Here is a 288358-nt window from a genome sequence, read left to right as displayed (position 1 = left end):
ACAGGTCTGTGAGAGACGGAATTCTTACTGGTTGGTAGGTGATCAAAGACTAATGTCATGCAATAAAATGGAAATGAATTACTTAAAAATCATACAATGTGATTTTCTGGATTTTTGTTTTAGATTCCGTCTCTCACAGTTTAAGTGTACCTATGATACAAATTACAGACCTCTACATGCTTTGTAAGTTGGAAAACCTGTGAATTCGGCAGTGTATCAAATACTTGTTCTCCCCACTGTATGTGAAGGGAGTGGTACACAGCATTGTATGAGATCTTCAGTTTATTGGCAATTTCTCGCATGGAATAGCCTTAATTTCTCAGAACAAGAATAGACTGAAGAGTTTCAGAAGAAACTTATTTGTTTCTGGCGATATTTCGCCTGTAATCGAACCCACAAATTCTGATGCTCCAGACACTCAACTAGTCTAAAGAAGAAGGCCAGTTTAATTGCTTTATTGCACAACAATTTTCAGCTGTGCTAACATAATTGCAAACGGTTTTCTAATGATCAATTAGTCTTTTACAATTATAAACTTGGATTATCTAACACAACGTGCCACTGGAACACAGGAGTGATTGTTGCTGATAATGGGCCTCTGTACGCCTATGTAGCTATTCCATAGAAAATCATCCGTTTCCTGCTACAATAGTAATTTACAACATCATCAATGTCTACACTGTATTTCTGATCAATTTGATGTTAATTTTAATGGATAAAAAATGTGCTTTTTTTATTTTTAAAAGGACATTTCTAATTGACCCCAAACTTTTGAACGGTGGTGTAAGTTCCACTCTTAAAAGAAAATCTCCCTTTTTCTCCCCAATTGGTAGTTACAGTCGATGCACGATGCAACTCCCTTACGGACTCAGGAGGGGTGAAGGTCGAGAGCAATGCGTCCTCCGAAACACAACCCTGCCAAACCGCACTGCTTCTTGACATGCTGCTCTCTTAACCCAGCCACACCAATGTGTCGGAGGAAACACCATAGAGCTGACGACTGTAGTCAGCATGCATTCGCCCGGTCCACCACAAAGAGTCACTAGAGCGCGATGGGACAAGGACATCCCGGCCGTCCAAACCCAAACCGTCCAAACCCAAACCCTCCCCCAACCCTGACGACGCTGGGCCAATTGTGCACCGCCTCATGGGTCTCCCAGTCGCGGCCGGCTGCGATACAGCCTGGGATCGAACCAGAGTCTGTAGTGACGTCTATAGCACTGTGATGCATTGTCTTAGACCGCTGCGTCACTCGTGAGGCCCCAAAATTCCACTGCTTTACAAAGCAGATCTGACTAAGAGGTGTTTTGACATGTGCTTTCTAAACATTTTACTCACATGTTAGTTTTATGCTCTATCAGCATACTCCACTTTTGTAAAATTCCTAAGCTAAAAGGTTTTGTTTTATAATATTTTGAGGTAGATATCCTCAGCCAAGGGCTGCTATCAGTAGATTCCATTTGGTTGAGAATTAACTGACTATGTAATATAGGAAAGTCCTTGATGATGCACAAAACACAACTTGTATGCAACCTCAAGTCGTCTTTTGCAAACAAAAGGACAACATTTGTTACACTTCTTGCTCTGGGATGATGATGATGATGATGATGATGATGATGATGATGATAAAAAAAGCTTGAAATTACATCAATGTCATTTATGATAATGATGATGGTATATAATTAGAACTGGTGTAAGTATTATAAGTGCATAGGAATGTGTTTACATTGTTGACCTACTCCAACCCAGCTGAAAGTAGCCAATTTCTTGCACTAGTGCCATAACTTAAACAGGCTATGAAAACTACTGTATGTAGCTCATAGTTTCTAACAGTGACATCACAATGGCAGCTTCCTGTGTAATTCCAGCCCAGATTGCAGCGACCCCGTGGCGAGTGCTTGTTGTCTTGGCAAAGGTCAGCTAGAGTTGTGAATTTATGGGACAACAATTTGAAGGTGACCGGCACTGCGAGACATGCCGCTGTCGACAAGTACTTCAGCTGCCCATCATATAATACCTCCAACCTGATTTAAGGAGCTTGTCAATTCAAACAAAACAAAAATGAATAAAACTTGTGTTATTTGAGTTATCAGTGTGCTTGCACTTTTACAGAAACACAGAAATAGGCATGTTCCAGCACCATCATTTTTCTTTCTGAAACATCTATAACCCTTAGTCTCAGTCCAATTGGTTGGTTGTGGCTTTTCCAGTGGCAGTAGTACTGTATGTACTGTATATGCCGGTCGTGCACTTATCCTACAACACCTCTTTGTCGATGACCATTTGTTTCTGGTGTATTTGGACGTTGGCCTTGACCTTCTCCTAGACTTCTCTTCCTGGTTCCTTGGTCGTTAGTGTTGGGTTTCTGTGTTTGGCTCTTGAAATGGAGGTGTGATGTCACAATGGATGCTGGAATGGTGGAGGAGAACCAGATGTTTAGAGGATTAGACTGTGTCCCTAATGGCACCCTATTCCTCCATAGGGCACTGGTCAAAAGTAGTGCACTATATAGGGATTAGGGTGCCATTTGATACTACATACCCTTACTAGAGGTTTAGAGGACCGTCACGGGGACGTTTCTCTGCTCCCTGCTCCATCCACATCCAGCTAGCACTGACATACTCTTTCATAGGCCTGCCAGTCCTAGGCCTGGGTTCAGGTTGGTGTCCTCTGGGCTGCGCGGAAAGTGGTCTAATTGCACACATCATCAGACATACAGTACATACAGCAGGAGAGAGAGAGAGAATTGCATGTCTGGACAGGGGGGCACCATGCACCTTTGACAACCCTCACACACTAGTGAACATATCAATGAAGCCCCAGCATCATATGATCCAGGATCAACAGTCATATGATGGTCCAGTGTTGATAAAAGACTATCCAGGACCATCACAGTCACATGACAATCCAGGACTGTCAGTCCTGGATCTATACGTGGTTTATATTAAATGTGGCATTTAATTATTATCATGGATATCTATTTTTGTATCCTTGACAAGCAGTAAATGCATTTATCCTCCCATCCACTTCAAAGTCAGAGACCAGTGGGGGATCTTGAGAATAGATCCTTATCTGTCCTCCGCACACTTGTAGCAAAGGTCAGCGTGTTACCCTGTCCCAGGTCACAGAGGTTAAGATGAGGATAACTGGCCAAACAAAGGAGCTTGTTCTCCTCCTCCCCAGAAGAAGGTGTCACAAGGTCACTTTCTGTAAATGTGGCCGAGGGGACAAATGTCATGAATTTCTCACTGATTTGATGTCACATGGCCAGTCACTTTGCTGCTCCCACCCTGCGTTGATGACACACACACTCACACTCACACACACGCGCACAAGCACACCCACACACACACACACACACACAAACACACGCACACACCCACCCATGGCAGTGGTTCCTGTCATCATTAGAGGCTATGGTCCTTCTATGATTACGTCATTAGGAGGGTCTCCCACACTGTGACCGTCACCATCTTCTCCCACATGTAAATCCTACCAACCAGCCTTTCCTAAGGTTTACTAACAAGGTTGTGATTTAGGTGCCTCTGTTGTGATTGTTTGATAGAGTGAGTAATTAACATGTTTAAATAATTGTTTCATGTTTCAAAGTACAGTGTTGATATGGCATCCCTAAACTACAGTGTAGATGTGCAGTAAAGCAGGTTTTTTTTTGTATCTGTTATTTTTGTCTGGCTCATTCGTTTGATCATATTACATGAATTATTTCATCAGTACCACTTGTTTTTTTCCCCATAAATGACTTTTTAAAAGTCAAAACGTCTTTGCCACTCGCATTATGGTACTGAAGGTAGCAAACAGACAGCGGGATATTGTTGTGTTAGTTAGTAAGTAGCTGGACCCTGTTCTTGCTTGGTGCTGATAAGATTTATGGGTGTTTTAGTGGCAGCAAGCCTGCTCCAGCTGCCTCGGGAGTCACGGGAATCAGAGCCAAGCCAGAGCTCTCCTCAGCCCTGAACAATGTGGTTCTGAGAGCCAGGGAGAGGAGCACCACCATGGGGGATCAGATCACTGGGGTTGAGGCTGACTGGGTGGTGAGGGTTGGTCGTGGTGATAGGAGTGTGGGGTGGTAGTACACAGGGTGATGTTGCTGGTGGTAGGAGGGTGGTAGTACACAGGGTAGTAGTGTTGGTGGTAGGGGGGTGGTAGTACACAGGGTGATGGTGCTGATGGTAGGAGGTGGTAGTACACAGGGTGATGGTGCTGGTGGTAGGAGGGTGGTAGTACACAGGATAGTAGTGTTGATGGTAGGGGGTGGTAGTACATAGGGTAGTAGTGTTGATGGTAGGGGGTTGTAGTACATAGGGTAGTAGTGTTGGTGGTAGGGGGTGGTAGTACACAGGGTAGTAGTGTTGGTGGTAGGGGGTGGTAGTACACAGGGTAATACACAGGGTAGTAGTGTTGGTGGTAGGGGTGGTAGTACACAGGGTAATTCACAGGGTAGTACACAGGGTAGTAGTGTTCGTGGTAGGGGGTGGTAGTACACAGGGTAGTAGTGTTGGTGGTAGGGGGTGGTAGTACACAGGGTAATACACAGGGTAGTAGTGTTGGTGGTAGGGGGTGGTAGTACACAGGGAAGTAATGTTGGTGGTAGGGGGTGGTAGTACACAGGGTAGTAGTGTTGGTGGTAGGGGGTGGTAGTACATAGGGTAGTAGTGTTGATGGTAGGGGGTGGTAGTACACAGGGTAGTAGTGTTGGTGGTAGGGGTGGAAGTACACACGGTAGTAGTGTTGGTGGTAGGGGGTGGTAGTACACAGGGTAATACACAGGGCAGTAGTGTTGGTGGTAGGGGTGGTAGTACACAGGGTAATACACAGGGCAGTAGTGTTGGTGGTAGGGGTGGTAGTACACAGGGTAATACACAGGGCAGTAGTGTTGGTGGTAGGGGGGTGGTAGTACACAGGGTAATACACAGGGCAGTAGTGTTGGTGGTAGGGGGGTGGTAGTACACAGGGTAATACACAGGGCAGTAGTGTTGGTGGTAGGGGATGGTAGTACACAGGGTAATACACAGGGAAGTAATGTTGGTGGTAGGGGATGGTAGTACACAGGGTAATACACAGGGTAGTACACAGGGTAGTAGTGTTGGTGGTAGGGGGGTGGTAGTACACAGGGTAATACACAGGGTAGTACACAGGGTAGTAGTGTTGGTGGTAGGTAGTGGTAGTACACAGGGTAGTAGTGTTGGTGGTAGGGGGTGGTAGTACACAGGGTAGTACTGTTGGTGGTAGGGGGTGGTAGTACACAGGGTAATACACAGGGCAGTAGTGTTGGTGGTAGGGGGTGGTAGTACACAGGGAAGTAATGTTGGTGGTAGGGGATGGTAGTACACAGGGTAGTAGTGTTGGTGGTAGGGGGTGGTAGTACACAGGGTAGTACTGTTGGTGGTAGGGGTGGTAGTACACAGGGTAATACACACGGCAGTAGTGTTGGTGGTAGGGGGTGGTAGTACACAGGGAAGTAATGTTGGTGGTAGGGGATGGTAGTACACAGGGTAGTAGTGTTGGTGGTAAGGGGGTGGTAGTACACAGGGTAGTAGTGTTGGTGGTAGGGGGTGGTAGTACACAGGGTAGTAGTGTTGGTGGTAGGGGGTGGTAGTACACAGGGTAGTAGTGTTGGTGGTAGGGGTGGTAGTACACAGGGTAGTAGTGTTTGTGGTAGGGGGTGGTAGTACACAGGGTAGTAGTGTTGGTGATAGGGGGTGGTAGTACACAGGGAAGTAATGTTGGTGGTAGGGGGTGGTAGTACACAGAGTAGTAGTGTTGGTGGTACACAGGGTAGTAGTGTTGGTGGTAGGGGTGGTAGTACAGGGTAGTAGTGTTGGTGGTAGGGGTGGTAGTACATAGGGTAGTAGTGTTGGTGGTAGGGGGTGGTAGTACACAGGGTAGTAGTGTTGGTGGTAGGGGGTGGTAGTACACAGGGTAGTAGTGTTGGTGGTAGGGGGGGTGGTAGTACACAGGGTAGTAGTGTTGGTGGTAGGGGGTGGTAGTACACAGGGTAGTAGTGTTGGTGGTAGGGGGTGGTAGTACACAGGGTAGTAGTGTTGGTGGTAGGGGGTGGTAGTACACAGGGTAGTAGTGTTTGTGGTAGGGGGTGGTAGTACACAGGGTAGTAGTGTTGGTGGTAGGGGGGTGGTAGTGGTGGTAGGATGTGGTAGTATACAGGGTGGTGGTGGTGATAGTGTGTGGTAGTATTCAGGGTGGTGGTGTTATGGTGTGGTAGTTTACAGGATGTTGGTGTTGGTGGGTGGGTGGGGGGGGTGTAGAAATGTCAATCAGAAATACAGTTTTTCCTCTAAATGTATCTGAAATGATGAAGGCCATAGTCTTTTACCAAGAAAATAAAATACCTGCTAAGGATATTAGAATTATTCTGTTCCAAATTGTCCAAATTGTTTAAGCCTGTCAAGAATACATGTTTGCCTACATGCGTTGTCCTCGCAGCTCTCGGAAATGCCCTCTTCACCACCTGTGTAGTAAACATCACCTGTCCATGGTTGTGTCTCCGTCTCCGCCAACTGACGTCAATGGAAGAAGTCATTCATCAGAATAAGCACTCTGTCATTAACACCAGCTGTCCTCAGGACTGTCAATGGCAAAAATACAATGTTGTTCTCCTCTCACCTCACTTTACACACAGGGTAATGTCCTGATGTACCCCCCTTCACTTTCACCTTCTGCCTCAGTGTAGCCTTGATATGTTGTGGTCTTTTTGTATAAGATTTGCATGTTGAGGCTAAATTCGGAGTAAATTCTGAGTGCTTGTTCCTGTGAGTTGGAGGTTTCACAGTGTATAGCGTGTTGTTGTATGACTCTATGACCAAACTGCCTTTCTCCCTCTACAGCTAGCAAGGCTGTAGTATAGGAATGGTGTTTACTGTCCCAGGCAAGGTGGACCCCGTAACACTGTTGCTGCGCCACTTGATCAAGACCTCGCAACCCCCCCCCTTTCACACACACACATTCACACACACACAAACATATTCCCTCCACCCCCGGCCCTCCTCTTCTCTGGCCCCGCTGCTCATTGGCCGCTCGTGTCGTCACGGAGACAACAGCTGTGCCCAGGATGAAGAAGCTTCTTTCGGGGTGCCAGCCAGTCTGCCGGTCTGCAACTGGAGAATCCCAGAGTCCCTCATGGCCTTCCAAACGCACACGGACAGAGGGATACATGATGAGCCAACCCACACATACACACACAGCAGGGACAGTGCCCTCTAGAGGCTTTCATTTTAACTCCGTCATTCACATTGCCCTTGTGTGGAATCTTTTTCACAATAGAGGAATGGGATTTGACAGAGAGAAGACAATGAATAATGTTTTATTAACACACCATCTTTAGTGGGCCCACTGTTGTCAGACTCTACAGACCAGGACCAAAAACAGTTTTATCGATAGCACACACTGGATATTCATCCTGCCTGAGATTGCTGGCTCACTGGAGTGTGTATCCACAGTGAGTGTGTGTGCGTGTTGTGGCGGACAGTGGAGGCATTTCCAACTGTAGCAGACTGTCCTCCTGTCTGTACAGGACCCCACTAATCTGCATCTGTCTCTCTCACACACACACACACACACACACACACACACACACACACACACACACACACACACACACACACACACACACACACACACACACACACACACACACACACACACACACACACACACACACACACACACACACTGCAGCTGACCTGTCGATCTGAGAGGCTTCCTAAGTGCCAGAGCCGCTGCGACTGAACACCACACTAACTGCATGACTCCCAAAGGCTCACCCACAGAGTGGCCTTGAAACCCGGTAGCACACTCCTGTCCTGTAGCACACTCCTGTCCTGTATCAGGCCCCTGTCCTGAAGCACACTCCTGTCCTGTAGCACACTCCTGTTCTGTATCAGGCCCCTGTCCTGAAGCACACTCCTGTCCTGTAGCACACTCCTGTCCTGTAGCACGCTCCTGTTCTGCAGCACACTCCTGTCCTGTAGCACGCTCCTGTCCTGAAGCACACTCCTATTCTGTAGCACACTCCTGTTCTGTATCAGGCCCCTGTTCTGTAGCATGCTCCTGTCCTGTAGCATGCTCCTGTCCTGTAGCATGCTCCTGTCCTGTAGCATGCTCCTGTCCTGTAGCACACTCCTGTTCTATAACATGCTCCTGTTCTATAGCATGCTCCTGTTCTGTAGCACGCTCCTGTTCTATAACATGCTCCTGTTCTGTAGCACACTCCTGTTCTGTATCAGGCCCATGTACTGTAGCACACTCCTGTCCTGTAGCACGCTCCTGTTCTGTATCAGGTCCATGTCCTGTAGCATGCTCCTGTCCTATAGCATGCTCCTGTTCTATAGCATGCTCCTGTTCTATAGCACGCTCCTGTTCTATAGCACACTCCTGTTCTGTATCAGGCCCATGTCCTGTAGCACACTCCTGTCCTGTAGCACGCTCCTGTTCTGTATCAGGTCCATGTCCTGTAGCACACTCCTGTCCTATAGCATGCTCCTGTTTCTGTATCAGGCCCATGTCCTGTAGCACACTCCTGTCCTGTAGCACGCTCCTGTTCTGTATCAGGTCCATGTCCTGTAGCACACTCCTGTCCTATAGCATGCTCCTGTTCTATAGCATGCTCCTGTTCTCTAGCACACTCCTGTTCTCTAGCATGCTCCTGTTCTCTAGCATGCTCCTGTTCTATAGCACGCTCCTGTTCTCTAGCATGCTCCTGTTCTATAGCATGCTCCTGTTCTCTAGCATGCTCCTGTTCTCTAGCATGCTCCTGTTCTATAGCACGCTCCTGTTCTCTAGCATGCTCCTGTTCTCTAGCATGCTCCTGTTCTATAGCATGCTCCTGTTCTCTAGCACACTCCTGTTCTCTAGCATGCTCCTGTTCTCTAGCATGTTCCTGTTCTATAGCACGCTCCTGTTCTCTAGCATGCTCCTGTTCTCTAGCATGCTCCTGTTCTATAGCATGCTCCTGTTCTCTAGCACACTCCTGTTCTCTAGCATGCTCCTGTTCTCTAGCATGCTCCTGTTCTATAGCACGCTCCTGTTCTCTAGCATGCTCCTGTTCTCTAGCATGCTCCTGTTCTCTAGCACACTCCTGTTCTCTAGCATGCTCCTGTTCTCTAGCATGCTCCTGTTCTATAGCACGCTCCTGTTCTCTAGCATGCTCCTGTTCTCTAGCATGCTCCTGTTCTCTAGCACACTCCTGTTCTCTAGCATGCTCCTGTTCTATAGCACACTCCTGTCCTATAGCATGCTCCTGTTCTATAGCACACTCCTGTTCTGTATCAGGCCCATGTACTGTAGCACACTCCTGTCCTATAGCATGCTCCTGTTCTATAGCACACTCCTGTTCTGTATCAGGCCCATGTCCTGTAGCACACTCCTGTCCTATAGCATGCTCCTGTTCTATAGCACACTCCTGTTCTGTATCAGGCCCATGTCCTGTAGCACGCTCCTGTCCTATAGCATGCTCCTGTTCTATAGCACACTCCTGTTCTGTATCAGGCCCATGTCCTGTAGCACCCTCCTGTCCTATAGCATGCTCCTGTTCTATAGCACACTCCTGTCCTATAGCATGCTCCTGTTCTATAGCACAGTCCTGTTCTGTATCAGGCCCATGTCCTGTAGCACACTCCTGTTCTATAACATGCTTCTGTTCTATAGCATGCTCCTGTTCTATAGCACACTCCTGTTCTATAGCATGCTCCAGTTCTATAGCACACTCCTGTTCTGTATCAGGCCCATGTCCTGTAGCACACTCCTGTCCTATAGCATGCTCCTGTTCTATAGCACACTCCTGTTCTGTATCAGGCCCATGTCCTGTAGCACGCTCCTGTCCTATAGCATGCTCCTGTTCTATAGCACACTCCTGTTCTGTATCAGGCCCATGTCCTGTAGCACACTCCTGTCCTATAGCATGCTCCTGTTCTATAGCACACTCCTGTTCTGTATCAGGCCCATGTCCTGTAGCACACTCCTGTTCTATAACATGCTCCTGTTCTATAGCATGCTCCTGTTCTGTAGCACGCTCCTGTTCTCTAGCATGCTCCTGTTCTCTAGCATGCTCCTGTTCTCTAGCATGCTCCTGTTCTCTAGCATGCTCCTGTCCTGTAGCACGCTCCTGTTCTCTAGCATGCTCCTGTTCTCTAGCATGCTCCTGTCCTGTAGCACGCTCCTGTTCTATAGCATGCTCCTGTTCTATAGCACGCTCCTGTTCTATAGCACGCTCCTGTTCTCTAGCACGCTCCTGTTCTATAGCACGCTCCTGTTCTATAGCACGCTCCTATTCTCTAGCATGCTCCTGTTCTATAGCACAGTCCTGTTCTGTAGCATGCTCCTGTTCTCTAGCATGCTCCTGTCCTGTAGCACGCTCCTGTTCTATAGCATGCTCCTGTTCTATAGCACGCTCCTGTTCTATAGCACGCTCCTGTTCTATAGCACGCTCCTGTTCTATAGCACGCTCCTGTTCTGTATCAGGCCCATGTCCTGTAGCACGCTCCTGTTCTGTAGCATGCTCCTGTCCTGTAGCACGCTCCTGTTCTGTAGCATGCTCCTGTCCTGTAGCACGCTCCTGTTCTGTAGCATGCTCCTGTCCTGTAGCACGCTCCTGTTCTGTAGCATGCTCCTGTCCTGTAGCACGCTCCTGTTCTGTAGCATGCTCCTGTCCTGTAGCATGCTCATGTCCTGTAGCATGCTCCTGTTCTGTAGCACGCTCCTGTTCTATAGCATGCTCCTGTTCTGTAGCATGCTCCTGTCCTGTAGCACACTCCTGTTCTATAACATGCTCCTGTTCTATAGCATGCTCCTGTTCTGTAGCACGCTCCTGTTCTATAACATGCTCCTGTTCTATAGCATGCTCCTGTTCTGTAGCACGCTCCTGTTCTCTAGCACGCTCCTGTCCTGTAGCACACTCCTGTTCTATAGCATGCTCCTGTTCTATAGCACGCTCCTGTTCTATAGCACGCTCCTGTTCTATAGCACGCTCCTGTTCTGTAGCACGCTCCTGTTCTATAACATGCTCCTGTTCTATAGCATGCTCCTGTCCTGTAGGATGCTCCTGCCGTCCTTGGCCAGCTCTCCCGCTATCTCTCTCTGAATGACCTTCTTGATCCAAATCAGTCAGGTTTCAAGACTAGTCATTCAACTGAGACTGCTCTCCTCTGTATCACGGAGGCGCTCCGCACTGCTAAAGCTAACTCTCTCTCCTCTGCTCTCATCCTTCTAGATCTATCGGCTGCCTTCGATACTGTGAACCATCAGATCCTCCTCTCCACCCTCTCCGAGTTGGGCATCTCCGGCGCGGCCCACGCTTGGATTGCGTCCTACCTGACAGGTCGCTCCTACCAGGTGGCGTGACGAGAATCTGTCTCCTCACCACGCACTCTCACCACTGGTGTCCCCCAGGGCTCTGTTCTAGGCCCTCTCCTATTCTCGCTATACACCAAGTCACTTGGCTCTGTTATAACCTCACATGGTCTCTCCTATCATTGCTATGCAGACGACACACAATTAATCTTCTCCTTTCCCCCTTCTGATGACCAGGTGGCGAATCGCATCTCTGCATGTCTGGCAGACATATCAGTGTGGATGACGGATCACCACCTCAAGCTGAACCTCGGCAAGACGGAGCTGCTCTTCCTCCCGGGGAAGGACTGCCCGTTCCATGATCTCGCCATCACGGTTGACAACTCCATTGTTTCCTCCTCCCAGAGAGCTAAGAACCTTGGCGTGATCCTGGACAACACCCTGTCGTTCTCAACCAACATCAAGGCGGTGGCCCGTTCCTGTAGGTTCATGCTCTACAACATCCGCAGAGTACGACCCTGCCTCACACATGAAGCGGCGCAGGTCCTAATCCAGGCACTTGTCATCTCCCGTCTGGATTACTGCAACTCGCTGTTGGCTGGGCTCCCTGCCTGTGCCATTAAACCCCTTCAACTCATCCAGAACGCCGCAGCCCGTCTGGTGTTCAACCTTCCCAAGTTCTCTCACGTCACCCCGCTCCTCCGTTCTCTCCACTGGCTTCCAGTTGAAGCTCGCATCCGCTACAAGACCATGGTGCTTGCCTACGGAGCTGTGAGGGGAACGGCACCTCAGTACCTCCAGGCTCTGATCAGGCCCTACACCCAAACAAAGGCACTGCGTTCATCCACCTCTGGCCTGCTCGTCTCCCTACCACTGAGGAAGTACAGCTCCCGCTCAGCCCAGTCAAAACTGTTCGCTGCTCTGGCCCCCCAATGGTGGAACAAACTCCCTCACGACGCCAGGACAGCGGAGTCAATCACCACCTTCCGGAGACACCTGAAACCCCACCTCTTTAAGGAATACCTAGGATAGGATAAGTAATCCCTCTCACCCCCCCCCCTTTAAGATTTAGATGCACTATTGTAAAGTGACTGTTCCATTGGATGTCATAAGGTGAATGCACCAATTTGTAAGTCGCTCTGGATAAGAGCGTCTGCTAAATGACTTAAATGTATGTAATGTAAATGTTCTATAGCATGCTCCTGTTCTGTAGCATGCTCCTGTTCTGTAGCATGCTCCTGTTCTGTAGCATGCTCCTGTTCTGTAGCATGCTCCTGTTCTGTAGCACGTCCTGTCCTGTAGCACGCTCCTGTTCTGTAGCACACTCCTGTTCTGTAGCACGCTCCTGTCCTGTAGCATGCTCCTGTTCTGTAGCACGCTCCTGTTCTTTAGCACACTCCTGTCCTGTAGCACGCTCCTGTTCTGTAGCACGCTCCTGTTCTGTAGCACGCTCCTGTCCTGTAGCACGCTCCTGTTCTGTAGCACGCTCCTGTTCTATAGCATGCTCCTGTTCTATAGCACACTCCTGTCCTGTAGCATGCTCCTGTCCTGTAGCATGCTCCTGTTCTGTATCAGGCCCATGTCCTGTAGCACGCTCCTGTCCTGTAGCACGCTCCTGTTCTCTAGCACGCTCCTGTCTGGAAGCACACTCCTGTTCTATAGCATGCTCATGTTCTATAGCACGCTCCTGTCCTGTAGCACACTCCTGTTCTGTAGCACGCTCCTGTCCTGTAGCACGCTCCTGTTCTGTAGCACGCTCCTGTTCTATAGCACGCTCCTGTCCTGTAGCACGCTCCTGTCCTGTAGCATGCTCCTGTCCTGTAGCACACTCTTGTCTTGTAGCACACTCCTGTCCTGTAGCACACACCTGTCCTGTAGCACACTCCTGTCCTGTATCCCGCTCCTGTTCTCTAGCACACTCCTGTCCTGTAGCACACTCCTGTCCTGTAGCACACACCTGTCCTGTAGCACGCTCCTGTCCTGTAGCACGCTCCTGTCCTGTATCACACTCCTGTCCTGTATCCCGTTCCTGTTCTCTAGCACGCTCCTGTCCTGTAGCACACTCCTGTTGTGTAGCATGCTCCTGTCCTGTAGCACGCTTCTGTTTTCTCCTTTACGATTTAAGTATTCAAATGTTGTGAAATACTGTGTTGTAGTCCTCTGGTTATGTGGAGACAGACATTATCTTGGTTGAAATGAGTTGTGTTGTATCTACAGGACTCGTTTTACCATGCTGAAATAGTATAGGAAGAGTTTTTTCCAATCTCATTGCCCTCTGCCTGTTTGCGGTGTAAAGCTCATTTGGAGCAGATGACACTATCAGGCTTAACTGTTTCAATTAACTGATTAAACAGTGACTTATCTCTGCACACATATACTCTCTTCACACACAGTTTCTCTCTCTCTCTCTCCCTCTCTCTCTCTCTCTCTCTCTCTCTCTCTCTCTCTCTCTCTCTCTCTCTCTCTCTCTCTCTCTCTCTCTCTTTCTCCCTCTCTCCCTCTCTCCCTCTCTCCCTCTCTCTCACGTGTGTCCACTGAGCCACAGCCCTCTGTAGCCACACGTGCAGAGTTGTATGTTGATTGACAGGTGGGGCAGGTGTGGCCAGTCGTAGCCCCCACAAAGCCCACCTGTTCCCTCAGTGCTCCCCTTGGCCCTTGACCCCATGACCAGTTCCCCTATCCCCCTGGGCACTGCAAAGGCCACATTATCCCTGGCAACCACATTGACCCAGGGAACCGAGGCACAATGAATAAGCCATCATCCAAACACAGCTCAGGTCTACCCTATAGCCAGCCTACCTGACTTTGGGCCGAAGAGGGCCAGGGCCCACCATGGTGTTTACAACCTCCCATCCCACTTATAGGGGAGAGTGTAGTATGTTGAGCCATTTCTTTACATTCAGCATCACTACGTCCAGGGAAATGTAGTGTTCTTTCTAACAAAGATAGGTCAATGTTGCACAATCCAGGTGTAGAAAGCTCTTAGCTCTTAGAAAGCTCAGATAGACTCACAGCTGTAATCACTGCCAAAGGTGATTCTAACAGGTATTGACTCAAGGGGTTGAATACTTGTAGTGTTTTACAAATGTTTGAATTTTTCTTCCACTTTGAGATTTCAGAGTATTTTGTGTAGGATCGTTGAGAAAAGAGGACAATTAAATCAATGTAATCCCACTTTGTAAGACATCAAAATGTGGGAAAAGTCAAGGGGTGTGAATACTTTCTGAAGGAACTGTATACTTCAGGATGTTGTATATCCCTGGAAATAATCAGAAGTCATGTATTCAGTTTTAGAAAACATTAGCTTGCCCACCAAAAAGTAGTCTCTTGGAACAATTAACCTGGGGTATGGATTAAATTGATGATAGGGACAGGGTAAGTTTAGCCACCTTGGGGTAAGTGGATGGTGATATCCTGTGACAGTGGGTGATGATGCTGTAAGGCCAAAGTTTCATTCATGGAATGGGGATGTAGTATATTGTATCTTTAAATGTATGCCTAGATTCAGATACACTAAGTGTAGAAAACATAAGGAACGCCTTCCTTATTGGCTTTCACACCCTTTTGCCCTCAGAACAGCCTCAATTTGTTGGGGCATGATATCGAAAGCTTTCCACAGGGATGCTGACTCATGTTGACACCAATGCTTCCCACAGTTGTGTCAAGTTGGCTAGATGTCCTTTGGGTGGTGGACCATTCTTGATACACGCGGGAAACTGTTGAGTATGAAAAACCCAGCAGCGTTGCAGTTCTTCACACACTTAAACTTCTGAATGGGACACATACATAATCCATGTCTCAATTGTCCCAAGCCTTAAAAATATTTATTTAACCCGTCTCCTCCCCTTCATTTACACTGATTGAAGTGGATTTAACAGGTGACATTAATAATAGCTTTGGCCTGGATTCACCTGGTTAGTCTATGCAGTGGTTCCCGAACTCTTGAAATACATAATAGCAGAAAGCACAAGGTGCCATTTCTAAATTGGGTAGTGCGTCATCAGTTCCTCTTGTCATGTTAGTCATTGCGTACCGTAGAGAGGTATTTATAGCTTGTCAGAAATGTCCAGATCAACTAGCCCATGTCAGCTTACATTTGTATTTATTTAGTTTTTTTAGCCCATAGATGTTGTTGTAATTGTGTGTGTATAGCATTGCTTTTGTTTGCTTTAGAACTGAAACATTTGATTTGCACCCCACGACAAAATGTGTAGAATTGAAAATGTGTAGAATTGCAGGAAATAAGCTTTAAACCTGCAAAAACTCTCTCCACCATCAAGAGGGGTGTGAACAGTCTGTGTCATGAACAGTACTTGTGCCCATACTGTAGAATTAGATGTGGCGTGCGCAGAATGTGCCACAATGCTGGAAGGGGGGCCCCGAGTGGAAAAAGTTTGCGAACCCCTGGTCTATGTCATGGAAAGTGCAGGTGTTCCTAAGGTTTTGTCCACTCAGTGTAGCGCGCTCTCTTCAATGTCACTTACCCTTCCATTTCTTGACCAGTTGTCTGGGACAGGGATGTTGTTTCGATGTGCCAATTGAGGAGAGAAGCTCGTGAAACTAGTCTGCGAGATTCTTGATATGTTTAGTAAGCTCGGACTCTACGTCATTAGTTAAGTCCGGGTACATGTTCATACATTTTTGGGGGGGGTCAATGTGCCACTTCATTGTCATTCAGTCTATTTTTATCACTTATTGCTGCTCAAACCTTTTCCATTCTCTCACTTATTTGGCTACTCTTTTAAGAACCTCAGGTGAGGCTAGACCCCTGCTTGTTTTACGTTGTTATACAAAGGGCATTATGCTGTCTGCTCTGAAACAATAAAAATGCACTACCTTGAGCTCATATGCACGACACATGGCAAAAATACTATGCATATTATGCATGAACTAACTAAATGTAATCATTATTTGTATGGGGTGCAGTAGTGATGAGGAAGGGAAGGCTTTCCTGGTGCATGGGTCCCATGGTGAGGGTGAGTGGTGCTGTAATGTGTGTGATTGTGCCGGATCCCAATGGTTGCTTATCCAGCGTATGGACCGGAAAAGGAGAGGAAAAGGGGTATGAGGTTATGTTCAGGGAGGAGACGGTGGTTAGTTGATGAAATTCCCTGCGGTACCGGAGTCCACCAGAGCCGTAGAGACAACACCAGCCAGTGAAGTGGAAACCAGAAAGGGTTTAGCGTAAAACGATGATGATGGAATACTCACGCCTACCCTGGGAGACGGTAGATCATGAGGCCGCCCCTCTGCCCTAGTGGACCCCGGGTTGGGACGTACCGGAAACCGCTGAAGTTGTTTCTGTCATGCAGGTGAAAGAGGACCCAAACGCGACTTAACAGAAACAGAGTTTATTAAAGTCCAAAACGGAATAACAGAAATCCTCTAGACTTGTAGAGGGGAAACAACTGGAGAAGCGGCCACAGACTGCAGGTCGCTCCGGGTAGGCGCAGGCCGTAGTCGACTGAGACACCTGCTCACACGCAGCATCTGATGAAGGCACAAAACACGACAGGACAGGGTGATACACAATCACGGCAAAAACACGACAGGACAGGGCGAAACGCAATCACAGCATGGTGAATACAATACAAGGAACCGACGGGACAGGAACGGATCACAAAGGAATAAATAGGGACTCTAATCAGGGGAAAGGATCGGGAACAGGTGTGGGAAGACTAAATGATGATTAGGGGAATAGGAACAGCTGGGAGCAGGAACGGAACGACAGAGAGAAGAGAGAGCGAGAGAGTGAGAGAGGGAGGGGGGAGAGAGGGATAGAACCAAACAAGACCAGCAGAGGGAAACGAATAGCATGGGGAGCACAGGGACAAGACATGACAATAAATGACAAACATGACAGTACCCCCCACTCACCGAGCGCCTCCTGGCGCACTCGAGGAGGAATCCTGGCGGCAACGGAGGAAATCATCGATGAGCGAACGGTCCAGCACGTCCCGAGACGGAACCCAACTCCTCTCCTCAGGACCGTAACCCTCCCAATCCACTAGGTATTGGTGACCCCGTCCCCGAGAACGCATGTCCATAATCTTATGTACCTTGTAAATAGGTGCGCTCTCGACAAGGACGGGAGGGGGAGGGAAGACGAACGGGGGTGCGAAGAAAGGGCTTAACACAGGAGACATGGAAGACAGGATGGACGCGACGAAGATGTCGCGGAAGAAGCAGTCGCACAGCGACAGGATTGACGACCTGGGAGACACGGAACGGACCAATGAACCGCGGAGTCAACTTACGAGAAGCTGTCGTAAGAGGAAGGTTGCGAGTGGAAAGCCACACTCTCTGGCCGCAACAATACCTTGGACTCTTAATCCTGCGTTTATTGGCGGCTCTCACCGTCTGTGCCCTGTAACGGCAAAGTGCAGACCTCACCCTCCTCCAGGTGCGCTCACAACGTTGGACAAACGCTTGAGCGGAGGGAACGCTGGACTCGGCAAGCTGGGATGAGAACAGAGGAGGCTGGTAACCCAGACTACTCTGAAACGGAGATAACCCGGTAGCAGACGAAGGAAGCGAATTGTGAGCGTATTCTGCCCAGGGGAGCTGTTCTGCCCAAGACGCAGGGTTTCTGAAAGAAAGGCTGCGTAGTATGCGACCAATCGTCTGATTGGCCCTCTCTGCTTGACCGTTAGACTGGGGATGAAACCCGGAAGAGAGACTGACGGACGCACCAATCAAACGACAGAACTCCCTCCAAAACTGTGACGTGAATTGCGGACCTCTGTCTGAAACGGCGTCTAACGGGAGGCCATGAATTCTGAATACATTCTCAATAATGATTTGTGCCGTCTCCTTAGCGGAAGGAAGTTTAGCGAGGGGAATGAAATGTGCCGCCTTAGAGAACCTATCGACAACCGTCAGAATCACAGTCTTCCCCGCAGACAAAGGCAGACCGGTAATGAAGTCTAAGGCAATGTGAGACCATGGTCGAGAAGGAATGGGAGCGGTCTGAGACGACCGGCAGGAGGAGAGTTACCCGACTTAGTCTGCGCGCAGTCCGAACAAGCAGCCACGAAACGGCGCGTGTCACGCTCCTGAGTCGGCCACCAAAAGCGCTGGCGAATAGACGCAAGAGTGCCTCGAACACCGGGATGACCCGCTAACTTGGCAGAGTGAGCCCACTGAAGAACAGCCAGACGAGTGGAAACAGGAACGAAAAGGAGGTTACTAGGACAAGCGCGCGGCGACGCAGTGTGCGTGAGTGCTTGCTTAACCTGTCTTTCAATTCCCCAGACTGTTAACCCGACAACACGCCCATAAGGAAGAATCCCCTCGGGATCAGTAGAAGCCACAGAAGAACTAAACAGACGGGATAAGGCATCAGGCTTGGTGTTCTTGCTACCCGGACGGTAAGAAATCACAAACTCGAAACGAGCGAAAAACAACGCCCAACGAGCTTGACGGGCATTAAGTCGTTTGGCAGAACGGATGTACTCAAGGTTCTTATGGTCTGTCCAAACGACAAAAGGAACGGTCCCCCTCCAACCACTGTCGCCATTCGCCTAGGGCTAAGCGGATGGCGAGCAGTTCACGGTTACCCACATCATAGTTGCGCTCAGATGGCGACAGGCGATGAGAAAAATAAGCGCAAGGATGAACCTTATCGTCAGACTGGAAGCGCTGGGATAGGATGGCTCCCACGCCTACCTCTGAAGCGTCAACCTCGACAATGAATTGTCTAGTGACGTCAGGAGTAACGAGGATAGGAGCGGACGTAAAGCGTTCTTTTAGAAGATCAAAAGCTCCCTGGGCGGAACCGGACCACTTAAAACACGTCTTGACAGAAGTAAGAGCTGTGAGAGGGCAGCAACTTGACCGAAATTACGAATGAAACGCCGATAGAAATTAGCGAAACCTAAAAAGCGCTGCAACTCGACACGTGACCTTGGAACGGGCCAATCACTGACAGCTTGGACCTTAGCGGAATCCATCTGAATGCCTTCAGCGGAAATAACGGAACCGAGAAAAGTAACGGAGGAGACATGAAAAGAGCACTTCTCAGCCTTTACGTAGAGACAATTCTCTAAAAGGCGCTGTAGAACACGTCGAACGTGCTGAACATGAATCTCGAGTGACGGAGAAAAAATCAGGATATCGTCAAGATAGACAAAAACAAAAATGTTCAGCATGTCTCTCAGAACATCATTAACTAATGCCTGAAAAACAGCTGGCGCATTGGCGAGACCGAACGGCAGAACCCGGTACTCAAAATGCCCTAACGGAGTGTTAAACGCCGTTTTCCACTCGTCCCCCTCTCTGATGCGCACGAGATGGTAAGCGTTACGAAGGTCCAACTTAGTAAAGCACCTGGCTCCCTGCAGAATCTCGAAGGCTGATGACATAAGGGGAAGCGGATAACGATTCTTAACCGTTATGTCATTCAGCCCTCGATAATCCACGCAGGGGCGCAGAGTACCGTCCTTCTTTTTAACAAAAAGAACCCCGCCCCGGCCGGAGAAGAAGAAGGCACTATGGTACCGGCGTCAAGAGACACAGACAAATAATCCTCGAGAGCCTTACGTTCGGGAGCCGACAGAGAGTATAGTCTACCTCGAGGAGGAGTGGTCCCCGGAAGGAGATCAATACTACAATCATACGACCGGTGAGGAGGAAGGGAGTTGGCTCGGGACCGACTGAAGACCGTGCGCAGATCATGATATTCCTCCGGCACTCCTGTCAAATCGCCAGGTTCCTCCTGAGAAGTAGGGACAGAAGAAACGGGAGGGATGGCAGACATTAAACACTTCACATGACAAGAAACGTTCCAGGATAGGATAGAATTACTAGACCAATTAATAGAAGGATTATGACATACTAGCCAGGGATGACCCAAAACAACAGGTGTAAACGGTGAACGGAAAATCAAAAAAGAAATAGTCTCACTGTGGTTACCAGATACTGTGAGAGTTAAAGGTAGTGTCTCAAATTTGATACTGGGAAGATGACTACCATCTAAGGCAAACATGGGCGTAGGCCTGTCTAACGGTCTGAAAGGAATGTTATGTTTCCGAACCCATGCTTCGTCCATGAAACAACCCTCAGCCCCAGAGTCAATCAAAGCACTGCATGTAGCACCCGAACCGGTCCAGCGTAGATGGACCGACATAGTAGTACAAGATCTAGATGAAGGGACCTGAGTAGTAGCGCTCACCAGTAGCCCTCCGCTTACTGATGGGCTCTGGCCTCTTACTGGACATGAATTAACAAAATGTCCAGCAACTCCGCAATAGAGGCACAGGCGGTTGGTGATCCTCCGTTCCCTCTCTTTATTCGAGATGCGAATCCCTCCCAGCTGCATGGGCTCAGTCTCAAAGCCAGAGGAGGGAGATGGTTGCGATGCGGAGCAGGGAAACACCGTTGATGCGAGCTCTCTTCCACGAGCCCGGTGACGAAGATCTACCCGTCGTTCTATGCGGATGGCGAGAGCAATCAAAGAATCCACATCTGATGGAACCTCCCGGGAGAGAATCTCATCCTTAACCACTGCGTGGAGTCCCTCCAGAAAACGAGCGAGCAGCGCCGGCTCGTTCCACTCACTAGAGGCAGCAAGAGTGCGAAACTCAATGGAATAATCCGTTATGGACCGTTCACCTTGGCATAAGGAAGCCAGGGCCCTAGAAGCCTCCCCACCAAAAACTGAACGGTCAAAAACCCGAATCATCTCCTCTTTAAAGTTCTGGAAATCGTTAGAGCAATCAGCCCTTGCCTCCCAGATAGCTGTGCCCCATTCTCGAGCCCGGCCAGTAAGGAGCGAAATGACGTAAGCAACCCGAGCTCTCTCTCTAGAGTATGTGTTGGGTTGGAGAGAGAACACAATCTCACACTGCGTGAGAAAGGAGCGGCACTCAGTGGGCTGCCCGGAGTAGCAAGGTGGGTTATTAACCCTAGGTTCTGGAGGCTCGGCAGGCCAGGAAGTAACAGGTGGCACGAGACGTAGACTCTGGAACTGTCCAGAGAGGTCGGAAACCTGAGCAGCCAGGTCTTCCACGGCATGGCGAGCAGCAGACAATTCCTGCTCGTGTCTGCCGAGCATGGCTCCTTGGATCTCGACGGCAGTGTAACGAGCGTCTGAAGTCGCTGGGTCCATTCCTTGGTCGGTTCCTTCTGTCATGCAGGTGAAAGAGGACCCAAACGCGACTTAACAGAAACAGAGTTTATTAAAGTCCAAAACGGAATAACAGAAATCCTCTAGACTTGTAGAGGGGAAACAACTGGAGAAGCGGCCACAGACTGCAGGTCGCTTCGGGTAGGCGCAGGCCGTAGTCGACTGAGACACCTGCTCACACGCAGCATCTGATGAAGGCACAAAACACGACAGGACAGGGTGATACACAATCACGGCAAAAACACGACAGGACAGGGCGAAACGCAATCACAGCATGGTGAATACAATACAAGGAACCGACGGGACAGGAACGGATCACAAAGGAATAAATAGGGACTCTAATCAGGGGAAAGGATCGGGAACAGGTGTGGGAAGACTAAATGATGATTAGGGGAATAGGAACAGCTGGGAGCAGGAACGGAACGACAGAGAGAAGAGAGAGCGAGAGAGTGAGAGAGGGAGGGGGAGAGAGAGGGATAGAACCAAACAAGACCAGCAGAGGGAAACGAATAGCATGGGGAGCACAGGGACAAGACATGACAATAAATGACAAACATGACAGTTTCCCCTCCTGGCCGCAATCGGGACAGAGCCCCTGCTGTGTCCGGCAACGCCGCTCTGCCCCGAGCAGGTGTGGGTTCAGGCTCTGCCTCAGGACAGCCAAAGGAGGGGGGGCGAGTGGCGTGGTGGGCACAGGCGCATCTGAAGAAGGTTATCCAGATGGATGGCCAACGCAATGAGTGCGTCCAAGGATAGGTTCTCATCCCGACACGCCAACTCCATCTGGACCTCTTTGCGCAGTCCTCTCTGGCTCATTCCATCCGCTGGAGACTGCCACAGTCCAAAAGGTGAGGGCGTACTCCGCAACGCTCTGGGCACCCTGCTGGAGTTGGAGAAGTCGCTCACCTCCCTCTCTGAAATCTGGAGGATGGTTGTCGACCGCCCTGAACAGAGCCATTACCCAACTCTCCCCTACCTCAGGCCATGGCCAGAGTGCTGGTAGTCAGATGCTCCTCATTACATGGTAACCCAGTTGGATGACTGTCAGTGTTATACGGTACTTTAGTAGCGGCAGCTATCGAAGAACTATACGGCCCAGTCACATCACCACAGTGAAGCATGTCTTTATTATTGATGATAATTAAATGAGCTCCCCAATTCCCAGCTAACACTGACTCAGTGTTAAAAACCATATCATATGGTTTGTGACGTTTCTCAGTGAGTTGTGGTTTGAATTACAGCAAGTGAGGGAGTACGAATGAGTAAGAAAAGGAAAGGAAAAGAAAAGAGGAAGTGTGAAGAAAGCGTTCCCATTTGGACAAAGCTGGACTGTTTGGTTGTTCAGGGTGGCCTAATTACCATCTCTCTCCCTACTAAAGGGGAAAGAATGTCTCTCTCTTTGGAACAGGCCGCTCTCCTCCCCTCACCATCCGTGTATAATGGGGTGAGGTAATCACCGCTTTTACAAGCTATGACTTTACTCTCAAAGCATGAGAACATGTCATCGTGATGACTACTGTAGATAAAAGGCAAGTAGAAATAGATTTGAATGTTCCCCCTTGCCTTCTGAAGCTTGCCAGCATGTTCTGTGTTTTACAAAAAATTACATGTTTAACTGTCGTACTGAATGCCAGTTGATATGCAATTTCAACTCGAAACTGTTTTGGGTTTATACTGTGTGTGTGTTTGTAAATTGCCTCCAGTGTGTTTTCATGTTATCAAGAGGGTTAGTGACTGTAACTGTGTCACTGGCACCAATTGAATTCCATTTTTTTGCCAACGTTTACTGACACCTGTCTGTTTGTAGTCTTTAAAAAAGGAAAGTATACCTCTAGTTCGTTCAGCCATTCCTATTCTCTGTGGATTTTCACGTCTAATGAAGGAATTCTCCTTTACCACACCCACAAATCCGGGAAAACAAACATTCTTTCCTATTGACCCCCATTGTAAAAGAGACAACTTCGTCGTACATTTTTTTGTTAGACTGAAATAACAAAACATGACAAAAAGCCACTGTGTTGTTCAATGTACATCTAATCAGGTCAAAAATCCTGACCTACGGTTTGAAATGCTCTTTGGCTTCAGGCTATTCAGCGTGGGAAATGTGGGAACCCGGTTTTCAATTAGGCTACACATAGCTATGTAGGTGGAAAACATTTCATCACAGGTAAGACATGTGTTTTGTTTAGTGTAGTCCGTTCGTAACTCCACTCACTACTTGTAGCTGTATAGTCTGTTTGTTTGTGTTGTTGGTCTTGCCTGGCTTAATGATCTGGTCGGTAACTAGCGAGCACTCACTCACGTGGCTGCTAGCACCGTGCCTGAGGCAAGCCCTATGATATTTGTAAGTCGCTCTGGATAAGAGCGTCTGCTAAATGACTTAAATGTAAATGTAAATGTAAATGTAAATATTACGTTTTTCTGGGGAGCAACGCTGGGGAGCAGGCAATGATGAAAAGACATCTTTATAAATCTTATACTTTTCTTAAATGTAGCGTTGTAATTTACTAAATAGAAGTGTTTGAAAAAGGTGATGTTTTTTGTTGTGAGTCAATGGGGTAACCTGAGTAACCACAGGTTGTTTTTGTCATGTTTTGTCATTTATTATCTTGTCTTGTCCCTGTGCTTCCCATTCTATTCGTTTCCCTCTGCTGGTCTTATTAGGTTCTTTCCCTCTTTCTATCCCTCTCTCTCCCCCTCCCTCTCTCACTCTCTCGCTCTCTCTTCTCTCTATCGTTCCGTTCCTGCTCCCAGCTGTTCCTATTCCCCTAATCAATCATTTAGTCTTCCCACACCTGTTCCCGATCCTTTCCCCTGATTAGAGTCCCTATTTCTTCCTTTGTGTTCCGTTCCTGTCCTGTCGGTTCCTTGTCTAGAATTCACCGTGCTGTGTTTGTGTATCGCCCTGTCGTGTCGTGTTTTCCTCAGATGCTGCGTGGTGAGCAGGTGTCTGAGTCTGTCTGGTTCAAGTGCCTTCCCGAGGCAACCTGCTGTTCACCTGCTGTTCAAGATCGAGTCTCCAGTTTGTCCTCGTCATTTCGAGTGAAAGTTGTGTTTTTTGTTTGTATTTACTTTACTGGATTAAAGACTCTGTTTTCGCCAAGTCGCTTTTGGGTCCTCTTTCACCTGCATGACAGAAGGAACCGACCAAGGAATGGACCCAGCGACTTCAGACGCTCGTTACACTGCCGTCGAGATCCAAGGAGCCATGCTCGGCAGACACGAGCAGGAATTGTCTGCTGCTCGCCATGCCGTGGAGAACCTGGCCGCTCAGGTTTCCGACCTCTCTGGACAGTTCCAGAGTCTACGTCTCGTGCCACCTGTTACTTCCTGGCCTGCCGAGCCTCCAGAACCTAGGGTTAATAACCCACCTTGCTACTCCGGGCAGCCCACTGAGTGCCGCTCCTTTCTCACGCAGTGTGAGATTGTGTTCTCTCTCCAACCCAACACATACTCTAGAGAGAGCTCGGGTTGCTTACGTCATTTCACTCCTTACTGGCCGGGCTCGAGAATGGGGCACAGCTATCTGGGAGGCAAGGGCTGATTGCTCTAACAAGTTCCAGAACTTTAAAGAGGAGATGATTCGGGTTTTTGACCGTTCAGTTTTTGGTAGGGAGGCTTCTAGGGCCCTGGCTTCCTTATGCCAAGGTGAACGGTCCATAACGGATTATTCTATTGAGTTTCGCACTCTTGCTGCCTCTAGTGAGTGGAACGAGCCGGCGCTGCTCGCTCGTTTTCTGGAGGGACTCCACGCAGTGGTTAAGGATGAGATTCTCTCCCGGGAGGTTCCTTCAGATGTGGACTCTTTGATTGCTCTCGCCATCCGCATAGAACGACGGGTAGATCTTCGTCACCGGGCTCGTGGAAGAGAGCTCGCATCAACGGTGTTTCCCTGCTCCGCATCGCAACCATCTCCCTCCTCTGGCTCAGGGTCTGAGCCCATGCAGCTGGGAGGGATTCGCATCTCGACTAAGGAGAGGGAACGGAGGATCACCAACCGCCTGTGCCTCTATTGCGGAGTTGCTGGACATTTTGTTAATTCATGTCCAGTAAAAGCCAGAGCTCATCTGTAAGCGGAGGGCTACAGGTGAGCGCAACTACTCAAGTCTCTCCATCAAAATCCTGTACTACTTTGTCGGTCCATCTACGCTGGACCGGTTCGGGTGCTACATGTAGTGCCTTGATAGACTCTGGGGCTGAGGGTTGTTTCATGGACGAAGCATGGGTTCGGAAACATGACATTCCTTTCAGAGAGTTAGAGAAGCCTACGCCCATGTTCGCCTTAGATGGTAGTCATCTTCCCAGTATCAGATTTGAGACACTACCTTTAACCCTCACAGTATCTGGTAACCACAGTGAGACTATTTCTTTTTGATTTTTCGTTCACCGTTTACACCTGTTGTTTTGGGTCATCCCTGGCTAGTATGTCATAATCCTTCTATTAATTGGTCTAGTAATTCTATCCTATCCTGGAACGTTTCTTGTCATGTGAAGTGTTTAATGTCTGCCATCCCTCCTGTTTCTTCTGTCCCTACTTCTCAGGAGGAACCTGGCGATTTGACAGGAGTGCCGGAGGAATATCATGATCTGCGCACGGTCTTCAGTCGGTCCCGAGCCAACTCCCTTCCTCCTCACCGGTCGTATGATTGTAGTATTGATCTCCTTCCGGGGACCACTCCTCCTCGGGGTAGACTATACTCTCTGTCGGCTCCCGAACGTAAGGCTCTCGAGGATTATTTGTCTGTGTCTCTTGACGCCGGTACCATAGTGCCTTCTTCCTCTCCGGCCGGGGCGGGGTTCTTTTTGTTAAGAAGAAGGACGGTACTCTGCGCCCCTGCGTGGATTATCGAGGGCTGAATGACATAACGGTTAAGAATCGTTATCCGCTTCCCCTTATGTCATCAGCCTTCGAGATTCTGCAGGGAGCCAGGTGCTTTACTAAGTTGGACCTTCGTAACGCTTACCATCTCGTGCGCATCAGAGAGGGGGACGAGTGGAAAACGGCGTTTAACACTCCGTTAGGGCATTTTGAGTACCGGGTTCTGCCGTTTGGTCTCGCCAATGCGCCAGCTGTTTTTCAGGCATTAGTTAATGATGTTCTGAGAGACATGCTGAACATCTTTGTTTTTGTCTATCTTGACGATATCCTGATTTTTTCTCCGTCACTCGAGATTCATGTTCAGCACGTTCGACGTGTTCTACAGCTCCTTTTAGAGAATTGTCTCTACGTAAAGTCTGAGAAGTGCTCTTTTCATGTCTCCTCCGTTACTTTTCTCGGTTCCGTTATTTCCGCTGAAGGCATTCAGATGGATTCCGCTAAGGTCCAAGCTGTCAGTGATTGGCCCGTTCCAAGGTCACGTGTCGAGTTGCAGCGCTTTTAGGTTTCGCTAATTTCTATCGGCGTTTCATTCGTAATTTCGGTCAAGTTGCTGCCCCTCTCACAGCTCTTACTTCTGTCAAGACGTGTTTTAAGTGGTCCGGTTCCGCCCAGGGAGCTTTTGATCTTCTAAAAGAACGTTTTACGTCCGCTCCTATCCTCGTTACTCCTGACGTCACTAGACAATTCATTGTCGAGGTTGACGCTTCAGAGGTAGGCGTGGGAGCCATTCTATCCCAGCGCTTCCAGTCTGACGATAAGGTTCATCCTTGCGCTTATTTTTCTCATCGCCTGTCGCCATCTGAGCGCAACTATGATGTGGGTAACCGTGAACTGCTCGCCATCCGCTTAGCCCTAGGCGAATGGCGACAGTGGTTGGAGGGGGCGACCGTTCCTTTTGTCGTTTGGACAGACCATAAGAACCTTGAGTACATCCGTTCTGCCAAACGACTTAATGCCCGTCAAGCTCGTTGGGCGTTGTTTTTCGCTCGTTTCGAGTTTGTGATTTCTTACCGTCCGGGTAGCAAGAACACCAAGCCTGATGCCTTATCCCGTCTGTTTAGTTCTTCTGTGGCTTCTACTGATCCCGAGGGGATTCTTCCTTATGGGCGTGTTGTCGGGTTAACAGTCTGGGGAATTGAAAGACAGGTTAAGCAAGCACTCACGCACACTGCGTCGCCGCGCGCTTGTCCTAGTAACCTCCTTTTCGTTCCTGTTTCCACTCGTCTGGCTGTTCTTCAGTGGGCTCACTCTGCCAAGTTAGCTGGTCATCCCGGTGTTCGAGGCACTCTTGCGTCTATTCGCCAGCGCTTTTGGTGGCCGACTCAGGAGCGTGACACGCGCCGTTTCGTGGCTGCTTGTTCGGACTGCGCGCAGACTAAGTCGGGTAACTCTCCTCCTGCCGGTCGTCTCAGACCGCTCCCCATTCCTTCTCGACCATGGTCTCACATCGCCCTAGACTTCATTACCGGTCTGCCTTTGTCTGCGGGGAAGACTGTGATTCTTACGGTTGTCGATAGGTTCTCTAAGGCGGCACATTTCATTCCCCTCGCTAAACTTCCTTCCGCTAAGGAGACGGCACAAATCATTATCGAGAATGTATTCAGAATTCATGGCCTCCCGTTAGACGCCGTTTCAGACAGAGGCCCGCAATTCACGTCACAGTTTTGGAGGGAGTTCTGTCGTTTGATTGGTGCGTCCGTCAGTCTCTCTTCCGGGTTTCATCCCCAGTCTAACGGTCAAGCAGAGAGGGCCAATCAGACGATTGGTCGCATACTACGCAGCCTTTCTTTCAGAAACCCTGCGTCTTGGGCAGAACAGCTCCCTGGGCAGAATACGCTCACAATTCGCTTCCTTCGTCTGCTACCGGGTTATCTCCGTTTCAGAGTAGTCTGGGTTACCAGCCTCCTCTGTTCTCATCCCAGCTTGCCGAGTCCAGCGTTCCCTCCGCTCAAGCGTTTGTCCAACGTTGTGAGCGCACCTGGAGGAGGGTGAGGTCTGCACTTTGCCGTTACAGGGCACAGACTGTGAGAGCCGCCAATAAACGCAGGATTAAGAGTCCAAGGTATTGTTGCGGCCAGAGAGTGTGGCTTTCCACTCGCAACCTTCCTCTTACGACAGCTTCTCGTAAGTTGACTCCGCGGTTCATTGGTCCGTTCCGTGTCTCCCAGGTCGTCAATCCTGTCGCTGTGCGACTGCTTCTTCCGCGACATCTTCGTCGCGTCCATCCTGTCTTCCATGTCTCCTGTGTCAAGCCCTTTCTTCGCACCCCCGTTCGTCTTCCCTCCCCCTCCCGTCCTTGTCGAGAGCGCACCTATTTACAAGGTACATAAGATCATGGACATGCGTTCTCGGGGACGGGGTCACCAATACTTAGTGGATTGGGAGGGTTACGGTCCTGAGGAGAGGAGTTGGGTTCCGTCTCGGGACGTGCTGGACCGTTCACTCATTGATGATTTCCTCCGTTGCCGCCAGGATTCCTCCTCGAGTGCGCCAGGAGGCGCTCGGTGAGTGGGGGGTACTGTCATGTTTTGTCATTTATTATCTTGTCTTGTCCCTGTGCTACCCATTCTATTCGTTTCCCTCTGCTGGTCTTATTAGGTTCTTTCCCTCTTTCTATCCCTCTCTCTCCCCTCCCTCTCTCACTCTCTCGCTCTCTCTTCTCTCTATCGTTCCGTTCCTGCTCCCAGCTGTTCCTATTCCCCTAATCAATCATTTAGTCTTCCCACACCTGTTCCCGATCCTTTCCCCTGATTAGAGTCCCTATTTCTTCCTTTGTGTTCCGTTCCTGTCCTGTCGGTTCCTTGTCTAGAATTCACCGTGCTGTGTTTGTGTATCGCCCTGTCGTGTCGTGTTTTCCTCAGATGCTGCGTGGTGAGCAGGTGTCTGAGTCTGTCTGGTTCAAGTGCCTTCCCGAGGCAACCTGCTGTTCACCTGCTGTTCAAGATCGAGTCTCCAGTTTGTCCTCGTCATTTCGAGTGAAAGTTGTGTTTTTTGTTTGTATTTACTTTACTGGATTAAAGACTCTGTTTTCGCCAAGTCGCTTTTGGGTCCTCTTTCACCTGCATGACAGTTTTCCCCACAAGCGGGCAGAGCCGCAACGTTCTGTCTAATAGCAACTGGGACTATGGGTGAAATAAATGGGGAAAGAATGCTGTTTTGGAATAAAAGCCAAAAATAAGGTTAACACGCGGCCTAGGAGATCGTATACGTTTTTTTCTATGAGATAATATCAGTCAGTTAACATGACCTTCATGAATTATGAAGTTACGTACTTTATGTGCTTATTTTGATTACATAAATGCTTCAAAATGATCTCATAAAACAAAACGTATTAGATCTCCTAAGCCTGTATTTAGCACAGACTTTATTTTCAATGTTTATCCAAAAACCCTCCCATTCATTTCCCTATAAGCTTTGGCCAAAAAGACATGGCAGAGTTAGCCTCCATTAGCGCCTACAAAAAGACACCAATAACAACCGAGTTTAGGGTGTCTGTAAATTCATCAATTATGTTGCGCTCAGGCACGCTCAAACCAAATTGGAGTAGATTACCAGTGTGAAATTACAAACGCACCCTGTGTGATGATGGTAATGAATGTGTCATAAATAACAATATATTCCACACACAGTCTGACGATACTAGGGAACATACACTCAGTGCTAATTTATTAGGGTTTGTTGTTGTGTATGTATGATGTGTGTGTGTGTGTGTGTTGTGTGTATGTACACTCACCAGCCGGTGTATTAGGTACACCATCCCATTCACCCCATACAGTACAACAGTGGTGTGCAGACCCCTGTTGTACTGGGCCGTTATTTGCATGTTTGTGGCCCGCCTGTTAGCTTGCACGATTATAACCATTATCCTTCGACCTCTCTCATCAACAAGCTGTGTTCGCCAACAGGACTGCCGCTGACTGGATGGTTTTTGTTTGTCGCACCACTCTCTGTAAACCCTAGACACTGTCGCGTGTGAAAAGCCCAGGAGTCCGGACGTTTCTGAGATATTGGAACTGGCGCGCCTGGCACCAACGATCATACCACGCTCGAAGTCGCTTAGGTCACTCGTTTGGCCCATTCTAACAAGCTGTTTTCGACCACAGGACTGCCACTGACTGAAGGTTTTTTGTTTGTCGCACCATTCATGGATGGGCTATTGCAGCAGACAACTAGTCCATGGCCCCATCCTGCCTGGTGTCAACGGTACTGGCTGGTGGCAGTGGTGTAACGGAATGGGTAATGTTTTCCTGGCACATGTTAGATCCCTTGATATCAATTGAGCAATGTTTGAACACCACACCTTGTAGAATCCATGCCCCGAAGAATTCAGTCTGTTCTGTTAGCAGTGGAGGTCTGACCCGGTACGAGATAGTGGCCAGATTGTTGGTAGACCTGAGTGCATATTCTAAAGCACCCCACTGGGCACAGAAATCAATTCATTGTCTATTCCACATTTCATTGAAATGACGTGGATACAATGTCAATTCAACTTGTGTTTGCCCAGTGAGACGATTGTTCTTTTTTCTTCTCAACTTGAGTACTAGGTACAATACCATTCAGAGACTTGTCTCATTTAGTGTTGAGTTGTATCACTTACAATAAGATTCATGTGTCTTTTCTGAGAGAAGCACTCCTAAAATATAGCTGAAGTCACGTCAGAGTCTAAGGACAGAGAACCCAACAACATGCCGACTGTTCCTCACCTCTCCTCGCAGGTCCCAGTTTGGGTGTGTGACTGGTCCGGCCGGCACGCTGAAACCTCGCCAGCCCACAAACACTCACTCTCCTGGATTAGCCCCCAGCCACGCTGGAAAAGATGTGTGAAATTGTGACAGGCTTGAAAATAAAACGACGAACTTTGTGAGGGTGTGTGTGGAGGAGCATGTTAGGCGTTGGCACGCATGTTGGTGTGTAAGCTGATACGTATGCATGTGTGCGTGTGGGATGTCATTGCTTTAGGCTCGTTTGTAAAGCCAGCCTGCCTGCTGCCCAATGCTGACCACTGTGAGTCAGTCAGGGCCAGTCAGAGCTTGGGAGGACAATAACAATGTACTCAGACTCAGACTGGCAGGTGCTGTAAAAATGGAATGTGATCCCTCCCACACACAAGTGCTGTATCTATAACAAAGATAAGTGGTTAAATACATGCACATATCTCTCAGATATAGGCTATAGGACAGACACTTCAGAACAAACTTCCTTTCGATTTTTGGGGGGACTATCTGTTGCTCCATGTAGTGAATCTGTTATTCAATGTGTTTGTATGGGCTAACAGTAAGCATGAGCGAGCTAGCGGGCCAAAAATACTTTTTCTTCAAATCATTTTTGCGTGATATATTTTTTTGATCCTTCAAGAGGTCTTAAAATTCATAATCAAATAGCTAAATGATCCTTGGTATAACCTTCTTAAAACAATTCCATAGCTTAGGAGAGCCCCCTCCCCCAGCGTAGACAGGTCTTAGACTCTTATGGCTTAATTGATTGTTTTATCACAGTCAGTGTTAGCCAAATGGTCCATTATGAATGATCAGAGGCTCGCTTGTGCCCTCGATGCGTTATTACACACTGAGATCCCCCTCTCTTGTATATCTCTCTCTCTCTCCTTTCTTTTTCCTTTTTTTCTTTGTTTCTAATCGCAAACAAACTAATAAATCACCTCACATGCAGAACAGGACATCTTGAAGAGACCCAGATGTTACACTGGCTGTTGAGCTCCTCTTTAGCACCTTTCCATAACTGTCTCTTCACTGTCACATCAGTATCCTCCTGAGAAGGTTGAGCGGTGGTTGCGTATTCATTCTCCTCATGTCTTCATCTCACCTCCTCTAGCTCCTGAGCATGTGTCCCCATTGACACCATTGTCTCCTTTGATGCAACATATATTCACATACAGCCAGAAGAGAGAAAGTGATCCCATAGCAAAGCACTGTAAGCAGGAACGGGCTCTCTCATGTTTGCATTGCTAATCAGGACGTCACCAAGGTGTCACAGTGTGTCACTAGCATTTAGATGTTAATGACACCATTAGAGAAGCGGTCACTTTGTAATTGTTGACATAAACTAAGACTCCGTGCCATACATGCCATAGACCGTGCCATAGACTCCGTGCCATACATTTAGCATCAGACTGTGATGTCGTTGCAGTGATTTCATTCATTGTTCTGCAGATGTGTCCCTCCAGCCTCCACCCTGCTGTTCCAGACATCCCTGACCCCTGAACTCCACTCAGCTATCTTCACTCTGTTTAGCCCCGTCGAATGAAACCTTACTTGTCAGGGTCAGCTAAATTCATAACATGGGGAAATTATCCCCAAAATGTCCCCTGTGGGTAAGCTCCTTGTGGTCTTCGGCTTCAATGTGAGGTATGCTTTAAGCATCCCTTATCCATTCATTTCCATATGGCAAGTCGCCAAATCAAAGGGACAACTTGCGGTAAACATGAAAATACAAGTGTTTGGTTTTGTAAACTTGTCAATGGGACTGTTTTGATCAGGGGATGAGGAAGTCTTTCCTGAGATTAAAGGATTGGTCAAGAATGTCAATTCTCCCCGGCCGGCCGGCAGCACTAGAGTGATGTATTTTGGTGTGGGGTGAGTGAGTGAGGACAGAGTGGGTAGAGAAAGGAAGGGTATTGGATTACTGAGGAGAAATAAATAAAAACACTAAGGCACAGTGCATAGTAAATTGTAACACTAATACCTACAGTATAGTAGTTGAAATGATAAATCATTGAAATCAATGTTTTAGAAGATATCCATATTTTGAAATAGCATGTCGAACAGAAGAGCAGTTCACAGACACACACACAGACAGACACGCACACAATCAGAAGCACTTCATAAGCTGTCTCTCTTCAAAAACTGCCAACAGCCGCACCGACCTCCAAATCCAGCAGAGCATCTGTTGCTTATCAAACATCGTTGTTTTTCTGTCTTTGTCTTTTCTCCCCCATTCTTTCAACATTGTTCAACAACACTAGCTGGCCTAGGCCTGTATGGCTGGCAGCTTTCATTTCAAAAGCCTCCACAGCATTATATTGGGAAAAATGTGCTATGGAATACAGCTGGTTTCTGAAGACTTTGAAATTGGATCCGGCTACAGAGTAGTTTGCTTACCGTTTGCGAGCGGCGAGTGGGTTCCGAGGGACAAGCTTAATTAATGGACAGGATTGCAGATTGGGTCCCAGGAGACATCACTTACCATGGCATCTGGCCTCACCAGTCTTCTAAACATTTTAAAATAACTTTTAAAGTGACTCGTAAATTGGCCTTCGATCTTCCTTGTTGCAGGACACGTGTCAAATCAAAAGGCCTCTATGCCACTACTATCATCATGTATTGTGTGACGTGCTGGAAAATAACCCCTAAAGTTCGAAGCTATTCCGTATTTCCTGTGTAAAAAATAACGTTTTGTCGACTTTGGATGTTTTTAAAGTTGTCATTTATGTGGATTTTCCATACACAATGTCGCCTCATCGTAGAGACCATCATCAACCCCCAACTGGTTGTGTCTAGTGGCTACTGTTGATGTTTTGTGCTGTCAGGCGTGCGTAACAGTTGCTGCTGTATAGTGACAGAGTGACTGTTAATGACACACAGCCAACACACACAGCTGCTGTTGCTAGGGCCGTGGTGTCTGGGCCTCAGCTCGTTTGACCACCATCCACACGGAATGAATGCATATGCATTTTCATATGTCTAAGTCCGGCTGTACCCCCCAAAGGGCTTATCAGTGCTTACGCACAGCAGTGTTCACTTTCAGTCAGTCAACTTTGGTACAACATACTATGGGGAGTCGTACTCCCGCGACTTCCGTTGAAGGATCCACGGGTGTTAAGCCTGAGGTATTCCGCTCTTCACCTTGGAACAGGAGACTGTCTTACATTGTGCCACCTAAACTGTCCCTTAGCGGTAGAGCGTGCTCACCCCCTGGACTTTGTGTGCTAAAGATTGTATGGCTCTCATCATTTTCCCAATCATTAACAATGAGTTATTCTTTGGATTGCTTGGCCTGGCTATAGCAACAAGTCATTTTATTTATTTAAACCCTTATTTAACCAGGTAAGTTGACTGAGAACACATGCTCATTTACAGCAATGACCTGGTGAATAGTTACGGGGGAGAGGAGGGTGGTCATGAAGGTGTGAGGTTAAGTAAGATGCAACTACAACCGAAACGACAAAGGCTGACAAGCCAGGTTCCGGTTTGCTACCGTGCCCCAATTAATTAAAAGATAAGTTTGTTGTCTTGTATGTCTTGGCTCGGTGCATGCTCAGACTGCCCTAGCTCAAATCAGTTGTGTGAGACTAGGGGCACTCTTCCCCTGCTAGTGTGAGGAGCAGGTTCTCTTGACAATCGTGTAGCATTCTTTAACGGGCTTGGTGTTTCCTATAATGACTTTCTCTCCCTGGTGCCCATATATCGGCTAAATCTGAGTTGCGGAACGCGGAGATGGATTGGGTCTTGGTTGGGTCAAATGTCTCCCGGCTCGGATGCGCTCTGTCGCCGGTTAGAGGTGGCTACTTGTAGAGAGTACTGTGGGTATCCCCCCGCCGAATGTGTCTCCTTTGGTTAAGCACTGCTTGTCTCTTCCCAGAAGGGTCCAGGTCCCATTTAGGTATTGCGGAGAGGAAGTAGCATCAGGGCACTTGGCTCGGTACACCCCGGAGTGGGAGGCCTTAGCATGGTTATGACCAACCGGTGCGCCCCTCCAAAAAAAACAATACTGTGATTTCAGTGCCCACACACTTGGTTATGGCCATCGCCTGTGTCCATAAAGGTCTGGGCTTCATCCAGGCTATACAGTCTCACAACTTAGTTTCCCCTCTCTTTTGGTCACCAGTTCATGATGTTCACGGAGTTCAAGGGGTACGTCAATCTCCCCAGGGTGAGAGTATTAAGTTGGGCGATTTGCTCTCTATGCACAAGGAGGCACTCCTCCCCCATAGGTGGCTCATTACTGGGATTAATTGCGGATTCCTGCCTGTAACTAACTAGTACCTATGAGGTACTTAGTGATACAGGTCATGGGTTTTATAGGTGATTGGTTTCATTCCTGGGAATTAGGTTAAATTACAAATTGCCCCTGTATGTTACTACTAAAGGGTTCCATTTTTCAGAGCTGTCCTTTTCCCAGCTGGGTTACAAGGTGCAGTGGCACAGGTACCTAGTGGGAATGATAACCTTCATAATAGCGGTTTTCCCCTGGGTCTATTTTTAATGGTTGTGGTCCAGCATGGGTGCCAGCCGGTTATTGGGACGCATTTTAACTCCTAAACCGAGTGAGGCTCGTTGTGACAGAGGTAACACTAAGGGGCACTGCCACTCGGTGTACGTAACTGATTGCCGGAGCTCCTAAACACAGAGTGGAACGAGCTTCAGGCAAAACTTGGCACATAAACACAGTTCTGTCAACCCAAAGTTCCACAGTGTTTCAGTGTTCACGGGTGTCAAAACGGTTGCATCTCCCACATGTGTGATTCAATGAAAAGTGTCCCTTTTCCACCTTCAGACCCGTGGGGGTGGAGGGGAAATTAACCAATCTCTCCCAATCCACAAGGTGGCGTCCCACCCTTTCAGATGGCACTTGAAGGGAAGCTTGCTGTCTGCTCCAACCAATGGCGTGTATGCACAGTTTTGCTATGGATCATGTGAACAGTGACGTTGGGGTACAACGCTTCAGCCGTGTCATCACATCAACTGTTCCCGAGGCCCCACTGCCCGTTTTATGAGCAGGGTGACTGGTACAGCCGGTATTTCCTGGTTACAAAAAGCGTTCGGGACTTTACGCCCGGTTGTAGACTTGTGTCCTAAGCTAGCACCTTACAGTCTTGGAATTCAGAACGCTCGCAAATAATAATGAATAATAATAATAATGAAGGCATCAAAACTATAAAGTAACACATATGGAATCATGTAGTAAACCAAAAAAAGTGTTAAACATATCAAAATCAATTTTATATTCCTCAAAGTAGCCACCCTTTGCCTTGATGACAGCTTTGCACACTCTTGGCATTCTCTCAACTAGATTCACCTGGAATGCTTTGCCATCAGTCTTGAAGGACTTCCCACATATGCTGAGCACTTGTTGGCATTCCAAGTCTTCACTCTGTGGTTCAACTCATCCCACACCATCTCAATTGGGTTGAGGTCGGGTGATCGCAGAGACCAGGTCATCTGATGCCGCACTCCATCACTCTGATTCTTGGTCAAATAGCCCTTACACAGCCTGTTGAAAAACAAATGATTGTCCCAGTAAGCCCAAACCAGATGGGATGGCGTATCACTGCAGAATGCCTAGGTAGACATGAATTCTAAATAATTTCCAACAGTGTCACCAGCAAAGCACCCTCACACCATCACACCTCCTCCATGCTTCACAGTGGGAACCACACATACGGAGATTATCCATTCATCTACTCTGCATCTAACAAAAACTTTGCAGCAATTCGACCAGACGGCCTGATTCACAGTCTCCTCTGAACAGTTGATGTTGAGTTGTGTCTGTTACTTGAACTCTAATAGGTTGGTAACTCTAATGAACTTACCCTCTGCAGCAGAGGTAACTATGGGTCTTCCTTTTACTGTGGTGGTCCTCTTGAGTGCCAGTTTCATCATAGTGCTTGATGGTTTTTGCGACTTCCCTTGAAGAAACTTTCAAAGTTCTTGAAATGTTCTGGATTGACTGCCCTTCATGTCTTAAAGTAATGAAGGACTGTAATTTCTCTTTGCTTATTTGAGCTGTTATTGCCATACTATGAACTTTGTCTTTTACCAAATAGGGCTATCTTCTGTATACCACCCCTACCTTGTCACAACCCAACTGATTGGGTCAAACGCATTAAGAAGGAAAGAAATGCCACACATATGAACTTTTAAGGCACACCTGTTACTTTAAATGCATTTCAGGTGACTACCTCATCAATCTGGTTGAGATAAGGCCAAGAGTGTGCCAATTTGTCATCAAAGCAAAGAGTGGCTACTTTGAAGAATCTGAAATATAAAAATAAAACAATTTTATTGGTTACTACATGATTCCATATATGTTATTTCATAGTTTTCATGTCTTCACTATTATTCTACAATGTAGAAAATAGTAAAAAATAAAAAATAAATAAAGAAGACCTCTGGAATGAGTAGGTGTGTCCAAACTTTTGACTGGTACTGTAAATACTGGTGTCCTATACTCAATCTCAAGGCTAAACCAGAAAAATAGCTGTTTGACTACATTTCAGCACATTCCGTGCCTACTGGGAATGATGACTTCCATGATAGAAGCCATTCCTTTGGGCTATTGTTGCTGCGCCCTTTGCAGCGCTGAGTGCTAGTGCTAGTCACAGCCTAAACCGGTGGTTTGGAACATCTTCATCGGGCCAGGGGTGGGACCCCCTCTTATTGTTAGGGAGCTCCAACGGTTTCAGTTGTACCCCGCAGGGTGGTCAGGACAGACTCAGCCCCCTGAAGGAGGGGTGCATTGTATGATGACAGCTCAATTCGGGCGGTATGAACAGTGGCACTATGCGCACTGGATATCAATTATTTTGGTATGGTTACATAATATATAGATGGTTGGTTAAGGCAAAAACAAAAGTAGGGTGGATGTATATAACACAGGCGTCTAGAAATCCAAAGGTTGCGAGTTTGAATCTTTTAGATAATTAGCAACTTTTCAAATAATTTTTAGCGTGTTAGCTAACCCTTCCCCTAACCCTTTAACCTAACCACTAAATGTAACCATAACCCCTAACTCCTAGCCTAGCTAGCGTTAACTAGCTAACGTTAGTCACCTAGCCACCTAGGTAGAATTTGTAACATATGATACGTTTTGCAAATTCTTAACAAATTGTACGTTTTGCAATTTTGTAACATATTTCCCTTTTTGCCTCCTCCTTTTGCTTCCGAAGAGCAACAGTGGTTGCATGCCCTGTGTCTGGTACAAGATTTGCGCATGTAGATTGAGTGGACTGGGATATCCGGTTATGTGACCAGCTTTTTGTCTGTTTTGCTAATCTAGCTTGAGGCAGGGGGCTCTCTAAGCTCCTACTATCTCCCACTGGATCATTTCCTTGGCAAATAGCAGCAAGGGCAAGGGTTACCTAGCAGTGTACATGCCCACTCTACCAGGGGTCTGGCAGCGTATTGGGCATTATTTATAGGGTTGTTGACTGTACGAGATATTTGTGCTGTGGCAAGTTGGGTATCACCACACACCTTTGTGAGATATTACTGATTGGATGTCCCTGCTCCCAGTGTACTTACAGCTGGGATAGAGGAAAGTCACTAGGCAGCACGCTGTGTGCACAATAACCAGACTGTCACATCTTGCAGGGTCAGATCTTTATGGTCTGCCATGGGCCGTTTCATTTAGTATCCGCGGGGGTCATCTTGGGGCATTTTAGTATCCGCGGGGGTCATCTTGGGGCATTTCCCCATAATATGTTGTACAGAAATTGACAGACTGAAAAGGAACTAATATGTTGTACGGAAATTGACAGACTGAAAGGGAGCTGCTCCCTGAAATAGGGAAACAAGGTACAACATCTCTTTGGCCCGCACCGCCCGTTCCTGTGGTCATTGAAGAATGGTATTCAACTGAAGGAATGATTCCGAGCCTCACACTTATCACCTGTGGAAGGCGGGGCTTCCAGAGGGGAGTGGATTTCATTGGCCCTGTCAGGGGTGATTTAAGATCCTTCAACCGAAGTGACGAGAGTGCGACTCTCCACAGTATGTTGTGTCTTGTTTCCCTCCTTCAGGGAACAGTAGATTTAGGCATAACGTTACATTGTAGAATATTGGACCGCTGGCTTTCATACTTGTATAATTCTCAGCGCGGCTCAAGTTATTTCTCCAACTGTCAACACATTCAAATGAATAAAAGACATGTACGTGGAGCCACGTTGGTTGGGAATTTTGCAGAGGTGCGCATTCTGGCTGTGTGTCCCCCGCAGATGGGAGTCTCATAGCCATGTAGCTATGTCACAATAGGACGCCGGACTATCGTGTCTCTGCATCTGTGGACTCTGTATTACGCTTAACAAGGAAAGGCTTTTGACTTTAATGTTTTTAGCAAGGCTATTGCGATCTCTGTCTGTGAAGATCATCCTGCCCCAAGCAGTCAGTGAGATTGGGGGTGTGAGCGTGTTGGGGGATTGTATGAGAGAATGGGGGGGTGGCACAGAACGAGGTAGCACAGCTAACAGTGTTTGGCTGGGCCCCTCTCTCATTATCCAGTGCAGATGTTCTCCGCGGTATCAGGTGGCCCCAAATATAATCGATATCAAAACTCCAGTGGGAGAACCCTAAGCCCCTCTGACGGCTCTGATTACGCCCTGTTATAAGACCAGGAGACTTCTGACAAGCGGGTCGAAACACAAACTGTCCTCACATCAAAGGATGTGGGCATCAGAGAGAATGTCTCGATCCACCCCAGCCCACCACCACCTAGGAAGAGATCCTCCGTTCTGCCCTGTTTTCTCTGGATTAGATTCTTCCAGTTATACAACTAATTTGTGACTTAACCGCCTAATCACATTATTCATGCTGTGGCTTTTATCTCCTTGGTGGGGCCATTTGTTTCGGCACGGCTGAAACGCAAGCATTAATAAATCAAGTTAAATGGTATTTGTCCCAAGCTTCATAAACAGCAGGTGTAGACTAACAATTAAATGCTTACTTACTGGCCCTTCCCAGCAATGCAGAGAGAAAAACAGATTTTTTTTAGAAAAACATTCAACACAAGGAATAAATACACAATAATATTACTATATACTTGGCTATATACACGGGGTACCAGTACCTCGTCTAGGTCATTGAGGTAGGTGAAGTATGTAAATATACTGAAGGTAGGGGTAAAGTGACTCGGCAACAGGATAGATAAAACACTAGTAGGAGTGTGTGATGAGTCAAAAGATTTTGTGCAAAAAGGGTCAATGCAGATAGTCCGGGTAGCTATTTGGTGAACTATTTAGCAGTCCTATGGCTTGGGGGTAATGTTCCTGTTGATTCCAGATATGGAGCCTCAGTAACGCTTGCCTTGCGGTAGTAGAGAGAACAATCTATGACTTGGGTGGCTGGAGTCTGACACAGCCAGGTATAAAGTTTCTGGATGGCAGGGAGAGATTTACTGGTCCTACACCCTCTGTAGTGCCTTGCAGTCGGATGCCAAGCAGTTGCCATACCAAGCAGTGATGCAGCAGTCAAGATGCTCTCAATGGTGCAGCTGTAGAATTTTTTGAGGATCTGAGGGCCTATGTCAAATCTTTCAACCTCCTGAGGGGGAAGAGGCGTTGTCGTGCCTTCTTCACGACGGTGTTGGTGTTTGTGGACCATGTTAATTCCTTAGTAGTGTGGACAATAAAGCCCCCTACAGAAGGTTTTGACTAGGTGGTATATAGCTGTGACTTTTTCGTAGCAGGTTAGGAGAACTTACACTGCAGCAAGGAGAAATAACGTAGCTGGTTAGGAGAATTAGGTTAAGATTAGGAACGGGTTGGGGTTAGCTAAAATGCTCTTCTAACCTGCTACGAAAAGTCACTTCCAGTTGTAGCTGTACTCCATCTAGTCACAATCCCTATAGAGAGCAATAGTAATGGCATCTTTTTGTGGGCACTAACTAAGGCTTACTCCGCCTTGGCTCGTTGGCCAAAGCTTATGGGGAAATTAATGTTTTTTCTGTAGCGTTTTTGTATAAACAAAAGTAAGGTCTGCGGTAAACACAGGCTTAGGATATTTGTTCTATGAGATAATCTTCATCAGCTAACATCCTTTTTGTGAAATTTGAAGCTTTTCTGTAATCAAAGCAAGTAATAAGCTGACGTTGTGCTAACAGGTAAAAAATAAAACTATACCTCAGGTCTTATGCCTTTGTCTAGCTAACATGCTTAGCTACCTTATCAGACGGACCCCAAGTCTCCTCAGGACAACATAGTTCGGGAACTGATAAAACAAGCACCTTCCCGCTGAAGATATACTGTATGGTAGCAGCCTGGAGCAAAACAATATACCGTCCTAGCATTTTCATTCGAGCTGATATGCATAAAGCTAACTAGGATAACTAGTTTTCTGGCGGACTGGTGAAGTGTAGACTGGATTGCATGGTCGGCGTAGTGACGTGAACAATTTTGGCGACTAATGTTATCTATCGTTCCACTTCTTTAACAGTTAGCAACTCGTTAGTAACTGACTTAGCAGTATTTTGAGCACGTTGATGCTTCATAATATCAGTACGCTAACAGGACCTTTATCTCATAGAACAAAACGTATAAGATCTCCTGTGTTAACCTCCAACTTTATGTTAAGTGTACATCCCGAAGCCCCATTCTCTTCCCCATTCATTTGGGACCAGAGGTAGAACATGCTAACTCATTTCCGGTTGTTAGGACTACAAGCTGGCAAAATCTACTGGCACAACACTAACAGTGAGTTTAATATGGAAAAGTGATCCCTGTCTGGTATTACAATGGGTCTGGGAGAGGGGAATTGAAAGCTTAAAGGAGAGGATGCGAGTGTAATGACTTTAAGGCAGATAATCCACCACATCTGGGCCCGGACATTGTTTGATATTTATGGTTGATCATCAGACACTAGTAGGTTTATTATTCTTATCATGAGCAGAATATGAGTCGGTTGGAGCCCAATTTGTTTTGTTTTAATATGGGTGCTTTGTTCGAGCCATGGTGATCAGTTTCAGGAGGCCGGACTGTGTTTTTTTTTCTTCTGTGTTTTGTGGTGTGAAGGGAAGGGAACGTGGAGGTGCCACTGAGACACCGGAGGGAGGAGGGTCAGGCCTTTAAGCTGAAAGAAAAGCACCAGCACCTCTTCTCCATGTCTGAGACTAAAATAAGATTAGGTAGAATGAAGTTGTTGGAGTTTCTCAACTAGATGTAGATGGACATTGCACATATTACGGATGCTGTTCACACATAAGCTCCATACATTACCTTACAAAGTGTTTTTAAACATGGCATAAGACATATGACATCAGACGTTACATAGTCATGACAGTCTGTGGAGCCTCTATGTCAGCCACATAGCAGCAAGGACAGATATGGTTATCCAGTTATCTGACAATATTGATCTCATTGTCTCCCATTTTAGCCTCTCATTTTTACGTCTCTCTTTCTCTTTCTCCGTCCCTCCCACTCTCTCTCTCTTTCCATACATTTATTTTTGTTTTGAGACATTATGGAGACATTCATGATTGAAGAGCAGTTCAGTTTTTTTATGTGTAAGGTTCCACCATTGCTATCCCTCGGTGCCACTGGCTGCCAGTGCCTGACCCTTGACCTACTTGCTTGATGGATGACTTTATGACACTATTTTGGTACCCAGCGTCACAGCCAGCCCAACCACAGAGAGCAGAGAGGGCTCTGTGACCTTTCTCGTGCTACGTCTTGCCTGGATAAGATGGCAGCAGAGGACGAGCTAATGCTTCGTGAATCCACAGATCACGTCGAGCATGCATGTAGGGAGCTCCACTAGAATGTTCCAATCTCCACCCTGGAAAGTTCCACTCCACTATGGCCACCCATGAAGGTTGATACAATTGAAGCCTAGCTATAACCCGGTAAAGAGATGGCAACTGAGGTTTCACAGGAATTCATATCTCAACATGGCTTTCATGATTTGGCTTCCATAAAAGCAACTGGGGGAAAACAACTTTGAAGAACTTTGAAGATTTTTTGGACATCTTACATTAGGTGTCATACATTGGGGAAAAACGACTTGTGTAGGAGACATTATTTTATATTTTTTTACTTGAATAAGAGGAAGCCTTGCTACACATTCGCCATCCATCTCGGAAATTCTCAATACTTTGTACCACTAGATGGCAGTCCTCCTTACTTAGAATGTATGAACGTGTTGTCAGTAAGCTCCCCCTCGTAATGGTTGAATTAAAAACATTACCATGAAATTCAATGTTCCAACTTTGCATTACATTCCCATTTGAGCTAATATATTAAGAGTCGTGTGAATCGTATCTGTATTATATGAAATGTCTTATAACAGACTATGAAGGCCAAGGGACTAAACTCTACATCTAGCTGATGATGAAATCCCCATGATGAAGCATGTTAGAGCTGTAGGCAGACAGACAAGTCCTTCATCAGACATGTATTTCCCCTATGGGGCTGGTGACAGCCACCGCAGTATGTTTTGTCTGGTCAAACCTCTAACTGGCATGGCATCAGTGGCATGCCTGTAAATGTGTCTATTAATACCATCTGAAACCAGGGTCATGCCAAGAATGTATGGTCAAGGAACACCACCACACAAATAGACCCAACCCCCCTCGGTCTGCTATCATGTGGTCGCCCCCGTCAACAAGAAGGTAATGTGTTGACTGGCCAGCTAAGCGTCAGCAAAGACAATGGACTTTCTTTTGGTATTTTGATGAGAGACAGTTGGACAATACAGTCAGACATTAAAATGTAGTCTGGACATTAGGTTATACATGATCTGGACTGAATTTGACAGAAACTGTACCAAAAAGACAATAAAGGGCATATCAACAAAAGTAATCTACACCTATACATGTAAAGTCAGTACACACCATTCACTATAAATTGTTATATATATATACACACTCAACAAAAATATAAAACGCAACATGTAAAGTGTTGGCCCCATGTTTCATGAGCTGAAATAAAAGATCCCAGAAATGTTCCATGCTCACAAAAAACATATTTCTCTAAAATGTTGTGCCAAAAATGTGTTTACATCCCTGTTAATGAGCATTACTCCTTTGCCAAGATTATACATCCACCTGATAGGTGTGGCATACCACAAAGCTGATTAGCTTTGTGCAGTTTTGTCACATGACCCAATGCCACAGATGTCTCACATTTAGAGGGAGCGTGCAATTGGCATGCTGAATGCAGGAATGTCCACCAGAGTTTTTACCAGAGAATGCAATGTTCATTTCTCTACCATAAGCCATTTTAAAGAATTTGGCAGTCCAACTGACCTCACAACCGCAGACCACATGTAACCACACCATCCCAGGTCCTCCACAGCCGGCTTCTTCCCCTGTGGGATCGTCTGAGACAAATCACCCGGACAGCTGAGGGACACTGTGGGTTTGCACAACCAAAGAATTTCTGAACAACTGTCAGGAACCGTCTCAGGGAAGTTCACCTGAGTGCTTGTCGCCCTCACCAAGGTCTTGTCCTCAGTGCAGATGGGCATCATAAACTATATCAGTGGGCAAATACTCACCTTCAATGGCCACTGGCACACTAGAGAAGAGTGCTCTTCAAGGATGTATCCCGGTTTCAACTGTACTGGGCAGATGATGGTGTTGTGTGGGCGAGCGGTTTGCTGAAGTCAACATTGTGAACAGAGTGCCCCATGGTGTTATGGTATGGGCAGGAATAAATTATGGACAACGAACACAATTGCATTTTATCGATGGCGGTTTGAATGCACAGAGATACCGTGACGAGATCATGAGGCCCATTGTCGTGCCATTCATCTACCGCCATCACCTCATGTTTCAGCATGATAATGCACAACCCAATGTTGCAAGGATCTGTACACAATTCCTGGAAGCTGAAAATGTCCCAGTTCTTCCATGGCTTGCATACGCAGACATTTCACCCATTGAGCATGTTTGGGATGCTCTGGATCAACGTGTATGACAGCGTGTTCCAGTTCTCGCCAATATCCAGCAACAGCCATTGAAGAGGATTGGGACAACATTTGACAGGCCACAAACAGCCTGATCAACTCTATGCGAAGGAGAAGTGTTGCACTGCACGACGCAAATGGTAGTCACACCAGATACTGACTAGTTTTCTGATCCACGCCCCTACCTTTCTTTTTTTTTAGGTATCTGTGACCCACAGATGCATACGTGTATTACCAGTCATGTGAAATCCATAGATTAGTCTAATAGATGTATTTAAATTGACTGATTTCCTTATATATAATCTTTGAAATTGTTGATATATATTTTTGTTCAGTGTGGTTTACAAATTTAGAGAGAAAAATGTATTGTTTTAATGACATCACTCTTGTCCTTTGCAGCAGACAGCAGGTAACTGAACAGTGTTATTCTGCATTAATCCATATTTCATCTTGAGGACGTGTGGAGGATGGTGTCACATTTAGGCTCTGGGGTAACTCTCGTACTATTTGGGCTTTGGTCAGTGGGACGTGCAGCGTGCAGTTCTGCTCAAGCGTGGCCCGGCACCCTGCTGGGTGCTCTACATCGTTAGGTTCTCCATGCATGTTCTGTTCCTGGTAGAGACCATTTCATGGAACAGATCTTGAGTTCAGGGTGAGGAATCTTGTGTCTCCCCGTCCCTCATTCTCTCCCCCTTCCTTCCATCCTTTCCTTCCTTCCTTCCCTCCCTCCCTCCATGTGTCATCATGCCAAGTGGATGAGTGCAGTGATTCACTGTGCACACTGAACAGATTCACTGCGGGCTTGAGACACATTGTAGAACGTGTTCTCTTTCACACAGCTGCTCATTAGTTGCCTTATTTTGTGTAGTGGAGAAAGCGAATGCTAGGCTACTAACTTTTACTCTCCATCGTCAAGTGGGCACTGAGGGCAGTTCCATTGGCTGCAGTTCCATAAACTAATTTCTAGACGGATTAAAAAAGTATTTAAGCAGTCATTATAAAACAAAATTGGGTGTGGGTAAACCTCGAGTTTTAATTCAGAATTTTGAGCTGAAATAAGTCACCTTAAAATACCTTTGTGCTCAATCTTAAAATAAGAGATCAAATTAGCCTCATTCATGACTTGAACACGCAAATGCAATTACCGCCAGAGTATTTCTACCCCTATTAACAACATGCCTTGACTGAACTACGTGCTCTTTATCTAAACATTACAGCAGTATCAGGTTTTACATTTAAATGCTTAGTTACCTTCTTTTTTGATAATCAACCAGTTTTACTGTATTGCTCTGCTCTGAGGAGACAGACAGAAACATGCTGTTGGGGTTTATAGTACAATTATTTTACTCTTATGAACGGTGTACTAAAGTATACAAGTTAACCTAGAAGTACGACTGGACTTAATATATAAATGCCTGGACTATTTTAATTTTGGACAATCTATTATTATACAATGGGTTAAAGTTATGTATAGTTAGTTACCCCAGGTGTAAAATAGTAAATAATGGCTAGTTCTCAGAAAGTATTAAATTGCCTAGAGGAGTAAAACTAAAGGCTTAAAAACCAAATGTGCCATTGTACGCTGAAGATTCATGTTTCTTTAGAATCCGCAATTTGGATCCCTGCACAGCTTCATAGCGGATATAGATCCTCTTTCGAACCTCTCTCGATTATAACCGAATTATGACGAATTTACCATATGTTTTGGATCTCCAAGAAATACAACTTTTACATTACAGTGTAGTTTATCAATAAATGGGACCGATGGAGTTGCGGACATACTCTGTATTTCATGTCCAGAAAATTCTCTCTCACTACAATAAATGCTAATAGAAAGTTAGCCAAATTAGATAAGCTTTTGCTACCATGTAATGGACAACACCTGTATATTTCTCTAAAAATCACCCTGATTAATTCATTAGTCATATCCCAGTGTACCGACTGCATTCAGAAAGAATTCAGACCACTTTTTCAAACTTTTGTTTTACATTAAAACTTTATTCCAAAATGTATTTTAAAAAATATCATAAATCTACGAACAATATCCCATAATGACAAAACACAGGTTTAGAAATTTGTACAAAAAAAAAGAAAAAAAGATCACACTCACATGAGTATTCAGACCCTTTACTCAGTACTTTCTTGAAGCACCTTTGGCAGCGATTACAGCCTCGAATCTTCTTGGGTATGATGCTACAAGCTTGTCACAAATCAAATCAAATGTATTTATATAGCCCTTCTTACATCAGCTGATATATCAAGGTGCCTAAAACCCCAAACAGCAAGCAATGCAGGTGTAGAAGCACGTCACACCTGTATTTGGGGAATTACTCCCATTTTCCTCTGCAGATCCTCTCAAGCTCTCAAGTCAGGAACAAAAGAAACAACCGAAACAGCTCCGTCAGGTGCAAAACACACGAAACATAAAATAACTACCCACAACCCATAGTGGGAAAACAGGCTGAGTAAGTATGGTTCTCAATCAGAGACAACGACAGACAGCTGTCCCTGATTGAGAACCATACCCGGCCAAAAACAAAGAAATACAAAAACATAGAAAAAAGAACATATAACGCTCACCCTAGTCACACCCTGGCCTAACCAAAATAGAGAATAAAAAGCCTCTCTATGGCCAGGGCGTGACAGAGTCGGTGTGTCCAAACTTTTGACTGGGTACTGTCTATTTACACAAAAAATATAAAAATAAATATATGGGCGATTGGAAATGATGCAGCCAATTACACTGATAGAAGCCACAACCCCCCCCAAAAAAAAGTAAAACATGTAAAGTTAACCTAGAATGTCAGATCAAACTAAAGCTTTAGAACAAATATACCTTTTTGGTTAACTATAATGTACTGTATCTGGTGGCAGATACAGTACATGAATCAAAGGTTTAATCAGTAATGCACGCTATAAGCCTACTCTTGTCCCTACTGTTATCTTCATGTCAAGGCATGTGAATTTGGAATTATATGGATATACATTATCTTGCTTTCATCCCAGCTTGCTTTTATCTTGCTTTAATTTGGTTTTAACACAGAGGCATTCTTAGAACCTCTGTGTGCCAACGTTCTGCTGATGCGTGACCTGGCTGGCGGTAAGCGTGCCAACTGCACAGCCCGTTTGGATTGTGTCCGCTTTCAGCACCCCCCTCTCTATCTATCAGAAGGGCACCCTGCACCGCACTGTACACAGTCCTCCACCAATCCCCAGTCTCTGGCCCCCCTGGCTCCTGCTCACCTCCCAGCCTCCAGCCTCCAGCCTCCAGCCTCCCCTTGGCGGTGAACCGTCGTCTTAGACCATGCACTCAACCCCTCTGACATGCCCCCTCACCCTGTGCCTCACTCCCCTAAAACCTCTGGCCCCCTACCCCCGCCTCCCGTTCTCCCCCCTCCACATCACCCCATCGGTCCTGCACAGGGCTGTGAAGTTTGCTCTCGCTCCCTCCGTGACATTTGTTCTTGCAGCTGAACATGTGCAGGAGGACAATTTCTCGATTCTTCCAGGGGCGGACAGCTGCAGTGCACATTACACTAAAGCTGTTGCTTTGGGGGGGATTAGGGTGGTGCAGTGTGTGTATGTATGTGTAAGCAGGGGTCCAAGAAGCACCCCCATGGGGCACGTTAACGTTGTGAAGCCAAAGGCCCTCCCGTCCTCGTGTCACGTATGCAATGTGCTGTACTGTTCATCACATTCCCTCTCTACAGAGATAGAGATCGAACCCTGCTGTAAGTAGTCTACTCTCATTGTGACAGAGGATTTTTGTTTAAGCCACTAGCACAGCATCCACCAATCATCTCTCTCCCCCAAAAAGGTTTATCATCTCTTTCCTCTTCATAACAGTGAAAAACACATAAACACGTCTTGACATAAGAAGGTCTAAACCTTTTTAAAGCGTGAGCGTCTGATGCTGAGTTGAGTTCACCGCGCTCCGACGGACCCCTGACGACCAGTGAGAGGAGAGGTGGCAGGCGTTGGCTCTTGCTCTCTAGGTTGGGTATCTTACCCCTCTGTGTGAGTGCTCTTCTGCCTTCCCCAGTTGATTATGGCCAGCTTATAGATGATAGAGTAAACGTCTAAGGTTTAATGTTTTGATTCAGAGATTTTGGAATGGTCAGTAATGGTCAGAAACCTTTTATATTGTAATAAATATGCCCAATGGATGCCCTATTATTTGCCCCTTAAATAACATACGTATTGCCTTAATCAAAATGTGAATAGGTCTCTAAAATGAACCATTATCATTGATCTATAATTAACACCATTTAACAACATTTCGTAAATCTGCTTTTAACATCCAGGGAGTTTGACACGGTCAGTCCAGGATTATTTTAACAGTGAAACCATATCATTGCCTCTATATGGTCGTTGGTGTAACGTGTCTGACTCTGAGTAACTTAGAAGGGATTTGTGTTTTACCTGTTATAAAAACCCTCAACCCAAAAGGTTAGAGGTCAGTGGCCATGGTTTGTGGTGGGCAGATGGACAACATGTGGCCATGTGTCTGTAGCCAGTGGAGCACGCTAACTGAGGTAGAACGACATCACAGTTGTAGACTAGGCTCCTAGTGCGATGAAGACATGCAGTTTGGGTGATATGGTGTTGGAAGATGTTTTCGGTCCATATTCCCCAAACGCGAGCATATATTGTGCCATGCAGGATATTGACTTAGCAGATGCTTTCGATCAAGGTCGCCACTGAAAGAATTGGAAGACGCACATACACACACTCTCTCCTCCCTCCTCTTAAAACCTTATGCACGGATGACTTCCAACAAAACACCAGAGAACAACAGTTTTCTACAAGCCTCATTGAAGATGCATGTAAAGACAGTACTTGACCTCAGTCCAAGCAGTGGGAAACCAAACACCAGCCCCCAGTACATTACAAGGTGACTAAAACCTGTTAGAAGTGCCACATCTGTGCTGGGACAATCGTATGGGCCTTTTCAGATGCTTCTGTTATTGAAACACAGGCACACAGCTCACCTCAATAGTGAAAAACCATCCTGGGGGTACGGAGGTTATTGTCTCTGACAGAGGAGGAGGGGGAGAAGAGGAGGGCCTAGGCCAGGGCGAAGGTAACTGGGCGGGTTATGTGTGTGGCAAGTGGCAGCGGCCCCGGTTGACACGCGGACAGGTTTACGATTGAGTGCCCACACAGGGGGATGTTTACAGACCTACTAGGCCTCTGGTTTGAAGGAGAAGAGAGGCTGCTCTGCTCTTTACCATCCCTCTGTTAAGGGCTTTTTATAGCCAGCGATCAGTGGCGGCACGGGGGAGATGCAGGAGATATGGGGGATCAGCTAGACTGAGAGGCGCGTGGGTGACGAGGAGGACCTCCAAGGGGTGCCTGCTATGATGATCTAGACTACGGAGCTACAAAACAAACAACTGTTCAGGTTATGGATGTTTTAAATGGTGTGTGTTTTGTAACGTTGGAACGTGTAAGAATGAGTCACTGGATGACAGAGAGGGAAAATATCAGCTCCTGTACCTATCCCCATAGGACTCACTCCTTCCCGTCTAATAATTCTAGGGAGAGAGAACGTTTTTGTAATGTTATCTGTTCCCCTAATGTTTCAGTTCGCCAGTTTTCCATTAGTTAGGGGAACGTTCTATTAATGTTAGTAAAAAAACTTCTGAGGACCTTTTTAGCGTGTTTTGGCGTTAGAGTTAGGAGAACATTCCTTTAATGTCAATCAGCGCTTATCTAGAACCTGGTTACAATGTTCTCAGAATATACAACAATGTTCTGGATGCTTTTTATGGGACATTGCCAGAACGAACGTTCATGTGTCCAGTTTTCTGAGAGTACATCGTCAACGTTCCACCAAACATACACAGCACATGTTGTAATGTTTTCAGAATGTAAGATATTCATGTTCTAGACACGTTTCATGGGAATGCTGCAAGAACATTTCTGTATATCAGTCCCAAAGAAGCATTTGTGAAGAAGCATGTGGTACCACATCTTTGGCAGATTTTACAGCCTCACGTATGGCGCTACAAGCTTGGCACACCTGCACTTGGGGAGTTTCTCCCGCTCTTCTCTGCAGATCGTCTTGAGTTAAAAAGGTGAAATCAATTAACAAAAATGAAAGACAAGGCTGTGTTCAAGAACATAAAGGAACAGGGCTACGTTCAAAAACACAATGAAACAGAACACAAGGTTGACTGAGAAAATAAATACAGGACCTTACTTGTAAGGTTTAAAACATGAAAAGGGGTAAATACCGATGGTCCGGGTAGCTATTTGGTTAACTATTTAATTAACTATTTAAAAGTCGTATGTCTTGGGGGTAGAAGCTTTTAAGGGTGCTGTTGGTTCCAGACTTGGTGCATCGGTCATGGCCCTACGGTCTTGTGAATGTTAAGATTGGTGGGTCCCCTGCGGGACAGTTGAGCTAACGTAGGCTAATGCGATGAGCATGAGGTTGTAAGTAACAAGAACATTTCCCAGGACATAGACATATCTGATATTGGCAGAAAACTTAAATTCTTGTTAATCTAATTGCATTACAGTTATATAATACCATGCTGTTGTTTGAGGAGAGTGCACCGTTTTTAACATGTAAAGTTATTAACCACTTGCTCCTACCTGGCACGCAGGCGTCCCATCTAGAGCTCTGGAAATGCAAATGCGCTACGCTAAATGCTAATAGTATTAGTTAAAACTCAAACGTTCATTCAAATACACATGCAGGGTATTGAATTAAAGCTACACTCGTTGTGAATCCAGGCAACAAGTCAGATTTTTTAAATGCTTTTCGGCGAAAGCATGAGAAGCTATTATCTGATAGCATGTAACACCACAAAAGACCCGCAGGGGACGTAAACAAAATAATTAGCATATTCGATCTACACAAACCGCACAATAAAATATAAAACATTCATTACCTTTGACCATCTTCTTTGTTGGCACTCCTAGATGTCCCATAATCACTATTGGGTCTTTTTTTCGATTAAATCGGTCCATATATAGCCTAGATATCGTTCTATGTAGACTGTATGATAAACGGAAAAAAAGAACGTTTCATAACGTAACGTCATTTTTTTAAATTCAAAAAGTCGACGATAAACTTTCACAAAACACTTCGAAATACTTTTGTAATGCAACTTTAGGTATTAGTACACGTTAATAAGTGATAAAATTCATCAGGAGGCGATGTAACTTCTATAGGTGTCGTCTGGAAAAAAAACATGGCCGAGAGAGCTCGACCAAAACATCCGGTCGGAGAACGGAGGGAAGGAGTTCCCTTGAACCGATTAGACCAAGAATCAATTGCGAATCAAATGACAAGACTCTAGACAACGTGTGGTAGCTGTAGGCGCTGAAACCTCGGTCTCATGTAATTCGGTTCACTTTGAACAATTCCTGGAAGGAAGCGCAAGGATATTTATTTCCATTTTCAGTGATCAGGTTTTCCTGCGCTATTCGATGAAACTCACGCTCTGTTAAAGTCACAGCCGTGATTTAACCAGTTTAAGAAACGTCAGAGTGTTTGCTATTCACACATACTAATCATATGCATATACTATATTCCTGGCATGAGTAGCAGGGCGCTGAAATGTTGCGCGATTTTTAACAGAATGTTCGAAAAAGTAGGGGGTAGGAGTAACAGGTTAAGCAAATTATGCACATTTGGGCAGTCTTGATACAACATTTTGAACAGAAATGCAATGTTTCAATGGTTCTTCCATTGGATCAGTCAAAACCTTTGCACATACACATACCAAAATCTAAATTGCACCTGGGCTGGAATAATACATTATGGCCTTTCTCTTGCTTTTCAAAGATGACGGTACAAAAAATTATCCAAAACATTTTTTTGTTTTTGTCTTTGTATTATCTTTTACCAGATCTAATGTGTTATATTATCCTATATTCCTTTCACATTTCCACAAACTCCAAAGTGTTTCCTTTCAAATGGTACCAAGAAAATGCATATCCTTGCTTCAGGGCCTGAGCTACAGGCAGTTAGATTTGGGTATGTCATTTTAGGCAAAAATTGAAAAAAGGACCGATTCTTAAGAGATCCTTAACCTGTTCGAAGGTCTTACTCACATTGGCTATAGCGAGTGTGATCACAAAGTTGCCCGAAACAGCCGGTGCTCTCAAACATTGTTCAGAGTTGCTTGCCTCGAAGCAAGCATAGAAGGCATTTAGCTCGTTTGGTAGGCTCACATCGCCGATGCCAGTTATACCAAAACAATACACAACACAGAGTTCCATCTCCAGGTTTTCATGTGGAAAAATAGACAAATTGCAAAATAATCACTTAGGACCAGTGCTGGGGGTAATAAATACTTACATCAATATATCCCTAACCTTGCCAACAGACAGAGCTGTGAATGGATCAGAGGTTCACCAATCAGTGCCTTGATTGACTCTGCTTTGGACACATAAATGTTCTTGACGAACTGTGTCTAGACGACTAATATCTTATGTTTTGAGAACATGGAAACCATGTTCTGTAGAGTATATGTTTGGTGGGACGTTGATGGAATATTCTCCTAACCCACAGAAAACTGGACACATGGATGTTCTTGCAACATTCTCATTTCACGTGTCTAGAACATTCATATATTGTATTCTGAGACAATGACCACCATGTTTTGTGTATGTTTGGTGGGACGTTCATGGAATATTCCCTCAACCGACAGAAAACAAGACAGATGAATGTTCTCGCAATGTTCTCATTTGTGTATGTTTATGTATTTCTTATCGATCTCAATGATTTGCTTTGGCAGCATCTACTCATCCTGAGGTCCAGCAAAATGAATGCAGTTATACAATTTTAAAAACATCCCAAACATTCTCTGTGTTTGGTGCGACACACAGAAAACTGAACACATGAATGATCTTCCAATTAAATGTTTCTATGACATTAAAATCTTGAGTTCTGAGAGCATGGTAATCACGTTCTGGGTAAGTTCTATTTGACATTATGGGAATTGTCCCTTGGAAACATTCCTTGCACATCACAGGAACATTCCAGTGAAAACATTAGTTAATGACTGAATGAGACTCTTAAGGGAACATTTTCTAAAGTTGTGGGAACATGTGTTGTTAGCTGGGTGGACACTAACATCAAAGAGAAGTTGGAGGACATCCGAATCATGTCCACTTTCACTTTCATGCTACACAGACAGACCTAGAGGATAGATAGTCAGGCCTCTTTACTCTCCAGACGTGGGTATGGATGAACAGAGAGCACAGATCAGGGGTCTCTACACTCCACAGAAGGGGTTCGGCCACAGGCCGGGCATAGGGGGAAGGGGGCCGTGTGGACCGCAGTAGCCGCGCCAGAAGTGACAGCTGCAGGTGCCGACAGACACAGGGCTGAAGGGAGCAACAGGCAGAACGAACGGCAACTGTTGGCCTAATGCCTGAGGATAAATAATAAACCAACTGTGAGATAAGCACTGTTCTTCAATCGGGGAGAAAAGGCTTCTAGAAAGGGGGGAAAATGCATGACTTGATGCAGAATTGTAAACCCCCGGCACCGGCGGTTTGGCACAGAAGATTAGTATCTGAAGATTAATTAAGCAGATGTCGCCATGAATATTTCAACTTTTGAGTAACCTGATATTGGACTGCGGGGTGATGTAATATGCACAGGGATCAGTAAATAATCCAGAGAGCACGTGCAAAATGGTCTCTCTCTGGTTGGATCAATTTCATGCTCATCTTGAGGCAGGGCGTGTGTGGACTATGGAGAACAATCCATTCAAAGGACATCAGGACCGTATGTGTGTGTGTGTGTGCGTGTGTGTGTGTGTGTGTGTGTGTGTGTGTGTGTGTGTGTGTGTGTGAGAATGTACATACTGTGGAGATAAACCCATTCAGGAAAGCATCACGATAGACTGAATGCCCTCCAAAGGGTGTCCTCCCCAAGATAAGCAAAAGATTCATCATTGTGTCATTGTGTTATACCACTTTGTATTGAATAATGAATGTATCACTGACATTCATGAAATTCAGCATCATCAGTACAAACATTAATGTGTCAGCCACATGGAAAATGAGATGGAGTGATGTGTGATACTGCTGCAGAATCAGAATGCAACAGAGAAATGTCCATTCTAGTGTCAGGTTAGGTTTTGGCGTAGGTTAGGGTTAGGTTTAGTTTAGCTAGGTTAGGTTTAGTGTTACAGCAAAGCAAAATATGACCAGTCTACTACACATTCCATATCAGCACCCTCTACTTGTTTCACTGTGGGGGTCACAACGATTCCTTGCACGGTACAGAGCTCCATGTACATACAGTGCAGGCGACCAAAACGACCTCGACATGCAACATTCAAACATTGTATCATCACACCTTTTCTGCAGTGTCGCCATAATAGTTGAGGCTCTTTGCCCCTGTTGCTACCCTAGACCCTAGAGGATGTCACCTTCTTACTCTAACCCTTTGAGCCTTGCCCCTCTCAACCCTTCTTCTGGGCTGCAATGCCAGGCATCCAGCTCTGTCAGCAGGGTAACCCTATCCATCTCTTTGCCTGTGCCTGTGTGTGTGCGTGTGTGTGTGTGTACACTGCACTGCGGTGGGTACACTGTGGCTGCACTACCAAACCCCCTAGAATCGATGTCCACGTCCTCACTGAAATCGAATTAGCATGATGAAAAAAATCCCAATAACAAGTTTAAGCTAAATATATTTTTTGCATTTGATGCGTCTCAATCCACCACATCTGCCGATGTCGCACCTCCGTACCTGCGGTGAAAAGCGACAGAGCTACAGCGAGGTTCGTCAGACCATGAGACATCTCACAAAATCGGTCTTCTCACAAAATCGCCTGTAACGTCCGAACATTTTGGGCTACAAACCGTTATGACCCCTCTATGGAAAGAGGTGTCTTGGGACGCATCTGAAGTCGGGAAAGGTGGTTTTGCTCTTGATGCCCACAGGCCTCAGAAGACTCGTCTGAAGGTCCCCCTGTACCAGTAGAAAAACTATATGGAAGGATATATGGAGACTGTATTGTTCCAAAAAACAAGGGGTTAAATTAAATACATGGAGGAACTTCCTTGAGATATTTTGGGAGTCTATCTGTTGTTCCATGTAGTGAATCTGTTATTCGGTGCGTTTGTATGAGCTAATAGCAGTATGGCCACATTTGTCATCAAATAATTGTATGTGATGTATTTTTTATACTTCAATTCAAAATCAAATAGCTAAATGTTCCTTGGTATGACCTTCTTAAAACAATTCCATAAAGCTTAGTAAACCCCCCGCCCCCGCCCCGCCCCACCCACTCTCCCTCCCAGCTTAGACAGGGTTTAGACTGTAATGGGTTAACTCTAACAAGTCCTGCAGTATTTTTAGCGTCTGTAATTACCCACGTCTCAGTATGCCCCCCTCTACGACACACCTCTCCCCAGAAACCTCTGACCCCGTCCTCCGAAATGTAACTGGAACCTGGGATCAGACAGTTAACGTGTCACGTCTGTTTCTAAACACCATAGTAAATCTACAGAAAGACTTCACCCCTGTCCTCCAGCTAGATCACTCGGCTCAATGCAAAAAAAAAATGGACATTTATATTTTACCATTTTTTAACTAGACAAGTCAGTTAAGAACAAATTCTTCTTTACAATGATGACCTACATAGGGTTGAAACTAGGCCTAGTTCTCATTCGATCTTCCAGACAAGACCAGCCTCTGGAGAATGCCGAGCCCAAAAGGGGATGTGTTGTCTCTGCCCACTGAACAGCTGGGTGCCTGGGGCAGACTGGGAGGACAGACAGGGTGAAGATGTTAATGAAAAGGTGGAGGGTTGATGGGTGGGAGGTCGGTGGTGGGTTGTGTACCATCCCTTGTTGCCCAGCCATGCATCCATCAATCCATCCATCCATCCATCCCTTTATCAGTGGAACTCCACCCCCCCACATCTCCACATGCGCCCTCGATGAAAGAGCCGCGACAGGCACCACCACACCACCCTCTCCACATGCAACATGCAGCAGCAGGCCACTTGGCACTAACATAAGCTGTCGTGTCTCCCTGAGGCCGGAGTGTGCCAGGCGACAGCTGCATGGATCAGGCCCTGGGCCCCGTGCCCCGCCTGCCTATTAGACCCCTGTTGGACCTCACTGGTTGGCCCTGGCTGGTCTCCGAGGGCCGGGGCTACGGGGGACCACTCTGTACTTCTCAATAGGAGCATTGTTCTGGGGAGTGCTGGATAAGCCCCCATATCAGAGAGCAAGAGGAGTCATGGTAGAGCGGGTACATGGTGTGTTAACAGTTGGGAGAGAGAGTGGAGACTGGCACTGTGGATCAGATGAGCTTGATATAATGGTTGTGTGTGGGGTGTGTGTGGGTCCATGGGTCCATGTCAACCAACATTGCCCCTACTGCTGACTCACAAACGTGGGGAAAGGAATGCCATTGTTACCTCGAATGTCAAATCAAATCAAGATTTATTGGTCGCATGCACATATTTAGCAGATGTTATTGCGGGTGTAGTAAAATGCTTGTGTTCCAAGCTCCAACAGTAATATCTAACAATACACACGCATCTAAAAGGTAAAGAATTGAATGAAGAAATATAGAAATATTCTAAATACAGTACCAGTCTAAAGTTTGGACACACTGTTATGCAGGTGAATGAGGACCCAAAAGCGACTTGGCGAAAACAGAGTTTTTAATCCAGTAAAGTAACTTTACAATCAAAAGGCATAATTCTACTCGTAATGACGAGAACAGACTGGAGACTTGATCAAGAACTGCAGGTTGCCTCGGGAAGGCACTTGAACGTAGCAGACTCAGACACCTGCTCACCACGCAGCATCTGAGGGAAACACGACACGACAGGGCGATACATAGACACAGCACGGTGAACAATAGACAAGGATCCGACAGGGCAGGAACGGAAAACAAGGAGAGAAATAGGGACTCTAATCAGGGAAAAGGATCGGGAACAGGTGTGGGAAGACTAAATGATTGATTAGGGGAATAGGAACAGCTGGGAGCAGGAACGGAACGATAGAGAGAAGAGAGAGAGGAAGGGAGAGAGAAAAAGGGGAACGAACCTAAAAGACCAGCAGGGGAAAATGAACAGAGGGAAAAGCAAAATGACAAGACAATCTAAGACAAAACATGACAGTACCCCCCACTCACCGAGCGCCTCCTGGCGCACTCGAGGAGGAATCCTGGCGGCAACGGAGGAAATCATCAATAAGTGAACGGTCCAGCACGTCCCGAGACGGAACCCAACTCCTCTCCTCAGGACCGTAACCCTCCCAATCCACTAAGTATTGGTGACCCCGTCCCCGAGAACGCATGTCCATGATCCTACGTACCTTGTAAATAGGTGCGCTCTCGACAAGGACGGGAGGGGGGGAGGGAAGATGAACGGGGGTGCGAAGAAAGGGCTTGACACAGGAGACATGGAAGACAGGATGGACGCGACGAAGATGTCGCGGAAGAAGCAGTCGCACAGCGACAGGATTGACGACCTGGGAGACACGGAACGGACCAATGAACCGCGGAGTCAACTTACGAGAAGCTGTCATAAGAGGAAGGTTGCGAGTGGAAAGCCACACTCTCTGGCCGCAACAATACCTAGGACTCTTAATCCTGCGTTTATTGGCGGCTCTCACAGTCTGTGCCCTGTAACGGCAAAGTGCAGACCTCACCCTCCTCCAGGTGCGCTCACAACGTTGGACAAACGCTTGAGCGGAGGGAACGCTGGACTCGGCAAGCTGGGATGAGAACAGAGGAGGCTGGTAACCCAGACTACTCTGAAACGGAGATAACCCGGTAGCAGACGAAGGAAGCGAGTTGTGAGCGTATTCTGCCCAGGGGAGCTGTTCTGCCCAAGACGCAGGGTTTCTGAAAGAAAGGCTGCGTAGTATGCGACCAATCGTCTGATTGGCCCTCTCTGCTTGACCGTTAGACTGGGGATGAAACCCGGAAGAGAGACTGACGGACGCACCAATCAAACGACAGAACTCCCTCCAAAACTGTGACGTGAATTGCGGGCCTCTGTCTGAAACGGCGTCTAACGGGAGGCCATGAATTCTGAACACATTCTCGATGATGATTTGTGCCGTCTCCTTAGCGGAAGGAAGTTTAGCGAGGGGAATGAAATGTGCCGCCTTAGAGAACCTATCGACAACCGTAAGAATCACAGTCTTCCCCGCAGACAAAGGCAGACCGGTAATGAAGTCTAGGGCGATGTGAGACCATGGTCGAGAAGGAATGGGAGCGGTCTGAGACGACCGGCAGGAGGAGAGTTACCCGACTTAGTCTGCGCGCAGTCCGAACAAGCAGCCACGAAACGGCGCGTGTCACGCTCCTGAGTCGGCCACCAAAAGCGCTGGCGAATAGACGCAAGAGTGCCTCGAACACCGGGATGACCAGCTAACTTGGCAGAGTGAGCCCACTGAAGAACAGCCAGACGAGTGGAAACAGGAACGAAAAGGAGGTTACTAGGACAAGCGCGCGGCGACGCAGTGTGCGTGAGTGCTTGCTTAACCTGTCTTTCAATTCCCCACACTGTCAACCCGACAACACGCCCATAAGGAAGAATCCCCTCGGGATCAGTAGAAGCCACAGAAGAACTAAACAGACGGGATAAGGCATCAGGCTTGGTGTTTTTGCTACCCGGACGGTAAGAAATCACAAACTCGAAACGAGCGAAAAACAACGCCCAACGAGCTTGACGGGCATTAAGTCGTTTGGCAGAACGGATGTACTCAAGGTTCTTATGGTCTGTCCAAACGACAAAAGGAACGGTCGCCCCCTCCAACCACTGTCGCCATTCGCCTAGGGCTAAGCGGATGGCGAGCAGTTCGCGGTTACCCACATCATAGTTGCGCTCAGATGGCGACAGGCGATGAGAAAAATAAGCGCAAGGATGAACCTTATCGTCAGACTGGAAGCGCTGGGATAGAATGGCTCCCACGCCTACCTCTGAAGCGTCAACCTCGACAATGAATTGTCTAGTGACGTCAGGAGTAACGAGGATAGGAGCGGACGTAAAACGTTCTTTTAGAAGATCAAAAGCTCCCTGGGCGGAACCGGACCACTTAAAACACGTCTTGACAGAAGTAAGAGCTGTGAGAGGGGCAGCAACTTGACCGAAATTACGAATGAAACGCCGATAGAAATTAGCGAAACCTAAAAAGCGCTGCAACTCGACACGTGACCTTGGAACGGGCCAATCACTGACAGCTTGGACCTTAGCGGAATCCATCTGAATGCCTTCAGCGGAAATAACGGAACCGAGAAAAGTAACGGAGGAGACATGAAAAGAGCACTTCTCAGCCTTCACGTAGAGACAATTCTCTAAAAGGCGCTGTAGAACACGTCGAACGTGCTGAACATGAATCTCGAGTGACGGTGAAAAAATCAGGATATCGTCAAGATAGACAAAAACAAAGATGTTCAGCATGTCTCTCAGAACATCATTAACTAATGCCTGAAAAACAGCTGGCGCATTGGCGAGACCAAACGGCAGAACCCGGTACTCAAAATGCCCTAACGGAGTGTTAAACGCCGTTTTCCACTCGTCCCCCTCTCTGATGCGCACGAGATGGTAAGCGTTACGAAGGTCCAACTTAGTAAAGCACCTGGCTCCCTGCAGAATCTCGAAGGCTGATGACATAAGGGGAAGCGGATAACGATTCTTAACCGTTATGTCATTCAGCCCTCGATAATCCACGCAGGGGCGCAGAGTACCGTCCTTCTTCTTAACAAAAAGAACCCCGCCCCGGCCGGAGAGGAAGAAGGCACTATGGTACCGGCGTCAAGAGACACAGATAAATAATCCTCGAGAGCCTTACGTTCGGGAGCCGACAGAGAGTATAGTCTACCCCGAGGAGGAGTGGTCCCCGGAAGGAGATCAATACTACAATCATACGACCGGTGAGGAGGAAGGGAGTTGGCTCGGGACCGACTGAAGACCGTGCGCAGATCATGATACTCCTCCGGCACTCCTGTCAAATCGCCAGGTTCCTCCTGAGAAGTGGGGACAGAAGAAATGGGAGGGATGGCAGACATTAAACACTTCACATGACAAGAAACGTTCCAGGATAGGATAGAATTACTAGACCAATTAATAGAAGGATTATGACATACTAGCCAGGGATGACCCAAAACAACAGGTGTAAAAGGTGAACGAAAAATCAAAAAGAAATAGTCTCACTGTGGTTACCAGATACTGTGAGAGTTAAAGGTAGTGTCTCAAATCTGATACTGGGAAGATGACTACCATCTAAGGCAAACATGGGCGTAGGCTTGTCTAACTGTCTGAAAGGAATGTCATGTTTCCGAGCCCATGCTTCGTCCATGAAACAACCCTCAGCCCCAGAGTCAATCAAGGCACTGCATGTAGCACCCGAACCGGTCCAGCGTAGATGGACCGACATAGTAGTACAGGATCTAGATGAAGAGACCTGAGTAGTAGCGCTCACCAGTAGCCCTCCGCTTACTGATGAGCTCTGGCCTTTTACTGGACATGAATTGACAAAATGTCCATCAAATCCGCAATAGAGGCACAGGCGGTTGGTGATCCTCCGTTCCCTCTCCTTGGTCGAGATGCGAATACCTCCCAGCTGCATGGGCTCAGTCTCTGAGCCAGAGGAGGGAGATGGTTGCGATGCGGAGCAGGGAAACACCGTTGACGCGAGCTCTCTTCCACGAGCTTGGTGACGAAGATCTACCCGTCGTTCTATGCGGATGGCGAGAGCAATCAAAGAGTCCACACTGGAAGGAACCTCCCGAGAGAGAATCTCATCTTTGACCACTGCGTGGAGTCCCTCCAGAAAACGAGCGAGCAGCGCCGGCTCGTTCCAGTCACTAGAGGCAGCAAGAGTGCGAAACTCTATAGAGTAATCCGTTATGGATCGATCACCTTGGCATAGGGAAGCCAGGGCCCTAGAAGCCTCCCCACCAAAAACTGAACGGTCAAAAACCCGAATCATCTCCTCTTTAAAGTTCTGGTAATTGTTAGAACAATCAGCCCTTGCCTCCCAGATAGCTGTGCCCCACTCTCGAGCCCGGCCAGTAAGGAGTGAAATGACGTAAGCAACCCGAGCTCTCTCGCTAGAGTATGTGTTGGGTTGGAGAGAGAACACAATATCACACTGGGTAGAAAGGAGCGGCACTCCGTGGGCTGCCCGGAGTAGCAAGGTGGGTTATTAACCCTAGGTTCCGGAGGCTCGGCAGGCCAGGAAGTAACAGGTGGCACGAGACGAAGACTCTGGAACTGTCCAGAGAGGTCGGAAACCTGAGCGGCCAGGTTCTCCACGGCATGGCGAGCAGCAGACAATTCCTGCTCGTGTCTGCCGAGCATGGCTCCTTGGATCTCGACGGCAGTGTTACGAGCATCTGTAGTCGCTGGGTCCATTCTTTGGTCGGATCCTTCTGTTATGCAGGTGAATGAGGACCCAAAAGCGACTTGGCGAAAACAGAGTTTTTAATCCAGTAAAGTAACTTTACAATCAAAAGGCATAATTCTACTCGTAATGACGAGAACAGACTGGAGACTTGATCAAGAACTGCAGGTTGCCTCGGGAAGGCACTTGAACGTAGCAGACTCAGACACCTGCTCACCATGCAGCATCTGAGGGAAACACGACACGACAGGGCGATACATAGACACAGCACGGTGAACAATAGACAAGGATCCGACAGGGCAGGAACGGAAAACAAGGAGAGAAATAGGGACTCTAATCAGGGAAAAGGATCGGGAACAGGTGTGGGAAGACTAAATGATTGATTAGGGGAATAGGAACAGCTGGGAGCAGGAACGGAACGATAGAGAGAAGAGAGAGAGGAAGGGAGAGAGAAAAAGGGGAACGAACCTAAAAGACCAGCAGGGGGAAAATGAACAGAGGGAAAAGCAAAATGACAAGACAATCTAAGACAAAACATGACACACACCTGCTCATTCAAGGGTTTTTCTTTATTTGAACTATTTCTACATCGTACAATAATAGTGAAGACATCAAAACTATGAAATAACACATGTGTAATCATGTAGTAAACAAAAAAAGTGTTAGACAAATCAAAATGTATTTTATAATATAAAATTCTTGAAAGTAGCCACCCTTTGCCTTGATGACAGCGTTGCACACTCTTGGCATTCTCTCAAACAGCTTCACCTGTAATGCTTCTCCAATCGCCTCAAAGGAGTTCCCACATATGCTGAGCACTTGTTGGCTGCTTTTCCTTCACTCTGCATTCCAACTCATCCCAATCCATGTCAATTGGGTTAAGGTCGGGTGATTGTGGAGGCCGGGTCATCTGATGCAGATCTCCATCAGTTTCCTTCTTGGTCAAATAGCCCTTACACAGCCTGGAGGTGTGTTGGATCATTGTCCTGTTGAAAAACAAATGATAGTCCCACTAAGCTCAAACCAGATGGGATGGCGTATCGCTGCAGAATGCTGTGGTAGCCATGCCGATTGTGTGCCTTGAATTCTAAATAAATCACAGACAGTGTCACCAGCAAAGCACCTCCACACCATCACACCTCCTCCTCCATGCTTCTTGGGGGGAACCACACGTGGAGATCATCCGTTCACCTACTCAGCGTCTCACAAAAACACGGCGGTTGGAACCAAAAATCTCAAATTTGGACCAAAGTACAGATTTCCACCGGTCTGTCTACTGTTTATGTTTCTTGGGCCAAACAAGTCTCTTCTTCTTATTGGTTTCCTTTAGTAGGTATTTCTTTGCAGCAATTCAACCATGAAGGCCTGAACAGTTGATTTTGAGATGTGTCTGTTACTTAAACTCCATTAAGCATTTATTTGGGCTGCAATCTGAGGCTGGTAACTCTAACAAAATCATCCTCTGCAGCAGAGGTAACTCTGGGTCTTTCATCATAGCGCTTGATGGTTTTTGCGACTTCACTTAAAGAAAAGTTGAAGTTCTTTACATTTTCCGCATTGACTGACCAAGTCTTAAAGTAATGATAGACTGTTAACTTCTAACAAGGCACATCTGTTAGTTGAAATGCATTCCAGGTGACTACCTCATGAAGCTGGTTGAGAGAATGCCAAGAGTGTGCAAAGCTGTCATCAAGGCATGGGTGGCTACTTTGTAGAATTTCAAATACAAGTATATTTTGATTTGTTAATCACATTTTTGCTTACTACATGATTCCATATGTGTCATTTCATAGATGTTGATGTCTTCACTATTATTCTACAATGTAGAAAATATTGTAAAAAGTAAAGAAAAACCCTTGAATGAGTAGGTGTGTCCAAACTTTGACTGGTACTGTATAGACAATATGGACAATATATGGCTATAATATGTGTATATCTGAATAGTATACAGTTTGTACAGAAACAGTTAAATAGGATAGGCCTTGACTAGAATACAGTATGTAAACATTATTAAAGGGACTATGTACATAGGGCAGACGCCTTGAAGGTGCATGGTTTGAATAACTGGCTGGTAGCCGGCTCGTGACAATGACTAAAGGTTAGGGCAGGGTACTGGTACTGGGCGGAGGCCGGCTAGTGGTGACTAAGTCTGTTGTCCTTGAGAATGAAGACGTTCTTTCCAGCTTTTTATGCACCTGTACTGACCTCACCTTCTGGATGGTAGCAGGTTGAACAGGTTTGGGTGACTTAGGTATTTGAGGAACTTCCTGTGACACCGGGTGCTCCATCCACCTGGATGGCAGGCAGTGAGCCCCCAGTGATGCCCACCGCCATCAAATACTTTGAAAAGCAAGCTGAAGTTAAATAAATATTCAGTAACTCTTTTGGAGATGAGAATGAAAGTACCTACGGTATATTATGTTCAATTGTTCAAACCAACACATGCCCACTGCTAAGGTGTCGAACACACAGATATGCGCCTGAAGTTAAGCAAAACAACAGCTAAATGTAGTAGTTACGTAAGAGCAGCAGGCGGCTCTAAAAGTTATTGTATGTATTGATGAAAGTGAGTGTTGCATGTGTTGAAGGGTAGTTCCATGACATGAGTGCCCTTTGAGTCCCTTTGATATTTTAAGTACACATTTTGATTTTTAAAAGCCTGTTATATTAAATAAAGTGCCCTTTTATTATAGACCACAAGGAAAATTGAATAGATCAGATTTGTATAATTCTGCATTGGTTTTTGAAGTCCCTCTATGCATCCTCTGTGACTTCCACTTAATCCAAACATTTATCCAAGTTTTCACCATCATAGTAAAGCCCTAGTTATTTTCTTGCTTTGACAAAGTCATTTCTGAAGATTATTATTTATTTAGTAGGGGCGGCAGCGTAGCCCAGTGGTTAGCGCGTTGGAAGGTTGCAAGTTCAAACCCCCGAGCTGACAAAGTACAAATCGGTCTTTCTGTCCCTGAACAGGCAGTTAACCCACTGTTCCTAGGCCGTCATTGAAAATAAGAATTTGTTCTTAACTGAAGAAAGGTAAAAAATTAAAACGTAAGTTGCAGTGAAAATATTGGAAACTTTTAATGTATTTCTACAGCTGACCTATATTTTGACAATACATATCGTATTCAGGAAGTACACAGAAATGTTAACATAAGAATTGGGTTTACTCTCTGAATTTACTGGAACTTAAATGGATTTGACCTCAACATTGATAACCACACTTTGGACATAGCCACACCTGGGATTTTAACTCGCAACCTCTGAAAAGGCAGTAACCTGAGTTGCCTGCTTCGCCACCAGGTCTGTGGCCCTGATAGAGATCACCCACAGATTTATTGGCAAGAATACATTTCTGCACTTTGCTAAAAGTTGCCTTGAATGAAGTCAATAATTGTGTGATTATCTGGCAAAACCAACTACAAAGCAGCAATGCTCATGGAAACTTGCCAGTAAGGCCTATTCAATCAGATCAAGCGTTAGCACATGCTAGCCGACATTCACATAGGTGGTGTTTTGGCGGCATCGGAGGTGTAACTGTGTTAGCGCTGTCAAATTGGTGAGCGGCTGTGTGGTTATTGTCATAAAGCCACACCATCCTACTCGTGTTAGAAGTTCAGAATGAGACAGTGTAGGCTGTATAGAAATAATGACGCTCGAATAGGAAATCACAAGGCAGGGTAGCCTAGTGGTTAGAGCGTTGGACTAGTAACCGGAAGGTTGCAAGTTCAATTCCCAGAGCTGATAAGGTACAAATCTGTCATTATGCCCCTGAACAGGCAGTTAACCCACTGTTCCTAGGCTGTCATTGATTTCTCTTAATGCAAAAAGTACAAAAGAACCCCTATGCAGATGTCTGCTAGAATCTTGCCCTAAATGTGCATAAGCACTCTCGGGATTTGAACTTGCAACCTTTTGGTCTGGAGTGCGTCTGCTAAATGACTTAAATGTAAAATGTAATGCATTAATGTGTCAGCAGTGCCACCAGATGGTTATTTGTTATAATGAACATATATGCACACAGTAAAAAAAAAAAAAAAACAGAGTACCATTACGGTATAGTGTTGTTTCCTGGTGTACAAAAACATTGAGGTACACATAGGAACTCACATGGTACTGGTCGGTACCTTGAAGGGTACAGTATATGTGCGGATAATCTAGTTTAATGGTACGTTTCTTTACCCAATATATTAAATATAAAGCTGTGTTCGTAGCCATGTGGGAGTTGGGAATGTACCAGTTGTGAAGTCGTAAATACAAGTTGGAGTCATTCATGTGGTTTGATATTGTTGGGAAATGCCAATTGGCTAATTACCAACAAGCTGCATCAATCATACACTCAGAGTACAGCTATCATGCTTGTAGTTCAAAAACCAAATGAGTTCAAAAACCAAATTAATAGATTTGTTTTTATAAATAATGTTATGTTGTTAGATTTAACTGCCGAAAATCCTGTTATCGAGGTCATTTTCTTAGTAGCTGATGTCAGAGATCAGCATGCGGGAGAAGTTGGAGCTCAGGGATGATAGACGTGTTTCCCACTAGTAATTACCAGTTGGAGGGCCATTCAAGAGTCTTTTTCCCAGTTGTTGGTGGTAAATTCCCGCTTCCCACTTGGTTACGAATGCAGCATTAGGTACTATCATTACTGCACATTGAAATGTATGTGGAGGCAATGTGCTGACGGGGTCTCATTAGCATATTTGGGGGCATGGTCTAAAATATGTTGTTTTTGTGCCACCTGTCAGTAGAGGAAGTTTGAGCACCTGTTTTGACATTGTCAGTGCTGCAGTTTTTGTAAGAACTTGTGAGCTGCACTGTTAAGATGTTGTTGTGCATTTTTAAGTAGCTTAATGGCAGCTACCTAACAGGAAGGTAATGTTTAAAGTTCAATAACTTAGTGTCAACTAGTTACAAGTGGGTTATTGTAAAATTCACAGTAATTTACTGTAGCTAATCCATCACACTAACTGACCTGACGGTCTGGTAGGGAAGTGAATGTTATAATTACCTGCAGACTAGCTATATATTAAATATTGTATGGCTCTTTGGAATAACATGCACTTATGACAGCCTTTAGAAATGCTACAGGACTGACAGTATACAAGCTTAATGTTTAAGAACAGAGCACATTAAATAGGATGACATTCCCGCTTACGGAAGACCAAAAACAGCTAGCTGAAAGCCACACTTCAAATAAGCACAGCTGGTTACAGTATGCTGCCAATCTGCAACTGATGTGCATGTTGTCAACAGAAGAGTCAGTGAAGGCACAGTAGGTTACAGACAACATTTTGCAAGTAAATTACTGTGACTAACAGAAATTGGAGACGGATAGTTTCTAGTTAATAATTGACAATTTCACAGATCAGCTCATTAATGACACATTCAGAACAGAGGGTGTCAAAGTGAGTTGCTTGCATCGGCATAAAACACTTCCACTGACGGTTAGCATTAAATACACATATATCTGACCACACCCCAAAGTATTCAAATGTGACCCACCTGTACATTGCCCCCACCTATGAAAGCGCAGCGATGATTGTACCTTATATTCCAAATATTGGGTAAAAAAATCTCCCATTATAACTACAAGGTACCAAACTGTACAATATGAGTTCATGTGTGTACCTGTGAAGTGTACCTTTGACCTTGTTGCACCCCAGGAAACAGCACTGTAGTATACCCTAACCATATGATTATTTTTCGATAGTGTGATAATACATGTTCCAAGAAACATTGACGCACTCTCAACCAAGAGGTTGCGAGTTCAAATCCTCGAAGAACTGACGTATACTCTACTTCAAGTGCCCTTGAGCACGGCCAGTTTTATGTTGGTGGCGATAATTGGACAATTATTTACTTGATTCTTGGCCGTTTTTAGCAAAGTGCAGAAATGAATTCTTGCCGACAAGTCTGTGGCCATATCCCTGTCACACTCACAGATCGTGTGGTGTATAACTGCACCGTAGCAGGACATCTTAGGTTGCTATAGCAACCAGCAAGTTATGTGTTCAAATTCCAATTTAAGGCTGATTCACAGTAAGGATCTCCTAAAAACATCCTTGGGGATGTACCTGTAACAAACTGGGAATTAGACAAAAACCTGCTTGGGGACCATGACTGCTAAAATGTAATTAATGTAAATTATTGCATTTCAAAGTAAAATATTCTAAATGACATTTGACACCTGGGTTTTGATGTCCCAATGTTGTGTCATGCACATGTTGAAATTGTGCATCCCCGTGTCACATTTTTTTGTCACGTTAAGTTCACACGAGATAATGTTCTCACATGTGCTCACCTACTGTATTGTCACGTGTAGTTTTATGTTATGACATGTTGCTTGACACGTTGTCCCATGTTGCTTCACATGTTGTCCCATGTTATCCCATTAACTTCACATTAAATCACGTGTTCATATGAGGAAGCACACCTTTATGTCCTCTTGTATGGCTTTTAATTAAGGTACATTTTAATTGAACCAGAATAATTTCCTCAGGCTCTGTTGCAATTCGTATGCTTCTTTTCACATTGGAGTGTTTTTACAGTTAGTATGGTTCGCACAACGATTCAGGGTAAGCTTGTTTTTACATTCATACGTTTTACTGTGGAGTTTTCCAGTGTGGGTGTATGCCATGTAACTGGGGGTGATTTATCCTTTCACGCTGTGTATTGGGCCAAGAGCACGGCTCTGGTTGCTGCAGGGGCGAACCTGACACCCAGGCCACCGTGAGTTACTACAGGTGTGTCACTAAACCTAACCTCTCGACAGGGACGCAGAAATGTCCCGACTCCCAAATGCGCTGTACAAACATAAGTCTGCAGAGAAAGTTAACTGGAGTAATATATGCTCTTTCTTGTCTTATTGGTGGGTGGGAGCCATTATTTTCCCTCTGTCTCAACATCCCGGAACGAACACCATTCAGAACAGAGAGTGTCACTTTTTGAATCTTAGGTTACAGTACTGCTTGCTGGGGTGAATTATTTTGCAATGTTTCCATATCCCTTCACGGAGATATACACCTGCATGTTTCCTCACATGCCAGCAGAGGGGAGCTATTGTCTTGACTTCATTCTCTACCATGGGCAACTGATGTGGGTTGAGCTGAATGTATCATTTTATCAATTTACCATCTTCGGTTGGTGCCAAAGGCTCCATTTGTGGACTGCAAAACAATTTTTAAAAAACGTATGGGAGTGTAAACCCTATGACCTACTGAAGGTCATGGTCTGAATATGAGATACTATGAGATCCCATAGGCCAGGAGAGTAGAAGCTTAGCGCTCTTCTAATCGTTTTTTTTTTAAAGGAGATTAGTCTTAAAGACCCCCTACTTGATGTCCCACTGATACATCCCTTATCACTTAGCCTCACTGCAGCACTCTCCAAAGTTGTATCAAGACAAAAGTACAAATAGATCATCCTATTACATTTTTTTTTGTTAATCGCTTTGGTACTAGTATGTGGTAAAGTATGTGGTAAAACTCGTAGTACAAAACTCAAAACAGATCATCATAAACACGTTTATTTTCTCTCACAACATTAAGGACATTTTCAATTGACTAAGTACATCACACAAAATCACACAGTAACTTTTTGACCAAACCTAATCACTGTTCCGGCTAGAAATACCTTTCATATCAAGTAATTGCCTTTCACAATACTTTTCGTATGATTCTCTTCTCATTTGTTTCAATACATTTGACCATCACTTAATCCAACAGCGTTTAATGGTTTAAATCCCTTAACCGTTTGGTAAACCTATAGATTTGAAATTGGTTTGTCTACTATATATGTATTTTGAGAGCTACAGAAATAAAATGTACAGTCGTGGCCCAAAAGAATTAGAGAATGACACAAATATATATAATATCAAATATTAATTTCCACAAAGTTTGCTGCTTCAGTGTCTTTAGATATTTTTGTCAGATGTTACTACGGAATACTGAAGTATAATTACAAGCATTTCATAAGTGTCAAAGGCTTTTATTGACAATTACATGAAGTTGATGCAAAGAGTCAATATTTGCAGTGTTGACCCTTCTTTTTTAAGACCTCTGCAATCCACCCTGGCATTCTGTCAATTAACTTCTGGACCACGTCCTGACTGATGGCAGCCCATTCTTGCATAATCAATGCTTGGAATTTGTCAGCATTTGTGGGGTTTTGTTTTGCCTCTTGAGAATTGATCACAAGTTCCCAATGGGATTAAGGTCTGGGGAGTTTCCTGGCCATGGACCCAAAATATTGATGTTTTGTTCCCCGAGCCACTTAGTTATCACTTTTGCCTTATGGCAAGGTGCTCCATTATGCTGGAAAAGGCATTGTTCATCACCAAACTGTTCCTGGATGGTTGGGAGAAGTTGCTCTTGGAGGATGTGTTGGTACCATTCTTTATTCATGGCTGTGTTCTTAGGCAAAATTGTGAGTGAGCCCACTCCCTTGGCTGAGAAGCAACCCCACACATGAAGGGTCTCAGGATGCTGATGGTACTGCTCACCTTGTCTTCTCCGGACAAGCTTTTTTCCGGATGCCCCAAACGATCTGAAAGGGGATTCATCAGAGGAAATTACTTTACCCCAGTCCTCAGCAATCCAATCCCTGTACCTTTTGCAGAATATCAGTCTGCCCCTGATGTTTTTCCTGGAGAGAAGTGGCTTCTTTGCTGCCCTTCTTGACACCAGGCCATCCTCCAAAAGTCTTCGCCTCACTGTGCGTGCAGATGCACTCACACATGCCTGCTGCCATTCCTATGCAAGCTCTGTACTGGTGGTGCCCCGATCCCGCAGCTGAATCAACTTTAGGTGACGGTCCTGGTGCTTGCTGGACTTTCTTGGGTGCGCTGAAGCCTTCTTCACAACAATTGAACCGCTCTCCTTGAAGTTCTTGATGATCCGATAAATGGTTGATTTAGGTGCAATCTTACTGGCAGCAATATCCTTGCCTGTGAAGCCCATTTTGTGCAAAGCAATGATGACGACACATTTCCTTGCAGGTAAACATGATTGACAGAGGAAGAGCAATGACTCCAAGCACCACACTCCTTCTGAAGCTTCCAGTCTGTTATTCAAACTCAATCAGCATGACAGAGTGATCTTCAGCCTTGTCCTCATCAACACTCATGCCTGTGTTAACAAGACAATCACTGACATGATGTCAGCTGGTCCTTTTGTGGCAGGGCTGAAATGCAATGGAAATGTTTTTGGGGGGATTCAGTTCATTTGCATGGCAAAGAGGGACTTTGCAATTAATTGCAATTCACCTGATCACTATTCCTAACATTCTGGAGTATATGCAAATTGCCATCATAAAAACTGAGGCAGCAGACTTTGTGAAAATGAATATTTGTGTCATTCTCAAAACTTTTTGGCCACAACTGTATGTTTGTAAAGTATAAACTTCTAAATTGCATGCATGACACCTTTGCCGATGTGGCATCCATCAATCGCCCACCTTTCAAAGACGCACCATGTATCTATGAAACATATTTACCTGGTGCCTTTTGAGAAACAACGACTGGGTGAAACAACTGCGGGCCGAGTATGTTCAGGTACAGCACTATATACTGTGTTACTGTTACTGTTAATGCACATGCTGTTTCACAATATCATACTGGAATTATATTGTAAAAATAGATTATCAAATACATTTTTAAAAGGTGTTGGTGTTTGATGCTTCTGTGAACCATTACTTGTATATGGAGAATAAGAACACCTCCTCCCAGCTGCCCACTGCACTGAAGATAGGAAACACTGTCACCACTGATAAATCCACCATAATTGAGAATTTCAATAAGCATTTTTCTACGGCTGGCCATGCTTTCCACCTGGCTACTCCTACCCCAGTCAACAGCACTGCACCCCCAACAGCAACTCGCCCAAGCCTTCCCCATTTCTCCTTCTCCCAAATCCATTCAGCTGATGTTCTGAAAGAGCTGAAAAATCTGGACCCCTACAAATCAGCCGGGCTAGACAATCTGGACCCTTTCTTTCTAAAATTATCTGCCGAAATTGTTGCCACCCCTATTACTAGCCTGTTCAACCTCTCTTTCGTGTCGTCTGAGATTCCCAAAGATTGGAAAGCAGCTGCGGTCATCCCCCTCTTCAAAGGGGGGGACACTCTTGACCCAAACTGCTACAGACCTATATCTATCCTACCATGCCTTTCTAAGGTCTTCAAAAGCCAAGTCAACAAACAGATTACCGACCATTTCGAATCTCACCATACCTTCTCTGCTATGCAATCTGGTTTCAGAGCTGGTCATGGGTGCACCTCAGCCACGCTCAAGGTCCTAAACAATATCTTAACCGCCATCGATAAGAAACATTACTGTGCAGCCAGATTCATTGATCTGGCCAAGGCTTTCGATTCTGTCAACCACCACATCCTCATCGGCAGACTCGACAGCCTTGGTTTCTCAAATGATTGCCTCGCCTGGTTCGCCAACTACTTCTCTGATAGAGTTCAGTGTGTCAAATCGGAGGGTCTGCTGTCCGGACCTCTGGCAGTCTCTATGGGGGTGCCACAGGGTTCAATTCTTGGACCGACTCTCTTCTCTGTATACATCAATGAGGTCGCTCTTGCTGCTGGTCCCTGATCCACCTCTACGCAGACGACACCATTCTGTATACTTCCGGCCCTTCTTTGGACACTGTGTTAACAACCCTCCAGGCAAGCTTCAATGCCATACAACTCTCCTTCCGTGGCCTCCAATTGCTCTTAAATACAAGTAAAACTAAATGCATGCTCTTCAACCGATCGCTACCTGCACCTACCCGCCTGTCCAACATCACTACTCTGGACGGCTCTGACTTAGAATACGTGGACAACTACAAATACTTAGGTGTCTGGTTAGACTGTAAACTCTCCTTCCAGACCCATATCAAACATCTCCAATCCAAAGTTAAATCTAGAATTGGCTTCCTATTTCGCAACAAAGCATCCTTCACTCATGCTGCCAAACATACCCTTGTAAAACTGACCATCCTACCAATCCTCGACTTTGGCGATGTCATTTACAAAATAGCCTCCAATACCCTACTCAACAAATTGGATGCAGTCCAAAGCCCCATATACTACCCACCATTGCGACCTGTACGCTCTCGTTGGCTGGCCCTCGCTTCATACTCGTCGCCAAACCCACTAGCTCCATGTCATCTACAAGACCCTGCTAGGTAAGTCCCCCCTTATCTCAGCTCGCTGGTCACCATAGCATCTCCCACCTGTAGCACACGCTCCAGCAGGTATATCTCTCTAGTCACCCCCAAAACCAATTCTTTCTTTGGCCGCCTCTCCTTCCAGTTCTCTGCTGCCAATGACTGGAACGAACTACAAAAATCTCTGAAACTGGAAACACTTATCTCCCTCACTAGCTTTAAGCACCAACTGTCAGAGCATCTTACAGATTACTGCACCTGTACATAGCCCACCTATAATTTAGCCCAAACAACTACCTCTTTCCCAACTGTATTTAATTTATTTATTTATTTTGCTCCTTTGTACCCCATTATTTTTATTTCTACTTTGCACATTCTTCCATTGCAAAACTACCGTTCCAGTGTTTTACTTGCTATATTGTATTTACTTTGCCACCATGGCCTTTTTTGCCTTTACCTCCCTTCTCACCTAATTTGCTCACATTGTATATAGACTTGTTTATACTGTATTATTGACTGTATGTTTGTTTTACTCCATGTGTAACTCTGTGTCGTTGTATCTGTCGAACTGCTTTGCTTTATCTTGGCCAGGTCGCAATTGTAAATGAGAACTTGTTCTCAACTTGCCTACCTGGTTAAATAAAGGTGAAATAAATAAAAATATCTTTGTTGATGAAGCGGGCATCAACCTGGCCAAAACTCAGCACAGTGGGCGGAACCTCATCGGCCAACGGGCGACCGTCCAAGTGCCTGAACAACGTGCGGGAAACATTTTAATGTGTGCAGATATCTCTGAAGAAGGTGTGGTAGGATGTAGGCAATTACTTGGATCCTACTGTTATGCCGGTGAATGAGGACCCAAAAGCGACTTGGCGAAAACAGAGTCTTTAATCCAGTAAGAAACTTTACAAAACAAAAAGCATAATACTACTCGTAAAGACGAGAACAGACTGGAGACTTGATCGAGAACTGCAGGTTGCCTCGGGAAGGCACTTGAACCTAGCAGACTCAGACACCTGCTCACCACGCAGCATCTGAGGGAAACACGACACGACAGGGCAAAACATAGACACAGCACGGTGAATTATAGATGAGGATCCGACAGGGCAGGTACGGAAAACAAGGAGAGAAATAGGGACTCTAATCAGGGAAAAGGATCGGGAACAGGTGTGGGAAGACTAAATGATGATTAGGGGAATAGGAACAGCTGGGAGCAGGAACGGAACGATAGAGAGCCGTCTCCTTAGCGGAGAGAGAGCGAGAGAGTGAGAGAGGGAGGGGAGAGAGAGGGATAAAAAGAGGGAAAGAACCTAATAAGACCAGCAGAGGGAAACGAACAGAAGGGAAAGCACAAGGACAAGACATGATAATTAATGACAAAACATGACAGTACCCCCCACTCACCGAGCGCCTCCTGGCGCACTCGAGGAGGAATCTAAACTGGCGGCAACGGAGGAAATCATCAATGAGTGAACGGTCCAGCACGTCCCGAGACGGAACCCAACTCCTCTCCTCAGGACCGTAACCCTCCCAATCCACTAAGTATTGGTGACCCCGTCCCCAGCTTGGAGAACGCATGTCCATGATCTTATGTACCTTGTCAGAACAGCCGTTTTCCCTCGTCCCCTCTCTGAAATAGGTGCGCTCTCGACAAGGACGGGAGGGGGAGGGAAGACGAACGGGGGTGCGAAGAAAGGGCTTGACACAGGAGACATGGAAGACAGGATGGACGCGACGAAGATGTCGCGGAAGATGTCAAATCGCCAGGTTCCTCCTGAGAAGTGGGGACAGAAGAAATGGGAGGGATGGCAGACATTAAGCACTTCACATGACAAGATACGTTCCAGGATAGGATAGAATTACAAGACCAATTAATAGAAGGATTATGACATACTAGCCAGGGATGACCCAAAACAACAGGTGTGAAAGGTGAACGAAAAATCAAAAAAGAAATAGTCTCACTGTGGTTACCAGATACTGTGAGAGTTAAAGGTAGTGTCTCAAATCTGATACTGGGAAGATGACTACCATCTAAGGCAAACATGGGCGTGAGGCTTGTCTAACTGTCTGAAAGGAATGTTATGTTTCCAGAACCCATGCTTCTGGGAAGATGTCCATGAAACAACCCTCAGCCCCAGAGTCAATCAAGGCACTGCATGTAGCACCCGAACCGGTCCAGCGTAGATGGACCGACATAGTAGTACAGGATCTAGATGAAGAGACCTGAGTAGTAGCGCTCACCAGTAGCCCTCTGCTTACTGATGGGCTCTGGCCTCTTACTGGACATGAATTAACAAAATGTCCATCAAATCCGCAATAGAGGCACAGGCGGTTGGTGATCCTCCGTTCCCTCTCCTTAGTCGAGATGCGAATCCCTCCCAGCTGCATGGGCTCAGTCTCAGAGCCAGAGGAGGGAGATGGTTGCGATGCGGAGCAGGGAAACACCGTTGATGCGAGCTCTCTTCCACGAGCCTGGTGACGAAGATCTACCCGTCGTTCTATGCGGATGGCGAGAGCAATCAAAGAGTCCACACTGGAGGGAACCTCCCGAGAGAGAATCTCATCTTTGACCACTGTGTGGAGTCCCTCCAGAAAACGAGCGAGCAGCGCCGGCTCGTTCCAGTCACTAGAGGCAGCAAGAGTACGAAACTCTATAGAGTAATCCGTTATGGATCGATCACCTTGGCATAGGGAAGCCAGGGCCCTAGAAGCCTCCCCACCAAAAACTGAACGGTCAAAAACCCGAATCATCTCCTCTTTAAAGTTCTGGTAATTGTTAGAACAATCAGCCCTTGCCTCCCAGATAGCTGTGCCCCACTCTCGGGCCCGGCCAGTAAGGAGTGAAATGACGTAAGCAACCCGAGCTCTCTCTCTAGAGTATGTGTTGGGTTGGAGAGAGAACACAATCTCACACTGGGTGAGAAAGGAGCGGCACTCAGTGGGCTGCCCGGAGTAGCAAGGTGGGTTATTAACCCTAGGTTCTGGAGGCTCGGCAGGCCAGGAAGTAACAGGTGGCACGAGACGAAGACTCTGGAACTGTCCAGAGAGGTCGGACACCTGAGCGGCCAAGTTCTCCACGGCATGGCGAGCAGCAGACAATTCCTGCTCGTGTCTGCCGAGCATGGCTCCTTGGATCTCGACGGCAGTGTTACGAGCGTCTGTAGTCGCTGGGTCCATTCCTTGGTCGGATCCTTCTGTTATGCCGGTGAATGAGGACCCAAAAGCGACTTGGCGAAAACAGAGTCTTTAATCCAGTAAGAAACTTTACAAAACAAAAAGCATAATACTACTCGTAAAGACGAGAACAGACTGGAGACTTGATCGAGAACTGCAGGTTGCCTCGGGAAGGCACTTGAACCTAGCAGACTCAGACACCTGCTCACCACGCAGCATCTGAGGGAAACACGACACGACAGGGCAAAACATAGACACAGCACGGTGAATTATAGATGAGGATCCGACAGGGCAGGTACGGAAAACAAGGAGAGAAATAGGGACTCTAATCAGGGAAAAGGATCGGGAACAGGTGTGGGAAGACTAAATGATGATTAGGGGAATAGGAACAGCTGGGAGCAGGAACGGAACGATAGAGAGAAGAGAGAGCGAGAGAGTGAGAGAGGGAGGGGGAGAGAGAGGGATAAAAAGAGGGAAAGAACCTAATAAGACCAGCAGAGGGAAACGAACAGAAGGGAAAGCACAAGGACAAGACATGATAATTAATGACAAAACATGACACCTACAGTGCTGCACACCTCATTGTGTCTCTCAATAAAATTGAGCTGGCCTGTCAAGGTGAAGGGGTCACCTATGTCATTGTGTGGGACAATGTCAGGTTCCAACATTCAGAAGTGGCCCAGGAATGGTTTCGGGCCCATCCCCGATTCGTGACCCTACAGTTAACCTTTCCCCATACTCTACTTTCCTCAACCTTATTGAGGGTCTTTTTCAGCATGGAGGTTGAAGGTATATGATTGCCATTCTCAGGAGCGTGCCAAAAGGTTTTTCTCGTGGTGCATGAAGAATGAGGACATTCACTGTGATGTGGATGAGAATTTAAGGTCAAATACTCAAGACAGGCTGGATGCAAACAAACCTTTAGCACACATTGTTTTATTTTATTTTAATTGGTTTCATTTCATTTCTTACATTTGAATTTAGAATGTACACCTATATTACAATTAAACTCGGCAAAAAAAGACATGTCCCCTTTTCAGTACCTTGTCATTTAAAGATAATTCATAAAAATCCAAATAACTTCACAGATCTTCATTGTAAAGGGATTCAACACTGTTTCCCATGCTTGTTCATTGAACCATGAACAATTAATGAACATGCTCCTGTGGAGCAGTCGATAAGACACTAACAGCTTACAGACGGTAGGCAATTAAGGTCACAGTTGTGAAACCTTAGGACACTAAAAAAGCCTTTCTACTGACTTTGAAAAACACCAAACGAAAGATGCCCAGGGTCCCTGCTTATCTGCATGAACGTTCCTTATGCATGCAGCAAGGAGGCATGAGAACTGCAGATGTGGCAAGGGCAATAAATTGCAATGTCTGTACTGTGAGGCACCTAAGACAGAGCTACAGGGAGAAGGAGCTGACAGCTGATTGACCTCGCAGTGGCAGACCACGTGTAAGAACACCTGCACAGGATCAGTACATCTGAATATCACACCTGCGGGACAGGTACAGGATGGCAACAACAACTGCCCGAGTTACACTGGAACGCACAATCCCTCTATAAGTGCTCAGACTGTCCGCAATAGTCTGAGAGAGGCTGGACTGAGGGCTTGTAGGCCTGTTGTAAGGCAGATCCTCACCAGACATCACCAGCAACAATGTTGCCTATGGGCACAAACCCACTGTCGCTGGACCAGAGCGGGATCAATTTGGAGGTTGAGGGTCCGTTATGGTCTGGGGGCGGTGTGTCACAGCATCATCGGACTGAGCTTGTTGTCATTGCAGGCAATCTCAACACTGTGCGTTACAGGGAAGACATCCTCCTCCCACATGCGGTACCCTTCCTGCAGGCTCATCCTGACATGACCCTCCAGCATGACAATGCAACCAGCCATACTGCACATTCTGTGCGTGATTTCCTGCAAGACAGCAAGAAGAGCCAGACAGCCAGCGAAGAGCCAGGATCTCAATCCCATTGAGCACTTCTGGGACCTGTTGGATCGGAGGGTGAGGGCTAGGGCCATTCCCCCCAGAAATGTCCGGGAACTTGCAGGTGCCTTGGAGGAAGAGTGGGGTAACGTCTCACAGCAAGAACTGGCAAATCTGGTGCAGTCCGTGAGGAGGAGATGCACTGCAGTACTTAATGCAGCTGGTGGCCACACCAGATACTGACTGTTACTTTTGATTTTGACCCCACCTTTGTTCAGGGAGACATGATTCCATTTCTGTTAGTCACATGTCTGTGGTACTTGTTCAGTTTATGTCTCAGTTGTTGAATCTAGTTGTGTTCATACAAATATTTACACATGTTAAGTTTGCTGAAAATAAATGCAGTTGACAGTGAGAGGACGTTTCTATTTTTGCTGAGTTTATATCTGAAAATAACATGGTTGTTTTGCATGAATGATTGTAGAGGTAGTCGTCCTTGATCACACCTTTTATTACACATTGATTAGATATTATGTAAATTAAAGGTTTTCTGTCAGTTTTGTTGTGTATTACCTAATGTGAACTGTAATGCACTGTAGCATATACGACTTTTAGCACTTCTAAGGGCAATTTGAAACATCTCTGCATTGTTTGTTATTGGCTAACTGGTAGTCAAAACGACTACATTTAGAAGATATCATAATGTTGTGTTTTGGTGATTAAACCAATGTTCTCATTACATTTCACAAACTATTATTTTGAATCAATGTTTGTGGTGAGAGATTTGTGAAAATGTACCACATACTTGTGAAAATAGTACCAAAGCAATTTTTTTTAAATCATAAAGGTGTGTGTGTGTGTGAGTGCGTGTATGTATCTGAGCATGCTGTGCATTTGTGCCGTGTGTGTGTTCATTCGGTAATGCTCCCTCCTGCTTAGTGGTGCTCCTGTGCCAGAGTGCCACATTGCCAGAGTGGCCGGGCGGGATTTGGCTTGGCAAGCGTGTTTATGTTGGAGGGGAGTATCAGGCTTCATTAGATATCCCAGTCCAGCACTGCCTTTGCTAAAAAAACGTTGGGGCTTTTATTTATCATCCACTGATTGGATGGACAAGAGCCTGTCTCCAGAAATCACTATAATCCTCTTAGATAAAACAAACCCCTCATCCAATCCTCCGCTTCGATCCCCCCTCGCTCTCTCCCTCCTCCTCTCTACTTTCCCTCCATCCACCCCTCCCTTCCTCTCACTCTCCTATCCCCATCTCGGTTGGGGTGGGGAGTTTTAATCCAACTAGGTTACGCCCTATATTTGATGACAGAGTAGGCAGCGTCGGAATGCCGACAAATCAATGGCTGCTGCAAGCCTCCCTCCCATCATTTTTCTGTGGGTCATTCTCATCTCGTCGTTGTCAGTGTGACGGCACGTCTGTCTGGTCTGTGCATAACCTGTTCATCTGCTCTGGTATTCCAGAGACCAGGAAAGGATCCTTCACCGCTAGGATGCAGAGAGGAACTACAGTATCTAGATCTGGTGAATGACCACCATGCAACTTTTGATGAATACCTCTTCGAGTGTCGTCTTCATGGTTGACCGACGGGTCACAGTGATCTAAACAGTGCCTCTTCATTGTGTCATGTTGGAGTGTTTTGAGCTTCTCAACTTCTAACACTAGAAGGCAAGACTTCTGACACCGAGAGGAGAATGCTGTAGTGATTTAGGATTAGAAAAAGGAGAGGTTGGCCTGTGGTTTTGAGAGAATGAGAAGATAACGAGAAAGACTTGGGGGATGACAGAATCCCGACTGCGGGTATTTACGGACTCAGAGGAGGACAGTATTCCGGTTCACATATTCAACACAGTCAAAAATGACGTCATGGGGCTTCCACTTCCTTTAGCCGACATGAGAACACTTTCCCCCACAGACTCATTGGGATGTTCCTCGACACTTTCCTGAGGCTTGCTGATCCTGAGGTGTGTTGTCGTTGTTTTGTTGTGTGCTGACTGAGACATTGGAGAGGAGCCATAGATACCACCGGTACAGATGTCTTCCTCAGGCGACACAGTGGGCCCAGGCAGGATGGGACTACTACCCAGGGCTGACACAGCGGACCCTTACAGGATGGGACTACTACCCAGGGCTGACACAGTGGGCCCAGGCAGGATGGGACTACTACCCAGGGCTGACACAGTGGACCCTTACAGGATGGGACTACTACCCAGGGCTGACACAGTGGGCCCAGGCAGGATGGGACTAGGACCCAGGGCTGACACAGTGGGCCCAGGCAGGATGGGACTAGGACCCAGGGCTGACACAGTGGGTCCAGGCAGGATGGGACTAGGACCCAGGGCTGACACAGTGGGCCCAGGCAGGATGGGACTTGGACCCAGGGCTGACACAGTGGGCCCAGGTAGGATGGGACTGGGACCCAGGGCTGACACAGTGGACCCAGGCAGGATGGGACTAGGACCCAGGGCCGAGCCAGGTGGAGTAACGAACAGGCTGTTACCCAGAGGGACTCCAGCGGGGCTGAGGCTGGGCCTGTGGATCCTGTGTTTCAGCTGGTTCTGCTTCACTGCTCACGCTCAGATGAAGATACCACCTGAGACGTGAGTAGCCCCTTAGTGCTATCATGTAGTACTGCTCACCTCCAACAGTCTCTCCTTTAAAGTTTCTATTCATACAGGCTACTGAGGCTTTGTGTGTCAGCTACACCTCAGATGTGGAGGCACAAGGGGGATAAATCTATCACTTGGTGCAGTGGTATTCTTACTGTACTATCTCAAATATATAATTCCCTGTTGGTCCAGCACTGTGTGATATGTAGCAATCCTCCAGTTGGCCTTTGATGTTGATGAGTCTCCACAGTTTTATCAGCAACTTGTCACCCTGATATTGACTGTTACAGTACCCTCCTAACAGATGTTGCACTTGGAAAAATTTTGAGGAAGCACATTTTCTGACCAGCCGAATCCATCCATTTATAGTAGGGGGACAAAAATGTCTGCTAAAAGGCATATAAGGAGGAGGATTTCTAGGTTGAACCTCTATTCCAATACGGTCTGTCTGACTGACTGGCTGGTTATTGTTGTTTATCTGCAGTCAGCTGCTGTTCGGTTTGTTTCAAGGCCTGATTACACATTGACCCTGATTCCTCTCTCCTCTGCCTCCGCTTCACTCCCTCCGCTATAATTGAACCCCATCCAACTGTCACCAAAATCACAGCACCTAAAAAGGTCCCATGAGCCAGGGAGATTAATCACGCTCGAGTCCCACACTCTGCACTCTGCTTGTCAGCCCGTCTGGCCCTGTGTTCACATTCATCTCTCATCCCACCATATTAGGGGACAGTGCCAGCGGTCAGCCAGGCCAGTTCCACAACATGATTTGATGTGATGTGATTCATCATCTGGCGTCAAAGCCAGGATTTTTTTCCCCCCTTGCTTTCAAAATCCAGATTTTCTCAACTTGTGGGAATTCAGCCACCATTTTACTTTTGCTGGAAGAGAACAAACATCGTCATCGGGTCACTCAGTGTGCTGATGTGACGGAGTGTTTGTCACGTGGTTTACTACATTACATTTTGCTTCATCCCATGTGGGCAAGCCTTGTCTTTGTGATAAAATGCATTGCAGTTTCCCCAAGGCACAATGGAGAGTGCTGGCTGTTCTGCTCTTGTCTGTGTTTCTGTAGATTAGATTTTGTAGGCTAATACAGGGCTGGCGTTGGACAAACGAGATATTCTCTTGAGCTTACATACATTTAAATCCTTGAGTCAGGCCGAATATCATATTGATTGACCCAAAGCTGTCTCGCTCTTCAAAGTTGCCAACAGCTTATTGCTGGCAGTTCCACTGGTTTTTAAGCCAGTGTGTTATAGATCAAATATACTTGACCCACTAACAGGCAACATTTGGCATAGGACGTCATTGTCTTGCTTTTGCAACTAGTAATAAATCTGACCATGATGAAACGAAAGACTCCATAATGACATCCTTGCAACCGGTTTTGCCAACCAAGTTATTTTTTTACCAAGAAGCATTTCTCCCATAGGCTGCCAATTCCCAGTAAGCAGTGGTCAGTTCAGTCACTGCCAGTGGCAGGAAGTGGTCCAAAGTGCCAGTCGTATGATCGATTGACCACTGTTATTTTGCAGGACTCTGCCCTCACCCATTTGGGCCAGGCCAATAGCCAGGGGTATCACACCACATTGGTAGACAGATGGTCATGCAGACCGGAGTGTGTTGTCAGAGGAACCTCCTGTGAGCAGACCTGCATGTTAACTTGTACCACACTGGGTCCATCACTGCCTGAAGCCTCAGCGGGACTGTGGCAGTCTGATCCAAGGTGTTATCACTGCAGACCTGGATTTGATTTGATTTGAATGGTAGTTTTAACTGTGCTTTGCAGTAAGTAACTATTTTTCCCGGGGGAACCAACAGTTACTTTGAAGGGTGACTCCAACTATTTGAAAACAGATCTCAGAAAGTGACTACTTTTCAAAACTATATTAATACAGATCTGAGAAAGCTAAAACTTTTTACAAATATTTTAGTCCAGATCACAGGAAGTTACTTCAACTAATAGCATTGCTGTATCTGGAACTGCATGTTGATGATAGAAATATAATGAATAGAGCACCCACAATCTCATATACTATTCCAATCTAGCTGACAGCCATATTTGATCTACACAATACATTTCTATCTGAACATTCGGTAAATGTCCATTCTTCTCAATGTCCATGAACCCAGGTGTATATAATCAAGTGAAACCAATTAACCAATGATATTTTGTACAGATAAGTATAAATAAGTTGTGACGCTCAACTACTGTATGGCTCTTCGACATGACACTGAATATTTATTTTATGATACTTGATAAAACTGTAATTCAAAAGCCAATTTGTAACAATGCAAACAGCAAGTTGGACGCTTACACAGCAAATTCTCAAGTGTAATAAAATAAATAATTAACCGTGTTAAATCAACAACAAAAGGGTGGAGTCTGTGGACCCAAATAGACACTATTTCCCAGAGTGCATTGCCTTTCGAGTAAATTGTTGCATTCATCCATTTTCGATCCTATGGACTTCACCAATTGAGTTCCTAAGCTCTAACATTTTTTTTAAACACAATGCCACACGAAATCAGGGATGGGTAACTTTGATGGGGGTGGGTGTCACAAGAAACAGGAACTCATCATGAGGGGCTACAGTTTTAGAGTTCCTTTTGTGCAGTTCTACACATTTTACCATGAGGCAAACTAATTTCATGCACATTTTAGTTTTCGTGTTAAATCTGTGCAATTCGTCACATTTTAATATGATATTTTAATATGAAATCTGAGTGAGACTGACTAGAAAATCAATGGGGGTCTAATCAAGGTCTAATCCGGCCTAGCTGGCCACTAGACTAATTTACCAAACAAACAGTTGGCGGATGCATTGTTACGTACCCTTACCACCTTGGGGTGGCCATCAAATCAAATCAAATCATATTTTATATATATATATATAAAAATATTTTATTTGTCACATACACATGGTTAGCAGATGTTAGTGCGAGTGTAGCGAAATGCTTGTGCTTCTAGTTCCGACAATGTAGTAATAACCAACAAGTAATCTAGCTAACAATTCCAAAACTACTACCTTATAGACACAAGTGTAAGGGGATAAAGAATATGTACATAAAGATATATGAATGAGTGATGGCACAGAGCGGCATAGGCAAGATACAGTAGATGGTATTGAGTGCAGTATATACATATGAGATGAGTATGTAAACAAAGTGGCATAGTTAAAGTGGCTAGTGATACATGTATTACATAAGGATGCAGTAGATGATATAGAGTACAGTATATACGTATACATATGAGATGAATAATGTAGGGTAAACATTGTAAACATGTAAACATTATATTAGGTAGCATTGTTTAAAGTGGCTAGTGATATATTTTACATAATTTCCCATAAATTCCCATTATTAAAGTGGCTGGAGTTGAGTCAGTGTGTTGGCAGCAGCCACTCAATGTTGGTGGTGGATGTTTAACAGTCTGATGGCCTTGAGATAGAAGCTGTTTTTCAGTCTCTCGGTCCCAGCTTTGATGCACCTGTACTGACCTCGCCTTCTGGATGATAGCGGGGTGAACAGGCAGTGGCTCGGGTGGTTGATGTCCTTGATGATCTTTATGGCCTTCCTGTGACATCGGGTGGTGTAGGTGTCCTGGAGGGCAGGTAGTTTGCCCCCGGTGATGCGTTGTGCAGACCTCACTACCCTCTGGAGAGCCGTACGGTTGTGGGCGGAGCAGTTGCCGTACCAGGCGGTGATACAGCCCGACAGGATGTTCTCGATTGTGCATCTGTAGAAGTTTGTGAGTGCTTTTGGTGACAAGCCGAATTTCTTCAGCCTCCTGAGGTTGAAGAGGCGCTGCTGCGCCTTCTTCACGATGCCGTCTGTGTGGGTGGACCAATTCAGTTTGTCTGTGATGTGTACGCCGAGGAACTTAAAACTTACTACCCTCTCCACTACTGTTCCATCGATGTGGATAGGGGGGTGTTCCCTCTGCGGTTTCCTGAAGTACACAATCATCTCTTTAGTTTTGTTCACGTTGAGTGTGAGGTTATTTTCCTGACACCACACTCCGAGGGCCCTCACCTACTCCCTGTAGGCCATCTAGTCGTTGTTGGTAATCAAGCCTACCACTGTTGTGTCGTCCGCAAACTTGATGATTGAGTTGGAGGCGTGCGTGGCCACGCAGTCGTGGGTGAACAGGGAGTACAGGAGAGGGCTCAGAATGCACCCTTGTGGGGCCCCAGTGTTGAGGATCAGCGGGGTGGAGATGTTGTTGCCTACCCTCACCACCTGGGGTGGCCCGTCAGGAAGTCCAGTACCCAGTTGCACAGGGCGGGTCGAGACCCAGGGTCTCGAGCTTGGAGGGCACTATGGTGTTAAATGCCGAGCTGTAGTCGATGAACAGCATTCTCACATAGGTATTCCTCTTGTCCAGATGGGTTAGGGCAGTGTGGTTGAGATTGCATCGTCTGTGGACCTATTTGGGCGGTAAGCAAATTGGAGTGGGTCTAGGGTGTCAGGTAGGGTGGAGGTGATATGGTCCTTGACTAGTCTCTCAAAGCACTTCATGATGACGGAAGTGAGTGCTACGGGGCGGTAGTCGTTTAGCTCAGTTACCTTAGCTTTCTTGGGAACAGGAACAATGGTGGCCCTCTTGAAGCATGTGGGAACAACAGACTGGGATAGGGATTGATTGAATATGTCCGTAAACACACCAGCCAGCTGGTCTGCGCATGCTCTGAGGGCGCGGCTGGGGATGCCGTCTGGGCCTGCAGCCTTACGAGGGTTGACACGTTTAAATGTTTTCCTTACGTCGGCTGCAGTGAAGGAGAGTCCGCATGTTTTAGTTGCGGGCAGTGTCAGTGGCACTGTATTGTCCTCAAAGCGGGCAAAAAAGTTATTTAGTCTGCATGGGAGCAAGACATCCTGGTCCGTTACGGTGCTGGTTTTCTTTTTGTAATCCGTGATTGACTGTAGACCCTGCCACATACCTCTTGTGTCTGAGCCGTTGAATTGAGATTCTACTTTGTCTCTATACTGACGCTTAGCTTGTTTGATTGCCTTGCGGAGGGAATAGTTACACTATTTGTATTCGGTCATGTTTCCAGTCACCTTGCCCTGATTAAAAGCAGTGGTTCGCGCTTTCAGTTTCACGCGAATGCTGCCATCAATCCAAGGTTTCTGGTTTGGGAATGTTTTAATCATTGCTATGGGAACGACATCTTCAACGCATGTTCTAATGAACTCGCACACCGAATCAGCGTATTCGTCAATGTTGCCGTCTGACGCAATACGGAACATATCCCAGTCCACGTGATGGAAGCAGTCTTGGAGTGTGGAATCAGATTGGTCGGACCAGCGTTGAACAGACCTCAGCGCGGGAGCTTCTTGTTTTAGTTTCTGTCTGTAGGCAGGGATCAACAAAATGGAGTCGTGGTCAGCTTTTCCGAAAGGAGGTCGGGGCAGGGCCTTATATGCGTCGCAGAAGTTGGAATAGCAATGATCCAAGGTTTTTCCAGCCCTGGTTGCGCAATCGATACGCTGATAAAATTTAGGGAGTCTTGTTTACAGGAAGTCCAGGATCCAGTTGCAGAGGGAGGTGTTTAGTCCCAGGGTTCTTAGCTTAGTGTTGAGAGTTGAAGGCAATATGGTGTTGAACGCTGAGCTGTGTTCAATGAATAGCATTCCCACATAGGTGTTCCTTTTGTCCAGGTGGGAAATAGAAGTGTTGAGTGCAATAGAGATTGCATCATCTGTAGATCTGTTGGAGCGGTATGCAAATTGCAGTGGCTCTAGGGTTTCTGGGATAATGTTGTTGATGTGAGCCATGACCAGCCTTTCAAAGCACTTCATGGCTACAGACGTGAGTACTATGGGTTGGTAGTCATTTAGGCAGGTTACCTTAGTGTTCTTGGGAAAAGGGACTATGGTGGTCTGCTTGAAACATGTTGGTATTACAGACTCAGTCAGGGACAGGTTGAAAATGTCAATGATTACACTTGCCAGTTGGTCAAGCCATGCTCGGAGGACACGCCCTTGTAATCCGTCTGGTCCCGCGGCCTTGTGAATGTTGACCTGTTTAAAAAGTCTTACTCACATCGGCTACGGAGAACGTGATCACATAGTCATCCAGAACAGCTGATGCTCTCATGTATACTTCAGTGTTACTTGCCTCGAAGCGAGCATAGAACTAATTTAGCTTGTATGATAGGCTTGTGTCACTGGGCAGCTCACGGCTGTGATTCTATTTGTAGTCTGTAATGGTTTGCAAGCCCTGCCACATACGATGAGCATCGGAGCCATTGTTGTACAATTCAATATTAGTCCTGTATTGACACTTTTCCTGTTAGATTATTCGTTGGAGGGCATAGCAGAATTTCTTATAAGCTTCCGGGTTAGAGTCCCGCTCCTTGAAAGCAGCAGCTCCACCCTTTAGCTCAGTGTGGATGTTGCCTGTAATCCATGGCTTCTGGTTGGGGTATGTACGTTCAGTCACTGTGGGGACGATTTCCTCGATGCACTTATTGATAAAGCCAGAGACTGATGTGGTGTACTCCTCAATGCCATCTGAAGAATCACAGGACATATTCCAGTCTGTGCTAGCAAAACAGTCCTGTAGCTTAGCATCTGCTTCGTCTGACCAATTTCTTACTGACCAAGTCACTGGTGCTTCCTGCTTTAGTTTTTGCTTGTAAGCAGAGGGGATAGAATTATGGTCAGATTTTCCAAATGGAGGGCGAGGGAGAGCTTTGTACGCATCTCTGTGTGTGGAGTGAAGGTGGTCTAGAGTTTTTCCCCTCTAGTTGCACATTTAACATGCTGGTAGAAATTAAGTAAAACGGATTTGAGTTTCCCTGCATTAAAGTCCCCATACACTAGGCGCGCCACCTCTGGATGAGTATTTTCCTGTTTGTTTATGGCCGTATACAGCTCATTGAGTTCGAGCTTAGTGCCGTCATCGGTTTGTGGTGGTATATAGACAGCTACCAAAAATACATCTGAAAACTCTCTTGGCAAATAGTGTGTTCTACAGCTTATCTTGAGATACTCTACCTCAGGTGAGAAAACCTTGAGACTTTTTTAGATTTTGTGCACCAGCTGTTGTTTACAAACATATATAGACAGCCACCCCTTGTCTTACCAGAGGCCGTTGTTCTATCCTGCTCGAAAAAGCTTAAAACCCACAAGCTGTATGTTATTCATGTCACCGTTCAGCCACGACTCGGGGACACATAAGATGTTACAGTTTATAATGTCCCGTTGGTAGGATATACATGATTGTAGTTTGTCTATTTCACTATTGATTGATTGTGCGTTGGCTAATAGGACTGACGGTAAAGGTAGATTACACTCTCGGCGTCGGATCCTTCCAAGGCACCCGGAACTTCGTCCCCAATACCTCTTTCTCCTGCGAATGACGGGGCTGAGGGCCTTGTCGGGCATCTGAAGTAAATCCTTCCTGTCCGACTCATTGAAGAAAAAGTACTAGTCCAGTACGCGGTGAGTCATCACTGTCCTGATATCTAGAAGCTCTTTTCGGTCATAAGACTCGGTGGCAGAAACATTATGTACAAAACAAGTTACAAATAACACAACAAAACATACACAATAGCACAATTGGTTACAGGATCGTAAAACGGCAGGCATCTCCCTCTGCGGCATTCTTTTTAATGAGGTCGGGAGGAGCAAACAAATAGCATTACGCCTCATTCCATTTGATTTCCATACAACACCACATTGGTAGTCTGTCTGTTGACATATAAAGAGAGAGTTCTATAGGTGCCTTAAAATCATAGCCGCGGGAAGTAGGGGTGCTTAGGGAGCTGCAGCACCCCCTGAAAAATCTGAATAGAAAATTAATAAAACAGAAGTAGTGAACTGGGCCTTTACTTTACTACTATTAGCAGACCGATGTAGCCGTCTGTAGCGGGGGCAAAACATATTTCTCAGCATCCCGCGGCTATGCTTAAAATCCAATCATGTGCTTGAGGGGCACCTACATCAACCATGGACAGATTAAACAAATTTGGTATTACAGTTGTGATATTCATGGCCTTTTTTGGCACATGGGTCCAGTCTGGGTTTTGAGTGTCACGTAGACAGCAAGGCCAAAATCTTGATGATTATATTCTGTCATGGACAGGATGATAGATTATCTATCATCCCTCACTATCCATCACCTCTCTCTCTCTCTCTCTCTCTCTCTCTCTCTCTCTCTCTCTCTCTCTCTCTCTCTCTCTCTATCTCTCTTTCTCTCTATCTCTCTCTCTCTCAGGGTCCAAGATTGGGCAAATGTCCTTTCAGTGCAACTACGCGAGGCTACCACAAGATATTCGGGAGCTAACATTCTGCAAAAGGTAAAATATGGGTTTTATTTGGGGTTTGATCCCTAAACGAGAATGCGACTGAATTAACATCAACCATAGGACAGAAACAGCTCCACTTACCACACATATTCTCTGCCATTTCAACCCACTGATCACCATCTTCCCCATACTTTCCTTGTCTCATCACATGTATAATATCATGTGGAGCACCATATTATCTTGTAACGCCACACACTAAAAACAAATGGTTCTAAATTATATAGTTCCAAATAAGGCTTATTTGGTTGGTAACCATAGCAGAAGGTTGTTTTTCTGAAGGTTCCAAATGGAACCTGTATGGTGCTATAAAGAACCTTTTCCTCAGGTTATATAAAGAACCATTAATAAAAGGTTCTATGTAGCACCCAAAAAGGTTATTTATACATGGTTCTTTATAGAACCTTATAGAACCTTTATGGAGAATGGTTCTATAAAGAACATTTTTCAATCTCAAAAGTTAGTCTGGATTAGTAACCATATTATATTCTTAAAATGCCAGTGGATTCATTGTGTTTATTAACAAGTTGAATCAGGTGTGCTAGTTCTGGCACAACTGGGGGTCCCTGAGGAGAGAATTGAGAACTACAGACTTAGTCAACTGTTTTCAATAGACACAAGGGCATACATCTTTCATAAGACACCCTCACTGGTCGTAGTCATACATACAATGCAATTGCACAACACCACAGATTACATAAACTGTAATGACACTCTCACTCACCGTTGAACAAAAAAGGTTGTGCCCAAACCATTCCCCAAAATATTCGAATGAGCTGCTGTCCCTACATTTGAATTATCACTAAAAGAGGAAAGAATGCTTTCTTGAACTACAAAGAACCATCAAAGGTATGCTATGGTTCCACATAAATCCATCACCCTTCCCAAAGAACCCTTGAGGAACCCTGATTTTTTTGTAGAGTAGAGTGGACTGGAGTGGAGTCAAGGGAAGGGAGATACTTGGCACAGCTAGTGGCCCAGGACAGCAGACAAAGACACACATGGTACAGAGCAGCCAGGCTACAAATGCGATCACACTAATATAATGTAGGAACCAGGAACTCTTTACCATAATGATAATCAGGATGTTGTGTCCTCCTGTACTTGTTTCAGATGGTCATGTCCCAATCTTGTCTTTACTATTTAGTTTGTTTGCTTGTCTCTACTCTTAGTTATAATAATTAAATGTACATTTTCATCTACTATTTTATGGTATGCTGATGTAGTCTATGCTACGTACTGGATCTACCTCAATATGTGATATTCCTGACATTATGATGACCATTGTGTACTCATTGTCCCTGTGAATTGCCAGACGAAAAATACCTGTATCTAGCATAGCTGAACTCTCTCCCCAACAGAGCTATTCAGTCATGACTCCTCTAATAGCTTCAGAATACACAGTATGACGCTTTCACCCTTCAGTATATGGCTTGCTTGGATTAATTAGGATTAGTGAGTGACTTAATCGAGTAATTAAGATACAAGTAAAGTCAGAGAGCTCTGTTTCGTCTTCAAATGGCTTTACCTAATGGCTCACACTTAGCTCTCTGAATCAATCAGGCCCAAGAGAGAATGATATGTGCCACGTTAGCATGGCAATGCTGCAATTGGAGCTGAATTTCATTTCCTGTACAAATAACGAAACCAAATGATCAAATATGACATATCAGACAAACTTACAGACATGGTTGAACATCTCCCTTGTTCTTTTCAGAAATTCAGAGATGTAGAGTCCATTATCAAGATAGTGGACATCGATGGGAGAGCCCAAGTGAGGGACTTTTCAGAGGACATAGAGAGAATGCTGGGGTCCAAGATGAAGTCCGTTAAGGTGAGTACCAAGGTCAGATACAAGCATCGCACACGTTAGATCCCCTCGCAAACCATAATTTGCCATTGGACCATAAGTTGATGTCCCCTGCTGTTATATACTCTTTGCAATATGAGAGTAGCCACCCCCCGAACTTTAACCATGAGTATTGTGGTTGGGCTTGTGGTTTGCAAAACTTCTTTAAATTAATATATCTTTATTTTCTCCTCAGCGGTTGGCTGAGTCTGCGGAGGATGCAGATTTGTACCACGAGTTCAACAAAACTCTACGGGTTTGTCATTCTGTCTGTGGGAATGTGAGGTCTCAGATTTATCAAAGTAATGCTACTATGAGTATCAGAAAGCTGTTCTACAGTACCACAATAGAGATAATGAAATGTCTAACTATCATGCACATGTTGATGACCACAAAAACACACAATGCAATGAGAAGAAGCTCGTTTCTGATAGAATATACACTGCCAACTTACTCGACTTCCAATCACACTTGATGAATTTGAATGCAACTCTTCCACCTACCTCGTGCTTCTTCCTTCTCCAGTTTGACTACTATAACTCCATGCTGGTGAACACAATGGATGACGATGGTAACTTCATAGAGCTGGGTGGGGAGTTTCCTCTGGAGGAGAATGAGCATTTCAACAACATCCCAGTCAACACAATGCAGAGTGACATACAGGTCCCCACCAATGTCTACAACAAAGGTGTGTGTGTGGCGAAGTTGAAACAGGCCATTTGCAGGCCCTTGGATCCAAATCCTCACTTGATGCCCTTGGATGCAAATCCTAATTTATATATGCACATAACACATATGTTTTACATAAATCACACATTGAATTCAACGAGAGATTAGCATGTCAGAACATTGGATTAGGTGTGGCGTAGTCCACCTTTAAAGCGAAAGGTATTGCTATATGTGATGTTACACTTTCCATCTCACTCATTTGCTGCTCTCTCTATCTCCCCTGTGTAAAGATCCCTACATCCTCAATGGAATCTACATGTCGGAAGCTTTGAATGACGTGTTCGCCAATAACTTCAAGAAAGACCCCACCCTCACCTGGCAGTACTTTGGCAGCTCCTCGGGTTTCTTCAGAATCTACCCTGGTAAAGGACGAGGCAGATGCTCACACAATGTTGATGTCATACGCCCACAGCTCCATACAACTGATAGCATAAATCAGCACAGAATTATGTTTAAATCTAGAATAGAACATTTCAGAAAAGATAGCACAGCAAAACATAAAAACATACTAGTATACACAAATCATGTCAACACTCTCTTATGATGTAAATTGCAGTGGTGTTGTAGAATTTAAATGGATGCCATTATGTTTGCTGACTGTGGAGATTGTGTGACTGTATCATTTATACAGGTATCAAATGGACTCCAGATTCAAATGGTGTGGCTGCTTTTGACTGCAGAAACCGTAACTGGTAAGCTACTATCTCTGCATTTACTAGTGTCTAGGGTGGCCTTGGCCTTGACCAGAGTAGGAAACTGACAGGTATCAAGGTGACAAGAGTAAGAGTAAGAGTAAGAGTTAAGACACTAATACTGTGACCTCTTATACCCTTAGACTCCCCTTACAAAACAACACGTGATTTCACATGTTGAAAATCACATTATTGTGATTATTGTGAAAACATTATTGTTTTGCACATGTGAAATCATGTGAAAACATGTGTTTCCGGAACACTTCGCGCGTGATGATATTTCACATGAAGTTTCACGTGGATTTTTACATGTGAAACCATGTGTTTTTGAAATGCTTGTGATGATATTTCACATGAAGTTTCACGTGGATTTTACATGTGAAACCATGTGTTTTTGAAATGCTTGTGATGATATTTCATATGAAGTTTCACATGTGACGCCCTGCAAACTCAAATTAGATGATGATACACACACACACAGTGGTTCAAACATAGTGTTTCCAACTTACATATTTGACATACAGTGCTTTCAGAAAGGATTCAAACCCCTTGACTTTTTCCACATTTTGTTACGTTACAGCCTTCTTCTAACATGTATTAAATCATTTTTCTGTCCTCACATTCTGCACACAATATGAGACTCAAAATTGAGCTCAGGTGCATTATGTTTCCACTGATCATCCCTGAGATGTTTCTACAAATTGATTGGAGTCCACCTGTAGTCAATTCAATTGATTGGACATGATTTGGAAAGGCACACACCTGTCTATATAAGGTCCCACAGTTGACAGTGCATGTCAGAGCAAAAAACCAAGCCATGAGGTCAAGGCACTGATCTGGGGAAGGGTACCAAAACATTTCTGCAGAATTGAAGGTCCCCAAAGAACACAGTGGCCTCCATCATTCGTAAATGAAAGAAGTTTGGAAACACCAAGACTCTTCCTAGAGCTGGCCGCCCGGCCAAACTGAGCAATCGGGAGAGAAGGGCCTTCGTCAGGGAGGTGACAAAGAACCCGATGGTCACTCTGACAGAGCTCCAGAGTTCCTCTGTGGAGATGAGAGAACCTTCTCTGCAGCACTCCAGCAATAAGATCTTTATGGTAGAGTGACCAGACGGAAGTCACTCCTTAGTAAAAGGCACATGACAGCCCGCTTGGAGTTTACCAACAGGCACTTAAAGGACTCAGACCATAAGAAACAAGATTCTCTGGTCTGATGAAACAAAGATTGAACTCATTGCCAAGCATCACATCTGGAAGAGACCTAGCACCATCCCTACGGTAAAGCATGCTGATGGCAGCATCATGCTGTGGGGATGTTTTTCAGCGGCAGGGACTGGGAGACTAGTCAGGATTGGGGGAAGTATAAACGGAGCAAAGTACAGAGAGATCCTTGATGAAAACCTGCTCTAGAGCACTCAAGACCTCAGACTGGGGCGAATGTTCACCTTTCAACAGGAAAATGACCCTAAGTACACAGCCAAGACAACGCAGAAGTGGCTTTGGGACAAGTCTCAGTGGCCCAGCCAGAGTCCAGACTTGAACCCAATCAAACATCTCTGGAGAGACCTGAAAATAGCTTTGCAGTGACGCTTCCCATCCAAGTTGACAGAGCTTGAGTGGATCTGCAGAGAAGAGTGGGAGATACTCCCCAAATACATGTGTGCCAAGCTTGTAGCTTCATACCCAAGAAGACTCTAGGCTGTAATCTCTGCCTACGGTGCATCAACACAGTACTTATGTTCATGTGTTATTTCATTATGTCATTTTTTTATACATTTGCCAAAATAACAAAAAACCTGTTTATGCCTTTCATTACGGGGTATTGATTGTGGATTTATGAGGTATTTTACTTTTTTTTTAAATCCATTTTAGAATAAGGCTGTAACGTAACAAAAAGTGGAAAAAGTCAAGGGGTCTGAATACTTTCCAAATGCACTGTACATGACTGCATTGTGTATGTTTATTTATACAGTAATTATTATGATTCAACATGTTTTTATCTGGGATTTTAACTCATAACCTCTTGGTTCACTGCATTATGATCTTCCTGCTACGCCATCATGCCTATGTCAGTAACAGATTTCACCTGTATTCCTACACTTGGGACGTCAAAGTAAATTTCTTTGCTAAAAATAGACATAATAAAAACAAATATATTTATCATATTGATTCAGCAGTAACATTAAAACTAAATAATTTATCAACATTAATCAACATTACTGAACTATACAGAAAACCCTCAAATTGCTGATATAAGTCAAGTAAATTGCAGATTGCAATGCAGAGATGTATTGTCGGTAAGGACTGTTTAGGGGAACGCTACAAACTATGTGAAAGAGCAGAAGGATTAGCGTACCTCAAATCCAGCGCTTGTGTGGTAAAATCCCAGGTAGGGAAATATTAACAGTGATAACACATGGAATTGCATATTTGATCAAATGTGAAGTGCTCCAAAAGCCGTCTTTAAAAATATGTATTTTTTTAAATGTGTTCACATGATTTTAGTTGTGAAATGTCACATGTGAAGTGTTCCGAAATAAACTAGCTTAAAACAAATAATGCAGGGAGTTGATGTTTCATTTAAACTTTGTTGGCAAGTAAACATGTTTCAATAAAAATAGATTAGTCTGTCAATATAGCAAATAAGTAGACATGGCTTATTTTTTTTCTGGAGACCCACTTGTTTACACAGCAGGATCCAGGAACAGTTATGGCAACAGTTATGGCAAAATATACTACTAACGCTTATAATAAATACAACAGTTCTACAAAAGGAATACTTGCATATGGTGAGTTTGGGTAGTGCCGTGAGTTCGGAGTCACTTTTATACAAGGAGAGATTGTTGTTATGGGACCTTTCACATCGCCTCTTGAGAGTCAACTTCTTTTTATCAAACGGTATTGTCTGTGAGAGAAAGACTAAAACTTAGTTACACATTCATGGGCAATCGTTGTGTACTCTCTGTACTGTAGCAGCATGGTGTAGAATATGAGACATCTCACAGACACATGTTAGCTAGCTACAACACACAGGTATAGTTAACTCCAAGACTGATATAAGTCATAAAGACAAAGTCATTCCTGTACTCTCCGCCATCATCATCAAAACAATTCTCCAGTTTTGCTCCAAATGAAAAGGCACTGAGGCTAGCTAGCTATAACGATAGACTACAGACTGTAGTACAGTATATTTTAGATATAGCAAATACACAGCTAGCTTGCTAAACTTGGCTAGCTTGCCTTTTAGAGGTCGATCACCAAATTGTGCTGTACTGAACAACACTGCCTTGTGTAAAAAGAGAGCTTATATTGTTAGCTAGCTACTGACAGCAAAGCAACTTACTAATTTGTCATTTGCTCGCCTGAGTGCTGGTCTATCTGGTCTAGGCTGCTGCCGCTGCTTGCTGGTCTCGCAATTATTTTTCTTGTGGTCTCAACTCCTCTTAAGTGTATACCGGCTCAAATAAATAGGGCTGTATGTTACTATATAAAATAACATTTAAAAAACGTTTTGTTCCTCCAGCTCTTCTTGGAAAGAGGAATCATCAGAAGCAGCCATTGTAGCTAATTATTTAGCAAGCTTCTGTGAACCTGTAAACTACTAAAGCCTGCCTTCAACGGTGGAAACAAGGAAGTAGGGCTGCAGTCTTTACAAAGCAAGGGGAAATTAGTGAACTTAGATATAGAAGGTTACATATGTAACCACAGTTATGTGAGCTATATGGATCACTCCAATATATTGGTATCACTCCCTGGCAGAGGGATGAATCTGAGGTGAGGATTTAAAGATTTACTCCCGTGTACACCTGTGTCACGGCTGAGGTCCGCCCCTATATATAGACCCCAAGGTCGCAACACACAATCTCTACATACTTTTTGAGGCACCTCTAGCACTGTATAGGATTGGAGTGATCCATATAGCTCACATAACCGTGGTTACATATGTAACCTTTGTTATGTATACTCCTCCCACCCGGGTCCATCCGGTAGCACTCAGAACTTACTGAAAGAGCATGGAGCTCACCCACCCTCTTTATGGAAGTAATCACAACCAAGAAAGCCACCTTCATAGAGAGGTGATTCAGGGAGGCAGACTCCAACGGTTTGAAAGGCGGCTTTGCCAAAGCTGCCAAGACCACATCCAGCTCACCATTGAGCGAGTCCTAGCTGGACGCAGGCGATGAACCACCTTCATAAACCTGGAGACCAAGGGATGGTATCCCACTGGCCTGTCCATCCCCCCCACATGGCAGGCCGATATAATACCCTCTCAGTGTAGAGGCTGTCAAACCCTCATCGAATTGAGACTGCAGGTATTGGAGGACCAGCTGCACCCAGCATGACTCGGGCACAACCTCAATACCAGTGCACCAAGAGCAAAACAACCGCCAGAACAACTAGTATGCCACTGTTGTGGCCGGTGACATTGCGCTCTGAATAGTGTTCATTAAGCCCTCCTGTAGTCCTAACATGGACCTTTGGTGCCGTTCAGCAGCCAAGCCCACATACTGAGGCAGTGTGGTCTCGGATGCCATAGAGTTCCGCCGGCCTGAGACAGCAGATCGGGTCCCGTGGGCCGTTGCCAAGGTGTTCCAGACAACAGGGATAGGATAAGGCTGAACCAGGGTCATCTGGACCAGTATGGGGCCACAAGCAGCAGACGATACTCCTGATCCTGTCTCGCAAGGCCTGGATCAGGGGAAGAGGAAGGAATGCATAAAGCTCCAGCCCTGGCCAATCGTTAGCCAGAGCATCCAAGCCCAGAGGCCCTGGTGGCTCCGACATGGAGTCCCACAGAGGGCAGCGTGCATTGTCCAGGGAGGCAAACAGGTCCACCTGCGCCCTCCCGAACTTATCCCACAGATGCTGCACCACTTGGGGATGTAGGTTCCAGTCCCAAGGTGGTGGGCCCTCCCTCGAGAGCATATCTGCTGCCACATTCAGGATGTCAGGTACGTGCGCTGCACGTAGAGACGCTAGTCGTCCCTGAGCCCAGAGAAAGAGCTCCCGTGCCATAAGCTGGAGGTGGTGGGACCTCAGTCCACCCTGGTTGATGTAAGCCACCACTGTGGTGTTCTCCGTTCTCACCAGGACATGTCTTCCCTTCAGTTGCGGAAGGAAAGATCGCAGGGTCAGCAGTACAGCTCGGAGCTCTAGTGTATTGATGTGCCTTCCACTCCAAGGGGGGTAGCCATCAGCCACTGGCCGACCTGCTCTTGGTCACACCCCCCACCGACCTGGTGTGCTGTCCAGCTCCCGGCGGCACATCCTCAGCATCTCCACCTCACCTGAGAGAAAGGAGTGACAGCGCCACCTCAACAATGCCCTGAGGAACTGGGCAGTCACCTGCAGCTGGTGCTTCGGGTGCAGCAGGTGGGAGTTGAACCACCATTGAAGAGGCTGGAGATGGAGCAGACCTAGGGGAATCAACAACGAGGCCGCCGTCAGCAAATCTAACAGGCATTGACAGGTCAGGGCGGATACCACCCGCCTCTGCCAAAAGAGGTCGAGACAAGATAAGATCTCCTGAAGCCTTCTGGCGGGCAGGGGTGCTCACACGAGGACTGAGTCCAGTTCCATGCCAATGAAGGCCACCCACAGGGTGGGTGTCAGATGACGCTTATTGTTATTAAACAGTAATGCACATCCCGCCGATATGGGTCAGAAGCATATCTCTGTCTGACAGGACCTGGGTCCAGGTCGGGGCACAAATCAGCCAATCGTCCAGGTAATTGAGAATCAACAATCCTCAGGATGTGAGAGGTCTCAGGACAGCGTCCATCGCACTTTGTGTGCGGGGTGCCAAGGAGAGGCCTTGGGAAGAATCATGAATTCGTAAGCCGTCCCTTCGAAAGCGAATCAGAGGTACTGCCAATGAGCTGTGTGAACAGGAACATGAAAGTATGCATCCCTCAGGTCCAGCGTCACAAACCACTGGTCCCTGAGTACGGCCTGCAACATGTGGTCTGGGGACAGCATGTGTAACCTCAGTACCTTCAAGTACCCATTTAGGTTGCGTAGGTCCAGAATCGGTCGAAACCCTCCATCTCTTTTGGGACCACAAAGTAAGTGGAGTAGAACCCACCTAGCAATTCTGATGTCTCGATCCTGCAGATGGCACCCTTGTCCAGGAGTGAGAAGCTCTCCAGCCACAGGGTTTTCTTCAGGAGGTTGGCCTCCGTTGTGACATGAAAGCCCCTGAAGTACAGGGGCTGGCACCGGAATTGGAGGCGGTACCGCTCGAGCATTATGGACAACACTCAGAGGGACTCCTCACCCTCCTCCCCCTTTGGGAGAAGTGGCCTAGGCCGGGGAAGGGTGTGTCAGGGGTCCTGCAATGGCCCCGCTTCTCCTCTAGCGACTCGAGCGCCTGGGTCCCCCAGGCACGTTCCTATGGCGGTGATGGTTGACAGGTTGCTGCTCCCCCGCACACTGTGCCCCTCCCCGCTGTCATCCCTCAGCACAATGCAATGGGGTAGGAGAGGGACCCCACCGTCGTTCGGGTACAGGCGGGTGGCGACGGTCCGTCTGCCTTGGACCTGAGGCCTGAGGAGGCGTCATGAACCGTCTCAGGGTCTGCTTGTCCCTACAAAACTTATCAGTCTGCTCCAGAATGCAATCAACCCCTGGGCCAAACATCAGCCCTGGGGTGATGGGGAGAGTGGCTAACGTGCTCTGGAGAGCAGCTGTCAGGTGGGATTGGTTCAGCCAGAGAAGTAACCACCTGCGCCATGGCCCGTTCGTTGGTGTGGGGCACATTCCTCTGGAGCGACGAAAGCAGGCGAGACACCTCCATCGCTTCCCGGAGGAGCTCCACTTTGCCCTCCTGCAGCCGGGGCAACAGAGTCTGCAGGTAGGCCTGCAGCAGCATAGCCATGTTGATAAGGCGGCCAAGAGAGCAGAGGGAGCCATGTGTGGCTTTTAAGTCTGCATCAAAGACTCTGGGGGGTCCCGGCTTAAGTTGCGGGTTCTGCCCTATGATCTCCCAGTCCGGGTGGACCATGGCAGCTATCATGGTGTCCATGATCGGGTACTCATGGGAGGCAGAGTGTAATGCTAACAAAATGCAAGTATGATAAACCACAGGCGGAAGATACAGATCAAACTCCCTAAATTTTATCAGCATATCGATTGCGCAACCAGAGGTGGTAAAACCTTGGATCATTGTTACTCTAACTTCCGCGACGCATATAAGGCCCTGCCCCGCCCCCCTTTCGGAAAAGCTGACCACGACTCCATTTTGCTGATCCCTGCCTACAGGCAGAAATTAAAACAAGAGGCTCCCACGCTGAGGTCTGTCCAACGCTGGTCAGACCAAGCTGACTCTACACTCCAAGACTGCTTCCATCACGTGGACTGGGATATGTTTCGTATTGCGTCAGATGGGAATATTGACGAATACGCTGATTCGGTGTGCGAGTTCATTAGAACGTGCGTCGAAGATGTTGTTCCCATAGCAACGATAAAAACATTCCCTAACCAGAAACCGTGGATTGATGGCAGCATTCGCGTGAAACTGAAAGCGCGAACCACTGCTTTTAATCAGGGCAAGGTGTCTGGCAACATGACTGAATACAAACAGTGCAGCTATTCCCTCCGTAAGGCTATCAAACAAGCTAAGCGTCAGTACAGAGACAAAGTGGAATCTCAATTCAATGGCTCAGACACAAGAGGCATGTGGCAGGGTCTACAGTCAATCACGGACTACAAGATGAAATCCAGCCCAGTCACGGACCAGGATGTCTTGCTCCCAGGCAGACTAAATAACTTTTTTGCCCGCTTTGAGGACAATACAGTGCCACTGACACGGCCTGCAACGGAAACATGCGGTCTCTCCTTCACTGCAGCCGAGGTGAGTAAGACATTTAAACGTGTTAACCCTCGCAAGGCTGCAGGCCCAGACGGCATCCCCAGCCGCGCCCTCAGAGCATGCGCAGACCAGCTGGCCGGTGTGTTTACGGACATATTCAATCAATCCCTATACCAGTCTGCTGTTCCCACATGCTTCAAGAGGGCCACCATTGTTCCTGTTCCCAAGAAAGCTAAGGTAACTGAGCTAAACGACTACCGCCCCGTAGCACTCACTTCCGTCATCATGAAGTGCTTTGAGAGACTAGTCAAGGACCATATCACCTCCACCCTACCTGACACCCTAGACCCACTCCAATTTGCTTACCGCCCAAATAGGTCCACAGACGATGCAATCTCAACCACACTGCACACTGCCCTAACCCACCTGGACAAGAGGAATACCTATGTGAGAATGCTGTTCATCGACTACAGCTCGGCATTCAACACCATAGTACCCTCCAAGCTCGTCATCAAGCTCGAGACCCTGGGTCTCGACCCCGCCCTGTGCAACTGGGTACTGGACTTCCTGACGGGCCACCCCAGGTGGTGAGGGTAGGCAACAACATCTCCTCCCCGCTGATCCTCAACACGGGGGCCCCACAAGGGTGCGTTCTGAGCCCTCTCCTGTACTCCCTGTTCACCCACGACTGCGTGGCCACGCACGCCTCCAACTCAATCATCAAGTTTGCGGACGACACAACAGTGGTAGGCTTGATTACCAACAACGACGAGACGGCCTACAGGGAGGAGGTGAGGGCCCTCGGAGTGTGGTGTCAGGAAAATAACCTCACACTCAACGTCAACAAAACTAAGGAGATGATTGTGGACTTCAGGAAACAGCAGAGGGAACACCCCCTATCCACATCGATGGAACAGTAGTGGAGAGGGTAGCTAGTTTTAAGTTCCTCGGCATACACATCACAGACAAACTGAATTGGTCCACTCACACTGACAGCGTCGTGAAGAAGGCGCAGCAGCGCCTATTCAACCTCAGGAGGCTGAAGAAATTCGGCTTGTCACCAAAAGCACTCACAAACTTCTACAGATGCACAATCGAGAGCATCCTGGCGGGCTGTATCACCGCCTGGTACGGCAACTGCTCCGCCCTCAACCGTAAGGCTCTCCAGAGGGTAGTGAGGACTGCACAACGCATCACCGGGGGCAAACTACCTGCCCTCCAGGACACCTACACCACCCGTTGTTACAGGAAGGCCATAAAGATCATCAAGGACATCAACCACCCGAACCACTGCCTGTTCACCCCGCTATCATCCAGAAGGCGAGGTCAGTACAGGTGCATCAAAGCTGGGACCGAGAGACTGAAAAACAGCTTCTATCTCAAGGCCATCAGACTGTTAAACAGCCACCACTAACACTGAGTGGCTGCTGCCAACACACTGTCATTGACACTGACCCAACTCCAGCCATTTTAATAATGGGAATTGATGGGAAATGATGTAAATATATCACTAGCCACTTTAAACAATGCTACCTTATGCTAAATGACTTAAATGTAAATGTAATGTAATAATGTTACTTACCCTACATTATTCATCTCATATGCATATGTATATACTGTACTCTACATCATCGACTGCATCCTTATGTAACACATGTATCACTAGCCACTTTAACTATGCCACTTTGTTTACTTTGTCTACACACTCATCTCATATGTATATACTGTACTCGATACCATCTACTGTATGCTGCTCTGTACCATCACTCATTCATATATCCTTATGTACATGTTCCTTATCTCCTTACACTGTGTATAAGACAGTAGTTTTGGAATTGTTAGTTAGATTACTTGTTGGTTATCACTGCATTGTCGGAACTAGAAGCACAAGCATTTCGCTACACTCGCATTAACATCTGCTAACCATGTGTATGTGACAAATAAAATTTGATTTGATTTGATTTGAACCACACACAGCGAGTGGAGCACTCAAGAGAAGGGGCTGGCTATGTGGCCAGCTGCTCCAAGATGCAAACAGCCAGTGAGTATAATTCCATGCAAGATATTACACTTACCAGTTACTTAACAAGCAAACGTCAGGAAGTTTATACATCAAACCATATGGACCTCCGCCGAGAAAATGAAAGAGAACGTGTGTCGCGGCCAGGGGGTCTATATATAGGGGCGGACCCCAGCCCGTGACACAAGTGTACACAGGAGTACATCTGTAAATCCTCACCTCGTATGGATCCTACCGCCGTGAAGGGATACCTTTCTATAGGAGTGATCCATATTGTGAAACATAACGTGCAGTGTCCTGGCAGATAGGAACATTGTTGAGACAAGTCCAATGCCTCTATTGAACAAGGAAGACCATATCTACTCGCTGCTAGCATGATCGTGCAATTGACGAAACACAAAGGCCACAATAATTGCTAGAAAAACATGACTCATCATAGACAGCTGTAGCGCATAATTGTATTATTAATTTTTTTTTAAATAATATTTTATATTTCTTTTTGTACTAGACAAAAACATACATAGGCAAAAACAATAGACAACTCAACATTTACAAACACAAATTCCAACAAACATTAATGACCTCACAATTGCTCAGACCCACATGATCCCACCATCCTGCCATCTCACAATAAAGCTTTCTAATTTCTCATTCCCTGCACATCACCTGTGCTTGCAGTACTTCATGCCATATAGCTTCAAACTGCACTATTCTGCTTCTCTCTGTAGCCCACATTTTTCTATATTTAGAAAATAATCCTTTTGATTCATCCACTGACTTAACGATGGAGGGTTATTTGAGTTACAGTTTTCAAGCAAATTTTTGTTCCAAATTATCGACAACCCATTGGATCTTTCACTGCATCCTCCCTCATATGCCATATCTTGAAATATGCAAATAGACAGATAAAATGTACATTTAAACTCAGCAAAAAAATAAACGTCCCTTTTTCAGGACCCTGTCTTTCAAAGATAATTTGTTAAAAATCCAAAAACTTCACAGATCTTCATTGTAAAGGAGTTTAAACACTGTATCCCATGCTTGTTCAATGAACAATAAACAGTTCGTGAACATGCACCTGTGGAACAGTCGTTAAGACAGTAACAGCTTACTGTAGGCAATTAAGGTCACAGTTATGAAAACTTAGGACACTAATGAGGCCTTTATATTGAATCTGAAAAACACCAAAAGAAAGATGCCCAGCGTCCCTGCTCATCTGTGTAAACGTGCCTTACGCATACTGCAAGGAGGCATAAGGACTGCAGATGTGGTCAGGGAAATAAATTGCAATGTCCGTACTGTGAGACGCCTAAGACAGCTCTACAGAGAGACAGGACGGACAGCTGATGGTCATCGCAGTGGCAGACCACGTGTAACAACACCTGCACTGGATCGGTACATCGGAACATCACACCTGCTGGACAAGACCAGGATGGCAACAACAACTGCCCGAGTTACACTAGGAACGCACAATCCCTCCATCAGTGCTCAGACTGTCCGCAATAGGCTGAGAGAAGCTGGACTGAGGGCTTGTAGGCCCGTCGTAAGGCAGGTCCTCACCAGACATCACCAGCAACAACCTTGCATATGGGCACAAACACACCGTCGCTGGGCCAAATAAGACTGGCAAAAAGTGCTCTTCTCTGACGAGTCGCGGTTCTGTCTCACCAGGGGTGATGGTCAGATTCACGTTTATCGTCGAAGAAATTAGCATTACACCGAGGCCTATACTCTGGAGCGGGATCGATTTGGAGGTGGAGGGTCCGTCATGGTCTGGGGCGGTGTGTCACAGCATCATCGGACTGAGCTTGTTGTCATTGCAGGCAATCTCAACCATCTCAATGTTAAAGCGAAGACATCCTCCTCCCTCATGGGACAACCTTCCTGCAGGCTTATCCTGTCATGACCCTCCAGCATGACAATGCCACCAGCCATACTGCTCGATCTGTGTGTGATTTCCTGCAAGACCGGAATGTCAGTGTTCTGCCATGGCCAGCGAAGAGCCCGGATCTCAATCCCATTGAGCACGTCTGGGACCTGTTGGAGGGTGAGGGCTAGGGCCATTCCCCCAGAAATGTCTGGGAACTTGCAGGTGCCATGGTGGAATAGTGGGGTAACATCTCACAGCAAGAACTGGCAAATCTGGGGCAGTCCATGAGGAGGAGATGCACTGCAGTACTTAATGCAGCTGGTGGCCACACCAGATACTGACTGTTACTTTTGGTTTTGACCCCCCTTTGTTCAGGGACACCTGATTCCATTTCTGTTAGTCACATGTCTGTGGTACTTGTTCAGTTTATGTCTCAGTTGTTGAATCTTGTTATATTCATACAAATATTTACACATGTTAAGTTTGCTGAAAATGAACAAAGCTGACAGTGAGAGGACATTTATTTTTTTCCTGAGTTTATATTGTAAAACCCTCTCATCATTCATAATTATGTAGGGATACTGGAAAAACACTCCAAATAGTGTCTGACGGTGAAGTTTCCCTTTAGTCTTTATGAACAGAACACATTAAATGGGATGACATTCCGTAGCTGAAAAGCCAAGCCTGCAATTTTCTGATAGGCTGCAGCTGTTACAGTATGCTGCCAATTAGCAATTGATGTGCAGGTTGTCAACAGAGGTGTCCGTTTTGGCACAGTATGCTACTGGCAAGATTGCTAGTGGCAGCAAGTGTTTCCAGTTAAGAAATGACAATTTGCCATTAGTTTACTGTAAATGCACAATAACCTCTTCACAGTGCAGCTCATTACTGACATATTCTTGTACAACGGTGTAGCGTATTGTTTTTCCATGTATTTCTATAAGTTTATGTGAAATCTATACGCAAGTTTTATTCTGGTTTAGTTGCATCATTTATTTACTTTTTGCTACTTAAAATATGTTAAATTGAGTTTGACTTCACTACAGCATTCATACTACCTTACTTTACTTAGCCAGAGGAAAGAGAGTATATAGTGCCATGGATGTATTGCTCTAATGTGGTAGGTCCTGGGATTTGGCCATGTATTATTGGATTATTGTACATGTATATTGATTTACTGTCTCAAGCGGAGGCGAGCATTAGTCCCCTATCACTTCTGTTGGGCCTTGGGGTCTCCTAGACCTGTGGTAAATTTAATTTACCACAGATGGACTCCAATCAAGTTGGTCAATGAAAACAGGATGCACCTGAGCTCAATTTCAAGTGTCATAGCAAAGGGTCTGCTTTGTCATTATGGGGTATTGTGTGTAGCTTGATAAGGGAAAAATGTATTTAGTCAATTTTAGAATAAGGCTGTAACGTAACAAAATGTGGAAAAAGTTAAGGGGTCTGAATACTTTCTGAAGGCACTGTATATATAAAGGCACAACTTTTAAAGGAGGAACCACTGTAAGTGAATTTGTCCCAATACTTTTGGTCCCCTAAAATGGGGAGACTATGAACAAAAAGTGTTGTAATTTCTAAACAGTTCACCCAATATGGATGAAAATACCTTCAATTTAATGCTGACAGTCTGAACATTAACCTCATAGTCATTTTATAATTTCAAACCTAAAGTACTGGAGTACAGAGACAATACAACAAAACGTGTCACTGTCCAAATACTTTTGGAGCTCATAGGGCATTACAATGATGGTAAAAACTTGGAGAAATGTTGGGATCAAATGGGTTGAAAACTTCCTAAAAGTCACAGAGGGTGCACGGAAGGACATGTCAAAATGCTGCATTTTGGCACTTAAGCAAATCTTTATTTATATAAAAATATAACATTTATTGAATTCTCCACGGCTGCGTTTTGACAACCAGCCCAATTCTGATATTTTGTTCACTAATTGGTATTTTGTCTGTAATATCTTTTTCTGTATGTGTCCGGAATCCATTGGCATCGGCTAATGGGGATCCTAATAAAATCCTCCCAATGTAATGAAAACATCAGCTCTGAAATAGAGCTGATGTGAAAAGATCTGATGTGATTTGGTCAAAATAATTGGGCTGCCCATGTGGTCTATGTTAAAGGGCACTTCCATTAATTATTTAGAGTCTGAGAGGTTTGGGGGGGGCTAAGTTGACATGATATTTTTGTAAGATGGTCATACTATGGATCATATAGCTAATTTATTAAGAAGTTTAGGACCCCTTTAGGCATAAAAATTATACATACAGTTTATATTTGATAAAATATTGATTTTGACCTTTACTACTAAAAACCCATAGAAACACATTGAATAGCACATTCATAAATAGCTAAATGGACAGTCAAAAAAGGTTTTGAAGTGTTTGTCCTAAATCTAGGAGATGTACACACGACACATATTTAAACCCTTTTTCTGGGTAAGCACAAAACTACCTTCCTACTTCTGTTTTTTTTTACCAATACCTGTTACCTTCAGACATCTCCTGTAGGGGATGTAGAGCAAAACAGAGAACACCATCGTATTCGTGAGAATCTCCCCTTTCCACAGTGGGGTCCCATTAGTTTGCAGCCCAAAAGGTTCGGAAGCTACAGTACCAAACAGAAGATGGCACATTGACGGTACCGCAAAAGAACACCGTCATGCTCGTGAGAGTCTTCCCTTTTCCATTGAGTTTTTGGGATGTCTCCATGGTCTTACAAACACCGCTCTAACTGCCAGCTTTCACCACAGATGGGGAAGTGCGTGGGTTGAGACTCATCCAACGCAACAAAAAAAACTGATGGATTTTGATAGGGGTTCTTTTGCTGTGTCATTTAGATTGACACAGCGGTGCGTCAGTCGACTCGAGCAGACTTCAAAATTATATATCGATTCACAAATTCTACTTAAAACGTCAAAGGGCACACAAGTTGTGGAATGACCCTGATAGGTTTTAGGTAGCATATGGCTGCCCTCCCTATCTTTCCTCTCAGTTGAAAGGTGTCCTGGGACCTGAGCTGCCCCTGGTTTTTTCGGATACTGTGGTTGCGATGTTATACAGTGCCTATACTGCAGGCCTAGCTTTATATTTAATTGTCAATTGTTATGTAACGGGTTGTGAATTTTATGGGGAGAGTATTTTCATGAAGCAGTGTAAAAGAGAGATCGAGCCCACTCCCTCTACCACAAAATCTGTAGCGGTGGTAGAACCCACTCATTCACCATAGAGTTTACAGTCCTGTTTCTCTCCCCCTGTCCCCCAGGTATATTCAGGCTGCCACCTCACCAAAGGACATTATCATTGTGGTGGACATCAGTGGCAGTATGAAAGGCTTGAAGATGACCATTGCAAAACACACCATCAACACCATCCTGGACACGCTGGGGGAGAACGACTTTGTCAACGTCATTGCTGTGAGTCAACCCTCCACTCAGCACCAATGGCCATGCACTCTCAAACAGTGTCTTCTGATTTCCGTGGATTGAAATGTGAAAGATTCACCCTCATCCTCAGTTGATCTTTGGTTGACCAAGACAGCACCATTACACCATCACACCTATACTCGTTACCCTTTATAGCACAATACTGTTGCATTGCATCACTGTTACAGTGCACTGTTGCCAGGACTACAGGCTGACTTGACAAGACCGGTGCTAACGCCAACCCTGCCTTGTCATCTTTTCTCCTCACAGTACACTGACTACGTGCGCTACGTAGAGCCCTGCTTCCAAGGCACTCTGGTGCAGGCTGATTTGGACAACCGTGAGGTAAGTCCATTATCTGCATCAGGTAAACTGTGGACCTAAGCCACGGAGCCCTTACCTCTCAGCAGGGCTCTAGAAACTCTTAGTGTTCCATTATGACATTACACCCCTCTGGAGGGAGAAGAGTGAGTGTCCCCCTTGGCTGCCAGGCATGCTTCTGGGCTAGGTGTGGCATAGTTGGCTCCACCTCATGGCCTAGGTCCTACTTCTTGCATCAGACCAGTGTGGACCAGAGAGCATGCAGCTGTCACTCACAACAACCATCAGCCTACTGTAGATAATATATATATATATATATATATATATATATATATATATACACACAGTATATTCTGTATGCAGAACACACAATTAGATAGGATACAGAATTATAATGTACTGTGTGCATAAAATGTATTGATAAATCACTCCATGCGATTTTAGCTTGCAGGATTTGTGCGTAGGTAGTGCAATGTGTGAGAGGTATAACCTCCTAAAAAAGTTATATTTAATCTGTCAATCAATCACTCTCTGCCCATATACTGTACCATAGCAGTAAACATATAGTAAAATGAGTGAAGGCTGGGCAGGCAGTGGGGCGGGCAGGCAGTGGGGCAGGCAGGCAGTGGGGCAGGCAGTGGGGCAGGCAGTGGGGCAGGCAGTGGGGCGGGCAGGCAGTGGGGCAGGCAGGCAGTGGGGCAGGCAGTGGGGCAGGCAGTGGGGCAGGCAGGCAGGCAGACAGGCAGACAGGCCCGTTGACTTTGCGCTTGGGGCTGATCGGTTTATGGGCACTTTAAATACTTTTAATGTTTTTCTGGGTTTTAAATGTGCTCCTACATCCTACAATCAGATCTTCTCAGGAACATTTTGGAAGCCTCTGGCACCTTAATGGGTATGACCTCAGGAATGAGGTACGCACTATGGTTACCCTTAGGACAGAGACGAATTACTCTCTCTTGTTAAGGTTAACCTGTGTAGTTACCAGGTGTGTTAAGTAAACAAATGTACAGTAATACACATTTCCTTATTTGCATTATAATTTTTCCTTAATCAATCAATGAATCAAAAACCATTGGACTAATGTATTTAATAAAATTGTCACAGAGTGATTTATAGTCAGCAACCAGAGACAGCAAACAGGTCATATTGGCCATAAAAAAACTCCCTTGGTGTACAGTCAACTGGACTGGTTTATTTGACCTTACAATGCCCTGTCTTGTCCTGTCTTGCTCTGTGCTGTTTTGTCCTGTCCTGTGTTGTGCTGTGCTGCATAATTGATAATTATTATTTGACCCTGCTAGTCATCTATGAACATTTGAACATCTTGGCCATGTTCTGTTATAATCTCCACCCTGCACAGTCAAAAGAGGACTGGCCACCCCTCATAGCCTGGTTCCTCTCTAGGTTTCTTCTTAGGTTCTGGGTTTCTGTCAACATTTTGTGACATCAGCTGATGTTCAGCTGATGTAAGAAGTTCTTAATAAATCAATTTGATTGATTGATAATTGTCTGTATTTCACGTTGCATTCTCACCATAAAAAGTGCTGACTCTCTCTCTCTCTCTCTCTCTCTCTCTCTCTCTCTCTCTCTCTCTCTCTCTCTCTCTCTCTCTCTCTCTCTCTCTCTCTCTCTCTCTCTCTCTCTCTCTCTCTCTCTCTCTCTCTCTCTCTCTCTTTCACTATCCAGCATTTTAAGGTGCTGGTGGACGACCTGCATGTGAAGGGAGAGGGTAAAGTTGCGAAGGCCATGAAGGAATCGTTCAAAATCTTGAACGAGGTTTGCCTCCAGCACACACACACACACACACACACACACACACACACACACACACACACACACACACACACACACACACACACACACACACACACACACACACACACACACACACACACACACACACACACACACACACACACACACACACACACACACACACACACACACACAATCACATACATAACAACCCCCCACACAAACATACTTCCACACAAATGCTATTGGCCCAGTATCAGTTCTTCCTCTGTGTGGTGCTTCCTCCCAGGCAGCGACCAAGGGCCAAGGCAGCCTGTGCAACCAGGCCATCATGCTGATCACAGATGGAGCCATGGAGGACTTCAAGGACGTGTTTGAAGAGTTCAACTGGCCTGATCGCAGGGTACTGTAGGGCAAAACTACTATTTACTCTATATGAATAACTACACACCCACTTGACCTACAGAAATACCTATTTGCAGTACTCTACTTCTCTATTTCCCTACTGACCCAGAAAAGCTAGATCTATAATAGAGGACATTACTCTAACAGCCTTTACAATGTAACCTGTTCAGTATTTACTCAATGAACTTACTGAATTGGACATCAGTCTCCAATACTGTCTCTTTCAGGTACGGCTCTTCACTTACCTTATAGGCAGAGAGATGACCTTTGCAGACAACACCAAGTGGATAGCCTGCAACAATAAGGGTTACTACACACACATCTCCACTCTGGCTGACGTACAGGAGAATGTCATGGAGTACCTTCATGTCTTGAGTCGACCAATGGTCATCAATCACAATCATGACATCATCTGGACGGAGGCCTACATGGACTCTGTGGTGAGTACGGCAGCTGTACTTAACCAGTGTGCTTTGCCTAATAACTACTGTATTTCCCACAGAACTGCACGTTTTGTGCTTCAAAGGCAAAGCATTGTTGTTGCATTTGATTTAACCTCATGATAGTCACCTCACATTGTCCTGTTTGAAAGTCAACTGTCTGCTGTATTCTCATGGGTGCTGCCAGTTACAGTACGTTCGTTTATTCATTCTGTGTAACTGTGTTGTTCATGAGTCCTCCCTATGTGTGCCTTCTGTCCTGCTACTGCGCTCATTCTCTCACCTCACCGCACCTCTTTCACCGGACCTGACACTCACTCACTTACACTGACAGCTGCCCAATACGAAGGAGGTAAAAGAGACCAGCCACTGTAGGAAATACAGCCTGTCTAATAGTGAAGCTCTTGCAGTGCAGTCTTTGTGGTAATATTGAATGCATTCTCCCAAGCTTAAGATAGGCCACCAACAACTGCAACTATATGGCACCCTCTAGTGCAGCGATTTGTTATTGCAGGTATTAGTAGTGAACATGTAGTAGTAGTACCAGAACCAGCAGCTCTTTGATTTGGTTTAGGATTTGGTTTAGGATCATTAATGTTGCCATTTCTCCTTCAGCTCTTTGCCACAAAGGCTCAAAGTTTACTTCTCATGACCTCCGTGGCAATGCCTGTCTTCAGCAAGAAGAAGGAGACGGTCAGTGGACTAAAAAGTTTTGCTAGAATTCAAATGTATTTTAAACGTAGGCGTGGTGGTAATCAAAGTAACAACAGTAGAATTTGTCATTGTAGTCTCATGCACCAGACACTTGTTCCCCAATAGCCTGGGGACAAGGTCACAACTGTTGTAAAGTACAGCTATAAAATGTATGTGTTACATGTTTGAACTAGATTAAGCAGCTCTCACAGCAGTGTTGCAGTGAGACTTTGCAGTAGCTGTTGGCATTACGAGTGTTATAAACCCATCTCTCCCCCTTTCTCCTCCAGCTGTCTCATGGGATTCTGCTGGGTGTGGTGGGTTCTGACATCCCTCTGCTGGAGGTCATGAAGCTGGCTCCCAGATATAGGCTGGGTCCACATGGTTACGCCTTCCTCATCACCAACAACGGTTACATCCTGGCACACCCTGACCTGCGACCTCTTGTGAGTTCAGCTGCTGTAGAGCTTGTGCTTGTTTCTGACTATAGTCTGACTATAGCTTTACTATTCTTGGGTAGCGGAATTACTTTTGCTTCCCTCCAGGCCTGAGCGCACACACTTTCTAGTGGGCTTAGATTGAACATATGGAAAATAGGATTGGCCATATCGTCCTCTATTATTCTCAGTAATTTTCCATCCAAAGTTGTCAGACGCTCGGGGTTAGGTTTGGGCGGCGGAGCTCTGACCGCCAACCTGAACCGGATTGAGAAGGGGAGCACGGGCATATTACTGATGCGGAGGAAAATAAACTAACCAGGATTCCCTCAGTGGCGGCGAGTGAAGAGGGAAGAGCCCAGCTCCAAATCCCTGTCCGTCCGTCGGACACGGGAAATGTGGCATATAGAAGACCGCTTGCCTGGTGTCGATCGGGGGGCTTGAGTCCTTCTGATTTGAGGCTCAGCCGGTGGACTGTGTGAGGCCGGTAACGGCACCCATCGCGCCGGGGTCCGGTCTTCTCGGAGTCGGGTTACCTGGGAATGCAGCCCAAATCGGGTGGTAAACTCCATCTGAGGCTAAATACCGGCGCCAGATTGTCATTGTTTGATTGTCATTGTTGATAGACGACAATAGTTTTTTCACTTCTTCAACACTCACTTTACGGAATTCAAAATTAAACTGCTCGTCTTTCATAATTTGATCAGTTATACTTGGATGTGTAGTGTCGATGTTTGTTGCTGTCATGTCATGCCTAAGTTTGCTAATCTTGCCAATGAACAATCATTAAAGTAAATGCCAATATCAGTGGGTTTTGTGATGAATGAGCCATCTGATTCAATGAATGGTGGAGCTGAGTTTGCCTTTTTGCCCAAAATTTCATTTTCGGTTCTCCAAAGCCTTTTACTATCATTCTTCAACGAATCTCTCTTTGTTTCATAGTATAGTTTGTTCTTCTTTATATTCAGTTTAGTCACATGATTTCTCAATTTGCAGTACGTTTGCCAATCAGTTGTGCAAGCAGACTTATTTGCCATTCCTTTTGCCTCATCCCTCTCAGCCATACAATATTTCAATTTCCTCATCAATCATTGGGGATTTAACAGTTTATAGTCATTTTATTAATGGTTGCATGCTTATTACTAACTGGTATAAGCAATTTCATAAACGTGTCAAGTGCAGTATCTGGTTGCTTCTCATAACACACCACATATCAACAAATATTCTTTACATCAACAACATAGGAATCACTAGAAAACTTATTGTATGACCTCTTATACACCATATTAGGCCCAGCCTTTGGAACTTTGGTTTTCCTAGATATGGCTACTACAGTGGCAAGACAAATGATGTGAACCCTTTTGAAATACCTGGATGTCTGCATAAATTGGTCATCAAATTGGATCTGATCTTCATCTAGGTCACAACAATAGACAAACATTTACATTTACATTTAAGTCATTTAGCAGACGCTCTTATCCAGAGCGACAGTCTGCAGTTTCTGTAGTTTCTGAATCAGACCTGCACAACGACCAAGAGGAATTCTGGACCATTCCTCTTTTAAAAAATCAATTCAGTTTCAATTCAGCAATATTCTTGGGATGTCTGGTGTGAACCGCTCTCTTGAGGTCATCACACAGCATCTCAATCGGGTTGAGGTCCCCTACTCTGACTGGGCCACTCCAGAAGGCATATGTTCTTCTGTTGCAGCCATTCTGTTGTTGATTTACTTCGGTGTTTTGGGTCGTTGTCCTGTTGCATCATCCAACTTCTGTTGAGCTTCAATTGGAGGACAGATAGCTTAACATTCTCCTGCAAAATGTCTTCATAAACTTGGCAATTCATTCTCCATCGATGATAGCAAGCTGTCCATGCCCTGAGGTAGCAAAGCACCCCCAAACCATGATGCTCCCTCCACTATACTTTACAGTTGGGTTAAGGTTTTGATGTTGGTGTGCTGTGCCTTTTGTTCTCCATATATAGTGTTGCGTGTTCCTTCCAAACAACTCAACTGTAGTTTCATCTGTCCACAGAATATTTTGCATCCAGGTGCACTTATGCATCCAGGTGCACTTATGCATCCAGGTGCACTTATGCAAACTTCAGACATGTTTATTTTTGGACAGCAGAGACTTCTTCCGTGGTGTCCTCCCATGAACACCATTCTTGTTTAGTGTTTTAAATATCGTAGACTCGTCAACAGAGACGTTAGGATGTTCCAGAGATTTCTTTAAGTCTTCAGCTAACACTCTAGGATTCTTCTTAACCTCATTGAGCATTCTGCACTGTGCTCTTGCAGTCATCTTTGCAGGACGGCCACTCCTAGGGAGAATAGCGACAGTGCTGAACTTTCTCCATTTGTATACAATTTGTCTAACCATGGACTGATGAACATCAATGCTTTTAGAGATACTTTTGTCACCCTTCCAGCTTTATGCAAATCATCCATTCTTAATCGTAGGTCTTCTGAGATCTCTTTTGTTCAAGGCGTGATTCACATTAGGCAATGCTTCTTGTGAATAGCAAACTCAAATTTTGTGAGTGTTTTTTATAGGACAAGGCAGCCTAACCAACATCTCCAATCTCATCTCATTGATTCGACTCCAGGTTAGCCGACTCCTGACTCCTGACAATTAGCTTTTGGAGAAGTCATTAGCCTAGGGGGTCACATACTTTTTCCAACCTACACTGTGAATGTTTAAATGATGTATTCAACATAGACACAAAAATGCCTTTGGCATTTCTGTCTTTCTATAGATGTTATAACCATGTATTGCTACCACTGTATCATAAAAGCTATGATCTAAGTGAGTTTCAGAGATTGTCAGAATATGAATGTAATCTGTTACTAGCAAATTATTGATTTTATGAACCTTGTTTCTTAAGTTACATATGTTAACTTGGGCTGTTTTTTAGCACTTTTCTGGGATGGTTCATTGTTTTCATTGCTTTACTGGGAAGATTAGCAGAAGTAGACATGCGCATGTTATTGATGTTAGTGCAGGGTGAGCTGCACAAAGTGGACTGATTACTGCATACAATAGCCATAGGATCAGCAGAGGTATTCGGGGCAGTTAGAGGGACCTTCATTAGACTACTTACATTGTGTTTTCCAACGCCTCTGGGATAATATGTAATAATATGTAACAACCAGCATATGTAGCAACGCAGTTCGCACTGCGATGCAGTGTCTTAGGCCGCTAAAGCCACTCGGGAGGCTCCTTCCAGAAAGTTTTTAATGCTTATCAATTGCCTTGCACAACGTATCAAAATACTTAAATACTACACAGGACTTCATTTAAATGTTAATTGTATTTTTTGATCAATCAATTATGAAATGTTAATTATATAAAACAGCCCATGTAATCATTTGCCAGAGAGTAGCCCCAATTGGCCCGAGCCCCAAGTAATACATTTGGGCCAGATAACTTTCACCGGAATCGTCCCCTACTCAATCCCCGCATCCTAGCCATAAGTAATACTGACAAAGGCGGCCTACACTCGGGCCACATGACGTCGGCCGAGTCTGACTCTCAGCCGAGTGCCCCCCGACTCTCAGCCGGAATCGGCCCAGATCCACTGTTACTAGCTAGGACCCCCAAAAATCATAGTACGTTGGAACAGAAGAGCGTACAGCACAGGGAATGCTGTAATAATGCTGTAATAAAGCCAACATATTAAGGTGTAGGACGACTGCCAGAAGCACTCTATAAGTCTCATCAATCCAATGAGTAGGCAGCTGTTTATCGCCCAAGTGAGGAGAAGTAGAATGAAAAGAATCAGAAAGAAAAAGGTTTTCCCTTCAACGATGTGCCAGAAAAAAAAAGATGTAGAAAGAGTATGCAGTACTGTTGAGCGTTGTTGAAGTGTCTCCAGTCCTCAGACTCAGCAGATGTATCTTCTACGACTTACTCCATGTATGCAGCCCTTTGGTGGGAGGTCATTCAACAGTGATTGATGAACTAAAACACATTCAACCACAATTCTTATCAATCCATGTCTGCTCAAAGGAAATGCATGTTCAGCTCAGCCTGGTCCCAGATCGGTCCGTGCTCTTCCCAGCTCCATCAATCATCATGGTCAATGGACCTGCTCAAACCGTCTAAACAGTTTAACCTCACGACAATCTCAGGGCTTTATTTTCAGCTGGCGTTAAGCCAGTGCAAGTGTCAAATGCACACTCCTTGGCAATTTCCTCTGGCGCTCGGCTATTTCCGATCACTTGTGCCAGGATTGGTAATTGACCTGTCTTGTAGGAGCTCTCTTGCGCTGAGGTGGGAGGAGTGGCAATATCTGATGTGTGTCGCTGTGAAACGTGCACCAAATTACCAATGTCAGGCTGTGTTGGTGGACCAACCAATACCTGGTCTTAGAGGTTACATGACTGGTTATGGCATGGATTTTGACAGAGGAAGCACAGCCTATCCAGACATGATACACACTGCCCATATGTGCATGGAACAATAGAGATGTGCTTTCTGTACCCATTAAGCTTGTATTTAGAAACATCAAAAATAGTTTTTACCCAATTAGTTTTAATTGATTCAAAACCAAGCATAGCCACCCCTCCTGTTTTAGTCCTGCCCAATGCATTCGCCAAGTAGTCAAGTCTATCGATAAAGGGTCCCCTTTCAAACAAATCTCAATTGACAAAGCCGTGTTAGACGTTTGGGAGCATCAGAGATGTGTGCGGACATCCCCTTTAAATCTGAAGGCTTACATTATTTAAGCCAGCTACTGTCATTATTTTGGATGTACATAAAACCACTCATGTAGGCTACATGTCCATATGCTCATCATGGAACGAGCGATGAGCTGATGCATGTGACCCTATTTAGAAGCATTTAAGTTATTTTCCTGTAACCGTTGCTTGTTTCCCCTTTCTTGTGATCAAAACAAAACAAAACAAGCCTTCAGTAGGCTACCCTTACCCTATTATAATGAAAGCTGTTTCAACAGCAATGCGTCGGGTGTATTTCTTGTCCTGGCCATGCATTAGCAAAGGAGCCTAACCATGAAAGGTTTCTAAATTAGGCTTTTGCCGTCTTGCTTTTGCATTATTCACAATTCACATAGGCCTACCTGCAGTGCACACTCCATTTGGCTTGTATCCATCCCCATTTCCAAAGAGCGCCTCTTGTCAGGTTACAAAGATGCGCTCCACCAAACACATTTCAATTATTCAGTCATTTAACGCCATATCAACGGTAGGCCTAGGATATTTCTTGCTTATTGAGAACGTTCCTCGCATGGACAATACCATTTATGGGAACCTAGACTTTTTTATTTGAGGAGCAGGGCAGTGCTTCGACATGCCCTGCATATACTCATTGGAGCCAATTTCAACTATGTTGACTGTCAACACTCCAAACATATTGAGCAAACACTGGATGTATTTTATATTTATATATTGTTATTACTCGTTACTGTAACCTATGCTATTTAATAAACCGTAGTATAATAAACTGTAGTATAATGGACTCAATCAGACTATTCCCTGCCCCCAGCGGAATTGGAGTTGATGACAATGAAAATTCCGTCAATAACCTACCGAACTTGAGACAACAGCATGCATTATTAAGCCAAGAAACGCATTGATTGGTCAGTGAGTGGCCAAACCCTCTCATACCTCCAATAAATGTTTTCATCAAAACCCAGCCCTTTCGCGCCACCGCCAGGTATTGAGCTCATAATTCCCGCTGTGAAAAGAGCAAAAATATTTCTGACTCCCCCAGACGTATAGTGCTACTGCCAGTGCTAAGATTTGCCTTTGTGTTAGGTTTGTTAAAATAGAGTCCTCCGTGTTCAAGTCGCAGGTTTTGTAAAGAATCACTGATTGGATGTTGATCAGAACATTAATAATTCCATTACATGGTTAAAAAAGTGTCTTGTGACAGCCTCATGCTCAACACCTAGAGCGTCACAGTGCAGGGTCGTATTCATTATTGCACACCACACACAGTACAATGACAAAAGTTAATTCAAATCTTATGGAAAGACGCACTATGCAGAAATCTCTCCACCATTTGCTGATTGCTAAAATTCTAATAGTTTGCTGAATTTCATTTTATGTGACAAAACAAGCAAGTATAGTGTAGAGACTCATTCTACCATCTAAACCGCTGTGAAATATATTTTTAATCACAAAAAATATTGTATTTTCAGCTGTTTAAAGCTGGTGTACAAAACCGAAACGTAAAAGACACAAAACTAAACTTAAGAACGGGAAGCATAGAAATAGCTCACATAGAACATGTATACCAATTCTTAGACTTGCTTTCAATGAGAAGGACAGATCTATTGTTATGCAGGTGAATGAGGACCCAAAAGCGACTTGGCGAAAACAGAGTCTTTAATCCAGTAAAGTAAATCTACAATCATAAAGCATAATTCCACTCGTAATGACGAGAACAGACTGGAGACTCGATCATGAACTGCAGGTTGCCTCGGGAAGGCACTTGAACGTAGCAGACTCAGACACCTGCTCACCACGCAGCATCTGAGGGAAACACGACACGACAGGGCGATACACAGACACAGCACGGTGAACAATAGACAATGATCCGACAGGGCAGAAACGGAAAACAAGGGGAGAAATAGGGACTCTAATCAGGGGGAAAGATAGGGAACAGGTGTGGGAAGACTAAATGATTGATTAGGGGAATAGGAACAGCTGGGAGCAGGAACGGAGTGATAGAGAGAAGAGAGAGAGGGAGGAAGAGAGAAAGAGGGGAACGAACCTAAAAAGACCAGCAGGGGGAAAACGAACAGAGGGAAAAGCAAAATGACAAGACAAAATAAGACAAAACATGACAGTACCCCCCCACTCACCGAGCGCCTCCTGGCGCTCTCGAGGAGGAACACTGGCGGCAACGGAGGAAATCATAGATCACAAACGGTCCAGCACGTCCCGAGAAAGAACCCAACTCCTCTCCTCAGGACCGTAACGAAAAACGATAAAAAGGGAAACTAGGGTACTACTCTAAAAAAAAAATGAGACACGGGTAGAGAACTGAAAGCTTTAGAGCAAACAGGACCAAACAGGCCAGGAGAGTAACAACTAGGGACAGACTGAGACACAGCAAGGGCAGGAACAAGAACAGGAGAGATGCGATGGCAGGGAACAGACTGAGACCCAGCAAGACCAGGAGCAGAAGCAGAAAAAAATTACCAGACTTCTTCTGCGCGCAGTCTGAACACGCAGCCACGAAACGGCGCGTGTCACGCTCCTGAGTAGGCCACCAAAACCGCTGGCGAATAGAAGCAAGCGTACCCCGAACGCCGGGATGGCCAGCTAACTTGGCAGAGTGAGCCCACTGAAGAACAGCCAGACGAGTAGAAACAGGAACGAAAAGAAGGTTACTAGGACAAGCGCGGCGACGCAGTGTGCGTGAGTGCTTGCTTAACCTGTCTCTCAATTCCCCAGACAGTCAACCCGACAACACGCCCAACAGGAAGGATCCCTCGGGATCGGTAGAAGCCACAGAAGAACTAAAGAGACGGGATAAAGCATGAGGCTTGGTGTTCTTAGTACCCGGGCAATAAGAAATAACGAACTCGAAACGAGCGAAAAACAACGCCCAACGAGCATGACGCGCATTCAGTCATTTGGCATAACGGATGTACTCAAGGTTCTTTTGGTCAGTCCAAACGACAAAAGGAACGGTCGCCCCCTCCAACCACTGTCGCCATTTGCCTAGGGCTAAACGGATGGCGAGCAGTTCGCGGTTAGCCACATCATAGTTACGTTCCGACGGTGACAGGCGATGAGAAAATACGCACAAGGGTGGACCCCATCGTCAGTATCGGAGCGCTGGGACAGAATGGCTCCCACGCCCACCCCCCGACGCGTCAACCTCAACAATAAACTGTTTAGTGACGTCAGGTGCAACAAGGATAGAAGCGGATGCAAAACGCTTCTTGAAGAGATCAGAACAACAATCATATGACCGGTGAGGAGGAAGGGAGTTGGTTCTGGACCGACTGAAGACCGTGCGCAGACCATGATATTCCACCGGCACTCCTGTCAAATCACCAGGTTCCTCCTGAGAAGAGGGGACAGAACAAACAGGAGAAATAGCAGACATTAAACACGTCACATGACAAGAAACGTTCCAGGAAAGGATAGAATTACTAGACCAATCAAAAGAAGGATTATGACACACTAGCCAGGGATGACCCAAAACAACAGGTGTAAAAGGTGAACAAAAAATCAAAAAAGAAATGGTCTCACTATGGTTACCAGATACAGTGAGGGTTAAAGGTAGTGTTTCATATAATATACTGGGGAGAGGACTACCATCCAAGGCAAACATGACCGTGGGCTCCCCTAACTGTCTGAGAGGAATGTCATGTTCCCGCGCCCAGGCTTCGTCCATAAAACAGCCCTCTGCCCCAGAGTCTATTAATGCACTGCAGGAAGCTGCCGATCCGGTCCAGCGTAGATGGACCGGTAAGGTAGTACATGTACTTGACGGAGAGGACCGTCTAGTAGCGCTTATCAGTCGCCCTCCGCTTACTGATGAGCTCTGGCCTTTAACTGGACATGAAATGACAAAATGACCAGCGGAACCGCAATAGAGACAGAGGCGGTTGGTGATTCTCCGTTCCCTCTCCTTAGTCGAGATGCGAATACCCCCCAGCTGCATGGGCTCAACACCTGAGTCAGTGGGGAAAGACGGTAGTGTCGGAGAGAGGGGGAGACACAGTTAACGCGAGCTCTCTTCTATGAGCTCTATGACGAAGATCTACCCGTCGTTCAATGCGAATAGCGAGTTCAATCAAAGAATCCACGCTGGATGGAACCTCCCGAGAGAGAATCTCATCCTTAACCTTAGCGTGGAGTCCCTCCAGAAAACGAGCGAGCAACGCCTGCTCGTTCCAGTTACTGGAGGCAGCAAGAGTGCGAAACTCTATAGAGTAATCCGTTATGGATCGATTACCTTGACATAGGGAAGACAGGGACCAGGAAGCTTCTTTCCCAAAAACTGAGCGATCAAAAACCCTTATCATCTCCTCTTTAAAGTTCAGATAATTGTTAGTACACTCAGCGCTTGCCTCCCAGATAGCTGTGCCCCACTGCCGAGCCCGACCAGTAAGGAGTGATATGACGTAGGCAATCCGAGCTCTCTCTCTTGAGTATGTGTTGGGTTGGAGAGAGAACACTATATCACACTGGGTGAGAAAGGAGCGGCACTCAGTGGGCTGCCCAGAATAACATGGTGGGTTATTAACCCTAGGTTCCGGAGGCTCGGAAGAACCGGAAGTAGCTGGTGACACGAGACGAAGACTCTGATACTGTCCTGAGAGGTCGGAGACCTGAGCGGCCAGGGTCTCAACGGCATGCCGAGCAGCAGACAATTCCTGCTCGTGTCTGCCGAGCATCGCTCCCTGGAACTCGAGAGTAGAGTAGAGAGAATCCATAGTCGCTGGGTCCATTCTTGGTCGGATCCTTCTGTTATGCAGGTGAATGAGGACCCAAAAGCGACTTGGCGAAAACAGAGTCTTTAATCCAGTAAAGTAAATCTACAATCATAAAGCATAATTCCACTCGTAATGACGAGAACAGACTGGAGACTCGATCATGAACTGCAGGTTGCCTCGGGAAGGCACTTGAACGTAGCAGACTCAGACACCTGCTCACCACGCAGCATCTGAGGGAAACACGACACGACAGGGCGATACACAGACACAGCACGGTGAACAATAGACAATGATCCGACAGGGCAGAAACGGAAAACAAGGGGAGAAATAGGGACTCTAATCAGGGGGAAAGATAGGGAACAGGTGTGGGAAGACTAAATGATTGATTAGGGGAATAGGAACAGCTGGGAGCAGGAACGGAGCGATAGAGAGAAGAGAGAGAGGGAGGAAGAGAGAAAGAGGGGAACGAACCTAAAAAGACCAGCAGGGGGAAAACGAACAGAGGGAAAAGCAAAATGACAAGACAAAATAAGACAAAACATGACATCTATACCACATGTAAATTTGGTCAGGTCGCCCAAAAAGTTACATACAGTTAATTCGGAGTATTCAGACCCCTTGACACTTACACATTTTGTTATATCACAGCCTTATTCTAAAATGTTTTACATTATTTTACACACAATACCCCATAAAAACAGGTTTTTAGAAATGTTTGCAAATTTATTTTCAAAAAATGAAATATCACATTTACGTAAGTATACAGACCCTTTATTCAGTACTTTGTTGAAGCACCTTTGGCAGCGATTACAGCCTTAAGTCTTCTTAGGTATTACACTACAAGCTTGGCACATCTATATTTGGGGAGTTTCTCCCATTCTTCTATGTAGATACTCTCAAGCTCTGTCAGGTTGGAAGGAGAGCCTCGCTGCACAGCTATTTGCATTGTCTTCACTGTGTAATTAGGGTTGTTCTCCTGTTGGAAGGTGAACATTCACCCCAGTCAGGTCCTGCGTGCTCTGGAGCAGGTTTCATCAAAGCTATCTCTGTCATGTTTTGCCATTGGTTATCATGTCTTGTCTCTGTGCTTCCCTTCTATTGGTTTCCCTCTGCTGGTCTTATTAGGTTCTTTCCCTCTTTCTATCCCTCTCTTCCCCTCCCTCTCTCCCTCTCTCGCTCTCTCTCCTTATCGTTCCGTTCCTGCTCCCAGCTGTTCCTCATTTACTCTTTTCACACCTGTCCCCTATTTTGCCCTCTGATTAGAGCCACTATTTCTCCCTCTGTTTTCCGCTTCTGTCCTTGTCGGATCCTTGTATGATGTTCGCTGTTCTGTGTCCTTGTCTCGCCCTGTCGTGTTTTATCTTCTTCAGATGCTGCGTATGAGCAGGTGTCTTAGTCTGCTACGGTCGGTGCCTTCCCGAAGCAACCTGCAGTCTATGGTCGAGTCTCCAGTCAGTCCTCGCAACTACGAGTGGATTTCAGTTTTTCCTGTTTTGTTTTCTCCTTGATATATCCAGGATTATTACTTTTGTCATATACTGGAATAAAGACTCTGTTTTCGTTAAGTCGCTTTTGGGTCCTCATTCACCAGCATAACAATCTCTGTACTTTGCTCCTTGTATGTCTCCCTTGATCTTGATCTTGATCCTGATCCCGGTCCCTGCCGCTGAAAAACATCCCCACAGTATGATGCTGCCACCTCCATGCTTCATGTAGGTATGGTGCCACGTTTCCTCCAGATGTGACGCTTCGCATTCAGGCCAAAGAGTTCAAACTTGGTTTCATCAGAACAGAGAATCTTGTTTCCCATGGTCTGAGAGTCCTTTAAGTGCCTTTAGTCAAACTTCAAGGGGGCTGTCATGTGCTTTTTTTACAGAGTAGTGGCTTCTGTCTCACCACTTTACCCTCAATGCCTGATTGGTGGAGTGCTGCGGAGATGGTTGTCCTTCTGGAGGTTTCGCTCATCTCCACAGAGGAACTCTGGAGCTCTGTCAGAGTGATCATCAGATTTTTGGTCACCTTGGTCACCTCCCTGACGAAGGCCCTTCTCCCCTTCTCAGCTCTAGGAAGAGTCTTGGTGGTTGCAAACTTCTTCCATTTAAGAATGATGGAGCCCACTGTGTTCTTGTGGACCTTCAAAGCTGCAGAATTTTTATGGCACCCTTCCACAGATCTGTTCCTTGACACAATCCTGTCTCGGAGCTCTATGGACAATTCCTTTGACCTCATAGCATGGTATTTGCTCTGACATGCGCTGTCAACTGTGTGACTTTTTTTAGACAGGTGTATTCCTTTCCAAATCATGAACAATCAATTGAATTTATCACATGTGGACTCCAATCAAGTTGTTAAAATGTCTCAAGGATGATCAGTGGAAACAGGAGGCGCTCAATTTCAAGTCTCATAGCATAGGGTCTGAATACTTAAGTAAATAAGGTATTTCAGTTTCATTATAGGGTATTGTGTGTAGATTGATGAAGGAAAAAACAATTGAATCCATTTTAAAATAAGTAACAAAATAAGTAACAAAATGTGGAAAGTCAAGGGTCTGAATACTTTCCAAATGCACTGTATTGCAGCTTTAACACTATTTTGGGGTTTATATGGTCCCACCCCTATTTTGTGTTAAATTTCCTTGGGTCATGGTGTTGATATTTTTGGAGTTAAACGACACTAAATTGAGTAAATATCCAACTCTCAGAGTTGCTTAAATTTTACTCCAATTGCCATTTTACTAGTTTAGATGTTGTTTTTAATCAACTCCCTTCCATTTGACTATTTTCTGTGTTGTTTTGAATTAACAATCAACTACAGCAGAGTACATTTCTTTACTTCCTTTGAGTTGTAAGGGTGTAAAGCCTTACTTCAATATTTCTTAACATTTCTGGTGGTTTGCAATGTGATATCCAATCTCTGTTGTAAGCCAAATTGCAGGAGATATCCCGCAGGTTCAAATCAACCTGCAACTGTTATGCAGGTGAATGAGGACCCAAAAGCGACTTGGCGAAAACAGAGTCTTTAATCCAGTAAAGTAAATCTACAATCATAAAGCATAATTCCCCTCGTAATGACGAGAACAGACTGGAGACTCGATCATGAACTGCAGGTTGCCTCGGGAAGGCACTTGAACGTAGCAGACTCAGACACCTGCTCACCACGCAGCATCTGAGGGAAACACGACACGACAGGGCGATACACAGACACAGCACGGTGAACAATAGACAAGGATCCGACAGGGCAGAAACGGAAAACAAGGGGAGAAATAGGGACTCTAATCAGGGAAAAAGATAGGGAACAGGTGTGGGAAGACTAAATGATTGATTAGGGGAATAGGAACAGCTGGGAGCAGGAACGGAACGATAGAGAGAAGAGAGAGAGGAAGGGAGAGAGAAAAAGGGGAACGAACCTAAAAAGACCAGCAGGGGGAAAACGAACAGAGGGAAAAGCAAAATGACAAGACAATAAGACAAAACATGACAGTACCCCCCCACTCACCGAGCGCCTCCTGGCGCACTCGAGGAGGAATCCTGGCGGCAACGGAGGAAATCATCAATAAGTGAACGGTCCAGCACGTCCCGAGACGGAACCCAACTCCTCTCCTCAGGACCGTAACCCTCCCAATCCACTAAGTATTGGTGACCCCGTCCCCGAGAACGCATGTCCATGATCCTACGTACCTTGTAAATAGGTGCGCTCTCGACAAGGACGGGAGGGGGAGGGAAGACGAACGGGGTGCGAAGAAAGGGCTTGACACAGGAGACATGGAAGACAGGATGGACGCGACGAAGATGTCGCGGAAGAAGCAGTCGCACAGCGACAGGATTGACGACCTGGGAGACACGGAACGGACCAATGAACCGCGGAGTCAACTTACGAGAAGCTGTCGTAAGAGGAAGGTTGCGAGTGGAAAGCCACACTCTCTGGCCGCAACAATACCTTGGACTCTTAATCCTACGTTTATTGGCGGCTCTCACAGTCTGTGCCCTGTAACGGCAAAGTGCAGACCTCACCCTCCTCCAGGTGCGCTCACAACGTTGGACAAACGCTTGAGCGGAGGGAACGCTGGACTCGGCAAGCTGGGATGAGAACAGAGGAGGCTGGTAACCCAGACTACTCTGAAACGGAGATAACCCGGTAGCAGACGAAGGAAGCGAGTTGTGAGCGTATTCTGCCCAGGGGAGCTGTTCTGCCCAAGACGCAGGGTTTCTGAAAGAAAGGCTGCGTAGTATGCGACCAATCGTCTGATTGGCCCTCTCTGCTTGACCGTTAGACTGGGGATGAAACCCGGAAGAGAGACTGACGGACGCACCAATCAAACGACAGAACTCCCTCCAAAACTGTGACGTGAATTGCGGGCCTCTGTCTGAAACGGCGTCTAACGGGAGGCCATGAATTCTGAACACATTCTCGATGATGATTTGTGCCGTCTCCTTAGCGGAAGGAAGTTTAGCGAGAGGAATGAAATGTGCCGCCTTAGAGAACCTATCGACAACCGTAAGAATCACAGTCTTCCCCGCAGACAAAGGCAGACCGGTAATGAAGTCTAGGGCGATGTGAGACCATGGTCGAGAAGGAATGGGGAGCGGTCTGAGACGACCGGCAGGAGGAGAGTTACCTGACTTAGTCTGCGCGCAGTCCGAACAAGCAGCCACGAAACGGCGCGTGTCACGCTCCTGAGTCGGCCACCAAAAGCGCTGGCGAATAGACGCAAGAGTGCCTCGAACACCGGGATGACCAGCTAACTTGGCAGAGTGAGCCCACTGAAGAACAGCCAGACGAGTGGAAACAGGAACGAAAAGGAGGTTACTAGGACAAGCGCGCGGCGACGCAGTGTGCGTGAGTGCTTGCTTAACCTGTCTTTCAATTCCCCAGACTGTCAACCCGACAACACGCCCATAAGGAAGAATCCCCTCGGGATCAGTAGAAGCCACAGAAGAACTAAACAGACGGGATAAGGCATCAGGCTTGGTGTTTTTGCTACCCGGACGGTAAGAAATCACAAACTCGAAACGAGCGAAAAACAACGCCCAACGAGCTTGACGGGCATTAAGTCGTTTGGCAGAACGGATGTACTCAAGGTTCTTATGGTCTGTCCAAACAACAAAAGGAACGGTCGCCCCCTCCAACCACTGTCGCCATTCGCCTAGGGCTAAGCGGATGGCGAGCAGTTCGCGGTTACCCACATCATAGTTGCGTTCAGATGGCGACAGGCGATGAGAAAAATAAGCGCAAGGATGAACCTTATCGTCAGACTGGAAGCGCTGGGATAGAATGGCTCCCACGCCTACCTCTGAAGCGTCAACCTCGACAATGAATTGTCTAGTGACGTCAGGAGTAACGAGGATAGGAGCGGACGTAAAACGTTCTTTTAGAAGATCAAAAGCTCCCTGGGCGGAACCGGACCACTTAAAACACGTCTTGACAGAAGTAAGAGCTGTGAGAGGGGCAGCAACTTGACCGAAATTACGAATGAAACGCCGATAGAAATTAGCGAAACCTAAAAAGCGCTGCAACTCGACACGTGACCTTGGAACGGGCCAATCACTGACAGCTTGGACCTTAGCGGAATCCATCTGAATGCCTTCAGCGGAAATAACGGAACCGAGAAAAGTAACGGAGGAGACATGAAAAGAGCACTTCTCAGCCTTCACGTAGAGACAATTCTCTAAAAGGCGCTGTAGAACACGTCGAACGTGCTGAACATGAATCTCGAGTGACGGTGAAAAAATCAGGATATCGTCAAGGTAGACAAAAACAAAGATGTTCAGCATGTCTCTCAGAACATCATTAACTAATGCCTGAAAAACAGCTGGCGCATTGGCGAGACCAAACGGCAGAACCCGGTACTCAAAATGCCCTAACGGAGTGTTAAACGCCGTTTTCCACTCGTCCCCCTCTCTGATGCGCACGAGATGGTAAGCGTTACGAAGGTCCAACTTAGTAAAGCACCTGGCTCCCTGCAGAATCTCGAAGGCTGATGACATAAGGGGAAGCGGATAACGATTCTTAACCGTTATGTCATTCAGCCCTCGATAATCCACGCAGGGCGCAGAGTACCGTCCTTTTTCTTAACAAAAAGAACCCCGCCCCGGCCGGAGAGGAAGAAGGCACTATGGTACCGGCGTCAAGAGACACAGATAAATAATCCTCGAGAGCCTTACGTTCGGGAGCCGACAGAGAGTATAGTCTACCCCGAGGAGGAGTGGTCCCCGGAAGGAGATCAATACTACAATCATACGACCGGTGAGGAGGAAGGGAGTTGGCTCGGGACCGACTGAAGACCGTGCGCAGATCATGATATTCCTCCGGCACTCCTGTCAAATCGCCAGGTTCCTCCTGAGAAGTGAGGACAGAAGAAATGGGAGGGATGGCAGACATTAAACACTTCACATGACAAGAAACGTTCCAGGATAGGATAGAATTACTAGACCAATTAATAGAAGGATTATGACATACTAGCCAGGGATGACCCAAAACAACAGGTGTAAAAGGTGAACGAAAAATCAAAAAAGAAATAGTCTCACTGTGGTTACCAGATACTGTGAGGGTTAAAGGTAGTGTCTCAAATCTGATACTGGGAAGATGACTACCATCTAAGGCGAACATGGGCGTAGGCTTGTCTAACTGTCTGAAAGGAATGTCATGTTTCCGAGCCCATGCTTCGTCCATGAAACAACCCTCAGCCCCAGAGTCAATCAAGGCACTGCATGTAGCACCCGAACCGGTCCAGCGTAGATGGACCGACATAGTAGTACAGGATCTAGATGAAGAGACCTGAGTAGTAGCGCTCACCAGTAGCCCTCCGCTTACTGATGAGCTCTGGCCTTTACTGGACATGAATTGACAAAATGTCCATCAAATCCGCAATAGAGGCACAGGCGGTTGGTGATCCTCCGTTCCCTCTCCTTAGTCGAGATGCGAATACCTCCCAGCTGCATGGGCTCAGTCTCTGAGCCAGAGGAGGGAGATGGTTGCGATGCGGAGCAGGGAAACACCGTTGACGCGAGCTCTCTTCCACGAGCTTGGTGACGAAGATCTACCCGTCGTTCTATGCGGATGGCGAGAGCAATCAAAGAGTCCACACTGGAAGGAACCTCCCGAGAGAGAATCTCATCTTTGACCACTGCGTGGAGTCCCTCCAGAAAACGAGCGAGCAGCGCCGGCTCGTTCCAGTCACTAGAGGCAGCAAGAGTGCGAAACTCTATAGAGTAATCCGTTATGGATCGATCACCTTGGCATAGGGAAGCCAGGGCCCTAGAAGCCTCCCTACCAAAAACTGAACGGTCAAAAACCCGAATCATCTCCTCTTTAAAGTTCTGGTAATTGTTTGAACAATCAGCCCTTGCCTCCCAGATAGCTGTGCCCCACTCTCGAGCCCGGCCAGTAAGGAGTGAAATGACGTAAGCAACCCGAGCTCTCTCTCTAGAGTATGTGTTGGGTTGGAGAGAGAACACAATATCACACTGGGTAAGAAAGGAGCGGCACTCCGTGGGCTGCCTGGAGTAGCAAGGTGGGTTATTAACCCTAGGTTCCGGAGGCTCGGCAGGCCAGGAAGTAACAGGTGGCACGAGACGAAGACTCTGGAACTGTCCAGAGAGGTCGGAAACCTGAGCGGCCAGGTTCTCCACGGCATGGCGAGCAGCAGACAATTCCTGCTCGTGTCTGCCGAGCATGGCTCCTTGGATCTCGACGGCAGTGTTACGAGCGTCTGTAGTCGCTGGGTCCATTCTTTGGTCGGATCCTTCTGTTATGCAGGTGAATGAGGACCCAAAAGCGACTTGGCGAAAACAGAGTCTTTAATCCAGTAAAGTAAATCTACAATCATAAAGCATAATTCCCCTCGTAATGACGAGAACAGACTGGAGACTCGATCATGAACTGCAGGTTGCCTCGGGAAGGCACTTGAACGTAGCAGACTCAGACACCTGCTCACCACGCAGCATCTGAGGGAAACACGACACGACAGGGCGATACACAGACACAGCACGGTGAACAATAGACAAGGATCCGACAGGGCAGAAACGGAAAACAAGGGGAGAAATAGGGACTCTAATCAGGGAAAAAGATAGGGAACAGGTGTGGGAAGACTAAATGATTGATTAGGGGAATAGGAACAGCTGGGAGCAGGAACAGAACGATAGAGAGAAGAGAGAGAGGAAGGGAGAGAGAAAAAGGGGAACGAACCTAAAAAGACCAGCAGGGGGAAAACGAACAGAGGGAAAAGCAAAATGACAAGACAATAAGACAAAACATGACAGCAACAGAGCATGCTGAGAAATATGACAATGAGGCCCCTCCCACATCTTTGGTTAACTCTATAGATGCAACTCCCTGTCTCTGGTTACTCTACATGGAGTTAAAAGTACTGCATCCCAATGAAGTCCAGTTATCAACACCGGGGAGCGTATCACTCTCGCGAGGGTTAAAATAACTCCCAGGAGAGTAAATTTAACCCTAATTCATTTAACACTGATTTCAACTATCCGTGATTTAGGTCTCTGCTCAACTTTACAGATTCCACGACAGAAATTAAAAGGTCATTTCCGTTTCGAGCTGACATATGGTGTAACGGCGTTCGTCTGTCGAAAGAGAGTCGGACCAAAATGCAGCGTGGTGGTTACTAATGTTCTTTAATGAAACTAATGACGATACATGAAATAACTAAATACAAAACAACAAACGGAACGGAAAACCTATTTACAGCCTATCTGGTGAACACTACACAGAGACAGGAACAATCACCCACAAAATACACAGTGAAACCCAGGCTAACTAAATATGGTTCCCAATCAGAGACAACGAAAATCACCTGACTCTGATTGAGAACCGCCTCAGGCAGCCAAGCCTATGCTAGACACACCCCTAATCAGCCACAATCCCAATGCCTACAAAAAAAAACAATACGACAACACAATAAACCCATGTCACACCCTGGCCTGAACAAATAATAAAGAAAACACAAAATACTAAGACCAAGGCGTGACATATGGAGCGTTTACTGTGAATGTAGTCTCCACTAACGCAAGAACATTGCCTTTTTGATTTCAATCATGCTGTAAAGCTGAACTTCCGCGATGCGGATTGAATAGAGCCCTTACTGTGTAGTAAATAGTTTTGCAACAGGTAATGAAAACAAGCCTTTCTTATTTGTCAGCTTCAGCTTCAGCTTGTCCCTCTCAGGCAACAATGAGATGCAATTCTGGGTGGCAAGGTTAAGTGGTCAATAACATGCCTACTTGTTTCATTTGGAGCCGGTGGTTGTCATGGAGCCTTTGGATTCAGGATACCATGTCACAGAGATGCCCATTAAACACATTTGGCCTAAGTGATCCTCTCATCTTACAGAACACACACACACATGCAGACAGCTGTACATACAGACACATATCTGTCCTCTTCTTGATCTTTTCCCCCATATTGTCTTCCTCATCTTCTCCTCTCCTGTCCCGCAGTATAAAGATGGTAAGAAGCTGAAGCCCAAGCCCAACTACAACAGTGTGGACCTGGCTGAGGTAGAGTGGGAGGACATAGATGAGACAGTGAGTAATAGCAGTAATAATAATACATAGATCTTCTATAGCGCTTTTCTAACAACCCAAAGATGCTTTAGAATAAACGAAAACGATAAATGAGTGAGGCTGGGTATAAAACAGGAAGGAAACACGGAATACACATGTACAGGGGCGGGCTTAGCGATTTGGGTGACTGTTTAAAAATTCTGTTAATGGGATTTTTCCCAGGGATATTACCTGCAATGATCATCGAAAATATTTATTCTATGTACGATTTTTATTTCAGGTTATTTTGAACTACAGCCTATATGAAGTTGTTCTTAACACATTTGCATTAAAAATCAGTCAGTGGGGTCGTTTCATTTGATACCTCTGAAACATAGCAAGGTTCGCCCTTGCACATATACTGTACATACTATATCACATTATTCACTGACAACACAATTAATATTGTCAATACAGTAGAACACCTGTACCTAATTCTAGGTATGAATGTATTGTTCTGGGCTTTAACTGTGCTGGTAAGGCAAGTGAACACAAGTTCAACAGAGATTGTGTTCATTAATGTGTCTGTTCTTTCCAGCTAAGGACAGCCATGGTGAAAGGGGAGACAGGCACTCTGTCCTTAAATGTGAGAGCATCAGTAGACAAAGCGGTAAGTGAGACCTCGTGTGTGGGGAGATTAAACGTGGCTCAGTAGTTTATGTAAAAACGATTCAATAATGTTGATTGTAACAACTGTCTCACAACGCATTTCAAATGTTTTATTTACAACAGAAAAGGCCTATGTTCTTAACAAATGACTATTTCTACACAACCATCAACGACACCCCATTCAGGTAAATGTGATACTAGGTTAGTGAGTGTGGAATGTTGGCCTATTAGATTGAATGAAGTCATTGAACATCTCACTCCACATTGTGCCTTGTGTATTTCCCTCCACAGTTTTGGTATGGTGCTGACCAGGGGTCACGGACAGCTGATGTTCATGGGGACGGTCTCTGTGGAAGAGGGTAAGTGCCATTGGCCACTCTCACTGCCACTCATCTACTGCATAACAATCTGGTTTATTGACTGGCTTTCATCCAATCTCCTCTCAGGCCTGCATGACCTGACGTCCCCTGATCTATCCATAGCCGCTGAGTGGTAAGCATAGATAAATTAATGAAAATTGGACAATAATATTATATATTACAGAATGTTGGAGTGTAACGCTTAAATGATTGAATTGCAATAATCTAAATCAATGGGTATTGAACTCTAATACTCTAAATGATAGAGTATTGGACTGTAAAACTTCATTGGCCTTTAATGGCCCTTGGACTTAATAGAGTGAAAACCCCTCATCCATTCAGGGTGTGCTGTATCCTTTCTGTTCAGGACATACTGTGAGACAGACATTGACCCTCACCACCGCAAATACTCTCAGCTCCAGGCTGTCATTCACTACCTGCAGGGGAAGGAGCCTGACCTGGAGTGTGAGTACTGTCTCTACAACCTGCTCCATCCTCCAAAGACAACCATTTATTCAACGCTAACCCCAATGCGAATGTTGCCCTAACCCTAAATTCAAACCTTTTTTTGTGGACCCACAGGAAGACTAGCGGTTGAGAGGGCATCGACCAATGGGGATAATAAAGACTATTATTAAGACGAATAAACAAATATAATATCAGGCAGATGTCCGGCTTGATGTTGACAGTGTCTGTGACTTCCAGGTGACGAGGTGCTGCTGCAGCAGACCCTGTTTGATGCTGTGGTGACAGCCCCCTTAGAAGCCTACTGGCAGGCAATAATGCTCAATGCATCTGGGTAAGACTACAGAATTGTTATTTTCACAAATGTCATTTTATGTTAGCTAGTACTTGTTTGTGTGTGTGTTGTGTGTTTGCGTGTGAGCATGAGTATGTGCATATGTGTGTGCATGTGTGTTCAAGTGCATTAAAAGACCCATCTGTGTATTTGTGTATGTTCAGGATGGAGGCGGGTGTGGAGACAGCCTTCCTGGGAACTCGCTCTGGCATCATCCGGCTGACCAGATACACCGGCATGGAGACCAGGGTCGCCAAGTGAGTCAAACAACCTACATTATATTATACGTTCACTGTGTCCTTTGAGCCCATATTCATTAGCACCAAATTAAAGAAACAGGAAGGCACTACCTGAACTTGCCCAATAAGAATCAATGTTTTTTTGCGTTGCAAAACATTTTGCTACACTGTGCACTAATGAATACGAACGAGGAATTTGATCTCTCTTAACTTCCTGCTCCATAGGAAGTTCCTGACTCCAACGGATAAGGACAACCTGTTCACCATGGACCACTTCCCCCTGTGGTACCGTCTGGCCATGGAGAACCCTCCCGGAAGATTCCTCTACTACATTCCGGTGGAGGACAATGACAAGACAGGTACTGTAGGCTTACCATGTGATCCATGGTTGAGTTCAATTCCTAGCCTGGTCACACATCTGTTTGTGCTGTCTTACCAACCCGTGTCGTGACAATGGCCATAGGTGTTGGTAAGCCGACCTGGCACCAGTCTAGTGAATTCTGTCTTCTACCCAGTCAATTTAGGAATTGAGTGGAATCACTATTGAGAAATGTCATAATCAAACCCAAACTGGCAGGAATTTTAGCTGAATTGGCTCTAACTCTAATATACAAACATACAATAGGTCAGAGGTTAACTTGCGTACCATGGGCCCACAGGCTCTTGCATAAGTAAAATCAGGACTATGCCTCTACTGCCATTCATTCTCATTAGACTGGTTTGGATTTCTCCCTGACCAATATGGCTGCCATTTCCCACCCCTTCTGGAACTTCAAGGGTTTATGACATAGACCCTCTAGTGATTTAATAGAATCTCTATGGTTCCCCTCCCCACTTCCCCAGATAGGATATGAACATGTCATAAGCCGTGTAAAAAAATATTTTAAAAAGAATTGCAGGAAATTAACTGTAAAACTGCTAAATGTTCTCTCGGCCTCATGGAAACATGGTAGAATAGCAGGAAATCAGCTTTAAAAATGCAAAATTCTCTAAGCCTCATTGCAAAATGTGTAGAATAGAATGATTTTAGATGTAAAACGGCACATTTTTCTATTTGCTCCATGGCAAAATGTGTAAAATTGTAAGAAGCTAGCTGGGTTGGAGGGGGGTTTCTCGGACCTGGGGGGTCCACGATACTGCAGTATGCCACTGCAGAGGTGGTGTGAGACTGATGGTTGATTCTGTTGTGACAGGGGCGTCGAAGTATGTCATAGCTGTCACAGCTGTGACTGTGTCATCGGGAGGCAAGACAGCCATGGCTGGAGGTAAGCTTCTGCTGTCTTTTACTCTCTCTGAAATGTCTCCTTTTCACAACTGCTGGAGGCATTGATGCATCTTGTGGCTTCTATGTGTACTGAAGTGTTCAATACACATAGAAGTGTTCATACTGGTAGTAGTACTCTCTGGGGTGCTACTGCTAAATGTTTGACACACATTCTCTTGTGGAGAGGGAAGCACTCCATTTGTCTTGTCCTCAAAAAGAACATGGTTACTGTTGAGTGTGTGTTCCTGTGACAACTGTGATGGTTTTCACATCTTCATAGGCTTCATTTTCATGTCCTGTCTCATAAATGTAGCTAGAATGAAAAATTCAGCCGGGAATAAATTGTGACGGGCAGCATAGATAAATAAATGCTTTATTTTCATCGGAGTGATGAACAGAATATCACACTTCTCACTTCGTCTTCTGGAGCAAACCTGAAGAGCAGATACTGAATGTGCTTAAAGGCCCCTACACACTTTACGTAAACTATGCCAACCCAGCGATGGAGCGTCGTTTTCTACGTAGTTCTATGTTCTTTTGTGTGGCTCAAATTTTGGAAGGGACTGTATACGACGCGCCGTTGCTCTTTTTGCATAGGGTGTGTGTGGCCCTTAAAGCTGTGGCCCTTAAAGCTGGAATTCGTAGCGGTGAAACTGCTACTTCCAAAACAAAAGCATTACTTCAAACAACCACACTGCCCCCCCCCCCCCCCCCCCCCCCCAGACATCATTGCACATGCGATAGAACAGTAGAGCACGGATATTACCATTTTATTTTACCATGATGCTGGATGCTCCTCTACTCCATTTCCTGAACAAAACAAAAACAGTAACACCTGGGGGGGGGCGACCAGTGGCGCTGTTTTACCTTACGCACATTTCAGCTTTAACATAGAGACGAAAATAAGCGTTAACAAAATAAGGAGATAGTTATATATATATATATATATACACACCTGTTTTAGGGCAGTGTTGATGATCTCTTTGACAGTTCTAAATGGTTAAATGGAAATAGCTGACAACTAGATTCAGTGTGTAATGAACATGGCTGTTGTCCATGGAGCTGATTCTCTTCAGCTGCTGTTATCATAACATCCTCTAGAGGTCAGTAGCGTGCTGTTGTATTGTATGGCTTTGGAACATTGAAAGCAGGCTACCTCTGCATAGATATGATTTGGAATATTAAATTAAGCAACTACACATGAGCACAGGTCTAATACACAAGAAAGACTGCTTTAACATTAATTTCTCAGTACATTCATATCAACTATTTTTTGGTTTTCTCTCATCCAACTAATTGAGCGGCAACCACTACTGGGATTGTTTACCTGGGCTTATTGTGGCGAAACATTAGGCGCAGTTACAACACAGGGATATTGGACAGAGATATTCAACATGTTGACTTAATCTATGATCTGTTGACATGTTTTGCTTCAAACACAAATAACTTTGACAACGGTGGGATCAAAGAATAATAACAATTCCAAAGACAATTTCGAGGAACGTCTCTTTAACCAAGGTGCAGAGGTGCCAAAATCATGAACACACAGTTGGAGAGCTGACTAAAGAGTCACAGGGCAGAACAAACCACAGAGCATCCACACGTCTTGAAGCAAAGGAGGATTCCAGTTTTTCCTCTATACGTTCGCGTGTATGATCATGTCTGTAGGACTCCACCACCAGCAATGTGCAGCAGGGATATTCTTTCTCAGCTCCGTACATTCCCTCACCTAGAATGCCCTAGCACAGAGGAGTACGACATGCAGTTCAGTCCACTGAACGCTTCTAACAGGAATTTGAGCCAGTCAGAAAAACAATGGTCAAAAGCCTGTTATTCTGTATCCGTGGACTATCGGGCTGGACTCCTTCAGCTCTGGCTCATCTGGTGACGTTGGGGAGGACATACAGGCTCCGTCCTCAGCATCTGTCTCCCCCCCTCCCTCCCCCGCCATCAGCGGCTGCCCTCTGTTCTTCAGCTCCCTCTGGTACTTGGCCATGAGAGAGGCATAGATACAGCCGTAGGTGGCCGCCACCACCATCAACACGCACACCACGCCGCACACACACGCCGCCACGATCTGAGTCCCCCAGGCCCTGCGCACGCTAACGGGCCGGTAGCGCTGGCGCACACATTCTTCTTGGTTAACCTGGGGCCCGTTCATGGGCCCGTTAATCCGACCGACGCAGGGTGGGCTTCCTCCTCTGGGCCCGTTGTAGCCAGGGACACTGTCCTGGTTGTCCAGCTGCAGGCAGTAGTTGAACATCTCTATGGGGATGCTGCGGATGTCCTGCCCCCTCAGCTCTTTGGGGAGGTTGCACTTCACAGCATCCACCTGCCCATCTGAGACACAGAGAGTGATGCAGTGGATCATTAACACAATCAATAGCTAATCAATCTCATTTACATACTTGATACAGTATCAGAGTAGTACATGACATGGAACGAAGGCGAAATGACTTGGCTGTACTTGAAACATTGTAACCTTAAAGCCTTTCAATACACAACATAGCACTCACGTCTGTACAGCATCCACTCCATCCAGTGCTTGAAGTCCCTCAGGTTGCAGTCACACTCCCATGGGTTCCCTGCCAGTTGGAGGCTCAACAGGCTGCCCAGGGGCTGGAAGGTGGCTCTGTCTAAGCTCTGCAGCTTGTTTCCAGCCAGAGACAGCCAGGCCAGGCCCTGGAGCTCGTCCAGCAGGCCCATTGGCAGAACAACCAGGCCGTTCAGCGACAAGTCCAGCCCTTTCAGTGTCCACAGACCCTGGAACAGCTCTCGGCTCAGCCCCCAGCAACTCCTGTTACTCTGTGTCACCTCCGTCTGGTTACTGGGGTCAAGAGAGGTAGGAAGGGGGCAGTCACCCAGATTGTTACCAGAGAGGTTGAGCCACTGGAGGCTACTGAGTCCAGAGAATGCCCCTGGCTGCAGGCTGAAGAGGTGGTTGTCGGAGAGGTCCAGGAGCTCCAGAGCGCTGAGGTTGGACAGGTCCCTGTCGCCTAGGGAGGAGAGGTTGTTGTGGGGCAGGCGGAGGGTGCGGGTGTCCTGGGGCAGCAGGGGCAGGACGGTGATTAGGGAGAGCAGAGCTAGGCCTGTACAGTCTGTGCCATTGCTTTTGCAGATGCACAAGGTGGGACAACCGCTAGCCGCCTCTAGCAGACCGAGCAGTACCAGCAGTAGACTGGGCAGGGCTGCATAGACTCGGGAGGGAGGAGAGGAGAGATTTAAAGGAGAGAAATTTGATTACACATTTTAATGACATGACCAGTGCAAGATTTTCGCCAAATGTCTGAGTAATCTAAATCAACCCCCAGAATTCGTTGGATGCAAAGTCAAATCTACGTACAGGAAATTCTGAAATCAATTTAAAAGACGAGTAACTAAACACTTCTGCCTGTCAATAAACCCCTGCGGTAGTCACTCACCCAGGCTCTCCGGGTGGGTCCTGTCAAGGGGCTGCATGTCTGCTCTGCCCACTCTGGTGCCACCATAGACTGGCACTGGCTGTAGGTGCCGTCCTTGTGCCACCCACCAGCTATGCAGAACCCTGGTGAATGTAAAACAGTAAGAAAGACTGAAAAAAGCGAAAGAGAGCGGGAGAATGAGAAAGAGAGAAGAGGAGTCATCAGATGAGCAATACACATTGCGTATTTGGATGTGTAGGAGAGAGATTGTTGGCAGTTTAACTCTCTTCTTATATAATAATGAATATGATAATATGCCACATGTACAGATTAGGAAGGACAACAATCTCTTCCATCTGATTTGGAACAACATCATTCTATACATCACCCTCTTATCCCCTCTCCCTTTTTATCACTTTTGATTCCATTTTACTTCTCTGGTATTTCAAGCACGGGGGGTCAGAAAAAGAGCTTGATACTAAGGAAATGCAAATACTGTACGGAGGTGAAGTCAAAGTTAACTTTCTACTGAACACAGACAACCCTCATCTTTCACCTGCAGACAATCGCACAGGAGAGCGAGAGGGAGAGAAAGAGAGAAATGTGTCCTAAATTTCATGATTAGAGAGAGATTATGTAGCTCCATCATGCGTGCCTCTGCTGCCACTTAGTAGAACCAGTTTAGAGGAGCCTCAAGGTCCTTCTTTTGTCATCCCGCCACAAAGGCTCTCCTCCTCTTCCTTTCCTCTTACATTCTCATACGCTGTACTCTCACTAGGGTTATACAACATTATTCCCTGTATTCAACTGTAGGTAGAGTTAGGAGGCATTGAGGGCACTTACAGTATTGTTTGGTTTTGTGAAGTTTGACGCCTGAGTATTGGGTGTGCTTGGTTATATCTTCGTGTCTCAGTATTGGGTGTGCTTGGTTGTATTTCTCAGAATTGGGTGCATTTGGTTCTGTTTCTCAATTTTCAGTAGGAAGTGTAGATGCTTCTGTTCCTCAAATTTTGATATGAAGTGTTCTTGCTTCTGTTTTCCAGTTTTAGGTGCACTTGGTTATGTTAGCGTATCTTCGTTGGGTGTTCTTCTGTTTGACATGTGAGGTGTGCGATGCGTGTCCTGTTTCATCAGAGCATGATGAGTACATCTGATCTGGAGTCAGATGAACCACAGCGTTCTGTCACTGACTGGAGCTGTCACCAGTGCAGCAACACCACACTCAACAAAAAATGCTGTGTTAAAAACTATTTGGGTTCGTTGGAAACCCGGCGCTAGTAAATATTGGACAGAACACATTCAGTGTTCTGTTGGGTTGAGTGTATACTCAGTTCACTTTGAGGCGTACCCAAACATGGGATAATTTAACCATTAGTTGGGCATTTTGTCCTCTCAGACTGGTTTGACCTAGCAGCTGGGTCATTTTTTACATAATCCTTTGGTTATTTTCATGAGGTGTGGAGTATTCAGGGTGTGGCTATCAGCTATATCTAATTGGCCACCAGTGAGAGTAAAGTAAGGCAAATAAGGAACTCAAACACTTCTATAAGCCTTATTGAAACTACAAACATGTCAATGTTCAACTTTGCCATGTATTAATTATACAACAAAACAGATGAACAGGAATGATTTACTCTTATGGATGACTAAAAACAACTATCTGAAAGTACATCACTGGGGCCAAGCTTCCTGCCATCCAGGACCTCTATACCAGGCGGTGTCAGAGGAAGGCCCTAAAAATTGTCAAAGACTCCAGCCACCCGAGTCATAGACTGTTCTCTCTGCTACCACACAGCAAGAGGTACCAGAGCGCCAAGTCTAAGTCCAAAAGGCTTCATAGCAGCTTCTACCCCCAGATTAGCCTGAACAACTAATCGAAGGGCTTCCCAGACCCCTCTTTTAAGCTGCTGCTACTCTCTGTTTATTATCTATGCATAGTCACTTTAACTCTACCTACATGTACATTACCTCGTCTAACCGGTGCCCCCGCACATCGACTCTGTACCTGTACCTCCTGTATTTAGCCTCGCTATTGTTATATTACTGCTGCCCTTTCATTCTTTTTTATGATTTTTTACTTAACACTTTTTTTTCTTAACTCCTTAATAAAAGCATTGTTGGTTAAGGGCTTGTAAGTCAGCATTTCACTGTAGGGTCTACACCTGTGACAAATCAAATTTGAAATATGCAGACAGACAGATTAAAAGTACATTTACATTGTAATACTTCTGACAGCCAACTTTCTAACTTTTCTAACTTCATAACATTCCCAGAAGTCATGGATAATTGAGTCAATGTTAGTTTTACACTTAAGACATGACCCTGCCGTTGTGCTGTAGAATTGGTCAAGTTTGCCTCTTGTGTAATACATTCTATACATTAGTTTATACTGGATTAAGCATACATTTTCATTAGTTACGTTGCAACATTCCCTCCATCTTGTGCCAATGTCAGTTATTGTAAAGTTTTGGTTCTGGTAGTTTTTATATTTTGTTCAAAGAGATTGTCAGTTGGACAAGGTTTTGTATATCTCACCTATCATATATCCTTTGCTGACTCAAATAGTATTCCCTCAAGATTGCTCTGATGTATTCTGATTTCAATTACTGTAAAACCGTGTACTGTGACCACAATTGGGACTTAGCCTTCAATGGGATTTCAATTCATAACCTCTTAGTTGCAAGCAAACTGAAATGTCCTGCTACAGTGCAGCTAAATCGCCAAACATGTGAGTGTGAAAGAGATATGGCCAAAGACTTATTGGCAATAATGTATTTCGGCACTTTGCTAAAAGCCGCACAGAATCAAATAAATAATTGTCTCGTAATCACCATCAACGTAACAACAATTTAAAACTAGCAGTGCTCAAAGACACTTGATGGAGAGCATAAATTAAAGGTTTGAACTTCCAACCGGCCGGTTGGGAGTGCATCGACGTGTCTGCAGTGCCACCAGGTTCATACCAATTGCTTGGAACATACAGTACCAGTCAACACCTTGGACACACCTACAATACTCATTCCAGGGTTTTTCTTTATTTTAATTTTATTTTTGACATTGTAGAATAATAGTAAAGACATCAAAACTATGAAATAGCACACATGGAATCATGTAGTAGCCAAATAAATATACATTTTAGATTCTTCAAAGTAGCCTTGATGTCAGCTTGGCACACTCCTGGCATTCTCTCAACCAGCTTCACCTGTAATGCATTTCCAACAGCCTTGAAGAAGTTCCCACATATGCTGAGCACTTGTTGCCTGCTTTTCCTTCACTTTGTGGTCCAACGCATCCCAACCCATCACAATTGGGTTGAGGTCGGGTGATTGTAGAGGCCAGGTCACCTGATGCAGCACTCCATCACTCTCCTTCTTGGTCAAATAGCCCTTACACAGCCTGGAGGTGTGTTGGGTCATTGTCCTGTTGAAAAGCAAATTATATTCCCACTAAGCGCAAACCAGATGGGATGGGGTATCAATGCAGAATGCTGTGGTAGCCATGCTGGTTATGTGTGCCTTGAATTCTAAAGAAATCATTAACAGTGTCACCAGCAAAGCACCCCCACACCATCACACCTCCATGCTTCACGGTGGGAACCGCACATGCGGAGATCATCCATTCACCTATCTGCGTCTCACAGAGAAATGGCAGGCTGAACCAAAAATCAAAAATTTGGACTCATCAGACCAAAGGACAGATTTCCTCCAGTCGTGTTTCTTGGCACAAGCAAGTTTCTTCTTATTGGTTTTCATTAGTAGTGGTTTATTTGCAGCAATTCTACCACAAAGGCCTTATTCACTCAGTCTCCTCTGAACAGTTGATGTTGAGATGTCTGTTACTTGAACTCTGTGAAGCATTTATATGGGCTACAATTTCTGAAGCTGGGTCTTCCTTTCCTGTGGCGGTCTCATGAGAGCCAGCTTCATCATAACGCTTGATGGTTTTTGTGACTGCACTTCAAGAATCTTTCAAAGTTCTTGAAATGTTCCGGATTGACTGACCTTCATGTCTTAAAGTAATGATGGACTTTAATTTCTCTTTTCTTATTTGAGCTTTTCTTGCCATAATATGGACTTGGTCTTTTAACAAATAGGTATATCTTTTGTATACTATCGCTACCTTGTCACAACACAACTGATTGGCTCAAATGCGTTAAGGAAATAAATTCCACAAATCAACTTTTAACAGGGACACCTGTTAATTGAAATGCTTTCCAGGTGACAATCTCATGAAGCTAGTTGAGAGAATGCCAAGAGTGTACAGAGCTGCCACCAAGGCAAAGGCTGGCAACTTTGAAGAATCTGAAATATAAAATATATTTTGATTTGTTCAATGCGTTTTTGGTTACTACATGATCCCATATGTGTTATTTCATAGTTTTGAAGTTCACTACTATTCTACAATGTAGAAAATACTAAAAACAAAGAAAAACCCTTGAATGAGTAGGTGTTCAAACTTTTGACTTGTACTGTATATTGACACAGTTAAAACATAATGGTATGGTTAGGTTACACTACAGTGTTGTTACCTGGGGTACAAAAAAATAGATATAATGGGAACATTTTTCAATTCAATATTTTGAATATATGGTACGATCATCACTGCACTTTTGATAGGTGGGGTAATTAGCACATCTGTGGGTGTGGTCAACTATCTATGTATTTGTGCAAACTGTCAGTGGAAATGTTGTAGCAGTTTGTGTTTGATGGTCATGCCAATTCAAATGTGGCACCTCCTTTGACATTATCTGTCCTGCAAATGTGTAAAAGAATTATGCATTTTCCAATAACTTAAAAGGTCCTGAACAGTTATTATGATGCCCTTGTAAAAATAGGCTTTTAAGTGACTATGATATCACTCGTTATAATTTTGGGGGATAGAAATGCAAAACTTTTTCTCTCATGCTAACTGCCACAAATGTTGAAAAGACAGGCTCAGTGGGCGGGGAGCTTATATTCATGAGCTCAACTTGACTGACAGCTCTTTGAGACACCTATGTCAAGAAACTTGGATGCTTTGAGCCGTGAAAAATCAGGTCAAGCAAATTTGGGGATACAGAAAGCAACTCAAACAATGTTGAAATTGCATAAATAGCTAGTTTTCCATCCAATTGGCGACAGATTCTCATGTGAATATTCTAAAATCTGCATAAAGTTTGCGTTTCCACCAACCTGACTTGTTGAGGATAAAACTCATTGTGTGATGTGGTGCACACAAGATGTACTTTTTCGCTTAAGTTTTCATATACAAAATAAAAATTGAAATGTTCAATGGATTTCCATCGAATTGTCAACTCTACCTTTAGTTGCAAGTGAGGCATGTCAAGTTAATTTTTTTAGGACTTGCCAAAAAGTACACAAGTGCATTGTGATTGGCAGTAAATATACTGTTTATCAAAACACTAATAAAGTATCTTATTACTGTAGAAATTGACTGTATTAAGACCACAAAGCCTACCACAAAATTAGCAGCAATAGCTGACAGTGAAGTTTCAAGTTATCGCATGTTGAACTGCATGATTTTACGTGAAAAATCACATGATTTCACACTTAAAATGTGAAATTTCACATGAAATCGTGTGAAAATGTGTTTTTGGAACACTGCGTGTGACATTTCACATGGTAGATCATGTGAAAACGTGAAATCTGAAAACATATGACGTGGAACATTTCACATCACATGACCCCAAAACAACCTATAATAAATATCTGCACTCAGCAAAAGAGTGCCATCTGCACTGCTATTTTAGTTATCCGTTTTTTGGACTCGTAATTTATTTAATGAACTTATTTCAGCAATATTGGTGAGGCATATTATTCTGTTTGCCCGTTACTCCTGAATCACAGCGCATTCGGAAAGTATTCAGACCCCTTTACTTATTCCACATTTGGTTACATTACAGCCTTATTCTAAAATGGATTACATTTTTCCCCTTTTCAATCTATGCACAATACCCCATAATGACAAAGTGAAAACAGGTTCTTAGACATTTTTGCAAACGTATAATAAAAAAATAATAAACAGACATGCCTTGTTTACATATGTACTCAGTCCCTTTGCTATGAGACTCAAAATTGAGCTCAGGTGCATACAGTTTCCATTTATCATCCTTCAGACATTTCTACAACTTGATTGGAGTCCACCTGTGGTAAATTCAATTGATTGGACATGTTTTGGAAAGGCACACACACCTCTCTGTACTTTGCTGCGTTCATCTTTCTCTCGATCCTGACTAGTCTCCCAGTCTCTGCCACCGAAAAACATCCCCACAGCATGATGCTGCAACCACCCTGCTTCATTGTAAGGATGGTGCCAGGTTTGCTCCAGATGTGACGCTTGGCATTCAGACTAAAGAGTTAAATCTTGGTTTCATCAGACCAGAGAATCTTGGGTTCTCATGGTCTGAGAGTCTTTAGTTGCCTTTTGGCAAACACTAAGAGGGCTGTCATGTTCCTTTTAGTGAGGAGTGGCTTCCTTCTGACCACTCTACCATAAAGGCCTGAATGGTGTGACAGGTAGCCTAGTGGTTTGAGCGTTTGACTAGTAACCGAAAGGTTGCAATATCGAATCCCTGAGCTGACAAGGTAAAAATCTGTCGTTCTGCCCCTGAACAAGGCAGTTAACCCACTGTTCCTAGGCCGTCATTGAAAATAATAATTTGTTCTTAACATTTACATTTACATTTAAGTCATTTAGCAGACGCTCTTATCCAGAGCGACTTACAAATTGGTGCATTCACCTTATGACATCCAGTGGAACAGACTTGCCTAGTTAAATCAATTTAAAATTCAAATAAAAAAATTGGTGGAGTGCTGCAGGGATTGTTGTTCTTCTGGTAGGTTCTCCCATCTCCTCGGTGGAACTCTGGCGCTCTGTCAGAGTAACCTTCGGGTTCTTGGTCACTTCCTTGACCAAGGCCCTTCAACCCCGATTGCTCAGTTTGGCCAGGCGGCCAGCTCTAGTAGTCTTGGTGGTTCCAAACTTCTACCTTTTAAGAATGATGGGGATCTTCAATGCTGCAGAAATGTTTGGGTACCCTTCCTCGACACAATCCTGTCTCGGAGCTCTACGGACAATTCCTTTGACCTCATGGCTTAGTTTTTCTGACTTGCATTGTCAACTGTGTGACCTTATATAGACAGGTGTGTGCCTTTCCAAATCCTGTCCAATCAGTTGAATTTACCACAGGTGGACTCCCAAGTTGTAGAAACATCTCAAGGATGATCAATGGAAACAGGATGCACCTGAGCTCAATTTCAAGTCTCATAGAAAATGTAAATAAGGTATTTCTGTTTTAGATTTTTAAAACCTGCTTTTTCTTTGTTATTTAGGGTATTGTGTGTAGATTGATGCAGATTTTAAATTTATTTAAACAATTTTAGAATAAGTCTGTAAAGTAACAAAATGTGGAAAAAGTCATGGGGTCTGAATACTTTCTGAAGGCACTACACACACACACACACACACACACACACACACACACACACACACACACACACACACACACACACACACACACACACACACACACACACACACACACACACACACACACACACACACACACACACACACACACACACACACACACACTGCCCTAAGCCAAGGACAAGTATAAAAGAAGGAACACTGAGGGGCGGTACATAATTAAATGTATTTAACATTTTCTGTGGTTATGGTTTTGAACAGAAGGTGCCTCTGGCCACACCCCTGCCATTTACGTATCACACACACAAACACACAGACTCTCACACTCTCCATCCCACATCAGAGCACTTTTCATTCAGTCCTTCAAATCAGCTTTCACTTCCCTACTGGGGTTCTCACTCACTCAATGGATTGTCCTAATTTTGGGGGGGGGGGAGCATGCACGTCCAGTACAGTAGCGAAGTTGAAGTTATTGAAGCACTTGGGAGTCCTTTCCAGTGGGGGGCTGCCTTTCATTGAATTACAGTACCAGCCACTGAGAGAAGCTTTTGGGGTGGTGGGGGGAGGGGCACAACAACAAAAAGCTAGCATCAATAATTTAGTACAGACTTGCCCACAGAAGGAGGGTAGACAGACGTGTTCATGTTTGGACACATGGTCATCTGTACAGATGTGTTTAGGTGTGTTGGCACTCTTGCACAATTGACTATTTCTTAAAAAATGTGTTCAAATTCAAGTTCACAAGTGTATTTGTTTGATTTACAGCTACACGGGACTAAGAAGTAGAAAAACATCTAAACTGACATCGAGATTGTTTACATGATATGCCCAAAAGAATCTTGGTCTAAATGATTCAGAATTCTCATTCATTTGGTTGGAGGCAAGTTATTTTGTTTACTCTGTAATTGATCTCACCTGTGGTAAGTTGTAGGTCTCTACAGGGTACAAAAAGCCATTCAACCAGCTTTAAGAAGAGAAAACATCATATTTTGCTCCATTGCACTCCATTATAAAGTGCAAGGGAGCCAATATATCTGATTTGTGTATGCAAAGGTTCCAGCTCAGAGGTCAGTGCATCACAGTATCACACATTATTTATACCAAGTGTTTAATTACAAGAGATGGTGTTTACGAACTGCGTTTGACAGCTTGTCCCATCAAGTGCACCATCACACAGATCACATCAGATTAGGCCTCCCGTCCGCCTCCCACTTATGTGACTAACGCATTGACGGGTTGTAAATGTGGAGTTATTCCTGCCCCAGATTAGGACCGTGGTCTCAATCCTCCGTGGCAGCAGGGTTTAGACTGCAGCACAGATGCTAGTTATGATTCCAGATGGCTGTCTGGCAGGTGGTGGAACACAGAACACATAGAACAACACATAGTCCCCAGTGTTGAACTCTACATCTACAGTATCGCATGTCCCTTGTTCTAAGTTATTTCTTGTCCTAAGCTGTGTTGTTGTCAGACCACAAAACCGGCTGTCTCAATGTACTGTACAGCAGTGGTTCTCAAACCTCTCCTCGGGGACACCCAGACGTTTCATAATGTTGTTGTAGCCCTGAACTAGCTCAACCTGAACTCACCTAGTCAAGGCGTTGCTGTGGAATAGTTCAAATACACGGAGCGGCTGAGGTTCCCCAAGGAGAGGTTTGAGAACCACTGCTATGGAGTTTATAAAAGACGGCAAGACAGTGTGAACTCATGCTGTATGGAACATGTCAATTTATGTTATTTATCTTACCAACTTCCGATACTGAAAGTCTGCATGCAAAGTTGATATACAAGGTTATTCAGCTACGTACTCTGCTGTATGTCCGCGGTCTTCTTTCACGTTTTTATAAAGCCCTAAAGTTAGTGGTTCTCATCCCAGTGCACACTACCTGCATTGCAATGATACCTTTACTGCAGATTGGTCAATGGCAATTCCCCTTGGTTTCATTTTGCTCCCACAAGTTTATGGATTAGTTTACTCTGATAATTGCACTGGAATGAGGGGGGAGAACAGTCAGCCTGTTTTCTGGTAACAACCACGTTCTTATTGCGTACAGACTCGATGCGCTAGCCTAGTAGTTGTAATATTCTCTCACAAGAAGCCTAAAGAAAGAGAAAACCTTCCCAACAACAGATGCTTTTACACACACACACACACACACACACACACACACACACACACACACACACACACACACACACACACACACACACACACACACACACACAGACAGCGCAGCGCAGTACTCACCATCTGTGTCAGCCTCCAAAGTGCTATAGGTCTTACAATAATTCTACAAGAAAAGTGCTACAGTAGTGTCTTTTATCCTCCCCGTGTGGGAAAAATAATATGCTTCATCTGATAATGCTGCTAACTGAGGAGCTTGGGGAAAGGTCCTTTAGCTGCATGTGGTTCGGTTCAGCTGCTTCTCCTGCTTTATGCAGATGTTGGGATCCCAAGGGGAGATGTTCTTGGTCGAGAAACACATGCTCCAGTCTTCTCTTTTGTTTTCTCTCTCTCTCTCCCTCTGTCTCTCAGAGCAGTGGCTCTCCCTCTCCTCTCCTCTCTCCTCTCCTCTCGGGTCCTCTTTCCAACTCTGCTTTTCCTTGTAGTCTGAGTGCACTACTGTCCAGAGGTTCAGTCTAGCTCAGTGTGTATGTGTGTGTGCGCGAGATAGCTAACGCACTGTCGCTCTTGCAGGATACACCACGTCTTTATATGATCCTGGAGGAGAGTGCTGTGCAGTTTCTATGGCATATATATGCGTGCCATGTGGGTGTGTCTGAGTGTTTGTCTGTTTGTGTGTGTGCATGTGTACGTGCGTGTATGTGTGTGTGTGTATGCATTACGCCTGGTTTGGCCAAAATAGTAAAAATAGTACAGTGTGTTACAGCTGAATGAAAAAGGAGAGGGAGTGAGATGGGGGGTGGGGGGCGACATAGAGAGAGAAAGAGAGAGAGGCAGAGAGGGCGGGTGGAATCAGCTGATATAGCTCAGTACCTCACAGAAGATGAGTGTCTCTATAGGTTCTTGTAAAGGCTGTACCCTGAGCTGTGTCGGGGTTTGTCCCAAAATGCCTACAGTGAAGGTCGTTTTGTGTGTGTGTGTGTGTGTGTGTGTGTGTGTGTGTGTGTGTGTGTGTGTGTGTGTGTGTGTGTGTGTGTGTGTGTGTGTGTGTGTGTGTGTGTGTGTGTGTGTGTGTGTGTGTGTGTGTGTGTGTGTGTGTGTGTGTGTGTGTGTGTGTGTGTGTGTGTGACTGCAGCAAAGCAGCAAAACAATAAAAGCACCACTGCTGCACCAGTGGCTAATGCAAGGCAGTCAGGAATTCCTCCTGCTACTGACAATGATCATGTCATTATGAGATGACTCATTCTGCTGTGTCATTGGTCTCTCAAGAAAGGTGGGCAATGTCTGACAGGGAGGTAGGTATACAGTAGGTCTTCTGATTGGCATTTCCTCTATTCTGTCCAATAAGATGTCACCACCAAGTTACTCTACTTCAAGAGGGGGTTTAAAGGTGTATCTCTGTCATCAACCCATCCCATACTATTGGTGATGCACATCACCTTGTCAAAATCAAATCAGATCAAATCAAATGTTATTAGTCACATGCGCCGACTACAACAGGTGTTGACCTTACAGTGAAATGCTTACTTACGAGCCCCTAACCAACAGTGCAGTTTCAAAAAAATATGGATAAGAATAAGAGATAAAAGTAACAAGTAATTAAAGAGCAGCAGCAAAAAATAACAATATATACAAGTGGGGTGCCGGTACAGAGTCAATGTGTGGGGGCACCAGCCAGTTCAGGTAGTATGTACATGTAGGTAGAGTTATCAAAGTGACCATGCATAGATGACAACAGAGTGGCAGTGGTGTGGAGAGGGGAGGGGAGGAGCGAGGGGGCAATGCAAATAGTCTGGGTAGCTATTTGACTAGATGTTCAGGAGTCTTATGCCTTGGGAGTAGAAGCTGTTTAGAAGCCTCTTGGACCTAGACTTGGTGCTCTGGTACCACTTGCCATGTCGTAGCAGAGAGAACAGTCTATGGCTGGAGTCTTTGACAATTTTTAGGGCAATCCTCTGACACCGCCTGGTATAGAGGTTCTGGATGGCAGGAAGCTTGGCCCCAGTGATGTACTTGGCCGTTCGCACTACCCTCTGTAGTGCCTTGCGGTCAGAGGCCGAGCTGTTGCCATACCAGGCAGTGATGCAACCAGTCAGGGATGCTCGCGATGGTGCAGCTGTAGAACCTTTTGAGGATCTGAGGACCCATGCCAAATCTTTTCAGTCTCCTGGGGGGGAAAAGGCATTGCCGTGCCCTCTTCACGACTGTCTTGGTGTGCTTGGACCATGTTAGTTTGTTGGTGATGTGGACACCAAGGAACTTGAAAGCTATCAACCTGCTCCACTGCAGCCCCGTCGATGAAAATGGGGGCGTGCTCGGTCCTATTTTTCCTGTAGTCCACAATCATCTCCTTTGTCTTGATCACGTTGAGGGAGAGGTTGTTGTCCTGGCACCACGCGGCATCAGTCAGTTAGTGTGTGTGGGTAGTACTCCTCAGTTCCCCAGACTGCAGATGAGCTACGGTTTCGGATATGACCCCTATTTTTAGTAGAGTGACCAGACTGTGCGTGGTTTTGTGTGCATCGTGGCTACCTGCCTGCATGTGTGTGCCATTATGAACATTAGGGTCAATTGTTACTAGTTGACTTAGATTAGTTTGGATTCAATTAGATAGTACTTTATGGTCATTGATTCACAGAAATATGTATTAGCTATAAATATTTCATTGTGTCAAAGAAGATCCACAACAAAAATAGAGACATGATATAGACAAAACATCTGATATACTATGCAAGACATCAGACATACTATGTAAAACATCAGGCATAATATGTATAACATCCAATATACTATGCAAAACATCAGGCATACTATGAAAAACATCAGGCATACTATGAAAAACATCAGACATACTATGCAAAACATCCAAAATATTCTGCAAAACAACCAACATACATTCAAATCTTCTGATTTACATTTACAGGCATACTATGTAAAACATCAGGCATACTATGTAAAACATCAGGCACACTATGTAAAACATCAGATAAACTATGCAAAACATCAGATATACTATGCAAAACATCTGATATATACTATGCAAAACTTCTGATATACTATGCAAGACATCAGACATGCTATGCAAAACATCTGATATACTTTGCAAAACATCCAACATACTCTGATAAACATCTAACATACTGTGCAAAACATCTAATATACCATGCAAAACATCAGACATTCTATGCAAAACATCTGCTATCCTATGCAAAACATCCTAAATATTCTGCAAAACAATCAACATACATTCAAATATTCTGATATACTATGCAAAACATCTGATATACTTTGCAAAACATCCAACATACTCTGATAAACATCTAACATACTGTGCAAAACATCTAATATACCATGCAAAACATCAGACATTCTATGCAAAACATCTGCTATCCTATGCAAAACATCCTAAATATTCTGCAAAACAATCAACATACATTCAAATATTCTGATATACTATGCAAAACATCTGATATACTTTGCAAAACATCCAACATACTCTGATAAACATCTAACATACTGTGCTGATATACTTTGCAAAACATCCAACATACTCTGAAACTGTGCAAAACATCTAATATACCATGCAAAACATCAGACATTCTATGCAAAACATCTGCTATCCTATGCAAAACATCCTAAATATTCTGCAAAACAATCAACATACATTCATATATTCTGATATACTATGCAAAACATCTGATATACTTTGCAAAACATCCAACATACTCTGATAAACATCTAACATACTGTGCAAAACATCTAATATACCATGCAAAACATCAGACATTCTATGCAAAACATCTGCTATCCTATGCAAAACATCCTAAATATTCTGCAAAACAATCAACATACATTCAAATATTCTGATATACTATGCAAAACATCTGATATACTTTGCAAAACATCCAACATACTCTGATAAACATCTAACATACTGTGCAAAACATCTAATATACCATGCAAAACATCAGACATTCTATGCAAAACATCTGCTATCCTATGCAAAACATCCTAAATATTCTGCAAAACAATCAACATACATTCAAATATTCTGATATACTATGCAAAACATCTGATATACTCTGCAAAACATCCGATATACTATGCACAACATCAGATGTACTATGCAAAACTTCTGATATACTATTCAAAACATCAGGCACACTAATGCAAAACATCAGACCTACTATGCAAAACATCCAAAATACTATGCACAACATCTGATGTGCTATTCAACACATCTACTATGCAAAACATCAGGCACACTATGAAAAACATCTGATATACTATGTAAAACATCAGGCACACTATGAAAAACATCTGATATACTATGTAAAACATCAGGCACACTATGAAAAACATCTGATATACTATGTAAAACATCAGGCACACTATGTAAAACATCAGATATACTATGTAAAACATCAGGCACACTATGTAAAACATCAGATATACTATGTAAAACATCAGGCACACTATGTAAAACATCAGATATACTATGTAAAATATCAGGCACACTATGTAAAACATCAGATATACTATGTAAAATATCAGGCACACTATGTAAAACATCAGAAATACCATGCAAAACTTCTGATATACTATGCAAGACATCTGATATACTATGCAAGACATCAGACATACTATGTAAAACATCAGACATAATATGTATAACATCCAATATACTATGCAAAACATCAGGCATACTATGAAAAACATCAGACATACTATGCAAAACATCCAAATTATTCTGCAAAACAACCAACATACATTCAAATATTCTGATTTACATTTACAGGCATACTATGTAAAACATCAGGCATACTATGTAAAACATCAGGCACACGATGAAAAACATCAGATAAACTATAGAAAACATCAGGCACACTATGTAAAACATCAGGCACACGATGAAAAACATCTGATATACTATAGAAAACATCAGGCACACTATGTAAAACATCAGGCACACGATGAAAAACATCTGATATACTATAGAAAACATCAGGCACACTATGAAAAACATCTGATATACTATAGAAAACATCAGGCACACGATGAAAAACATCAGATAAACTATGCAAAACATCAGATATACTATGCAAGACATCAGATATACTATGCAAGACATCTGATATACTATGCAAGACATCTGATATACTATGCAAGACATCTGATATACTATGCAAGACATCTGATATACTATGCAAGACATCTGATATACTATGCAAGACATCTGATATACTATGCAAGACATCTGATATACTATGCAAGACATCTGATATACCATGCAAGACATCTGATATACTATGCAAGACATCTGATATACTATGCAAGACATCTGATATACTATGCAAGACATCTGATATACTATGCAAGACATCTGATATACCATGCAAGACATCTGATATACTATGCAAGACATCTGATATACTATGCAAGACATCTGATATACTATGCAAGACATCTGATATACTATGCAAGACATCTGATATACTATGCAAGACATCTGATATACTATGCAAGACATCTGATATACCATGCAAGACATCTGATATACTATGCAAGACATCTGATATACTATGCAAGACATCTGATATACTATGCAAGACATCTGATATACTATGCAAGACATCTGATATACTATGCAAGACATCTGATATACCATGCAAGACATCTGATATACTATGCAAGACATCTGATATACTATGCAAGACATCTGATATACTATGCAAGACATCTGATATACTATGCAAGACATCTGATATACTATGCAAGACATCTGATATACTATGCAAGACATCTGATATACTATGCAAGACATCTGGCATACTGTGCAAGACATCTGGCATACTATGCAAGAGATCTGACATACTATGTAAAACATCAGACATACTATGTCATCAATAACCATTTTAACAAGTCTTCTAAGTAATCAGCTGGTTAAATAAAGTATTACCAGCATTAGTATCTCACAACACAGAATACTGCAGAGATATCAACAACAACAGGCTACCATGAAAGCATGGCAGATATTTGCATATTCTCACCCCACCCAGACAAGATTTACTTGTACCACACGCCCCACACTACCTCATCAGTGTTTACACAGTGACCATTTGCATGCAAACAGCAGCAGTCTGGTGCTAACTGGGCAAACTGCATAGAGGTGAACTGAAGGCCTAATCGATTTCCTGCCTCACTGTAATGCCCAACCCCACATCCACCCAGCCTCTCAATATAGTTTCACAGATGGTCACAGTAAATTTAGGGTTAAGGGTTTTTGCAGAGTCCATGTTTTCCTCTCTCAACTGACCTGAGTGTGTGTGTGCGCGCTTGTGGTCTATTTTTAGCCATCGGGGTGCAGATGTCCTTGGAAATGCTGGAGAAGAGGCTATGGGCCATTACCTTTCAGGTAAGGGAGCAACACACACACAAACATTCAGACACACACAAACGTACACAGACACACACATACACACACTCAGCTCTCCATCAATATATCGGACTACTGACACAAATCCATCTCTGGCTCAGTTGGTAAGAGCATGGCAACATCAAGGTCACAGGATCAGTTCCCGCAGGGATCACATACACATACCAAAATGTGTGCACTACATTTCGGATAATCTGCTAAGTGCTAATATTTGATCATCTCTCTGTCTTTCTCCTCCTCTGCCTCTCTGCCTCTCACCTCCACTCACAGCCCAATGACACAGACGTAAGTAAACAGTGACCTTTCACTTTCTGTTGATACAATACATTAACTCCTCTCTCTGATTATGAAGAGGTTATCACACCCTATTGACTCGGCTATAGAGCCAGCCATGTTTGTGTTGTTGTTACGGTTGTGTGTTCCAAATCCACATATAGGTCTCTCTCTCTGCTGTCAGCCAGTCACATGATTAATCTGTATCTAAGGGGTGGTCGACCTTCTGACTCACGATCTTGACCTTTATCCTCTCTATCTGTCTCTTTCTCTCTCCAGTGTACTGAAGTGGAAGGTGTCTGCCCTCTCACCTGTCAAAGCATTGTGAGTACTGAGCCCATTCTACAGGTTTGGGGTCAGTTACTATTCAATTCATGAATGACAATGATGTTCAAATATTATTGTATAAATGCAAATGATGCTTCATTTAATGTGCGGTCTTCTTTTCCTCCAGGATGTCAACTGTTTCCTTGTGGACAGCAACGGTTTCATCATAGTCTCGAAAGAGAGGTCAGAGGTAAGTGGCCGACATCATGACCACCCAGTGACCCGAACATATTAAACCAATCCATACGGTCATCCTAACACCACCATCATACACCAGTCGAAAATTCTAAAGTAACCCCTCAACTATACTATAGTACATCATATGTGGTTTGTTATATAACGATTGCAACATGATAACATGTTTAACCTTTTGATAAGCAGATCAGCAGATCAGGGATCAGCAGATCAGGGGAGGGATAATTTATATAATCACGATCTGGTCGGCTTGACCATGTAAATACACATAAGGTCAGGTGATTGCATCTTAACACTCTTCCTAAGGGACGTGTTCAGTGCTGGTAGCTCCTTAGCAACAAGAAAGAGAGCGGGGGAGAGATCGAAAGAGAGAGATCGAGAAAGCAATCGCGAGAGAGAGATCGAGAGAGCAATCGCGAGAGAGCGATCGAGAGAGCAATCGAGAGAGAGAGAGAGAGAGAGAGAGAGAGAGAGAGAGAGAGAGAGAGAGAGAGAGAGAGAGAGAGAGAGGCATATTGCGTTGCAGAAAGTAGGTAGCAGGCCAAAACAACATCTGGAGCACTCATAGGATTTGAGAACACTTAGGGTCCTAATCCCTCTTAGACGCATTAGCAGAGACTGACTAACTGGGGCTAAAGGCACCAAACGGCCTGCGCCACCTCATCACTTGACTTCACTGTAAAGAGGCCTTGACTGGATGAGGCTCGCCCTGTATGGATCTGGATCTTGACCCCTATAGCCTGTCACGGCGTAGGTCACGTAGGCTACCGGGGACTCATTCGTGGGATGTATTTTGTCCTTGTTCGATTGACCATGGCCTCTTATCACTTGTAATAGGGAGACCTTTTGGGTTGATGAGGAGCGCCGGCTGGAGGAGAGTGCACAAACACACACACAAACACATAGGCTGAACACACACAAATGCACACACACACCACATCTTGTTTACCCAAAGCAGGTCCTCCTGTATAAGAATTCCTCAAATTCAGGTCAGGTCAGTGAAGAGTTTTTTTTAATGTCCCAATACCTTGGCATCGGGTCTATGAATTGACATTTAAAACAACACTTGACACTTGAATATGTTTGGTTCAATTTAAGCTATTATTTTAAAAAAACACTTGCTACAAAAATAATGCTCAATAAACTGAGTGTACAAAACATTAAGAACAGGACATACACTGACCAGGTGAATCCAGGTGAAGGATATGATCCCTTATTGATGTCACTTGTTAAATCCATTTTAAATCAGTATAGATGAAGGGGAGGAGACGGGTTAAAGATGGATTTTTAAGCCTTGAGACAATTGAGACATTGATTGTGTACGTGTGCCATTCAGAGGGTGAATGGGCAAGACAAAACACGTCAGTGCCTTTGAACAGTAGTAGGTGCCAGGTGTACCGGTTTGTGTCAAGAACTGCAATGCTGCTGGGTTTTCACGCTCAACCGTTTTCCATGTGTATCAAGAATGGTCCACCACACAAAGGACATCCAGCCAACTTGATACAACTGTGGGAAGTATTGGAGTCGACATGGGTCAGCATCTCTGTGGAACGCTTTCAACACCTTGTAGAGTCCATGCCCTGACGAATTGAGGATGTTCTGAGGTCAAAAGGTGTGTGTATGTGTGTGTGTGGGGGGGGGGTTGTTATGTCATAATATCAGGGTTCAGATGGAAGGTATCATAGTAAAATGGAGGGATGTATTGCAAAAGGAAATAGCAAAAGGGCATTATACTGGGAAAGATTAGTTAATCTGTGGACATCGGAGGGTTGGAGTTAAAATCAGAATGAATAATGGATTGGCCACTGTGGGTGAAAATCCTGCACTTGAAGGAGGAAATGAAGGAGAAAAGTATAATTATTTAGGAATTGTAGGGTAGGGATAGTAGGGTAGGGGGGAACATATATATAGAAAAAACATTAATAAGGGGGATTAGAATTGATGCAAACAATTAAATTGATAGAACCTACAATCAATCTGCAATATTAAAACCTCTTAAGCTGACAGTCCCCGAAATCTGGCACTAGAATTACTTAAACATATATTTGATTGATTTCCAACCGTTTTATACGTCAGAAGACAGAAAGCCAGACCTTCCTAAGACCATGTAAATGTCCTCTGTCGAATAAACTTGTATTTGCCCCCCTCTGGTGGTGTGCTGCATTATTACATCGATTTATGTCACTTCACTGAGACATCACGTCAAAGGGGCGGTCCTTAGAAAAACATGTATCCAGCTTGACTGCTTCATGGCACAGACATGGCTAAGCAATCGCTGGGATATGTCTCGAATAGGTAGATCTAAATACACAACTTCCATAGCTCTACTATAAATAATGTGACCTACACTCTTCCTAAAATAAGTAAAGTAATAATTTTGTGTGGAAGTCGCACATTTTTTTTAACGTCAGAGGCAGACACATTGCATATGCTCAGGATGACAAAAGCGAGCCCTTTACATAGCCCTTCTCAATAGGAGGGACACACACTGTTTAAATTGCCCATTTAAATGTTGATTTAGAAATTGAACATTTATCACTAATGTCATTTAACATTTATCACTAATGTCATGATAAGTTTGGTAAATTAATAAAGAATGTGAAATGTTTTGGGTAAGATGCGCCTAAAACAGATTATAACTATATACGGACATATTATAAAGTATGAAAAGGCTTATTCATTCACTATTTATATGTATTTTATCATCATATTTGTATGTTTTATTATATACTACATCATATGGGTTGAAAAAAAAACTCAGAAACATAAATTAACAATTCAAAGTGAAAGTCAGAGGTCATGGCTTTCTAGGGGGGGGGAAGCACTACTACATTAATAAAATATTGCCCTCTTGCTAGATTGATGACTACAGCCATAGTGAATCAGTGCAAAACAGCTGTCAGCTCAACTTTAAAGCTGATCTACTCATAAAAGTATTCTTGCTGCAATCTCTGCCAGTCCCCGATGAAATAAAACATTCACTAACATTAAGCCTACTCAGGCCAAACCAAGGATGAAGTATTTACATTTTCCCTTTTAATTGCATATGTTTATGTCTCAGTAAGGCACTAAAGCAAACCTTAGTAAGCAGACAGTATGATTTAGTGCTACCCCGTAACATTTCGCTGAGGTTAGGACTTTGATCAAGTTTTGTGGAAACACAAAGTATCCCTCCCTTTTTATTCTGAGAGAGGGATTGGGCTGAGGCAGAGCTCTAAATATTTAATCATCGGAGATATGGAAGCAGTGATGACTTCAAGAAATGGGTCATACATAACTTCTTTAAAATGTACCAAGGTACCAATTTTATTTAACCTTTATTTTATCACGGAGATATACTGAGACCAAAGTCTATTTTATAGATGAGCCCTAAATGACAGAAAATACAATTACAAAATGCAAGCAGAAAGAAAAACAGTCATAAAAAACAAACACATTCATCAGTAATAAGGTCCTCAATCATCTTTCTGAATCGCCCCAGAGGCACCACAACATCACAAATAAGTTGTAAGAAAACTAAATGCTGATTTACGTAACTCAGTACAGACCAAAGGAGTTTCCACAGTTAACTATACCTGAGACCGAGTGTGGTAACTTGTATGTCTAAAGTTTAATAATGATGTTATGTACAGTGAGACTTTTTGTAAAAGGGCTTTATAAATGAAAGCAATGTAAGCAACCTAAGTGACATCAAAGAGAGAATCCGGTGATGATTGTTCAAACTGGCGCCCGTAAATAAAGTGCAGTGCACTAGGATACGCTGCATCTAATGGCTTTAATGAAGTGGCAGCTGCGTTTATATAGATGATGTCGCCGTAGTCCAGGGCCGATAGGAACGTCAACTGAATAATCTGCATTCCACTATTTAGTGAAAGGCAGGACCTATTTCTATTCTCAGCTTCTTAACTATCTAATGTATATGCTTTTTAAAAGAGCTTTTCAGCTATACAAATGCCCAGATATTTGTAAGCAGGGACATGATCAATATGGACACCATCCAAAGTACATACAGGGCATTCGGGAAGTATTCAGACCCCCTCACTTTTCCCACATTTTGTTACTCAGTACTTTGTTGTGGAAGCACCGTTGGCAGCAATTACAGCCTCAAGTCTACTTGGGTATGACACTTCAAGGTTGGCACACCTGTATTTAGGGAGTTTCTCCCATTCTTCTCTGCAGATCCCCTCAAGCTCTGTCAGGTTGGATGCGGAGCATCGCTGCACAACTATTTACAGATCTTTCCAGAATGTTTGATCGGGTTCAAGTCCGGGCTCTGACTGGGCCACTCAAGAACATTCAGACAGGTGTCCTGAAGCCACTCCTGCATTGTATTGGCTGTGTGCCTAGGGTCATTGTCCTGTTGGAAGGTGAACTTTCGCCCCCAGTTGAAAGTTTCTTCAAGGGCAGTCGCAAAAACCATCAAGCGCTGTGATGAAACTGGCTCTCATGAGGACCGTCACAGGAAAGGAAGACCCAGAGTAAATTAAATAAATGCTTCACAGAGTTCAAGTAGCAGACACATCTCAACATCAACTGTTCAGAGGAGACTGCGTGAGTCGGGCCTTCGTGGTCCATTTCTGCAATGAAACCACTACCAAAGGACACCAATAAGAAGAAGAGACTTGCTTGGGCCAAGAAACATGAGCTATGGACATTAGATCTGTTCTTTAGATTTTTGGTTCCAACTGCTGTGTCTTTGTGAGACGCAGAGTAGGTGAACGGATGATCTCTGCATGTGTGGTTCCCACTATGAAACATGGAAGAGGAGGTGTGATGGTGCTTTGCTGGTGACACTGTCAGTGATTACTTTAGAATTCAAGTCACACTTAATCAGCATGGCTACCACAGCATTCTGCAGCGATACGCCATCCCATCTGGTTTGCCCTTAGTGGGTCTATCATTTGGGTGTATAAGGGCTGTGTAAGTACTATTTGACCAAGAAGGAGAGTGATGGAGTGCTGCATCAAATGACCTGGCCTCTACAATCACCCGACCTCAACCCAATTGAGATGGTTTGGGATGAGTTGGACCGCAGAGTGAAGGAAAAACAGACAACAAGTGCTCAGCATATGTGGGAACTCCTTCAAGACCGTTGGAAAAGCAGTCCAGGTGAAGCTGGTTGAGAACATGTCAAGAGTGTTGTTCTAAGCTGTCATCAAGGCAGAAGGTGGCTACTTTTAAGAATCTCAAATATAAAATGTGTTTTGATTTGTTTAACACTTTTTTGGTTACTACATGATTCCATGTGTTAGTTCATAGTTTTGATGTATTCACTATTATTCTGCAATGTAGAAAATACAAAAAAATAACAAAATGTTGAAAAACTGATAGGGTCTGAATATTTTTCAAATGTACTGTATGCTTAAATCATCAGTTATTTTTATGCGTTCTAGAGAATATATACTTAGTTTTACCTTCATTCAATACTAATTTCAGGTCAATAACATTTTTCTGTTATACAATAAAAGCACAGTTCAGATAGAGCCTGGTCAACCGTGGGGGCAATAACATACACAACAGTATCATCATCATCATTGTTAATGTAAACAGGAAAAAGTACTGGACCCAGAATCGACTCCTGCGGGACACCTTTTGTAATATCCAGGAAACCTGATTTAACACCATCTGTACTTACACATTGAGTTTTATCTGTCAAGTACATTTTAAACCAGTTTCATGCAGCCTGGTCGAGACCAATTGAGGAAAGCCTGAGTGATCAACAGTATCGAAAGCCTTTGACAGGTCAATGAAATGTTGCCTTTTATCCATACAGTTAACCACATAATTTATAACTATGGATGCAGCAAAGATAGTGCTATGACCTGGTCTAAAACCCGACTGATGTACATTTACGTAGAATACATTTCAAATATAAAGATCTTAGCTGATAATTAATCAAGGATTCTAATATTTTAGCTTGGCAAGAAAGTTTAGAAATAGGGCGATAATTACTTAGGTCACAAGGGCTGCCACCTTTGTGAAGGGGGAGTACATGGGCCGCGTTCCAGACCTTAGGGATAGCACCAGATATAAGAGTCAGGTAAAAAATATGGGTTAATGATTCAGCATTAACCCAGTCTTAAGCAAGGCATCTAACACATCACAGATAGCAAATTGTTGAAATGAAAACAAAGATTCACTAGAAGTTGATGGGTTAACCGTCAAGTCAGCTAGAGGCTTGCAGAGAAGAGCAGTCGATTGACTGCCCAGCATCAATTAAACCACTGCTTCTTTCAAATAAAAAGCCTGCTGAGATAAAATTCTGATTAAAAGCATCACTTATCCCATTATTCTCAGTCATGATACCAGAGTCAGAAAGAAATGCAGGGAAGAAGAGGAATTTGTACACCTCAATGAAAATACTATTTTCTCAAATTTAGAAGGATCACCAGCAGAGTCCAAGATGTAGCTTGATTTAGCTTTCTTAATCGAGATAGTATATCGGTATAGGGCAGCCGCTAGCCTAGAGGTTAGAGCGTTGGGCCAGTAACCGAAAGGTCGCTGATTCAAATACCTGCTGATGTGCCTTGAGCAAGGCACTTAACCTTCATTTGCTCCAGGGGTGCCGTACAACTATGGCTGACCCTGTAAAACAACACGTTTCACTGCACCTATCCGGTGAATGTGACAATAATACATTTGATTTTATTTTACTAGACTATGACTAAGCAGAAACAAAAGTCTAGATGCTGACTACACAACATGTAGTATGTCTGTAATAGATTTGATCAAGGACACTGCTTTGGAACTGCATTGGATTCCCATCATTTGATGGATGCGTTGTTTACAAAGCTTCCCACCGAAACGTTGTAGTTTTATTTCAAAGCATTTCTGACAGGTAAATAGAGCGTCATGTTCCAGAGTTCTCTGGCCTCGGTGACCAAAGTTCACGCTCAGCAAACACTGAATCGCATAAAAAGCCACTGGGAAATTATTTTCCTCTTCTCCCTGTGATTGAAATAAAGTGTCAGCCGCAGTTGGAGAGAAAGGGGAGGAGGAGTGAGGATGACTTGTAAACTTGGACAGTGTTGCTAAAACAAAGTGGCCTTGAATAATTCAGGGGAACAGAGATGTGCTACGGTAAGACAAGAAAGACAGAGGGAAGTGTATACTGTACTTTAGGTTAGCCTCTCTCTGTCATATTGAATAAGCTGTGACACTCATTCACAGACGACAGTACTCTAACGTGACATGAACATGCAGTACATGATAGTGACAGGTGAATACATATAGTAGAGGTACAGAATACAAGATGGAGATAACTGGAAGGAAAGTGCACCCATTTTGAGTGTTATGTCATTTTTGTGCATCTCCGGGTGATGTTCTATGGATTCCCTGGGTTATTTCATGTTTTCATGAGTATCTGAGTTATTGGGTTTAAGCAGGCAGAAATTCGGGCTGGGATGACGCCGTGATAAAGTCACTCTCACTACACTGGAAGTTAATAGCAATTCGACTTTTAGATTGTGAAAATGTCTCTCATACATGTCCGATTTCAATACTGGCCGTTATCAAAGCTCTGGAGGATGTCTTCTCTCATATGAGCCATTGATCATATGTTTGATAGTCCTACCTCAAGAAATTTGTAATTTAACGGAGGGTCTAGCACATGTTTCCAATTGTCTGCCTCTTTAGTCCAAGGTGCATGCATTGCAGGTGCTGTTGCCAGAGATATTATAGAAAGGAGATAGAAATCCGATGAATGAAGGAATTTATAATGCCTCACCCAGCAGACTGTCGACCAATTGTGTTCACATTGTCATGCTGCGTCACGCGGCTGCTAAGCTAATCGTCTCAAAGTCAGTGCACATGTCGAGAAACATGCTTATTTTTTTCTCCAAACGACATAATGTCACGATTCCAAAGTTATACGTAACTACAGATAGCAAGTGAATTATCTCACGTCTCGGAAAATATTTGTAATGTTTTACTTCTTGTTGACGGAATTCGTGCTAATTTTGTTTTTTGAGCAGTTTAGCGCCCAATAGACTCCCATTCACTCCTTGAAGGAGAGCGCCTTTTGTCCCTAAATTGCCCATAATTCACCGCGCTGTCCATTGACGTGCCGTGGGCAACGTTTCCCATCTCCTCAAAAGTATATCTCCCGTTGTGAACGTTAGACTCCACTTTGTGCGGCACATCGACGTGCAGGTTGAACAGGGTGAGATTATAGACTCCTAAATTAATAGTACAGTTTGTTTGGGTGATTTTACAGCTAACTAGCTACGTTACATGCTGATATTGTCTTTGGTATTACTGTGTGTAGCTAAGTTTACTAGCTAACTAGGCTACCAGCCCATAAAGACAGCATTGCATTGTGGATTTTGTTGATTTGAGCTGCAACAGATTTCCACAACGATTTTCCATGTTGCTAACAACCATAATTTAAAGCCAAAATGAAACATTTGTTTTAACAAAAAATATTGTTCTCACATATTTGTGTTATTTTTAAAACTGTGAATTAAAGGAATGAGTGGTTTTGGGTCCAATGCAGCCATTTAAAAAAATCTCAATTTCAAATAATTTCTCCGTACAGTGATTGTTTTGAATTAAAATGGTCAAGAAGAAACGAAACAGCTTCTTATCAAAGAGCAATTTCTCAAGCAAGAATTTTGCTAGGAGTGGTGTGGGGAAAACTGAAAACCAGATGTTATTGACATAGAGGTTTGGAACTCTCTTTCTTATTGGTCTATTAACTAATTCACCTACTGGTGATGTCACCAGGCAGGTCAAAACTCCTCCCACCAAAACAAGCTGAAATTTCGGGCGATGCTTTCAAACAGCTCTTACACTGAAAGTGTATTATCATAATTCTCACAATTTCACAGTATTATTCTAACCTCATAGTGTGGAAATATATATAAAACGGAGGAAAATCACGTTGACTGCAATGGGCATTTAAGCCACTAGGATCCAATAGTTTATGTTCACGTTGGGTCATGCTGACCATAAAACATGTGAAAGTGCTTGTTAACAGCTTACTGTGACTGCTTACTAACAGGGCAGCTTCCATAAAGTAAGATGCAGAATGCCTTTTTGGTGTAACAGAATCTCCCTCGGACTCCATCTCTCTGACTCTGAGGTGATGTATCTTTGCGTAATGATTAAGCTCTGGGGTGACTTAGATCTTAGATATTGTTGTCGTCACTACAGGTCGGACGTTTCTTTGGGGAAGTGGATGGGTCTGTGATGACAGCGTTGATCACGTCAGGCATGTTCAAGCAGTAAGAGAAGCTACATTATGTTGGACATATTATACCATTGATTGAACCTATTGCGCAATGTTATATAACCCCTAACTACCTAATTGTTGTGTGTTTGTGCAACAGGGTGTCGCTGTATGACTACCAGGGTATGTGTAGATCAGGACACAGTCATTCCAGTAGTGCTCGGCCTCTGCTCAGTGTAAGTCAAGCCATATAAGCATGTTTTTCAATTGCTTTATCAATTCCTCAGCCATGAAGAAGGCACTACAAGTTGAAACATTGGATGCGTTTACCCATTCAATTGTTAGTAGCACATATACAGTATGTGACTTTATTTACTGATCTTGAATCAATTGCTCACTGACAATAATAAATATAGTTATAACGATTAACAAAAATCCAGCAAATCATGAACATTAATTCTAAATGCTCTACTAATGGCTTATGATGCAAGTCATTATAAAATCTCATCTGCTGATTGAATAATATGGTAACTTAGCAGATGCTCTCTTCTTGCTCTTTTTCACCTGACTTACCTGTAGTTTTCTCTCTGTCTCTGTCGTTCTCTCTCTCTCCGTATCTCCATCTCTCCTTCCTATAGCCTTTCTACAGCCTTGCGGCAGTGATCAAATGGTTCTTTTCTCACATGTTGATGTAAGTATGAGATGCACTTTTTGGGCTGATTTTGTGAGAAATTCATAATTTTAAAAAACCCAACAACTCTACTTCTTTACAGGTTCTTAATGGAGTTCAACTTCTGTGGGTTGTGGCACTCTGATTACATTGTAGACGGTAAGTCACGCTCTTAATACTTTATGTGACAAAGACCATCGCAAAGAGGATGTTTGCATGCATACCAGTGACTGGAGAGTCACTTTCAAATGAATACATGTTTGTGCTTTCATATTCCTTTGCTGAATCATCCTGCAGTTTTCATACCATGTCTGAATGTCTTTGTCTCATTGACATGTCATTGTCTCTCATCCAAATGCTGTCTCCCATCCCATTTTCTCACCCATGGTCATCATTTGACTGTATGCCGCTCCCATTGCCATGTTCATCTGTCTGTGGTCCATCGTGAACGGTGCACCATCCATCTCCTCTCCACTGTGATTCCCAAAACACAGCCAAGGCTGGCTACCATACATGTGAGTCGACGGGTGCCTGTAGATGTAGGCGGGTGTACGTACTGTATGTGAGGGTGTGTGTGTGTGTGTATGCATTTCTTTGAAACAAACAAAAATTACATTAATGCTGACTTTATCCTAATTAGCCCATAAAGCTAAGAAGGTTGACGCGCTGCAGCCGTGTGACACAGAGTATCCTGGCTTCGTGTACGATTCCTCCATCAGAGAAACCAACAGCCTCATCAAATGTGGCCGTTGTCAGAAGTAAGAACCTCCATCAGACAATCAACTCCACTGTGGTGGCGCCCTCTTATGGCCATGATACCTACCTGCAATTATCTGAACTGAGTCTTTTGTATTCCCGAATGGAACTGAATCTTGTTTAACTGAACTTGTGTTCCGGAATGTAACGTTAACGGAATTTGTTGTGTTCCAGGATGTTTGTGGTGCAGGCGGTTCCTGAAAGTAACATGGTGTTGATGGTGGTCCAGGCGGACTGTGACTGCTCCCGGCAGTACTCCTCCATCACCCTGGAGCCCAAGGAGGTCAAATACAACGCATCAGTCAAGTGTAACAGGATGAAATCTCAGAAAGTCCGCCGGCGCCCAAACTCCTGTCACGCCTATCATCCTAAGGTCAGCCCTCTCCCCTCCTCATTGTGTAATATTGAGTTGATTACTGTCATTGACTACAGGGTTAGCATAGCAGGCATGTTGAAATTTAAATAGGGAAGTGTTTGTTACATTTGAAATGGTATGAAATTCAGAGATGCATCGTCCAAGTAGATTGTGTCAATCAATATAAAGCATTATGCTCAAAAGGTCTTGAAGGGTTCTTTGTCAGGGGTAAGGGTGATATGTGTAAAAAATAAATGTGCCTATCAGGAAAGGTTCTTTACTGCTGTGATGGTTGTGAAGATTTGACAGTACACTACAGGAAACTGGTTGCACTGAAAGTACGGTAAACAACGACAACTTACTGAAGGGTTGTACCAGTTTAAGTGGTTGATGGGTATGTTGACAAAGTTTGAGCACCTCCATTAATACTGTCAGTTCTGTGATCTATGTAAGATAATGTGACAGTGAAGAGTTGCAGTGTCAAAACGTTACTATGCATTTCACAGTAACTTAATAGCAGTTAGTTGCCTGGAAGTTGCTGTGCATTTTGCAGTCCCTAACTGGCATCCAGCTGTAGGTAAGCTCATTGTAAACTTTTCTGATTACAAGATATAGCTTAACATTAGTTGACAACTCCTGAGATTATTAGTGATGAGTACACTTGGGACTCAGCCTTGGTTGCCCGAAAACGGATCTTGCTGCCACACCATCAGGTCAGTGAGCATGACCGAGATCAGCCACAGTAACTGTCAATTTTACAATAACTACGTGCAGCAAGTTGAGAGTATATTATTGAAAATAAACATGAACTTCCTGTTGACAAACTGCCATTAACTTACTGCAAAATGCACAGTAACCTCTTAACAGTGCAACTCTTGATTTTCAAAACCTCTTACAAAGTCTGTAGAACTGGGAGTGGACAAATTAGGTGCTCAACCTTCAACACAAGATAAAATCACTTAAAGGGGCAGTGCAGTCAAAAACATAATTAACCTGTGATTTATATATCTTTCCACACTATGAGGTTGAAATTATTATTATGATAATGCACTTTTAGTGTGTAAGAGCTGTTTGAAAAGACCACCTGAAATTTCAGCTTGTTTGGCTGGGTGTGGTTTTTGTTAAAAGGTTTAACTAGCAAGTTTTTTTTTTAATTGTATTTTAGCAATTCATTTTGAAATGTTTCTATCTTCTTGCTGATTGTAGGAAAATGCCAAGGACTGTGGAGGAGCTTCAGAGATCAGCCTATCGGTGGCCGCCTTCTTGACTTCTCTGGCCACTTCATTGGCCCTCTGAAGATGGATATAACAAGGCTCCACCTCTCTTATGGCCGTTCACATTTCCTTTTTTGTATATTTTATTATTTTATAAAAGACCTTTAACTACATAAAGGACCTACCAATACAGTAGTTAAAGTCAATTCCGGAGCGAGGGCTATTTTCTAGTAAGACTCCTTTTCCCACAATGAGAAAGAGACTCAACAGTCCAAACAAAAGCCACATTTCTTTGCTTGGGACTCTTTTGCATGAGCCATGGGATATGAACTTGTGGAAATGCAAAGCAATGAGAGACTGTTATTTTCATGGAGACACGGATATGGTACGACGAACCCTGCCCTCTGCTGGACAATCCATCAGATTTTTATACACAGTAACATTAAGCTGTATTGTATTAAAACTATTTTTTATGTTGAAATGAACTACTGTACCAAAACTGTGTGCTATGAAATAGGAATATTCATATTTTTGTGGTATACTTGATGAACATTTGCAATAAATAATGTACATTCGTGTTTAGACCGGGAACATGCTGGTGACCATTCCCTTACCATGGGGAGGCAGGGTAGCCTAGTGGTTAGAGCAGTGTACTAGCAACCCGAATGGTTGCTCAAACCCTCGAGCTGACAAGGTACAAATCTGTTGTTCTGCCCCTGAACAGGCAGTTAACCCACTGTTCCTAGGCCGTCATTGAAAATAAGAATTTGTTCTTAACTGACTTGCCTAGGTAAATAAAGGTAAAATAAAAAAAACATCAGAACCAAGTCAGAGGCTAGTCTCGTAGACACTACATATAAAAAAATTATGTGGACACCCTTTCAAATTAGTAGCTGCCGCTCATTCAACCACAACCGTTGCTGACGGGTGTATACAATTGGGCACACAGACATGCAATCTCCATAGACAAACATTGCCAGTAGAATGGCCCGTACTGAAGAGCTTCGTCACTTTCAACATGGCACCGTCATATGATGCCACCTCCCAAACGAGTCAGTTCGTCAATTTTTTGCCCTGCTAGAACTGCCCCAGTCAACTGTAAATGCTGTTCTTGTGAAGTGGAAACGTCTAGGAGCAATGAAAACTCAGCCGTAAAGTGGTAGGCCACTCAAGCTCAGAATGGGATCACCGAGTGCCGAAGTGCGTAGCACGTAAAAGTTGTCTGTCCTTGTCAGTTGCAGCACTCACTATCAAGTTCTAAACTGCCCCTGGAAGCAACTTCAGCACAAGAACTGAGTTTCATGTAAATGGATGTCCATGGCCGAGCAGCCACACACAAGTCTAAGATCAACATGCCCAATGCTAAGCGTTGGCTGGAGTAGCGTGCTCACTGCCATTGGACTCTGGAGCAGTGGAAACGTGCTCTCTGGAGTGATGAATCATGCTTCACCATCTGGTCGACAAATCTGGGTTTGGTGGATTCCAGGAGAACGCTACCTGCCCGAATGCATAATGCCAACTGTAAAGTTTGGTAGAGGAGGAATTATGGTCTTTGGCTGTTTTTCATGGTTCATACATCAAACACCTATGGGATGAATTGGAACGGCGACTGCGAATCAGGCCTAATCACCCAACATCAGTGCCCGCAGCAATGTTCCAACATCTAGTAGAAAGCCTTCCCAGAAGAGTGGAGGCTGTTAGCCTCAGAGGGCACCAACTCCACATTAATGCCCATGGTTTTGGAATGAGATGTTCGACGAGCAGGTGTCCACATACGTTTTGGTCATGTAGTGTAGTTCATGATACTGGTATGCTTGAAGCTTTACGGAAGTGGGAAACTGTTTAACAACAATTACCTATTGTCAAATGTAAATCAGAAATGTGTCTTTTTTGCTGTCTTATTTTATTCCCAACCCCTCCAGACAACACACACACACACAAAAGCTGGGAGCAGCAGAGGGTTAGCCACAGAGCAGCGTTAAGGGTTATGCGCCTTGCTCAATGGCACAACGGCGGTAGGTGGGACCTGAAATTCTTATGCTAGTGGTTATTGGCTCACTTCTGCCAAATTCTTCCCCTGTGAAATCATTACAAGCAGTGACGGCTTTAGGTATAGGCGACATGGACAGCCGCCGGGGGCGGCACGGGGCACCCGCACGAACAATTTCGGAATGGTGACATTTGCGCAATTGGTTTTCTATCGCTCATTTGCACGTCACGTCAATGATATCATGTCACCATGTGGGACTGTGGGTAAATTAACCTTGTCGGAGTGGGCACCCTGATTCTAGTTTGTGAGCTAAGCAGGCTACTGCCTGGGAAGGTCTCCCACTCAGAAGTACGAGATGGGGCGGGGTAGGTTGATCTCAGGTCTCGCCACTGGAAGCCCGGGGTAGGGAGCGGGGGAATCTATCAAATAGCGCACCTCTAACTTTGTACAGTATTAAATGCAATTAGTCAAATCCGTCACGATACCAAATAAACCACAATTAATTCATAATATCGTGAATATATAGTTTACGGACATATTGTTGCATTTATTTCTGGTTTGTGCAACATCTTTAAGAATAAAACAAAACCACACACACCACCAAAGTTAATTGGTTTAGTCTTGACTCTTGGTTGACAGTGTTGGGGGATGGGTAATCTATTGAAGCTGGAGTGCCAAATCAACACAAATGCTACATCGTAGCTGGTCCCCTGGCACACTTTAACCCTATGCTTACTTCACCAGCTGACAGTGATTATCTTCTGTAACAAATTCTGCATCAGCCTATCAAAGATCTTAGACTTTATAGCCACCAGCCAAAGGAATTTCTTCAAATTAGGGATATTTTAAACCTCCAATTTCAGGGTTTACTTTTGTTCCACTAGGTCTGCAAAGTCAAATCAAATTTTATTTGTCACATACACATGGTTAGCAGATGTTAATGCGAGTGTAGCGAAATGCTTGTGCTTCTAGTTCCGATAATGCAGTGATAACCAACAAGTAATCTAACTAACAATTCCAAAAACTACTGTCTTATACACAGTGTAAGGGGATAAAGAATATGTACATAAGGATATATGAATGAGTGATGGTACAGAGCAGCATACAGTAGATGGTATCGAGTACAGTATATACATATGAGATGAGTATGTAGACAAAGTAAACAAAGTGGCATAGTTAAAGTGGCTAGTGATACATGTATTACATAAGGATGCAGTCGATGATGTAGAGTACAGTATATACGTATGCATATGAGATGAATAATGTAGGGTAAGTAATATTATATAAGGTAGCATTGTTTAAAGTGGCTAGTGATATATTTACATCATTTCCCATCAATTCCCATTATTAGAGTGGCTGGAGTTGGGTCAGTGTCAATGACAGTGTGTTGGCAGCAGCCACTCAATGTTAGTGGTGGCTGTTTAACAGTCTGATGGCCTTGAGATAGAAGCTGTTTTTCAGTCTCTCGGTCCCAGCTTTGATGCCCCTGTACTGACCTCGCCTTCTGGATGATAGTGGGGTGAACAGGCAGTGGCTCGGGTGGTTGATGTCCTTGATGATCTTTATGGCCTTCCTGTAACATCTGGTTGTGTAGGTGTCCTGGAGGGAAGGTAGTTTCCCCCCGGTGATGCGTTGTGCAGACCTCACTACCCTCTGGAGAGCCTTACGGTTGAGGGCGGAGCAGTTGCCGTACCAGGCGGTGATACAGCCCGCCAGGATGCTCTCGATTGTGCATCTGAAAGTGTCTGTCCCTACAATATTGTATGATGCACCCTTGACTATCCTACTAGATACTAAATCCAAAAGGCACATGTTGACATATATGACTAAATTTGCCTCTCCCTTTCACACATATTAATGTGATTTCACAACAATAAAGGCATATGAGGATTATACAACATGTCAGTTTATATTCATACAGTAAAATAAACGATTAAGAAGCTTGTGGCCATGTCAAATAGCTCTACTTTACCCTTTCCTGCTATTACTAATTGGTGGCATGATCCACTAAGGCCCAGAGACAGTGACAAACAACCACTGTGAGTTCGAATTCTCCTTGGGGCGAGGTTTTATTTGAGGTCATCAAGTCAAATAACACATGTGACCAAGTAGATTATAAAAAATGCTTATGAAATGTTGTAGGGTTACATTTAGGTGTATACTTCGATGTAATACAGCCAATATGATTATTAGGCCAGAACAGTGTTTGCTGAAGAAAGGCGTAGCTTCTTTGTTCTTAATCTTCATTTTGCTGTTGGCTGCACTTCACTTCTCAACACACTAGCATAATAAATGTAATGCTATATTTTAAAAGGGGGGGGTCATGTGGGATTGGAACATGAAGATCTAGATGCTCTACACTTTCAGCTACAGTTGAAGTCGGAAGTTTACATACACCTTAGCCAAATAAATTTAAACTCAGTTTTTCGCAATTCCTGGGATTTAATCCGAGCAAAAATCCCCTGTTTTAGGTCAGATAGGATCACACTTCATTTTAGGAATGTGAAATGTCAGGATAATAGTAGAGAGAATGATTTATTTCAGCTTTTATTTCTTTCATCACATCATTCCCAGTGGGTCAGAAGTTTACATACACTGATTTAGTATTTGGTAGCATTGCCTTTAAATTGTTTAACTTGGGTCAAATGTTTCGGGTAGCCTTCCACAAGCTTCCCACAATAAGTTGGGTGAATTTTGGCCCATTTCTCCTAACAGAGCTGGTGTAACTGAGTTAGGTTTGTAGGCCTCCTTGCTCGCACAAGCTTTTTCAGTTCTGCCCACAAATTGTCTATGGGATTGAGGTCAGGGCTTTGTGATGGCCACTCCAATACCTTGACTTTGTTGTCCTTAAGCCATTTTGCCACAACTTTGGAAGTATGCTTGGGGTCATTGTCCATTTGGAAGACACATTTGCGACCAAGCTTTAACTTCCTGATGTCTTGAGATGTTGCTTCAATATATCCACATAAATTCCCTTCCTCATGATGCCATATATTTTGTGAAGTGCACCAGCCCCTCCTGCAGCAAAGCACCCCTAACAACATGATGCTTCCACCCTGTGCGTCACGGTTGGGATGGTGTTCTCCGGCTTGCAAGCCTCCCCCTTTTTCCTCCAAACTTAACAATGGTCATTATGGCCAAACAGTTCTATTTTTTTTTCATCAGACCAGAGGACATTTCTCCAAAAGTACGATCTTTGTGGCTTTTTTTATGGCGGTTTGGAGCAGTGGCTTCTTCCTTGCTGAGCAGCCTTTCAGGTTACGATATAGGACTCATTGTACTGTGATAAAAATACATTTGTACCCGTTTCCTCCAGAATCTTCACAAGGTCCTTTGCTGTTGTTCTGGGATTGACTTGCACTTTTCACACCAAAGTACATTCATCTCTAGGAGACATCTCTAGGTGAAATAATCTGCCTTTAAACAATTGTTGGAAAATTACTTGTGTCATGCACAAAGTAGATGTCCTAACCAACTTGCCAAAACTATAGTTTGTTAAGAAATTTGTGGAGAGGTTGAAAAACAAGTTAATGACTCCAACCTAAGTGTATGTAATCTGTCAACTTCAATTGTATATAATCAGTCAGTCAATTGCATGTGATCTAGTTGCTTTGATTATCATTGCCTTTGGACTTCTGTTAAGTGCACATTCATGAACAAATGTTGGATCACGTCCAACTACGTTGGCGATTTAAATTGGCTGGTGTGCAATTTGAGACAGAGGTCCAGTTTAAACCTGCACACTGTTTGCAAGTATGGACCCATGACGTATTTCAATACGTGAATCACATTTTCAAACGATGTTCATACAGTGCCTTCTGAAAGTATTTTGACCACTTGACATTTTCCACATTTTGTTACATTACAGCCTTATTCTAAAATTGATTAACTTTTTCCTCATCGCAATACCCATAATGCATAACATTTCTTAAACAGAAATACCTTATTTACAAGTATTCAGACCCGTCGCTATGAAACTCAAAATTGAGCACAGGTGCATCCTGTTTCCATGGTCATGCTTGAGATGTTTCTACAACTCGATTAGAGTTCAATTGATTGGACATGGTTTGGAAAGGCACACACCTGTCTATATAAGGTCCCACAGTTGGCAGTGCATGTCATAGCAAAAACCAAGCCATGAGGTCCAAGGAATTGTCCGTAGAGCTCCAAGACAGGATTGTGTCGAGGCACAGATCTGGGGAAAGGAACAAAAACATGTCTGCAGTATTGAAGGTCCCCAAAAACAGTGGCCTTCATCATTCTTAAATGGAAGAAGTTTGGAAACACTAAAACTCTTCCTATAGAGCTGGCCACTCAGCCAAATTGTGAGGACTACATGTGAGATGCCATGGGTGTGTTGCTTTATTACAATGAATATACACTTAATTTTCCATTAGTGTCTCAGAACATGCAATGAAAAGTACTTTGAGATTGAAAGTGTTACTCCATCATTGTGCTTAACCCCTTACAGCTTCAAAGGAATACCTACACTAAAACGTTATCACAAATGCAATCAAAATCAAATGCAAACAGTTTATTGAAAGTAACATTAAAAGTTGAAATTACAAGCAGATGGTTGGTGGCAGCAAGCAGAGGAATCAAAAACATGCTTTATACATGGTAGTATACCCATTGCCTTCATACACAGAATCTTATTTTTAATCCAAATGGACAACTACTTTCTGTCCCCCAGTAATTGGAGAACATAAGGTAAATTTGCCTGTTAAAGTGGTAAGTGCACATAATCCAAAACCACCAGCAACTACACATACATATTTACAATACTGGAGTATTAAATCAATAATTATAAACTATTAGGAATCTTCTGTGCTGGTTAGTTAAAATGGAAACATTTGTAGTGCTGACAGGAAATTTTCAAACCTATACGAAGGCAATTGAGTTTAATACGTCGCTTTGAAGTGAGGTAGCAAATAGTTTATAATTCTGTAGGAGATGTGCGCTACTGTACATTTTTCAACAGCACTCTCCTGGAGAAGCATAGCATCCTTAAAAACAAACTCGCTGAGCATAGTCAGTTATAATTTGTGGTCAAAGGGATACTTCGGGATTTTGAACAATGAAGCCCTTTGTCTAAGTCGCTGGAGTCTGACGAACTCACGGACACCATTTATGTCTCTGCATCCAGTATGAAAGAAGTTAGAGGTAGTTTTGTGAGCCAATGCTAACTAGCATTAGTGCAATGACTGGAAGTCTATGGGATCTACTAGCATGCTAGCAGTTACCATAGACTTCCAGGCATTGCACTAATGCTAGTTAGCAACTTTCTTCAAACTGCAATCAGACAATTAATCCAACTCTGGAAACTAAATTAAGGGCTCCATTGCCAAAATCCTGAAGTATCCCTTTAAGCTTTCACACCTTACAATTGAAAGCCTGAGAGATGGAGGCAGGGCAAATTTCCACACATCTAAAGAAGTATATTTCTGGCATTTTGATGAACTACGATATTAATACTCTAAGCAGTGCATCTTTCATAACCAGTAACTCTGTCATTGGTAGATAAAGATGAACAAGATTAGAAATCTAGCCTTCATTTGAGGGAAGGAAACAAATACAGTTGTGAATTTCATTTTACAGGGAGGAAGTCCCTTTTTAAATACAATAGCTGAACATATCAAAACAATCTGGTCTTATGGTGCAGATGTCCAGTCAGGTCCAAAATTATAGGCACCCTTGATAAAGATGAGAAAAGATAAAAATTCTGAGGCTGTTTGGCCACGCACACCCGTGGTGCTTTGGTGTCAAAAGAATGAAACCCATACCTTGTGTATAATATTAAAGGCCAATGGTGCAGTGAAATTCACTCAGTACCAGGACATTTTAGCCAAAAACCTGGTTGCCTCTGTCAGGAGGCTTGAATTTGGCCACAAGTGGATCTTCCAGCAAGACAATAACCCCAAGCACACACAAAAGAAAATGGTTAATTGACCACAAAAATCAACATTTTGACATGGCCAACTCAGTATCCGGACTTGAACCCCATTCAAAAATCTGTGGTTTGAATTGAGGGCAGACAAAGAATATCAATGATCTGGGAAGATTCAATATGGAGTAAGAGTCTAAAATCACTCCAAATATGTTCTCCAATCTCATAAAACATTTGAGGAAAAAAAAGATTCAGTGCCCATTTCCCTTCTGCCTAGGCTACATGATTGAAGTGATGCGTGTTGTGCTGAGACAGGTTTTAGGTTAAGAGGTCACCAGTCACTGGATGTCCTGCCTATTGGTCCTGTTTCTCCTTAACTGGGGTAGGCTCCTCAGCTCCATTCACTATCCTGGTTCCAGTCCATCATGCCCTCTGGCAGGCTGGTGTACTCTTCAAAACTGCCAGTCCCCTCCACAAACTCCTCATATGTCAGCTTCTCCTTAAACGGCCGTGGCCCCAGCAGCTCCAGCAGCTCCGCCTTGTACAGGACCTCCTTCGCTAGGAGATACTTTCCCACCTGGGGAGAGAGGAAAAGAACAGTAATGTTGCAGTGAGCTCAGTGACATTCATGACACATCAGGAATGACAGAGCCAAAGAGCAGCTCTAGGGACTACTAGGATGTTTTAGCTCAGAAAATCTATATACATTTCAAAGAATTCATAAAAATCCAAATAGCTTCACAGATCTATATTGTAAAGGGTTGAAAAACAGTTTCCCATGCTTATTCAAAGAACCATAAACAATTAATAAACATGCACCTGTGGAATGGTCATTAAGACACTAACAGGCAGTAGGTAATTAAGCTCACAGTTATGAAAACCTAGGACACTAATGAGGCCTTTCTACTGACTGAAAAAAAGGGAAAAAAAGAAAGATCCCCGGGGTCCCTGCTCATCGGTGTGAACATGCCTTAGGCATGCTGCAAGGAGACATGAGGACTCCAGATGTGGCCAGGGCAATAAATGGCCAAATCAGTACATGCCTAAGACAGCGCTATAGGGAGACAGGACGGGCAGCTGATCGTCCTCGCAGTGGCAGACCATGTGTAACACCTGCACAGGATCGGTACAGCTGAACATCATACCTGCGAGACAGGTACAGGATGGCAACTGCCCCCCGAGTTACACCAGGAACACACAATCCTTCCATTAGAGCTCACTGTCCACAATAGACAGAGAGGCTGGACGGAGGGCTTGTAGGCCTGTTGTAGTAAGGCAGGTCCTCAGACATCTCAGGCAACAACATCACCTATGGGCACAAACCCACTGTCGCTGGACCAGACAGGACTGGCAAAAAGTTCACTGACGAGTCCCAGTTGTGTCTCAGGGGTGAAGGTCGGTTTCGCATTTATCGTCAAAGGAATGAGCGAGGCCTGTACTCTGGAGCAAGGTCGATTTGGAGGTGGAAGGTCCGTCATGGTCTGGGGAGGTGTGTCACAGCATCATCGGACTGAGCTCGTTGTCATTGCAGGCAATCAACACTGTGCGTGACAGGGAAGACAACCTCCTCCCTCATGTCATACCCTTCCTGCAGGCTCATCCTGACATGACCCTTCAGCTTCAGAATGCCACCAGCAATACCGCTCATTCGGTGCGTGATTTCCCGCAAGACAGGAATGTCAGTGTTCTGCCATGGCCAGTGAAGAGCCCGGAACTCAATCCGATTGAGCACGTCTGGGACCTGTTGGCTCGGCGGGTGAGGACCAATCCCCCTAGAAATGTCCAGGAACTTGCAGATGCCTTGGTGGAAGACTGGGGTAACATCTCACAGCAAGGACCGGCAAATCTGATGCAGTCCATGAGGAGGAGATGCACTGCAGTACTAAACGCAGCTGGTTGCCAGAACAGACATGGACCTCCCCTTTGTTAACTTCTAACGTAGGGGGCAGCATTTGGAATTTTGGATGAAAAGCATACCCAAATTAAACTGCCTTCTACTCAGGCCCAGAAGATAGGATATGCATATAATATAATTAGTAGATTTGGATAGAAAACGCAAGCATTTCCAAAACTGTTAAAATAATGTCTGAGTAACAGAACTGATTTGGCAGGTGACAACCTGAGAAATTAATTCAGGAAGTAGGAATTTTTTGTCGTCGTTTTCTATTCAATACCATTACAGTAGCCATTGACTTAGGACTCAAATTGCAGTTCTATGCCTTCCACTAGATGTCTTGTCTTGAGAAATTGTTTCAGGCTTGTATTCTGAAAAATGAGGGAGTAAGAGCAGTCTGAGTGGACCCTGCCGTGTCAGAGCTTATTCATGCGCGCGACCAGAGAGATTGCCTTTGTTTAGCTTTTATATTGACCATGTTATTGTCTAGTTGAAATATTGTATAGATAGATCATTTAGGCTAAAAACAACCCAAGGGTTGAATATAATCATCGTTTGGCATGTTTATGGACTTTACGGATACATTTAGATTTTTTGTCTGCCTGTTGAGACTGCGTTTGAGCCTGTGGATTACTGAAGAAAACGCGAACAAAAGAGGTTTTCAGATATAAAGAGACTATCGAACAAAAGGAACATTTATTGAATAAATGAATGTCGTCTTCCGAGTACAAACATGAAGAACAAAGGGATTAATTCTCTATTTCTGATTTGTGTAACTCTTATACTTTGCTGGTTACTGTTTGTAATGATTTGTCTCCTGGGCTATGTTCTCAAATAATTGTAAGGTATGCTTTCACCGTAAAGCATTTTTGAAATCTGACAGTGGTTGGATTCACAAGAAGTTCATCTTTAAACATGTTTTTCTAATGAGTATTTCTATATTTTAATTTGGCGCTCTGCAATCTCACTGGATGTTGGCCAGGTGGGATGCTAATGTTCCACATACCCTAGAGAGGTTAAGGGACACATTATTACATTTATGTTAGTCACATGTCTGTGGAACTTGTTCAGTTTGTCTGTTGAATCTTGAATAAATGTGTATGAACATATGTTAAGTTTGCTGAAAATAAACAGTTGCCAGTTTGAGAGAGTCACTTTTTTCTGCTGAGTTTAGACCCATGATAAGACAGCATAAAGAGTACTCTGAAAACCTTGGAACGACATGTTCATGTAGGTCAATGCAAGTCTCACCATGTCCACACACTCCCTCTTGTCCATAATGAGCTCCATGGTCCTCTGGTAGGCGCTGTCCACCAGGTCTCGGACCTCCTGGTCTATGAGCTCTGCCGTGGCCTCGCTGTAAGGTTTAATCATCGCAATCTCCCCCAGGTCAAACGACACATGGCCTACCTTCTCACTCATCCCGAACTGCACTACCTGGAGGGCAGAAGTGATGTGTGTGTGTGGAAATCATAAATAGAACAGGTACTATGACGAAGCAACACGTCCCAAAACAAATTCCTATCAACATTGTTGAATCGTGACCATTGCTTTTTTGACTATCTGGGGAGTCATTTAAAAAGCTCTGGGCACAGTTTTTCAAAAGTCATCTATGTTTCACCTATAAGAGATTATTAACCTCTTCAACCTATGGGGGCGCTATGTCATTATTGGATAAAAAGACGTGCCCGTTTTAAGCTCAATATTTTGTCACGAAAAGATGCGACTATGCATATAATTTGCAGCTTTGGAAAGAAAACACTGACGTTTTCAAAACTGCAAAGATATTATCTGTGAGTGCCACGGAACTCATGCTACAGGCAAAACCAAGAGGAAACTCAAACAGGAAATGAGCAGAATTTTTGAAGCTCTGTTTTTCTATCGTCTCCTTATATGGCTGTGAATGTGCCGTGAACGAGCTTATGCTCTCTGCCGTTCGTCCAAGATGTCTGCAGCATTGTGACGTATTTGTAGGCATATCATTGGAAGATTGACCATAGACTACATTTACCAGGGGTCCGCCCGGTGTCCTGTGTCGAAATTATTGCGTAATCTCTAGGTCCATGTGCGTTCCATTTCTTCAGAAGAGAAAGTCACCTGCCACGAAGGAGTTATCGATAGATGTGAAAAAACACCTTGATTGATTCTAAACATTGTTTGCCATGCTTCTGTTGATATTATCAAGTTAATTTGGAAAAAAGGTCACGTTTTAATGACTTAATTTTTCCCCCTTTTTTCTTACCCAAACATGAAGAAAACGAAGCGATTTGTCAACACAAATAATCTATTTGTAAAAACGGAACATTTGCCATCTAACTGAGAGTCTGCTCATTGAAAACATCTGTTCTTCAAAGGTAAATGATTTTATTTGAATGTTTTGTGAAAATGTTGCCTGCTGAATGTTAACGCTAAATGCTACACTAACTATCAATAGTGTTACACAAATGCTTGTTTTGCAATGGTTGAGAAGCATATTTTGAAAATCTGAGATGACAGTGTTAACAAATCTAAGCTTGAAAGCTAGCATATAGATTTCATTTCATTTGATTTGCGATTTTCATGAATAGTTAAGGCTGCGTTATGGTAATGAGCTTGAGGCTGTATTCACGATCCCGGATCCAGGATGGCTCGTCGCAACAGGTTAAATGCATAGAAATGGAATGAATAGAACAGAAGAATCATAGACTTGAATGGGGACTCCTATTTCTACGCATTTAATCCTATCCGATAGGCGAAATCCAGATAACCTTGTGTGGAATTTACATTGTTGGACATGACTGTAAAAACATCAGGAAAACAAGCGCCAAGTGATTGACTTAAGACATCTGTTCCCAAGTAGAGAGACGTGATAGGATACAAAATGTAAGGAAAGTTTCAAATGATTATGTTTTAGTCAAACATCTCTGTTTGGGCTTCTTGCTATCAATTTGACCATCCCCTCCAGAAAAATGTTCCGCGGCTTAATCTAGTTGATGATCCTTGCAGTACCTGTGCATAGGCTGACTGGGTGACCTTCTTCAGGTCATCTTGAGCTCCTGTGGTGATTTTCTCAAAGAAGACCTGTTCAGCCACACGTCCTCCCAGCATCATACACATCCTGTCTAACAGCTGCTCCCGCGTGTACAGGTACTGCTCCTTGGAAATGTAGTGGGCATACCCTAACCCCTTCCCTCTGGGGATGATGGACACCTAGAGGAAGAGAAGAGGAACACATGGCATTAGAATAGTGCAAGAAAATCCACTTTACAAATCCAGGGTTCATACACATTTTGACAGATGGAATTTTATGACTTCTCCATGACTTAACCAAGTTTCCATGACCAACAATTTGCAGTGTCTCTATGAAAGTATATCGACACCGGTAGGGTGCTCTCTGATCCCATGTACCATCTCTGTTCGTTGTGCAAAGGCACTTAATGCCCCACAAAGTATTATATATCGAAAATTAAATGGCTATGGTAGGCTACAAATAATTGTATTCTGCTGAAGCAAGCCCACAAATTATCTTCAGGAAATGTACCTTTTCTGGGGTGGCAGGGTAGCCTAGTGGTTAAAGCATTGGACTAGGTTGCAAGTTCAAACCCCTCGTTCTACCCCTGAACAGGCAGTCATTGACAATAAGAATTAGTTCTTAACTGACTTGCCTGGTTAAATAAAAGGTAAAATAAATACAATTGTGTTTACTTTGCAGGCTGACTAGCATCTATTGAGTTGTAATGTTCCATACATTGGATTCCCAAATCAACTGGAAGTATATCTGCAAAACAAGTTGAAGCCACATAATGCAAGAGAATGCTACATCTAATCTTTTTCCCTAAAATTACTGTTAGTCACATGATTCAATTCACTGTGAGGAAGTGAATCATTTGTTTTAAAAAATAAGTTTAAAATTAATCTTTCCTAAATGTAAATCAACGTTGTATGGCCTTATTGGAAAGTGTAGGTCAAGACATGAAACCAATGTTAACTAGCAGATACAATATATATATATATTTTGAATTGGCTACTTACTAGTTTGTTCTTTATAGGCTAGGCCTACCTGCTGCTGCAACGTCCAACTGTCTCTCCCTCCTGACATGTACTGAATGTTTAACTGATAGATGCGCACATGTCAATGTTTTTAAATGCAAGTATTTTGTCTTTAATGTCTTTTTGTGTCGGACAGTGTTTCGGTTCTGGTAAAAGCCGGATTTTGTTAAAAAAAATTAAATGAAAAGCTGATAAATACAATTGGAGCTGGTCAATTGTCCAGTAGGAGGAGGAAAAAATCGCATTGAGAAATATTTCATTTTAACCGATTCATTGATTGAAATACCAGTCGTGTAGCGTGAGAGTTGCTGATACAGCTCTAAAAGCGGTTTGTTGATGCTGGAGTGAAACGTGTGCTTTAATAAGCCCCATCATTGCGCAACAATTCTAAAGGCAATCACATGTAAAAAGATTATATATAAATAAAAGGCCACGATAGAAAAAAATATTTTTCTCAAAATGGTAAATTGAAGCGAGCTTCCCATTCAAATGCACAGGCAACTAGCGCAGGCTTCACCACTTTGCAATGAGCTGGAAACTTATGCATTTCGAAAACACGTACTTAATTGTTTAAAACCTTAACGTTTTATTACATATGAGGCGTCTTACCTTGCTTCAAAGTAGACTATACAATTTTACCAAACCTGCAGGCAGTTATTTCAATGTATAAAGACTTCCTTCCATACGCCATTGAAACTAGTAGCCTTTGTTTAATTTTCCAGCAGCCAAAGGCACAATCCTAGTCGTTTCATGTTTAGATATTCCCTCCTACATTTCCAATGGATATCTTCATCTAGGTAACAATGGTGTTTTCTCGCAAATTACATTACTGAACGAACATTCCGGTGTTGCCTAATGCCTTGTGCCCATTTCTGCACTTATGTGAATAAATAATGGTTTATCAACATTTTAAGCTAAACGTGTTGATCTGTTGCATGAGACTCATTGATCTTTAACGTTTTCTGCATGTAGTCCATAAGCCTTCTGGTTGTATACATTTGGGATCTATCAGAGAACTGTCACAGAGTCTGTTTGGAATAGGCCATTTCATTCTGGCACAGAAGGACAAGCATTAGGTAAACTTTTTACTATGGGGGATAGTAGATAGATATAGGCTGGTGATTTTGATGTTAGTTACTCATCTTGTTGGCTGAAGAAAAGTACATGTGGACAGTTAGGCGGTGCGTGAGTTTCACGTTCGGGGAAGCTAATAAATTCACATTTATAATTAAGCATTCTCACATTTGCAGACATATGTATGATAAGCTAATAATCACTGTTCGCAAAAAGTAGTGGAGTAGACCATTGCTATATCACAGGAAAATGTTGTCCTTTCATCAACACATTTCATGCAATTCTACTACATTGCATGACTGGAGACGTTAAAAAAGATTCTGCTAATATGACAAGTTACAGGCTATCCAACTCTGGGCCTAAGGAGAGACAAATACAGTGACTTCAACTAACCTGGAAGAAATTGTCCAAAAAACAAACAAAATTGGCAATGACCCAATGATAAAGACAGTGAATATGCACACTTACTGGGGATATGGCCGATGTTCTCCGCTGGTGCTAATAAGATACGCTACTCAATTAAATTGATATTAAGACAGATTGGAATCTTTTCAATGTCTTCTATTTACAATAATAGCCATTTCTTTCGTGACTGTATTTTGAATTATTGCGATATCCCTGGCTGAGTCTCTGCCTTTCACTGAGTGTCGTAACTGAATTTGGTATTTGCTACTCGCTCTGCACAAATTGCGGCCCCTTCCCGAACGTAGTCTATGCGAATTAAAAGCAAGCCAACTTATTTTTTTAAGCCAATGTTACTGTGGCCAAATCATGCTTTCTAATATAGCAATTTATTTCTAATTTTGGCTATTTAATTAAATGTACTTTAGGGAAAAGGTCGCCACCTATGTATTCTAACATCGAATTCGGTAAGAACGGCGCACATTACATTTACATTTAAGTCATTTAGCAGACGCTCTTATCCAGAGCGACTTACATGGTCGAATCAGAGTTGCATGTTCTGTTAAGATGAACGCCAATAAACTAAAAATGTGATTTCTGGCATTCTGAGCACCGTGGGAGGACCCCCTAATCAGGTTGCACAACCAACGCATATGGATCCGGTAAATGAAAACGCTGCCAGTCAAATGACAGGCACCACATTTTCCTAATGGAAGGAACCCAGTAAGACCACTTTGTCGCCATTGGCGTCGGCAAATGCGAATCCTGATAAATCAAAACCTTGAGCAATGGCCCACTCCTACACATGCAGGTGATTTAATATATATGGGTGATACGCACAAAGAGTAAAGTGTCATTCGGATCCTGGCTGATATTTTTATTTGATTGATAAAATATAAATATGGTACGCAAAATAAATCACATTGAGAAATTATTATCTGCTCAAATTCCCAGTAACAATTTAAAAATGCCATGTCTTTTCATGACAGCATCTCACTGTATCCACATGTGGTTGAATCATGTATTAAATAAATCACATCAAATCATAGCCCAACACTGTGGCTAGGCTTCAAAACAAACTGACATAGGGCACCTCATGAAATGACCTCAACTGCCACACAAAGGCCACTGCTACCTTCACAGGGATCTAGTAAGCTCAGACAGTATAATGACTTTAAGAAGTCTCACAGGTCTCCTTTTATTGATTCATGAGTAGGTCAGGGCAAACAGCTGGCCTTCACTCACACCAACAAAGGAGTGAAGGGTGCTGCAGAGTTTATAGTATGCAGTGCTCAAAAACATTTTTTAATAGTAATATTATTTATTCGTTTGGCAATCCCGACCAAATAAACAAAGCAAGGCCTTTAAAGAGGGCATTACCTTCAGCAGTGGGTCAGCATGTTCCAAGAACCAGCCCACTATTGCATGTCCAGCCTCATGGTATGCTAAAGTCTTCTTTTCATTGGGCTGCAGCACCTGGGTCTTCTTCTCAAGACCTACAGGGAGATAACGAGAGAGAAATAATGGAAGTTTCCATTGAATCCCCACCCAATCTTCCGAAATATGTAACATTTACAAAGCAGAGACCACCCAATAAGAGAAGGCCCTGGAAGACATTGTACCCACCGCCGACGACCCTGTCGATGGCCTGCTCAAAGTGTTTTCCTTCCACATGTGGGTTGAGGTGTCTAGCAGCGATTAGGGCAGCTTCGTTGCACACGTTAGCTATGTCGGCTCCTGATGAAGACCGAGAGGATGTTTTTAAAAGTCAAGATAATCAATATGGCATCTTCTCACACAGAGCAGCTTAACTTGCCAGTGAAGCCTGGTGTGGCGGCAGCCATCTTCCTGGCCAATTCATCTTTGGCCATAGCAGGGTCCAGTTTAATGGGCTGTAAGTGCACTTTGAAGATGGACGCTCTGCCTTTGATGTCAGGTGGGCCTGAAACATGGACATGTATTACATTAAGAAATGCTCATATAGTCCACTGATTTTTAAAATTGTTATGTATGGGTTATAAATGTGTTATGAAGTCCTTATGTAAGGTGTACATAGTCTTACCGAAAGGTATTATATATCAATACAAATATGCAGCAAGTTGACATAACACTGAAATTGCCACAGAGCTCCAGTTTAATTTTATGATTCCATACCTATGTATATCTGCCTGTCAAATCTACCAGGCCTCGTGAGTGCAGGATCCAAGATGTCCGGTCTGTTGGTACCCGCCAGGACAACCACGTTAGTGCTGGTATCGAACCCTAGAAGATAAATACCAGGGAATGAAACTTACAGTATATGCATTACAGTTCACAAAGTAAACCATTTAGAGTAATGGTGGACAATAACAGCTTTATAACAGATGAAATCAGAGTAACAAACAGGGGACACATATCAGATTAACAAACATGATAGTGATATTAGATGGGGAAACTTCACCCATACTTACCATCCATCTCCACTAGCAGCTGGTTGAGAGTGTTCTCAAGCTCACTCTGGCCCCCAAAATCTACCCCACCCCTCTTGCGGCCCACCGCGTCTATCTCATCTATGAACAGGATACAAGGGGCATTCTTCCGGGCCAAGGTAAACATGCCTCTCACCTACAGGGAGAAAACTGTCAATACTAGGTCCTTAACTTCATTCACAGCCTCTAAGCAAAGTATTTCCAGTAAAATGGATTGAAATGTATCCCTGTGGTTAGCTAGCTATAACTACTTTCAGCTATAATCTAAAATGTGCATAATTTGACTTGAAATGGATGTTATGAAGTCAGCTGTAAGTGTTCCCTCTGGCTCTATTGTGTACTCACCCTGGCAGGCCCAACACCCACAAACATCTCCAGGAACTCTGAGCCATTGACTGTGATGAAGGGGACGTTGGCTTCTCCTGCTGTGGCTTTGGCCAGCAGGGTCTTGCCTGTGCCTGGAGGTCCAGAGAGCACAGCACCCTGAGAACACACATGAGATTTAAAATACCTGAAACGGTATCTGATCTGAAAGTCTAAAAAAGGGACATTCACTTGTGATGGGTTGTGAAAAGTCATACCACATCTAAAATCAAAACACATTTTCTCCCTTGATGTTACATTGAAAGGTGTTTCAGGACTAGTATGACTGCAGTTGTCCCATCCCTTACCTTCGGGATCTTGGCCCCCAGGGTCAGGTACTGCTGGGGGTTCTTCAGGAAGTTAACAAACTCCATGATCTCCAGCTTGGCCTCCTCACAGCCGGCAACATCCTTGAACTTGGTGTTTATGTTGTCCATCATCTTCGCTGGTGATTCCCTTATGCTGGATGGGGTGTTAGCGGTCCAATCACCACCTCTCATTGGTCTCCGTCGCAGGGAAAAGAGCAGGAAACCAATCAACCCCAGGGTGGGGATCACGTGCATTAATAATGTCCTGTAGGAGGACAAATGATAAAATGTCTCAGTTAAAACATCAGCTTGAACGTGAAATTTGACTCATAAGTCTACCTCTAATTTTGGGGTGAGCAAGAGTCTAGCCCGGTGAATTGCTGAGGTGTGTGTAGTATTTTTCTTCTAGCCGTGTGTGTACCCAAAATCCCCTAAAGAATAGTAAAATGTGGGGACATATCCCACATCCCCATGAGGACAAACGCCATTTTAAGTGTAGGTTTACAATTAGGGTAAGGGGTTGAGATTCAATTTAAATGGAATTTGTAGGTTCCCAGACAGACAAGTTAGGGCAGCACGATATGGGCAAATAATCAAATTGCAATTTTTGTACCAAATATTGCAATTACAATTTCACTAGAGAATATAGATCCAACTCACTTGGGCAAACTGTTCATAGCATAATCATTCAAATGTTATGGTTGGAATACAGTGGGCACTTTTGTTTGGCATGACAAATGAAAAAGGTAAGAGTTGGTTGCCATGGAACCCTAATTAGATTGAAATTGATGGGTACATTCAGACAAACAGAATATTCTTTGCCTTTTCCTCTGATTAAGAAAAATGTTTAACAAAAAATGCTGATATACTCAACCACTGGTACCAGCCTGTATTAGAACAAAGGTTTGCTAGCAGGATTTTCCCTATTAGTGGATTTAGCTAGCCCGCTAGCTATAGATTAGCATTTTTTGGGGCACATTTGCAGCTTGCTAAAGACTAACTAACTAGCATTTTGCAGAGAACAAGTTAAACTAATAGTAAAATATAGAAAATGTTGATTTATATTAAAAGAGATTCTATGGTATTTTTATACTTTTTAGCCAGTAGTTCTGAAAGTATACTGAACAAAAATATAAACGAAGCAATTAGATTTTATTGAGTTACAGTTCATAAGAAAATCAGTCAATTGAAAAGTTAAGCACTAATCTATGGATTTTACATGACTGGGCAGGGGTGCAGCCACAATGGGTAGGCCCACCCACTTGGCAGCCAGGACCACCCACTGGGGAGCCAGGCCCAGCCAATCAGAATGAGTTCATCCCCACAAAAGGGCTTTATTACAGACGATCCCGCAGGTGAAGAAGCCGGATGTAGAGGTCCTGGACTGGCATTACACATTGTCTGTGGTTGGGAGGCCCATTGGACGCACTGCCACATTTTCTAAAACAGACAGCTTATGGTAGAGAAATTAATATTAAATTCTCTACAAACAGCTCTGGTGGACATTATTGCAGTCAGCATGCAAATAGCTCACTCCCTCAATTTGAGACATCTGTGGCATGGTGTTGTGCGACTGAACTGCACATTTTAAAGTGGCCCTTTATTGTCCCCAGCACAATGTGCACCTGTGTAATGATCATGCAGTTTAATCAGCTTCTTGATATACCACACCCGTCAGATGGATGATCTTGGCAAAGGAGAAATGCTCACTGAGAAGAAAAAAAAAAATGATAAGAGTCACAGAAATGTAAAAAAAGTTTAACAGCTCGTGTTTGGGGACCAAAACTTTACATGTTGTGTTTATATTTTTGTTCAGTGTAGTATTCATGAGCAAAAAGTGGGCACTACATCACATACAGATATGTGCGCCACGTCATTGCTTCCCCTCAGTCTGCTGTGTGCATCTTGCTAGCTGTCACGCAAATGGAGAGGGGCTGAAGCTCATTGGATGAAACTCCAATTGTTATGGGGCTGGCCCAACGTGGGGGAAATGCCCCAGTATGGCTTTCAGAAAAGTCACTTTCAAACTTGAGATTTCGTGGCTATTTGAGGTAAGACAAATTCTGCATGTATGAACTACACATTAAAACACATCAAGCACAATGCGGTAAGTTTGGAAAAATACTTACTAATCAAAGTTCTGGAGCAGGTCTAAAGAATCGAAGTGGAAATGCTCATTGTTCCGGTTTAGAAGGAAAAATAATAATAAATAAAATAAAAATTGGTTGACTGCATGATGTTGGTGAATGCATGCAGAGTGAATCTCGAGCATGAGGAACTGCCGACTTAAGAGACAGAGGACGGGGCTTGGTGTGTGTGGGATTGGGAAGTGTCAAAAACAGGAGAGAGAGAACTGCACCAACTCGAGCAATAAATCAAAAGTAAATCAATTTAAAATGGTGTTACAGACGGCTAAGTGGCGTTTCAAAATAGTCGCAGAGATATGAATATTGCGCATGTCAATATTGCAATTTCTATTAAAATGTGATTAATAGCGCAGCCCGTGTGTGTGTGTGTGTGTGTGTGTGTGTGTGTGTGTGTGTGTGTGTGTGTGTGTGTGTGTATTAACTCACCAGTAACGGTTTGAGCTGTACACAACAGCTGCCCTATGAGAGGACTCCACGCCCAGCTCATCGTGAGCCGCCGCCAAGTTCCTCTCGAAGGTGTCCACACTACCGATGTTAAACCACACATGGCTCTGGGGAAAGACCAACACACGTCAATAACGTCAACCTCGTCGATAAGGCTGCAGCTTCCAATGTAACCACAAAATACTACCTTCAGTAGAATAGAGCAAACAAGATTTAAATGAAAGACTATTCATCCCGAGTGAATCTAAATCAAGAGAGTCATCATGCTATCGTCTAAAGTTTGTCACCGTTTCAGATCCAGGGAATGGTCCGTTTCCACCTACCTCATCAGCTCCTGGTAATGGAATGACTCTCACATACTGTTTGTTGACAACCACTAAACGGTCAACCTGTGAAGAGAACAAACTGTTTAGGAAGGCCTAGTTGTAAAGATACCAACATGACAAGTCGATGGAAACAAAAAGTTCTGTAACTGAGCAATTACAGCAAGAATATTAAAAATCAGCATGCATTTCCATGTACAGTAATCTCACTGAATTGTTTCATTTGTTCTTACCATTCCTCTGCCAAGGTAATGATGGACAAAGTCCTTCCAGGTGATCTCCTTGGCTGTGTCACTGAACTGATTGTAGAGTGCGGCAGATGATATCCCAGTTACTAACATTGCCAGGGCGCGGAACTCCTTCTCATCCCATGGGATGTCTCCCTAGTAAGGCAGAGGAAAGGGTCAACATAGGAGAAAAATCATTTTTTTTCAAGTCCCATGTTGAAGTATCTGCATTCAGTTACACAGAAAAATCACGATTAGATGTAAACATCCCTCAGAATAGGGCGGTGGTTCCCAAAAGGTTTTGGTTACTGTGCCACCAACTGAATTTCACTCTGCCTGGAGTACACTCATGTGCATTTTAGCAGTTAGCCTACGGTCTCATGAGTCTTCAAGTACCTCTGGTTGGGAAGCAATGGGATAGGGAGCAATACTGTAAGGCAGACCATCCACAGCACATACCTTCTTCATGCGGCTCCACCAATTTCCCCCTGCTCTTTTCCTGCCACTTTGATGGCCTCCCCTGCAACGTGATTCCTTCCCTTTGCCAAGTAAGAGTGAATGATAGCATTACATTGGTCCAGCCAGTGTTGATTAATAGAACCCATCTAGGTTGGGAGGGGGAGTCAGGGCAACCTAGGTCGACGCTTAGACGAATCTTTATGAGTAAGAGCTCCCTTATGGAGAGCTTACATCAAAAGATAAGTTGATCTGAATTTGCATTAGACTGCATAGTTCATGAAGCTAACACAGGACATTTCTTAGACACATCTCTTGGGTCTTACCTTTTGGAGGCTCAGAGTAAAGTAGTCCATGAGATGAATATAATCCATGAGATGACAATTTATTTTGTGCAAGAATCTGAAGAGGAAAGCATTTAGAGTCATCATAGCTGGTTTAGCTAGCTACTTGGCTAGTCAGTTGAGCTACTGCCTAGTAACGTTAGTAGCCATGTTAGCTAAATTTAGCAACAAAGAGAAACTGTCAACTGTTAATGTTCAGCAAACTTAACATATGTTCATACAAACATTTACACAAAAGATTCAACTGAGACAAAAACTGAACAAGTTTCAGACATGTGACTAACAGAAATGGAATAATGTGTCCCTGAACAAAGGGGGGGTAAAAATCAAAAGTAGCAATCAGTATCTGGTGTGGCCACCAGCTGCATTAAGTACTGCAGTGCATCTCCTCATTGACTGCACCAGATTTGCAGATCCGGGCTCGTCGCTGGCTAGACAGAACACTGACATTCCTGTCTTGCCGGAAATCACGCACAGAACGAGCAGTATGGCTGGTGGCATTGTCATGCTGGAGGGTCATGTCAGGATGAGCCTGCAGGAAGGGTACCACATGAGGGAGAAGGATGTCTTCCCTGTAACACACAGGGTTGAGATTGCCTGCAATGACAACGAGCTCAATCCGATGATGCTGTGACACACCGCCCCAGACCATGACGGACTCTCCACCTCCAAAGCAATCCCAATCCAGAATACAGGCCTCGGTGTAACACTCATTCCTTCAACGATAAACACGAATCCACCCATCACCCCTGGTGAGACAAAACCACGACTCGTCAGTAAAGAGCACTTCTTGCCAGTCCTGTATGGTCCAGCGACAGTGGATTTGTGCCCATGGGTGACACTGCCGGTGTTGTAGGCCTGTTATAATGCACCAGACAAGCCCTCAGTCCAGCCTCTCTCAGCCTATTGCAGACAGTCTGAACACTGATGAAGGGATTGTGCATTCCTGGTGTAACTCATGCAGTTGTGATGGTCAGATGTAGATGTTGTTACACGTGGTCTGCCACTGCAAGGACGATCAGCTGTCCATTCTGTCTCTGTAGCGCTGCCTTAGGCGTCTCACAGCACAGACATTACAATGTATTGCCCTGGCCACATCTGCAGTCCTGGGCATCTTTCTTTTGGTGTTTTTCAGAGTCAGAAGAAAGTCCTCTTTAGTGTCCAAAGTTTTCATAACTGTGACCTTAATTGCCTACCGTTTGTAAGATGTTGGTGTCTTAACGACCGTTCCACAGGTGCATGTTCATTAATTGTTTATGGTTCATTGAACAAGCATGAGAAACCGTATTTAAACCCTTTAAAATATAGGGCTGTGAAGTTATTTGGATTTTTACTAATTATCTTTGAACGACAGGGTCCTGAAAAAGTGCATTTTGTTGTTGCGGAGTTTAGTTATGAGGTACAGATAGTCCTGACAGTCATAACAGTTCTAGCCACGGATTGATTGTATGCCGTAACGTTATAGAACTAGCTAACTAGAATGGCTAATTAGCGTACACCTAATTTCAGTTGGCTGAATGATCACATAAAACAATCTTACCCTGACAGAACAGCCACGGTAGACGGGCTGCACAGATACATTCTTTGCCGACACCACTGAACTGCGTACACAAGGTTTTACTGCAATCCGTAAAGGCAAAGCAGCCGTCGAGAGAAGCCCCAACATTTGAGCCATTCTCTGGCTGCCACTTGCCGTCCACTCTGAGAAATAATATCTGATTTTCTTGATATGCTGCCCTCTTACACTTCAACGGTGTCATAATATTGAATAACAGCCACAGTACTTGGCTTTTAAATGCAAGAACGTCGTCCAGAGTTTGACCATTGAGGACTCCAATAACCTGACCATAATCATGCCTGACACAATTTATGTTGGAATGGACAAAAAATTGTATGTATTATTTTGATATGGTTGACAAATTATATAAAATGTAAGCATATTCAAAATTCAAGAAAAAAGTACACGAAGTGTTCAATAGATACAAGTGTACAGCTTTAATAAAAATCAAATCATCCATGCGCGAATACGACGACTTTGGGTCCTGCAGAACTCGATCTTGTTCAGTGGTTGGCTGATAAACACACACGCACATTTCATCATGGACAAGCAATTTGACAGGTAGATTATACAATTTACACATTTATGATGAACATAAAAAATAGAAATATCCAGCAAGTACTAAACACACAGGTAGCAGCAGTTGTCAGTAACTTAAATGTTTGTGATATAATTTTGATTTTGCCACCATATAACTTCAATTTATCATCATCATCATCAAGACTTTTTCAAACACCATTTTTAGGAAATATTAGGAAAAATACCATTTCAATGTCAGTCATTTTGGCTCAATCTGATAGTATGCCATTTGTTCTTTATTAAATTTGTGTAGATAAAAATAACATGTAATTATGGCAAAAAACAAGATCCAGAAAAAGTTATGCGTTGCGGCAATGAGATAAATTACTAAATAAATCAACAAAATGTATTTGAAATATATTGGTTTTCAGTGTTATGTTTATCTCAGGCCTTTTAATTAGGTGGGCAATGTTAAAACATAATAGAAATTGATTTGTTTTTAACTTTTTCTCCCGCTGGTAGTTGAGGAAATTGTGCTAAAATGCATATCTGATCAATAAACATAAAAATAATTATGAAATAGATTAAAACAGATCCTAATCTTAGTGATCCAAGAAGAATTACGACAATACCTATGTAAGAATACTGTTGACTGTTTGGCCCTGTCCGGGGGTGTCCTCGGATGGGGCCACAGTGTCTCCTGACCCCTCCTGTCTCAGCCTCCAGTATTTATGCTGCAGTAGTTTGTGTCGGGGGGCTAGGGTCAGTTTATTATATCTGGAGTACTTCTCCTGTCCTATTCTGTGTCCTGTGTGAATCTAAGTGTGCGTTCTCTAATTCTCTCCTTCTTTCTTTCTCTCTCTCGGAGGACCTGAGCCCTAGGACCATGCCCCAGGACTACCTGACATGATGACTCCTTGCTGTCCCCAGTCCACCTGGCCATGCTGCCGCTCCAGTTTCAACTGTTCTGCCTTACTATTATTTGACCATGCTGGTCATTTATGAACATTTGAACATCTTGGCCATGTTCTGTTATAATCTCCACCCGGCACAGCCAGAAGAGGACTGGCCACCCCACATATGCTCTCTCTAATTCTCTCTTTCTTTCTCTCTCTCGGAGGACCTGAGCCCAAGGACCGTGCCCCAGGACAACCTGACATGATGACTCCTTGCTGTCCCCAGTCCACCTGACTGTGCTGCTGCTCCAGTTTCAACTGTTCTGCCTTATTATTATTCGACCATGCTGGTCATTTATGAACATTTGAACATCTTGGCCATGTTCTGTTATAATCTCCACCCGGCACAGCCAGAAGAGGACTGGCCACCCCACATAGCCTGGTTCCTCTTTAGGTTTCTTCCTAGGTTTTGGCCTTTCTAGGGAGTTTTTCCTAGCCACCGTGCTTCTACACCTGCATTGCTTGCTGTTTGGGGTTTTAGGCTGGGTTTCTGTACAGCAATTTGAGATATCAGCTGATGTACGAAGGGCTATATAAATATATTTGATTTGATTTGATTTGACTACAGTTCAGCATTCAACACTATTGTTCCCTCCAAGCTCGACACCAAGCTCAGAACCCTGGGCCTGGACACCACTCTCTGCAACTGGATCCTGGACTTACTGACAGGCAGACCACAGTATGTGCAGTTTGGCAACAACACCTCCTCCACATTGACTCCTAACACAGGGGCCCCACAGGGGTGTGTCTTCAGTCCTATGCTGTACTCCCTGTTCACCAACAATTGTGTGGATTTACATGACACCAACTCCATAATGAAGTTTACTGACAACACCACGGTTGTAGGCCTGATAACCATCAACAACGAGTCAGCCTATAGGGAAGAGGTAAGTGAACTGGCATTGTGATGTTATGACAACAACCTGTCCCTCAGCGTCAGCAAAACAAAGGAGTTGGTTGTTGACTTCAGGAAGCAGTGGAGGGAAAATGCCCTGATCCACAACAGCGTAACTGCAGTAGAGTTGGTCCCATTAGGCTCACTTGGTAGAGCGTGGCACCTGCAACGCCAGGGTTGTGAGTTCGATTCCGACAGGGGACGAGTACGAACAAATATGAAAATGTATGAGCTCACTACTGTAAGTTGCTCTGGATGAGAGTGTCTGCTAAATGATTCAAATACACAAAAAAACATGTCAAATGTTAAGTTCCACGGCATCCACATCACCAAGGGCTTGTCATGGAACAACAATACTACCACTGTTGTCAAGAGGGCTCAACAGCTTCTCTACTTCTTACATTGGCTGAAGAAATTTGGCATGCCACACCGAGTCCTCTCCAAATATCACTGCTGTACCATCGAGAGCGTCCAGACCGGTTGCATCACGGCCTGGTACGAGACTTGCTACATCAACAACTGCAAGGCCCTTCAGTGAGTGGTGAAGACGTCCCAGTACACCACTGGGACCGTGCTCCCAACCATCCAGGGCATCTACTCAAAACAGTGCCTGAGGAAGGAACGCAGCATCATCAAGACCCCACACACCCTAGCCACGAGCTGTTCTCTCACTTACCATCAGGCAGATGGTATTGGGGCATGAGGTCTGATACCAACAGGCTAAGAGACTGTTTCTATCTACAAGCCATCAGACTGCCGAACACTTGAGCTGGACTGACCACCTGCTAAGCTTTTCTGCACCTTAGCACACATGCAATCACTCATGCACACAACCACACAGACATACACACACACATATACACTCATTCGACAATCAATATTACACTTTATATACACTACGGTGCAAAAGTTTGGGGTCACTTAGAAATGTCCTTGTTTTTGAAAGAAAGGCACATTTTCTGTCCATTAAAATAACATTGAGTTGATCAGAAATCCAGTGCAGACATGGTTAATGTTGTAAATGACTATTGTAGCTGGAAACGGCAGATGTTTTATGAAATATCTACATAGGTGTACAGAGGCCCATTATCAGCAACCATCACTCCTGTGTTCCAATGGCATGTTGTGTTAGCTAATCCAAGTTTATAATTTTAAAAGACTAATTGATCATTAGAAAACCATTTTGCAATTATGTTAGCACAGCTGAAAACTGTTGTCCTGATTAAAGAAGCAATAAAACTGCCCTTCTTTAGACTAGTTGAGTATATGGAGCATCAGCATTTGTGGGTTCGATTACAGGCTCAAAATGGCCAGAAACGAAGCACTTTCTTCTGAAACTCGTCAGTCTATTCTTGTTCTGAGAAATGATAGCTATTCCATGCGAGAAATTGCCAAGAAACTGAAGATCTCATACAACGCTGTGTACTACTCCCTTCACAGAACAGCGTAAACTTGCTCTAACCTGAATAGAAAGAGGAATGGGAGGCCCCGGTGCACAACTGAGCAAGAGGACACCTACATTAGAGTCTAGTTTGAGAAACAGATGCCTCACAAGTCCTCAACTTGCAGGTTCATTAAATAGTACCCGCAAAACACCAGTCTCAACATTAACTGTGAAGAGGAGATGGATGCTGACCTTCTAGGCAGAGTTCCTCTGTCCAGTGTTGTGTTCTTTTGCCCATATTAATCTTTTATTTTATTGGCCAGTTTATTGGCCAGGCTTTTTCTTTGCACTTCTGCATAGAAGGCCAGCATCCCTGAGTCACCTCTTCACTGTTGACATTGAGACTGGTGTTTTGCGAGCAATTACCTCGACTAACCTGTGCCACCGCACATTGATCCTGTACGGGTACCCCTTGTATATTGCCTCGATACTGTTATTCTACTGCTGCTCTTTAATTATTTTTAATTATGTTTTACTTAACATTTATTTTTTCTTAAAACTGCGTTGTTGGTTAAGGGCTTGTAAGTAAGCATTTCACTGTTGTATTCGGCGCATGTGACACATACATTTAGATTTGATTTGATGTCGATAACTTGTTGTTTTATGCCAGTATATGAATCTAAAGTTTATTTAGTTCTCATCACTTACCTGATCGTGCAGTTGTTTCAAACATGACAAAATAGTTCACTTTCGTTCTTTGCAAGGGCAACTCACTTTGGATTGACTATGAGCAAACAGTGCTGGGAAAAGTACACAATTGTCTTACTTGAGTAAAAGTAAAGATACCTTAATAGAAAATGACTCAAGTAAACCTGAAATTCACCCAGTAAAATACTACTTCAGTAAAAGTCTAAAAGTATTTGGTTTTAAATATACGTAAGTATCAAAATGCAATTGCTAAAATATAGTCTACTTATTAAGTATCAAAAGTACAAGTATAAAGCATTTGAAATTCCTTATATTAAGCAAACCAGATGGCACGATTTATGTATTTATTTTTTATTTACAGATAGACAGGGGCACACTACAACACAATTGACAAATTAAGCATTTGTGTTTAGTGAGTCCGCCAGATCGGAGGGAATAGGGATGACCAGGGACGGTCTCTTGATAAGGTGCGTGAATTGGACCATTTCCTGTGCTGCTAAGCATTCAAAATGTAATGAGTACCTTTGAGTGTTAAGAAAAATGTATGGTGTAAAAAGTACATTATTTTCTTTAGGAATGTAGTGGAGTAAAGGTTCTCAACGATATACATAGTAAAGTAAAGCACAGATACCGCAAAAAAACGACTTAAGTAGGAGTCTACTTTTAACGTATTTATACTTAAGTAGACTACTTTACAAGACCTGTGCGCAAACAAATGTCCGGTGCCAAAGGATGACCAGGCCTATTTAGAAAATAAACTAGGGGCTCTATTCAATCTGTATCGTGGAAATGCATCGTTACATTGTGATGGAAATGTAATAAAAGCAATGTTCTCTCGTTAATAGAGACTGCATTCACAGTTAACGCTGCAGAGCCGACCGCTCAATAGGACATTTCTTTAAATGTCCTATACGGGATGGAATAGAGCCCTTGGTCTATGCGTATCTTGTCAACATTGACAAAGTTTAGCCACATGGTTGATACAGTGTTTATTGTGGTTGCCTGGCCGACTTAATTGCCCATAACAAGACAATATAAAATAGACAATCAAATTAGAATAGTCCACAGATAAAAAATAAAGAAAATAATATCATAATTACTAATTGTTTACAAGTCAGGTAAATTATTGAACTGAGTACAGAGAACACTGCCAAACAATAAGCCACCACATTTCTAGGCTTAGGCTACTAAAATGTATGTTAAATAAATATGCATACTCAGTTATACGAAAATAGTCATACCTTTACTACTGTCACCAATGTATAGTTTACATTCAGTATTTTATAAACACAAAAAACCACGAGACTTCATGAAACATATATAATAATGCAAAGTAAACGCAAATGCTTAATATAATAATATACTGGGAATCTATGAAAAACCATCACATCTTCAACTTTATTTTTTCCAGAGTAAATAGTCTGGATTTATTTTCTTGCTGGTCATAAAGAAAGTGAAATATACTTATTTTAACAGTTGTTTTCAAATAGCCATGGTTTAAAATACAGTACAACATTATACAGTAAGGTCGTTCCACCAATTAGGTGCCTTTTGAATAGTTAAACACGCTGGGGATAAAAACATTTTATTTCACTAAATTTTTACCTTCTGTCACAAAGAGCACATGTTCAACTTAACATAAAACAAAATGTTCCCATCTCAAGAGGTAAAAAAGAAATGACTACAGTAATTGCATGCCTATTAAGTGCCAAATAAAGTAACACGGTTGACAACTTAAAGCAGACATGAATCCCCTTGTGACAGGGGGAATAGAAGCTTGGTGTGTGCAACAAGGAGAGGCAATTGAATGCAAGCTTCACTAAAAACATCGAAATTGTTAAAATAATTTCTAGCCTGTCTTTGGGCAACATCTTATGCTTTACCCACTCAGTTCTCCACCACAAAACATCAGAAAATGTCAAAAAAAATAGTAGAACGAGCTCACCTGATTTGACTGTTCAAAGTTTAATGTCTCTTTTGAAAGATTTTTTTTTTAAGGAATAGTTTCAGCATACTAAAATAGTGTTCAGTTTACATAACAGGGTTGACCTTAAAATGAGGGACAGGGTTTTTCTTTACCTTAAAATGTATCACTAATCATATTAAATAAATACATAATCTTCAGAAATGACTTGGTCAAAGCAACAAAATAACTAGGGCTTTACAATGATGATGAAATCCTGGAGAAATGTTGGGGTTAAGAAGAGGGTTAACATTTTCCTTGAGGTCACAGAGGATGCACAGAGAGAGATGTCAAAGTGCTGACTTTTGGCACTTTAGCAAGTATTTTATTCATATTAAAAATCAAATGTATTGAAATCCAATGTGGTCTATATTCAATGGCACTTCATTTAAGAGGCTTTTAAAATGCAATATTTGTGCACAATTTCTACTTCAAATATCAAAGGGAAGCAAAAGGCACTCATTTCGTGGAACAACCCTGTAGTATTTTTCAATGGCAATTGCTATGAGTATTTACAATAAATAATAGTTTTTAGTTGTGGCATTGAAGCACCTCCTGGGGTAAAGAAAATAGTTTGATGCCGAAATTGTCCCCAGAATAACGCAATCAACAAATTCCTCCTCAAGTCAATAAGGTTTCCATCCAACCTTTCTATGCAAGTAAAGTACGTCTGAAAAGAAATTGTATGACAGGCACAATGGAAACAGAACAAGTGTTGGTAAACTTTCCAAATGTCTACAAAACAAAATACAGGATCTTTTTGTTTCGGTAAAATTCATTTTGCGGGAAATGTCGGTGGAAACGCTTTTAGGCGCAAGTATTGATATAATAACCCTCATATTGAAGTAAACTTGGAGTCACACGATGGTTTGTGGTGTGGTCCTCCCGCTACAACTCGTCGGGAAAGCATGCAGTTTATAAATGATGGTGAATTGAACAGGGTTGTGAAAGTGCAAGGTGATGAGTTTAATGCTCCAATAAATATCGAGGTTATTATTCTGGTGACATGATCATCGACGCTTGACTGCCGTTTGAAAAACAATATCGCTCCTTAATCCATAATAATCTCATCATGTTACACGAGCCCTAGCCAACCGCGCGCAGATACACCGCTATATAACCCAACATTGGTTGTGGGAAAACCATCAGTACAGTTGAAAATGCGAAAGAAATGCATTTGACGTGTATTTTTTTATTCGGTACAAGGGGATTTAACCGCAAATGTTATTTTTATTTGCTCTATGTCATCACGCACAGTCGTTTATCCGCAACAAGTACATTTGATGGAAACACGTGTTGGGAAAATGCGCACATTGTTTTTATGCGGATTTTAGAATATTCGCATGAAAATCTGTTGCCAATTGGATGGAAACCTAGCTACTGATAATGACAACACATGATAGTCCTATCCAATACATATTGGAGAGTCTTATCCTAGTGATATGATGATCTATGTTTGGCTGCCATTTGACAAATATAAATAATCTCGCTCTTTAGTCCATAATAATCTCATCATGTATGTAACAGTATAGCTGTTGGCTAGAGTGCACGTGCCAATACCAGAGTGGGCACATTCGCGATGACGTAACATACTGTATTTCATGACCCAACCGTCAGTAGAGTTGAAAATGCGAAGGAAACCTATTTAGCGTGGTTTTTTTTTCGGTACATGGGAATTTAACCACACAAGTTATTTGGATGTGCACTATGTCATCACTCACTTTTCTTTTATCCACAACAAGTCAGTTTGGTGGAATGAAAACACACCACTAGTGGGAAAATGTGCATATTTTCTTTATGCCGATTTTAGAATATTTGCATAAATATCTGACTCCATTTGGATGGAAACCTAGCTACTGACAGTACTAATGTGGAAGCTATGGGAAGTCGGTAGAGACAAATATGCAAAGTAGAGGAGAACACACAGGGAGTTTAGATGCCTAATATTGTTGTCGATGCCTGGTCAATCTCAAATGGCTATTTATATCAATTGATTAATTACATATTCCTCATCTGTGGTGATCTGAATACATTAAGTGGCAGTACAACATTACGAATGTACAGTTGAAGTCGGAAATCTACATACACCTTAGCCAAATACATTTAAACTCAGTTTTTCACCATTCCTGACATTCAATCCTTGTAAAAATTCCCTGTTTTAGGTCAGTTAGGATCACCACTTTTTTAATGAATGTGAAATGTCAGAATAATAGTAGAGTGAATTATTTATTTCAGATTTTATTTCTTTCATCACATTCCCAGTGGGTCAGACGTTTACATACACTCAATTAGTATTTGGTAGCATTGCCTTTAAATAGTTTCACTTGGGTCAAACGTTTGGCTAGCCTTCCACAAGATTCCCACAATAAGTTGGGTGAATTTTGTCCAACTCCTCCTGACAGAGCTGGTGTAACTGAGTCAGGTTTGTAGGCCTCCTTTCGCGCACACACTTTTTCAGTTCTGCCCACAAATGTTCTATGGGATTGAGGTCAGGGCTTTGTGATGGCCACTCCAATACCTTGACTTTGTTGTCCTTAAGCCATTTTGCCACAACTTTGGAAGTATGCTTGGGGTCATTGTCCATTTGGAAGACCCATTTGCAACCAAGATTTGATTTCCTGACTGATGTCTTGAGATGTTCCTTCAATATATCCACATAAATTCCCTTCCTCATGAAGCCATCTATTTTGTGAAGTGCACCAACCCGTCCTGCAGCAAAGCACCCCCACAACATGATGCTTCCATCCCGTGCTTCACGGTTAGGATGGTGTTCTTCGGCTTGCAAGCCTCCCCCTTTTTCCTCCAAACATAACGATGATCATTATGACCAAACAGTTCGACTTTTGCTTCATCAGATCAGAGGACATTTCTCCAAAAGTACGATCTTTGTCCCCATGTGCATTTGCAAACCGTAGTCTGGAATTTTTATGGTGGCTTTGGAGCAGTGGCCTCTTCCTTGCGGAGCAGCCTTTCAGGTTATGTCGATATTGGACTCGGTTTACTGTGGATATAGATACTTTTGTACCTGTTTCCTCCAGCATCTTCACAAGGTTCTTTGCTGTTGTTCTGGGATTGATTTGCACTTTTCACACCAAAGTACGTTCAACTCTTGGAGACAGAATGCGTCTCCTTCCTGAGCGGTATGACGGCTGCGTGGTCCCATGGTGTTTATACTTGCGTACTATTGTTTGTACAGATGAACGTGGTACCTTCAGGCGTTTAGAAATTGATACCAAGGATGAGCCAGACTTATGAATGTCTACAATTTGTTTTCTGAGGTCTTGGCTGATTTCTTTTGATTTTCCAGTGATGTCAAGCAAAGAGGCACTGAGTTTGAAGGTAGGCCTTGAAATACATCCACAGGTATACCTCCAATTGACTCAAATAATGTCAATTAGCCTATCCGAAGCTTTTGAAGCCATGACATAATTTTCTGGAATATTCCCAGCTGTTTAAAGGCACAGTCAAGTTAGTGTATGTAAACTTCTGATCCACTGGAATTGTGATACAGTGAATTATAAGTGAAATAATATGTTTGTAAATAATTGTTGGAAACAATTACTTGTGTCATGCACAAAGTAGATGTCCTAACTGACTTGCCAAAACTATAGTTTGTTAACAAGAAATTTGTGAAGTGGTTGAAAAACAAGTTTAATGACTCCAACCTAAGTGTATGTAAACTTCAAACTTCAACTGTAGTTGTATAAATGTGGGTGTGTCTGTCTGTGTGATGCATATCAGTTGTCAGACCCATTCTTCAAGAGACTACACATTTCTTTTTAAAGCTGCCATATTTTGTTGAGTCCATAAGTCTGTAGGAACCTGTTACAAAGGGGAGCTGGAGACACAAAGGTGGACAGAAGCTTACTGTGGGAAAGGAACTGAGGGTAACCAGGGAAATATTTCTTACTCATCAAAAGAAAAGATTCACTGAATATCCAACTTTGTAAGGTACAGTGTATTTGAGGGTTCTGTCCATGTTGACTGTGATCAGAGATGATCACTCCTCTTCACTTGAATCCCTCTCCATGTCGCTGTGCTGCTGTCATTGGGTTCATTGAGTCTGGAGAGAGTAAAAGTGATAATGATAGTTGAGAATGAACCAATACTTACTAACACTCTTATTAACATGTAATTACACACTGAAATGTAACAGAATCCACATGCAAACAATCATGTTGAGTGCTATAATCCTGACAGATCACCTTTATTAGCCATGTATACCTGATCTCCTCACATGTTATCTTCCAGATCAGAATGATGGTTATGTATCTGAGAAATCACAAGAGCGAGTGAGACTTTATATGCTGACGTGAAACACACTATGATACATTTGCTCACCATCACAGAAACCATCACATTCACAGATCACAAAAACATTTATCTGACAGTTACCAGATTTCACTGTGACTGTAACTCTCTATCTGTGCATCTGTTTAACCAAGTTTAGGAGGGATGAGTGACACTCCCTGGCAATCCTAGGAAGTGTTATTACTCCTTGCCATTAGGACAGATTTGGGATACTGTATTGTGGTTGACTGGTAAACACTTGTCTCTATTCATTCCTTCCATCTTCCTCCCCCTTTCCCCCTCAACTGTCAGAGAAACAATGGCTCCCCTGCCTGGTGAACACACCTACCGCTCAGCCCACACAGCCTGGTATAGATAATGAACAGTGGTACGGAGGCAGAACACTTATTGTGTCAGCCAGGTAGGGAGACACTTGGCTGTAATTGTAGATAATTACTTTTCTTTTGAAGAGATGGGCGCAAAGAATGTAATGTATGTACGAGTCCCAAAATCTGAGAACAATAGTTAATCAATTATCATCTCCCCATATCTCACTCTCTTTGTTCTATGGCACGCACACACGCACACGCACGCACGCACGCACGCACGCACGCACGCACGCACGCACGCACGCACGCACGCACGCACACACACACACACACACACACACACACACACACACACACACACACACACACACTTTTCCAGAACTATTGCAACTGTGACAGCCAATGCTACAGTGATCTGCATGCCCATTCCACAACATGTGGAAGATATGCACTTTCAGAACAAATAATGAAAATCTATGATAATGTAAAACGTTCACTCACGAACCAAACAGTAATATAACATTGCTGAGGTGCAGGAATGAGCAATCACCAGTAGGAGGAGGAAGAGTTTTGTGTTTACCCTGTAGTGGTGCTGGTGGTAATCATCGCTGGCCTCTCCTGGCTCTGGGCTCTCTCTCTGTCTGTGGTGAAGGCTGACAGGGGAGTCGTCCAGACTGCTCACTGAGTCCGACACACTGCCCTCCCCGGTCAGTGGTGAATCTGGACCAGACACACGCACACAGTTGTTTTCACAATTGTTGAGCATGATAGTTTTCAGTGTAACTCTCTGTGGAATATAGTCCATAGAATTTTGCTTTAACTGTGTTTTTGAACTGCTTTCTTTGTCAGCGGTAGCCAACGTCCCAGTCCTGTGCACAACAAAGCCTGCCGACAGTTACCTTCTAGGCATTGCACATTTTTTACATTTTCTGTTGATGCAGTGCTCACTGATGCAAGATGCCCCAAATGATAATAGATAGTAGTCATAATGGGCCCACAATAATCGGATGACAATACACTACATGGACAAAAATATGTGGACACCCCTTCAAATTAGTGGATTTGCTTATTTCAATCACATCGGTTGCTGACAGGTGTATAAAATCTTACACACAGCCATGCAATGTCCATAGACAAACAGTGGCAGTAGAATGGAATGTACGGAAGCGCTTAGTGACTTTCAACATGGCCCCATCAAAGGCCACCACCTTTACAAACATGTCAGCTAGAGCTGCCCTGGGCAACTGGAAGTGCTGTTATTGTGAAGTGGAAACATCTAGGAGCAACAACAGCCCCAAAGTGGTAGGCCACACAAGCTCACAGAATGGGACCACTGAGTGCTGAAGCACATATTTTTTAAAAATTGTCTGTCCTCGGTTGCAACACTCACTACTGAGTTCCAAACTGCCTCTGGAAGCAACATCAGCACAATAACTGTTTGTCGGGGGCTTCATGAAATGGGGTTCCATTGCCGAGCAGCCGCACATAAGCCTAAAATCACCATGCGCATTGCCAATTGTCAGCTCGAGGGGTGTAAAGCTCGCCGCCATTGGACTCTGAAGCAGTGGAAACGCATTGTCTGGAGTGATGAATCACGCTTCCTCATCTGGCAATCCGATGAACGAATCTGGGCTACCTGCCCGAATGCATAGTTCCAACTGTAAAGCTTGGTGGAGGAGGAATAATGGTCTAGGGCTGTTTTTCATGGTTAGGGCTAGGCCCCTTAATTCCAGTGAAGGGAAATGGTAATGTTACAGTATACAATGACATTCTAGTCAAGTCTGTGCTTTGATGCAACAGTTTAGCGTGACAAAAACGAGGTCCATACAGAAATGGTTTGTCTGGAAGAACTTGACTCGACTGCCCATAGCCCTGACCTACACCCCACCCCACTGAACACCTTTTTTCGATTAATTGGAATGCCGACTGCGAGCCAGGCCTAATCGCCCAACGTCCGTGCCCAACCGCACTAATGCCCTTGTGGCTGAATGGAAGCAAGTCCCAGCAGTTCCAACATCTATTGGAAAGCCCTCCCAGAAGAGTGGAGGCTGTAATACCAGCAGAGGGGGACCAACTCCATAATAATGCCCATGATTTTGGAATGAGATGTTCAACGTCCACATAATTTTGGCCATGTTAAGTAGTTCTTTACTTTAATCAATGAATAGTCATTTTCCCCTCCACGTGTTATCTCTCATTATCATAGACTCTGAAGAGGATTACAAAACAATGTAATGTTAGCAGGGGAAATTCTGTAAGTTAAGCTCCTAATGACGAGATAGTTAAGCAATAAGGAACGATGGGTTGTGGTATATGGCCAATAGGGCTGTTCTTATTCACGACGCAGCCAGGAGTGCCTGGATACAGCCCTTAGCCGTGCTATATTGGCCATATATCACAAACCCCTGATGTGCCTTATTGCTATTATAAACGGGTTACCAATGTAATTAGAGCAGTAAAAATAAATGTTTTGTCATACCATGGTATACGGTCTGATAAACCACGGCTGTCAGCCAATCATTATTCAGGGCTCGAAACATCAAGTTTATAATATGAAATAAATTCTCCAGTCCAGGCTCCAACCCTTCTACCTGAGTGATCTTTTCTCCGTCTGTCCATCTTTTCCACACTGTCCAGCAGTCCATCAATTTGCACCTTGATCAGAGTCAACTCACTCTTTATGGCCAACAGCTCTGCCAGCTTCACTGTAGAGGGAGAGAGAGGGAGAGAGAAATGGAGGGAGAAAGGAAAGAGAGAAATTTAGATTTAAGAAATAATCCTCTTTTGAGAGAAAATGACATAAATCTCCCATTAACATTGATGTATGATTTGCACGAAAGTCCAAGTTGTGAGTGCAGGTCTTAAAATAGGATTTGGCCTAGAGAGGCCTGTAATAGTTCATAGTGTTGTACTGTACTCACATACACATACTCACTTTGTCTTTCCCATGCATGCCACCATCACTTAGTGTAGTGGAAGCACCCTCACTCCCAGGGCCTTAACATCTCCTCTCCACTAGCCTATGGTCTTTAATGGGAAATTCATATCACAACCCCAGCTCTGAGAAAACAACCCTGAAACTCTTTACTATTAAAAGCTGTTTGACCTCTGCAGCTACAAAGACAATCTAATTCCCCTATGATGGGCTGGCAGTAAAAACTATTAAGGCTTGTAATAAACTAGTATAAACAATTCTTATTTGTTATGCACTATTAACTTGGTATAATTGCAGCATGTTGATAGGCTGGGTAGTGGAAGGAGAGGGGCCCTGCAGTCAAAAGGCTTTTAATGAAGAGACCATCTGGTGCTTCTGACTGTGCCCTGGGGCTCCCAGGGCTGCTTCCCCCCATGCAGACATGGCATTACACTAGGAGGAACACTCAGGCATTCAATATACACACACTCCCAAGTGGATTCATAGGCACGCACATACAAACACACATAGTCAGTGCAAAGTAGCCGATATACACACACACATTCGAGATAAAACGCTAAGTGCATATACACAGATGACATTCACCCTGTAATGAGTTTTTTTAACGAGTGTGTCTGTGTGTGGTGAGTGTGTGTGAGTGCAGGTGTGCGTGGGCTAACATTGGAAAGAGTCTGTTGTGAGTGTGTTTGTTACAGTGTGTGGGGTCCTTTACACTTTGCCCTGTTGCTGGAAGAGCCGGTGCGCTGGGCACTCCTCTTGCCCTGTATTCTGTCTCTGGAGCGGTGTAGTCCGGAGGAGGAAGAGGGGCCATGGGAGTGTTTCATAGGGCTGGGCTCCACTGGGGCTGGCATCATGGAGGCTGGGACACGCTGGTAGTCAAACACCCTGTGGGGAAACAACATGATCTAATAAGTAATTATACAGTAAGCACTTTGTCATATTTGTAAGTAAACAAAACCTTACTTATGGTCCTAGGGTCCTAAAGATTTCCTGACCACATGATAGGACCAGGCAATGACAGCTATAGGTTCTAAGTCTCATAAACGCATGCTCTTTAAAACAATCATCTGCTGATGTGTCAGAGCAACCTTTCCTAATTTCCCAAAAGAGAGTTGACCATAGACTTTCCATATACTGTCTACTGCAGGAGGAGATTCAATCTTCCTGGCAGGCTGGCAGCACTGAAAACACCTGCCTCCAGACAAATGCTCAGTGTTAGGTTATTCATACCAATCAAGTTAAATAGTGGATTCGTTTATAATATTCATAAGCCATTTGGTGCCATTACATATGGAGTAAATGTACTCGATAATCACAGTGATATACTGATGTAATCGATTTTCATTTGTCTCATAGCCTGGTGCGCCAAATAGCTCTGGGGGAGCTTTGATTTGCACTGTTCTGGGCTAAGAGGTAGCATATCCCCTCTTTCTCTCTCTCTCTCTTCCTCTGTCTCTCTTAATATTTCTCAGTCTCAGTCTCAGTCTCAGTCTCAGTCTCAGTCTCTGTCTCTGTCTCTGTCTCTGTCTCTGTCTCTGTCTCTGTCTCTCTCTCTCTCTCTCTCTCTCTCTCTCTCTCTCTCTCTCTCTCTCTCTCTCTCTCTCTCTCTCTCTCTCAGAGCGTTTGAGGTTAACCAGCCCATTCATCTCTCTAAGTGCAGGCATCTCTTCTGATACCAGCACGATCACTGCAGCTGTGTGTGTATGTGTGACATCCCAGAGAAGATAGAGGTAGTCATCTCTGAGATTGTGTAGTTTGACAGAGATGCTGCCTATGGTCTATGGTTTCCGCCCATACACTCCTCATCCCCCCACCCAACTCCCGTCAGTCTGAAGATTGATCCTGACCTCCGTCTACTAAAACCCCTAACATATTGCTGCTGTCAATCAGGGGATCAAAAGCGATCACAAGAATAATAATAATAATATATGCCATTTAGCAGACGCTTTTATCCAAAGCGACTTACAGTCATGTGTGCATACATTCTACGTATGGGTGGTCCCGGGGATCGAACCCACTACCCTGGCATTACAAGCGCCATGCTCTACCAACTGAGCTACAGAAGGACCAGAAGGTGAGGTAGGCTTATATGTGAGGGTTGCTGTTGCCTTTTCCTTACTGAGGACCACACTAAACTTCTACTTGACTTGAAAAGGAAATACAGTGCATTCGGAAAGTATGACTTTTTTGGCACTGTCTTGGCAGTGTGCTTAGGGTCATTGTCCGGTTGGAAGGTGACTCTTCGCCCCCAGTCTTAAGTCCTGAGCGCTCTGGAGCAGGTTTTCATCAAGGATCTCTCTGTACTTTGCTCTGTTCATCTGTCCCTCGATCCTGACTAGGAGTCCTTTAGGTGCCTTTTGGCAAACTCCAAGCAGGCTGTCATGTGCCTTTTACTGAGGAGTGGCTTCCATCTGGCAACTCTACCATAAATGCCTAATTGGTGGAGTGCTGGAGAGATGGTTGTCCTTCTGGAAGGTTCTCCCATCTCCATAGAGGAACTCTAGAGTTCTGTCAGAGTGATCATCAGGTTCTTGGTCACCTCCCTGACAAGGCCCTTCTCCCCCGATTGCTCAGTTTGGCCGGGTGGCCAGCTCTAGGAAGACTCTTGGTGGTTCCAAACTTCTTCCATTTAAGAATGATGGATGCCACTATGTTCTTGGGGACCTTCAATGCTGCAGACATGTTTTGGTACACTTCCCCAGATCTGTGCCTCAACATAATCCTGTCTTGGAGCTCTACAGACAATTTCTTCGACCTCATGGCTTGGTTTTTGCTCTGACATGCAATAGACAGGTGTGTGCCTTTCCAAATCATGTCCAACTCCAATCAAGTTGTAGAAACATCTCAATGCCACATCTTCAATTTAAGCCTACTAGAAAGTGTGTGCCCTCAGGAATGGAGGGAAGATTTGTCATGTTTTGTCTTATATTGTCTTGTCATTTTGCTTTCCCTTCTGTTCGTTTTCCCCCTGCTGGTCTTATTAGGTTCGTTCCCTTTTTTCTCTCTCCCTCCCTCTCTCTCTTCTCTCTATCGTTCCGTCCCTGCTCCCAGCTGTTCCTATTCCCCTACTCAATCATCTAATCTTTTCACACCTGTTCCGTATCTTGCCCTCTGATTAGAGTCCCTATTTCTCCCCTTGTCTTCCGTTTCTGTCCTGTCGGATCCTTGTATATTGTTCGCCGTGCTGTGTCTTTGTCTCGCCCTGTCGTGTCTTGTTTCCCTCAGATGCTGCGTGTGAGCAGGTGTCTGAGTCTGCTACGGTCGGTGCCTTCCCGAGGCAACCTACAGTTTATGGTCGAGTCTCCAGTCTGTCCTCGTCACTACGAGTGGAATTAGTTTTTATGTTTTGTTTTCTGCTCTGATTTGTCTAGGAGTATTGCCTATTTCCTTTACTGGAATAAAGACTCTGTTTTCGCCAAGTCGCTTTTGGGTCCTCATTCACCTGCATAACAGAAGGATCCGACCAAGAATGGACCCAGCGACTACAGATGCTCGTAACACTGCCGTCGAGATCCAAGGAGCCATGCTCGGCAGACACGAGCAGGAATTGTCTGCTGCTCGTCATGCCGTGGAGAACCTGGCCGCTCAGGTTTCCGACCTCTCTGGACAGTTCCAGAGTCTTCGTCTCGTGCCACCTGCTACTTCCTGGTCTGCCGAGCCTCCGGAACCTAGGGTTAATAACCCACCTTGTTACTCCGGGCAGCCCACGGAGTGCCGCTCCTTTCTCACCCAGTGTGATATTGTGTTCTCTCTCCAACCCAACACATACTCTAGAGAGAGAGCTCGGGTTGCTTACGTCATATCACTCCTTACTGGCCGGGCTCGAGAGTGGGGCACAGCTATCTGGGAGGCAAGGGCTGATTGTTCTAACAATTACCTGAACTTTAAAGAGGAGATGATTCGGGTTTTTGATCGTTCAGTTTTTGGTAGGGAGGCTTCTAGGGCCCTGGCTTCCCTATGTCAAGGTGATCGATCCATAACGGATTACTCTATAGAGTTTTGCACTCTTGCTGCCTCTAGTGACTGGAACGAGCCGGCGCTGCTCGCTCGTTTTCTGGAGGGACTCCACGCAGAGGTTAAAGATGAGATTATCTCCTGGGAGGTTCCTTCCAGTGTGGACTCTTTGATTGCTCTTGCCATCCGCATAGAACGACGGGTAGATCTTCGTCACCAAGCTCGTGGACGAGAGCTCGCGTTAACGGTGTTTCCCCGCTCCGCATCGCAACCATCTCCCTCCTCTGGCTCAGAGACTGAGCCCATGCAGCTGGGAGGTATTCACATCTCGACTAAGGAGAGGGAACGGAGGATCACCAACCGCCTGTGCTTCTATTGCGGACTTGCTGGACATTTTGTCAATTCATGTCCAGTAAAAGCCAGAGCTCATCAGTAAGCGGAGGGCTACTGGTGAGCGCTACTACTCAGGTCTCTCCATCAAGATCCTGTACTACTATGTCGATCCATCTACGCTGGACCGGTTCGGGTGCTACATGCAGTGCCTTGATAGACTCTGGGGCTGAGGGTTGTTTTATGGACGAAGCATGGGCTCGGAAACATGACATTCCTCTCAGACAGTTAGGGAAGCCTACGCCCATGTTCGCCTTAGATGGTAGTCATCTCCCCAGTATCAGATATGAGACACTACCTTTAACCCTCACAGTATCTGGTAACCACAGTGAGACTATTTCCTTTTTGATTTTTCGTTCACCTTTTACACCTGTTGTTTTGGGTCATCCCTGGCTAGTATGTCATAATCCTTCTATTAATTGGTCTAGTAATTCTATCCTATCCTGGAACGTTTCTTGTCATGTGAAGTGTTTAATGTCTGCTATCCCTCCCGTTTCTTCTGTCCCCACTTCTCAGGAGGAACCTGGCGATTTGACAGGAGTGCCGGAGGAATATCATGATCTGCGCACGGTCTTCAGTCGGTCCAGAGCCAACTCCCTTCCTCCTCACCGGTCGTATGATTGTAGTATTGATCTCCTTCCGGGGACCAGTCCTCCTCGGGGTAGACTATACTCTCTGTCGGCTCCCGAACGTAAGGCTCTCGAGGATTATTTGTCTGTGTCTCTTGATGCCGGCACCGTAGTGCCTTCTTCCTCCCCTGCCGGGCGGGGTTTTTTTGTTAAGAAGAAGGACGGTACTCTGCACCCCTGCGTGGATTATCGAGGGCTGAATGACATAACGGTTAAGAATCGTTATCCGCTTCCCCTTATGTCATCAGCCTTCGAGATTCTGCAGGGAGCCAGGTTCTTTACTAAGTTGGACCTTCGTAACGCTTACCATCTCGTGCGCATCAGAGAGGGGGACGAGTGGAAAACGGCGTTTAACACTCCGTTAGGGCATTTTGAGTACCGGGTTCTGCCGTTTGGTCTCGCCAATGCGCCAGCTGTTTTTCAGGCATTAGTTAATGATGTTCTGAGAGACATGCTGAACATCTTTGTTTTTGTCTACCTTGACGATATCCTGATTTTTTCACCGTCACTCGAGATTCATGTTCAGCACGTTCGACGTGTACTCCAGCGCCTTTTAGAGAATTGTCTCTATGTGAAGGCTGAGAAGTGCTCTTTTCATGTCTCCTCCGTCACTTTTCTCGGTTCTGTTATTTCCGCTGAAGGCATTCAGATGGATCCCGCTAAGGTCCAAGCTGTCAGTGATTGGCCCGTTCCAAGGTCACGTGTCGAGTTGCAGCGCTTTCTAGGTTTCGCTAATTTCTATCGGCGTTTCATTCGTAATTTCGGTCAAGTTGCTGCCCCTCTCACAGCTCTTACTTCTGTCAAGACGTGTTTTAAGTGGTCCGGTTCCGCCCAGGGAGCTTTTGATCTTCTCAAAGAACGTTTTACGTCCGCTCCTATCCTCGTTACTCCTGACGTCACTAAACAATTCATTGTCGAGGTTGACGCTTCAGAGGTAGGCGTGGGAGCCATTCTATCCCAGCGCTTCCAGTCTGACGATAAGGTTCATCCTTGCGCTTATTTTTCTCATCGCCTGTCGCCATCGGAACGCAACTATGATGTGGGTAACCGCGAACTGCTCGCCATCCGCTTAGCCCTAGGCGAATGGCGACAGTGGTTGGAGGGGGCGACCGTTCCTTTTGTCGTTTGGACAGACCATAAGAACCTTGAGTACATCCGTTCTGCCAAACGACTTAATGCACGTCAAGCTCGTTGGGCGTTGTTTTTCGCTCGTTTCGAGTTTGTGATTTCTTACCGTCCGGGTAGTAAGAACACCAAGCCTGATGCCTTATCTCGTCTCTTTAGTTCTTCTGTGGCTTCTACTGATCCCGAGGGGATTCTTCCTTATGGGCGTGTTGTCGGGTTGACAGTCTGGGGAATTGAAAGATAGGTTAAGCAAGCACTCACGCACACTGCGTCACCGCGCGCTTGTCCTAGTAACCTTCTTTTCGTTCCTGTTTCTACTCGTCTGGCTGTTCTTCAGTGGGCTCACTCTGCCAAGTTAGCTGGTCATCCCGTCGTTCGAGGTACTCTTTCTTCTATTCGCCAGCGCTTTTGGTGGCCTACTCAGGAGCGTGACACGCGCCGTTTCGTGGCTGCTTGTTCGGACTGCGCGCAGACTAAGTCAGGTAACTCTCCTCCTGCCGGTCGTCTCAGACCGCTTCCCATTCCTTCTCGACCATGGTCTCACATCGCCTTAGACTTCATTACCGGTCTGCCTTTGTCTGCGGGGAAGACTGTGATTCTTACGGTTGTCGATAGGTTCTCTAAGGCGGCACATTTCATTCCCCTCGCTAAGCTTCCTTCCGCTAAGGAGACGGCACAAATCATCATCGAGAATGTGTTCAGAATTCATGGCCTCCCGTTAGACGCCGTTTCAGACAGAGGTCCGCAATTCACGTCACAGTTTTGGAGGGAGTTCTGTCGTTTGATTGGTGCGTCCGTCAGTCTCTCTTCCGGGTTTCATCCCCAGTCTAACGGTCAAGCAGAAAGGGCCAATCAGACGATTGGTCGCATACTACGCAGCCTTTCTTTTAGAAACCCTGCGTCTTGGGCAGAACAGCTCCCCTGGGCAGAATACGCTCACAACTCGCTTCCTTCGTCTGCTACCGGGTTATCTCCGTTTCAGAGTAGTCTGGGTTACCAGCCTCCTCTGTTCTCATCCCAGCTTGCCGAGTCCAGCGTTCCCTCCGCTCAAGCGTTTGTCCAACGTTGTGAGCGCACCTGGAGGAGGGTGAGGTCTGCACTTTGCCGTTACAGGGCACAGACTGTGAGAGCCGCCAATAAACGTAGGATTAAGAGTCCTAGGTATTGTTGCGGCCAGAGAGTGTGGCTTTCCACTCGTAACCTTCCCCTTACGACAGCTTCTCGTAAGTTGACTCCGCGGTTCATTGTTCCGTTCCGTGTCTCCCAGGTCGTCAATCCTGTCGCTGTGCGACTGCTTCTTCCGCGACATCTTCGTCGCGTCCATCCTGTCTTCCATGTCTCCTGTGTCAAGCCCTTTCTTCGCACCCCCGTTCGTCTTCCCTCCCCCCGTCCTTGTCGAGAGCGCACCTATTTACAAGGTACGTAGGATCATGGACATGCGTTCTCGGGGACGGGGTCACCAATACTTAGTGGATTGGGAGTGTTACGGTCCTGAGGAGAGGAGTTGGGTTCCATCTCGGGACGTGCTGGACCGTTCGCTGATTGATGATTTCCTCCGTTGCCGCCAGGATTCCTCCTCGAGTGCGCCAGGAGGCGCTCGGTGAGTGGGGGGGTACTGTCATGTTTTGTCTTATATTGTCTTGTCATTTTGCTTTCCCTTCTGTTCGTTTTCCCCCTGCTGGTCTTATTAGGTTCGTTCCCTTTTTTCTCTCTCCCTCCCTCTCTCTCTTCTCTCTATCGTTCCGTCCCTGCTCCCAGCTGTTCCTATTCCCCTACTCAATCATCTAATCTTTTCACACCTGTTCCGTATCTTGCCCTCTGATTAGAGTCCCTATTTCTTGTCATGTTTTGTCATTTATTATCTTGTCTTGTCCCTGTGCTTCCTTCTATTCGTTTCCCTCTGCTGGTCTTAATAGGTTCTTTCCCTCTTTCTATCCCTCTCTCTCCCCCTCCCTCTCTCACTCTCCCGCTCTCTCTTCTCTCTATCGTTCCGTTCCTGCTCCCAGCTGTTCCTATTCCCCTAATCAATCATTTAGTCTTCCCACACCTGTTCCCGATCCTTTTCCCTGATTAGAGTCCCTATTTCTCTCCTTGTTATTCGTTTCTGCCCTGTCGGTTCCTTGTCTAGAATTCACCGTGCTGTGTTTGTGTATCGCCCTGTAGTGTCGTGTTTTCCTCAGATGCTGCGTGGTGAGCAGGTGTCTGAGTCTGTCTGGTTCAAGTGCCTTCCCGAGGCAACCTGCTGTTCACCTGCTGTTCAAGATCGAGTCTCCAGTTTGTCCTCGTCATTTCGAGTGAAAGTTGTGTTTTTTGATTGTATTTACTTTACTGGATTAAAGACTCTGTTTTCGCCAAGTCGCTTTTGGGTCCTCTTTCATCCGCATGACAGAAGGAACCGACCAAGGAATGGACCCAGCGACTTCAGACGCTCGTTACACTGCCGTCGAGATCCAAGGAGCCATGCTCGGCAGACACGAGCAGGAATTGTCTGCTGCTCGCCATGCCGTGGAGAACCTGGCCGCTCAGGTTTCCGACCTCTCTGGACAGTTCCAGAGTCTTCGTCTCGTGCCACCTGTTACTTCCTGGCCTGCCGAGCCTCCAGAACATGGGGTTAATAACCCACCTTGCTACTCCGGGCAGCCCACTGAGTGCCGCTCCTTTCTCACGCAGTGTGAGATTGTGTTCTCTCTCCAACCCAACACATACTCTAGAGAGAGAGCTCGGGTTGCTTACGTCATTTCACTCCTTACTGGCCGGGCTCGAGAATGGGGCACAGCTATCTGGGAGGCAAGGGCTGATTGCTCTAACAAGTACCAGAACTTTAAAGAGGAGATGATTCGGGTTTTTGACCGTTCAGTTTTTGGTAGGGAGGCTTCTAGGGCCCTGGCTTCCCTATGCCAAGGTGAACGGTCCATAACGGATTATTCTATTGAGTTTCGCACTCTTGCTGCCTCTAGTGAGTGGAACGAGCCGGCGCTGCTCGCTCGTTTTCTGGAGGGACTCCACGCAGTGGTTAAGGATGAGATTCTCTCCCGGGAGGTTCCTTCAGATGTGGACTCTTTGATTGCTCTCGCCATCCGCATAGAACGACGGGTAGATCTTCGTCACCGGGCTCGTGGAAGAGAGCTCGCATCAACGGTGTTTCCCTGCTCCGCATCGCAACCATCTCCCTCCTCTGGCTCAGAGACTGAGCCCATGCAGCTGGGAGGGATTCGCATCTCGACTAAGGAGAGGGAACGGAGGATCACCAACCGCCTGTGCCTCTATTGCGGAGTTGCTGGACATTTTGTTAATTCATGTCCAGTAAAAGCCAGAGCTCATCTGTAAGCGGAGGGCTACAGGTGAGCGCAACTACTCAAGTCTCTCCATCAAAATCCTGTACTACTTTGTCGGTCCATCTACGCTGGACCGGTTCGGGTGCTACATGTAGTGCCTTGATAGACTCTGGGGCTGAGGGTTGTTTCATGGACGAAGCATGGGTTCGGAAACATGACATTCCTTTCAGAGAGTTAGAGAAGCCTACGCCCATGTTCGCCTTAGATGGTAGTCATCTTCCCAGTATCAGATTTGAGACACTACCTTTAACCCTCACAGTATCTGGTAACCACAGTGAGACTATTTCTTTTTTGATTTTTCGTTCACCGTTTACACCTGTTGTTTTGGGTCATCCCTGGCTAGTATGTCATAATCCTTCTATTAATTGGTCTAGTAATTCTATCCTATCCTGGAACGTTTCTTGTCATGTGAAGTGTTTAATGTCTGCCATCCCTCCCGTTTCTTCTGTCCCTACTTCTCAGGAGGAACCTGGCGATTTGACAGGAGTGCCGGAGGAATATCATGATCTGCGCACGGTCTTCAGTCGGTCCCGAGCCAACTCCCTTCCTCCTCACCGGTCGTATGATTGTAGTATTGATCTCCTCCCGGGGACCACTCCTCCTCGGGGTAGACTATACTCTCTGTCGGCTCCCGAACGTAAGGCTCTCGAGGATTATTTGTCTGTGTCTCTTGACGCCGGTACCATAGTGCCTTCTTCCTCTCCGGCCGGGGCGGGGTTCTTTTTGTTAAGAAGAAGGACGGTACTCTGCGCCCCTGCGTGGATTATCGAGGGCTGAATGACATAACGGTTAAGAATCGTTATCCGCTTCCCCTTATGTCATCAGCCTTCGAGATTCTGCAGGGAGCCAGGTGCTTTACTAAGTTGGACCTTCGTAACGCTTACCATCTCGTGCGCATCAGAGAGGGGACGAGTGGAAAACGGCGTTTAACACTCCGTTAGGGCATTTTGAGTACCGGGTTCTGCCGTTTGGTCTCGCCAATGCGCCAGCTGTTTTTCAGGCATTAGTTAATGATGTTCTGAGAGACATGCTGAACATCTTTGTTTTTGTCTATCTTGACGATATCCTGATTTTTCTCCGTCACTCGAGATTCATGTTCAGCACGTTCGACGTGTTCTACAGCGCCTTTTAGAGAATTGTCTCTACGTAAAGGCTGAGAAGTGCTCTTTTCATGTCTCCTCCGTTACTTTTCTCGGTTCCGTTATTTCCGCTGAAGGCATTCAGATGGATTCCGCTAAGGTCCAAGCTGTCAGTGATTGGCCCGTTCCAAGGTCACGTGTCGAGTTGCAGCGCTTTTTAGGTTTCGCTAATTTCTATCGGCGTTTCATTCGTAATTTCGGTCAAGTTGCTGCCCCTCTCACAGCTCTTACTTCTGTCAAGACGTGTTTTAAGTGGTCCGGTTCCGCCCAGGGAGCTTTTGATCTTCTAAAAGAACGTTTTACGTCCGCTCCTATCCTCGTTACTCCTGACGTCACTAGACAATTCATTGTCGAGGTTGACGCTTCAGAGGTAGGCGTGGGAGCCATTCTATCCCAGCGCTTCCAGTCTGACGATAAGGTTCATCCTTGCGCTTATTTTTCTCATCGCCTGTCGCCATCTGAGCGCAACTATGATGTGGGTAACCGTGAACTGCTCGCCATCCGCTTAGCCCTAGGCGAATGGCGACAGTGGTTGGAGGGGGCGACCGTTCCTTTTGTCGTTTGGACAGACCATAAGAACCTTGAGTACATCCGTTCTGCCAAACGACTTAATGCCCGTCAAGCTCGTTGGGCGTTGTTTTTCGCTCGTTTCGAGTTTGTGATTTCTTACCGTCCGGGTAGCAAGAACACCAAGCCTGATGCCTTATCCCGTCTGTTTAGTTCTTCTGTGGCTTCTACTGATCCCGAGGGGATTCTTCCTTATGGGCGTGTTGTCGGGTTAACAGTCTGGGGAATTGAAAGACAGGTTAAGCAAGCACTCACGCACACTGCGTCGCCGCGCGCTTGTCCTAGTAACCTCCTTTTCGTTCCTGTTTCCACTCGTCTGGCTGTTCTTCAGTGGGCTCACTCTGCCAAGTTAGCTGGTCATCCCGGTGTTCGAGGCACTCTTGCGTCTATTCGCCAGCGCTTTTGGTGGCCGACTCAGGAGCGTGACACCCGCCGTTTCGTGGCTGCTTGTTCGGACTGCACGCAGACTAAGTCGGGTAACTCTCCTCCTGCCGGTCGTCTCAGACCGCTCCCCATTCCTTCTCGACCATGGTCTCACATCGCCCTAGACTTCATTACCGGTCTGCCTTTGTCTGCGGGGAAGACTGTGATTCTTACGGTTGTCGATAGGTTCTCTAAGGCGGCACATTTCATTCCCCTCGCTAAACTTCCTTCCGCTAAGGAGACGGCACAAATCATTATCGAGAATGTATTCAGAATTCATGGCCTCCCGTTAGACGCCGTTTCAGACAGAGGCCCGCAATTCACGTCACAGTTTTGGAGGGAGTTCTGTCGTTTGATTGGTGCGTCCGTCAGTCTCTCTTCCGGGTTTCATCCCCAGTCTAACGGTCAAGCAGAGAGGGCCAATCAGACGATTGGTCGCATACTACGCAGCCTTTCTTTCAGAAACCCTGCGTCTTGGGCAGAACAGCTCCCCTGGGCAGAATACGCTCACAATTCGCTTCCTTCGTCTGCTACCGGGTTATCTCCGTTTCAGAGTAGTCTGGGTTACCAGCCTCCTCTGTTCTCATCCCAGCTTGCCGAGTCCAGCGTTCCCTCCGCTCAAGCGTTTGTCCAACGTTGTGAGCGCACCTGGAGGAGGGTGAGGTCTGCACTTTGCCGTTACAGGACACAGACTGTGAGAGCCGCCAATAAACGCAGGATTAAGAGTCCAAGGTATTGTTGCGGCCAGAGAGTGTGGCTTTCCACTCGCAACCTTCCTCTTACGACAGCTTCTCGTAAGTTGACTCCGCGGTTCATTGGTCCGTTCCGTGTCTCCCAGGTCGTCAATCCTGTCGCTGTGCGACTGCTTCTTCCGCGACATCTTCGTCGCGTCCATCCTGTCTTCCATGTCTCCTGTGTCAAGCCCTTTCTTCGCACTCCCGTTCGTCTTCCCTCCCCCCCCTCCCGTCCTTGTCGAGAGCGCACCTATTTACAAGGTACATAAGATCATGGACATGCGTTCTCGGGGACGGGGTCACCAATACTTAGTGGATTGGGAGGGTTACGGTCCTGAGGAGAGGAGTTGGGTTCCGTCTCGGGACGTGCTGGACCGTTCACTCATTGATGATTTCCTCCGTTGCCGCCAGGATTCCTCCTCGAGTGCGCCAGGAGGCGCTCGGTGAGTGGGGGGGTACTGTCATGTTTTGTCATTTATTATCTTGTCTTGTCCCTGTGCTTCCTTCTATTCGTTTCCCTCTGCTGGTCTTAATAGGTTCTTTCCCTCTTTCTATCCCTCTCTCTCCCCCTCCCTCTCTCACTCTCCCGCTCTCTCTTCTCTCTATCGTTCCGTTCCTGCTCCCAGCTGTTCCTATTCCCTAATCAATCATTTAGTCTTCCCACACCTGTTCCCGATCCTTTTCCCTGATTAGAGTCCCTATTTCTCTCCTTGTTATTCGTTTCTGCCCTGTCGGTTCCTTGTCTAGAATTCACCGTGCTGTGTTTGTGTATCGCCCTGTCGTGTCGTGTTTTCCTCAGATGCTGCGTGGTGAGCAGGTGTCTGAGTCTGTCTGGTTCAAGTGCCTTCCCGAGGCAACCTGCTGTTCACCTGCTGTTCAAGATCGAGTCTCCAGTTTGTCCTCGTCATTTCGAGTGAAAGTTGTGTTTTTTGATTGTATTTACTTTACTGGATTAAAGACTCTGTTTTCGCCAAGTCGCTTTTGGGTCCTCTTTCATCCGCATGACATTTCTCCCCTTGTCTTCCGTTTCTGTCCTGTCGGATCCTTGTATATTGTTCGCTGTGCTGTGTCTTTGTCTCGCCCTGTCGTGTCTTGTTTCCCTCAGATGCTGCGTGTGAGCAGGTGTCTGAGTCTGCTACGGTCGGTGCCTTCCCGAGGCAACCTACAGTTTATGATCGAGTCTCCAGTCTGTCCTCGTCATTACGAGTGGAATTAGTTTTTTATGTTTTGTTTTCTGCTCTGATTTGTCTAGGAGTATTGCCTATTTCCTTTACTGGAATAAAGACTCTGTTTTCGCCAAGTCGCTTTTGGGTCCTCATTCACCTGCATAACAAGATTAAGTCATCCCGCTACCCAAGAATAGTAAAGCCACCTTTACTGGCTCAAATAGCTGACCAATTAGCCAATTAGCCTTAGTAAACTTCTGGAAAGAAAGTGTTTAATAATAATAATAATAATATATGCCAATTTAGCAGACGCTTTTATCCAAAGCGACTTACAGTCATGTGTGCATACATTCTACGTATGGGTGGTCCCGGGGATCGAACCCACTACCCTGGCGTTACAAGCGCCATGCACTACCAACTGTGTTTGACCAGATACAATGCTATTTCACAGTAAACAAATTGACAACAGATGTTCAGCACGCTTATAGGGAAGGACACTCAACAAGCACAGCATTTACACAAATGACTGATGATTGGCTGAGAGATGATTGATTGATGATAAAAAATGATTGTGGGGGCTGTCTTGTTAGACTTCCGTGCAGCTTTTGACACTATTGGTCATAGTCTGCTGCTGAAAAAATGTATGTGTTATGGTTTTACACCCCCTGCTATAATGTGGATAAGCATTACTTGTCTAAGAGAACACAGAGGGTGTACGTTAATGGAAACATCTCAAACATAATCCAGGTAGAATCAGGAATTCCCCAGGGTAGCTGTTTAGGCCCCTTGCTTTTTTCAATCTTTACGAACGACATGCCACTGACACTGACTCAACACTATACACGTCAGCTACCACAGTAACTGAAATGACTGCAGCACTTGACAAAGAGTGGGTGGCAAGGAATAAGTTAACCCTAAATATTTCAAAAACTAAAATCATTGTATTTGCGACAAATTATTCACTAAACTCTAAACCTAAATTAAATATTGTAATAAATCATGTGGAAATTTAGCAAGTTGAGATGACTAAACTGTAGTAACCCTGGATTGTAAACTGTCATGGTCTAAGCATATTGATACAACAGTAGATAAGATGGGGAGAAATCTGTCCATAATAAAGCGCTACCCTGCCTCCTTAACAACACTATCAACAAGGCAGGTCCTACAAGCCCTAGTTTTGTCGCATCTTGACTACTGTTCAGTCGTGTGGTCAGGTGCCGCAAAAAAGGATTTAGGAAAATTGCAATTGGCTCAGAACAGGGCAGCATGGCTGGCCCTTGGATGTACACAGAACACTAATATTAATAATTATGCATGTTAATCTCTACTGGCTGAAAGTGGAGGTCAGATTGACTTCATCACTACTTGTATTTATGAGAGGTGTGAGACATGTTGTCTGTTTGAACTACTGGCACACACATTAGACACCCATGCATACCCCACAATACATGCCACAAGAGGTCTCTTTACAGTCCCCAAGTCCAGAACAGACTATGGGAACAGACTACTATTCCACATGAAGTACAGTGCCTTGCAAAAGTATTCATCCCCCTTGGCATTTTTCCTATTTTGTTGCATTACAACCTGTAATTTAAATATATTTTTATTTGGATTTCATATAATGGACATACACAAAATAGTCCAAATTGGTGAAGTGAAATGAAAAAAAAAGAACTTGTTCTAAAAAATTATAAAAAATAAATACGGAAAAGTGGTGCGTGCATATGTATTCATCCCCTTTGCTATGAAGCCCCTAAATAAGATTAAGATAAGACCAAAAACTCACGGACCAGGCAAGAATGGCATTAATCAGAGAGGCAATAAAGAGACCAAAGATAACCCCGAAGGAGCTGCAAAGCTCCACAGCGGAGATTGGAGTATCTGTCCATAGGACCACTTTGAGCTGTACACTCCACAGAGCTGGCCTTTATGGAAAAGTGTCCAGAAAAAAACGTTGCTTAAAGAAAAAAATAAGCAAACACTTTTGGTGTTCGCCAAAAGGCATGTGGGAGACTCCCCAAGCATAGGGTTCAGATGAGACTAAAATTGTCAAGGAAGCTCTATGTCTGGTAGCAAACCCAACACCTCCCATCACCCAGAGAACACCATCCATCTTTAAAGTGGTAGGGATGTTGTGTAAATCAAATGATATCTATTTTAATCTATTTTAATTCCAGGTTGTAAGGCAACAAAATAAGGAAAATGCCAAGGTGGGTGAATACTTTCACAAGTCACTGTAACTGATGCAAGCAGTACAATTTGAATTAAAAACAGATAAAAAAATACACCTTATGGAATAGCAGGGACTGTGAAGCAACACAAACATAAGCAGAGACAAGTATACACACAATAACATACACACTATAAACACACATACACATGGATTTAGAACTGTATATATGTGGTGGAGTAGGGGCCTGGGGGCACACAGTGAGTTGTAAAATCTGTGAATGTATTGTAATGTTTTTAAAAATGGTATAAATTGCCTTAAGATTCTTATGACTTGGGGACATTATTCCGACATCTGGATGAGAAGTATGCCCAAAGTAAACTGCTTGTTACTCAGGCCCAGAAGCTAGGATATGCATATAATTGGATGATTTGGATAGAAAACACTCTAAAGTTTCCAAACCTGTTACAATAATGTCTGTGAGTATAACAGAACTGATATGGCAGGCTAAAACCTGAGGAAAATCCATCCAGGAAGTGGGATTTTTCTGATGTGGGTATTTTTAATTGAATGCCTATAGAGTATCTAATGGGTTAGGACCAAGATTGCAGTTCCTATGGCTTCCACTAGATGTCAACAGTCTTTAGCCATTGTTTCAGGCTTGTTTTCTGAAAAATGAAGAAGAATGAGACCTTTCTATCAGTGGACTGTAGAATCATGCAGTGCTGGTTTGCTTGCATGACAGAGTGCGCGCCCTTCGTTGTTTTTCCTTTCTATTGAATACGCTATTTTCTGGTTGAAATATTATCGATTATTTAGAAAATTGACAACCTGAGGATTAATTATAAACATCGTTTGACATGTTTCGACGAACTTTACCAGTACTATTAGGATGTATTCGTCTGCATGTTTTGACCGCCTTTGAGCCAGTGGATTACTGAACAAAATAGAGTTTTGGGGATATAAAGAGGGACTTTATCGAACAAAATGAACATGTATTGTGTAGCTGGAACTCTTGTGACTGCAACCAGATGAAGATCCTCAAAGGTAAGTGATTCATTTTATCTCTATTTCTGACTTTTGTCATTCCTTTACTTGGTTGTAAAATGTTTGTATGCTTTTGTAAGCGCTGTCCTCAGATAATCCCATAGTATGCTTTCGCCGTAAAGCCTTTTTGAAATCTGACAAAGTGGCTGGATAAACAAGAAGTAAATATTTAAGACGATGTATAACACTTGTATTTTTTATGAATGTTTATGATGACTATTTCTGTAACGCTCGTCTTCTTCTTCTGACGAGGAGTCGCAAGGATCGGACAAAAGCGCAGCGTTGTACGTGTTCATGACGATATTTATTCAACTCAGAACACTAAAACAAAAATAACAACGAGAATTATACGAACCGAAGCAGTCCTGTCTGGTGACATACACAAAGAGAGTAATAAACACCCATGAAACACAAGTGGGAAGAGGCTACCTAAGTATGATTCTCAATCAGAGACAACTAACGACACCTGCCTCTGATTGAGTACCATACCAGGCCAAACGCAAAAACACAACATAGAAAACGGAACATAGACAACACACCCAACTCACGCCCTGACCATACTAAAACAAAGACATAACAAAGGAACTAAAGTCAGAACGTGACAATTTCTGTATTTTGAATTTGGCGCTCTGCATTTTCACCGGATGTTGTTGAGGTGGGTCGCTAGCGGAACGCCTGCACCAGAAAGGTTCATTTGGCTGGACCCCAGGAAGAGTAACTGCTGCCTTGCCAGCAGCTAATGGGGATCCATAATAAATACAAATAATGATCAATGGAAACAGGATGCACCTGAGCTCAATTTCAAGTCTGAATAATTATGTAAAGAAGGTATTTATAAATATATTTTTCAATACATTTGCAAAAATTCTAAAAACCTGTTTTCGTCTTGTCATTATGAGGTATTGTGTGTAGATTGATGAGGGAAATGTTGTGTTTAATCCATTTTAGAATAAGGCTTTGACGTAACAAAATGTGGAAAAGGGGAGGGGGTCTGAATACTTTTCGAATGCACTGTATCTGCCGTTCTACATTAACTGTTTATAAATGAAAAATAACATACTTGTACTACATTATACACTATTGTGTATAATGTACTTTATGGAAGTGAAAAAGAACTGAAGCTACATAGTTGGCTTACTGAGAACTGAATATGATTACCTACTGTACTCTAGATGTACTCTCTGGCAACAAAAAAAAGTCCATGAAGGAGAGAGAGAAAGTGTGACTTTGAGAGTACTGTACCTTTGTAAGCTTTAAATCCTCAGCAGAGCAGATAACTACCAATAAATCTTTTTTTCACACACTTGATATGCTCAGCTCAAGGAGAATGCATCAGGGAAAGCATTTCATACTACAGTGCAAAGTGAGATTACTCTATACTAAAATATTCAAATACAATCCTATAAAATGATGCCTGGTACTCAGTGAAAGGATAATGATTGTTTGACAAAATTACCCAAGCTCTTTTTGGATCCACTGTAAATCAGATGTTGGTCGTTTGTAAAAAGGACATATAGACTGAGTGTAAAGAAGATTAGGAGCACCTTCCTAATATTGAGTTACACCCCCCCTTGGCCCCCAGAACAGCCTCAATTCATCAGGGCATGGTGTCAAAAGCATTCCACAGGGATGCTGGCCCATGTTGACTCAAAATCAAATCAAATGTATTTATATAGCCCTTCTTACATCAGCTGATATCTCAAAGTGCTGTACAGAAACCCAGCCTAAAACGCCAAACAGCAAGCAATGCAGGTGTGGAAGCACAGTGGCTAGGAAAAACTCCCTAGAAAGGCCAAAACCTTGGAAGAAACCTAGAGAGGAACCAGGCTATGAGGGGTGGCCAGTCCTCTTCTGGCTGTGCTGGGTGGAGTTTATAACAGAACATGGCCAAGATGTTCAAATGTTCATAAATGACCAGCATGGTCAAATAATAATAATCACTGTAGTTGTCGAGGGTGCAACAAGTCAGCACCTCAGGAGTAAATGTCAGTTGGTTTTCATAGCCGATCCTTGAGAGTATCTCTACCGCTCCTGCTGTATCTAGAGTGTTGAAAACAGCAGGTCTGGTTCAGGCAGAACGTCCAGTGAACAGGTCAGGGTTCCATAGCCGCAGGCAGAACAGTTGAAACTGGAGCAGCAGCACGGCCAGTGCTTCCCACAGTTGTGTGCAGTTAGCTGGATGTCAATTTGGTGGTGGACCATTCATTGTACACACGTGAAACTGTTGAGCATGAAAAACACACCAGCAGTGCAGTTCTTGACACACACCGGTGCGCCTGGTACCTACTACTATACCCCGTTCAAAGGCACTTAAATCTTTTGTCTTGCCGATTCACCCAATGAATGGTACAAATACACAATCCATGTCTCAATTGTCTCAAGCCTTAAAAATCCTTCTTTAACCTGCCTCCTTCCCTTCATCTACGCTGATTGAATTGGATTTAACAAGTAACATCAATAAGCGACCATAGCTTTCAGCTGGATTCACCTGATCAGTCTGTCATGGAAAGAGCATTAATGTTTTGTACACTCAGTGTATAGCCACTCTAATCCTACGGCAGTGTAGGATGAAGTAAGGATACTTCTTAAATCGCCTTGTATTGCGCTGGCTGTGTGAGGGGCAGTAAAGGAAGAGAAAGGGATGAGATAGAGACAGAAGAGAGAGGGGAGTAGGGACTGAACGGATCAGCAATGCCTGAGCTGGCTGTGAAGGGCCTCGTTTTTCATTCTGTCATCCCCTCTCCCTCTCAGCCCTTTTCCCTGAGCTGTGGTGATTCTCCCTTGCTTCACAGTGCTCCCCATTTGGCCTGAGCTGTGTTTTATCTCCGGACCAGTGGGGCGGGTGGCCAGGCGTCCAGTCAGCTATGCAGGGAGACTGTGTTCACCCATCTGTGAAATCACCACCAGCGGCGGACAACCAGGGGGAATGTCAGGTCATGTGGATACAGTATGGGTCAATAGATAGTTTCACTACAGAAAACCTGCTGCCTCACTACCTGCAGCCCTCAGGGAAGCACTGCATCATCATATGATCTGCTAGCTGAGCCTGATATGGAGAGGCAGCTCCTATATACTGCACTGATTGGGGAACAAAACGATAAGAAATGGGGGTGTTTTAGGTTTTTAAGAATTGGAGACCAATAGCTTTTCTACACACACACCTCATTGATGGAATTACCCATAGAAAGATGGTCCCTTATTTCAACACTTCTAGGGATACAATTATATGAGCCATGTCATATTCTCTATCTGTGAAAATGCTGAGTTTTCAGTGTACAGAAATAAGAGCTGTCACCTTCTGTAATCCTTCTGTACAGAAGCTGTCACCTTCTGTAATCCACAGGTAAAACCCTGTCAATGAGTCTTGCTACTGTAGCTGTGAATAAGCAAGGACACCTAAAAGGCCATTTAAATTGTGAAATGGGGTAATGAGAAAATAATAGCCCCAAGGTCCCCCAACTCGGACAGGTTGAATTGTGTACCCTTGGTACAAGGTAGTTGCTTTTTAAAATTTATTTTATTTGTAAAATAAGAAAAAATACATACAGTGGGCTCTGAAATGATTGACACCTTTTATAATGATGAGCAAAACTTACTGTTTGAAATAAATATTTCAAATACTGAGCTGTATTGTCTGCCGAAAAGGGGGGGTTAATATGTTATACTAATACATTTGCTCCGAGAAATTGGGAAATTATATTATTTTAAGCTAAAACAATTGCTCAGAGAAAGAGATTTTGTTGAACAAGTAATACATTTTTTCTCAAAAGGGAAGGGGTCAAAATGATTGACGCCCCTGTTTTCAATACCTTTCAACGGCCCTGAGCATTTTTCTCAAATGTTTTATGTGTTGGAGAACACATTCCCATTCCGACGCCAAACCTACCACTGGCGTGCGTGGCCAAAGAGCTCTATTTTCTTGCAATCTGACCAAAGCACCAGTTCAAATCCAAGTACCAATGTAATTTACCAAACTCCAGGTGTTTACATTTATTGGATGGCATAAAAATAGAGCTCTTTGGCCACGTACACCATTGGTGGGTTTGGCGTCAAAATGAGAATGCATGAGCAGAAATACCCCCACACCTACTGTCAAATTTGGTGGTGGATCTTTGATGTTATTTGGATATTTTGCTTCCACTGGATGTTGGGTCCTTGTTGACGTCATGGGCATCATGGCTGAAACTTGGCCGCAAGTGGATCTTCCAGCAAGACAATAACCCAAAGCACATATCAAAATCCACAAAGAAATGGGTAATTGGCCACAAAATCAACATTTTGCCATGGCCATCTCAGTCTCCGGACTTGAAACCCATTAAATACCTGTGGTTTGAATTGAAGAGGGCAGTCCATAAGCACAGACTATCATGTTGACCACACCATTTGCTTCGCATGCATGTTATTCAATCATTGCACCCACACTGCTCGCACGCGCCAACGAGTGTCTGTGCTGCCAGATGCTAAAATAGAAGTTGCTTCTATTTGTGGTGCAGAACGCACTGCAAGTCCTGCCTCTGACTGAAAGATGAACTAAGGTCGGTCGTAGTCATGGTAATACTGTTAGATGCCAATCGCCATATACAGTTCAAAGAAGAAAAAGCCTGGAAGGAGGAGAGTAAACTAGAAACGATTCGGTTAACTGTTTTATGTGTGGATTATTTGTCGGAGTAGAGGACCTTGTGCATTTCAGGTAAAATAACAACTCAACATTTATATCTCAGGACTAATTATCTGGCAACATCAAGCTAGCTAAATAGGACAAATTAGCTAGCAACTGCAAGCTAGCTACTGCCATAAATGTTTAATATTGTCATGTTTTGTCATATATTGTCTTGTCCTTGTGCTTTCTCTTCTGTTCGTTTCCCCCTGCTGGTCTTATTAGGTTCGTTCCCTTTTTCTATCCCTCTCTCTCCCCCTCCCTCTCTCTCTTCTCTCTATCGTTCCGTTCCTGCTCCCAGCTGTTCCTCATTCTCCTAACTCACTCATTTACTCTTTTCACACCTGTCCCCTATTTTGCCCTCTGATTAGAGCCCCTATTTCTCCCCTTGTTTTCCGCTTCTGTCCTTGTCGGATCCTTGTATGATGTTCGCTGTTCTGTGTCCTTGTCTCGCCCTGTCGTGTTTTGTCTTCTTCAAATGCTGCGTGTGAGCAGGTGTCTTAGTCTGCTACGGTCGGTGCCTTCCCGAAGCAACCTGCAGTCAATGGTCGAGTCTCCAGTCAGTCCTCGTTACTACGAGTGGATTTAAGTTTTTTCCTGTTTTGTTTTCTTCTTGATTTATCCAGGATTATTACTTTTGTCATATACTGGAATAAAGACTCTGTTTTCGTTAAGTCGCTTTTGGGTCCTCATTCACCAGCATAACAAATATTTTCTGACCTGTCCCCAAATTAATATAACTCTGGTTCAGAGTTTGTTATGATATTTCAACCTGCGTGTCGTGATTGTGTTTGGTGTGGGGGACAAAATCAATTTGCGCACAATGGCGCACAATGGCGCACGCACGACCGGTTTGGGTACTGTGTAAAAATATCATGGGTCTGGAAGGATTATGTATGGAGCAATGGTCTAAGATTCCTCCCAAAGTGTTCTCCAACTCATACAACTTTTTTAAAGGCCCAGTGGCATTATCCTCTCAATTTGATGTATTGAAAGGTATGGAAAACAGGGGTGTCAATAATTTTTTACTTGTTAAACAAATTCTCTTTCTCTAAGAAATTGTTTTAGCATAAAATAATACAATTTCTCAATTTTTTTGGAGCAGTCAATATAGCTCAGTATTTGAATTATTTATTTTATACAGAGTACTGGGGGAGTGGCGGCAGCCATACCTTGACCTGTGGTGTAGACTGTAGCTGAGGCCCGGCAATGGTTGGCTTGGGACTGGGTCCTGTCTGAGGCAAGAAGTGCAGCCCAGGCCTTCCTCCAGGTACGTTGACAACGGAGCAGGGAACAAGGTGGGTTTATAACCCAGAGCACACTCGAAGGGTGACATACCTGACGAGGCTTTTGGTCTGGGGATAATATCCAGATGAAAGACTGACATTGGCACCAAGAGCTTAACAGAAGGATCTCCATACCTGAGAGGTAAACTGGGGTCCTCTTTCGGAAATGATGTCAGTGGGAATGCCATGCAGGCGAAACAAATGCGATACTAACAGGTCCGCAATCTCCCTGGAGGACGGGAACTTGGAGAGGGGAATGAAGTGAGCCATTTTGGAAAACCTGTCAATAATGGTGAGGATGACGGAGTTATAGTTAGATGGGGAAGGCCAGTGACGAAGTCCAGAGCTATGTGTGACCAGGGTCGACTGGGTATGGGAAGAGGGTGAAGCAGACCAGATGTGGGTTTAGTGAAGGTTTTGTTCTGGGCACAACCCCTTTTGGACCACCAAAAGTGCAGACGCAGGAAGGCGAGGTTCCGGTTCATACCAGGGTGACAGGTGAGGTGGGTAGAATGGCCCCACTGAAGAACACAATCTGGAACAAACAGAACATTACTAGGACCCTTACCTGAGTCAGGCTGGTTCTGCTGAGCCTGGCGGATACGGGATTCGATCTCTCGGGCGACGGCGGCAACGATGCATGTGGATGGCACAATGGCTTCTGGCTCGGTACCCGTGTTGTAGATGGTGAACTGGCGAGAGAGGGCATAAGGTATGCTATTCTTCGAACCGGGGCGATAAGTGAGTGGGAAATTGAATCTACCGAAGAACAAGGCCCACCTGGCTTGCCGGGAGTTCAGACGTTTGGCGGTCTGGATGTAGGACAGGTTTTTATGGTCAGTCCACGCGATGAAGGGTGGTACAGTGTACCCTGTTCTGCTAGCGGAACCCCTCGCCAACAGCCAATGAAATTGCAGGGCGCCAAATATAAATCAACAGAAATCTCATAAATCAAATTTCTCAAACATACAAGTATTAGGCACCATTTTAAAGATACAATTATCATTAATTCAGCCACAGTGTCTGATTTAAAAAATGCTATACATGGAAAGCTCCCCAAACGATTATGTTAGGTCACCACCAACTCCAGCCATTTTTCCAGTCAAAGAGAGGAGTCACAAAAAGCACAAATAGAGATAAAATGAATCACTAACCTTTGATGATCTTCATCAGATGACACTCATAGGACTTCATGTTACACAATACATGTATGTTTTGTTCGATCAAGTTCATATTTATATCCAAAAATCTTATTTTACATTGTCGTGTTATGTTCAGTAGTTCCAAAACGTGCAGTGATATTGCAGAGAGCCACATGAATTCACAGAAATACTCATTATAAATGTTGATGAAAATTCAAGTGTTATGCATGGAACTTTAGATACACTTCTCCTTAATGCAACCGCTATGTCAGATTTCAAAAACACTTTACGGAAAAAGCATAATCTGAGAACGGCGCTCAGAGCCCAAACCATTAGTCATAAATAGCATTATAAATATTCACTTACCTTTGATGATCTTCATCAGAATGCACTCCCAGGAATCACAGTTCCACAATAAATTCTTGTTTTGTTCGATACTGTCCATCATTTATGTCCATCATTTATGTCCATTTATGTCCAAATAGCTTCTTTTGTTTGGTAAACAAATCCAAAAGCGCGTTCTGGTCCAGTCGGACGGAGAGTTATATTACAGGTCGAAGAAACTTGTCAAATTAAGTATAGAATCAATCTGTAGGATGTTTTTATCATAAATGTTCAATAATGTTCCAACCGGAAAATTCCATTGTCTGTAGAAAAGCAATGGAACGAGAGACACCTCTCATGTGAAAGCGCGTGACTGAGAACGAGGCTGCTGGAAGACCCCTTAGTCAAACAGTTCTCATCCGGCCCCCCTTCACAGGAGCAGCCTGAAACAACATTCTAAAGACGGTTGACATGTAGTGGAAGCCTTAGGAAGTGCAAAATAACCCAAATAATAAATTCGATAGGGGCTGATAGGGGCTGAGTTCAAAAACTACAAACCTCAGATTTCCTACTTCTTGTTTGGATTTTTTCTCAGGTTTTTGCGTGCCATATGAGTTATGTTATACTCACAGACACCATTCAAACAGTTTTAGAAACTTCAGAGTGTTTCCTATCCAATATTAATAATAATATGCATATATTAGCATCCGGGACTGAGTAGAAGGCAGTTCACTCTGGGCACGCTATTCATCCAAAAGTGAAAATGCTGCCCCCTATCCCAAATAAGTTCCCAGTTTCCTATGTCAAAATTCCTCTCTGCAGGTGAGAGCTTAAGGGAAAAGAATGCACATGGGTGGACCTTTTGATCAGAGGGGGAACGTTGAGATAGAACAGCACCTATCCCGGTGTCAGAGGCGTCCACCTCCACAATGAACTGGAGTTCTGGGTCGGGCTGAGTAAGGAAGCTATGCTTGAGTTCCAGGAATGCTGCCTCTGCCTCAGGTGTCAAGTGGAATGGAGTGGAGGTGGAGGTGAGAGTGGTGAGAGGCGCTGCCAGACGGCTGTAGTTGCAGATGAAATGTCTGGAAGGATTTGCAAACCCCAGGAAACGCTGTAGCTGCTTTAGGTTGGAGGGCGCAGGCCACTCTGACTGCCATGACCTTGGCGGGGTCCATACATAACTGTCCCTGTGCAATAATATAACCCTGGAAAGACACTGAGGCAGCATGGGACTCACATTTTTCAGATTTAACAAAAAGCTTATTCTCCAACAGCCATTGAAAAACTTGGTTGAACGTGTTGCTGGTGAGCCTCAGGGTCCATGGAAACAAATTGGCAAAAACTAAGCTTCCAATCACATCCCTCAGCACATCACTAACTAGGTTCTGGAAAACAGCAGAGGCATTAGTAAGACCAAAAGGCAAGACCAAATACTCAGTGACCAAGTGGTGTGTTGAACGCAGTCTTCCACTCATCCCCTTCTCTTATGCGAACAAGGTAGTAGGCATTCCAGAGGTCGAGTTTGTTAAACACCGTGGCACCATGGAAGGGGGCTAAAGCAGAGCTGTTGAGTGGCAAGGGGTACTTGTTCTTTACTGTGATATTATTCAGCCCACAAAGTCTATGCACAGCCTCAGTGACCCATCCTTCTTCACAAAGAAAAACCCAGCACCCACCGGGGAGGAAGATGGCTTGATAGGTCCTGCAGCCAGAGAATCCTGGATGTACCTCTCCATAGCCTCTTGCTCAGGGCGAGAGAGGTTAAACAACCGGCTACTGGGGAGAGGAGCTCCAGGCTAGAGGTCAATGGTGCAGTCTTGCAGCCGATGAGGCAGCAGCGACAGGGCGTGATACTTGCTGAAAACGGGAGCTAGATCGTGATACTCTGGAGGAACTGATGACAGGTCTGGAGGTTCTGGAATGAACTGGAGCACAGACAAGGCAGGCGGAAGGGCAGAATGTAGACAATTAGAGTGACAAAATGAACTCCAAGTGGTTACATTTCCAGCGGTCCAGTCAATCTGTGGGTTATGTAGTTTTAACCATGGATGGCCAAGAACCAGAGGGGAGTAAGGACAGTCGATTATGTGGAAACTGATCTTTTCCTGGTGATTTCCAGAGAGATGCAGGATGACAAGGACAGTTCTCTCACAGACACAGGCGAGTAGCTGTCCACTGAGAGCATTGCCCTCGAGGGGTGAACCAAGTGGGACAATGTCCAGGCCAAACTGCGTACCAACACCTCGGTCCAGGAAGCTCCCGTTGGCACCCGAATCGATGAGAACAGACAGAGGAAAATCCTGGCTCTGCCACACAAGGTTGCCTTCAAGCAGGGGTCTGAGGGAAGATGGGCAGGCGATTTGGCTCAACAGTATATCCCCCACTACTGCCAAGCACCCTCTTTTGCTGGGCACAAGGAACAAGTGGAGACAAAGTGACCAACCTGGCCACAGTATAGGCAGCTCCTAGCGCTGATTCGTTGTTGCCTCTCCTCTGGAGAGAGAAGGGTCCGGCCAAGCTGCATGGGTTCAGGATCTGGAAAAACCTTGGGATGGGATGCAGTGGGAGAAGGAGGACAAGGCACTGAAGCAGATGTTATGGGGCATGCAACCCTACCTACCCTCTCCCTCCGACACTCATGGAGACGGTTGTCGATGCGGATAGCGAGAGAGATGAGTTCATCAAGTCCATCAGGCTCATCCCTGGACACCAACTCGTTTGTAAGTCGCTCTGGATAAGAGCGTCTGCTAAATGACTTAAATGTAAATGTAAATGTTGAGAGTCTCCATGAACGCATTCTGGAATGCTCCCTGAAGGGCCTCCTCATTCCAGCTGCTCTCAGGGGTGAGGGTGCGAAATGCACATGCCATCTCAGCAACACTATGAGGGCCTTGACAGAGGGGCGTTGAAGACTTTCTTCATCTCCTCCGTGATTCTGGAGTAGGAGAAGCAGATGGACTGTCTCTCCCACACCGCTGTGGCCCAGGAAAGCGCTGCTCCATGGAGGCAGCCAATCAGAAAGGAAACCTTGGCCCATTCGCTAGCATAAGAGTAGGGCTGTTGCACAAATACTAGTGAACATTGTACCAAAAAGGCTCTGCAAACTCCAAGGTTGCCATCATAACGCTCGGGATTCTTAACAAACGGCTCCCGGAGTGGAGAAGGAGGACTTGGAACTGGTTGTGAGCCCTGGGCGAAGGGTTGGCCCTGTAGGTTAGACAGGCTCCATGAAAACTCCTTGATGTGCTCCAGAAGGGTCTTCAGGGATTGGCCATGTTGCTGGAGCAGGGCACCTTGGCCGACAAGGGTTTGGTGGAGAGTATCAGAGTCTGCTGGGTTCATCTCTTTGGCCAGATCGTACTTTTATGCGGAGTGGAACAGGGGAACCCAAGAGCAGACTCAGACGAGGAAACTGGTAACCAATGTATTTAATGAAACACAGTGGGAAGATGGAGTGCAGGCCAGGGGAAGCTTGGGTGGGTTGCAGGGAACCAGGTGCAGAAGCTGAGGCTGTAGTGAGAGGGGTTGGGACAAGGTAAGCTGAGTATTTGTAGAGGTCTTGATTATGGAACAGGTTGCTGCTGGTGGGGATCTGCTCTGACTCCAGCACACCTGTCTCCGCCCACACAATCACACACACACACAGAGAGAGAGAGGGAGAGAGATAGAGTACTGGGGGAGTAGCGGCAGGTCAAGGAGAGACAGGATGAGCAGTAGAAGGTGTGGCAGGATCAGATGTAACAAGTTGTTAATGATACAAACCTTAGAATGTCTTAGAAGTCTACACATATATGGGCTGCATGGTTGAACTATAGGCTATTGACAATCCGAGAAAGTAGCAAAAGAGCTTGCACTCTGTTCCTTGCCTCAGGCTTCACAGCTGTTCTCTCATAAAGTGATCATATTTTCACCCCTATTTCACCCATATTTTCACCCATTCTCAATTAAATCTCATCTTTACTAATATGTCAAATTAGTTTGGATTTAAAATAGATCATTATAACCAGTGTTAGTGAATGTAGCACCATGTACAGTATTGTTTAAAAATGGATAGTTTTGGAAATAATCTTAATTTTTAATGCTGGTAACCCATTGTATAAAAGCAATAACACACTCAAGGCCATGTGTTATGACATTTTTATCATTGCTGTGGTGGGCTTCGCCTCGTGGCTATGACCACATTACAGGCATGGTAAAAAATGTCATAACACATGGCCTCTCATGTATTATTGCTTAATTATCAAATGGATAGGAACAGGGGCAGGAGGGAAAATACGCCATCCGTATGCACTCAAATAGCCGCACGCTTTCCAACCGGTCCGTTTTGTAAGCTATTTCGGTTTTATAGCGGAGCATGTGCTTAATATAAGCAGCTGATAAATAAATATAATAACACTTATTTTACTCCACGCATCAACCACTGTTTGAGGTGCATGCTCTCGCTGGCAAGACAGGTGATATTCCGCCCAAACTCTGTATGCAATGGGCTTTCCAACCTTGTTCCTGCAGCTACCCAGTGCTTAATTTGGGAAACCAAGTGAAATCTGTTCCTTAAAATCGATAGTAACATGATTTTGCAACAAAACATATTTAACTAAACATATTTAACTAAACAGCCTGTCTGCTCGCTCAGGAAAGGAATAGGTCTAGAGGAGAGAGAAGAGGAGATGGAAACGCATGGTTGTGAGATATTCTGGATAACTAAAGGTAATGTGTCACTCAATTAATTATGACAAATACCCTACTATTAGGCTATTCAAAATCAAATACAAATTCACTAATTGCCTAATAGTCTAATAGCCTAATAGCCTAATGGTAAGCCCCCTGACAATCCACGAACCAACAGCATAGCCTGGGGCTATAAATTCTCTCCCAGACTCATGGATAGAAAGTTTAGAGTGTAGGATAAGATAACCAGTCCATGCAGTATGCATAATAATACAGTTTACACTCAAAGGTGATGACTAGAATTTGTTTAGTTTTGGAGAAGAGGCTTGACCATTTATGTACCAAAGCATTCTTAAATAATTGTTGTTTTATGTTGTTTTGCTATGAATAATATTTGGTAGGCTCTGTATTGTATAACAGTACAATCATAATTTTATTTCAGCAGAGGGAGCACCCCCCTATCCACATAGCGGGAGTGCAGTGGAGAATTTGGAAAGCTTCCAGTTCCTCAGGTGGCACATCACTGACAATCTGAAATGGTCCACCCACACAAACAGTTTTGTGAAGAAGGCACAACAGCGCCTCTTCAACCTCAGGAGGCTGAAGAAATTCGGGTTGGCCCCTAAGACCCTAAGAAACTTTTACAGTTGCACAATTGAGAGCATCCTGTCGGGCTGTATCACCACCTGGTACGGCAACTGCACCGCCTGCAACCACAGGGCTCTCCAGAGGGTGGTTCCCCAACGCATCACCGGTGGCACACTGCTTGACCTCCAGGACACCGATGTCACAGGAAGGCCAAAAAGATCACCACCCGAGCCACGGCCTGTTCACCCCACTATCATCCAGAAGGCGAGGTCAGTACAGGTGCATCAAAGCTGGTACCGAGAGACTGAAAAACAGCTTCTATCTGAAGGCCATCAGACTATTAAATAGCCATCACTAGCTGGCTTCCACCCAGTTACTCAACCCTGCACCTTAGAGGCTGCTGCCCTATATACATAGACATGGAATCACTGGCCACTTTAAATAATGGAACACTAGTCACATTAATAATGTTTTATACTGCTTTACTAATCTCCTGTATATGCTTTATTCTATTCTACTGTATTAAGTCAATGCCACTCCTAATATTTTATATTTATATATTTCTTTATTCCATTCTTTTACTTTAAGATTTGAGTATTGTTGTGAATTGTTAGATACAATAGCACTGTTGGAGCTAGGAACACAAGCATTTCGCTACACCCGCAATAATGTCTGCTAAATATGTGTATTCAGTTAAACTGGAAAGCATTTGTAGGACTATAATTTCCTTCTCATATCGTTGCCTATAATATGTCTCCACACACCTAGGCCTACACTATTGATGGATTCAAGAAAAGGTTGTTTTTATTGATGTCAATTTCTCAGTGTCAAAGTACCCTGCCATTTCGATCATTTGTGTGGTATTAAAAAAGATTCTGGCAAAGTCTCCAGTCATGTAAAATGACGTAGAATTGCGTGAAATGCGTTTATAAAAGGCCACCTTTTTCCTGGACTCTAAGCTACTAAAAATGATCCCCATGTGTGCAACTTATGTAAGTGCCTCTACTCTACTGCCTTATGCCATTACTCAAATGCAATGATATGCATGCAATGCTTAATTATAAAGGTTACTTTTTCTCTCATGCGTTCCCGCACCTCAAAACTCCCCAGGGAAGCCCCCTCTCGTGCTCACTTTTTGTTCCGGCACCTCCCGATTTACAAATTAAGCACTGCTCTCCCCTGTGTCACGGAGGCTCTCCTCACTACCAAAGCTGACTCTCATCCTCTTAGATATATCCTCTGCTTTCGACATCATGAACCATCAGCTCTTCCTCTCCACCCATTCAAGCCTCAGGCTCTGCACACTCTTGGATTGCATCCTACCTGGCAGGCCACTCCAACCAGGTGACATGGAGAAGATCTGTGTCTGCACCACATACTCTCACTACTGGTGTCCCCCAGGGCTATGTTATAGGTACTCTCCTCTTCTCTCTATACAACAAGTCACTCGGCTCTGTCATATCCTCACATGGTCGCTCCTATCATTGCTATGTGGATGACACTCAACTACTTTTCTCTTTTCCCCCTTCTGACACCCAGGTGGCTATGTGTGCCTGGCAGATACAGTATGTCAGCTTGGATGTTGGCCCACCACCTCAAGCTCAACATCGACAAGACAGAGCTACTCTTCCTCCCAGGGAAGGCCTGCCAGCTCCAAGACCTCTCCATCATGGTTGACAACTCCATGGTGCCCCTCTCCCAGAGTGCAAAGAACCTTGGCGTGATCCTGGACAACACCCTGTCGTTCTCTGGAAACATCAAAGCAGTGACTTATACCATCAAACCCCTGCAACTTATCCAGAACGCTGCAGCCCACCTAGTGTTCAACCTTCCCAAGTTCTCTCATGTCACCCCGCTTCTCCCCACATTCCTTCTAGTCAACGCTCGCATCCACTACAAGACCTTGGTTCTTGTCTACAGAGCAGCAAGAGGCACTGCCCCTCCCTACATTCAGGCTATGCTCAAACCCTAGACCCCAACCCGAGTACTCTGTTCTGTCACCTCGGGTCTCTTGGCCCTCCCTCTACAGGAGGGAAGATCCCACTTAGCCCAGTCAAAGCTCTTCTCTGTCCTGGCAACACAATGGCGGAACCATCTTCCCCCTGAAGCTAGGACAGCAGAGTCCCTGTCCATCTTCCCGAAAACATCTAAAACCTTACCTCTTCATAGAGTATCTAAAATTATCCCACAGCACCCCACCGTGCACCAACTCCTCACCCATCCCCTACCCCCGTAAAAAAAGCAGTTTGAGAACAAACACTTGCTCTTGACTCCCCACTACTAGGACTGACTTTGCTTATAGGTACTTTATTGAGGAAAAATGTACTTACTATAACTGAGATACAGTGAATTCGTAAAGTATTTAGACTTTTTCCACATTTTGTTACGTTATTATCCTTATTCTAAAATGTATTAAATTGTTTTTTTCCCCCCTCGTCAATTTACACACAATATCCCATTATGACAAAGCAAATACTGTTTTTTAGAAAATGTTGCACATTTATTAAAAATAATAAATGGAAATATCACATTTACATAAGTTTTAAGACCCTTTACCCAGTCCTTTTTTGAAGCATCTTTGGCAGCGATTAAAGCCTCAAGTTTTCTTGGGTATGACGCTACAAGTGTTATGCTGGTGAATGAGGACCCAAAAGCGACTTAACAGAAACAGAGTCTTTATTCCAGTCTTAAACAAAAACGATAATCCTGGATATTATCTTAGGTAAATACAAAACAGGAAAACTGAAATCCTCTCGTCAGTAGAGAGGAACGACTGGAGACGCGACCACAGACTGCAGGTCGCTTCCGGAAGGCACAGGCCGTAGCTGACATAGACACCTGCTCACACGCAGCATCTGAAGAAGGCAAAAACACGACAGGGTGGAACAAGGACACAGAACAGCAAACATCAAACAAGGATCCGACAAGGACAGAAGCGGAAAACAGAGGGAGAAATAGGGGACAGGTGTGAAAGAGTAAATGAGGTAGTTAGGAGAATGAGGAACAGCTGGGAGCAGGAACGGAACGATAGCGAGAGAGGGAGAGAGGGAGGGGGAGAGAGAGGGATAGAAAGAGGGAAAGAACCTAATAAGACCAGCAGAGGGAAACGAATAGAAGGGAAGCACAGGGACAAGACATGATAATCAATGACAAAACATGACAGTACCCCCCCACTCACCGAGCGCCTCCTGGCGCACTCGAGGAGGAACCCTGGCGGCAACGGAGGAAATCATCAATCAACGAACGGTCCAGCACGTCCCGAGATGGAACCCAACTCCTCTCCTCAGGACCGTAACCCTCCCAATCCACTAAGTACTGGTGACCACGTCCCCGAGAACGCATGTCCATGATCTTCCGTACCTTGTAAATAGGTGCGCCCTCGACAAGGACGGGGGGGGGACGAACGGGGTGCGAAGAAAAGGCTTGACACAGGAGACATGGAAGACAGGGTGGACGCGACGAAGATGTCGCGGAAGAAGCAGTCGCACAGCGACAGGATTGACGACCTGAGAGACACGGAACGGACCAATGAACCGCGGAGTCAACTTGCGAGAAGCTGTCGTAAGGGGAAGGTTACGAGTGGAAAGCCACACTCTCTGACCGCGACAATACCTAGGACTCTTAATCCTACGTTTATTGGCGGCTCTCACAGTCTGCGCCCTGTAACGGCAAAGTGCAGACCTGACCCTCCTCCAGGTGCGCTCACAACGTTGGACAAAAGCCTGAGCGGAGGGAACGCTGGACTCGGCGAGCTGGGACGAGAACAGAGGAGGCTGGTACCCAAGACTACTCTGAAACGGAGATAGCCCGGTAGCAGACGAAGGAAGCGAGTTGTGAGCGTATTCTGCCCAGGGGAGCTGTTCTGCCCAAGACGCAGGGTTTCGAAAAGAAAGGCTGCGTAATATGCGACCAATAGTCTGATTGGCCCTTTCTGCTTGACCGTTAGACTGGGGATGAAAACCGGAAGAGAGACTGACGGAAGCACCAATCAAACGACAGAACTCCCTCCAAAACTGTGACGTGAATTGCGGGCCTCTGTCTGAAACGGCGTCTAACGGGAGGCCATGAATTCTGAACACATTCTCAATGATGATTTGTGCCGTCTCCTTAGCGGAAGGAAGCTTAGCGAGGGGAATGAAATGTGCCGCCTTAGAGAACCTATCAACAACCGTAAGAATCACAGTCTTCCCCGCAGACCGGTAATAAAGTCTAAGGCGATGTGAGACCATGGTCGAGAAGGAATGGGAAGCGGTCTGAGACGACCGGCAGGAGGAGAGTTACCTGACTTAGTCTGCGCGCAGTCCGAACAAGCAGCCACGAAACGGCGCGTGTCACGCTCCTGAGTAGGCCACCAAAACCGCTGGCGAATAGAAGCAAGCGTACCCCGAACGCCGGGGTGGCCAGCTAACTTGGCAGAGTGAGCCCACTGAAGAACAGCCAGACGAGTAGAGACAGGAACGAAAAGAAGGTTACTAGGACAAGCGCGCGGCGACGCAGTGTGAGTGAGTGCTTGCTTTACCTGTCTCTCAATTCCCCAGACAGTCAACCCGACAACACGCCCTTCAGGGAGAATCCCCTCGGGGTCGGTAGAAGCCACAGAAGAACTAAAGAGACGGGATAAGGCATCAGGCTTGGTGTTCTTATTTCCCGGGCGATAAGAAATCACGAACTCGAAACGAGCGAAAAACAACGCCCAACGAGCTTGACGTGCATTAAGTTGTTTGGCAGAACGGATGTACTCAAGGTTCTTATGGTCAGTCCAAACGACAAAAGGGACGGTCGCCCCCTCCAACCACTGTCGCCATTCGCCTAGGGCTAAGCGGATGGCGAGCAGTTCGCGGTTACCCACATCATAGTTGCGTTCCGATGGCGACAGGCGATGGGAAAAATAAGCGCAAGGATGGACCTTATCGTCAGAATGGAAGCGCTGGGACAGAATGACTCCCACGCCCACCTCTGAAGCGTCAACCTCGACAATGAATTGTTTAGTGACGTCAGGAGTAACAAGGATAGGAGCGGATGTAAAACGCTTCTTGAGGAGATCAAAAGCTCCCTGGGCGGAACCGGACCACTTAAAGCACGTCTTGACAGAAGTAAGAGCTGTGAGAGGGGCAGCCACTTGACCGAAATTACGAATGAAACGCCGATAGAAATTAGCGAAACCGAGAAAGCGCTGCAACTCGACACGTGACTTAGGAACGGGCCAATCGCTGACAGCCTGGACCTTAGCGGGATCCATCTGAATGCCTTCAGCGGAAATAACAGAACCGAGAAATGTGACAGAGGAGACATGAAAGGCGCACTTCTCAGCCTTCACGTAGAGACAATTCTCTAAAAGGCGCTGGAGTACACGTCGAACGTGCTGAACATGAATCTTGTGTGATGGTGAAAAAATCAGGATATTGTCAAGGTAAACGAAAAACAAAGATGTTCAGCATGTCTCTCAGTACATCATTAACTAATGCCTGAAAGACAGCTGGAGCATTAGCGAGACCGAACGGCAGAATCCGGTATTCAAAATGCCCTAACGGAGTGTTAAATGCCGTTTTCCACTCGTCCCCCTCTCTGATGCGCACGAGATGGTAAGCGTTACGAAGGTCCAACTTAGTAAAGAACCTGGCTCCCTGCAGAATCTCGAAGGCTGACGACATAAGGGGAAGCGGATAACGATTCTTAACCGTTATGTCATTCAGCCCTCGATAATCCACGCAGGGGCGCAGAGTACCGTCCTTCTTCTTAACAAAAAAAACCCCCGCTCCGGCGGGAGAGGAAGAAGGCACCACGGTACCGGCGTCGAGAGAAACAGACAGATAATCCTCGAGAGCCTTACGTTCGGGAGCCGACAGAGAGTATAGTCTACCCCGAGGGGGAGTGGTCCCCGGAAGGAGATCAATACAACAATCATACGACCGGTGAGGAGGAAGGGAGTTGGCTCTGGACCGACTGAAGACCGTGCGCAGATCATGATATTCCTCCGGCACTCCTGTCAAATCACCAGGTTCCTCCTGAGAAGAGGGGACAGAAGAAACAGGAGGGATAGCAGACATTAAACACTTCACATGACAAGAAACGTTCCAGGATAGGATAGAATTACTAGACCAATTAATAGAAGGATTATGACATACTAGCCAGGGATGACCCAAAACAACAGGTGTAAAAGGTGAACGAAAAATCAAAAAGGAAATGGTCTCACTGTGGTTACCAGATACTGTGAGGGTTAAAGGTAGTGTCTCACATCTGATACTGGGGAGAAGACTACCATCTAAGGCGAATATGGGCGTGGGCTTCCCTAACTGTCTGAGAGGAATGTCATGTTTCCGAGCCCATGCTTCGTCCATAAAACAACCCTCAGCCCCAGAGTCTATCAAGGCACTGCAGGAAGCAGCCGAACCGGTCCAGCGTAGATGGACCGACAAGGTAGTACAGGATCTTGATGGAGAGACCTGAGTAGTAGCGCTCACCAGTAGCCCTCCGCTTACTGATGAGCTCTGGCTTTTACTGGACATGAAATGACAAAATGTCCAGCAGAACCGCAATAGAGGCAAAGGCGGTTGGTGATTCTCCGTTCCCTCTCCTTAGTCGAGATGCGAATACCTCCCAGCTGCATGGGCTCAGTCTCTGAGCCGGTGGGAGGAGATGGTTGAGATGCGGAGAGGGGGAACACCGTTAACGCGAGCTCTCTTCCACGAGCTCGGTGACGAAGATCTACCCGTCGTTCTATGCGGATGGCGAGTGAAATCAAAGAGTCCACGCTGGAAGGAACCTCCCGGGAGAGAATCTCATCTTTAACCTCAGCGTGGAGTCCCTCCAGAAAACGAGCGAGCAACGCCGGCTCGTTCCAGTCACTGGAGGCAGCAAGAGTGCGAAACTCTATAGAGTAATCCGTTATGGATCGATCACCTTGACATAGGGAAGCCAGGGCCCTGGAAGCCTCCTTCCCAAAAACTGAACGATCAAAAACCCGTATCATCTCCTCTTTAAAGTTCTGATAATCGTTAGAACACTCAGCCCTTGCCTCCCAGATAGCTGTGCCCCACTCCCGAGCCCGACCAGTAAGGAGTGATATGACGTAAGCGATCCGAGCTCTCTCTCTTGAGTATGTGTTGGGCTGGAGAGAGAACACAATATCATACTGGGTGAGAAAGGAGCGGCACTCAGTGGGCTGCCCAGAGTAACATGGTGGGTTATTAACCCTAGGTTCCGGAGACTCGGAAGACCAGGAAGTAGCTGGTGGCACGAGACGAAGACTCTGAAACTGTCCTGAGAGGTCGGAGACCTGAGCGGCCAGGGTCTCAACGGCATGACGAGCAGCAGACAATTCCTGCTCGTGTCTGCCGAGCATTGCTCCCTGGATCTCGACGGCAGTGTTGCGAGAATCCGTAGTCGCTGGGTCCATTCTTGGTCGGATCCTTCTGTTATGCTGGTGAATGAGGACCCAAAAGCGACTTAACAGAAACAGAGTCTTTATTCCAGTCTTAAACAAAAACGATAATCCTGGATATTATCTTAGGTAAATACAAAACAGGAAAACTGAAATCCTCTCGTCAGTAGAGAGGAACGACTGGAGACGCGACCACAGACTGCAGGTCGCTTCGGGAAGGCACAGGCCGTAGCTGACATAGACACCTGCTCACACGCAGCATCTGAAGAAGGCAAAAACACGACAGGGCGGAACAAGGACACAGAACAGCAAACATCAAACAAGGATCCGACAAGGACAGAAGCGGAAAACAGAGGGAGAAATAGGGACTCTAATCAGAGGGCAAAATAGGGGACAGGTGTGAAAGAGTAAATGAGGTAGTTAGGAGAATGAGGAACAGCTGGGAGCAGGAACGGAACGATAGAGAGAGAGAGCGAGAGAGGGAGAGAGGGAGGGGGAGAGAGAGGGATAGAAAGAGGGAAAGAACCTAATAAGACCAGCAGAGGGAAACGAATAGAAGGGAAGCACAGGGACAGACATGATAATCAATGACAAAACATGACAACAAGCTTGGCACACCTGTATTTGGGGAGTTTCTCCCATTCTTCTCTGCAGATCCTCTCAAGTTCTGTCAGGTTGGACGGGGATCTTCGCTGCACAGATATTTTCAGGTCTCTCCAGAGATGTTTGATCGGGTTCAAGTCCAGGCTCTGGCTGGACCACTCAAGGACATTCAGAGACTTGTGGCTTCTCGTTGTCTTGTTGAAAGTGAACCTTCACCCCGGTCAGAGGTCCTGAGGGCTCTGGAGCAGGTTTTCATCAAGGATTTCTCTGTACTTTGCATCATCTTTCCGTTGATCCTGACCAGTCTCCCAGTCCCTGCCGCTGATAAACATCCCCACAGCATGATGCTGCCACCCCCATGCTTCACCGTAGGGATGGTGCCAGGTTTTCTCCAGACGTGTCACTTGGCATTCAGGCCGAAATGTTCATCAGACCAGAGAATCTGGTTTTTCATGGTCTGAGCGTCTTTAGCTGCCTTTTGGCAAACTCAAAGAGGATTGTCATGTGACTTTTACTGAGGAGTGGCTTCCATCTGGCAACTCTACCATAAAGACCTAATTGGTGGAGTGCTGCAGAGATGGTTGTCAACTGTGATACCTTATATAGACAGGTGTGTGCCTTTCCAAATCATATCCAATGAATTGAATTTACCACAGGTGGACTCCAATCAAGTTGTAGAAACATCTCAAGGAAGATCAATGGGAACAGGATGCACCTGAGCTCAATGTTGGTCTGAATACTTATTTAAATAAGGTATTTACATAACTATTCAGTTTTCCATTTTTTATTCTTAATACATTTGCAACATTTAAAAAAAACTGTTTTTGCTTTGTCATTATGGTGTATTGTGTCTAGATTGCTGAGGAAAATGTTTTATTTAATCAATTTTAGAATAAGGCTGTAATGTAACAAAATGTGGAAAAAGTCAAGGGGTCTGAATACTTTCTGAAGGCATTGTATGTGATTGTTCTATCTAGCTTTCTTAAGAACAGTATGTCTGGATTAGAGTGTCTGTAAATGTAAATTTCACCTGTATTCCTACACTTTAGACCTCACAGTAGATCTCAGCTTTGTTAAAAATATACTTAAGAAAAACTATTATTTTTATCATAGTGATTAAGGGGTAGAAGGCCAGCATCCCAGTCACCTCTTCCCTGTTGACGTTGAGACTGGCGTTCTGTGGGTACTATTTAATGAAGCTGCCAGTTGCGGACTTGTGAGGTGTCTGTTTCTCAAACTAGACACTCTAATGTACTTGTCCTCTTGCTCAGTTGTGCACCGGGGCCTCCCACTCCTCTTTCTTATCTGGCTAGAGCCAGTATGCGCTGTTCTGTGAAGGGGGTAGTACACAGCGTTGTACGATATCTTCAGTTTCTTGGCAATGTTTTGCATGGAATAGCCTTCATTTCTCTGACCGTTTTGAGCCTGTAATCGAACCCACAAATGCAGATACTCAACTAGTCTAAAGAAGGCCAGTTGTAATTGCTTCTTTAATCGGGACAACAGTTTTCAGCTGTGCTAACATAATTGCAAAAGGGTTTTCTAATGATCAATTAGCTTTTTAAAATTATAAACTTGGATTAGCTAACACAACATGCCATTGGAACACAGGAGTGATGGTTGCTGATAATGGGCCACTGTACACCTATGTATATATTCCATTCAAAATCAGGCATTTCCAGCTACAATATTAATTTACAACATTAACAATGTCTGCACTATATTTCTGATCAATTTTATGGTATTTTAATGAACATAAAATTAGCTTTTCTTTAAAAAATAAGGACATTTCTAAGAGACGCCAAACTTTTGCACCGTAGTGTATATCTGGACATGCTTATCATATTTCATAAATCCCTATCTATGCTGTCCCTGCAGACAAACCATCAGCAGCTCTTTGATATAGATAGATGCTTTCTCAGTGTCCCCATTTCGCTGCTCGAACGCCCCCCTCCCCCAGACGTTTCTGCACACTCTTCTCTTATCTCTCCTCTCCACAGCGTCCTTTATCAGCACCAGACACAGAGGGCCCACTTCTTGCAGCCAATCAAAGCCTGGCTAATTAGGCTATTCAAGTGGAGCCTCAATGCAAAGAACGGGCTCAATTTGAGACCCCTCAGAACACCACAGCATTTCCCTCCCTGTGGCCCTTCACCATAGTCTCACTGTTATCACTTGTGGAATAATATAGACAGACAGAGTTACTGAAACAAAGCAAGTGTCTTTTGTGCTGTGTAGCCATTTGGGCTGTACCAGGCAAGGGGATTTAAAAGGAGTTAACACTAAGGCGGCACAGTATATTCTCTGGTATCATATTCAACATGCATGACTTTCACAAGCAGCCATACTCCTCCTCTTAGACGAATCAGGAGTCAGGAGTCAGAAGCCTGTCCATGAGACACATGCAATCAAAGAGGAGGAGAGGGAAGACTAGAGAATTGCACTGACTTTGAAAAGGGGCTTTGCAGCACAAGAGAACATCCCCAATGGGCACAGATGTCAATTCAATGTCTAATTTGGATTTAAACTTGGTTGAATTGTCAACTAATGTGAATTCAACTTGAAATCAACAAACAACGCCACTATGTCATTGGATTTAGGTTCAAAGTAGATTACTTTTTGCAAATCCAATCAGTGTCCCCATGTTGATTCAACGTCATCGCATTGATTTTTGGGGGTTGATATGACAGGGAAACGACATTGATTCAACCAGTTTTTGCCCCGTGGGTATTTACATATAACATCTGAGTACGAGTTCTAAACAAGAAAACTGGATCATAACAGAGCCTGTTTTTTACTTGTCCATGCGAGTAAAGAACAATAATCTATTATAACATAGATATGTAGGTGAGAGCAGGTGCAGTACAGCTGCCTACCTGTTGTAGAGGTCATCTGGATAGCTGTCATACTCCAGGTCATAGTCAGATCTGAGAAGAGAGAGGGAAATGGTGAGAGAGAAGGAAAGATGAATATGATACGGTAGCTGTGCATTGGAGGGCGGTGAGGGGATATGATGGGTGTTAGAAGGGGGAAGGATAGAACACGGATCAATGAAGACGGATAGGTGGCTTGTCCACGGAGAAGACAGATTGATACAGACACTTAAGGCTGATGTGATATGTTTTAACATCGCCATAATCTTGTCTTGACCTGTGGAATCCCTGTTACTCTGGGGACAAAGCCTCTCTTTCCTCTTCACACTCATTGGGAAAGTGAAGTGTGCTCCCGCTCCCCCTCTTGGACCTTTCCTGTCCTAAGTCACAGTTTTGGTTGAATGGTTTTCAAAATCACGGGGGGGGGGGGGGGGGGGGCTGACTGGTCAAATAACAGGCTGTGTTCAACCAGGGAAGTCAAGCAGAAAGGGAGGGGAAACGGTCATGCTATGCAGTTTTGCTCTCAGGAGCCATTCTTCTATAGCAGGCGAGAGACCACATTTAAGACATGAAATAGAAGATTAGGGTTACAATCCCAGCACATTTTTATTACACTGGGAGAAGTGGACTATTGATACACTTAATGGTTTCAGGACTCCCCTGTATCACAGATATGGGGTAGAATGTAAACTCGCAACTATCAACTCCAGCCTTGACTCAGCCTTTGACTCTCTCTGTGAAGTGCACAATACTCACCGCCTTCATGAAAGTACTACTGAACAGTAGAGGCTCCTCAGAGGAGGAAGGGGAGGACCGTCCTACTTAGGTAATTTTTTTATTTTTATTATAGTGAAATGAAAAAAGTTGTCATTTTTAGATGAAACTATACTAAATACACTGAACAAAAATATAAACGTGTGGTGTAACTGATGTCTCTTTCCATTCATCAAATAGCGGGTGCCCAATGCACTCTTGGGGTTTGGATGCTGAAGTTATTTTGTGAGTGAACGAATGTGCCGGGTTGCCTACAGGAGCGCCTTTGTTAAGTGACTGTTTGACAATTTCAAATATTTTACTGAGTTACAGTTCATATAAGGAAATCAGTCAATTCAAAGTAATTCATTAGGTCCTAATCCATGGATTTCACACGACTGGGACTACATGTCATGTTTTGTCATTTATTATCATGTCTTGTCCCTGTGCTCCCCATTCTATTCGTTTCCCTCTGCTGGTCTTATTAGGTTCTTTCCCTCTTTCTATCCCTCTCTCTCCCCCTCCCTCTCTCACTCTCTCGCTCTCTCTTCTCTCTATCGTTCCGTTCCTGCTCCCAGCTGTTCCTATTCCCCTAATCATCATTTAGCCTTCCCTCACCTGTTCCCGATCCTTTTCCCTGATTAGAGTCCCTATTTCTCTCCTTGTTATTCGTTTCTGTCCTGTCGGTTCCTTGTCTAGAATTCATCGTGCTGTGTTTGTGTATCGCCCTGTCGTGTCGTGTTTTCCTCAGATGCTGCGTGGTGAGCAGGTGTCTGAGTCTGTCTGGTTCAAGTGCCTTCCCGAGGCAACCTGCTGTTCACCTGCTGTTCAAGATCGAGTCTCCAGTTTGTCCTCGTCATTTCGAGTGAAAGTTGTGTTTTTTGATTGTATTTACTTTACTGGATTAAAGACTCTGTTTTCGCCAAGTCGCTTTTGGGTCCTCTTTCACCTGCATGACAGAAGGAACCGACCAAGGAATGGACCCAGCGACTTCAGACGCTCGTTACACTGCCGTCGAGATCCAAGGAGCCATGCTCGGCAGACACGAGCAGGAATTGTCTGCTGCTCGCCATGCCGTGGAGAACCTGGCCGCTCAGGTTTCCGACCTCTCTGGACAGTTCCAGAGTCTACGTCTCGTGCCACCTGTTACTTCCTGGCCTGCCGAGCCTCCAGAACCTAGGGTTAATAACCCACCTTGCTACTCCGGGCAGCCCACTGAGTGCCGCTCCTTTCTCACGCAGTGTGAGATTGTGTTCTCTCTCCAACCCAACACATACTCTAGAGAGAGAGCTCGGGTTGCTTACGTCATTTCACTCCTTACTGGCCGGGCTCGAGAATGGGGCACAGCTATCTGGGAGGCAAGGGCTGATTGCTCTAACAAGTTCCAGAACTTTAAAGAGGAGATGATTCGGGTTTTTGACCGTTCAGTTTTTGGTAAGGAGGCTTCTAGGGCCCTGGCTTCCTTATGCCAAGGTGAACGGTCCATAACGGAGTATTCTATTGAGTTTCGCACTCTAGCTGCCTCTAGTGAGTGGAACGAGCCGGCGCTGCTCGCTCGTTTTCTGGAGGGACTCCACGCAGTGGTTAAGGATGAGATTCTCTCCCGGGAGGTTCCTTCAGATGTGGACTCTTTGATTGCTCTCGCCATCCGCATAGAACGACGGGTAGATCTTCGTCACCGGGCTCGTGGAAGAGAGCTCGCATCAACGGTGTTTCCCTGCTCCGCATCACAACCATCTCCCTCCTCTGGCTCAGAGACTGAGCCCATGCAGCTGGGAGGGATTCGCATCTCGACTAAGGAGAGGGAACGGAGGATCACCAACCGCCTGTGCCTCTATTGCGGAGTTGCTGGACATTTTGTTAATTCATGTCCAGTAAAAGCCAGAGCTCATCTGTAAGCGGAGGGCTACAGGTGAGCGCAACTACTCAAGTCTCTCCATCAAAATCCTGTACTACTTTGTCGGTCCATCTACGCTGGACCGGTTCGGGTGCTACATGTAGTGCCTTGATAGACTCTGGGGCTGAGGGTTGTTTCATGGACGAAGCATGGGTTCGGAAACATGACATTCCTTTCAGAGAGTTAGAGAAGCCTACGCCCATGTTCGCCTTAGATGGTAGTCATCTTCCCAGTATCAGATTTGAGACACTACCTTTAACCCTCACAGTATCTGGTAACCACAGTGAGACTATTTCTTTTTTGATTTTCCGTTCACCGTTTACACCTGTTGTTTTGGGTCATCCCTGGCTAGTATGTCATAATCCTTCTATTAATTGGTCTAGTAATTCTATCCTATCCTGGAACGTTTCTTGTCATGTGAAGTGTTTAATGTCTGCCATCCCTCCCGTTTCTTCTGTCCCTACTTCTCAGGAGGAACCTGGCGATTTGACAGGAGTGCCGGAGGAATATCATGATCTGCGCACGGTCTTCAGTCGGTCCCGAGCCAACTCCCTTCCTCCTCACCGGTCGTATGATTGTAGTATTGATCTCCTTCCGGGGACCACTCCTCCTCGGGGTAGACTATACTCTCTGTCGGCTCCCGAACGTAAGGCTCTCGAGGATTATTTGTCTGTGTCTCTTGACGCCGGTACCATAGTGCCTTCTTCCTCTCCGGCCGGGGCGGGGTTCTTTTGTTAAGAAGAAGGACGGTACTCTGCGCCCCTGCGTGGATTATCGAGGGCTGAATGACATAACGGTTAAGAATCGTTATCCGCTTCCCCTTATGTCATCAGCCTTCGAGATTCTGCAGGGAGCCAGGTGCTTTACTAAGTTGGACCTTCGTAACGCTTACCATCTCGTGCGCATCAGAGAGGGGGACGAGTGGAAAACGGCGTTTAACACTCCGTTAGGGCATTTTGAGTACCGGGTTCTGCCGTTCGGTCTCGCCAATGCGCCAGCTGTTTTTCAGGCATTAGTTAATGATGTTCTGAGAGACATGCTGAACATCTTTGTTTTTTCTATCTTGACGATATCCTGATTTTTTCTCCGTCACTCGAGATTCATGTTCAGCACGTTCGACGTGTTCTACAGCGCCTTTTAGAGAATTGTCTCTACGTAAAGGCTGAGAAGTGCTCTTTTCATGTCTCCTCCGTTACTTTTCTCGGTTCCGTTATTTCCGCTGAAGGCATTCAGATGGATTCCGCTAAGGTCCAAGCTGTCAGTGATTGGCCCGTTCCAAGGTCACGTGTCGAGTTGCAGCGCTTTTAGGTTTCGCTAATTTCTATCGGCGTTTCATTCGTAATTTCGGTCAAGTTGCTGCCCCTCTCACAGCTCTTACTTCTGTCAAGACGTGTTTTAAGTGGTCCGGTTCCGCCCAGGGAGCTTTTGATCTTCTAAAAGAACGTTTTACGTCCGCTCCTATCCTCGTTACTCCTGACGTCACTAGACAATTCATTGTCGAGGTTGACGCTTCAGAGGTAGGCGTGGGAGCCATTCTATCCCAGCGCTTCCAGTCTGACGATAAGGTTCATCCTTGCGCTTATTTTCTCATCGCCTGTCGCCATCTGAGCGCAACTATGATGTGGGTAACCGTGAACTGCTCGCCATCCGCTTAGCCCTAGGCGAATGGCGACAGTGGTTGGAGGGGGCGACCGTTCCTTTTGTCGTTTGGACAGACCATAAGAACCTTGAGTACATCCGTTCTGCCAAACGACTTAATGCCCGTCAAACTCGTTGGGCGTTGTTTTTCGCTCGTTTCGAGTTTGTGATTTCTTACCGTCCGGGTAGCAAGAACACCAAGCCTGATGCCTTATCCCGTCTGTTTAGTTCTTCTGTGGCTTCTACTGATCCCGAGGGGATTCTTCCTTATGGGCGTGTTGTCGGGTTAACAGTCTGGGGAATTGAAAGACAGGTTAAGCAAGCACTCACGCACACTGCGTCGCCGCGCGCGCTTGTCCTAGTAACCTCCTTTTCGTTCCTGTTTCCACTCGTCTGGCTGTTCTTCAGTGGGCTCACTCTGCCAAGTTAGCTGGTCATCCCGGTGTTCGAGGCACTCTTGCGTCTATTCGCCAGCGCTTTTGGTGGCCGACTCAGGAGCGTGACACGCGCCGTTTCGTGGCTGCTTGTTCGGACTGCGCGCAGACTAAGTCGGGTAACTCTCCTCCTGCCGGTCGTCTCAGACCGCTCCCCATTCCTTCTCGACCATGGTCTCACATCGCCCTAGACTTCATTACCGGTCTGCCTTTGTCTGCGGGGAAGACTGTGATTCTTACGGTTGTCGATAGGTTCTCTAAGGCGGCACATTTCATTCCCCTCGCTAAACTTCCTTCCGCTAAGGAGACGGCACAAATCATTATCGAGAATGTATTCAGAATTCATGGCCTCCCGTTAGACGCCGTTTCAGACAGAGGCCCGCAATTCACGTCACAGTTTTGGAGGGAGTTCTGTCGTTTGATTGGTGCGTCCGTCAGTCTCTCTTCCGGGTTTCATCCCCAGTCTAACGGTCAAGCAGAGAGGGCCAATCAGACGATTGGTCGCATACTACGCAGCCTTTCTTTCAGAAACCCTGCGTCTTGGGCAGAACAGCTCCCCTGGGCAGAATACGCTCACAATTCGCTTCCTTCGTCTGCTACCGGGTTATCTCCGTTTCAGAGTAGTCTGGGTTACCAGCCTCCTCTGTTCTCATCCCAGCTTGCCGAGTCCAGCGTTCCCTCCGCTCAAGCGTTTGTCCAACGTTGTGAGCGCACCTGGAGGAGGGTGAGGTCTGCACTTTGCCGTTACAGGGCACAGACTGTGAGAGCCGCCAATAAACGCAGGATTAAGAGTCCGAGGTATTGTTGCGGCCAGAGAGTGTGGCTTTCCACTCGCAACCTTCCTCTTACGACAGCTTCTCGTAAGTTGACTCCGCGGTTCATTGGTCCGTTCCGTGTCTCCCAGGTCGTCAATCCTGTCGCTGTGCGACTGCTTCTTCCGCGACATCTTCGTCGCGTCCATCCTGTCTTCCATGTCTCCTGTGTTAAGCCCTTTCTTCGCACCCCCGTTCGTCTTCCCTCCCCCCTCCCGTCCTTGTCGAGAGCGCACCTATTTACAAGGTACATAAGATCATGGACATGCGTTCTCGGGGACGGGGTCACCAATACTTAGTGGATTGGGAGGGTTACGGTCCTGAGGAGAGGAGTTGGGTTCCGTCTCGGGACGTGCTGGACCGTTCACTCATTGATGATTTCCTCCGTTGCCGCCAGGATTCCTCCTCGAGTGCGCCAGGAGGCGCTCGGTGAGTGGGGGTACTGTCATGTTTTGTCATTTATTATCATGTCTTGTCCCTGTGCTCCCCATTCTATTCGTTTCCCTCTGCTGGTCTTATTAGGTTCTTTCCCTCTTTCTATCCCTCTCTCTCCCCCTCCCTCTCTCACTCTCTCGCTCTCTCTTCTCTCTATCGTTCCGTTCCTGCTCCCAGCTGTTCCTATTCCCCTAATCATCATTTAGCCTTCCCTCACCTGTTCCCGATCCTTTTCCCTGATTAGAGTCCCTATTTCTCTCCTTGTTATTCGTTTCTGTCCTGTCGGTTCCTTGTCTAGAATTCATCGTGCTGTGTTTGTGTATCGCCCTGTCGTGTCGTGTTTTCCTCAGATGCTGCGTGGTGAGCAGGTGTCTGAGTCTGTCTGGTTCAAGTGCCTTCCCGAGGCAACCTGCTGTTCACCTGCTGTTCAAGATCGAGTCTCCAGTTTGTCCTCGTCATTTCGAGTGAAAGTTGTGTTTTTTGATTGTATTTACTTTACTGGATTAAAGACTCTGTTTTCGCCAAGTCGCTTTTGGGTCCTCTTTCACCTGCATGACACTACAGATATGCATCTGTTGATCTTAGTATGCAGGCCTAGAACTGGGACATTTTCAGTTTCCAGGAATGATGTACAGATCCTTGCGACACGGAATTATCATGCTGAAACATGAGGTGATGGCGGCGGATGAATGGCACGACAATGGGCCTCAGGATCTCCTCACGGTATCTCTGTGCATTCAAATTGCCATCGATAAAATGCAATTGTGTTCATTGTCCATAGCTTACGCCTGCCCATACCCACTAAGAAATAGTGGGCATAAGCTATACCGGTAAAACATTATCTAATTAATACAACATGCCCAAAAAACTATAGGCTATTACACCAATTTTGAATGTTACTGCATGTCAGCCGCCTGAAAAATGTGTGAGTTGACTGGGAATAAGGTAGCATACGCTCCAAATTGCATTGTGGTTTGAGGAGAACACTTACTATTTGTCAAGGTGGAGATGAGTGGAGATGAGTGGCTGAGACACTCACAGACAAGGCAGAGATGAGTGGCTGAGACCGAGGCACGCATGAACAACAGTGGATGCATTAATTCAGGCTACAAGTGTAGGCCTAATGACAATCGCAGAATGTCATCGCAATAGGTGTGGTGTAACTGATGTCTCTTTCCATTCATCAAATAACGGGTGCCCAATGCACTGTTGGGGTTTGGATGCTGAATTTATTTTGTGAGTGAACGAATGTGCCGGGTTGCCTACAGGAGTGCCTGTTTGACAATCAGATGAAAACATCATGGCTGGTTGTGTTTCTGACACATTAAAAGGTGTAGACCTTGTGTCCATAAGGCTAGGGGAAGCTAAGCGTTCCCTACGGTAAATGTATTTAAATTGCCAAAACGATTTAGCCTAATTAGCTTACTCCTGTATATAATCATTCAAAATAGGCTACTACGGGGGATGGTAGGGGACGCCATGTGCGACTGACGTGTTTTCCGTTTGCTCCCGTGGTATTCTTAAAGTTTATGTGAATTCTGCAGCAGAACCGTATTTATTTTCAAATATTCATTTGGTGATCCCTTTCCGTAAAAAACAAGACTACTTTGCTTCCGAATGTCAGCATGTCGACCAAACATAAGGCCAATAGCATGACTTTGAGAAAACCCGGCCTACAAGACCCGCTCTTATCACTGCCCTCTCCTGAGTCTGAGGGCCCGGGGACGCACACTTTAACCGGGGGCGCGGCTTGGCGGCGCTGAAATGAACATTCGAGGCCATCAAACTACTACGCTCTGAGATAGTTGAAATGAAAACACAGGTGGTTGCTACGATTGAGGCCAGAATACAGGAGGTTTCTGATACTTTAAAAGCAGATTTAACCATCCTGCGGAACGAGACTGTGCCAGCAATCACAATACTCAAAACAACAACTGCGTCACACACTACAACGTTTGAGGCACTGGAGGCCTCTGCTACTAATGTCTCCGATTTAACTACATCCCTGGAGGCTGAAGTTAAACGCCTAGCTGCGGATTTGAAAAAGGTGAAGGAGAGCTGCATGAGTCTAGAGGGATTCTCTTGCCGCAATAATCTGAGACTTGTATCGGTCCCAGAGTCCACCGACACATAGTTTTTTGGTATTGGTTGTAAGCTGTCTCAGCTTTAACTAGACTACTATTATAATTACTATTATTTTTGATTGTCTTACTACGATTTCCTTACTTCAAATTAGATTTTTGGCTGAGATCCTTTATACATTTGATTTATTTTCCCTCTCAATGCCTGTTATAAGACTGGGAATACAATTATATACATCTACAAGTGGTGCTTTTGTCATTCCGTTTGCACAAGGGATTCGCCTTTAAAAAAAATTAAATACATACCAATCTTTCTTTTTGCTGTTTGATCCACTAACAAAACACGACTTTAAAGAGCGGGACTGTGGGTTTAGGTTTAAGACCGCACTCTCACAGACATACTGTGCGAAGAGAACATGTTCTATTTAGGCTTGTACCTCGTTTGGGGAGGTATTGTCTGGGATGGGTGGAGGGGGTGGGGGTGCAAGTTGAATTGTTCAGTTCTAATGTTGTCATTCTGTCTTTTTAGTTTTTTTATCTGTTTTATTTTCTGTACTTTTTCCAAACATTTACCACCGTACATTATTACTCTGAGACAAGTTATTCTGGGGGTTTTGGGCGCTCATTGCTTTTTCATTCTATGCTCTAATGACAAGGTTGAATAACGGGAATGCCCAGAGGGGCCGAAATAATACGATCAAGTACATTTCTTGGAATACCAAAGGGGTTAACAACCCGGTGAAGCATAAGAGGGTGTTGACACACTTAAAGGGTTTGAATGCAAATATTGCATTTCTACAAGAGACTCACTTGAGGACTGGTGAGCATTTTAGGATGCGTAAGGACTGGGTTGGTCAAGTGTTCCACTCAAACTTTCATAGTAAATCAAGAGGTGCTGCTATTCTGGTTGATAAAGCTACTCGCTTTATAGCTTCTGAGGTTATTGTTGATCCTAAGGGACGATACGTCATAGTAACCGGTGAACTGTTTTCTACCCCTCTTGTTTTGGCTAGTGTTTATGCTCCCAATTGGGATGACACAAGTGTCATTTCTTCCTTTCTGTCTACTATTCCCAATTTAGATTCTCATTTGTTGATTTTAGGGGGGGATTTCAACTGTAAAATGTCCCCAGTTCCTGACAAGTCCTCACAAACAAATACAGGCCCATCTAAATGTGCCCTACTTATTCAATCCTTTCTTCAGAAATATGCTATGTTTGAGGCCTGGCGTTTCCTACATCCTACAGATAGACAATATTCCTTTTATTCTCATGTTCATCAAACATACTCCCGGATTGATTACTTCTTTTTGGACAAAAAACTTCTGCCTAACCTTCGGCAGTGTACTTACGAGAGTATTGTTATCTCTGACCATTCACCATTAGTGGTTGAACTAGAGTTTCCCCAGCGACCTCCTATGTGTTATCAATGGCGTCTCAACCCCATTTTACTCTCAGATAAGGAGTTTGTCAATTTCATCTCTTCTGAAATCACCTTATTCCTAGAAACTAATTCAACACCAGGTATGTCCTGCTCTACCATATGGGAGTCTCTCAAAGCATACCTACGTGGCCAAATTATTTCTTATACAGCCAACCAAAATAGAGTTCGCTCCCAGCGACTTCGGGACCTGAGCGAGTCCATAGCCACACTGGATGAGAAGTATGCTACGGATCCTTCCTCTGATCTGCATAAAGAGCGCCAACTACTCCAATCTGAATTTGATGAGCTTTCTACCAGGCAAGCTGAACAGTTACTCTTGTGAGCTCGATACAAAGTCTATGAACAAGACGACAAGGCCAGTAAACTCCCTGCGCATCAGATCCGTAAATCTGAGGCCTCACGTTTAATCCCACAAATAAGGACCCCGTCTGGTGCCACCACAGTTATACATAAAGAGATCAATGATCAATTTAAACAATTTTACTCTGCGCTATACACCTCTGAATCCCCTCAAGACCCCTTGCTGATTGACTCCTTCTTTAATGGCTTGAATATGCCTTCAATTGATACAGACTCCCATGACTATCTAGAAGAAGAATTTACACTTGAGGAGATTGCAACAGCAGTGTCCGCAATGAAAAGTGGTAAAATCACCGGGTCCGGACGGTTTTCCAACCGAATTTTACAGGACGTTTTCTGGTCTGCTTTGCCCATTCTTGTCTCGACTATTTGCAGAGTGCCTCAATAATTCAAAGCTACCGCCTAGTCTTTATCAGGCTTCAATTTCATTACTACTAAAGAAAAACAAAGACCCCCTGGAATGTGGATCCTATCGCCCAATCTCGCTTTTAAACTGTGATTACAAAATCCTAGCTAAGCTTTTAGCCATCCGTATGGAAGGCTTGCTGCACCAAGTAATACACTCTGACCAGACTGGCTTTTTGAGAAATAGGCATTTATTTTTCAATATTAGGCGCCTTATGAATATACTGTACTCCCCAGCGTCGGAGGACCCGGAGGTGGTGGTCTCACTTGATGCCGAAAAAGCGTTTGACCGCGTTGAGTGGGATTACCTAACAGCTGCCCTTTATAGATTTGGCTTTGGCCCCAAATTCATTGCGTGAATAAAGATTCTTTATTTTTCCCCCATGGCTTCGGTACGGACTAATAACTTGTCCTCTGACTATTTTCCCTTGCACCGCGGATCCAGACAGGGTTGCCCACTCTCCCCCTTGTTGTTTGCTTTGGCAATCGAGCCTCTCGCCATTGCACTACGCTCTAATGATGCCATTCAAGGCATAATCAGGGCGGGCTGGGAGCAGAAAGTCTCGCTATATGCTGACGACCTCCTTTTGTTTATCTCCAACCCCGATACCTCATTGCCACGTGCCCTATCTGTTCTTAAAATGTTTGGATCAATCTCAGGGTACAAGCTGAATCTAGGCAAGAGTGAGCTTTTTTCCGGTAAACAAGGCTGCTTTGAAGTGCTCTTTTACAAGTTCTCAGTTTAGGATTGTCCGGGATCAATTCACTTACTTGGGAGTAAAAGTGACAAGGAAATGTTGTTTCAGGAAAACTTTGTTGCTCTAGCAGACAGATTGAAACAATCTTTTACTTTTTGGAATTCGCTACCCCTTTCTCTTATCGGAAGGATTAATGTCATTAAAATGAATATGTTGCCCAAATCTTTATATTTATTTCAATGTTTACCCATTTTTATTCCAAAATCTTTTTTTATTTCACTGGATCAAATATTCATGCATTTTATTTTGGATGGCAAGGTACCACAGATTGGTAGAAAACATTTACAGAAGCCTAGGTCATTGGGGGGTTTAGCTCTACCAAATTTTCAGACATACTTCTGGGCTGCAAATTTCAGAGCCGTTCTGTACTGGCTGCAGACTGATCCTACTGGCCCTAGACCACTCTGGGTCCAGATGGAGTCTGAATCGTGTAAACCTGCAGCACTTTCCTCTGTGCTGTGCTTGTCTCTCCCAGTGTCCCTAGGCAAAAGGTGTGTCAACCCAATTGTAAAGCAGTCTCTTAAAATTTGGAATCAGTTCCGTTTAGCCTTTAACCTCCGAGGCTTTTCTCTATCAGGCCCAATCAATCAGAACATTTTATTTCCTCCATCTTTGAATGATGGGGCTTTTGGCATTCGGCACTCACTAGGCCTCTCCTCGCTCGCCCAATTATTCTTTGATGATACATTTGCCTCTTTTTCTCAGCTGCAGGAAAAGTTCAATCTCCCCCAATCCCACTTTTTCCGTTATCTCCAGACTAGAAACTTTGTCAGGGCTAACACACCTGGATTTCCCAATAGGCCTGCGAATACAGCTATAGAGAGCATCTTGGAGCTGAACAAGCTTCCTAGGGGCGCAATTTCAGATGTATATACAATCATTCATGACTTACAGAACCCTTCTTTGGTGCCTTTAAAGACTCGATGGGAAAAGGATTTGGGGGAGGAACTTGGGGAAGACACCTGGGAATCTGTGCTGCACAGGGTGCACTCATCCTCTTTTAGCACTAGACACAGCCTCATTCAATTCAAGGTGGTTCACCGTATCCACTGGTCGGGGGCCAAACTTGGAAGAATATTCTCTGATTTTGATCCTACCTGTGTCAGATGTAAAGTGGAACCAGCCACACTGTTGCATATGTTTTGGGGCTGTCATAAACTGTCAGGTTTCTGGGAATTAATATTTAAATGTTTCTCTGATATATATGACACTGTTATAGATCCGTCTCCCCTTACAGACCTTTTTGGAGTACTGCCCATGGGTACCCCCCTATCAAGAATCAAGTCGGACACTGTTGCTTATACAACTCTTTTAGCTAGACGGCTAATACTACAGAACTGGAAGATGGCAGCTCCCCCATCTTATAAATATTGGGTGAGGGATGTGTTGTGCTCTCTGAAACTAGAAAAAATCACATTCAATTCACGTGGGAACACCAAACTGTTTAATGAGGCTTGGGCTCCATTCCGGTCTTACTTTAAACAGTCCATCCTCTGATGGCATTCCAATTAATACTAAAAATAAGTCTGTGACTTAAGGGTTGGAGGAGCCTCTCTCTGTGTTTTTGCTGGGGGGGCATTAAGGTCCATGTGCTTATTGATTGTGATCCGCAGATGCCTTGTTCATCTTGCTCGGGCAGAGACTGAAGTGTGAGCTTGTTTTTCCCAGTTATTTTTACACTTTGTTCACGCCTACATGAATAATCATTTTTCATTTTTTATTTTAAAGCATTGTAAAAAAAAACTGTCCAGTGGATGGTCGGTCTGTGGCCATGACTCTCTGTGAGTGGTTGCATTTCTCCACCCTTATCCCTTGACTGTTTACAGGAACAATGGTGAGGTGTTTGCTCTGTCCCTGTACTATAGATTGCCCTTTAACCTCTGTAGCCTTCTGCCTGGTATGTTTAACTTGTCTAAAGTATGGTATCTTTAAAGCTATTTTTTTATTTGTTTTTTTATTTCTAGTTGAGTATATTATTTATATTGCTTTGTCTTGTCTATGTGTGTGTGTGTGTGTGTGTGTGTGTGTGTGTGTGTGTGTGTGTGTGTGTGTGTGTGTGTGTGTGTGTGTGTGTGTGTGTGTGTGTGTGTGTGTGTGTGTGTGTGTGTGTGTGTGTGTGTGTGTGTGTGTGTGTGTGTGTGTGTGTGTGTGTGTGTGTGTGTGTAAAGCTTAATAGACAGAGTTTTTTTATATTTAAAAAATAGGCTACTACACCAGAAAGCATGATTTGGTCACAGAGGATCATTAGCTTCTTTACAAAGAAAGCTGTGGATTGTTTTAAATCACATAGCCTACAGTCGGAAGGGCACGCAATTTGGGCAGCAAGCGCTGAAAATTCCAAATAGAATATATGAATGTTGAGTTACAACTGTCAGTGAAAAGCAGAGAGACCCAGCCAGGCATATCACAATATTTAAAAAAGCAATCGCGGAAAAACTGTTTGGAAAGCAAACGGCTATTGCTGCAAAGAGATGACAATTAAAAGACTCCAATCCGTCTTTTAGTTATCAAAATTCCATTCCATCCAAGACCATACCATAACCCCACCGTCACCATGGGGCACTATGTTCACAACTTTGACATCTGCAAACCGCTCACACACATGCGCCATACACATGGTCTGCGGTTGTGAGGCCAGTTGGACATACTGCCAAATTCTCTAAAATGACGTTGGAGGCGGCTTATGGTAGAGAAATTAACATTAAATTCACTGGAAACAGCTCTGGTGGACATACCTGCAGTCAGCATGCCAACTGCAGGCTTCCTCAAAACTTAAGACATTTGTGGCATTGTGTTGTGTGACAAAACTGCACATTTTAGAGTGGCCCTTTATTGTCCCCAGTACAAGGTGCATCTGTGTAATGATCGTGTTGTTTAATCAGATTCTTAATATGCCACACCTGTCAGGTGGATGCATTATCTTGGAAATGTAGAAATGCTCACTAACAGGGATTTAAACAAATGTGTGCACAACATTGGAGAGAAATAAGCTTTTGGTGCGTATGGTAAATTTTTGAGATCTTTCCTTTCAGCTAATGAAACATGGGACTAACACTTTACATGTTGTGCTTATATTTTTGTTCAGTGTATATTCACGTCACCAACTAACTGATTAAAACACACTGTTTTGCAATGAAGGTCTATGGTGTAGCCGGAGGGCAACTATTTTCCGTCGTCCTCTGGGTATATTGACTTTAACACAAAACCTAGGAGGCTCATGGTTCTCACCCCCTTCCAAAGACTTCCAAAGTCATTATGATGACTTCTGGAGGACGTCCTCCAACCTAACAGAGCCCTTGCAGCATGAACTGACATATTGTCCACCCAATCAAAGGATTGGGTGGACAAGCACCTTGTGCTTGTCTCCACCCTCCTCCCATGTTCCCCATTATCCCATGGGTACTTATACCTGTGTTCTCTGTTTGTCTGTTGCCAGTTCATCTTGTTTGTTCAAGTCAGCCTTCGTTTTGTGTCCCAGCTCCTGCTTTTTTCCAATCTCTCTTCTCTCGCACTCCTGGTTTTGACCCTTGCCTGTCATGACTCCAAACCCGCCTGCCTGACCACTCTGCCTGGCAACCTGTACCTTTGCCCCCATCTGGATTCCCAACCTCTGCCTTACCCTGATCCTGACCCTGAGCTGGCCTGCCACCGGTACCGTTGCCCCATCTCTGGTTTACTGACCCCTGCCTGCCTTGACCTATCTATTGCCTGCCCCTGTTGGAATATTAAACTATTGTTTATTCGATGTGGTCTGCATCTGGGTCTTACCTTCATATCTGATACAGAGAACCAGTCTAGAACTGAAAACATAAGCTACAGCTAGCTAGCACTGCAGTGCATAAAATGTGGTTGACTCAAAGAGAGAGAAAGGAAATAGTTGAACAGTTTTGAACAAATTAATTTCTTCACAAATTAAGGAGAAGCAGCAGAAAGAGAGAGATTGTATTTGTATATTGTATTTAGTGCAATTTTCACTTAGCTAGCTAATGCATCTAGCTTATTTAGCCTACTCAAACATTTGGCTCCAGCAGAGAGGAATGATATTTATGTTAGCTAGCTGGCTAAGGCTATCCAACACAGGAACTCTTCCAAGTAAAGGGAAGCTTTCGGTTTTATTAATTTATTGCCACCGGGGCTGCCAGTGGAACTGTTAAACTGCTTGCTGTACACTGCTCTGTGTGATTGTAGCCAGTTTATTAATGCTTTAGTTCTAGGAGTTATGTTTACCATGACGTGAGCTGATAGCGGCTAGCGGTTATGGTCACAGACAGCTGTTGTGTTGGCACTGAAGACCCCAAGCGAAGGGAAAAGGTAAGAAGGCAGTGATTGTGTAGAAGCAAGAAGGAATTATACAACAAGCAAAGTGATGATGCTTTTTGTATGTGGATGCTATGAAAGTGAACTGTGTGTGCGGATGATCAGGGGTATATTCATTCGCCAATTCTGTTGAAAAATGTTTCTTAAACGGAAGCAAAGAGAACAAAACGGGGATAAATCTACCTGAATTTGTCCGATAGAAACTCTCGTTTGCAACGGTTTGGACTAATGATTACACCCTAGATCAGCTAGATGCAGGCAAGAGTGTGCAAGGTCTCTGAATGTGTCACTGTCTGTCACCTTGATTACTCCAATTTGTGTCTCGACCTGTTATAAACTTCTATTTGTAGGCTGGGTTGTAGCAACTTCATGATGCGTATAGGGAAAATTTGTGTATCGTGTAGTAGCCTAAAACTATCAATAGAGAGTGAGTGAGATGACCAGAGAGAAAGAGAGAGAGAGAGCTTATCTGTATTAGCCTCAAAGCTCAAAACGGCATCCCTCCACCACCACTACACACAGGGTCTTGTAAGCTAAAATGGTATATAGCTCCAGTCCTTTTGAAAGCTAAGGCAAAAGCTCTAGTCCTGCTGTCTGCTCATTAAAAGCCCTGCATGACTCTGCTCCATTCATCTTCATCAGCTTTAATGAGTATTAATCAGCATTTAACTGTGTTATTGATTTTGGGTACTGCCAAACTCCTCACCATTTACTATTGAGTGGTGCAGTGAACCAGTCATATTGAGTTGTGTATAACCAAGCATTTAACTATTACTATTGATCTGTCTGAGGACAACAACAAAGTTACAGATGTAGGATCTTAATTTGAGCCAGTTCACTACAGCAGAAAAATTATCCGGCAGCAACAGGACACGTGATTTATTATGTGGATTATAATTCATTTACATTTTGTTGTAGAGGATGATACATTTTCCGTTATGTTAAATCAAGACTGAAATGTCTAAGTGGAAATAACAAACTTCAGAATCCTTTTTAAAACTCAAATACACTACCAGTTTACATTTGCCGCTTTGCAGGAAAATTGTCAGCAACAAAAGAGTGATCAAATTAAGATTCTACATCTGTACCTCCTGACTGCATTTTTGTTATTAGATATTATGGCATAGATAATTAAACTTTATACGCACTTGCCCTGTAGTGTCTCTATGTTCCCCATGCATTTACTATTTATTGGGCTGTTTAGTCCCGCTGATCTATAATAACAGTGAAGAGTAACACTCCCACCATCTAATATGGGTTCATTAGGGCAGCGATTTGTTGTTCCCATGTGTAAAATATTGTATTGCACAGCACTGCATATAATAAAGGATAGGCTACCAGGGATAAAGGCCTTTACAGTGAAACACTATTAGTATTAATAAAGGAATTTATTCTAGGAACTGTTTCTTTTTCTCTGTTTTCTCTGGTTTGACCAGCTGCAGTGGAGATTAACAATCCTGTTTATCTTTAGTGCTTCATCCAGACAAATATCTCCTGCAGGTAAGCAGAGGTAAACCAAGGTAGAAAACACAATGATAAAGCTGAGGTAAACTGAGGTAAAACTGTATGGTATGGAGTAAGCTGAGGCCGAGCAAGGTATGCAGAAGTGAAGTAAGGTGGTCGACATACTGTAGGTAAGCCATAGTCAGGGTTGGATAGGTTACTTTGTAAATGTAATCTGTTACAGTTACTAGTTATAACGTAACATTTGGTGTCATCATTGTAGTCTGACTTGAGGTCAGACTATCTCAGGTGGAACAGGAACAGGTGGAACAAACTTAAACCCAGGTTTTTTTTCAATGCTGAATTGAATGTCATTGAGGAAACAGAAAAGTGTCATAATGTATTTTTTCCGCAAACATCCTTTATGAATTTAAAAGTAATCCTAGAAATAAGTAATCATCTACTTTTCAAAAGTATCTGTAATTTAACGTAATTGATTACAGTTGAAAAAATAAATAATAATAATGTAATCAGATTACATGTAATCAGTTACTCCCCAACCCTGGCCATGGTAAGGAGTACTCAAAGGTAAATAAGCTAGTGTACACAACACAGAAAGATAGAATGAGATGAGAAGGGCCCTGTGTTTTGTGCAATCATGTGACATAGCAAGATTTGATCCTGTATTTTAAGCCCTATCCAGAAATGAGAATTGCACCAAAAAGTAAAGCTATTGTCTGAGGATGGTGCTGGACCATCTGCCATAAAAAGAGGCGACAGTTGATGAAAAATCCTTAAATAAAGGTTCAAATCCAGTCATGTCACATTGCCTTCCCTCCCTTCCTTCTTCCCTCCCCCAGATAGATGTATTCTGATTTAATGTAGAGCCCTCAGAAGTGTGCTGCTGTGTAATAAATCAGCTTGGCTGCAGCGTGACCAGGGTTAATGGGCCGAGGAGCTGATTTCCTGCCACTTCAGCTCCTCTCAAATCGAAGGGCGGCCCCGATTGAAGCTGAATTATGACAGACATACAGCGACGAGCGGCCATGCAGGCAGACTGGCAGAGGCTCAAATACAGGAGGATGTCACTGTGTCTTATACAATAAATCTTATGCAAAGGCTGAATCTGGCAACCCCAACGTACAATTGTTGGTACTGAGATTATATGGCAGTATTAGTGATTTCATCAACAATGCAGCATTAACTGGTCCAGAATGTTCTTTCAATAGTCCCTCTTTTGACGGAGCAAGGGGATCTTCAAATGCAAAACACCTGTATGTGTCATAACCTTTTGTTTGCTGCCTTGTTATTTGTTCCCATCTTTCGTTTGTTCTTTGCTGGTAAAGCAACGCTTACCATACTGAATGTATTGTCTCTATGAGAGACGGGGAGGTTTAATGGTTGGAGTTTTACATTACATAATAATTAACCTGTTCTTTTTCTGTTCAAAGGAAGTGCTGATTCATCTTTTCCTATTAAACGCACATCTTAGCAGGAGATGAAGGCCAAATATATAATTACCATTCTGTCTCTCTCTCCCCCTTCCTTCCTTCCTTAATTCCTTCCTTCCTTCCTTCCTTCCTTCCTTCCTTCCTGCCTTCTGTCCCTCCATCTCTTGCTTTGTCTATCTGTTACAATCACATTGAACACAGGAACGAAAGAGAAAAATATGGAAGATATAAAACACAACCTTAGGTGTGCAGAACACAATGTAGCCTACTGTGAACATAGCCAAACAAATCAAGGCACAGTTTCAAACTGAAAATCCCAAACATAGGCTTTGATCATATGGAACTTTTCCACCGTTGAGCCAATTAAAACCTCTCTTGAAACAAGTTTGGTTGTAGATGCCCTGAGGCCTTCAGCCTGCTGTGAATTCCATGGCGCTGTCGGAGACTTTCAACACAGCCAAAACCTGAAGTAAAACCCAAATGAAGAAACAACCCAAATGACACACTCAAGGGTATGATCAGTCGATCACGTCAGAGGAAGAAGAGAGAGGAGGTTCCACTCCAGTGTACCTTTCTGTGATGTCCCTCTAGTGGTGTGGGGGCTGTGCTTTGGCAAAGTGGGTGGGGTTATATCCTTCCTGTTTGGCCCTGTCCGGGGGTGTCCTCGGATGGGGCCACAGTGTCTCCTGACCCCTCCTGTCTCAGCCTCCAGTATTTATGCTGCAGTAGTTTATGTGTCGGGGGGCTAGGGTCAGTTTGTTATATCTGGAGTACTTCTCCTGTCCTATTCGGTGTCCTGTGTGAATCTAAGTGTGCGTTCTCTAATTCTCTCCTTCTCTCTTTCTTTCTCTCTCTCGGAGGACCTGAGCCCTAGGACCATGCCCCAGGACTACCTGACATGATGACTCCTTGCTGTCCCCAGTCCACCTGGCCATGCTGCTGCTCCAGTTTCAACTGGCCTGGGCCCTAGGACCATGTCCCAGGACTACCTGACATGATGACTCCTTGCTGTCCCCAGTCCACCTGGCCATGCTGCTGCTCCAGTTTCAACTGTTCTGCCTTACTATTATTCAACCATGCTGGTCATTTATGAACATTTGAACATCTTGGCCACGTTCTGTTATAATCTCCACCCGGCACAGCCAGAAGAGGACTGGCCACCCCACATATGCTCTCTCTAATTCTCTCTTTCTTTCTATCTCTCGGAGGACCTGAGCCCTAGGACCGTGCCACAGGACTACCTGACATGATGGCTCCTTGCTGTCCCCAGTCCACCTGACTGTGCTGCTGCTCCAGTTTCAACTGTTCTGCCTTATTATTATTCGACCATGCTTGTCATGTTTTGTCTTAGATTGTCTTGTCATTATGCTTTCCCTTCTGTTCGTTTCCCCCTGCTGGTCTTATTAGGTTCGTTCCCTTTTTCTATCCCTCTCTCTCCCCCTCCCTCTCTCTCCTCTCTCTATCGTTCCGTTCCTGCTCCCAGCTGTTCCTATTCCCCTAATCAATCATTTAGTCTTCCCATACCTGTTCCCGATCCTTTTCCCTGATTAGAGTCCCTATTTCTCTCCTTGTTTTCCGTTCCTGCCCTGTCGGATCCTTGTCTATTGTTCACCGTGCTGTGTCTGTGTATCGCCCTGTCGTGTCGTGTTTCCCTCAGATGCTGCGTGGAGAGCAGGTGTCTGAGTCTGCTAGGTTCAAGTGCCTTCCCGAGGCAACCTGCAGTTCTTGATCGAGTCTCCAGTCTGTTCTCGTCATTACGAGTGGAATTATGTCTTATGTTTGTAGAATTACTTTACTGGATTAAAGACTCTGTTTTCGCCAAGTCGCTTTTGGGTCCTCATTCACCTGCATGACAAAAGGATCCGACCAAAGAATGGACCCAGCGACTACAGACGTTCGTAACACTGCCGTCGAGATCCAAGGAGCCATGCTCGGCAGACACGAGCAGGAATTGTCTGCTGCTCGCCATGCCGTGGAGAACCTGTCCGCTCAGGTTTCCGACCTCTCTGGACAGTTCCAGAGTCTTCGTCTCGTGCCACCTGTTACTTCCTGGCCTGCCGAGCCTCCGGAACCTAGGGTTAATAACCCACCTTGCTACTCCGGGCAGCCCACGGAGTGCCGCTCCTTTCTCACCCAGTGTGATATTGTGTTCTCTCTCCAACCCAACACATACTCTAGCGAGAGAGCTCGGGTTGCTTACGTCATTTCACTCCTTACTGGCCGGGCTCGAGAGTGGGGCACAGCTATCTGGGAGGCAAGGGCTGATTGTTCAAACAATTACCAGAACTTTAAAGAGGAGATGATTCGGGTTTTTGACCGTTCAGTTTTTGGTAGGGAGGCTTCTAGGGCCCTGGCTTCCCTATGCCAAGGTGATCGATCCATAACGGATTACTCTATAGAGTTTCGCACTCTTGCTGCCTCTAGTGACTGGAACGAGCCGGCGCTGCTCGCTCGTTTTCTGGAGGGACTCCACACAGTGGTCAAAGATGAGATTCTCTCTCGGGACGTTCCTTCCAGTGTGGACTCTTTGATTGCTCTCGCCATCCGCATAGAACGACGGGTAGATCTTCGTCACCAAGCTCGTGGAAGAGAGCTCGCGTCAACGGTGTTTCCCTGCTCCGCATCGCAACCATCTCCCTCCTCTGGCTCAGAGACTGAGCCCATGCAGCTGGGAGGTATTCGCATCTCGACTAAGGAGAGGGAACGGAGGATCACCAACCGCCTGTGCCTCTATTGCGGATTTGATGGACATTTTGTCAATTCATGTCCAGTAAAGGCCAGAGCTCATCAGTAAGCGGAGGGCTACTGGTGAGCGCTACTACTCAGGTCTCTTCATCTAGATCCTGTACTACTATGTCGGTCCATCTACGCTGGACCGGTTCGGGTGCTACATGCAGTGCCTTGATTGACTCGGGGCTGAGGGTTGTTTCATGGACGAAGCATGGGCTCGGAAACATGACATTCCTTTCAGACAGTTAGACAAGCCTACGCCCATGTTTGCCTTAGATGGTAGTCATCTTCCCAGTATCAGATTTGAGACACTACCTTTAACTCTCACAGTATCTGGTAACCACAGTGAGACTATTTCTTTTTTGATTTTTCGTTCACCTTTTACACCTGTTGTTTTGGGTCATCCCTGGCTAGTATGTCATAATCCTTCTATTAATTGGTCTAGTAATTCTATCCTATCCTGGAACGTTTCTTGTCATGTGAAGTGTTTAATGTCTGCCATCCCTCCCATTTCTTCTGTCCCCACTTCTCAGGAGGAACCTGGCGATTTGACAGGAGTGCCGGAGGAATATCATGATCTGCGCACGGTCTTCAGTCGGTCCCGAGCCAACTCCCTTCCTCCTCACCGGTCGTATGATTGTAGTATTGATCTCCTTCCGGGGACCACTCCTCCTCGGGGTAGACTATACTCTCTGTCGGCTCCCGAACGTAAGGCTCTCGAGGATTATTTATCTGTGTCTCTTGACGCCGGTACCATAGTGCCTTCTTCCTCTCCGGCCGGGGCGGGTTTTTTTTTTGTTAAGAAAAAGGACGGTACTCTGCGCCCCTGCGTGGATTATCGAGGGCTGAATGACATAACGGTTAAGAATCGTTATCCGCTTCCCCCTTATGTCATCAGCCTTCGAGATTCTGCAGGGAGCCAGGTGCTTTACTAAGTTGGACCTTCGTAACGCTTACCATCTCGTGCGCATCAGAGAGGGGGACGAGTGGAAAACGGCGTTTAACACTCCGTTAGGGCATTTTGAGTACCGGGTTCTGCCGTTTGGTCTCGCCAATGCGCCAGCTGTTTTTCAGGCATTAGTTAATGATGTTCTGAGAGACATGCTGAACATCTTTGTTTTTGTCTATCTTGACGATATCCTGATTTTTTCACCGTCACTCGAGATTCATGTTCAGCACGTTCGACGTGTTCTACAGCGCCTTTTAGAGAATTGTCTCTACGTGAAGGCTGAGAAGTGCTCTTTTCATGTCTCCTCCGTTACTTTTCTCGGTTCCGTTATTTCCGCTGAAGGCATTCAGATGGATTCCGCTAAGGTCCAAGCTGTCAGTGATTGGCCCGTTCCAAGGTCACGTGTCGAGTTGCAGCGCTTTTTAGGTTTCGCTAATTTCTATCGGCGTTTCATTCGTAATTTCGGTCAAGTTGCTGCCCCTCTCACAGCTCTTACTTCTGTCAAGACGTGTTTTAAGTGGTCCGGTTCCGCCCAGGGAGCTTTTGATCTTCTAAAAGAACGTTTTACGTCCGCTCCTATCCTCGTTACTCCTGACGTCACTAGACAATTCATTGTCGAGGTTGACGCTTCAGAGGTAGGCGTGGGAGCCATTCTATCCCAGCGCTTCCAGTCTGACGATAAGGTTCATCCTTGCGCTTATTTTTCTCATCGCCTGTCGCCATCTGAACGCAACTATGATGTGGGTAACCGCGAACTGCTCGCCATCCGCTTAGCCCTAGGCGAATGGCGACAGTGGTTGGAGGGGGACCGTTCCTTTTGTCGTTTGGACAGACCATAAGAACCTTGAGTACATCCGTTCTGCCAAACGACTTAATGCCCGTCAAGCTCGTTGGGCGTTGTTTTTCGCTCGTTTCGAGTTTGTGATTTCTTACCGTCCGGGTAGCAAAAACACCAAGCCTGATGCCTTATCCCGTCTGTTTAGTTCTTCTGTGGCTTCTACTGATCCCGAGGGGATTCTTCCTTATGGGCGTGTTGTCGGGTTGACAGTCTGGGGAATTGAAAGACAGGTTAAGCAAGCACTCACGCACACTGCGTCGCCGCGCGCTTGTCCTAGTAACCTCCTTTTCGTTCCTGTTTCCACTCGTCTGGCTGTTCTTCAGTGGGCTCACTCTGCCAAGTTAGCTGGTCATCCCGGTGTTCGAGGCACTCTTGCGTCTATTCGCCAGCGCTTTTGGTGGCCGACTCAGGAGCGTGACACGCGCCGTTTCGTGGCTGCTTGTTCGGACTGCGCGCAGACTAAGTCGGGTAACTCTCCTCCTGCCGGTCGTCTCAGACCGCTCCCCATTCCTTCTCGACCATGGTCTCACATCGCCCTAGACTTCATTACCGGTCTGCCTTTGTCTGCGGGGAAGACTGTGATTCTTACGGTTGTCGATAGGTTCTCTAAGGCGGCACATTTCATTCCCCTCGCTAAACTTCCTTCCGCTAAGGAGACGGCACAAATCATCATCGAGAATGTGTTCAGAATTCATGGCCTCCCGTTAGACGCCGTTTCAGACAGAGGCCCGCAATTCACGTCACAGTTTTGGAGGGAGTTCTGTCGTTTGATTGGTGCGTCCGTCAGTCTCTCTTCCGGGTTTCATCCCCAGTCTAACGGTCAAGCAGAGAGGGCCAATCAGACGATTGGTCACATACTACGCAGCCTTTCTTTCAGAAACCCTGCGTCTTGGGCAGAACAGCTCCCCTGGGCAGAATACGCTCACAACTCGCTTCCTTCGTCTGCTACCGGGTTATCTCCGTTTCAGAGTAGTCTGGGTTACCAGCCTCCTCTGTTCTCTTCCCAGCTTGCCGAGTCCAGCGTTCCCTCCGCTCAAGCGTTTGTCCAACGTTGTGAGCGCACCTGGAGGAGGGTGAGGTCTGCACTTTGCCGTTACAGGGCACAGACTGTGAGAGCCGCCAATAAACGCAGGATTAAGAGTCCTAGGTATTGTTGCGGCCAGAGAGTGTGGCTTTCCACTCGCAACCTTCCTCTTACGACAGCTTCTCGTAAGTTGACTCCGCGGTTCATTGGTCCGTTCCGTGTCTCCCAGGTCGTCAATCCTGTCGCTGTGCGACTGCTTCTTCCGCGACATCTTCGTCGCATCCATCCTGTCTTCCATGTCTCCTGTGTCAAGCCCTTTCTTCGCACCCCCGTTCGTCTTCCCTCCCCCCCCCTCCCGTCCTTGTCGAGAGCGCACCTATTTACAAGGTACGTAGGATCATGGACATGCGTTCTCGGGGACGGGGTCACCAATACTTAGTGGATTGGGAGGGTTACGGTCCTGAGGAGAGGAGTTGGGTTCCGTCTCGGGACGTACTGGACCGTTCACTCATTGATGATTTCCTCCGTTGCCGCCAGGATTCCTCCTCGAGTGCGCCAGGAGGCGCTCGGTGAGTGGGGGGGTACTGTCATGTTTTGTCTTAGATTGTCTTGTCATTATGCTTTCCCTTCTGTTCGTTTCCCCCCTGCTGGTCTTATTAGGTTCGTTCCCTTTTTCTATCCCTCTCTCTCCCCCTCCCTCTCTCTCCTCTCTCTATCGTTCCGTTCCTGCTCCCAGCTGTTCATATTCCCCTAATCAATCATTTAGTCTTCCCACACCTGTTCCCGATCCTTTTCCCTGATTAGAGTCCCTATTTCTCTCCTTGTTTTCCGTTCCTGCCCTGTCGGATCCTTGTCTATTGTTCACCGTGCTGTGTCTGTGTATCGCCCTGTCGTGTCGTGTTTCCCTCAGATGCTGCGTGGAGAGCAGGTGTCTGAGTCTGCTAGGTTCAAGTGCCTTCCCGAGGCAACCTGCAGTTCTTGATCGAGTCTCCAGTCTGTTCTCGTCATTACGAGTGGAATTATGTCTTATGTTTGTAGAATTACTTTACTGGATTAAAGACTCTGTTTTCGCCAAGTCGCTTTTGGGTCCTCATTCACCTGCATGACAATGCTGGTCATTTATGAACATTTGAACATCTTGGTCATGTTCTGTTATAATCTCTACCCGGCACAGCCAGAAGAGGACTGGCCACCCCACATAGCCCGGTTCCTCTCTAGGTTTCTTCCTAGGTTTTGGCCTTTCTAGGGAGTTTTTCCTAGCCACCGTGCTTTTACACCTGCATTCTTTGCTGTTTGGGGTTTTAGGCTGGGTTTCTGTACAGCACTTTGAGATATCAGCTGATGTACGAAGGGCTATATAAATAAATTTGATTTGATTTGATGTCGTAGTTGGCACTATTAGCTCTAATGCATGGGGCTCGTGTGCTGCGCAAGGGCAGAGTCCGTAAATAAACAGGATAAAGCCCCGTAGAGATCATTCTCTTTTATCACTATAGATGAAGCACTCAATATGGATGTACCTTGGAGTATTAGTCAGATAACAGAACCCAGTACTTAGAAACACTAGCCTCCCTCCACTGCTCAATTGGAGAAGGTATAAAATATGGGGTGAGTTTATGGGTATATCAGGCACAGTGTGATCAAAACAACAGTGTAGGGACTTTTACTCTACAACAGGCTGTAAAGCCTCTGAGCTCCATATTATCTCTCCATCTCTGCTGGGCTGATCTTTAAAACGCTGGCTCTATTTGCTTTTATAGAACTGGGGAGCTGGGCTGTAACTCGGATCAAATGGATGTTGCACTCTTTTAAAGTGAAAGGGCAGCTCTCTAGAGCTCTGAAAGGCCAGCGGCAAGCACAGTCCTCACTGGCTGTGTAGCGAGCAATCTCATTTGTTTTTCTTCCCATTACTGTAATTGTGCAATATGCAATGTGGAATGATGGTCTACTGTGACAGCCTAGGTGTCTTTTCTGTATCAATGCACCCAAATTCTGCACCCAATGTTCTTTCAAAGAGAAATGGAACCAGGCATACAGTGTTTTTCTCCCAATAATTGGAATCTTGGCAAATACTTTGTGATACTCCAAAGGATATTAATGTTTTGATGACAGTCAACAAGACTTATTGTTCCCACGAGATTAAGGAAATTGAATTTTGTATGATTCATAATACACCAAAAGAAAATAGCATTGACATTTTCACAAGTTGATCCTTGAAAGTACTGTGTGATTACCTAGATAACCTGCCAACCACTATTACGACACACTGATGCCACATTTGCTTACTGTGGATAATCCATGTCTTTATCATCACATAATAAAACAAAGCCATGAATCCCGCCTGTTGTCTAGTCTTTTTCTAAGTGGCATTGCTAGACTGATATAGAATAATCCCACTGCAATGTTACCACAGACTAATTATGTGCGAGGTCGTGACCTGCCTCTTACTACTGCACTGGGACTGAGCAGTCCGTCCGTCGGTCTGTCCGTGTGGCATGTTTACTGCAAGTCGACGTGCACACACTTGTGTGTGTTTTTGTTGTGTGTGTACAAGCACAATGAAGAATACGAAGAAGATGAAGAAGAAGCACTTGGTCTCTGGGCTAGCAAGGCTCCTCTGACAGATTCATTTAGCAGTGGCAGGAAGCAGGAAGCAGGAAACCGAAGCCCTTTAGAGTGATTGCATTATGTCTGACTAATTGTGAGTGAATCCAGAGGATGGAGGGGAAGAGATCCATTGCACGTGACATGTTTGGGCTCCCCATCGGGACAGCTCTATAGTCAGATAGCTCCAGAGTAAGACAAGGGGTTTGGAGAGCACTACAGAGACAGATGAGGCAGAGACAGAATGGAACAGTACACAACCTTCACAAAGAGATTCAACTGTGATGGATGGGAATATGAGCAGAGATAATAGATATTGTTTGACATTTTGTTCATTGGAAGCAAGTTATACAGACAAACGACTACTGCTTCTTTTTGTGTCTTTCCGTTTGGTAACCACGGTGGTGAGTTCTTGGGTTATTATCAGTGCTTAGGTCGATCCCATACAATGGTTACAATTCAAATGTGTAATCTCTGACATGGATGAATCAGTATTGTGAAGAAAAATCATGTCAATCATTTAAAACATGTTTAAAAATATAAAAAATTGATCTTACAGCACCTGCTATTCCCAGGTGGTCACCCATCCAAATTCTAACCAGGCCCGACCCTGCTTAGCTACCAAATGTGTTCAAGGTGGTACGACTACAATCATATTTTTTTGTAACCCATTTTCTCAAATTACAACCTTGGTTAGCTTGCAGGCGCCACAAGGAGTTTCTAGAGAGCGATGAGCCAAAGAAAGCCCTCCCGGCCAAATCCTCCCCTACCCTGCACTGTGCCAATGGTGCGCCTTCCTATGGTGTTCCCGGTCACGGCCGGCAGTAGTGGTGCCTCAGTACTGTAGTACTGTAGTACTTTTGACAGCTGCGTCACTCAGCCCCCCCCAGCAATTGCTGAAGTAAGTTTTGAATCCAATACAGTACTATCATTCAACCTTCCAAGACACCCCAAAGCCAAGCTGAAGGAGGAGACATTACCCAGCTAGAGTGAATTATTTTAGCAGGGCAGGAGAGCAAATTGGCCTAATTTCTGTGGCGGACCCTGAAGCTGCACAATCCACAGACAGCAGATAGCTTCCTTGGTACCAAATCAGCACTCTTATGGAGTTTACATCACTGTTCTCCCCTAGCTCAGACAAACACAACACATGACTATTGGGTAGAGTGCTGTATAGTGTACAACTCAGATAACTGACAGTGTCTTTTCTTCTCCATCCACTAAACCCTAAGAGAGAGAAAGTACTCACAAGTCATTATAGAAATAATGATCAGTATTCAACATTTGCAGCAATACACATGTAGGATAATAATTTGAGTCAGTTTCTACAGCAGGAAAGTAATCCTGCAGCAACAGGAAATCAAGTCAATTTCAAAGTGGATTTTAAAAGTGGAAATTACAAACCTCAGGAGCCTTTTTAAACCTCAAATACACTACACATTTTAACAGGGTGATCAAATGAAGATCCTACATCTGTAGAACTCTACTCTGTATGTGGATAGGTCCTACTGCTCCTCCATTCTTCCGGCCTCATGAGGAGTTCCTATGAAATATGTATCAGCTTCCTGGGTTCTGATGCTTGCCTTTTGAGTGTTTATGGGGGAAATTATGGGAAGAAGTCTGGCGTTACGTGACTGTGAATGGAGGAGCATTGTGGACGAAACAAGAGCCAAGGCAAAGGAGGGGAATTGGAATTGTGTTTTTAATGCACTCACTAGAATGCAGGGAGGAAGACTATAAAGAGGAATGGGTTAGTACTCTTGTGCTCCAGTCTAGTGACCCTCCTGAGAGTGGGTTGGGTGTTATGGAGGATCTAACTGGGATGAGACTGATGTTCTCTGAGGCATGGAGATTCTATGCTCTCTTCGAGGCAAGCAACACTGAACCATGCATGAGAGCACCAGCTGTTCCAGACAAATGTGTGATCATGCTCTCCATAGCTGATGTTAGTAAGACCTTTACTGGGGCCAGCTTCCTGCCATCCAGAACCTCTATACCAGGCGGTGTCAGAGGAAGGCCCTATAAATTGTCAAAGACTCCAGCCACCCTAGTCATAGACTGTTCTCTCTGCTAGCACATGGCAAGCAGTACCGCAGTGCCAAGTCTACGTCCAAACGGCTCCTTAACAGCTTCTACCCCAAAGCCATACGACTGCTAAGCAGTTAATAAGCCTACCCCCTACTTTTTCTATCATTCTGTTAAAAATCGTGCAACATTTCAGCGTCCTGCTACTCATGCCAGGAATATAGTATATGCATATGATTAGTATGTGTGGATAGAAAACACTCTGACGTTTCTAAAACTGGTTAAATCACGGCTGTGACTATAACAGAGCCTGTGTTTCATTGAAAAGCGCAAGAAAAACTGATCACTGAAAACTGGAAAAAGTGTCAATGCGCCACTTGCATGTATTGTTTATGGGAAACCAAATTACATGGGGCTGAGATTGCAAGTCCTACAGCTTCCACAGGATGTCGCCAGTCTTGTCAATTGCCTGGGCTTTGTTTCTTGGTCAAACGAGTAAGAGAGAGCCCATTCCTTCCAGTCTCCGACAGGATGTTTTGGATGAGAAATTTCCGACCGTGATTTTAAGACGTGGAGCTATTGAATACACATCGCCCCGTGATCAATTTGATAGATTATTAACGTTTACTAATACCTAAAGTTGGATTACAAAAGTATTTCGAAGTGTTTTGTGAAAGTTTATCGTCGACTTTTTTCCTTGATCACACACTCTTCATAGATCGATATTTAGGGTATATATGGACCGATTTAATCGAACAAAAGACCCAATAGTGATGTTTATGGGACATCTAGGAGTGCCAACAAAGAAGATCGTCAAAGGTAATGAATGTTTTATATTTTATTTCTGCGTTTTGTGTAGCGCCGGCTATGCTAATTATTTTGTTTACGTCCCCTTCAGGTATTTCGGGGTGTTGCATGCTATCAGATAATAGCATCTCATGCTTTCGCCGAAAAGCATTTTAAAAATCTGACTTGTTGGCTGGATTCACAACGAGTGTAGCTTTATTTCAGTACCCTGCATGTGTGTTTTAATGAACGTTTTAGTTTTAACGAGTGCTATTAGCATTTAGCATAGCGCATTTGCATTTCCAGATGGCTAGATGGGACGCCTGCGTGTCGGGTGCGCTTAAGAAGTTAATCCAATGGCTACCAGGACTATTTGCAGTGACACCCTTTTTTACGCTGCTGCTACTTGCTGTCTATTGTCTGTGCATAGTCATTTCACCCCTACCTACCTTTTTCCATTTTTTAATTTTAAAAAATGTACACCTTTTTCTCCCTAAGTGGTAGGAGTTACAGTCTTGTCCCATTGCTGCAACTTCCATTCGGACTCAGGATGCAGGGATGGGACAAGGACATCCCGGCCGGTCAAACCCTCCCCTAATACCCTGACTACTCCGCTCACGTCGCATGCGTTGCCAAATAATTTCAGAAATCCATATTATTCAATTATTGCACCCACACTGTTCGAGCACGTCAACGAGCGTCTGCGTTGCAAGGGCCAAAATAGAAGTCAATTCTATTAGCGAATCAGATCGAGCTGCAAGTCCTGCCTCTCCCATCTTCTCATTAGTTTATATCAGCAGGTACCCACGTGCCATCTCCTCATTGGTAATACCCATGTGGGTGACTAAAAAGATGAGCAAGGTCGGTGGCGGTAATGCACCTAATTTATGAAAGTTGCCAATCTCAATATAAAGTCCAGAGAAGATAAAGCATGGAAGGAGGAGAGATGACAAGAAACGATTCGGTTGACCGTTTTATGTGTGGATTGATTGTCAGAGTAGAGGACCTTGTGCATTTCAGGTAAAATAACAACTCAATGTTTATATCCCAGGACAAATTAGCTAGCAACATCAAGCTAGCTAAATAGGACAAATTAGCAAGCAAGTGCAAGCTAGCTAGCTAAATTGACATAAATGTTTAATGCTTTTCGACCTGTCCCCAAATTAAAGTAATTGGTTCAGAGTTTGTTTTGGTATTTTAACCTGCGTTTCGTGATCGCATTTGGTGTGGGGGGACAAAATAAATTTATGCACGATGGTGCACGAGCGCAGCCGGTTTGGGTCCCGTGTAAACCAGGCAACGCTAGGCCAATTGTGAGCCTCCTCATGGGTCTCCCGGTCGCGGCAGGCTGCAACACAGCCCGGGATCAACCCCGGGTCTGTAGTGATGCCTCTAGCACTGTAATGCAGTGCCTTAGACCGCTGCGCCACTCGGGAGGCCGTAATACCTACTTAAAAAATAAAACAAATTCTGCATTGTTGGTTAAAGGGCTTGTAAGCATTTCCTGGTAAGGTCTAAATCTGTTCTATTCGGTGCATGAGACTAATCAGATTTGATTTGATGTCCACTATCTCCATATACAATAACGGGCTATGGAGAATATTCAGGTCACTGACATGACCATGAGAACTGTCTCTCATTACCATCTTATTTGCAATCAATATGTATTGAGGGACTGCAGAGAAGCTATGAATGTCTGTGGGTGTACTGTACTGCATCGCCCAGCAGCTGGATGGGCGTCGATGCCTCCCTCAACCTGCTCTTCTCTGCCTGTTGTCTCTCCTCTCTAATGAAAACTAAGAGTCCCATTAGAAGAACCAATAATGTAAATGTGGAGCCATTGCACCAAAAAATACAGTTACATTGTAGCATGGCTGTTTTAAATTGGCCTCTTTTAAGGCCGACAAAAAAATCCCAAAAGGATGTGACGGATTAGAATTCCGTCGTAAGAGTAGAGGCTTCCATCATGGGGATGGAACTAGGTCTGCACAGGTCGCACACCATAACAGTTTCAAAGTTTCATCACATTTTCAAAAACACCCTAATCCTGTCTGTCTGCATGCAGTGATAATACATTTGATGTGTGTTGGTTTTTTCAAGCAGCCACAGCAGCATCAACAGTAGCAGCAGGTCTCAGGGATGGATTGATAGAGGCCACCCCAGTGACCCAATGAGAGTTAACCCCACAAAGAAATAGGACTGGGATGTGACTATGGGCACAGACTGACTGGACATTGGGCTGCTGGTGGGCTGACATCCATGCTGTCTGTCCATTAATCAGACCATCAGACCAGTGATGAAGTTCTGATGTCTGCTAATCCTCTGTAATCTGTCTAGGGAAGCATGGCTGCAGGATCTGGGGGGTGTTGGCTAGCTGTGTTTATATACAAACTTTGGGATTGTCACTTTAAAACATGTCGTTAGACCTAGTATAAACCAGGCTTAAGGCTTGGGATAAGCTATGGGCTGGGCTGGGATACCTTGTACAGAATCAGTCTGACAAAGGCATTCCTCTGCAGCAGCTGCTCCAAGTCCCAGAGCTTCCAGACAGACTATGGAGCCACATTCAGCAAGGCCAAACATGTAGTGAAGTAACAGTGAATACTACAACAACACCCTGGTAACTATACTGTTTTAACAACAAACTGCTACAGATGTAGGATCTTAATTTGAGCCAGTTTGCTGCAGAAGGAAAATAATCCTGCATCAACAGAAAATGTGAATTATTGTGTGGATTATAATTAATGGACATTTTTGTAGGGGTTGGTACATTTTTCTTAAGGGAAAGTAAAGTCTGAAATGTAAAGAATTACAGACTTCAGAACCCTTTTTAAACCCTCTTAGGGACGACGCCGAATGTAGTTCCAGTGCAGGAACATCAATCAGCGGAAATTTCAGAGCGCCACCTATAGTTTTCGATAAAACTCTAACTTTCATTAAAACACACATGCAAGGTACTGAATTAAAGCTACACTCGTTGTGAATCTAGCCACCAAGTCAGATTTGTAAAATGCTTTTCGGCGAAAGCATGAGAAGCTATTATCTGATAGCATGCACCCCCCAAAATACCAGAACGTCACCAAAACAACAGATTTTGCGGTAGCCGGCGCTACACAAAACGCAGAAATAAAATATAAAACATTCATTACCTTTGACGAGCTTCTCTGTTGGCACTCCTATATGTCCCATAAACATCACAATTGGGTCTTTCTCCCGATTAAATCCGTCATTGTATACCCAAAATGTCATTTCATGAAGGCCAGTCTGATCCAGGAAAATTCCCCTTTACAAGACGCAACGTCACTTTTTAAAATGACAAAAGTTGCCTATAAACTTTTACAAATCACTTCAAACTACTTTTCTAAACCAACTTTAGGTATTAATAAACGTTAATAATCTATCAAATTGATCACGGGGCGATCTGTATTCGATAGCAGCAAGTCTTGAAATCATCCTCCATGTTTACACTTTCATAACATCCTGCGGTGCACCTCAAGACAGGAAGTGCCTATACGTCATCTAACCAAGGATAAAGCAGCCATAAAATGCCGGTACTGGCGACATCGTGTGGAAGCTGGAGGCATTGTAATGGGATCCAAGTTTTTTTTCTGTCGCCTTAGACAATACATTTTTTTTGTGTTTTTGGTGAACAGTTTTCCCTGGGATTTTTACTCCTAAACACGTTCTGTTATAGCCATAGACACGATTTAACCAGTTTTAGAGACTTCAGAGTGTTTTCTATTCACACATACTTATCATATGCATATACTATATTCCTGGCATGAGTAGCAGGACGTTTAAATGTTGCAAATTTTTTTACAAAAAGCTGCAAAAATTCGCATCATCCCTAACAGGTTTTAAACCACAAATACACTACCAGTTTTACATCTCCTGTTATCCTGTAAATGCCCATTAATTATAATACAATTCACATTTACTGTTGCTGCATGATTGTTGTCTTTCTGTAGAAAAGTGACTCAAATTAACATCCTATATCTGTAGTTGTGAGGTCCATGACCTTAATGAGGCTGAATCTGGACTCACCCGAAGGCCTCACTGCTGGCTCTCTTGGTTCCTGCCTTTGGGCGACGTGGCCTCAGTTCCCCAGTCATGGTCCTATCTGAAACACAATACAACGTCGGCTATAAAGTCATATCCATTTAGAGGTTCAGTAATGTCAGGTGTAAGGACAGGTGTGTCCTTGTAAAGCAACCCCCCTGGGGAAATTGGAATGGAGTTGGACAGGTGAGCAGAATATCCTGCCAGATAGTGTCTGACCTTTTACAACCCCAGGCACTCAGATGCACACACACAGACACACAAATACTGGTGTGCGCACACACTCACACACATACACTCTCCCAGAAGGAAATATTAACGAGAGGACTCTGAGCCTAATTGCCCTCTGTCTGCCAGAGTCAAATTAATTGCCTCCCACAGTCATGTTGCATCACTCCTTCCAACATGTACCTGTCTGTCAATGCAGAGTTCCCTGACCAGAACTGACCCATTATCTCTCTCTCTCTCTCTCTCTCTCTCTCTCTCTCTCTCTCTCTCTCTCTCTCTCTCTCTCTCTCTCTCTCTCTCTCTCTCTCTCTCTCTCTCTCCATTCATTCATCCTTTTTCTCTCTCTCTCTACTTTCTCCTCCTGATCTCATTTGAGCCATGCTGTGTGTTGGAAAAGGTTCCACATCTCTCAAATCTTGAATGAAAAAAGCTCTACGGTACATGTCCACTCAGATGTTGTCAAAGTAGCCGTCCAAGATCCAACGTGAGAGCAAGAGAGAGGGTTTACTGTCATTTGTCTTTTCTCTCAAGAGACTGCTCTCTTCCACCCTTTTCTTTTCTTCTAAATCATACATTTTTTTGGGGGGTCACATACACATACTTAGCAGATGTTATTGGTCACATACACATATTTAGCAGATGTTATTGTGGGTAAAGCAGTATGTAAACATTATTCAAGTGACTAGTGTTCCATTATTAAAGTGGGGCGGCAGGTGTGGTTAGAGCGAAAGGATCAAATCACAGAGTTGACAAGGTAAAAATCTGTCATTCTGCCCCTAAACAAGGCAGTTAACCAACTGTTCCGAGGCTGTCATTGAAAATAAGAATTTGTTCTTAACCTATTTGCCTAGTTAAAAACATTTTTTAAAGTGACTAGGGATTTCATGTCTATGTATATAGGACAGCAGCCTCTAAAGTGCAGGGGTGAGTAACTGGGTGGTAGCTGGCTAGTGATGGCCATTTAACAGTCTGATGGCCTTGAGATAGAAGCTGTTTTTCAATCTCTCGGTACCTGTGCACCTGTACTGACCTCGTCTTCTGGATGATAGCAGGGTGAACAGGCCATGGCTCAGGTGGTAGATGTCCTTGATTATCTTTTTGGCCTCCCTGTGACATCGGGTGCTGTAGGTGCCCTGGAGGGCAAGCAGTGTGTCCCCGGTGACGCGTTGTGCAGACCGCACCACCCTCTGGAGAGCCCTGCGGTTGCAGGCGGTGCAGTTGCCGTACCAGGCGGTGATACAGCCCGACAGGATACTCTCAATTGTGCATCTGTAAAAGTTTCTGAGGGTCTTAGGGGCCAAGCCGAATTTCTTCAGCCTCATGAGGTTGCGCCTTCTTCACCACACTGTCTGTGTGGGTGGACCATTTCAGATCGTCAGTGCGGTCCACTGCAGTCCCATCGATGTGGATAGGGGCGTGCTCCCTCTGCTGTTTCCTGAAGTCCACGATCAGCTCCTTTGTTTTGTTGACGTTGAGTGAGAGGTCATTTTCCTGGCACCACTCCGCCAGGTCTCGTCAATGTTGGTAATCAGGGCTACTAATGTTGTGTCGTCTGTAAACTTGATGATTGATTTGGAGGTGTGTGTGGCCACACAGTAATGGGTGAACAGGGTGTACAGGAGGGAGCTGAGTAGCACCTTGTGGGGCCCCAGTGTTGAGGATCAGTGAAGTGGAGATGTTGTTTCCTACATTCACCACCTGGGGGCGGCCCTTCAGGAAGTCCAGGACCCAGTTGCACAAGGCGGGGTTCAAACCCAGGGCCCCGACCTTGATGATGAGCTTGGAGGGTACTATGGTGTTGAAGGCTGTGCTGCTCCTCTCTACTGCTGGTCTTACTAACTGCCCTGACAGATGCCCTGACAGATGTCTGCTTATTTCAATGATGCTATGTTTATCTTAGAAGGTTAACTGTCATACAGCAACGTCTATGTTGCATGTATTTAAAAGGTCTGTCAACACTATAGAGCTGCATACTCCCTCAACTTCACCCAGGGGCCTGACTGACAGGCCCACTCTCTACCTCCTCTCTCCTCACTCTCTCTACTGTACCTGTCCATCCAGCATCACTTGTCTTAGTCCACACAAAGGGCGCAATTCAATCAAACACACATTGCAGTTTATAGCTATAATTTCATAGTTTGACAATACAGAACTTGGATTTGACTCCGCTCAAACCTTTCTACGTAGGACTCAACTTGACACTTGGACCTTATGACTTAAAACTTACTCGAAACTCAAGTAAGCGTGACTTGGTGACTTGGTGATCTCATCTCTGGATAACAGGTGAATTACTCTACACAATATAGGCCTACACACTTTGAGAACCAGGGAAAAGCACTGCACAAACAAAATCCAATGCCATTATCATCATCTTCATGTTTGACACCAACGAAGTCGCATCGGTGGCAATACAGTATGTTTCTGTCAAAGCGCCAGCCAGCCAGCAGCACACGACACAATGTTGAACGTACATCAGACTCCGGCAGCAGCAACAGCCCGCCCTGACAGAAGTGACACCCCATGGCAGCATTGTTTATGAAAGAAAGGCACACTGCTGTTTGTAGTGCATTACACTTTTAGTGCTGGGTTTATGAGCACCGTCACCTGCCGTCTGTTAGCTGCCTGGCTGGCAGCTATTAATCGGCCAACAGTGGAGATTCATATCGCTGTCAGGTCACGGAAACACTCACAGCTTGCTTATGGGTAATTTTGCGTGAATGATCAGGGCTATTCATTTTTGTATTACTTTGTATTGTTAGAGAAACACGTACAGCGCAGTGAAAGAGAACATCAAAGGGAAAGAGTGAGAGTGGTACGAGAATATATTTTATGCACTGTGGTTAGTGATTGTATGGGGACATTCATTTTCAGCAGTTGGAAGGAAATGACATCAGGTGTATGACCCTAGCGAGGCAAACGGATAGATATTGGAAATCAATTGTATGTTGCAAGTGTAACAGAGTGCATTCTCTTCTGCCCCAAGCAGAAGAGAAGCTCAAACTAGCAACCTTCTGCACAACATTTAACATGCTGCGGTTTCACATCCACTACACAAGGGTCACACAACAACCATACAGTCTATGACACGCACACACACGCAGATTCACATGCGCATGCACACACGCACACGCACACGCACACACACACACACACACACACACACACACACACACACACACACACACACACACACACACACACACACACACACACACACACACACACACACACACACACACACACACACACACCACTTTCTGTCTTTCCCAGTGTGTGAGTGACAGAGGCTTTAGTTGCTCTGGCCCAAGCTGCAAAATCTGATTGATTCCTGCCTTCCTGGCAGATACTGATCTACATAGCCTCTTCAATCATCTCAGCTCACCACACACACGCAAGCTACCTTTAGATCACATCAACCCATATCATCAACATCCTCACATGCTCCTGTTGCTACTGCCTGTGTGCTATGAGGCTTCCCTTCTATTGCACAGATAATCAAGCATCCTTGAACAAATTTGGTCAGGTATCTGCGCACGGAATATGTTCCAGTCGTGCTCATCAAAAGGATAATACTTCTCACCTTAAATTCAGGCACAATAAACATACAGTGTTCACATTCGATATGCGCTTACGCATCATCAATGTGCTTTCATACTACCACACAAGGAAGGAAGGAAGGAAGGAAGGAAGGAAGGAAGGAAGGAAGGAAGGAAGGAAGGAAGGAAGGAAAGAGAGTGAGAGAGGGTTCCTGTATAAAAAATGTACAGAGAGAGAGAGAGACAAAAAAGGCAGGCTGCCCTATACTCACGTCTTAGGCTGTGGTATTCACTCTTGAACAGGGTACCAGACTGAGGGAGACAGAGAGAGAGAGAGAGAGAGAGAGAGAGAGAGAGAGAGAGAGAGAGAGAGAGAGAGAGAGAGAGAGAGAGAGAGAGAGAGAGAGAGAGAGAGAGAGAGAGAGAGAGAACAAAGAAAGAGAGAGAGAGAGGAAGATGGAGAGAGAGAGAGAGCGAGAGGGGGGGGATGCCTTCAAACAAACAGAATCAGCGGAGACTCTCCTATTCTAATCTCTCCTTCCCAGTGTCTCTCTGCAACCCTAACAGAGCGGAAAGGAGAGGAGACTGCTCACTCTGGAATCAATGACCACGCTCTAAGAACTGTACCAGCGGGATGTACCATGTCACTCCACAGCAGTGAGCTCGGGTTGGTGGGCTGACCCACTCTGTAACAGGCATGGGGGTGCTGTGTGGACTGGAGTGAATGCTACAGCTGTGTGGATGCTCCTACTGTATGTAACAGCCACACAGAGCTCTCAGAAATTGTCACTGTTTATTGAAGTAGCAAAGGTACAGAAGGACTGGAGGAATGCAGGCTGTACTGAGGTAGAAGTGGAGACAGGCAGAGGCACAGAGAGAGAGAGAGAGAGAGAGAGAGAGAGAGAGAGAGAGAGAGAGAGAGAGAGAGAGAGAGAGAGAGAGAGAGAGAGAGAGAGAGAGAGAGAGAGAGAGAGAGAGAGGACAGATCCACGAGCAGAGACAAGCATCACAGAGGGAGGCTGTGGGAAAAACCTAATTTCCTGGTTCAGAGGCAGACACAAAGCCGAAAGTACTAGAGTTCAAGCACCACCTCACTCACTGCATTAAATGTACTGTAATATGAAACAAGAGAAGACATGTTGGCTACTGTGCTGCATGAGAAATAGTGGCTGGGGCAGCATTTAAGAAAGCAACTAATTATAATCTGTATTGCCGTCTCCATCTCCTGATAAAGCAAAGTGAGAGCTCTCCATTGAGCATTCTTCAGATTCATCCCTGACAATCATCTACTGAGAGAGCAGAACTAAACAGCAGCTGCTTGCTAGATTGGGCCTAAAAAGGTGCCTCATCGTCAACCTGTGAAAGACAAGTGCAGGACAGACAGAAGATTGTATTTGTTTGGATAGGAACAGCACAGTCTCAACTTTTCACTCGCAGATTGTCCCAGACGGTTCCTTTTTCTTTCTATCTCTCGCTCTTTCTCTCTCTCTATTTCTCTCTCTCACCGACTGCTACCCCCCCACTTCTCTCTCTCTCTTTGTCTCCATCTCTCTAAGCGGTGTCAGCAATACTCACTCGCTACTAAAACAGCCGTTGTTCCATCGTTCACGCAGCGGGGGGACAGAGGGAGTCACGCATGAGCGACATAAAAGCTCCATCACATCAGAGATCCTCACGCCCTCCCTCCCCTCACCACTGTCAGTCTCACACACACACACACACACACAAAATCAAATCAAATCAAATTTATTTATATAGCCCTTCGTACATCAGCTGATATCTCAAAGTGCTGTACAGAAACCCAGCCTAAAACCCCAAACAGCAAACAATGCAGGTGTAAAAGCACGGTGGCTAGGAAAAACTCCCTAGAAAGGCCAAAACCTAGGAAGAAACCTAGAGAGGAACCGGGCTATGTGGGGTGGCCAGTCCTCTTCTGGCTGTGCCGGGTAGAGATTATAACAGAACATGACCAAGATGTTCAAATGTTCATAAATGACCAGCATGGTCAAATAATAATAAGGCAGAACAGTTGAAACTGGAGCAGCAGCACAGTCAGGTGGACTGGGGACAGCAAGGAGCCATCATGTCAGGTAGTCCTGGGGCACGGTCCTAGGGCTCAGGTCCTCCGAGAGAGAGAAAGAAAGAGAGAATTAGAGAGAGCATATGTGGGGTGGCCAGTCCTCTTCTGGCTGTGCCGGGTGGAGATTATAACAGAACGTGGCCAAGATGTTCAAATGTTCATAAATGACCAGCATGGTTGAATAATAGTAAGGCAGAACAGTTGAAACTTGAGCAGGAGCATGGCCAGGTGGACTGGGGACAGCAAGGAGTCCTCATGTCAGGTAGTCCTGGGACATGGTCCTAGGGCCCAGGCCAGTTGAAACTGGAGCAGCAGCATGGCCAGGTGGACTGGGGACAGCAAGGAGTCATCATGTCAGGTAGTCCTGGGGCATGGTCCTAGGGCTCAGGTCCTCCGAGAGAGAGAAAGAAAGAGAGAAGGAGAGAATTAGAGAACGCACACTTAGATTTACACAGGACACCGAATAGGACAGGAGAAGTACTCCAGATAAACAAACTGACCCTAGCCCCCCGACACATAAACTACTGCAGCATAAATACTGGAGGCTGAGACAGGAGGGGTCAGGAGACACTGTGGCACACACACACACACACACACACACACACACACACACACACACACACACACACACACACACACACACACACACACACACACACACACACACACACACACACCCCGCCAGTTTTGTTTCCCCAGAAACATAACAAATGGGATATCAATTACAATCCCGGTTTTGTCAATGTAGCGTTTCGGGCCTGCCAGTAGTGCAGACCGGGACAGAGGCTATGCCGGGTGTGCGCTCATGATCTGAAGAGGGGGAAGGTGGGAGGGGGGGATGTAATAATGTACTATTTAGTAGTTCATATCCCTAAATGCCTTTTAATTGGGCGGAATGTCATAAGTCCCCGCCTTCATTGATTGTTCAGGAAGCTCATCGGATCCCAGCCAGGGCGGGTTCAAATGTACTTTTCTTTCTCACAGAGAGGGAAAAGCTGTTCACTTTTCCAGACAGCTAATAATAGGCTAGATAGTAGCTACTAGCTTCATTAAGTTTTGGTCACCATGAGATTAATAATTATAGCAAGCTAATCAGCATGGATATCTGAAAATGGTTGTGCACAGCCAAGCGCAAAAAAATGGAGGACCACCAAGTCGAGTGCAATGTCGAGTTCACTGAGCGGCCTGCTGGCCTGACCACCGAGGTTGAGGAGCCTAGAAGCAAATGTAATACCCGCCCATCCCCACGCTGCCTGCTGACCAACAAGATGGAGAAAAGCCAGGGCCTAGCACCAACAACAGCACTAGGATAACATCCAATGACAATTTTAGCATGTAAATCTTGGTGGGGCAAAAAAATAAATAAGTGGAATGCATGCCTGCAAAGCCACTACACAACACAACAATAAACAATACATTCATTTCACTATAACCGTGACAAACGGTGCCCACAAACTGTGAGGGCCTACATAAAGCTGTATCAACAGCAGAATCCCAACAGCAGTTCCAACACCTTACCACTGCTACACCTGGTGTCAGGATTATAGGTTATAGGTTATAGGTTATAGGCTACAGTAGAACAGTCAGAACAGTAGGCAAAATTTAGAGGGGTACCAGCAACCGTGTGTGAAAACCTTGTGAAGACTTACAGAAAACATTTGACCTCTGTCATTGCCAACAAAGGGTATATAAGAAAGTATTGAGAAACTTTTGTTATTGACCAAATACTTATTTTCCACCATAATTTGCAAATAAATTCATAAAAAATCCTACAATGTGATTTTTCTGGATTTTTTTTCCATTTTGTCTGTCATAGTTGAAGTGTACCTATGATGAAAATTACAGGCCTCATCTTTTTTTAAGTGGGAGAACTTGTACAATTGGTGGCTGACTAAATACTTTTTTGCCCCACTGTACATATCTCCCTGGCATATTACATCACTTATGCAGCAGCATACAATACATTTTTGGACTCACATTGTTCATGCTATGCTCACTTGAACAGGAAGGTGGCGCGGCGGTCCTCCAAGTTAACAGTTGTTTTGAGTGCATCATTGACAGCCTGGCCATTGTTGAATGTTTATCATTTTAAACTTGGAAAAGAGCCCCTTAATCCCAGATTTGGCACCACACAGCCACACAGACCACACGCAGTCATTGAATTTGTGATTTCTAAGTTGTTGTGTAATGTTTATGTCCAATGGCCGATGAACACAGATACATTTGTCTGTAATTTTTCTTCATTATGTCTATTCATATGACAAGGATTAAAAAGGATTTGCCAGTAGATTGTCGACTTGATTCATGATGATGACTGCTAAATAAGATTGTGAAAGTAAGTTGCTGACATGATCAGTCCAATCAAAGCTACTGTACATATAACGTGATTTGACATAATTTTATCTGTGGCCAATGACTATGAGCATTCTTGGATGGGCACTTCTATGGCAGCAGCCGAATGGCTAAAATGTTCAAGGTCTCCTCTTATACTTGGCAGTGACGTAAAGTCCCCATGAGTGACAGAACACTGAGCCAATCACGGGGCAACACTCCCTATTTTCTGCAGGCTTGCCCAACCACCACAGAAAGCCCTGAGCAAGGCTGAAACACCTGCATTTTGGAGATGCTTTACTCAAGAAAACAAAAAACAGGCCATGTTTGTATGCGGCTTTATTAACTCAATGATATATTATTTTTACAATGTTTGTAAACTGACATGTGATACGTATTGATGCCAAAATTACATGAAAAACATACATTATAACATGCTAAAAATGTGTGGCTCAAAACAGGTGTGTGTTGTTCTCGGAATGGGCATTTAATCTTATTCACGGCAGATTCAAGTTAGCAACTGCCATGTAGGACATTACACATCAGCTATGACTGTAGAATATGCACTTAGTTTGACTTAGTTTGCTTTTCTAAAACTCTCCCATACTTAAAACATTGAGCACCTGGCGCTCATTGCGTATTGTCAAAAAATTGTCAGAATTGTAGCCAATAGTTGTAATGATTTAAGTTTAACTTCTTGATGCACCCATCCAGTGAGAGGGATGATTTTCGTCAACTTCCGCTGAATTGCAGAGCGCCAAATTCAAATTAAAGTACTAAAAATATTTAATTTTCATGAAATCACAAGTGCAATATAGCAAAACACAGCTTAGCGTGTTGTTAATCCACCTGGCGTGTCAGATTTCAAAAAAGCTTTTCGGCGAAAGCAAACCAAGCGTTTATGTAAGGACATCTCTCTCAGCAGATAAAACATTACAACAGCTAGCATCCAAGTAGATTGGTCACGAAAGTCAGAAAAGCAAAAAAATGAATCACTTACCTTTGATGATCTTCGAATGTTTGCACTCACTAGACTCCCAGTTACACAATAAATGTTCCTTTTGTTCCATAAAGATTATTTTTATATCCAAAATACCTCCATTTGTTTGGCGCGTTATGTTCAGAAATCCACAGGCTCGAGTGGTCACGACCGGACAGACGAAAATTCCAAATAGTATCCGTAAAGTTCGTAGAAACACGTCAAACATTTTTTAGAGTCAATCCTCAGGTTGTTTTTACAATATTTAATCGATAATATTTAAACCGGACTGTAGCTTCTTCAATGGGAGAGAGAGAGAAAATGTATGCTCCAAGCTGTTGCGCATGCAAAACGCTGCTGGAACCCAGCCATCCAATGACGCAATGTGATCTTTCTCGCTCATTTGTCAAAATAAAAACCTGAAACTATGTCTAAAGACTGTTCACAACATGTGGAAGCCATAGGAAAAGGCAATGGAACAGAGAGCTTTCAGGAAAAACAGCACTCCCGTGTTGGATTTTCCTCAGGTTTTCGCTTGCAATATTAGTTCTGTTATACTCACAGACAATATTTTGACAGTTTTGGAAACTTTAGAGTGTTTTCTATCCTAATCTGACAATTATATGCATATTCTAGATTCTGGGCCTGAGAAATCGGCAGTTTCATTTGGGTACGTTTTTCATCCAAAATACTGCCCCCTACACTCAACAGGTTAAGCGATGTCTGTAAGAATCTTTGATAAGATACTGGTGCTCATCCTCTCAAGCTGATATATGCATGTTGGTAGGCCCAAATGAGGATAGGGCCGACTGCAGCTACAGCTGCATTTTGGATACAAATGTGGTAGTGGGGCACATATCTTTCTTGTGTTATCATATCAATAAATGGTTGGAGATGTTAATGGCTACATTCCAGATACATTTTTGTATGTTTTAACAGTAGCACGACCAATCTACCTTGTGTTATTAGGGCTCTAAAGCAATACTGGTTTAACATTTTAAATGCCCCCTCAGGCACTTCATCCTGGAGTTGGGCCTGACACACACACACACACACACACACACACACACACACACACACACACACACACACACACACACACACACACACACACACACACACACACACACACACACACACACACACACACACACACACACACACACACACACACACACACACACACACACAGTCCCTGCAGACCACACTACACATATTCATCACTCACTCTCCATGGCAGACAAGTAGCATAGTCATTTAAGGTCCAATGCAGCCGTTTTTATCTCAATATTAAA

General features: G+C 44.7%; 4 protein-coding genes across 6 annotated transcripts; 1 reads left to right on the top strand and 3 right to left on the bottom strand.

Moving 5' to 3' along the window:
• The first annotated feature begins 79984 nt into the window (after window positions 1-79984).
• Window positions 79985-167156, top strand: LOC124038732 (voltage-dependent calcium channel subunit alpha-2/delta-4-like). Of its 2 annotated transcripts, XM_046354811.1 has the most exons (36): window positions 79985-81188; window positions 89428-89509; window positions 91233-91349; window positions 91561-91620; window positions 91890-92052; window positions 92324-92455; window positions 92725-92785; window positions 107765-107915; window positions 108195-108269; window positions 109932-110021; window positions 110290-110403; window positions 110633-110845; window positions 111461-111538; window positions 111829-111984; window positions 130851-130937; window positions 131494-131565; window positions 131688-131749; window positions 131856-131923; window positions 132011-132056; window positions 132291-132388; window positions 132629-132722; window positions 132887-132979; window positions 133187-133320; window positions 134155-134226; window positions 153533-153594; window positions 153886-153900; window positions 154168-154212; window positions 154343-154405; window positions 163564-163634; window positions 163740-163815; window positions 164218-164270; window positions 164353-164408; window positions 164744-164764; window positions 164890-165007; window positions 165180-165378; window positions 166567-167156. In XM_046354811.1, exons 1-36 carry the CDS (start codon window positions 80623-80625, stop codon window positions 166654-166656), a joined length of 3753 nt encoding a protein of 1250 aa, XP_046210767.1. In that variant the 5' UTR covers window positions 79985-80622; the 3' UTR covers window positions 166657-167156. The 2 variants fall into 2 exon arrangements, with proteins under 2 accessions (XP_046210767.1, XP_046210772.1); XM_046354816.1 differs by lacking the exon at window positions 164744-164764.
• Window positions 136045-147779, bottom strand: LOC124031412 (leucine-rich repeat and transmembrane domain-containing protein 2-like). The gene is made up of 4 exons (XM_046342626.1): window positions 147303-147779; window positions 137648-137796; window positions 136742-137422; window positions 136045-136565 (listed from the first exon to the last, which is right to left on the bottom strand). Exons 2-4 carry the CDS (start codon window positions 137682-137684, stop codon window positions 136045-136047), a joined length of 1239 nt encoding a protein of 412 aa, XP_046198582.1. The 5' UTR covers window positions 137685-137796; window positions 147303-147779.
• Window positions 167157-173083: 5927 nt separating the features above from the next.
• On the bottom strand, window positions 173084-190746 carry LOC124038721 (AFG3-like protein 1). The gene is made up of 16 exons (XM_046354805.1): window positions 190471-190746; window positions 188913-188988; window positions 188590-188669; window positions 188137-188286; window positions 187904-187969; window positions 187563-187687; window positions 184990-185254; window positions 184664-184801; window positions 184301-184454; window positions 184005-184112; window positions 183667-183792; window positions 183477-183587; window positions 183231-183346; window positions 179334-179534; window positions 177597-177782; window positions 173084-175028 (listed from the first exon to the last, which is right to left on the bottom strand). The coding sequence occupies exons 1-16, from the start codon at window positions 190603-190605 to the stop codon at window positions 174843-174845; spliced, it is 2223 nt and encodes a 740-aa protein (XP_046210761.1). The 5' UTR covers window positions 190606-190746; the 3' UTR covers window positions 173084-174842.
• A 9789-nt stretch (window positions 190747-200535) lies between these two features.
• Window positions 200536-282112, bottom strand: LOC124009412 (RNA-binding Raly-like protein). 2 transcript variants are annotated; one of them, XM_046321330.1, is made up of 8 exons: window positions 281946-282112; window positions 277895-277970; window positions 244672-244722; window positions 205180-205352; window positions 204124-204237; window positions 202113-202252; window positions 201138-201185; window positions 200536-200976 (listed from the first exon to the last, which is right to left on the bottom strand). In XM_046321330.1, the coding sequence occupies exons 2-7, from the start codon at window positions 277960-277962 to the stop codon at window positions 201147-201149; spliced, it is 585 nt and encodes a 194-aa protein (XP_046177286.1). In that variant the 5' UTR covers window positions 277963-277970; window positions 281946-282112; the 3' UTR covers window positions 200536-200976; window positions 201138-201146. The 2 variants fall into 2 exon arrangements, with proteins under 2 accessions (XP_046177286.1, XP_046177213.1); XM_046321257.1 differs by having other exon boundaries at window positions 201119-201185; window positions 281946-282111.
• Between the last annotated feature and the right edge of the window lie 6246 nt (window positions 282113-288358).

The sequence above is a fragment of the Oncorhynchus gorbuscha genome, linkage group LG01 (assembly GCF_021184085.1).
Source record: "Oncorhynchus gorbuscha isolate QuinsamMale2020 ecotype Even-year linkage group LG01, OgorEven_v1.0, whole genome shotgun sequence".
Taxonomy (NCBI): Eukaryota; Metazoa; Chordata; class Actinopteri; order Salmoniformes; family Salmonidae; genus Oncorhynchus; species Oncorhynchus gorbuscha.
Note: the sequence above shows the minus strand (reverse complement) of the source record. Positions and strands in the feature narration are given on the sequence as shown.

Excerpts from the sequence above, each read along its gene's own strand:
- LOC124038732 (XM_046354811.1), top strand. The coding sequence starts at position 80,623 with ATGTCTTCCTCAGGCGACACAGTGGGCCCAGGCAGGATGGGACTACTA. Across the intron at positions 89,510-91,232 it reads GAGCTAACATTCTGCAAAAG|AAATTCAGAGATGTAGAGTC; the intron begins GTAAAATATGGG and ends TGTTCTTTTCAG. Across the intron at positions 92,053-92,323 it reads CACCAATGTCTACAACAAAG|ATCCCTACATCCTCAATGGA; the intron begins GTGTGTGTGTGG and ends CCCTGTGTAAAG.
- LOC124031412 (XM_046342626.1), bottom strand. The coding sequence starts at position 137,684 with ATGCAGCCCCTTGACAGGACCCACCCGGAGAGCCTGG. Across the intron at positions 137,423-137,647 it reads GACCCACCCGGAGAGCCTGG|TCTATGCAGCCCTGCCCAGT; the intron begins GTGAGTGACTAC and ends CTCCCTCCCGAG. Across the intron at positions 136,566-136,741 it reads GGAGTGGATGCTGTACAGAC|ATGGGCAGGTGGATGCTGTG; the intron begins GTGAGTGCTATG and ends TCTGTGTCTCAG.
- LOC124009412 (XM_046321330.1), bottom strand. The coding sequence starts at position 277,962 with ATGACTGGGGAACTGAGGCCACGTCGCCCAAAGGCAGGAACCAAGAGA. Across the intron at positions 244,723-277,894 it reads GCCAGCAGTGAGGCCTTCGG|ATCTGACTATGACCTGGAGT; the intron begins GTGAGTCCAGAT and ends CTCTCTTCTCAG. Across the intron at positions 202,253-204,123 it reads ACGGAGAAAAGATCACTCAG|ATTCACCACTGACCGGGGAG; the intron begins GTAGAAGGGTTG and ends TGTCTGGTCCAG.
- LOC124038721 (XM_046354805.1), bottom strand. The coding sequence starts at position 190,605 with ATGGCTCAAATGTTGGGGCTTCTCTCGACGGCTGCTTTGCCTTTACGG. Across the intron at positions 188,989-190,470 it reads ACCGTGGCTGTTCTGTCAGG|ATTCTTGCACAAAATAAATT; the intron begins GTAAGATTGTTT and ends TTTCCTCTTCAG. Across the intron at positions 179,535-183,230 it reads ATGCTGACCCACTGCTGAAG|GTGTCCATCATCCCCAGAGG; the intron begins GTAATGCCCTCT and ends CTCTTCCTCTAG.